General features: G+C 40.1%; 1 protein-coding gene and 1 long non-coding RNA gene across 3 annotated transcripts; both read right to left on the bottom strand.

Moving 5' to 3' along the window:
- Positions 1–29400: 29400 nt before the first annotated feature.
- On the bottom strand, positions 29401–33399 carry LOC129170164 (uncharacterized). Its single transcript, XR_008566541.1, has 4 exons — positions 33091–33399; positions 32115–32142; positions 30216–30374; positions 29401–29690 (listed from the first exon to the last, which is right to left on the bottom strand). It is a non-coding gene; the product is annotated as an uncharacterized LOC129170164 (long non-coding RNA).
- Positions 33400–75703: 42304 nt separating this feature from the next.
- On the bottom strand, positions 75704–203344 carry LOC129169727 (leucine-rich repeat transmembrane neuronal protein 4). 2 transcript variants are annotated; one of them, XM_054756410.1, is made up of 3 exons: positions 202492–203342; positions 182523–184084; positions 75704–84907 (listed from the first exon to the last, which is right to left on the bottom strand). In XM_054756410.1, the coding sequence occupies exons 1-3, from the start codon at positions 202493–202495 to the stop codon at positions 84593–84595; spliced, it is 1881 nt and encodes a 626-aa protein (XP_054612385.1). In that variant the 5' UTR covers positions 202496–203342; the 3' UTR covers positions 75704–84592. The 2 variants fall into 2 exon arrangements, 1 of the variants encoding a protein (XP_054612385.1); XR_008566465.1 differs by having other exon boundaries at positions 84760–84907; positions 182466–184084; positions 202492–203344.
- Between the last annotated feature and the right edge of the window lie 85014 nt (positions 203345–288358).

Here is a 288358-nt window from a genome sequence, read left to right as displayed (position 1 = left end):
AATTGTGTTACAACACCCAGGGTCATAACACTTGTATTGCTAATCACTGAGAGATGAACGCAAATACGTTTCAATACTGTTACTTTAGTAAATATACACTGTATCGGTATAATACATTAACAGTTTGCACACTTAAATAACAGTTGTGATACTGATGTCTATGGAATATCATGTTTTGGAGACAAAAAATGTTGCAGTAATTTTTTACGGCATAGATGTATTGAGGTCAGAGTAGTTGTGAGAGACAAATCTATTTTTCTCTTAAATGTACAAGTGGAACAAACTAGTGTCTCTAGTGTATTGAAATGGATTATGATTAATGTGATTCTAATTTTAGAGTCACAGTATATGTCAGATGAAAGGTAAAGTATGTTAAGAGGAGATGGGTCAACAAAAACTTTGTTTAACAAAATAATAATTGCAGTCTTAGAACTGCAGAAATTGTGCAACGGGAGTCATTTATAATATGTAACAACATTTTTTTTTCTCATTTGTGCTTAGTTTTGGGGTTCTGGTTGTGTAATGGTGGGGATTTGTAAGGCAATCAGTGTTTATCTGAATTAGTGTACATGTAAACATTTTGATCACTAATTCCTTCCTCTGCATTTAAAACAGCATATTCGCAACATGGACCAGACCACACGATTCAACTAGAACTACATGCGGACACACAATATTCAGTATGCAACTTTGGACCATGAGTTTTAGGCTATGAGCTTAGAACCATACACTTTAGACCAGGCGGAAATCTGAGTGAAATCAGCCCATACTGATCACATACATTAAGTGTACATTTTCAAATTTACTATTGTCTATATCAGGGGTCACCAAAGTTTTTTCTTGTGAGAGCTACTTTTACAAAATGAAAATGGCCAAGAGCCTTTTTGCAACATTTATTTTCATAGCTTATTTCAACCTAAACAAACCGAGTATGCTTGTTTTACCAGAACATGAGCAAAATGCTGGTATCCACAACTCACATTTTGTATTTCAGAATGCATTTCCTTCTAGTGTTGTCACATGATTAAATGAAAAGCAAGTTTGCAGGCGCCTCATGTGGTCATGGGAGGCTCCCTTTGGTGACCCCTGCTGGGCTGTATGATATGAAAAGGATAAAATTTAGACAAAAACATATTTGACCTACGTTTTCAAAAATCACTGGTGAAACTTAGAGGATCAGGTGGCTTCTTGAAGGAGACTTGCAAGAGCAACTTGATGAACACTCCAGCAGGATCCTAGGCAGTCGGCAAGCCCGGATTCCTCCACCACCGATGACGGCGGACCATCAAGTCCGACGATTTGAACCACTTTTCGGGCTATCCCCCTTAGACCACTGACTGCCACGTACACACGGGCGTGTGTCTCGCGTTTTGGTTAATTAGCCACCACCCGAAGAGACGCGAAAACTCGGCAAGTGCCTGCCCCCAAAATAACGCACCAAACTAAAGCTTTTTAAGGCGCCATCCCGGCGAGATATTTAAAAAGCAATTGTCGGCATATGTCAATACTGTGCTTTTTCACGGAAATCGTCCAATACTGATCGGTGGTTGATCGATCGGAGCAACCCCAACTTCTTACCATTAATGTAAATGGTGCTGTTTTGCACCGGACTCCGTATCTTTCATTCTTGTCACCATCTTCTTTGTCAAATGGGTTGACTCTGCAGAATTAGATAGTTGACTATTTAATTGAAAGAGGGAAGTTTACTTCTTGACATCTCAGTGACCCGGGTAGGCTACCGCATTATCCAGTAATAATCGAGTTTTGGTGTCTGACCTGGAAAATATCGAAAGGACATCTGGCATTGGCTCTGGTCACCCGCATTGTTGTACAAAATGGATGGATGGATTAAAATGCATAAAAACATTTTATATTTTGAACGTTATTTTTGACACTGTGATTTCTGTAATGTTTTACTTTAAAACATCAGTGAAAAAAAATTGAATAAATACATGTTATTGTGTTAAGAAATGTCTGAGAGCCACATGCAGTCATCACAAGAGCCATATCTGGCTCCCGAGACATAGATTCCCTACTCCTGCTTTAGACTCAAAAAAAGTGGCAGTACGTACATCTTTCAACCAAAGACACCTAGTCACAGACATCAAGCAGTGTCAAACTTTTTGGGAAATCTTTTCACCATCACCTGAGTGTCTTCCTCTTGCTGCTGCTACAATCTCTGTCAGCGAGCAAACCAATAGAAGCACTCAGTGAAATGAAAACAAACATGAACACGCTTTCTCGTTCCTCCTTTCATGTAGTTTCTTTTCAACACTCAGACATCTCTATGGCAAACACTACATTTCAGCTCACTGGCACCATGGCAACAATGAATGTAAACCAATGACGCATGACCGATGAAGCCCTGCTTTTAAAGACACAAATTTGCCCAATTTAACCCACAATTGAATTTATATATCATATTCCAAGGCATATTTTGAATAATCTGTGAATTAAAGATCTGCCCGTTATGTGTTGCGCAGTGTGGCTTGTATTACAAGTAATCTTATAAGACTATGAAAACTGTACACTGAACTGTAGGCTCTGGACCATCCACTTTTGTTTCCACACTTGGAAGCATTGCCTTTGGCTCAGTCACTGGAAACAATGCACTTGGGACTGACTATAGGCTTTGGAGCATTCTTTTTGCACCACGCACTATACTGTAGAACATACTTTGTACAAGACACTTGAAATTGTTAAAACACAGTGCACACTTTGAATACTATGTTTAGCTGCTGTTTCTTTTCACCAGTGGTGTGCAGTCAGGTTCAGCAAAGCCATCTCAGCTGGTCTAAATACTATCACTGACCGACATTTACAGCTTAAATTTTAATATTTGTTCCATGAAATTGGATTAATTTATTCCCTATAGTTGATTATATTGATTTCATAATGTCTCTTTAGGCTGCACTGCTTCCAGTACTTGTATGGGTAGGTTAGATTTTTTTTTTTTTGTCCCATCAATTATCAGTTTCTGTGTGTTGCCATGTCACTGTAATCTGCCAGGGCCTTCAGTCTCAGTAGCACTGGCCCATGTCACTTAAACACTATTAGTGATGGGGCTGTTTCTTTAACCAGTTCCATACCAGATTTGCCTCACGGGGCCAGTTTGGGTCTGCATTTTCACAGGAGGAAGTTAGTTACTAATACTCAAAGTTAGTAGCAGAAATGTAAGTCGGGCGTATCGGTGACAATGTCGTTGAAGATAAAGGGTTAACCGTAGGGATGAACGAGTACACCACATATCTGTACTCGGAGTGAGCGCTGCATACACTGGAAATGGGTGGGGCTTAAATCGGTACATTATTTTAAGTCGGAAATTGATCACAAGTTGCTATATTCATTGTTTATTGTTGTTGGTTATATTTTATACAATTTTTCTCATTAAATTTATTACTAGAGTGATCTCGTACTGTGGGCGAGTTTCCGCACGGACGCCTCTGAGTGTCGGACACCACTGACTGAGGGGGAGCAACGCTAGTAGCTCGCAGGCGTGACAAATGGCATCGTGGCAAATGCAAGCGTGAAGCCTGAGCTGGAAGACCCTCCCATCTCACGACGGTCTCCTGTTTACGGATGGACAAAGGCAAGTGGATAAATCCAAAGTTGTCGACAAAGTCGTGTCGACATTGTTCCATGGATATCGGGTATGCTGCAGGAAACACGACTAACATGTTAGCGCAATTAAAGCGGCATCATCCGACAGTGAATGTTTCATCTACAAGAAAGAAAACCAGCTTAGTGGAAACACCGATAACTTCAGCATATAAACAACCTCTAGCAAGCAACTCTGACCAGGCCAAAGCAGTAACGCATGGTACTGGAGTTTTTATAGCCACGAGATTACGTCCATATCCAGTTGTTGAGAGCGCTGGCTTTAAGTACAGTCATGCAAAAAATGACCACCCTAGTTTCTTCAGTTTCTTGTTCATTTTAATGCCTGATACAACTAAAACAGCGGTTGCCAACCCGTCGTTCGTGAGCTACTAGGCGATCTTTTGGACTTTGCCGGTCGATCACGAGGGCCTTTTGAAAAAAATGTATCATCATATCAGCGCCCTCACCTCCCTGAGAGCGCAACAGGCAAGTATTTTGTCCACTGAACACGCCTGTAAGCCTCGCCGCTATCCAGGCAGCAACCCACAAACACCAGCAAGGAGCCCAGTCCCCAAAACCCAGCCGTCCCCATGCTGCAGCGATGTGCTTGTGCACACAACAGTAATTATTGCACATTAATAGGACTCAAAGTCTGCCTTTGCTACCTCAAAGTTAAGGCACAAATATAACTCCATAGACGCGCACCTCGAAAAAAATATTTGAGCCGCGAGGCCATCGCTCGTTAAGGGCTGACTGTTGTAGCGCATTTACCAGCCCCATCTCAATCTGCATCGCTCATCCACTACACTGAGCCAACAAGCCAAATAGTTGTGGTTTGATCGTGAAGCCGACGCCACACCCCCAACCCAGACCAAGAGCCATAAAAGTAGGTGTGCCCAAAGTGAGGCTCAGGGCCATCTGTGACACGTGGCTAATTTGTCATTGCATCACTGTAGAAACAAAATAAAATTAAAAAAACAAAAATGATAAAAATAAAGAAAACAGCACAATGAGAAAAAGCTGAAATGTTGAAACTAACAACCAATAGTAGATCTTGTGCAGGTTCACGGCCAAGACCAGGTATCTTGGTCTCAAAAAGGTTGGTGACCACGGAACTAAAGGTACCTTTGTTTGGACAAATATAACAATGACAACAAAACTAGCTCATTAGAGTTACATTTTTTGGCAGTACAATGCTTTAGTTATTCATGTAAGACCTTCAGCGATTTTGGTTTTTATCAAGAAAACCATGGACGTTGCTAGATATCAGCTCTGAAATTCAACTCTTATGAGTTGTTGTCATCGTTGTATTTGTCCAAACAAATGTTCCTTTTGTTGTACCAGGCATTAAAATGGATCAATAAACTAAAGAAACATATGTGGTATAATCATTTTTCAATGACTGTATAAGATTAAAGTTCTTGAACCTCGCTACGAAATACCATCACGTCCTCACTTTAGCCAGAAAGTTATACCAGCACTTTATGAAAAAGCTAAAAGTGATGTCGTCAACGACCTATCACGGGTGTGCACTATTTCAGTTATGACAGATGGTTGTACTGCATGTGCAACAGAGCGCTATTTAACTGTAACTGTCCATTATATTTCGCCACAATGCGTTTTTGTATTGATGGTTTGTATATTTCTGTAATGTGATAGTAGTGGTATGAAGAGGTGGATTAAGTCACAACTGAGGGCCCAGCTACAAAATGCTCCACCCGCCACTGATTTTCACAGTACCATAACAGATGTCAAGATAAGTTAGCGGTTGAGCCACCAAGGGGTAGCAGGTGACTCAATGGTTAACTTATCAGGTGCAACCCAGCTGAAGCAGGGTTAAGGAGGTGAGCAGGCGAATCTTGAAGGCACCAGTTTAAACTGGCGCCCAGACCTGCAGTGACGAGTAAGACTGGGCAGAACAGGCAGCTTCTGCAGGTTAAACTCCAGTCATCTGTTTGGCCAACAAAATACACACATTTGAATATATTTTATGGATTTCAATCTGACACCCTTTCCAGTCCCGCGTGACTCCACTTGTTTGTCCATTGTTAGTCAGGATACTAAAATCAATATTCCCCAGCAAAGCAGCAAGTGGCAGCCTCTAATGAACTCTAAACCTCAGGTACATCGTTGGCAGTTTTCTCACATTCCTCCCTCTGCATTTGGTGCAGGAAAATCCATAACTCATCCCGTAAATGGAACTGGCGTGTACAATACAGTTTAGTGTAGGAGTTTAGCACCGTCCTGCGGGTGTTCAGCTCATCCATTCAATCACAAGTAGGGAAAAGAGCAAAAAAAAAAAAAAAAGGCGGGGAGATAAGGAGAACGTGGAGGGATGGAAATGTTGCAGGCATATCATTTATCTGTTACTTATACGAAAGGCTGTGTTCTGTAAATGAAAGGAGCATGGGAGATAGTGATAAGAGGGATACAAGAGGGATCATTAGAGAGAAGAAATTGTGCAGGGATTCATTAGCATGAAGCAAGTAGAGAGTCTTGATAAATGGCTCTAAGGAGCTAGCAAGAGAACAACCTGCTTTACAAGTGATGGAGGATGATACTGAAACAAAACTTGCATTCTGCAGACAATTAAAAGTTTGGGGCATTTGTTCACTTGCACACACAGCGGGAGAGTCACAGTAGACTGCGAGAAGTCATTTTCCGAGGCCCAGTCAATCCATCAGAGGAAGAAGTGTGCCATGGGACTACACGATGCCAGTCACCTTGGACACTGGGTGGAGGTTGGTTTCACGGCACACTGGACATTAATGCTCCTCCCCAGCTATAGGTCAATAACTCAAAACACTCCATCACACAGACATGCCGTGCACATGGACGTGCACACACTGTGTATCATAGCCGTCTTCGCATTCACCTTTACAAAAGGAGTGATCTGGTTGGTCAGAGGGGGGAAATCACTTCTTAATAGGCAGCAGAGTGTTCCTGTATACAATCCACATTTAATCACACAGTGTGGCGCTCCATCCCTCTACCAGCATGCGGAGTTGTGCATGTGCCTTCAATGTTGCTAAATATTGTGACCCACATTACTGCAGTGTAATCCATTCTTAGATTATGATGTGCGAAGCCAGCCAAGCGGGGCGCTTTAATCAAAGCAAGTGATCCATTTCCTGCACCATATATCAGACGCACGGGCAAATCAGGCTTCATCAATTTCCCTGCTAAAAACACACCAAGTATGTTAAATGTGAAGATAAAAAGGAAGTAAACCGGGAATTCACATAGGACTCGCCATTAAATTGTGGCTGCTGCAAAAGATTACAAAGTAAATTGATTGCAGTGTATGAAGTAGAAATTGTAATTCCCTGCCAACATCACTTTGGCAATGGTTCAAGAACAGTAAAGGTGGTTAATACAGTGCCGCATACCATGCCAGTCCCGAAATACCATGCAAATATGCTTGGGAAATATCGGGACATCAGTAACATTCTAAATGAACACTTAAGAGGCAGTCTGTCTGGTATGTCACTTTTGATATTTTTACAAAAAAAAACAAAAAAACCAAAGTAATTTAGTAATAGTGACAGATACAAGAAACCTACGTTGTGTGAATGTTAGCGTGAATGGTTGTTTGTCTATGCGTGCAGTAGTAGGTGGATGTACAAAACAATGTATGTAAAACATTGTTTTGAGTCAGTATTTCAGTAACCTGTACCAATTAGTGGCTGCGTTTACATGCAGTCGAATTACCCCATCATAACCAGAATAGCAGCAATAACCCGGTTGCGCACGGCCATGTAAACACCAATAACCCTTTTGAAAAACCAGAATATGCTCATATTCTAGTTGTTAAAAACCTGAATATTACCCCTGTGTTACTCCATTTCTAACCCGGAAATCGGGTCATGTATACGCCTATCGGGATATCCCAATCAAAAGGAACATTAATTTGTGTTCTGCGCATGTTCTATTCGAAAGGAATCTTGTGTCTTTGGCAGGAACTACTCGTAAACATGACGAGTGATGGGAAATTCAGCCCTTTTAAGGGACCTGGTTCTTTTGGCTCTCCTCCCCAAAAAGAGCTGCCTCTTTCTGGGCTCCCAAACGATTCTTCAGATTGTTTTGTTGCTTAGATTTCTTACCAAAATATGTGTCAAATTAATTTGTAATGTATAAATATAATTGTATCAAATGTTGATTGCTTATATGGCTTCATTTATATGCCCAACATGGAACAGATTGAAAAAATATATATTTATAATGTGATTGTGTATTATTTGTAAAGTTCCAACTATTTACAATAAAACACCAACAACATATTACACAACTAGATATAAATTAAAATGCATGAAACTAAAATAAAAAAACAGCATCAGGAAATAGTCTTTGCTATCGTTACCGGATATTGACATTCGGAAACACAAAGTGCCTCAGCTTTTGTTTCCTGCTGCTCATTTTCCTCAACTTACCAGCTTGCTTGTGTGTATAACCCAGGGGTGTCCAAACTTTTTTCCGGCAAGGGCCGCATACTGAAAAGTCAAAGGATGGGGGGGGACAGAGACAGAGTTCCTTGTTTGTTTGTTTTTTTTAACTCTGGTTTCTGTACATTACTTCCTCCGATGGCTTTTGTCTCACCAATATAACATTAGTGACACTGAGTCGCCAGTGTAGAATACTACATATCACAACGTTTTAAAACATGTCTTCTGAATGCCTTGTGTTTGTATTTTAGTTCATTTAACAATTTTTATGGTTGACAATGCTTAAGATTAAAATATCTAAAAATGTGCTCAGATATGCATATTATGGATTAATAATTAATGTACTCAACCATAGAACAGTTATGATGTATTAATTAATATATTATTTTATAAAACATGATCGAGTGAAGCCGCAAAATTCAAAGTGGCGAGGTACTACTGTGCAAGTAAATCGGACCTTTAATAAATTACTGTGTATTATATCTTGGCTGACAAAGGTGTCACTCCACTAAATCTTAACAACAGTTGTTTTGCATTCCGAAAGAATGAAGCCATTCTTGGTTGGCGAAGTTTGCTTCTACCTTAGGAGGATAAATACTTGTGTAACCCAGGTCTCATGTAGTTAATTTATAAATACTAGAGCAATTAATACAGTAAGACTGGGCCTGAGTTTGTGTGTTTTGTACACAATAATTTGCAATGTTTTTTTCCTGTTTGATTGTAATAAAGACCTCCACAACTGTATTTTAAATATAACAGATGAACATAAATTTATTTACAATATTTACACCCAAAATTCAAAATGACCCTTTCTGATGAAAAGAATAAATTTAAATAAGAGATGTCCACATTATCAAGTAAACGAGGGAAAGGCTTCTTGAGACGTCATCTGTACTTCTGTGAAGAAGGTGTCGGACGTTTCGCTCCTCATCCGAAGAGCTTCGTCAGCGAACTAATAAGTGCTGGTAGCCTAGGCCTTAAATACAGTAAGAGTGGGCGGAATTGGTGTGCCAACACCCTCCTCCTATTGGTTCCTTACACTAAGCCTGGGAGGAGTAGTGGTCTAATCCTCTCCTGTGCTATGGGCTCACCAGTCTCACCCATAGTGGCGAATCTGTACATGGAAGAGATGGAGAAACAGGCTCTCACATCCTTCTCAGGGACAAAACGGAGGCACTGGTTTAGATACGTGGATGACACCTTTGTCATAATAAAAAAACAAGAAATTCAGTCTTTCACAGATCACATCAATGCGGTGGACACCAATATCAAATTTACTCGCAAGGACGCTAAAGAGAATCAACTAGCCTTCTTAGACTGCAAGGTAATTCTAGGAGAGGACAGACAGCTACTTACAGAGGTCTTTAGAAAGGCCACTCACACTGACCAATACCTGCTTTTGAATCAAACCATCCACTACAACATAAACTAGGGGTTATTAGGACCCTCCAACATAGAGCGGAACAAATACCAACTAGTGCTGAGGGAAAGAAAAAGGAGACACAACATGTCCAGAGAGCGCTCTCAACCTGTGGGTACCCTCGGTGGGCTTTTAACAAATGTCAAAAGAAGAGAGTAGGGAAAGAAACCCAAAAGCCCACAGAAGCAAAAAGGAGAGGAGTGGTAGTCCCTTATGTAGCTGGGGTCTCTGAAAAACTCCAGAGGATCTTATGGCAACACAAAATTCCTACCTATTTCAAACCAGTAGATACCCTGAGACAAAAATTAGTGCATCCTAAAGACAAGGCTCCAAACCAAAAACAGAGCAATGTGGTCTATTCCATCCACTGTAAAGATGAGGACTGCAAAGAGCACTACATTGGGGAAACTAAGCAAATGCTCCAAAAAAGGCTTAATCAACATCGCAGGGACAATTCTAGTGGTCCTCAATCAGCAGTACATCTACACCTTAAAGCAACCAATCACTCTTTTGAGGACAGCGAGGTAAAGATTTTGGCCAAAGAAAACAGATGGTTTGAAAGAGGAGTAAAGGAAGCTATTTTTGTCAAACAACAGAACCCATCATTGAATCGGAATGGTGGTTTGAGGTTTAATTTGGACCCTGTGTTCAGCAGGTTACTGAGACCAAAACCCACAGCTCTTAGTCTTGCAAATGAGGTGAAGCCAGGGCCGAGCCAGAACAATAAATGTTAACGAGCCAGTATCAGAGTCGTTCATACCCAATTCAGGGAGCGACACTTCCCTTTTATCGGAGGTGTTAACAGCAGGATAGGATTATACCACTACTCCGCCCAGGCTTAGTGCAAGGAACCAATAGGAGGAGGGTGTTGGCACACCAATTCCGCCCACTCTTATTGTATTTAAGGCCTAAGCTACCAGCACTTATTAGTTCGCTGACGAAGCTCTTCGGATGAGGAGTGAAACGTCCGACACCTTCTTCACAGAAGTACAAATGATGTCTCAAGAAGCCTTTCCCTCGTTGGACAACTCCTGTACGACTGAGAGCCTACACAGACGCATTATCAAGTAAAGTTTCCCAAATAAAATACCGGATCAATTTGTATGTTCTGAGTCTTTCAAATGACCTCTTGGTCACAATAAAGTGAGCAAAAATAAAGCACAATAATAACTCAAAGTGTCCAAACAGTACCACTATTTAGTTTCCTTGTTTAAACCCAGTTCAGACTTAGTTCAACCAGTTGCAGGCCTGTGTCGTTGCTTGGGTGCGGTGAAGCCTACAAACCAAAATGGCCACTTCACTCAAGAAGAGCAGAAAATAAAAGCACGTGCGCAATAAGTGAATTGGGTACTCACAATCCTTATGAGTGGTTAGAGACACCGATAACGTGTAGATATGCAGTCTTCAAGTGCTCTCTTTGATGTTAGCACACTTAGCATCCAACAGCAAGGCAAGGCAGAGCAGCATCACTCAGCAAGCCCAGCCCAGAATCATATCCGAAATACAGCAAACAGGGCAAGAACACAGTTCAGCAGCACAGCAGAACAGCAGGAACAGCCGGAACAGCCGGAACAGCCGAAACAGCAGAAACAGCAGGGCCCATCCGCCGGGAAAGCATCATCTCCTTTAAGCACATAAACTCCATTGAGGTACCATGAAACACTGCATCATGTCAAATTAGCGTTAGCTTTAGCTGGATACACATCACAATGCTAAATTATGATACCAAGGCCTAATCACATGCGTGATTGCATTTCCATTGCTTTCTCTTAGTCCCGCCCCCAACACTTTGGATTGGCTGTCACATTTACAGAGACCCAATGACAGTACAGATACAAAATGATTGACAGACTGCTACTAACATGTTAGAAATACAACTAATACATTGTTGCACATCAACCACATTTTCAAATAACAGATATTGCAAATGACCATAAAACGTTATTTATTCAACTATTAAACTGTGAATAGCTTAACTTATGAAACTGTACATATGAGACGTATATATTTTAACCTATTTGAATATTATGAACTTTTTTAATGCATTATCACATTAAGTATTGTCCTATCATGCACTGTATGTTGGATAATTTTATACAGGGCTACACTTGGATTCCACACCATTCACTCAGACTAGAGCTGTCCGATCTGGTCTTGAGCATGAACTGATGAAGCCTGCTCGGATGACAGGTGAAACGTCTTCTGAGTCAACCTGAACAGTTCAGCTCTGATCGATTCAATGCTCTGAGAGTACAATGACCTGGACGAATGAGAATATTCACAGACATATCTTTCTCTGACCGTAACTATCCTTAAAGAAACAGTTGTCCTGTTCAATCATGTCCCACTCATATAGAATTGACACTGAAAGTGGCAGCTTCTTCTAATGAGCGTGTCTGCAAGGTCCTTTTCGAATCATCACGTGTGCTTCCAACCTGACTGTGATGTAAACGTCTTCAAACGTTTTTTTCCTTGCACCAATTGAAAGTTCAGATGTGGTACAGATCCACCTACAGGTTCAACATGCTTTAAGTTTAACTTCTAAGTCTAGCCTGGAGGTAAGTGGGGTTCCTGCCAGGATCAAAAGCCCACAAAAGTGTAATCCTAATTTTTTTTCACCAACCATCCATTACAGAACTTGGAGCTCACGTCGGTGAGAGTTTAAACAATTCCAAGAACTATTCATCTTGAGACCAAATGCATAAATTCTGCAGCTCAGGTGAATAATTTGTTAAGTTATTTTGAGATTTTTTAATTAGGTGGCATACAATAAACTTAGTTAAACACAATTCTTTGGATTGTTTTGGACTAAGTGCGCTCAAATAAAATGAAAACTGTTTTCCACTTCACAAATTATGCAAATCAGTGTTTAAATGCCGCAGCAACTTTATTTAGTTAATTTCATAAACTATCATCTTAGCTTTAGTAATTAAGCCACGAGAAAAGCTATTTTGTCTATTTCCATTGCTTTTGGCAAACATTCCTCCCTAATCGACACAATGCACAAAACAAGTCACTCAGGCCGGCAGTCCCGGCTAATTAGATAGCTTGCTTTAACATGCAGGATGCTTTGTAGATTTATATTTAAATTCCCACCATACTGAGGTTTTGAAGCAAGAGAGAAAACTAAAACACTTTCAACTGCTCATGTTTAAAAAGACTGTACACCTAGGGTGATTACCATATTATCAGTGGATGAATTAAAGGAACAAAAAGGTATAAAAAGTTTACAAAGACAACCAGACTGAGCCATCACTTTTCTTTGCATGGAGCAGAGATAAAAGTCAGCTGCAACTACGAGCCGAATTATGTGCATAATAATAATAAAACTGAAGGATTTCTTCCCTTTCATCAATTCTAGTGAACACCCCTACAGTCACCATTACACTCAGATTACCCAATATAGTAGACTTAAATAAGACATAAAACTCGTGCTGGTGTGAGTTGCTATAAATGTGGTCCTTAGGGGAGCTGACAGGAAGTGACTTCAGGGGTTCAGTGTTGAGTTTTAACTCGGGTTACTGCAGCAATGGTAGCCCGTGTTTTTTTATTGGGATTATTGTGCCTCTTCTGAGATAATTCAAACCTGCAATAAAAGCCTGTTATTCTGGCAATTAAGTCTGACATTTGTGTCTGACAGAACATTACAGTAACATTATTGACACCTAGTGACCAGTGCAGAATACTACATATCATTCACAGCAGTTTTTGACTGCATCTTCTGAATGCCTTATGTGTGTGTTTTAGCTCATTTAGCCATTTTTATGCTCGAAAATGCTTAATGTTGGCAAAAAATATGCAGTTTTCTTCAAGATGCATATTTTCTGACTAATAAGAGTCTGTATTCAACCACAAAACAGTATGATTTTTAATTAATATATTTTTGAAAAACTGTGAAGCCGAAAAATTCAAAACGTGAAGCGGCAAGGGACGACTGTACAGTGGTACAGCGGTAAACCAAAAAACAATGGATTAAAAATGGGTTAATATAGTACTACTACTGTCACACTTTGCTTGTCGCTCTGCTGCCGCCTGTCTGCCATTTGTCCGCAGTGCACCTCAGCCGGCGTGGGCGGAGACACCGGAGCGCACCTGCGGGCAATCTGCAATCTGGACTCCTCTTAAGCAAGGCAGCAGCGTCTGTTCAATGCCAGATTGTACTCCTTGACTTCCTGACCTCCCGTTCCTTGCTACCGCTCAGTCCGGCTCCACTACCTTTTCCCTGCTTTCTGGCCCGCTACCTGTACTTGTTCTTGCTTGCTCAGTATTTACTAGTGTTTTCCTGTTGGTTTGCCTTCAGCGTTTTTCTGTTGTTACTTCTAGTTTTTTCCTGACAGCCTTCTGCTGTCAGTGTTTTATGTTTGTTACCCAGAGTGGATTTTCCTTTGTTGTACTTTACCTGTTTGGACTCTTTTTATTATTAAACTTTATTTTGTATTTTGAAGTCGTCCTAGTCTTGCGTTGGGATCCTAATTTTCCTGCTGTGGCTTCTGCCACTCGTGACAGAACAATCTGGCCAAGATGGATCCCGCAGACATGGAGCACTTCCGCTCGGCCCTGGCGCATCAAGGCCAACTAGTCGGTGGTCACGAGAAGTCTCTCCAAGGCATCATGGAGGCCATATCGGTGCTATCCGCTGGAATGGATGCCCTAAACCAGCGCCTTGCCAGTACCTCCTCTCACCCGCCACCAGAGGTCGGTACGTCCCCACACACCTTGGATACACCTAATGGCGCAGCTGCACACGCACCTGTGCCTCATCAGCAGCGTGAGCCAAATATTCCTCACCCTTCTCGCTTCTCTGGAGACTCGGACTCCTGCAACCAGTTCTTACACCAGTGTTCCCTCGTGTTTGACCAGCAACCCACCACGTACTCATCGGACCAATCTAAGGTAGCGTTCATAATGAGTTTACTCTCGGGTAGAGCCGCTACGTGGGCTATGGTTGCGAGCACGTCTATGCCTGCCATACGCACCTCCTTACCTATGTTCCTAGAAGAAATGAGATGTGTGTTTCATCACCCCATTCGGGGAATGGAAGCAGCTAGTCAGCTATTAGATATGAAGCAGAGAGGACGCCCAGTGGCGGATTTTTCAATTGACTTCCGTGTGCTCGCTGTAGAGAGTGGGTATCCCGATACCGTCCTTCGAAGTATTTTTCGCAAGGCACTCGACGCACACATTAAGGATGAGTTAGTCGCCAAGGACAACACTACTTCCCTCAACGGCCTTATTAACTTGGCTATTGAATTAGAGAATCGCATGAAGGAAAGGGTGAGAGAGTACGCCAAGGAGGGATACTACGGCAGGGTGTCGATCCCGACAAGGATACCATTTCCTCCTCCGGAGGGACAGACGCTCGAACCAGGCCTCGGGGACGCTGTGGCCGCACCGCCAGAGGTTCCTATGCAACTCGGAGGACGACGCCTCGCCGCCGAGGAAAGAGCACGTCGTCGCAAGCTGGACCTGTGCCTCTACTGCGGTAATCCGGGGCATCGACTCCTCCAATGCCCTATTCGACCCCATCGTCACCAGGGATCGACTCCTGGATCAGCAGCGGAGCCGAAGCTTAAACCCAGGAGCAACCAACCTGTTCCGGAGGACAGCCCAGTCATGGGGAGCTGTGAGTATCTCCAGAACTCAGCCACTACAGCAGAGGAAGTTCCCTTCAAGAGACTTCTAATTAAGGGAATAGTCATTAACAAGGGTAGTAGCATTGACATAGCCGCCCTTATTGACTCGGGCGTTGATGACTGTTTTTTGGACACAGCGTTTGTTCTCAAAAATAATATCAGTATGATTAAGTTGCCTGCTAGTAAAGAGGTCTGGTCTTTGGATAGGCGCTTCCTGGCGGCCATTACACACCAAACCGAACCGCTTACTCTCCATCTCTCAGGTAATCACTCCGAAACCATCCGCTTTTACGTCATGCCCTCCCAGTCCGCACCACTAGTTTTGGGGCTAACCTGGCTTAAGCTTCACAATCCCCTCATAGATTGGAACAAGTTGCACGTCTCCAGTTGGAGCCCCTTTTGTCATGCTAACTGCCTCCGTTCGGCTCGGTCCGATGTTCCCTCTTTCAATTTCCCAGAGGAGGAGATAGATCTTACAGGTATTCCTAGCGAATACCACGACTTAAAGCAAGTGTTCAGCAAGGACCGTGCTCAGACACTTCCCCCTCATCGACCATACGACTGTGCCATAGAATTACTGCCTAACGCCACCTTTCCGAGCGCCAAATTGTATAACATTTCCACTCCAGAACAAAAGGCGCTCAAGGAATATATATCTTCTTCGCTAGCAGCCGGTCTTATTCGACCCTCTTCCTCGCCACTTGGGGCGGGTTTTTTCTTTGTCGCCAAAAAGGACAAATCCCTTCGGCCCTGTATCGACTACCGGGGGCTCAATAGCATTACTGTCCGCAATAGCTACTCTTTGCCACTCATGGATTCTGCCTTTTCCGCCTTACATTCAGCACGCATTTTTTCGAAATTAGACCTCCGCAACGCCTACCATCTGGTACGCATTAAGGATGGAGATGAGTGGAAGACCGCGTTTAACACACCGCTGGGGCACTTCGAATATCTGGTTATGCCTTTTGGGCTCACGAACGCCCCGGCGGTGTTCCAAAACCTCATTAATGACGTCCTCAGCGACATGATAAATCAATTCTGTTTTGTATATCTAGATGACATACTTATCTTTTCCAGGAATCTGCAAGACCACATCACTCATGTCCGACTAGTTCTCCAGCGATTAATGGAAAATAGGCTCTATGTGAAGGCAGAGAAGTGCGACTTTCACGCCACTTCGGTGCCATTTCTGGGGTACATTGTGGAGAAGGGTCAGCTGCGTGCCGATCCCGCCAAGATCCAGGCGGTGGTCGAGTGGCCTACTCCTAAATCAAGGAAGCATTTGCAGAGGTTCCTCGGGTTCGCCAACTTCTACAGGCGATTCATACGTAATTTCAGCAGCAAAGCAGGACCTCTGACTAGGCTTACATCACCAAAAATTCCGTTTGTATGGACCCCAGAGGCTAATTCTGCGTTTAACACACTCAAAACATTGTTTACATCCGCTCCGGTTCTGGTACATCCTGATCCTAACTTACAATTTTCTGTTGAGGTTGACGCTTCTGATACGGGAGTGGGAGCCGGCCTGTCCCAGCGGTCCCCGGTCGACCAGAAACTGCATCCTTGCGCCTTCTTCTCGCGTCGCCTCACACAGGCTGAAGGAAACTACGATGTGGGCAACAGGGAGCTGTTGGCCATCGTTCTCGCGCTGCGGGAGTGGCGGCACTGGCTGGAGGGTGCAGTTCATCCATTTATAGTTATCACCGACCACAAGAACTTGTCCTACATCAGAACCGCCCAGAGACTTAATGCCAGACAAGCCCGTTGGTCACTGTTCCTAACACGCTTCAATTTTTCCATCACCTACAGACCCGGATCACGCAATATTAAACCCGACGCCCTTTCCAGAGTCTTCAGTTCCACGGAGGAGGGAACAGCGCCGGAGACCATCATACCTGTGGCCCGGGTATTAGGCGCGGTTCGGTGGGAGGTGGAGAAAAAGGTGTCGGAGGCAACTGAAGGGGAGGAGCCTCCAGAGGGTTGTCCGGCTGGCAAATTGTTTGTTCCAGAGACACTACGATCGGACGTATTGCAGTGGGGTCATGCATCCAGAGTTACCTGTCACCCAGGAACCAGACGAACCCAGCTGGCTTTGGCGCAGAGGTTTTGGTGGCCCTCCATGGCGGCGGATGTAAAGGAGTTCGTCGCGGCCTGCTCTGTCTGCGCCAGAAATAAGTCGTCCAATCGACCTCCGGCGGGCTTGTTACAACCGTTGCCCATCCCGACCCGTCCCTGGTCACATATAGCGATGGACTTCGTTACCGGACTACCCCCTTCCAGAGGAAACACCACAATCCTGAACATTGTTGACCGGTTTTCCAAGATGGTACATTTTATAGCATTACCTGGACTACCTACTTCACTGGACACAGCTCGCCTCTTGGTGAGACATGTCTTCCGCATCCACGGCATTCCACTCAATATCGTCTCCGACAGAGGACCCCAATTCACTTCCAAGGTGTGGAAGTCCTTCTGCAAGTTACTCGGGGCATCGGTGAGCCTATCATCCGGTCACCATCCACAGACCAACGGCCAGACAGAGCGGGCCAACCAGGACCTCGAGGCGGCCTTACGCTGCGTCTGCCACCGACACCCGTCATCCTGGTCCATCCACCTCCCCTGGGTGGAATACGCGCACAACACTCTTGTCAGCTCGGCCACAGGTATGTCACCCTTCAAAGTCGCTAATGGATACCAGCCTCCTCTTTTTCCGTCTCAGGAGGCGGAAGTGTCGGTGCCATCGGTCCAAGTCCACCTGCGCCGCGCCCGAAGAGTATGGCGGGAGACAATAGCTGCGCTGAACCGCACGGCGGACCGTAATCGACGCCTGGCCGACCGCCACAGGATCCCGGCACCCGTCTACCAGGTCGGCCAGGAAGTCTGGTTGTCGTCCAGGGACTTACCGTTGGCCGGAACCAGCCGGAAGCTGGCACCCAGATTTGTGGGGCCGTACAAGATCGACTCCATCATCAGTCCCTCCTCCGTCAGACTCAAACTACCACCAGCACTCAAGGTACACCCGGTATTCCACGTCTCCTGCCTCAAGCCTGTGTCCTCCAGTCACCTGTGCCCCCCGGTCGAGTCGCCTCCTCCGCCGCGCCTGATCGATGGCCATCCAGCGTACACAGTGAAGGCCATCTTGGACTCCCGAAGGAGGGGCAGGGGATTCCAGTACCTGGTCGACTGGGAGGGTTACGGCCCTGAGGAGCGTTCTTGGGTCTCCCGCTCCCTTATCTTGGACCCGTCACTCATAAGCGACTTCCACCGTCTCCATCCTAACAAGCCAGGTAAGCCGCCAGGAGGCGTCTTATGAGGGGGGGACATACTGTCACACTTTACTTGTCGCTCTGCTGCCGCCTGTCTGCCATTTGTCCGCAGTGCACCTCAGCCGGCGTGGGCGGAGACACCGGAGCGCACCTGCGGGCAATCTGCAATCTGGACTCCTTAAGCAAGGCAGCAGCGTCTGTTCAATGCCAGATTGTACTCCTTGACTTCCTGACCTCCCGTTCCTTGCTACCGCTCAGTCCGGCTCCACTACCTTTCCCTGCTTTCTGGCCCGCTACCTGTACTTGTTCTTGCTTGCTCAGTATTTACTAGTGTTTTCCTGTTGGTTTGCCTTCAGCGTTTTTCTGTTGTTACTTCTAGTTTTTTCCTGACAGCCTTCTGCTGTCAGTGTTTTATGTTTGTTACCCAGAGTGGATTTTCCTTTGTTGTACTTTACCTGTTTGGACTCTTTTTGTTATTAAACTTTATTTTGTATTTTGAAGTCGTCCTAGTCTTGCGTTGGGATCCTAATTTTCCTGCTGTGGCTTCTGCCACTCGTGACAACTACAGTGATTATAAACCTTGACTCCTGTTGTACCACCTTGTTATACTGCCTAATCATTTTCTTATGTATTTCAAAATTGGCCAAGAGGAAGGAAACACATGTATTTGGATTTAATAAGCTTTGCTTCCTGATTCCGTTTAGGACATGTGGAATTGTGAATTGTAATATGTGATGTATTCCAATGTAACGTGTATGCATGTTCAAAGTAAATTAAACCATTCCCATTACCGACACCAATCGGCTGAAAGGTGCAGGGTGGCCAGGGTCTACCATAGCAATATCCAGAAAAAGGAACATACAAATTTAGAGAAAAACCAAAGGCTGAAGGAAGAGCTCAAGAAAATGTGGGGTGTGAAGACAACTGTGGTGCCAGTAGTGATCGGGCACTGGGGGCAGTAAACCCCAAGCTGGGTCCAGAAAAGCGCAATACTGTGAACAGCTAAGATTCTGCTCCAAACCCTCAACATCCCAGGCTTATGGTATATATAATATTACATTGAAATTGCTATTATGCATTTTTAACAATGGCTGTGAATGCTAGTCAATATTGAATGGGAGGATCCTTGTGAGAGTACCATTGAAATCCAGGTAAATATATGAAAACTCTGTCCATCCATTCATTTACTGTATACTGGGTCCTCAATAGGATCACAGGGTTATGCTGGAGCCGACATATATCATAACTGCAGATAGTAGAGTCAATCAGCAAATAAAACCTAAACGGATGAAAACAAAGTCCTTGGGAGAGGTATCTTTAACTTTGTTGTGTATATCATACGCTACATTGAGGCCCGCTCCAGTATTTGGCCCACTTGAGGCCTCTTAGAGAAAAGTGTCTGTCAAGCCGCTGAGCAAAAGTGATGTTTGATGCCTTCCATTTTCTGCAGGCGTCCCCACTAAGTTGGAAGGCCTTTCTATCACCAGTTTCTTTATTTATATTTGGCAGAGAGAGGAGACAGGTCAAGGTGTTCCATTAAATGGTAGCAATTTAGAAAAGTGGTTTTGAGCCAGGCTTTCTCGTGGCCTACGCGGCAAGAAAAAGTTGCGCGGAAAAAGCGGTTCAGACTGAGCTACCTTCTCCACAAGGGTCACCTTCAGCTCTGCAGCTTTTTGCAGGAAATGAATAGCAGCACCCAAAGAAAGCTTAATACACTTGATTGATTTCAGCCGTAATTTCTAAACAATAACTCGCCATTGTAAAAATAAGTGCTGAAAGCTCTGCTTGGGTTGTGGTTTCGGCAGGAATGCTTCATTTGAACAGAGGATCTCTGCCAAGTTCCTACCATCTTGAGTTGAAAAACTGAACAATTATTTGGGATCCGATTCCAACTTCTTTTAAACATCTCCTCATTAGGCCCTCTTTCCACATTTGTTATTCTTGTTTTCCCTGCTCTTTGTGCAGTTTCTGGGTTGTCTGATTTTCATCATCTTTCACATGCAACATAACAGCATGGAAAGGTGGAGAAGGGTACTCTAATGCAAAAACTTTTTGTCACCTCCAATTTTGTTACAGCTCAAGTGTCACAGTAAAGGTGTGCAGGAGGTGGAAGCAAAAGCACAAAAGGGCAATCAGCAACTTATAAACAGCGCCTGTCTGGAGAGGGTCAGAGCATAAAGATCTCCCAATGAAACTGAAGCAATTTTAGATTGAACCTTCACCTTCATACAGACAAAAACCTTTATTGCTCCAATGTGGTCCTGTGCTCCCTGGATATTTTTTTTCCCCAGTAAAACATAATTAGAACACTTGGTTGGTCCAGGCTGACCTTTGAGAGTTTGAGAGGACAGAGCAGAAAGTGAATGTTTTCCTTTAAGACATTGAAAATGAAAAAAAAAAAAAAAAAAAAAAGATGGGAAATGTCATGGTTTTCTCAGTGATTGTTTACTTTTGCTGTTGTAAAAGGCCAGATCTCATAGTGATCCATCACTGTTACGTATGTCTTTCTCATAAGGAAGGCTATTTCAGAATTTTCTGCTGTTTGAATGTGAGCTTTATTCAATTGATTGAAGCCTGTCAATGGAGACTCAATTAATCACTGCTGTTCTGCCTCAGTGGAAGAGTGAAGATAAATCTAATTGTATAAATGGGGTTATGGAAGTCTATGTAATATTAAAATCAATACGGGGGGCGGGGGGCACTACCACAGCAAAATAGCCTGATTTTCTGGCTGTATGGCTTTGCATTGCGTCCAAGAAAATCAATTTAAAAAGGGACCTTCCAACACATAATAATTCAAAACTGCAAGGATTATTTCCTATATGCTGGATTGGCTGATATATACAGTGCTGATGTCCCACATAGGTCAACACTTTTTTTCCTTTAACCCCCATCTTGGAAGCAGGTGTAAGGCGAGCAAAACCTACTAGGCAGTCATTTTCACCCCGCTCATTGAGGCTGGTGTCATTTACTGATAGCAGCTGCCAGTTTGTGGATGCAAGTAGAAAAATATTCCTGAAAATATTGTGGGGGAACTAGACAAATATATTAAACATGAATACATGCGGGCTCATGCAAAGAATGTAAAATGCCTGAGGTAAATGAATGCAAAATAACCACAGATTGGCTGGTTGAGTAATATTTTCATGGCTGAACAGGCAGTGGATGAAAACTGGTCAGTTTCATGATTAACTTTGTGGCAACGCTTGCGGTTAATCACGTCTCTGAATTAATGCGGCGGTAGAGGCGTGTGATAAATTGTGTGACCGTACGGCTTGCTTGCATATATTGGGTTTAGGAACTTGTAGGGATAAATTAGGGTATGGTGAATTGTCAAGCAGAGAGGATGCAGACGTTGTAGCAGCAGTGAATCCTCCTACTCAGAGGAGACACCTACAATCTGTCTGATTTAATAGAGGCTGACGGATAGAAGAGGGAGGCAGGGAAACATAAAAAACAGAGGAGAAATTCGTATTCATATAAAAGAGTGAAAGGAGGTGGCGGATAGGCAGAAAGTCAAAGGAGTACTGAGTGAAAGATGGCTGACATCATTCTTGGAAAGAAGAAGGAAGCAAAACAGCCTAAGTGCTGTCTTGCCTTGCCTCTCACAAAAGTCACAATTTTTTTCTTAACCAAGAGTGCTTTTGCCTTTACTATGACCTTTTAGTCTCGATGTAGCTTGTTTGCTCAGATGTGAACACTGAAACTGACTCCAATGAACCAAATCGAGACAATCTATTGTACAATTGTAGAAAGACCTGAATGGATTCAGACCTGATAGTTTGGTTCATTTTGGTACAGTACAGTGGATCCCTGCATATTCAGCAGTCGCAAACCTGCAAATTTGAGGATTTTTGGTAAAAAAAAAGGCACATTTTAAAAATGTTGTACAAAAATAGGTCGTTTTCACAGTAAACACGTCTCATTCACCCTAAGTCAGTAATTTATTAATCTAATTCAGTAATCTAACTAATGATATTTTTTAGTCGATTAGTCTGAAGCTTGTTGTTTCGATTAATCGAGTAATCCTAGACGGATCAAGTCAACATGAACCAAACACAAACAGTTAGTGGTTTGGTACGCAACACATCAGAATAGAGGCAAAAATGTTGATCACTGTTTTCCAAAGTCAAAGCTGATGTGTGAATATCTTCTTTTGCCTAAAACACAAAGATAATAGCTCTGCTTTCTTGGATGACTAAGGAAATAATAAAAAAAAATCACTTTTGAGAGGCTATTTACATTTTAGAATTAAAAATGTGGGCCGCACGTTTACCGAGTGGTTGGCATGTTGGCCACACAGTCAGGAGAGCTGGAAGATCAGGGTTTGAATCTCCGATGGACATCTCTGTGTGGAGTTTGCGTGTTGTCACCGTGTGTGCATGGGTTCTCTCTGAGTACTCCGGCTTCCTCCTAAATGTCCAAAAACATGCATGTTAGGTTAATTGGCGACTCTAAACTGTCCATAGGTATGAATGTGAGTGTGAATGATTGTTTGACTAAACAGTATGTGCCCTTGATTGACATGTGACCAGTCCAGGGTGTACCCCACCTCTTGCCCCAAATCAGCTGGGATAGGCTCCAGCATACCCCCACACCTCTAGTGAGGATTAACCGGCATAGAAAATGAATGAATGAGTTGTCAATTTATTGGATTATCAATTAGTCATCAATTCTTTGATGAACTGTGGCAGCAGCTTTGTACTGTACATGATAATAGAGTATAAAACGGACAGCATAATCATTTTGGTTCCTTAAGGGACATACTTGTCATTGTTATTTGAGTATTTAAATATGTTTATCTTCTTTGGATTAAATTTGTAGTGGTTCTTAATGTGAAAGACAAGATGTCCGCAAGCCTTCCATTGGAGCATCAGTACCTTGGACTCTGTAAATGTCAATAGCTTCTGCTTTGCTATGATTGAACACCAGTCATTGAATGATTGGATATGATTGGCTAAAAAATACAGCATGTTCAGTTTTGACCTTTCTCAGATTTCAATAGCAATCAACATAATTCTTACTGCTCCATGACACAACAATCCATGTCAATTGGGAGACTGGTAAAAATCACAGTCAGCAGACCACAGATGAGGAATATGTACAAAATGTTATTTTTGTATTACCTCTGCAATCCACAACATTGTATGTTGGATGACTCACACTTAATACTTAATAGCTAATAGGTTGCTATTTAGTATTTGTTTCTGTGTAAAATAAAGGAACATTTGACCTCACTTAATGGCCCCCTTGTAAAAATAACATTAAAAACCAGTAACACTTTTGCTTTGAACTTATCTCATAAAACGATGGGGTATACAAGTCTTAATGTTACAAAGAACTGCCACTTCACAAGGCCTGTAATGACCTTATATGTTTAATCATAAGACAGCTGTGTGGTCACACATACCTTTGTACCGTCTGTCAGGGTACAGTGTCTGTTATCGTGTTCTCCAAAAATCGTACAAAAATATACACACAAAACACACACAAAACATATACTGTACAGTATCTTTGGTCATGGAAGTGTGGATTATTAGCCAGTGTTTGTTTTGTCTTTAGCAAAGCAACCAGTCAGTGGACAGTCTTGTCGGTATTTTATATTTGTGTAAAGCAAGTGCAAGTTACAGTGCCCTCCAGAAGTATTGGATCAGTGAGGCCAATTCCAAAGATGAATATGATAAAAATCATGTATTTTCAATGTATCAATGTATTTTAAAGGCCCATGATCCTGGCCTCTGCAGGTTGTTGCTGACATCATCAACAGTTTTAGGATCTTTCTTTATGATACCACTGATTTCCTTTCCTATCCAATGCTCAGTAAAATTTAGGCTGGTATCGGTGATAGCGGTACCGGGACTACACCTAATGGGTCACAGAGTTATTTATTTAGTTATTTCAAACTCTGATGTTCTGTATATTGAGGTAGCGGCTTGATTTACAATATAGCAAACTAATAAATAACAACAAAAAGAGGATAACATTAGGGATAAGCGAGTACACCACTATCTGTGTGTGTATCTGTATCTGTTCATCCATCTAAATGATCTGCATTCGTATCTGTACTCGAGGTGGGCGGGGCATAAACCAAAAGTGGGCGTGCTTTGGCACATTATTTTAAGTCTGATATTGACATGGATTGATCAGAAGTTGCTATATTTATTGTGTCATTTAGACAAGACCTCAATAATTTGTTACTTCCAACTGTGTTCCTGTTAATGAGATGCACTTCATTACCTCGACCGAAGTATCAAAGTATCAATGTTTTCTTTTGAAAATCCATTTTAGAGCATAAACATCCGGTATCAGAGGTATCGATATTTCAGTATTGATCCACACCACTGGTTGTAGTGGGTATGACCAGTTGTTTGTGCAATGGTCCTGATTGATTTTCTGTCTTTGCTCAGATTCACAGTTGCTTGTTTTCCACCCATAGCTAGCTCTCTGGTTTTCATGTTGTTTTCCCCTCTAAGTGCCGTCCACACATGCAAAACCTATCTTGCCAAATCTGAAACTGAGCGTAGACTTTCAGGAACCGATTTTAGGAATAAATGTGTCCTGCTTACAAAGTTTTTACAAAAATTGTGGCATTCATGAGTATTTCCATATCGAGGACTTGTTCTTAGGTAGGAGTCTTGTCGAGCATGTCAGCTACCCTCTCCTGATCAAGCCATTATTGCAGCCCTCAGTCCAATACTAGGACGTATTTTGATCTCTCACACACGGAAACGCCTGCCTTTAGGACACACGTTCTAAATAAAAAGGCGGAAAAAAACCTTCCTATTCCTTTGGTGTAGAAGTCGCCCAGGGAGGGGATAGAAGCGTTGCCTCGGGCCTCAGGTTTGTATTCAGACTGTCAGTCGTCAGTCGATGGCACTAAAAAGTAGGGTGAGGAAGTTAAACCTTGTAAAAAAAAAATAAAAAAAAACGTTTGAAAGTGCTTTCTCCACGATGATGCCACTGGTCCAACTCATACAGGTTTTGGGTGTCTGTTGTTTCCCCTCCTTTCCGTTGCATCTCCCATTGGAATTTCCCAATGTTTTTTTGGCGTCGGATTTGAGGTCAAACCATTTCTTTTTGACAGCCTGACATGCTTGCTTTTTGTGAGGGTTGGTGTAACCTACGCCAAGGCTACTGAATAGAATGTTTTGGGGTTTTTTTTCAGCAGTGCCTCCATCACTGTACTACCAAAAGTATTTTTTTCTCTTCACCTGCTGCGCTTTGCTTTCGGCATTTGGAAATCTGCGTATGCACACTCTGCAGTCTCATGCCCTTTTATTGGCATTGATGGGCTGTTACCTATGCTAATCACGTTAATTCGGCTCACCTTGCACGAGCTTTCAGTTTACGAGGAGATGGGCTTCATCAATTTAAGAACACAGCTGCGAGCAATTCTGTGGTTTAAGAACACGTAAATGAATCCGACGTGGAGTTTTCTTAACTCTTTCACAGCCAACGACATCTATTGACGTCTTTTCAAAAAGTAACATTGACTGCCAAAGACGTCGATTGACGTCTTTTGCTTTTTTTCACGGGAGCTACAGATCAAAGTCTTATTCATCTTGTGTGCGAATTTCTGACTTGTAGGCCCAAAAAGACCCAAAAAGGCTAGAAACAAACCGAAAGAAGAGAGTCTAAAGTTTCTTTAGATAGTTTCAATGTTGATGTAGTCCTAAATCTCAATATTCTGTGGGTCTTGAAAGTTCAGCAAAAATGCCTCAAAACTCTGGCAGTGCTCTGAACATGGCTGGCAGTCAATGAGTTAAGAACCCTCTAAAGAACAGCTTACAAGCAAATCTAAGAAGATTCTTAGGAAGATATTGGTGAACAAGGCCCATTGTTATTGATTGGATAAGCAATGTTATAGGACACAGTTGGGAAACAAAACACACCTGTCAGTTACACGTTCTGATACTTTTGCTCACATCATAAATGGGTGGGTTCAAACAAAAGGTTCTACCTTCTAAGTTGTGCATCCAATCCAGATGTAAATAAAAGAAAATAAAAAGCTGACATGTTGCTCACTGGACCCATATTCGTCTTTTGATGTAAAACTCAAATGTTTTCAGTCAACAGCAAAATAATTTACTTCACTGTTCCAATAACTTGAAGGTCGCTTTTACTTCCTAGTCAAACATATTAAAACCTCACGTCAACTATTTGTGTGTGAAGAAAACCAATGGAATCTGAAGTCACATCTCAAAGACTTAATACCGTACTTTGAACAGGAGTCGTGTTCTGTGCTACATTTCTGATCACCTCCCTATAACCTTCTTTCAGTGTGTTTGCACTCAACACTCAAATGGACTGGATGAACATTTAACTGTTAGCCAGCATAACGTAACATTTCACATAGCCCCGACTTTTAAATACCAAGGCCACAGGAAATAATTGCTAGACATGCAATAAATACACTTAGCTTTTTCAAATAGAACATATCTTTTTTTTTTTTTTATAAATGAATCTATTCAGGATGATTTTCTTGAGAACACTGTTAAAAGGAAAAAACTATTAAAGGCAAATCCAGGAACTTACATAAATCTAAATCAAGAAAATGTTTTTACACTGTCATAGCAAAAAATGAGTTATGTTCTAAGACATGAATATATAAGCTATAGGAATTAAAGTAATGTTACTTTATTCACACATACTGAGAGGTCTTATATCCATGTTGTTTGGCTTTACTGCTTGTATTCTCTTGCTTGTATTTTCCCCGCACCAACAACACAACCAACAATGTTGCACTGCAATTGTCAACATAATTAAAAATGTAAAGTAATATGGTAGTATATATTAAAAAAACAAAGTTTCTCGCCCATCCGGACGGTGTCTCTTTCATGCTTGGGTCCTCCTAGCTGTTCTGAGAATTGCGCTCTCCTGGACAGAGATGTCATATCTTGTTCCTGCTATCCGCTGTAGCCATCCATCCAGCAGTTCTTGACCTCTTCCTTCAGTCTTTGGTATTTATCCAGCTTTTCGTGTTCCTGATGTTGTTATCACTGGGGATGGTTACATGTTTCACCACTGTCCTCTGATGTTTATCCACCACCACCATGACAGGCTGGTTGGCTATCATCAGTTTGTCACTCTGGATCTGGAAGTCCCACAGGATCTTGGACTTGTCATTCTCAATGTTGTCTTCCAGCTTGACTCTGGAGCCTCCAGTCTATATTTGGTACAAATGTACACTATTCCTGCTACCTGGCCATGTTGTTCATGGAAATGTTGCCTGCCGGTATGTTACACCAGTTATGTGCTGTACTGTCTCCGGGGTTACGTTGCATAGCCTGCACCTGAGGTCCTGTCAGATGTGGTAGGCTCGGCCTCTGCTGATCTTGTGCTGCCATGATTAGTGCCTCCGTCTGTCCCAATGACAGCCAACTCTCCAATTTGTCTGTGTTACATGCCATGCAAGGGCTTGCCTTTCCCATGACAGCCTATCTGACTCTTTTGCCTGACTGGGCTTTTGATGTCTGAGGCATTCATTAAGCAGGTTGTCCCTGAGTCTTATTTTCTTCATGTTTTCTAAGAGGCCTGTTGTTTCCTCCTGGAGAGTTCCTGTGACACTCACTAGTCCTGGTTCCCCTCAGAGTGCTGGACTTGGGGTGGAACCTTCCATGCATTGGAAGGAGCTCTTTTGTTTTGGTATCAGTGGCCTCCATTTCTTCAAGTGGCCAGGGTATTATGCCAGCAAGGCATCATTCAGGATCTGCCTCATCCTCTGTAGGTTACTTGGCTATGGCTGCCCTCCTCATGGTCGCCATTTTCCTGTGGAATTCCCAGGTACAGTATTTATATCCTGCAAATGTTATGTTACCTTCAGGTAATTCAACCACTTTGTGACCATCTTCCCTTGTCTGGATGTCATTTGGCCACACTTATCTACAGTCGTCCAAATGACATTCCGGTACCAATACCGAAGCCACTTTTGGTTATGATCTGACTGAGGGGTTTCAGGCCTACGCATTACAGCATCTCCTTGGAATATGCTGCATTGGATATGCACCTATGCAACTGACTTTGAGTTGAGTTTTGAGAAGTCTTCTACAGCCTCATTAAGTTCTTGATGAAGGTTCTTAGCATCTTGTTGATGTTATACAATACCTGGTATTCATGTGCTTGGCGTTGAGTCGAAGGTTGTCTTGTAGTCAGTCCAGGCAGCCCACAAGTCGATGCTTCTCGTATGGTATGGTTTAATTGTTTCAGACATGCTTAACAAGTTATATTAAAGAACATCACGTGGTTACATTTGGACAATTCATCATGTCGAAAAAGAAGTAGGAAAAAGCAGCGCTTATTTAACTCTACCCCTTCTCCCTGTCTATTACCGATAATTCAGTCACACCATAACTTTTACATGTTGAGACTTGCAATATTTGACTGACTTACAGTTTGTCATTTACATATATATATAAACAATAATGACACTATAAACCTTTTGCAATGTTAAAAGAAAGCTGCACTTTTTAAAATGTTTCCCTTCATCCACAATTGTTATGTGAAACATTAACACACATAATAAAGATATGAAAACATACATTCTAAAGAAATAAAAACAGCTAAAAAAAGACACTAGCCAGCTAGTAGCTAGCTGGTGTGGTGTGGCGAGGTGTCACTACGCCATTAAAGTAGTTCTTCGGCGTAACAATGTTAATAACAATACTAATAACAATGTCGCTGTCATTTGGTTAATATGCAGGTCACATTGTGTACATGAAGCCCTATTTCAGAAGGCTTTATAGGGGGAATAGGTGTGTCCCATTACTTGCATTCTTAGCTGGTCTTTTTAGCCGTTTTTATATCCTTAGAACGCACATGGGCAACATTCCAAAAGAAAGTAGCTTTCCTTTAAGGAAAAGGGGAAAAAATGTGAAAAACATATACAATAAGATTAACATTTAATAAAATATATACTATGTATATGTAATATATATAAGTAGTTTCTGTACATAGGAGCATAGTTTGGAGTTGCTTTTTTTTTCCTCCTCCCCTCTTCTCTTGGTCTTCCCTTTCCCTCTCCTCCGCCCAGTCATCCTGTCTTGTCTGCCCCCGTCATGTTGTGTGGTATGTTCTATATGTATGGACGGGTGATTGCACAATTTTGCTTGTACCTCTATGTAAGTGACAAGTAAAGGATATTTGGATATAAATTGAGCAACTGTTTATTGGTGATGATCAATATTGTTGAATATCGTCTCTTTATTGTGGAGTTGTTTCTGTTGATTGTTGTTGACTTCAAGCTGCGTCAAAAGTTGTCTTTTATTTCCTTGTAGTTGAGATAATGTCGTCATCAATATTTAGCCAGTTCCTTGATGTCTTTGACTTTTTCCTGTCCTCCATTAAAGAAAAACAAAACACAAAACTCATGGTGAAAACATGCAGTACAATACTGTGCTTGCTGTATTTTTTCTTGCAACCTAAAAAAAAATATTATTGAACATTATTGTGTTTATTATTCAGACAACTATTTTGATTATTATGCAAAGTACTACAATAGAAATCTTATTAGATACATATTGTTGTATTAAATTATATTTCTGTGTTTATTTTTTGTGTGCTTAATGTGCAATATGGTTATTTCCACGAGCTTCCTCATTTATTGTCGCTACATCGATACCTTCATTTATTGTAGATGGTTTGTAACCACGTAATTGCTGTATGATGATATTGTTAACATAATGTTAATGGGACCAAAGTCTTCAAAAAAAAAAATCTTCAATGAAAAGTGCAGAGATGGCACTGGAATACATTCATTTTAAGACAACTGTTGTAAAAAAAAAAATCAACAGCTGAGGGCTGCTGCTGATGTTGTATTTAGCTAGGGCAAAGAGTTCCAACATCTTTGGTTTCTCACATTTGCGTGAGTTGAAAAAGCTGTTTTGGCCAGTAAGCCTACACCGTCCCCTCTTGCTGCCATCTTCCCAAGCGTGCAGAAAGCGCTGGAGCATGAAGGCAAGTGCCGCTTCCGTTCTCACTGAAGATGCCGGTTGTCTCCTCTGGTGTCCTGCAGGCACTGTGGCAGCCAGTTGACGCCACAGAGAACAGAGTAGAGCGAGACATTGAACTAAGACAACAAAAGCGTCAGCAAATGCAAGGCATGGGGAACATAAGGACCCATGGGGTTCTTGCCATTACTGATCTTAATATATTAACACAGTGTTGTATACATTTCCGAATGAAAAGGGTGAAAAGCCACAGCCAAAAATAAGGAAATCTTTTTTATGAAATATAAAAAAGAAAAGGATTTTAGATTTGGTGCCAGTTCCCACCGAGGGATTGAGATTCCAATATTTCTACCCTCCTTTTTATCATTCGCCTTCCCCCAAAGAGAGCAGGAATGACTAACGGAATTAGGCATGAATTCCAGCTTGATGCATTTGGTGCAATGAACCAGAAGAGAGAACACTGGCACAGTATGCACTTTGATAGTTTTCAAAAGGAATAATCAAGTTACATTTAACATGACAATAGCAGCTTCTAATAAACAGTAACAAAAACACGTAGAATCTCATGATCCCATAATATATTGTTGATGGAATATAAATACAAAAACTAGTCGTGCTGAATGTTTGTTTCTCTTATTTTTCTTTACAGAAACACATTAAGATGTGATGCCTCTTGAATTGAATTAGCCAGGATATGGTCTGACCTTGCCTGCAAAAGCCCTTATCTTTGATTCTTGCATGCTTCTGTAATATGTCACAGACAGCTGAATAGATTTGAACTCCCAAAAAGCATCTTTGTGTAAGAGCAATGCCGTATTTTGGAACGAAGCATGAATGGAGTGGAGTCAAACGCATATTTTCACTTTATCCATCTTGTTCACTTCAATTTGCTTCTTCCTATTCCACTTTCATGTCCACCAACAACAGCCAAATCAAATCCATGTATTTGCCATCCTTGCTGACACTATCTGATGTCCTAACCTGAATGAAGATAATTACGAGGAAGAATTGCTTTTTCTATTTCCCAGCTGCCAGTTATCCGAGAGATATTCCCCACTGCTCTCCATCCAGCTTCTTCTCTGTCAGCTCGAAGGAGGATCAGTTTATCGTGCCAAAAGGAAAAACTTTCTGCAGCGTTTTTGTTTCCTCATTTCATGCTGCTTTGCTGAAACTGTGGATGAGCTGGGAAGTTTACCTGGCGCGGGACTTGAATTAGTACAAAATACTTAGCTCAGTCCATTTTGTCTGAATCTGATTCAACCGCCTTCCCCAAAATAAAATCATAACAGACATGGAAACAGCTTCGTAATCAGTCAGTTGGCAAACAGACGCATTTGACTAATGAGATGCAATATGCAAAATATTTGCAAAAGAGGTTGATTTTTGTTCAGTTGTTACTATCAATTACAGTGGCCTTTGCAATATTTTCAATTACCTAATTTCACTTCCAAGAGAGTTAAAAGTATTTGAACCGTTTATTCAGTATTTTTTTTATGTATTTATATACTGTCCACCGTTACCTGAGGACCTAATTTCGTTCTTCTTGTACCATGTTATGATAACAATAAAAACGACGTTTGACCTTTTAGTCAGCCACTGCACGGCAATAAGTACGAGGAAGATCAATAGTATGACTGTGAGCATATAACTTAATGGAAAATGTGTTACTGAATTGTTAAATAATGACCAAGTTACATTTTTTATTATTATAAAAGAGAACGTATATATTTTTAGCATTCTATTAAGGTGTATTTATATTAACCGTAATTGTTTGTAATAGGTGTAATAGTGTATACTTCTCAACTCACCCATGCTTCACGAATAGGGGTCAGTCTCCTGAAAGGGGTACCAAAAGTGTGATGTAGCGAGACAAAGCAAGCAAAATTGAAAGTTATTTTGTAACAAATTTGCATATTAAAGCAAAGTAAATAAAGACTTTAAAATATATCAATATAACATCTATATCTAGCACTATAAATGTTTAAACGTACATTAACTTATCGCAAACAAAACGCTCCGAAATGCCAACATATCTTACACGTAACACAGAGCCAGTGGATGGACCCCGCTTCAAACTCAATGCGAGACTCTAAAACATTCGTCAGCACTGCAGTAACACACTTCAACTTCCGCGGAAGCATGATGTAAAAAAACGTTCCCCAAAGTGCATAGATTAGAAAAACTAGATCAGTACAAATGTTGACAACAACACATATCCTGGACATTATGCCATATTTCTGATTTTGAATCAGTCTTACTTTTGTTATTTTCTAAATTTTGACAAAACAACTAAGAAATAACACACTGAAGTTCACAGTGTGTGTCAATGCAGAGATCAGCTCATTTGCATGTAGTCTTCCGCAATTCAATTTTAGTTATATCGTGTGCGGACGACACTGGTTACGTTTGCGACATGTAGGCCTACACATGTCGGAGTATGGTCAATGTACATGTTTTGGATGCAGCAAAGTGCGTTCGTGCACAATGAGGTGTTACACTTTGGAAATCACAGCAGGCGACAGAGGCAAGGAAAAAGTGAAGGAACCTTGAACAGAACCGAGACTTAGGCTACGTTCACACTACAAGTCAATTACGATTATTTGTGACCTGTTTTATTTTCATGTCAGTGGAAACAGTACAATTCAAATTTTTTCCAAATGCGACCTTTCATAAGTGGATACTTGCTACTTGCTACTACATTCTGAACGTTTGGCTCCCGTAGATCCAATCTAGACGTCACGAAAGGTGTGTTTTGTTGCGCGAGAGTTGGGCAAAGGTACTCACAGATGTAGGCAACAGTTCTTGATATGCAAAAATGATTTTGAAAATCTGTGTCAGTGAAGCGACTCATGTCAGTGTCCCACCAATCCTGAGCACCCAAACGCTCCACAGAACAGACGTCGTAGCATGAAATCAACTTCATACAGTTTGTAGACTAACCAACTCATTTGCTGTTTCTTTGTTGTTTTGTACATCAAAGTCAGGCTGAATATCCAAGGTGGATATGCAAATTACTTCCTGTTTTTTGTGATTTTGGATATCACAAAGCTAGTGTTGGCTGCCGGATGTATAGCACTTCTTAAAAAAGGGAGCCATACTTTGCCCAGGGCTGCAGAAGATGAACAAAGTGTACTTCGAGAGAAAACAGGATAGAGGGATTGTGGGAGGGATGATGGATGGTGTGTGTATGGATGAAAGTAATAGTGCTTTGATGATATAATAATCATGGTCTCTTTTTAACATTACCAATATCACTAAATTGTATAAATACTAAAATAATAACAGCATGTGTAATGGCTGTTTTTGCACCTCTAGCAGCAGCAGCGCCTACTACAGGGAAATGACAAAGAGAAACAAGTTAGTAACTTACCACATGGATGGCAATAAGAGAGCAGTACACATACCAATAGCTGTATCAATAGCAATAACCATAATATTTTAGGAAATTTAAATGTAGTATCATAAGGACTATTACTGACTACTACTACAAGATATATTGCAGCAGCAGCGTAGGTATCTGCAGCTCTAGCAGCAGGAGGACCTACTATACGGTAAAGCGAGTGAGAGAGGTTTAATAAGAGACAGTAAATACACAGCATATGAACGTCAACAGAGATGTAGAGCAAAGAGGAATTCAGTAAGCAGTAGTGATCAAGTAATTTTCTCATAGGATGTATGGTGTGTAAGTATAAATCATACTGTAAATTTATGTGTGTTGGAAATAATTAAGAATGGAGAATACCTTCCGGAAAATCACTGGTAAAGTGGTGGTACACGGTTGACTTCTGTACAGTTCAATGCCCTGCGCAGCAACCGCAAGTGTGGGTTGTTGTTTGTATGCGTGTCCTTTGACTAGCAACAGGAGTAGTCTTCCGCTAGTCAGCTGGGGTTGGATCCAGTTGAAAATGCATGGATGGACACATGTACAAATGAATAAATCAAAATTAAACGAGTAGGTTTCTCATTCAAGCTCATTTATGAGTATGCAATCTATAAAGCAGAATGATCCAGCAAGTAGCTTGAAAAAAAGTTCCAGAATGAAGGATCCACTGGCCATTCAGACTCAAAAACACCAAAGATGTAAGGGAATGGAAAGAAAATGTGAAGTGGATCACAGGCTTCCCCATCTTCTTTCATCCATATCTATCTGCACAATGATTCCCTGGTTCATTCAATTTTAAACAAGCAAGATAGGGTGACTCTAATCCCATCATCAGGGATTAGTGGGCTGCATGGGGGACTATTACAGTATGTAATCTCAACTATATTCCCGTGTGGAGGAACTGTTATATAATTTTGCAGTTTTTGGACGTTTTTATTTTTATTTTTTTTTGTTTTTTTCTCTTGTCGTGTCCAGCCATTAGGGCAGATGGTATTGTTGATGTAAATGCCCTTACTTGCTGAACAGATTTGCTCTGCCAGGGAAAATTGTGAGATACACCTCTGTTATACAGAATTTATTTGACTTTTGTTTTTTTTATTATGCAAATTTGAAGCTGCCGGAACGGAGCAGGAGGGGATGGAGAAGAAGAGAAAAAACAGAGGGGGGAGTGCAGGGACAAGAGGGGGACAATAAAGAGAGAGACAAGGACAATAGCAACAACAACAATTGCAACAACAATAACAAAAAAACAAAAACAAAGGACTACATCAGCAAACGACCATGACGGCAAGGCCAAAATAATATCAACAACCACAATGATAATACTGTATTGAAACAGTCATACATATTAGTAGTAATAGTAGTAATGAAATTATTAACTATGATAGTGAACAGAATGCCAATAACTGTAATGCACACAATTGTAATAACTATAATCATATTGCTGACATCACCATCACTGTAATAAAACCTAGAACATTATAAGACCCTGGTTAAGTCAGTGAGTTATGTGGGGAAGTATGTATGTACTGTGATTGTGCATATGTACGTGTGGACATGTATCTGTATGTGTCCATGTCTCCATGTATAAATGTACGCGAGTGTGTGTGAGTGTGCAATTGTCACTGAGAATGCATGAAAGGGACTGCCTTCCACCACCCAGCAAGCTTCGCCCCACACAGCCAGGCTAAGCCCCCACCAGCAGAAAGCCACCGGGCCCAACGAACCTGGAGTCCTCGACCCACAACCCAGATCCCGTGCCACGGAGAATGCGGACCACTGGTGAGCAAGAAAACCCCAGGCCCCCCATCCCAACGGCAGGACGTTACCATCAAGGCAGACAGAAGAGCAGGCGAGAAGGAAAGCCAGCAAATGAACAAGCGCGCAGGCAAACGGACAAGCAGCAAGACAACACACCACACTGCGCCAGCCGACACCCGCGGGGCAGCAAATCCCCGTAGAGGGAGTGCCGCACCCTCAAGCTGCGGGGAGGCCGAGCATCAGAGCGAGAAGGCAAGACCAGCAGCAGACCAGCCGCCGGACCCCACCAGCCACCGGAAACCAGACCACCCCCTGCCCCCAGAACCAAGGGCGCACCACCCACGCACCGGAGCACCACCCCCGACAAGCCCGCAGACAGACCCGGGATAGACAAAGACGCGGACAACAGCTCAGTAAAGCACAAAGACCGGCAGCGACAAACGCCCAAGCGCCCGGCAGAGCACCACACCCACGGCAGACCCAGGGCGCACGCTCGCCACCCCTCACCCATCACCCAGGCCCACAGTCCCTAGACCAAGCCCCATCAAACAGCCTGGCCTTCCAGCAGCCACCATGGCGCAGCAACCCCAAGCCACCATGCAGGTCACCAGTAGCACGGGCACCGCCCCCTGGAGACTGCTGAATCCTCCCAACTGCGCAGAAGTGCCCACGGCCCAGGTCAGTCCAAGTGAAGCACCTCTAGCCGCCCACCCCAGTGCAAGCCCTAGCAAAACCCCATCAACCGGTCCCAAAGGCCACCGCGCTGCGACGGCCAGCGGACAGGTCCACAGCCACATCCCCAACCCCACCCGGCAGGAGGCAGGAAGTACCCCGATCCAGCCCGCTCCACCCGTGTATGTGATAAGATGGGATGCAATTATAAATAAATAGAAGAGGACCGCTCCGAAGGGCTGGTCTCTGTGTCCCTGAGGGGTGTATGTGTGTGCATGTATATAGGAATATATGTGGATGACAGCTAACGATGCAATTAAAATTGGGGGACGGCTGAAGTATGGTGGTCCCCTCACCTGCCTAGCCCCCCCAAACCCTAAGTGTCTATCGTGCGTTTAAAATTGAGGGGCGACAGAGTCAGAGGCATGCCAGGGGCAAGTGGACCACCCCCCTATATGTGTGTGAACCAGTGCAGTGGAACGGAAGGGCGATATTTTTGTTGTTCTTGCCATATAAATAATAACACTTGATAGAATTATATTTTTACTTTAGAAATACATTTTACACATATTTGGTAATAAATCAAATTAAGCACCAAAAAAATGTTAGGAGCCGTTTGGGAGCCAAAAAGAGCCAAAATTCCCATCACTACCACTCATTACTGACTGATTTTAATTCTACAACTCTTTCATTAGAATTGCTGGTGATAAAACACAAATGCATAAAACATATTCTTTTCATCACTCCCCTCTAACCTCACAAGCCCCCAAAGGCATGGGTCTCAAAATTATTTATTCCCACGTCACATCGGCATTGTGTTTGTTCACAGACTAGAAGGGATATTTTTTTAAGGACATATTTGGAAAGCATTCAAATGTACTATTGTATCTACAATAATACCCTGTTTATTGCAAAATTTATATTGGAAAATTAATTAATTAAGTTTATTGGAAAATTGGTTCCAGACCCGACCGTGATAAGCGCATTTCCACAAAGTAGGATTCCTCATTTACAAATGTAATATTTTTGTAGTTAGTGTAGAAAACCTGTTTATGAATTTCTAGATACGGTTTTAAACATGAACAAAAAGAGAAAAGAAGACAGAAAATAGACATAGTATAGACTCATACATTAGGCACTGGGAGAGTCACATTATGACCGAGTACTTCTGGTGGTGGCTATGGTCGCATCAATGTAACATTACTCACTAGGGACCAGTGCAGAATACTACATTTCATTGCAACACATACCCTTAGCCTATGGTTTGTTTCATTTGATACACTTACTACGCGCTTTTATAGTAATTGTACTTGCGTACTTGTACATTATAATTACACACACAACCACGAACCTGTGAAATTACTGCAACTTGTTCGATGATGATGCTGTTTCGCAGATAGGCGTACCCAGGCCTTTGTCTTTGAATGTGTGAGTACAGTATGTCCTCTGAATGTCTTATAATTGTCTTTTAGTTCATTTTGCCATTTTTGTGCTTGCCAGAAATATATAAAATTTGCTTAAATATGCATATTTTTTGACTAATAGGCCGTAGTCAACCAGTCAGCCAATGAAACAGTGCTGATTTTTTTAAAATTAATATATATTGATAAAACGTGGTTGAGTGAACAGCAAAAGTTAAAACTCTGAGAAAAACAACAACAAACCACACACACACACACACACACACACACCAAAAAAGACATGCCCACACTGATGCAAACATAATCTTGCCAGATGGTCAATATAATGAGCAAAATGTCTTCAAGCTCACCTTCCTAAAACTTTGCTTTTTCCTACTTCTCTTAGACCACCCTCAGGCACATATACAGCTGTTGTACTGTGTATACCTGACTCTGTCAGTCTATCAATAAATGGCTGAACTGCACTCCAAGGAATGTTTAGTGGCTTGGAAATATTTGCGTCTTTCAAGTTGAGCAGAATGATAAAGTCAGGCCAAGTACTGTGTGATCCACCTTTTCACAAATGACTGGTCAGGAAATTGTTCTGGACATCACATCTGGGATAAGTTTGCTTCACTAGTAAGTCAGTCCTGATATGACCTTCATCACTACAATTCATGCTTTTATGCAACCTCATTTTGCATGATTGTTTGTCCACTTGGCTACATGTGTTGACTTTGGCTCACAGAATTGCCCCTGTGTGATTCATACTAATAATGACATTGGTGAGAAAGGGCAGGACTGCAAACAGCAAACATGCTGGCTAAACCTTCGATCTTGTTGTTTCCTTCTGCTTGTTTAGGTAAAGCCGTTATTTGGGCCAGCTGAAACAGTTTTCTTCGAGTTTGCTGGCCACAATCACCAACAAGTTTCGAAAGACTGGACTACTGCGTGATGAAGAGGATACCCCAGGCTAGTACTTCTAAAATAGTGGGGAAGGCCTCCCTGGGTGGGGGGTTGGGTGGGCAGTGAACTGTCAAAGGGGGCGTGAGAGGCAAGGAAGACTTCAGACCTGCCAACATGTATGAATTTGCCGTACTCAGCATGCAATTTGACTCTTAAATAACCTTGTCTGCTTCACTGCTCTCCATTTTGTTGCATTGTGCTGGTTTCAGTTTCGAGTTCAGTCTGTACAGTACAAATAAATAAATATGATCAGTTTCCAAATATTCAAGTGGGCTCAAAAACATTTCTGTTCACCCGTGGGGGCATGACAGAAAATAATTGCGAACCACTGCCTCAAGCTACATGGTTAATTTGCCTCAAGACAAAAGTGACTCCAAGAACAACAACGAAAGAACGAGAGAGAGAGACGGACAAAGTGTGTGACGGAGGAATTATGAGACTGGTCAATTGTGATGCTGAAGAAGACAACTTTAGTGGTTTTAGTCCCTAGGAGGAGCAGGAGGACGACGATGAATTACTTTTCTGGCCGGCTACTGTTTAGCTAGCTGGATTACATGCACCGTTCAGCACTGTTTAATTAAAAGTTTAAAAAGTCTTTCCGTGTAGCATCATTCTGTGTATTTAATATCCCATATTACGACGTGGACACCTGCACGTTATAGACAGGTGCGGCCTACATATGTGCAAATCTTTTTTTCTTTTTAAATTTAGTGTGTACGGCATATATACTGGTGCGTTCTATAGTCCGGAAATGACGGTACAAAGTCATGGTATTTTATTTAGTTAACACTTAATAGTGCTTATGACTTCGGATTTGACTCGACCTGCCCTGTCTTGACTTGTGACAACTTGGATTTGTACGTCTTTACTTGACACTTGACTTGAGATTAGGGATTAAAGACTTGAGACTTGCAAAAGACAGACTTTCTCCCACCCCTGTAGAATAGTACTGAACTCATGCCACTAGGTGTGTGCGCTTATTTCAGGTCGAATCCAAAAGGTACTTAATTTAACCTTGTTGTCATAAGTTGCATACAAATTCATGGGCAAGTAAGAATGAACGCAAAGACGAAAAATTGAGCCAAGCAAGGCAGGAAGTATTTGACGCATGCATCAAGGTGTGGCAGCAACTTGTACCATAAAGGGGGAATATTTCCACAGAATATGCTAAAAATCAAGGCGGATCTTGTGTGAAGGAGGCGATGTTTCTAAGCTTAGCTAAAATATGAACACCCTGATTCACCTGACCTCTTGGAGCAAGGTTAAACCAGGATATTCCAGCTCAGACTTTGATTATCTTCTAAACAAATTGAGCAAATATTGACTGATAGTTTGGAGGAACAACAAGCTGCCAGGCAGATTGGATGCTTGAGGCTTTATTTTGGCATGTTCATGTGTTTGTGTCTGCTAGAATGGTTTATTTGCTCTTCCAGTTGAGAGACCAATGCTGTCAAACTTTCTGAACGGTCTGTCTCTTGAAGGTTAGTCCTGCACCACACTGCTTGAAACTGTTTCATTCGCCACTGTCTCTAAGAGGTGCATACTTGAGGCTGCAGATTGACGAAGAGTACTTCAACACGGCCATCATCCGGTATGTTTTCATCAAACTCTGGGTAGTTTTCCTCCTTAGTGTGATTTATTTGGTTAGATGTGAAGACAGTAATCAAACTCAAGCGTAGACAAGTGAAGACGGATGACCTAGAATACTGTTTCGGTATAGTTCCAAATGAAGTCTGCTGCAATTTGGTTTAGATGAGAAAGCTTTCTGACCCAATTCAGCAAGTCACTGAATGAAGCAGGTTTTATGAAGCAGGTTTTACCTGAAAAGACAAACGATAACAGAATACAATGTACAATAAAAGACATGTAAGACTGTTTACTTACCAAACATGCCTTTGGTTTAGCATTTATGTGGTTAGCATGTGGAACACATTATCTTTCCTAATGTGTGGAGGAGGATAATAAGAAATCACCTTTGCGTGAACTTGGCTATGTGTCCGTTCTGTAGCCTGCAAGATTATCTATATACAGTCGAAGGCTGGTTAGCGTCATATATCGTTTCTAGAAAGTCCCGGTCTAACTGAAATGTACACTAACCAAATCAATTTTTCCAATAAGAAATATCATAAATCTAATAATCCATTCCAGAATTCCATAAATATGAACAAAAAACAAGTTTATAGTTTTACAATTACAGTGTAATATGCAGAAAACAATTGAAAATGCATATAAATACATGTTAATGATGAATGAAAGAGAGAAATTCATATTTAAGGTTACTTTTACCTTCATTGAAAACGTGAGACAACATTCAAGAAATTCAATTCAAAGAAAAAAAGCACAACACAAAAGTGGTGTGGTGATTTCGTTGCCACATCATGTCGTTGTCTCATCTTGAATTAAGGTAAAAGTAAGCTTACATGTTCATTTATCCCTTTCTTTTGTCATTTATATGCATTTAGAATTGTTACATGTTTTATACATGTCAACTTGTGGCATAACTGTAGTAGTTAGCAAAGAACTACAGTGTCAAATGCTGATGACATCATAGACAGGCAACGAACCTGACTTCCACTTCCTGTTTCCATGTATTACCAAGCTAATAGGCCGCTACCAAGGACGACCTGACCTCGGATAAGCGGAAGAAGATGGATGGATGATGTTTTGTTTCACTCTAAATAATTGGAAATTTAAAAATACACACAAACTTTTTATCTAATTTGGGTTTTTGTTGTAATCTTATTTTATTTTATTCTTATTTTTTTTTTTATAAATGAAACCATATAAATAATGACATTTGATGGAGCTATATTTTTATAACTTTTTATAACAGTCTCACGGTAATGCCACTCTTGTTCCGCGACAGAGCACCGCGGCCATCTTGTTTATGTGTTCCACAGCAGAAGAAGATGCGAGTGTGTTCATCACACGCACATGAATGCACAAGCGACAAATATTTAAACCGAGTGTTTTGTGAGGTCAGATTTTTTTGTGAAGGCATTTTTCTGATGCAAATGTATTACTCTTTGGAATGCATATTGTTTTGAGAAGCCACACTCTTTACTTAAAAGTCCCCAGCGACTAAGCGGAACTACGTTCTTCATCACCAAAATCTGACCAGAACTCTTTTTGTTGTTTGGACATGGTGGAGGAGAGTTTAGAGATAATATTTTTGCCATGGAATTTACTGCCTTTTAGTACGGTTTCTTTCTGCTGCAATTTAATATATGCAGGCTTCCTCCACAGGTGTATTCGCTTTGCCTGAATGCTTCACCGTTTTGTTTGTTGCACACTGCAGACGGCACTGATCATCGCAATCCATCATTTGTTTAGATTCACATCAAGAAAACACAGACACTTCTGTTGTAATGTAATTTCTTGTCGTTACATCGGCCCAAGTCTGCACAGGGCCTCACTGCATAACTTAATGTTGATGTTACCATAGCGCCAACAAAATACTCCCAAATTCCACTGGAGTAGCACTTTTATAGTTTTATTGCTATCTATTGCTATCCGGTCAGCAGTGCCACAGATGGCGACAGTCAGCAATGGCACACATGGTAAGTGATTTTATGATGTTCACATTTTAACCAAAGGTCATTTTAAAAATGGAGCACTTCCGTCAATGTGATAATTTCATCCTGTTGAATGTAACTTGTAATAATTATACTCAGTTGTCATTTCCAATACGACACTTAAATCTAGGCATCAGGTCACCGTCCTAATTGTATGGTAAAAATCAAAGAAAAAGAATTTTCGTGTATTTTGCCTTGTAGAAACTCCATATTTATACTGCTACATGCTTGACCAGTAGAGGGCACTGTGACACTGCTAATGGGACCAACAGGTCAAGGAAGAAGGTGGGGAGAGAGTGTAAAGGAGAAATGGAAAGCTAAATTTTAGCTGTACATGCAACCCGGACAGAGCGTGTGATTAAAGTTTATGAAGAGTTAATAGGCCTGCTTAATTCTACACCACCCACAGAACACTACCTCTTTTAGAAGAGTCTAACGACGAGTCTAACGACGACTACGATTCGTCCTTTTTTCTATGCTCGACCACTCCTCTTCAAAGGTAAATAACATTTATCATTACATATTATTATATAATTTTTATTATTATTGTTTTTTTCATTAATTATCCTCGTTTAATATTACTACTACATCCAAACTCATATTTACATACATACGCATATACTGTATGTATATATGTATACACGTACATGTCGTACCTACATAACTGGTAAATTACCTTTTGTTGGACTTGTTGGACGAACAAATCGACTTGCGAACGGTCATCTGGAACCAATTGTGTTCGTAAGTTGGGGACCTCGTGTAACGTGGTGGCAATACAAGGAAAACACACTGTTGTCTATGGGCCGCTGAGACAAGGCTTCTAAAGGCCTGATTGAAGGCAGCAATCAGGTGCGCATAGGTGATATTATAGGTCAGAGGTAGAAGACATTTTTGTATTCATGACGTCATGAACACTTTCATGAGTGCCTCTTCTCTCAAAAGTGGAGCAAGCAAGTGAGGGTGATGATGTAGTTTGGTGGTCATAAGCAGATTCTCGGAACACTTATTGCAAGATTGCACCTGACATCACGTCCGGTGGTTGTCGTGACAGCCTCAAGAAAGAAGTCATGTCAAGTTAGAGCTAAAGTACCCCATTCATGCGCTGTTCTTGCATGTGGAAATCATTCAGTAGGGATTTCGGGAAAAGTTACTGCTAAGATGGTCCATCTTAAAAGGGAAAAAACCAACCAAAAAACACATCATCAATTAATTATGTTCAATGTTTCAAGTTAATTCAGATGAGAAGGTTTATGTTAAGTGTGCAGGAGTAGCGAGTAAATGAAAGGTGAAATGAACGGGTACGTCGCTGTAAAACGTTTGGGAACAACTGCTCTAGGTATTAACATTAAACGACCTGCAAACACACCTTCACCTGTTTACAAATATTTTTATGTGTTGCCGTGTTCTGGCAGAGCAATACAATTTAGAGGTAAATATGGGCCGCCCATGTCAACAGCAGGCTACTGAATAGGGTCGCGATCGTCTAGTTTTCTCACAAATTACTGTTCAAACGCTACATGCTGACTGACTCGGTGTAAAAACGCAGATAAATGTGTTGGAAATGCTATTATCATCTGCTACGTTCATCACGTCAGACAGAGAAGATAAGCTTTCACTCCTGTTCGATCCCCTTTTCAACTATTTCCCGTCTTTAAACAACACAGAGCGTGCACTCACACAATGGAAGCGAATAATCTCAACGACATGCTTCGTTATTTGCATCAATCTGCCAAACATTGTACAAAAATACTGTGTTTGTATGTGCTCATATTCCATATGTGCCCCCAAGCATCAGACCGATAGTGACACAGACTGCCTCGAGGCAACCCAAAAATTACAGTTATGACATTATTTCACCTTAAATAATAAGCAGGCGGAAACCAGCAATCTGTGTCACCATGGGAACTATTTATTTTTCTTGGAATCTGATGAATTTACAAAGTATAACCAATGTGGACACGTGTGTTAATAAAAACCAGAAACATGTAAAGACACAAGGGAAAACATAGTGCTGATTGGGTGACATGAGGCAGGAAGTCATGAACATCAAAACCACGATAAGCTCAGAGAAACACCAATGATAAAACCACCAATACACAGACGACATTGAATCTACTGGCCTATGACAGTTAAATGAGTCATAATATTTGTTTGTTTTTTTACTTCCTACAATTCAAATACTCAACTCAAATATTAGTGTCATTAGAATGCCACTCCCTTTGTTTTGCTTCCAATCATGAGTCATGACCGAAATGCATGACATACAGCTGCTGTATAATAGAATCAAGGTTAAATACCCCATATGTTCCTCGCAGTAAGCACATAAACACTTAGCTGCAAATAGCTACCAGCCTTACAGACAGGCGAGTATTTCACTGACTCATGAGTAATACTGTTGTTGAATTATGACGCTCCATACAGCCCTGATACTGAGCAAGCATCATACACTTCTCTTAGTGTAATTCCAGAGGTGACTGTATGTCTTGTCATGTTAACAACACAATAAACACGCTTGCTCAGAGGCTGGTATCCTCTCTGGTGAACCATGTAACCTCAGGAATTGTGCCTTAGCTACGGAGTCATCTTGTGTTAAGTCACTCTAACTGTGGCTGCAGGACTAATGTGTTGGATAAACGATGTTGCTGTGTGGCCAGGAGGTAGAGTGAGGTCGTGACATTGTCTGCAGAGAACCCGTGGTCATGTCAGCGCAATGGCTACAGGCGTTTTTTTTGCTGTGCTCTGGAAACAGCTGGCTTTCAGGTGCTTCAATTCTGCTTTCCTGTCTCTGTCCTCTCATTTAGCAGCCTCTGGGGACAAGCTTCTGGGCAGCTCTTATCTTGGCCCACAATGCTAATGTTGATCCTCTAGGCTTACAGCCAAACTCAGAGAACTTTCTATAATTAGAAAGATCACCATAGGCATATGTGCAATAATATTTCCAACATAGAAATGAAGAAATAAGGCTGAGCGAAGATTTTAGGGGTTATTCGAGCTTAGTAGTTAGCATCTGCTGTCCAATGTGTCTTAAGGCAAAATCATTTCAGCATAACAAGAACAGATATATGCCATCTTTATGCAGTATAAGACTATATGTGCGTTAATATATAACTCTGCAACATTATGTTGCTCAACACAAGTCTGGATTGTCAGCACATACAGTGGGTGAAACAATATTTTGATTCCCTGCCAGTTTATCCCCTTACAGAGACATGAACAGTACATATTTTTGATGGTAGGTTTCTTTTAACAGAAAGAAAGAGAATAACAAAAATCAAATAATTTGTATTTAAGTTAAATAATCATTTGAGCCCCAAGTAAGGTGGCGAAACTCTTTTTGCAGACATTCATTACAGTTGGTCAAAAGTGTTGAACACAGCTCTAGAGGGATTTTGGTCCACTCCTCTTTACAGATACTCTCTAAATCCTGTGGATTTTGAGGCTGCCGTCTGGCAACTCAAAGTTTCAGCTCCCTCCACAGATTTTCAATGGATTTTAATGTGCTCTTTTGCAAACCACCTTTTTGTTGCTTTGGCCATATGCGTCATGCTAAAAGAACACACGGCTGAGACCTCTTGGAATTTCATCCAATATTCTGCAGTACAGCTTCAAATGGGCCTGCACATGTGCCTATTCCAGCAGGGCTACCCTGCGTGCACTGCAGGATCTCCATCAATTCCAAGTGTGTTACCAGTGGGGTTTTTTTGGTGACTGTGGTCCTAGCGCCCTTGAGATAATTAACAAGCTCCTCCCATAAAATTCTGGACTGACTCCTCACTTCCTCACTTAGAATCATCCGTACTCCCCAACATGGAATCTTTCCAGAGCGTTCCAGAGTGAGGGCAATTGACTATTACCTTTGACAGCTTTTTGGTCTTGCCCATGATGGTGGAGAGTTTTGAATGGAAGATAAATTTCTTTCACCGGAGTCTAATGTCTGTACTTTCCTAAAAGGAAAAACAGGACTGATTTGTGTGCCTCATGGGCACATAACCAATCTGTGAGGATCAGAAATCTTGCTGGTTTATAGGGGATGAATACTTACTTCTTTCAATCAAATACAAATTAATTTATAACCATTATCCAATGTTTTTTTTTTGTTAATATTCTGACACTCTCTGTTAAAACACATCTACCATAAATATTCTGGACTGAAAACATGGGAACTTACAAAATCAGCAGGGGATGAAATAATTAATTCCCCCCACTGTATCTTGAGATATTACCACAGCAAATCCACCCAAACCAAATTATGAGACTTAAGTAAAGAGATTAACCATGATATTTGGTGGAAGAAGATTGCAGCAGGCATGAGCCGTTCCGAATAATGCATTTTTGACGAGTACGAGCATGAAACAAGTACAGCTTGTCATTATCCGTAATTGTGATGAAGGAAAGTCATCATTGGGTAACGACTTATGTATTCATTCTTCATGTGATTGGCCAGTCACACACAGTGACCGCCTCTCCCTAGGCAGACTCCTTAAGCCAGAAAGGGGAGTATGCGGTGCATTTGACATGACAAATTGAAAATGACTCATGTCACGTTGGTCACTGCCTCCACTCTGGACTGTTTTTTTTTTCGGTTTTCCTCAGCTCAGCTTGTATCTAAAGTTACTTGGTAAAGTTGTTTCGTTACGTATGTGGTGCATTTGACAAGACAGAGCTGTAAACGGCTAGTTTTGAGTCGGTCACTGCCGGTGGTTTTTGTCTGCTTGCTTCTAATTTGTCTGGTGTTATAAAGTCAGTTGGAAAAGTTTGCTTGGAGTACTGAAGGTGGTGCTTTTGAGAAAACTACAGTGAACAAGGCTGACGGATTATTCCCCCGTTTGCCATCGCTGGATGTTTGCATGAATCACCAACTTCACACAGGATCATTAAAAAACTATTAAATAATAAAGTCTTACAGTTCATTTACACACATACACATTACACATATAGCTGAATCATGAACAATAAAAATAGCAACTTCTGATCAATCCATCTCAATTTCAGACTTAAATATTGTACTGATTTAAGCCCCACCCATTCCCGGTTAAACCACACCCACTTCCGGTTTATGCCTCGCCCACTTTGAGTACAGATACAGATAATTTAGATGGGTGAACAGATACAGATACAGATAGTGGTGTACTGTCTCATCTGTAGATTGCAAGAATGGATTAAATTTAGAACCATCAAAACAGCATCTCGGGGTTATTTTGCAGGAATAATTGTTTAAACATATTCAATGCATTTACTTTTTCACCACTGGGGATGCAGTTTTAAAACAAGTTGAGTCTTAAGTATCTGCAAAGTGTATTTTGTTGTTGGCCAGAGAGAAGCTTGGCTGAGATGAATATGACACCAGACAAACAAAGCATCTCTGTTTTTATATTTATATTTTAATCTGACTGAACGGACTGACTGGATTCCAAAGAAAAACATACACTGTCCCATCCTTTTGCAAAATCGTGACCGAATCATATCTATTGTACAGACACATAAATTATATTTACAAATAGCTTTTCCTTTAAAAAAAAAAAAGCCCCTGTAGTGTGCTTTCAAAAAAGTAAGTCATAGTGCCTGTCCTTATCTTTCAACATCTCTGTTCAGTATGCCCTAAGGTTTGCCCGTCCACTTGCTCAACTTGACAGTAGATCATATCTGAGTGGGTGTTTGGCCTCCATCAGAATGCCCAAGAGTCTAAAAATTGCCTTTTTGAGAAAGGGACTGGTGGTTTAAACAGTGACCGTTATATACCTTTTCACAATCTGTATCGCAGTGAAAGTAGGCATGGTATGTTTTTTACTTTCATAAACCCTCGTGTGTCATGAGCAGACTGCAACATTCTAATTTTAGCCTTCCATTGTGGCGGTTCTACAGAACACAGTTTCTATACTTACTTATTTTCTAGTGAACTAAATAAATAATATTGTTGAGGCACTGCATGTTTGGAGGAACTTGCTGTCGCAGTGTCTCCAGGCATATTTATGTGAATGTGGATTGTTTTAAAAAATGCTATCTGTATGTGGAATTTATACCAAAAAAAAAAAAAAAACTCCTGTTTTTACTAACTTCTTATTGTGAAAAACTTGCTGTAGCCTTGAATAATGTGGTCTGTCAATTGTGTGATCCTATGAACAAAAAAATAATCACGTCTGGCTGCCTTGATTGAAATTGCACCAGAGCTGTAAGCAAACCATAATAGTCTTCCCACTCATAAAAAAAGTTAAGGTTGTCTTTGACACAGAACCTAGAACATATCGTGGAGAAAGACATGTAACACTTGTGACTTGTGCACTGGCTCTGCTTCAGCTCTCATACCATCAGTTAAGGTAGAGGGACTGCACTGAACAATACTGACTGCTATTTCTAAGTTTTGTTTATCTTAATTTGCTTGATAAGAGGGTCAAATTCCTAGAAACACAGATGAGTATAAAAATGTACAATGCTACAAGGCAGTGATTCTCAACTTGTGGGTAACGACCCAGACCCGTTTTCTGCAGGTCACGGGTCTTTACCTGGGCAAAAAAAATAAATCCATCCATTTTCTATGCTGCTTCTCCTCATTAGAGTCGCGGGGGTATGCTGGAGCCTATCCCAGCTGACTTGGGGCGACAGGCGGGCTACACCCTGGACTGGTCGCCAGCCAATCGCAGGGCACATATAGACAAACAACCATTCACACTCACATTCATAACTATGGACAATTTAGAGTCACCAATTAAACTAACAACCTAACTTCTGATCAATCCATGTCAATTTTAGACTTAAAATAATGTACCGATTTAAGCCCCACCCATTCCGGGGTAAACCATACCCACTTTCGGTTTATGTCCTGCCCACTCAGAGTACAGATACGGATATGGATCATTTAGATGGGTGAGCAGATACAGATACAGATAGTGGTGTACTCGCTCATCCGTACTATTTACATCCGTCCTTCGTTAATTGGTTCGAGACCCAGCCACGATAAGTGAATTTCTGCAAAGTAGGATTGAATATTAATAAACATAATATTTTTGTAGTTAGAGCAAATAAAATCTGTTTAAAAAAATATTAGAGCCCTGTAGACATTAAAAATAACACCCCTATAGTCACCTTTACACTCCATGCAGAGTGTTACGGTCATGTCATCTATGTCTCATCATGTAACATTACGGACCCCTTGTGACCAGAATACTACATATGACTTGTCTATTAAAATTTTGTGATTAACTCTTTCAATGCCAAAGACGTTTACTGACGTCTTTTCAAAAAGTAACGTTGACTGCCAAAGACGTCCATTGACTTTTTTACGGGAGCTACAGATCAAAGTCATCTTGTGTGTAAATTTCTGACTTGTAGGCAATGTATTTCTGTCCCAGTAGGGGGCAACAGTTCTGTTTTTCTCCAACCGGCAGCGACAGATTGTCTATGAAGAAGACGGATTGTAGGTTGAGAGAGGAAAATGGCGAAACACGTGCAGAAATCGAGCGGAGACAAACAATACAAGCAGCTAACAACCAGAGCTTGTCTGGTGGTGGATCTGCCTTTAGTAGCGATGCGATCACGAAAGATAGAGGTGGCATGAGTATTGTAGGTTACGCAGACACAAATGCAGTTGACAATGGCAGCCGAAGCAGCAAGCTAGTGGTTAGCGTTGCAGAGCCATTTGGCACGACACCGGAGCCTGACACTGGAAGCAGTTCAGAGCTGGGTGACTCAGAACCCAATGCTGATTCTTCTGACAAGTGGCTGCCATCTGGATTGATCAGCAGCAGGGATTCATCCCCACATCCAGCAGACCCCACCGTCACTCTGCTTGAATTTGCTTCTCTGCAGAAAAAGCTCGTTTTCTCTGTTTTTTGGTCAAAATCAGGTGTTTTTGCTGAAACTACCCTATGTTCTATCTAGAGACCCAAAAAGGCTAGAAACAAACTTTTTTTTCTGATGAAATAAGAAAAAGTTTCTATAGATAGTTTCAATGTCTATGTAGTCCTAAAACTCAATATTCTGTGGGTCTTGAAGGTTCAGCAAAAATGTCCAAAAACTCTCTGCTCTGAACATGGCAGGGGGTCAATGGGTTAATAATAGGCCGTAGTCAACCACAAAACAACAATAATTTATTAATAAATTAAAACCGTGGTATAGCAAGGGACAACCCTAACGGTCATATTTGGAGGTGTTCAAAATCGCCATGTAGAATGCTAATCGCTAGCGCGTATAAGGGATTTTCAATGTAAATTACCATTGAGCTAACACATTTGTTTAAATGCATTTCGCTTATGCTGAATGTCACAGACAAATTATTTTGTATCTTATAATTGACATGCTTTATTTCTTTATATTCAGTAATAGCGCATCAAAGTAAAGTAAATGAAACTCAGCTGGAGTCTTGGTGCTGCAAGAGGCGCAAAAGCAAGTAGAAACCAAACGTAAGTGGGAGCAAAACGGAAAACATTGACAGCCACTTTTTTAAGATAATTTTGAGTTTGTGGATAACAACAAATTGTTCCTAAAATGTTCATTAAACCTGTTTTGTGCTGACATACTGTCAGCACTGTCTTCTCCTTAACTGTAAGACATTTGAGTTGAAAAATTCTGCAATATGGGTTGTTGCTTGTCAGTAAGGGGTGATGGTAGATCCCGCAGCCAAACCAGTTGAGAAGCACTGTTACACGGATATTCAGTGGTTAAAGGAGCTGGAGCTGTTACTGACTAAACGTATTTACAAGTATATCAAAAAAATGTATTTCGTTCCTGCTAAAACGGAAGCTAAACTACGTAGAGAATGGTTATTTGAAGAAAACACATACAATATACAGATGGGGAAAAAAATGCCATGATGCAAATTAGTGACATGAGGCATAATAATAATTACACATTTGCATGGTATGTGTAGAAAACAAGGCAAAAAGCTGTTTGAGGAGAATGTTGCTGTAATCGTCTGCAAAGGGTTGAGTGTAAGTCAGTGTGCTGGACCTATGTTGAACAAATAAAGCATACCTAGCTAACAGAGAAAGAGAAAAAACAATGATGAAGGTCATGAAACAGATTCCTTGATCTTCCAGCCTTTGTTAAGCTGAGCCACCACAGAAGCCTGTTAATAGAATTTGATCTAAAGAAAGAAACAATATTTCAGGGGCAAAAGCCAAGGCTTTGGCAGGAAGGAACCGCATTTCACTGTGAGTGCTGGGCAACTTTGACAGGTAAACGTGACTATTAGGGACAAGCAAAGATTGATGGAATCTTTTTCCCCTTGGCTCAGCAGTCTTTGATCTCTTGCAGCGCAAAAGAGGAAAAGGGGAAGAGGGAAAGGAGGCGGAATGATAGATAGGAATTCACGTCATTTATTTCCCTGGGCTGCGATTGGCTGGCGACCAGTCCAGGGTGTACCCCGCCTCTTGCTGGGATAGGCCCAAGCATACCCCCGAATTAGTATAAGCGGCATAGAAAATGGATGGATGGATAGTTCCCTGGTCAGTCTTACCATACACCTGAGCGATGGAGATGGTGAGACCCACCTGATCTCAACATACAAACTTCCGGTTGGTTGTTGTGTAATTATGGGGTTTTTTTTGTTGTTTTTTTTACAATAGCCTAGAGACCCATCTTTCCAAGAGAAGAAATGCTGGTGAATCACATGCACATGACAAAGCTTCAGAGGGCCAATGCCAAATTCTGGATAGATTACCCGAGAGATTAGACTGGCCTATGGTAGAATCTCTTAGAAAACATGTTTATAGTGCCCTCTTGGGAAAATTGATGCCATAAATAACTAATTACATACATGTCCATTGGTCTGACCTAAAATGGCTGCCTTTGAATGAATGAGACTTATTTCCAGTCTTTGGAGAATAACTGTGCAATGCTTTTTTCGGTCTCCTATGCAGTTCATGATTATTATGTTTTGCAGCAGCGAGTGCAAGTGCTTATTCTTCAAATGTGCTTCCACGTGGACAATGACCGATAATAGGTTACAGGGTTTTCAGACCAGGCTGAATAACAGATCGAATAAAGACAAGAAAAAGCTTACTGCTTTTTGCAATGTCTTACATTTTATGCTGGCTTTAATTATTTGTGTTTTACAAGTGGCGCTGTCTTATGGGGACAATTTATTTATAGGCTGTTGTCTGCAATATATAATATATAGTCGACCCTCGTCACATCACACTTTGAATTTCCACAATTACAATGAAACAGGCTATAAAAACCCATTTACGCTCATTAAGAAGCCAATTTAAAACAATAATTAAAGGATAAGCAACACCAGAGTAATTTCCACTTACCATTCTGTGTTTTGAAGGTGACCAATCTTCATCTCCTTGTCTTAAGTCTTAAGTCCCTGTTCTGCAAGTTATTATCTCCAAATGTTTCTTCCCCCTCTAAACTATTGACACACCACTCAAATCTTCGCTATAATCACTGTTCACATTTTTTAACATCATTACAGCCCTCGAGACATGAAATAACACCCCTATAGTCAACCTTTACACTTGTGTGTACCCAATATCGTAGGCATAATAGAAAATGAGCCATCTTACACACAAATGAGATAAAATACGTTAGCATTGACAGCGTACTTCCTGATGGCTATTGTCTCATCAATGTAACGTTACTGACACCTAAAGACCAGAGTAAAATACTACTGTACAGCCAGTGTTTATGATTATGGAGACACTCACAATGCACTGTATTAATAAGCAGCGAACACATGCAGTGAACATTCACACAGGAGCTGCTGTCGGCCACACTCTACACTGCTGCTAGCACTCACCTAACAGTCAACTCTAGCCAGCTGACATCGCATGTGGGTCCTGCTTCTTAAAGGTGCACACAGTCACAGATACCGTATTACACTTTATATCGCAAATATATCACATATCATGAATGCCTTATATTTGCATTTTTGTTTATTTAGCATTTTTTTGCTTGGAAATACTTAATTTAGGCCATAGATACATACATTTCACTTAACTGCATATAGATTTTTTTTTTTACTAATAATAGACAATATTTAACCACAGAACAGTGATAATTCATAAATTAATAAAAAAGAACCGCAATAGAGTAAGGGCACAATGTTCGAACCGCGACGTAGCGAGGAACAACTAACTGTATTTCAAATACAAACTCAAAGTAATCTTCCTGGAGTCTAACGTTCTTTCCCAGCATTGCTGCCATGCCTTTACGCACTTCTAGACGGAGTCTTCTGGGATCCTCCACACTTCCGTCATCATGGTTATCTTGATGTCGTCCACTTCTTCAAAACGGGTTGCCTTGATGATCCCATTGAGCTTCGGAAAGGGCCACGGTCCTCGACCAGGAACTGATGAATGATCAGGACATTGTGAGCAGGCGCGATGTCATGGTGAAATAACCATGAGTTTTTCTACCACAACTCCTTGCACACTGAATTAAGCAAATGTCACAGAAGTTCTTTGTCAATGTACTGGTTGATTGTCTGGCAAGAACTCACATCGGAGAATGCGATCAACATCTGCAGTCCTGGAACTTTTCTGACAAACCTCATATACCGCCAGAAGGGTAAATATCCCCTCCACAATGCTGCCCGTCCATTATTCAAGATTCAAGAGAGTTTTATTGTCATGTGCACAAGCATTATTATTATTATTATGTCCACAAGCAACAAAAAGTGTTGCCTCTCATTCAATGAAACATTCATCTCTGTTTGGCATTTTGGTCACCGAGATTCGCAGTTTAAAATCACAAATGCTCTGACTCATTTTCAAAGAGGCAAACAATTACTTGTGTATGCCAGAACACTTCAACAGCATGTTAAATGACCTGAGATTTGTGTCTGCATTGCCAAATTCTATAGATTCCAAGCCAGGCTAATTCTATGTAAGCCCATCAGCTGTGAAAACCTATGAGCTTTTTTTCTGTGCGTTCTCCAATTCCAACACACATTACTCATCTTGTGGGTGCATCCATAGAACGTAAGCATCGAGCATTCCCCATAAGTGAACAGCTTTTTCAAATGCAAATGTGCTTATTCTAATCCTCCATTCTTCAGTATTTGCATGCTGTTCTGAAAAAGCCTCAAACCCCTTTGCCACCACCACCCACCACCCCACTCACCCGTCTTTCATCACACAAAACAAAGGTGTTTACATGACTCTGTACAGCAACTGCTGCAAAATATTCTAAGCACTGCAGGGAAGCAAATTAGACGCCAGGAAAATTGTGTCACTAATAATCCATTTCCCATGCATATTCACACTGTGCCATCCCTTTAATGAATCAGAATAAAATGTCAAGACATGATAAGGCCTTGGCAAGTACATGTGATTGCCTGAGCGCAAAAAACGCCCATGAAAAGGAACGCAAAAAACAACTTTTGATAAAAAAATTATGATACAAAAATGATATGATGCAAAAATTATCATATTGTTAATTGGAACTGACAAATCCAAGTTCACATGTGCATGATAAATCCACTTAGATTATATCTTATTACAAACTTAACATATTGGATAGAAATTGGATAGAAACAAATCTCTGATTTATTTTAAATTACTGTTGATACATTTTTTAAAATATTGATTTTATTAGAATCAGAAAAGAAATCACAATCCATAGTTAATTTATGTTGACAAATAATCCTTCAGTGCTATTGAATAAAATATATATGTTCATGTTGGCAACAAGAGTGGCAAAAGAGAAATGTTAAGAGCTTTCATTTAAAAAAAAACACAATTTTACACTATTATTTGGTATATTGACACAAAGTTCAATGTCCATCTTCTTTCTCAATACAGGTACCCAATACTTGACATTCACTGTTGATTAGAATGCCCGAGATCAAGATTATGCTAGAAGTTAGCAGCTTCTGTTCCGTGCAAAAGACTGTGAAGATTTGATTCTTATACGTTTTCACAATGTATAAATACATAATGTAATTTATTTCATTTACATACAGTCTGCCCGTTTTTTGAAAATCAATTAATACATGATCGCTGTTTCACGGTTGACTACGGCCGATTATTAGTCAAAAAATATTGAAAGACAAGTTATTTGGTATTCTAGTCACTGGGTGTCAGGAATGTTGCATTGATGAGACATGACATTACATTAGATTACCTTCAGTTGTGGTGAGGAAGTGGTCAGTTTTTGGCTTCTTACTTGGTCTTTCCTTCCCTCTCTGTTTGCAACCCTTTCTTACGTTTAGAATAAACAAATTTAAAGCGGCAGCCGTCTCTTGTGTCCCTGTTGTGATCCCGTAGCCTGTACGTTACAGTTGAGCGATGTGTTGCAAACAAAGAATAATGGGAGTGTAAAGGTGACTATATGGCTCTTACTTCATGTCTACCGGGGTCTAATAATGGTAAAAATCATATTTAGAAAGTCATAAACAGTTATTCTACACTCTAACTACGAAAATATTACATTTATCAATATTGAATCCTACTTCAAATTCACCGATCGCGATTCTGGAACCAATTAAGGGTGGACTGAATTTCTAAAAATACATTCATGACATGCATGTATATTTTTTAGCGTTTCACTATCTTCGTTACAAGGATATCATATGGTAGCTGAACCACAAATCTCATAACCAGTTGGCTCTTGATGGCAGTGTTCGCCAAATTAAATTTAGGCGCACATGAAGGCAAATGGAAGGTCTTGCACTGATGAATGCTCTCCTAATACACCCGATATAATGACTGACAGGCTTATTTGACTGTGAAGTCTTCTTGGTGTCACAGTTTGGATTTGATGATGCACTTAATGACCCACAAGCACTAATGCATTTGTGTAAAACATTCAGGTTGAGCGTAATCGTTCCCACTATTCAGCTGCCTCTTTTATCACCCAAATGATAACTGCAACAAGAGGAAATGATTGCAAACTGACAGAAAACAATGGCGCTTTGTTTATATTCCCCTCATGTCCTACTCAGCAGGTGTTGCTCACGTTCACAGCTACAAAACTTCCTACTAGGCAGCTGAAAGGCAAGCACTTTGGCAGAAAGAGAGAAAAGAAACACACCGCCGATTTGTCATCTCTCTTGTTCCATTCATCCATGTGCATTGAGGACAGGGAGGCTTAACAAGAGGGACACCTTTGCAAAATCTGTTTAACATCCTGATTGGAAATGACAAGCCTAGTGGCGCGTTCAGCCCTGCAGGGGAGATCAAAGATTTGGAGCTCCATGTGATGAGTTCGTATGGATCGGAAACAAACTGATACCCTCTCACCTCAACTAATTAACACCTGTTTTGTGCTAATTAGTTAAATCCATTGTCATTTCAGAAACGGGGTAAAAAACAGCGCATACAATTTACAACTTGGTGTTGGACCCCAGCGATGTCCCACGAGCCTCATCTGTTTGTCTGAGTAAAGACATGAACAGATGCTCTACGCTCACAGAACAGCATGTGAACACTCGAGTTTGGTGGGGAGGATATTCAGTGCTTTGTAGTACTGCTTCAACTTGATGCTTTATGTTTTGTGTACAGGTGGTGTTCGATTTGCGTCATTCCGTGTTACATGATTTCGCAGTTCCGAATGTACTGCCATATACGAATTGAAGTGAATTTTGGTCCGTACACATGAGACTCGCTTGAGAATTACTTACAGGTGGCACTTGTTTTATTGACATGAAGTTGTATGACATCCCCACTAGCCGGAACTACTTTCCTCAACACCGAAAACCGACTAGAACTCTGCTCACGGAACGAAGTGGGGGGGGGGAAAGTCATCGGTGATGCACTACACTGCTGATGGGGATGTCTTACAACTTCATGTCAAAAAATCCGGACTATCACTTTAATCACTCGACTTCCGCGACCATCATTAAAGATAAAGATCTTATTTTAACGTCTATCCGGACGTTATAACGAGGTGGTTACCAATCTCTTTATTGCGAAAACAAAGAAGACTATGGTCGGCTAAACCACACCAAAACATGCCGGAAATCACAACTTTTTAACACTACACGTGCCAGGTCGCGACAGTGGCCTTCAGCATGTTAAATGATCAGCTCCTCTTAAAGTGACAGTGCTAATGTGGCAGAGTATTGGTTTTTAGTACGCTCTTTTTTACTACAACAAGTCAATGAGAAGAATTAAATCAGTGATTCTCTACTTGTGGGTCTGTACCCAAATGTTGGTTGCAGAAGGCAAATTCTAGGTAAGTCGTGGATGAGCTTGTCAAAAACGGCTTTAAAATATTTAATATACCGTCAATGTCTGACTGATTGTAGTCTCATTTAGTAGAATTTTTATATTTAATTTGATGTTATGTATTATTTGCATGCATGCAGATATGTTCATCCTCATTTATTTGATATTGTGCTCAGAAAAACGCTTTGAACACAATTATTATGGCTGTCAGATAATTTTTTTTATCAGATTAATCATAGTTTTCAAATTAATTAATCATGATTAATCACCATTTGCAACCGTGTCTGAAATATGCCTATTTTTACTGTATTTTATTCACAGAAAGATGGTGACAGGACACAATTATATATATTTGTATGTATTAACAGCCCCAAATGAACTGAAAATTTAAATCACGCTAAAATATAGCACGCATGTCTGAAAATCTATTTGCCTGAAACTAGCATTTGAATCACTCTGTAACGGTGTTATGAGCAAAAGTTGTGTTCAAAGACACCCCGTAATTTAAGCTAAATGCACATGATTTAAGTGTATTCATAGCAAATTGTATTTCCACATAAAAGTTATGCAGTTCCCTTGAACACATCATTATCTGAACAGCGCCTGGCCAGCACGGAGAGAGCAGTGCCAGGAGACAATGACTGAGGTGCTCTTCATTTGTATTCGTTATATGAACCAATAAGTGACTTTAATGTTAATGAGAGAATATCCTATCATTGTTTTTCTTTCTCTTCATTTACTTAGACCACACATACATACATAATAAAGATGTTATTGCAATGCTTGGGGTGTCCGTGAATGCACCTTGCGCAAGTGTGGCGAGAATGAGGAACTGTTGCTCCGACGCTGGTGGGAGAAACATGTTTGTGAGTTGGAGATACATATATGGTGTTGGAATTGCACTGCTATTGATGTGTTTAGGTCAGACTGTGGGGATGCCACATCGTGTCTTCAACTGCCATCATACTATGTGGCCCGCCATAATGCGCATTCGTTAGTTAAGGTAACTTTTTTTCAACATAATTAAAGAAGCTAGTTAGCACAGTTAAATAATTATGTATACAGTGATCCCTCGGTTAATTGGTTCCAGACCTGAAATATTTCCCCAGTTAGAGCATAGAAAACCTGTTTATGACCTTCTAAATCCATTTTTTAACATGATCAGAAATAACACCCCTAAAGTCACCTTTACACTCATATTACCCAATATAGTAAACATAACATAAAATGTCATTTAAGTCATAATTAAAACTTGTGTCGTAAATGTGTTGTTGTGATAAGGAAGTTGAGCGTAGTTGGGCGGAGGGGTGGGGGTGCGGTGGACAGGAAGTGACATCGGGGGTTTTAACTTGGTGTGGGTTACCGATATAACAGTAGTTTGTGTTTGGGATTATTCTGCCTGTTGTGAGATAATTCAAACCTGCAATAAAAGCCTGTTGTTTCGGCCATCAAGTCTGGTGCGTGTGTGTCAATTACTGACACCTGGTGGCCAGAGTAGAATACTACATATCGCGACATTTTTGAATGTGTCTTCTAAATGCCATATAGAGTATTTGTATATTAGTTCTTTTAGCCAATTTTATACTTAATTTAGGCAAAAAAAATTGCTTACATATGTATTTCTTTGCTAAAAGGCCGTATTCCAAAATTTGAAGTGCAAAGTGGTGAAGGATTACTGTATTTATGCTTAACGAGATGACTTTTAAGGTTTCATTGTACGTCACAATATAATGACAATACACCGCTTTTATCAAATAAAAAGAATAAAACAAACCTGTGTAATTTAAAGCTTGAGCTGATATTCACCCAAGTAATCAAACTTGACTTAGTGTTTGTTTTGTGTGTCTCCACAGAAATATTCTGTTTAAAGTCTATTGTTATGGGTGATGTTTCAGGTAATGAGTGAAAGGACAGTCATTCTGTAGGCTGATGACAGGCAGTAATTAAGACACTGATCCTGTAATTAAGCAGCGGCAGGTATCTTGTGCCTTGAATGCTTAATTTCCTTTCCACCCGTGAATCCCACCACCGCCCCACTCCTCATTTCCCCCACGTCACGTGTCCTTTCCTGTGTGGTTCAGTTGATAGTGTTGGAATAAGACTCCTGGCACAGGTTATCAACCTTCAAAACAAATCTTCCTCCTCCGCGTCAAGAAAGGATTATGTATTTTGGTTGAGTTACTCTGTTAGTTAAAAGCTTTTAGGCGGCCCACCATCCCTGATCAATCTGTTCAGCTGCTTGTCTGTCGCCGTCTTGTCAGCCTCACTAATCCTCTTCGTTCTCCTTCTGTATTATATTCTCTTTCCGTCTTCTCTGCAGTGTCCACAACAAGGTTGTGCTTTCCAGGGCTGCGCTTTTCACTTTTAAGAAGCATCTCTTAAAGCGCAGATCTGATTTTCACCCCGTTGATTATTTCAAATAATTTCCTGTGCCATTACTGCAGGGCCACAACTTTATGCTTCATGTTTCACTTTAGCTGGAGCAGAAAATGTGATGCAGTTAGACAAAATGTCACTCTCAGCGTGTCTGTCTGGGGGTGAGATTGTGAGTTGAGTCTCCTGGTTCCAGCAGATTTGGAGCCTCAGAAAGTTGTGTATTTGTTGCATAATCCGCTTATCAAGGTCAAAGGTGAGTTACACTCATTTTGTCATGCCTGCCATCTGTCACACCCTCATCAGGGGACTTCCTCCACCGCCGTGTCTGCACAGGTGTTCCTCATCACCACTGATTACCTGCTCTCTCGTTATACCCTTTGGTCTGTCGTGTCACAACACATTTGCCACAACATTTAGGTGTAAACTACGGCCCGACTGATATGAATTTTTTGGGGGTCGGTGTCAATGTACGTCAAAATGTTGCATGTGCACATTCTGGTTTGCGTACAGGATGACGCTTGTGTCTTGTTGTGTCATTAACACACTTATTTTTACCAGGAAACTTCCTTGTTAGCATCAAATTAACCGGCTACTACATGGAAACAGGAACCGGAAGTCAGCTCCGTCGCCCGTCTATGATGTCGTCAGCGCTTTATGTAGTTTTTTGCTATCTAACAAGTCTCAAAAATGTTAACACAAAACTTGTTTTTTGTCACAATCCGGGAGTTACAGTAGGTCGCGTGACAGTTTGGTTTGTTGTCCTTTTTACACCGTAGTTTCTGTGCCCTTATTTTGTAGTTCTTCCTGTTTTGCCCTGTTCTGTGGTTGCTTGGTTTACGTTCCTTGTTTCACGCACCTAATTTGAGTTCTGCCTATTTAGTTCACGTGCATGTTCCTGGATTTTATTGGAGCATTGTAGCAGCATTAATACTGTAATAAGAGAGACATTTTTACCTGCAGTTGGTCCTGCTCTCTGCCACACAATGCCGCAAAATGTGACAGAATTCTCCAAAAAAAAGACAACCGCTCGAAGAGCAACTTCTAGACCATGCATGTCTTTAGAGCGGAGGAGGAGGAGAGCCTGATGTCCTCTCCGGGGGAGTTGGAGGACATGGTTTGGGGGTCACACGGCTAATCCCCACGGTATGGATGTATCCAGGCCCCGACGAGGACAAACCAACCAGACCGTGGCGCTGATGCACGTGTCGGCTGGCTCCAGCGAAGGCTTCATGGCGCAATAAGACGAAGTAGCATCCTTCCTGCTCGCGGTTATACTTTTTTCTCATGCTTACAACTCTACAGCTTGTACAGTGATGCAGCTAATTTATGAGTAAAAACTACATTTCCCACAATGCTTAGAGTGCAGCTTCCGGATGTATTGATGTGGACGAGTGAAGTTGAAGCTAATATCAGGTTTTGAAGTCTTATGCAGCAATCTCTGACACACACAGGTTTCGAAATACTGGACTGAAAGAAGAGGATAGCTCAAGCTAAATGGATAATTTGCCTCGAGACAACAAAGAGCGACAATGAAAGATAGAGAGAGAGGGAGCGAGAGAGAGAGACTGACAAAGTGTGTGATGAAGGAATGATGAGGCTGTTCAATTGTGATGCTTGTCAAGACGACTTGAGTGGCTTTAGTTCCCAGGATGAGGAGGAGGAAGGTGATGAAGACTTTTCTGGCAGGCTACTGTTTAACTAGCCATTTTACACTCACTGTTTGGTACTGTTTGTGAAAAAGCATTTATTTAATCAAAAGTTTTCAAAAAATCTTTATGTATTAAATATCCCATGTTAGGACGTGGACACCCGCGGTTTATCGACAGGTGCGGCCTATACTGTATATGTACATTTTTTTTGTCTTTAAATTAAGTGGGTGTGGCTTACATACCAGTGCGCTCTATAGTTCGGAAATTACGGTATTTCTACTTTTCACAATTTGTAAACATCCATCCATCCATTTTCTATACCGCTTCATCCTCATTAGGGTCGCGGGGGCATGCTGGAGCCTATCCCAGCTGACTTCGGGCGACAGGCGGGGTACACCCTGGACTGGTCGCCAGCCAATCGCAGGGCACATATAGACAAACAACCATTCACACTCACATTCATACCTATGGACAATTTAGAGTCGCCAATTAACCTCACCTGCATGTTTTTGGAATGCGGGAGGAAGCCGGAGTGCCCGGAGAAAACCCACGCACACACGGGGGGAACATGCAAACTCCACACAGAAATGCCCAAGGGAGAATCAAACCCAGGTCTTCCCGATCTCCAGGCTGTTCCTGTATTGGCCAGCGTGCTAACCACTAGACCACCGTGTGGCCTAGTGACCAATTTGTAAACAATACCTGCATATTTTGCATATTAAGTGTTAGTATTGGCCTAAATCAATTATTCTCAGATGAATAGATCGGGCTCTAATGTAAACAGAGTGCAAAGTATGGAAAATGTCCTTCCATAGATATCAATCATCAGATATTTTAAGAGATGTATTACATTAACGTTTATTGTTATTGCTGTTTCTAAGAATGGTATCTAATTTAACCACACTGGAGGGGCACATATCACTCATACAACTGTTAAACTAATCTGAGTGTATTTTTTTTTTCTTGTTATTAATTAGTCCTGGCTTCATCGGTGCTGTTCCGCTCGTAAATACCTTTTTAACACCCCAGCGTGAAGTTCACCTAACCATTTACATTAGATTTTTTTTGTAGCTATTATGAGGCAGTAAGTCCAATTTCAACAGTCTTCTTTGCATTCAAAGCTAGAGCTCATCTCAGCTCCTTTGAATTATGCCACTGAAGTAGGTGATTTTATTCATGTGTGGTAAGTACAGGTCTTCTTTTGAACACACACACATCATTTTCTATTTTTTATTAGCACAAATTGGGTTTTTGTATCAAAATAGGCTATTTCTAACAAAAACAAAGACATTCTTTGTAAACATGTAGGCTCAGCAGCCGCCGTGGGCACCCCCCATCGTTGCGGATCCAGACATTTTTCATTGGGGTGGCCAAGGTGAGACCATTACTCACATAGGGTGACAATAAGTTGATACCTGAAATGTCTAGATGACCAGATGGCCGTGGCCACCCCGTTGCTCTACCACTGCCCCACATGTAGTCAGAATGATACAATCTTGATCACATGACATGTTTTATACGATTTGACAAAGAGATCGAAAGTCGAATCAGACTCCAATCCTCCAAATCGAATCGTTGAATTGTAACACAGCCCTGTCTTCAGTAGTTGTCCAGTTCCGTGATGTCTTGGATAGCAAATATTTTGGCTCGGTTCTCAATTTAATTAGATAGATTTAATTAGGCGTTGCAGTTGGCGCTCCAAGTGTGTGAGATGCCCATTCTGTGCAAGTCTGATAATTTGGAGATACAGGATGCAATACATTTCCTAGATATTTGCAAGATGCAAAACTGTGAATTAGACAGATGGAAATAAAGTCAAAGATTTATTGCAGAAGTCTTTTATAAGGAAGTAGGGACATTGAGGGCAGAGCACTACAGATCTGGATGTGTTGTGCTAGCTCATTCAGGCGTTAGTCATCAAGAGATTTTAGTTCCTCAGCAAACGTAGTGTAAAATTTACAGTTGTCAATAACCATGACATAAGCTTAATAAGCTCATTTTCCTCAGGGGAGCATGGCATAGTCGTTGACTTGCATGCTCAACTTCCATACAGATTTTTATAGCTCACACCTTCACAGGTCAACAACAAAAAAAAAAACCTTGCCTCATTTGTTAATGGTGTTCAGTTTGGGGTCTGTAGCTTTTTAAATGATGAAGTGATGAAAGCTGGATCTCACTCGTTATTCTCCAGAGGCATGACTCAGTTCTTTGGAAGTTACCAGCCTTGATGCAAACAAGAACTTTACCAAAAATAACATTCAGCAAACTTTCAAAGACTTACTTTTTTCAATGGATGTTAAAATCTATTTCTTGCATTGAGCTCATGCTTTTGTAGAAAACCTTTCTTTTTTGTTTTGTTTTGGTAAGATGAGGAGAGAATGACTTGGCTTGCTGAGCTTTGTTGACGTTCTTTTGTTTTTGTGGTATAAATGACCACAGATAAGTTGAAGAGTGCATGCACTCCATTGTATTGGCCATTCATTTGAACATGTACTGCATACCATTCAACTTTTATTAGCATGTAGATGACCGTGATGATACTCCACAAGGAGTATGTTGAATTTCCACATCAGTGAAACCTGATCTAGTTTTCTTGCAGTATAGGCTTAAATACCCACGAGGGGAATAAAGCAGAACTGAACAGCTTAAAAAAAGGTCTAGTGACACACTTTTAATTGTTGGTCAAAGGGAAATATTGAATATATTAATGACATTACTTGTGCATGCGGCAATTCCCACCTCTCTAGAGTGCTTTACTAAAGAGTCCTAAAACAGAAGTGTGCTTCCATAAAACCGAAGTGAGCTTCCATAATGAAAAACTAAAATAAATGATAATAAAATAGTTTTTTCAAAGCTCCGGTAGGATCACTAGGTCATGGTCTTCCTCCCATCATCCCATTAGACCCCTGCCGAAACGACTGTTGCCCTGCAGAGCCCAGTGGGGCATGCTACATTTTGCTTATTAAACAGATAAATTATCGCCTGTTACTGCATTGCGCAATTTGGCTGCTGGCTGAGAGCAATATGTCAGTGCATAACTGTTCATAAATGCAACTTTATAAGCGTCTTATCTGAACACACACACACAAACACACACAAGGAAGTTGTAGGATTACAAATGAAAAACTCAGTAAATTAGATTGACCCTGAGGATCACATGTCAGGCAACAAATTTGTTGCATTTGACAAGTGAAGAGGAAAATGTTTCCGGTTTGTACATGTTTTCTTGATCAGATTCATCCACAGTGTTGGAAATTAGTGTTTGTCATCTCACACTTTTGGGATGTTTTGAGGTCCAGTCATGTTGAGCAACATGTCTGTCTTCTTGTTTCTGGAAAATAGTCATGGAATAGAGTTTTCTCCTGTCTTGAGATTTTATTTAGTAATTTCCATGCTCCTCAATCGTAATGGGAAACTTGATCTTTTACTCACCTTTTAGTCACTCGAGTTTTTATGAGTCACTCACTAAAGTGAATCGAGTACTCGAAACAGTAAGCAAAAGTAAGCAAAAGTTCTTGTCATCTTATTACGTGAATGTGTCGATTTATGCTTGAACCAGGGTGGTACCAGCAACTCATCCAGTGGTTTGTGCAGATAAAAAATCCGGTTCTCACTAGTACTGTGCTTCTGTCACCCGGGGGTGGCATGAAATGCATGCATAAAATAATAAATACATTAAAAAAAACAAGAGGCTATCATATTTAATAAATGTTACAGTACGAATAAGGTATCCTATCAGGGGTTTGTGTCCATGTTTGAAAATCTGAATACGGATGAATCATTTATACATCTGGACTGTGTAAATGTCAGGCATGCAAATGATATGTGAATAATATGAGCCAACTCTCATTCTGAAGCTGACCTCTGACATGTGGCGTTAAAATATTCACTTCTCACTGTGCTTTCGTCAACCTACTTGGAAATCAAGGTCAGACTGTACGGTTATCCCAAAGCTATATACGGTTGTCCCTCGCCACTTTGCGCGTAGAATTCCGTGGCTTTACTTGACCACAGTTTTCCAGTTAATAAATCTTTGCTGTTTTGTGGTTGATTGCGGCTTATTAGTCAAAAATATGCATATTTAAGAATATTCTACACTTTTCAGGCCTAAATTAAGCATTTTCAAACGTAATCATGGCTAAATGAAGTAAAATACAAATGAGGCATTCAGATGCTGCATTCAAAAACATGTCGCTGATATGTAGTGTTCTACACTGGTCACTAGATGTCAGTAGCGATCAGGAACTCTCAATGCTAACATGTGAGTCTATGTCATGTTTTATTTATCTCTTAATAGCTTATTTCTGTCTTTTATGTATACTAATATGACTGTAAATGTGACTAGAGGGGGAAAAAAATTGTGGCAACAAAAAGGCAACGCAACGGACTTCCCCACCAAAAACATAACCACCTACCCAGTTTTCCCTCCCGAAAGTCAACACTCACTGAGACGATGGATTACCAAAGAACTGTAAACACGAATGGATCACCGCCAAACGGTGTGCGCTGGCAGAAAGTGTACTTTGCTACGTCGCAAAAGAAAATCCGCTCTTTAATGCAGTTGAAAAGCCAGCATTTCAAGAAATGCTGCAAAGGTTTGACAAACAGTACGAATTGCCTGTGAGAAAATACATGTCACAAAGGGCAATTTCACAACTGTACAACAGTGAAAGATGACTTATTAAAGGAAATATTGCATTATTATGATATAAATGTTGACAATAATATTGTATCTAATCCTTTTATATAATTAAATCATTCAGATATTTTTTCATTGTACCTTTCTTAAAAATAATGTTAAAATCTTGTCTTGAGCAAAAATCGACCAAATCTCGTGTATCGCCTCGTCTCGTGAACTGCGTGTCTCCCTGGTGACACCCCTAGTATTTACAACCCCCCACAGAGCCCAACTATCTGCATCTGGTGGGGCTGTACAAAATCATCAGTCGCTTGTATTTCGAGGTTTCCTCAGCTCCATTTTGTTTTTCTCAGCAACATTAAAGTGTGAGTGTCATCATATAAATGTGCAGCAAATTGCTTGGCTCAGGAAAGCTATCTGTGTTCTCTCAGCAAAGGCATACGTTATCTGAAAGGTTACAAAACATCTGACATGGCTGAAGGGTCAGTCTATTTCACCTCTCTGCACACAAGCCTCCTCATCTCAGCCTGGGAGATGAAAAAGCCTCCAGCTGGTGGTTGATTGGCTGGGTCAGGTGACTTAGTAAGTATGCAGTGTCTGATTCCCAGTGACCTTTAAAGCAGTGTGATGGTGATGTTGACCTGAAATGTCTCCAGGAAGTTGGCAGGAAAATGCATGGGTTGAGATGGCGAGACTGCGTTCTCCTTCTCTCACTTCTTCTGTGTGTGTTTTGAAAAGAGTACGCATTTCAATGATGTCAACCCCGCGCATACTGGAGGTAAAAGAGCTCCTCTGGGATGTAAAATGTCTTGTCCTGGGAGAACTTGCGCTGCCTTTTGAACTGCATACTTTTGCAGAAAGGATACAGCATAAAAAGAACATTTCCTCCATTTGTTGCCCTCAATGGAAGGCCAAACAGAGCCTTTTCCTACGGCACTTTCCTTTTACATGCTGTACCATGCCTCCACTTTGACCTGAAATGAGCAGTCAGCATTTAAAAATAGTTTGCATTTGCTCTATATACTAGCCTTTGTGTATAAAGCTTTTATGCAGACCTCTTTTCACTGTTCCTCATGTGCATTTTCCTGTTTCAGCGTGCAGTTTAAAGACTAAGGTTGAGCCCACACACTAATAAGATCCAATGCAAACTGAGCCCGTACAAAGATGATGCTCAGTTTTTATTGGTAGCTTATTTCCAATATTGTTACGACTGCGGACGAGTAAGTTAATCTCCAGTAAAACTTACGTTCTGTATCATCAACCCTGTTGGAGAAGTTACCCATAATATCACACAGGTTTTTTTGAAAGCTGACTTTACCTTTTGACTTTCCTTTACGCTGCAAAAATTTCAGTGCATTTGCATGGAGCCATAGCTCGTCGCCTGTCCACAGAATGAACTTCTCTTTTTCATAAATTCAGTACACCGCTTGACCTCATAATTTCATACAGTGTAACTTCTTAATTCCAAGTTAGATGTTCTACTTTTAGAGGTTTCACAGTATAAAAACTTGCAAAGTTTGTGTGTGTGTGTGTGTGTGTGTGTGTGTGTGTGTTTAATAAAATATCATGAAGATATTCGACTTGCAGTTGCATCCACAAAAGGACATTTTGACATCAAATCATCAAATACACTCGTATTACCCAATATAACTAGACACAAGAAGGGAAGGGAAGAGAAAATAAGCCATTTAAGACATGAAAAAGACTCGTGCTCGTGTGTGTTGCTGTAAATGTGTTCCGTTGCGGTGATAGTGGAGCCGAGGGAGGACAGAAGTGACGTCGGGGGTTTAGCTTGGCATGGATTACGGCCGCAACGCTAGCCCGTGTTAGGGATTATTGTGCTTGTTGTAAAATAATTCCAACCTGCAATAAAAGCTTGTTGTTCCGGCAATCTAGTTTAGTGCTTCTGTGTCTCACCAAACATGTGTACAATATTTCATTTCATCACAATGTCTTTGAATGCGCCTTCTGAATGTCTTATTTGATTTTTAGCCTTAATTTAGGAAGAAAAAAAACACTTTGAATTTGCTTACATATGCATTTTTTGGAGTAATAATAAGCCGTATTCAACCACAAAACAGGATGATTTATTTATTATATTTCTGAAAAAATGGTGATAGAGTGAAGCCGCAAAAAGCCCCCCCATAAGTTGCCAACGAAACCGTAAAGCAAAATAGGCAAGCAAGCAAGCAACCATTCACGCCACAAACAATTTAGAGTCTTCCAATTAGCCTAACATGAAGGTTTTTGGGCTGTGGGAGTACCAAACCCCCCCATGGACCCATGCATCACATAGTGTGTTGTTGGTGATGTTCAGTGCATTGTCAATAGAATAGAAATGGAAGGTAAATAATGTGCTGCGGTTTACCTGCTATCAAAAGAGTCGGTGTGCCTTCGGTTTACTTTCAGAGAAAAACACCGCTCGTCAGAGCATCTTTAAGATGTCAAATTAGTCTTTAATTATTCAGGCACATGGGTCAGGGGCCATCATGGTTCCGGTACGTATTGCTAGAGGAGGAGTTTGATTATTGGAGAAGAAAATGAAAGGACAGCTAGACTTCATGTCCTGAAAACCACCGTGAGCTGGACTGTCATGTTCCTCCGAGGCAGTGATGGCATGATGTGTGCACATGAAGTGACAGCAGGCTGTAGCAGCCACATCTCCTGCGCCTGACAGTGACACCTTATTTCTTCGCTGAGGGCTCCCTCACAGGGAGTCAGCGGCTTCTATTAAGGTATATTTACACACTGGATGACAGATACGTCTCACAGTATTCCTAAAATGTGGTGTATCTGGTTGCATCCTGAAAGTTTTTCCTCTTTGGCACTGTTCCATTTGTATCGAGAATCCTTTTTTTCCCCATAAGAAATATTGGAAGTGCAGTTCTTCAATTCCAGTGCCAAATTTCCACCTTCTTAAAACTTGTATTAACTGTATCCAAAGTTGTCTAAGTAATATATTCCTTATGGTCATGATTTACCACTGTGCTTTTGCAGTAAGTTGCACCACATGACTACACCACCAACACTAAACACCAGTGGTGTAACATTATAGTTTCGGGATGGAACGTATCGTTTGGTGTCAGGGGTGTACCGATTTCCCACTCAGTACATTAAGTGAGAAACAGGAAGTGTTTCTCACATCAGGCGTCTACGTCATAAACAAATACAGTGTAGCCCAGCTTTGGCTAGTAGGAGTTATGGCTAGCAATAGTGTGAAGCGGAAGGAAGAGTCTTGAGACCCACTTCCTTGGTCTTAAGAGCCTGCTGTTGCCTTCCCAGTGAATCATGTAAACGGACATAGACAAGTGGACAAAAAGAAAGCAGTGTGCCGCCATTGTTCAGTAGAGATGAGGAACGAGGTTTCAGTTGTTGGGGGTTGAAAACAGCAGTCAGTCACACCCTGAGGTGGACACTGGTTGGTTGTTGTTATGTTTGGGATGTTTCAACATCAGCTGATGGGCTCCTGCTGTAGTTGGGAGGGCAGGGTGAGTAGCGGAGAGAAGTGAGTATGGAGGAGCATGTGAGAGCTGTCGGTCCAATGAATGGGAAATTTACATTTCAAAAACACCACTGCGGCACCATCTTTGTAAGAAGGAGCCTGCGAAGATATTCGCCAAACTAAACCCCCCAAAAAACATCATACTCTTTTCAAACACTGGCTTTGTTGATTTCTTCAACTTATTGTGGATGCGGACTTCCCGTATATCGTGTTAAGATGGACCGTGCCGCCGGCCTCATTGCGGAATATTCCGCACGGAATGGGAGGAGAACTTCTTTTCACTGTTTCATGTTTGGCATGCCATGGCTGACTCCAAGCAAATGTGAAGCTTATCTAATCTGTGGTATTGTCATGTTGGTTTTCTTATAATGATAGTGATGTGATTACTATTACCACTATAAGTATAACTGTCTCAAAACAGTATTACCACTGTGGTTGTTATTATTGATGATGTTATTACTATTGTGGACTTTTATGTTTACCATGTATGTTTAGCATATGAGGGCACATAGTTTAAACAACACTATTTGCGCCTTTGGCTGGATGAAATAAAAAAAAAAAAGGTAACGTCTCATCAACATTACTAATGCCCAATGGTCACAATACTACATATAACTTATTTTTAAATAGATTTTAACTAATAATAGTTCATAGTCGACCACAAAACAGCGGACATTTATGAACTCATTCAATCTCAGCGTTTTTCAAAAACTCTGTCCTATCTTCTTTTAGCATTCTACTAGGGCACACTACTGCAAAATGTCCCATCTTCTTACACTTGTTGCATTTGTTATTATTTGCTGTGCCCCTCTGTTGCACCTTGGGCACTTCTTTGTTACGTCACCTTGTTTAGACCGCTCCTGTGCTTGCGGTGGCTTGTTGTAGCTCCGTGTATCATATCTACGCCTCGCGCTGGGGCGTCGTTCACGTCTCACCTCGTTCAGTCCACTCTCCACACGCTCCGCTCTCTGCTGCTTAATTTGCTCGCTTCGGCGTGCAAGCTGCACGGCTCGTTCCAGCGTTAAATCCGGTTCCAGTTGAAGTTTTTGTGACACCCCGTTGTCCAATATCCCGATGACAATCCTGTCCCGGATCTGCTCATCATTCGTGCTGCCAAATTCAGTGTTGCGCAAGCTCATACAGGCTGCGCACAAAAGCCTCCGCCGTCTCCCCCGCCATTGGTGTTTGTCGATGAAAACACGCGCGGTCATGAATGGTGGTCCGCTTGGGGACTAAGTGTTTGTCATAAACTCTCCAAAACGGTCATAAAGTCAAACTCTGGGTGCGGCATATCCACTATGGCAGCATGGAAAACAAACGAGAAATATATTGGGTCGGCATTTCTCCCGATGGAATAAAGAAGTGAACTGACTTGCACTTAGCCGCTCTCTCGGTCCAGTTTCGTCGCTGTCCGAAAGCGGCGGAAACGTAGCTTCCATATTGGCGACTCGGCTGGCACGCCAAACTCAAACGCCTCTGAGGGACTAAACTTTGCCATCTCCCCGTCACTGTCAGAGTGATGTCCTTAATTCTGACACCATGTCATCAGAGGAGGACGCTGAGCCCGGGGTTCACTCAACTCTTTGATTTAGCTGTCGCAGGCCATCTGCATACACTTCTTAATACACAGATGCTAGCTTAACATATACCTTCCTTGGTCGCTTGGGCCCTGTCAGGTGACCTACGGTGGCCTGTGATGGACATGCCAGGCAAATCTCACAACAGGGAGAAAACCAGCTTTTTGTGAAAAGATAACATTTCAAGCATAACTTTCACTTTTTTGCTTTTGTGACAGCTCAAATATGAACCTAAACTACACAAAAATGGGTTGTTTTATATCAAAATAATAATTTATTTACAAATATAACACCATCAACTATTTACACATTTCACATTGGTAACTAAATAGTGTGTGCATGTGTGTGTGTGTGTGTGCATGCGTTAAAATTTCCCTACAGTGTGTAACCTTCTGCAAGTTACACTCCTCCATGCTCTTCCTCCTTGCTGTCGAGTGTGTTAATACATGCAAATGATCCCTGCCGAGCTCTCATCAAATGCACTTCTGCCCCCTTGTGGCCCTTTTTCTGGCTTAAAACTGCCTTAACAGTGACATCTATTAGTGTGCAGTTGCGTCATCACCTCTCTTTGCCTCTCGCACAAAAAAACGTAAAAGACGTATAAATACGTCTTTGGGATCGGGAGTCCGGGTTTACCAAAACGTATAAATACGTATTTGGTATTGAATGAGTTAATACATTTTCAAAAAAGTGCGATAAAGTGAGGAAGCGATGTTCAAACCGCGATATAGCGAGGGACAACTGTATTCTGAAATCCACTGTTGACTTTTACGTTCCATTCGGAAATGGTTTTTAGTGTCTTTGGGTACTCCCCAGATTCACGTGTGTCAAAATGTCCTACATTTTTTATTCTATGGCTAGCATTAGCTTCTTTGGATAGCATAGGTTATCCTCCACAGGCTCAGAAGCACTGTAACATTTTCGATCATAGTGTGAAACATCGTGAACTGTCATGCAGGGTTCTTAACCCTGGTGACGTTTAGTTTCTTGCATGGATACGGTAATCTTTATAGTCATGAAACAAAATAGGAATGTTGGTCAATATGATTGACTTTGATTGACTGGCCAATGGGGTGAAGGGTGTACCCCGCCTCTTGCACAAAGTCAGCTGGGATAGGTTCCAGCTCACCCATGACCCTGAATAGGATAAGTGGTTGAAAGTGAATGAATGCATTTTGAAGCCTGTTCTCAACTGGAAGATAAGTGGATGCATGAATGTGTGTACATCATTCCTGCAGACAAGCAGTTTTCTTGTCCTTCCTCAGCAGCAAATACACTACAGCTCTGATGGTGTTTTCATGGACAGTGCTAATGAGCCTGGAGCAAAGACTGCCGTGGCACAATGTGTCATGGAGATAAGTAAAATTAAAGCATGGAATGCAGCAGACACTGACAACGAGCAAGATTTCACCAAAAAAATGGAAAACAAACTGCTGTCTGGTCGGAAAAAAAACAGAGAAATCAATATATTTCGTCATAGATTGTCCACTGGAACATACAGTACAGTGACTCCTCTTCGGAATTACAATTTGGAATTCGACAAAAGCAGGTACGGTGGAACCTTGAGTTAATCCATTCCAGAAGGTCCGACTCAAACTGAAACATACTCTGCCCTAATCGACTTTCCCATAAGAAATCATGGAAATCCAATTCATTTGTTCCAGAAAGCCAAACACGTTAACACAAAAAACATTTTTTATCAAGTCAAGAGTCAAGAGAGTTTTATTGTCATGTGCATAGTACAACAGCAGTTATACCATGCAATGAAAATCTTATTCTGTTCATTCTCCCAAGAAAAGAAAGAAAACAAATGAAAGAATAAGAACATAAGAAACATAAACACATAAACATATATACCAATAAATTAAGCAACAACAACAGACAAGACATTAATACAAGTAAATAATACAAATAAATAAATAAATAAAGTGCTATGAGTGTGTGCGTGTGTTGCGTGCGGCGTGTGCGAGTGCTTCGTTGAGGAGCCTGATGGCCTGTGGGTAAAAGCTGTTTGCCAGCCTTGTGGTCCTGGACTTCAAACTCCTGTAGCGTCTGCCTGACGGTAGGAGTGTGAATAATGAGTGTTGTGGATGTGTGCTGTCCTTGATGAGGTTGTGTGTTCTGCGTAGGACTCTAGATTTATAAATGTCTTGCAGTGAGGGGAGGGCTGCCCCAACAATGTTCTGTGAGGTCTTGATCACCCGCTGGAGTGCCTTCCTATCACGTGTTGTACAGTTACCGTACCAAACAGTGATGGAGGCGGTAAGGACACTTTCGATAGTGCATCTGTAGAAGCAACTCAGGATTGTGGTGGACATGCCAAATTTCCTCAGTCTTCTCAGGAAGTACAGTCTCCTTTGGGACTTCTTCAGAATTTGTTGGGTGTTGTGAGACCAGGTGAGGTCCTCGCTGATGTGTGTGCCAAGGAACTTGAAGGTTTTCACCCTCTCCACCTCAGTCTCATCAATAAACAGGGGTCTATGCGGCTCCTTTTCCCTTGTTCTTGGGTCGATGATCATCTCTTTAGTCTTATCTGTATTGAGAAGGAGATTGTTATCACGACACCAAGCTATGAGGTCCGCCACCTCTCTTCTGTATAATGTTTCAACACCACCAGTGATCAGTCCGATGACTGTAGTGTCATCTGCAAATTTAATGATGCTGGTGTTGTTCTGGGAGGCCACGCAATCGTAGGTGAAGAGCGTGTAGAGGAGTGGACTCAGCACACACCCCTGTGGGGTCCCAGTGCTCACAATTCTTGAGCTGGATGTGCGGTTGTGGACTCTGACTGACTGGGGCCTGCCTGTGAGAAAGTTAAACACCCAGTTACAGAGGGAGGGAGACAGGCCAAGTGTGAGGAGCTTATTTGTGAGTTTGTGGGGGCAGACTGTATTAAAAGCAGAGCTATAGTCTATAAATAGCATTCTGACGTATGTGTCCTGGCCCTGTAGGTGAGAAAGGGCTGTGTGGATGGCAGTGTTGACTGCATCATCCGTGGACCGGTTCTGGCGATATGCAAACTGTAGAGGGTCCACGGTTGCCGCCGGGATGCTCTTTTTGATGTGGGTCATGACTAATCTTTCAAAGCACTTCATAACAATAGGAGTGAGTGCTATAGGGCGGTAGTCATTCAAGCAGGTCACGTTGCTCTTCTTGGGTACGGGCACTATGGTGGTGGACTTAAAGCAGGTCGGTACAGATGCTTGTGCAAGCGACAGGTTAAATATGTCAGCAAGCACATCAGCTAGCTCTGATGAGCAAACCCGAAGTGCACGTCCTGAGATGTTGTCTGGCCCTGCTGCTTTTCGTGGGTTTGTTTTGTTTAGAACCCTGCGCACATCAGCTGATGTCACCATGAGAGGTGAGTCCTGTGTGCTCCCCAGGTTCAGCCACCCTCTCTGCTCATCAGGAGTTTGGGTGTCAAAGCGGGCATAGAACTCATTCAACTCATCAGGAAGTGTGGTTTGGCTGGACGTGGCTACGCTACTCTGCTGTCGATAGTCTGTGATGTGCTGGAGCCCCGCCCACATGCGCCGAGGGTCTGAGGTGGAATAGTAGCCCTCCAGCTTCTGTCTGTACTGTCTTTTGGCCTCTCGTATGGACCTCCTCAGGTCATATCTGGCCTTTTTGTAGTCATCAGCGGTGCCCATGACAATTGCAGTCGAACGAGCACGTAGCTTAGCCCTTACATCACAGTTCATCCACTGTTTTTGGTTAGGGTATTTTCTGTAATACTTGGTGGTGGTAACAGTCTCTATACATGTGCTAATGTAGCCAGTAACAGCAGAAGCATATTCATCCAAATCAACAGTACAATCTTCCCTCCCCGCTGCAGTTTTAAACACATCCCAGTTTGTGCAGCCAAAGCAGTCCTGAAGTACTTGATCAGTTTCTTCATTCCATACTTTAACTGCTGTACGTACAGGGGGAGCTTTTTTAAGAAGTTGTCTGTATGTTGGATAAAGGAATATAGAGATGTGGTCAGCCTTTCCAAAGTGGGGTCTTGGAACAGCCTTCAAAGCACCTTTCATGTTGCAGTAGACTTGGTCCAGGATGTTATTTTCCCTTGTGGGAAAGCTCACATGCTGGTAATATTTGGGGAGGACAGTCCTGAGGTTACAGTGGTTGAAATCGCCAGATATAATAAATACAGCGTCTGGGTGTTTGGTCTCGTGTTTATCAATGATGTCATGCAGGAGGCCTAGTGCATTAGCAGTGTTAGCTCGTGGTGGGATGTAGACAGCAGTTAAATACACAGCGCTAAACTCACGAGGCAAATAAAAAGGTCTGCATTTCACCATCAGCAGCTCAGCAGTATATAAAGCAGTATATATATAAAGCAGTATATATATAAAGCAGCAGCTTTATAGTTTTACAATTACAGTTTACCTGCAGAAAACAATTAGAAATGCATATAAATACATATAAATGATCAATGAAAGGGAGAAATGAACATTTAAGGCTACTTTTACCTTCATTGAAGATGTTACTGTTGCCAAAGACACACAATGTCGTAGCCAGATCAGCACGAACACCACCTTCATGTTTTGCCATGAGTTATTTCTTGAATTCAGTAGCGTTTCTCACCTCAAGTCTGCACTTCTTATTGAGCAAAGTGTGTTGCATTTTGATAAAGAAGGTGACAAACACTACTGAACTGAAGAAATAATTCACCACACTATTCCGGGGAAAACTTGCAAGTCAACTATGATGTTCCTACTTTGGAGGTTCCACTGTAAGAACGGTTCTTCTTGAAAGCGATATTTACTTCAAATAAGACGCCACAGCTCCCATTTTAGATGTTTATTTATTTTTTTAATCATCATCAAAATCTTTACAAAACATTTTCTGACAATAATTTACTCAAAGAAGAGCCATATGTTTGCGCTTGGACCAGGTCTCCACAAAAATGCTTTAGGTCAATTAAAAGAGTGAGAGAGAGATTAAAAAAAAAAAAATACAACAAACCAACTACCAAAGAAAACAATGCAGCACATATTTACACCCTATAGAAATCGATGCTCTCTGCAGAAAATGGATGGGAAGGAGACAGCAGGGATCCAGTTGTTTTTGCAACACATTTACAGTCAGGGGCTGGGAAATAAAGGGATAGTGCTTTGGGCCTGCATGGAAACAAAGATTTATTCTGATATTGCTTTCTGTCAGCTCCCCCTCTGTTTCCTCTTTTGCTGCCACAGCATATGAACCGCCGGGAAACAATGTCGCTTGTTTAATTCCAAAACCTCCCCTTCTTCTGTGCACATATTAAGTACAATTAAGGACGTAAACGGGCTTTGTCAGGCAAATGAAAAAGTGTGTTTCCCTGACAGAGGTTAATGATTGCGCCTGACTATCCTACACAGAAAAACAGAGTCGGGACAATACGGGTCACAGGTTAAAAAGCTTCTGCTAATGTGGAACAGCAATGGACAATAACAATCAATGAGGACCAAGAGGCGTGAACATCAGTAATAGTGACGTTGGCTAAAGGGAGGTAGAGGAGGAGGTGAGGCTGTAGATGTGCGCACACACACACACACACACACACACCTACACACACACACACACACACACACACACACACACAGGCCGCTATGTCATTATTAACACAACCCTGCACTCTCTTTCAGGCCTTTGACGTGACGATTATTCAATCATAACTCTTTTCCACATTCATGGTCTGCATGCAGACAGAAGCTTGCATTGTGAAATGAAGCAAATGGGATGGAATTTTGATTTTCTTTTTGTTATTTTTTTTTTTTTTCCGACCTTTACTATGAGATGACTTTGCGTTCAAGAATTTAGTTGGACAAAAAAAAAAAACACAAAGCAAGAGCTGCTGTATGTCACAGATACAAAGCGGCTGCCGAGAGAGCACAAACTTTCAGAGGCACCGCAGGCATCCTGTGCCGCCGTCTTCCCGCTTTGAGTACGTAAGCGTAACACATGCACGTGCACTAGTGTGTTGTCAGCTAACCGTAGTGATTTGACAAAGTTTAGCGAGTATTGTCAGCTATCATTGAATGTATTCTAACAGAATGACCGCAAATTGTTGCTCTCTTCTCTGGGACTGCGTTTGTGTGTGTAGACGGGGGGCCGTAATCGGCAATCTTATTCCGCCCAAATGACAATTTCATCAAATTTACGAATTTTTATTCAGAATTCTGATTTTTTTTCTCTCTCAGTCTGTTCTTTCAATCCACCGTTGGGGTTGAAACAAATGAGCAAGTGACATACAGCAGCTGTAAGCACTATTCACCACAAAAAAAATGGTTGTCTTTGCACATATATTTTTTAAACAAATTAAAACTCACACCCCAGCAGTGACAAGCCTCGATAATGACCACACTGACTAAAAATAATTAATACACTCTGAGTGGTTACAGTTGCAGGGCTTTTAAACCCAGGCAGTGGCCGTTTTTAATGATATTTAATTATTCCTGATTTATTTGCTGTCTTATCGTTGACCTCCATTTGACTGCGTGCTGATTGCTTATTACGTCACGTCTTGAAAGAAGTATGTTAAATGTGGTGAGCTGCAAATGAGTTTCCCTTCTTGGGATAAATAAGGTTATCTAAATCTAAATAATTATAGTTTTTAGTACAAAATCCGACTTAATTCTTGTGAGAAAATGCTCCAGTGAACTATATGAGTATATGGGGTTACAAACGCTGCAAATCTGCTTTTGGTTTGTAATGAATTTCTCAAATCTATTAGGTAATGGATTAGAAATTACTGAACCATCACAGATTGCTGAAGGGGAATTTGAATGGGTGGGAGCATCAAATTTAAAGCATTTGTGTATGCAAGTGTTTTATGGTTCCTGTTGTTAGAGCCTGACAAATTCCAAGGCATTTACGTCAGCTGTGAGGTTATCTCCAATATTTAATATGTGTGCATTCATGTAACAAACGGTTTAGACCAGAGGTGTCCAGACTAAGTCGTTATATATTTAAAGAAAAAACAGCTTTGTTTTGCAAGTGACAAGTGTATTATTAGTAGTATTATCAGTACAGTGTAGCCTCGGTATGCCCCTGTTCTTGTAGGATTCGTTTTTTGATTAAATTGTTTTGTAAAAAATATGTCTCTGTTATTGTATGGCCAAATAGGGCCCAAACAAAGCATCCACTAGTGGGTGACTCGTTTTCTGTGAAGAATGGTCAGTGGTTCCTTTACAGTTTGGACATATCAACAGCGGAATCCTTTAATCGTCTTTATTATCGTGTGTAGTTGGGTATTTTTCTTCATAGAACTCTGTTTCTGCCTCCTTTTTTCCTCCAATAAGCACTGTGTGCCCTGCTCTGATGAGGCGTTCAAGCGCACTGCGTATTTCCGAATGTTCTGTGTGCTTTCTGGGTGTCTGGAATGGATTCATGAGATTTACATTATTTCCTGCGGAAAAAAAATCGAGTCGTTTTTGCACCTCTCGGTTTCCGTTTGACCTTTTGGAACAGATTGACTTTTGAACAGACAGACTTGTTTATTTTTTTGCTGTTTTTTTTTTTCTCTAATTGTATTTTTTTTTTATATTCCGCAGGCCACACGTTGGACACCCATGGTTTAGACAATGCAGGCAATTTACGAATGCCTGCTGCTTCCTGTACGTTTATGCACACCATAACAGAATTCTTGTGTGCAGCTGAAGCTTTTTGTAGTCATTTTTTGTACATTTCAGATAAAGCTGCCCAAGATGTTCAGGAACGTAACAAAGCTTTCATTGTGACAGAATAACTGCACTTGCACTCAACTGTATAATACGGTGTCTGTGGTTCCTCCTCTCATCTGTGCTGCTTTCCCTTTCCCACCTTTGAGATTTTCTTCTCTCTCTTTCTCGGAGCGTAAAGCACCGTAATATGAGCGTTTTCACTGCAATCCGCCGGACCCTTTCATCGCCCAACCAGAACCAAAATAAAAATAACAGGAACATCAGAAAAACGTTCTCCCAGTTGGAACATGAGCCTAAATGTGAATAGGTTAAACAATGTGGAGGAGCTGGCTGTGTACAAAATCCTAAACAAACAAAGGCTGAAGAGACAAAAAAAAAACAATGAAAACCTGTTGGCACCGTGGAGCAGCCATGAACTTCAGCTCAAACACGCATCATCAAGTGTGCAGTTTGTGTTCAACTCCCTAATGGAGAAATAACTGGACAATCGAGGAAAATAATAGCAAGCAGCACTTGCTTGCTCATTACGTTTGCATTCATTCGCGACAAAATCAGAATTTATCGATACCTGGTGAGAAAGAATTTGTTGGTTTGGACTGAGCTCGTTATTTAAACTGAGGTCATTTTTACTTCTGCCAGGTGATATTGAAGCAAGGCAATTGTTGGTCAACGTGTTGGTCAATTAGTATCAGGATCTGGATATACTGATTATGAACCTGTGATTTGACCCGAGAATCAAAATAGCGCTATCCTTCCATTCGCAACGTCACAAACCATCATGCACCAGGAACCCACATGCATACACCAGTCCAGTTTTCTGGTCTTGGCAAAAGTCTGCTGGGATTTAGCAGGAGATATTTCCATGAGTGAGCACCCTTCCACCCAGCCCAAGCTTTTCCCTTGGCTTATCAGGATGTTGAAGCCCAATCTTCATGAAACCAACTCTGGGTAATTCTGAGATAAAAATTGAAATACAGATTAAAACTGATGTCCACACGCAACATAATTCAAGGGGGAAAAAAATACCACCTGAAATTGAGCCCAGGAGAAAACATGGATGGATTTTTTTTCAGTGCCCGTGCACTTAAAGGTCCCATATTATTTTTCAGCAATTTTAAATAACTCTCAGAGGTCCCACAATAGTGTATTAAAAGTGTTGCCCAGAATCTAGCCTTGATGCTGGAGTTTAGAACAGCAGTTTTACCAAGCCCTACTGGGAACACGCTGTTTTGCATGTCTGAATCCTTAATGCTAATTAGCTGTTTTTGTCCAAGCCTGTCTCCAACAGCCTGTGACTCCGAGAGGTATTATTGCGCACTTTCCCGCTTTTTACATATAGACTGTAACTCTCTACACTTGTCCAGTGTAATAGATGCCATGTGTCAGAAGACATAAACCAGGGGTCGGCAACAGGCGGCTCCCTTCGCAAAGCTCTGTGATTTTTTTTTAAGCACCGAAGTGGAGGAAATGTGCAGTTTCAAAAAGCTTTGAAATACCCGACGCAGCGCCAGTCCGTGAATGCATCTAGACTGCGTTCTGGACTGCTGATTAGACGAGCAAGGAAAGGGGGAGGGGCGCCAGTGTGGGCAGTGAGACACGAAAATGACGTCTTGTTGAGTGTGCTACCCCCACGGTAAGCTAACAACCATGTATACGTCAAAGATCTCTCAAGAAAAGAACAGTTTAATTCTGAAAGGACACACACTACTGTGTTCCTTTGCTTTCACTGCCATTGACGCTGGCTTATATGTGGCTACAAAATAGCAAACAACAAAAAATGTAACGTTGAAAGACCTTTTCAAAACAAGCTTTTTTGTCAAAGTGCCCAACTGTTAAAGTTGGCTTGGTGTTGTTTTAATTTTACACAAATACGGGAATGGCTTAAAACGGCTTACATAGGCTATGTTCACACTGCAGGTCAATTCCATTATTTTTTGGTCATATGTGACCTGTATCTAAGTTTTTTCATGTCAGTGTGAACAGTGCAATTCAGATTTCTACAAATTCGACTCAGGCCTTATTCGTATGTAGATACAGTATACATCTCATGTGTATGCACTCTACAGACTGAACGGTCAGGTCGCATATATCCGACCTATACGTCATCGAAAGACATGGCTTACGAAACAAGACTTGGATAAGGTACTCACCAATGTAGGAAAAAGTTCTTCTTGTCGTACAAAAATTATTTTTAAATAGGGTCATTGAAGCGGCTCACTGCAATGCTCGCCCACTCCTGCCATCCACACGGTCCTCGGAACAGACATCGCAGCAAGTTCTCAAGAAAATATTGACTCCCGTTGCACAAAATCCTTGAAATTGCCACAACGCGTTAAGGAGAGCACATACTGCAGCAATCTTTACTTCCGTAAACACATAAACGTGTGCAACGTCGGGCTGTTACGCATGCACGACACTTCCGACGCTTTGACATAAAAAATCGGATTTTAACAAAAAATTTGAATTGGACATCATCATACACCGCAGTGTGAACGTAGCCATAGTTCAGTTTTTCAATTATTTCAAAGTCGGCCTACAAAGCACGCTAAGTTAAATTCTGTTGTTGTAGCAGTTGCATTTTGAAAACGATTCCAACATTTAAAGTTCATAGGCTGTGTCATGTTTTGCGGCTCCAGACTATTTTTCTTTCCTGGAAGATGTGTCATAATTGGTCTTTTGATGGTGAAGGTTGCCGACCCCTGACAAACATGAGCAAATCTAGCATAGCTCTGTGAGCTACACTGCTAACATTACAGTCAAATTTTAACAGGCTAGGCGAGCTTAAGAAAAACAGAAATGATCAAATGGACAGCGGCGGCTCACTGGCGTTTAGTTGGCAAAGTCCGAGGCTTTATTTTCAATCTCGTAGGGAAGCCTGCTTTTTGTTTACAAAGCTGTTCTTTGTGAAGTAGTGAACATATACACGGCCCGGGCTCGTCTAGCTAGGGCCGGATCAGAGGCGGTATCATGGTTCTCCCGTCATGGTGTCATGAACATACATCAACAACAATTACATTCTGAAATAAGGAAAATATTCCAGAAAAAAAGGGAAAAATTACCAGCTCCAGGATGTAGTACACCAATCTTGGACAGGGTTTTTTTTTCATGCAAGTTAAAATATGGGAAAAATACAGGAAGCGATCAAAACCTGAGGGGTGGCGGGAAAGAAGGGCAAAATACTGTAGTTTCCCACTGAAAAGGGGAGGGCGGACATGTATGGTCAAGAAAACTTTAAAACTGACTGTTTGAGCGCCTCTTTTCTCAAATGTAAAGCAAACAAGTGAGGGAGATTTTCGTTTTTTCTCATGTTTGATGGTCTTAAACGGGCTCGAGGGAAACATATTACCGTTATAACGTCGTTAAAAGTCAGCTTTGTATAATAGTGGACCTTTAAGTTTCATGCACATCTTTCATGGAACAAAGGGAAAAAATTAAATCTTATTCCGTCCAAATGTGAACAAGTCGAACTGACCCGGGTGTTTCTAAAAGCTCAATTTTTAAAGAACATAACACTGTGTGTGGACAAAAGGTCAAAATGCACTGAAAAATCAGTTTTTACAAATATCTTTTTGTGTCCTTAGTGCAGCCTTTTGCTCAAACAAAGTGGGCAAAAGTCGCTGCTGCAGTTTGACGATGTGGCGAAATAATGATGTGTATTTTACCATGAACCAACGAGGTAATACCAACGAAACTCCCAAGGACAAGCAAGCAAGTTCTACTAAAGGCGTCACAGCAGCAGAAAGGGTCCCCCAAAAGTCGCTGACACTTTCGTGGAGTTCTCGAACAGCAAGTATCTCCTGTAGTTGTTAGATTTTCCCTAACAAGATATAGAGCCCCAAGCATGCAGGGAGAAATCATTAAACAGGTACACCCAGGTCAACAAGAGGCAGACATAAATTGGGGCCAAAGAGTTAGCAGAAGTGCTATAGAGCAAGGCAGACAGTAATTGAGAGAGCTCCTATTATAAAGATATCGGTACAGCTGCTTTTACAAAAGGAAACTCGACCAGCACTATGAAGCAACCATACTAAGCTGACCCACTGTTTTTTTGTTGGTTTTTTTTTTTTACGCAATGTACTGTACACCAAGGGGGGGCTGAACCCTTCTTTTTTTCATGTAATTGTGAAGACCTCGTAAAGATTTGCTGTTTGTGCAAACATTTAACAGTGATGCAGTAATGGCACGTGAAATAAATATCGGTAGAAATTCCAACAAGAGGTATGGATTGGGATAACACAACCTTTCATACAGCCGTTGCAATAGAACCAAAAGTATGGTGGACACGTCACAAAAATAGCTTTCAAACGTCCTTCCACGATGTCGTTTTGTTGATGATTGGGTTGAAGACATGGCATAGTGTTGAAAGTCTGGATGGCAGAATAGTTATGGTAGCAAATATAAAAATAGTTATCATTGAAACAGGAGCAGTACAGTATCAACCTCTTTACGAAGCTTTACTTTATAATGCGCAGACACCCCCGCTGGAAAATGAATAAGGCTCCTCTGTTCACAAGATGTTTTAGCAGAAAGTCAAATTTGTCCTCCCATCTTTAAAGATTTTCTATTTACACGATAAATAAGTTCTATTGGATTCTGACTTTTGATACGTCTATAGAATGTCTTGACATCATCTTTGCACACCTCAAAAAAATGTATCTTTTGCTCCTTGACAAAAAAAAAACTGAAAACAAATGATAAATACTTCCCATTTTGTCTTGATGATACAACCTGTCCATGTGGGGGAAATATTGGCCTGTCACAGTTCCTTCAGCTGAACCAGGAAGAGTTCCAATAATTCCTGCGTGTATCATCACTTGCATGTAGAAAAACAAACAAAAAAACACATGCATTGCTTGCTTTGAGTCTTTCCTGCTCCATAAGTCCGTGAACAGCAATGCCTGGCATGTTTGACAAAAGTTTACAGAGAGCAATTAAGTCCCGGGCTCGAAGACAGGCGGTATTTCCCGGTCCAGTCCCATAGGTCCATCCGCAGGTCCATCCAATGTCAACTTGCTGCTTCAACATGCCTCCACTTGGCATTGGTTTACAGAGAGCAACATGGCCAGAGATAGTTCCCTCCTAATTGTCTTGCTTGTGATGCAAGTTAAATAAGATTTCAAATGGGGCAGTGAGTGGTTGATGAAAGCGGACCTTTTGAAGAATATGTACAATACGTGGCAATCGTTTTAGCGCATACCTTTCTCAAATGTCTGCCCTTCTTTTAACAGGCCCTTGAATGTTTAAATACGGAGCATGCCTACGTCTGTGGTTGTTCCTCCTGAACAGTTTTCCGATCCAGCAGGATATACAATAACAACGTGATGAACGCCAATTCGTAATTGTCTGATTACTTTGCCAATCTGTTCACAAACTCAGACAACTGAGGATGTATTGTTTGAATTTGAAGAATGCCCTCGGCTTATGTGCATTTGCATCAAAAAGAAAAAAAAACCCTCTTTGGCTTGATATGTACATTAAAGTAATTAATGGCTATAACTCACATTTAAAAAAAATCAAACCAAAAGCAAAGACAAAGTGAGCGTAATTAAACATTTTGAGAGAGGCGACTCATCTTTATGAAATAATGATAGAAATTTGCATCTGTGGAAAACTGCTGAACATAAATTACAATAGTAATCACAGTTACAGACGCGCCACTCTTCACATGGAGTCTAGCTTTTTGTCACCGAGAGCTCTTTTCTCTCATCTCCAAGGCACAGCCAGTGCACTTTCAGAATGTTGCGACAACACCAAATTCAAAAACAAGCTTCTCTTTGACCTATTCAAGGCTAGCTATAGATCTATGAGGTCCCCTGGAAAATAATCCATCAAATGATCAGTGGTGATATGTTGAGATTAGACAGCAAAATCTGCAAAATCCTGACAGTAATTTCTAAATTTTGATCTCGTTCATGCTCTCATGTTACAAACAGAAGGCCCAACTGAATAACCAGCTCAGCTGCCCCATCATTTTCAAGTCATGATTTATCGACGGTCCATGTCCAGCCCGCTAGCGTCCAAATTTAAGCGTGCCAGTGCGCTCGGTGGGAAGACTTCCACTGGGAGCCTCAGTGGGTGGTCTGAGGGCTGGGGGAGAGCGAGGCCCTGGCACAGAGGGTCCTATGGCGGTAGCGGTGGGCACAGCCGGTAGTGCCACTGTCTGTATAGTGCCCCTCTCACATGGCCCCAGGTCTTCCAGGCCCTCAAGGCCCTGAGGGGGTCCTTCATAGCCCATGTTTAACCGCAAGGGTTGATGGGCTTGGCAGTAGTCTACGATTGGCTGCTCATATCGGTAGAAGGTCAGTGCACCCATCTGATGGGGAACCTGTTTTAGGAAAAGAGGGTGAAAGAGAAAGACCAAGGGATGGGTAACAGAGAGAGTGATGGAACATGGGAATTGAGAGTGGGGACAAGAAGGGGGAGGACAAAAATGCAATTAGCCAAACAGGTTTGAAAAAAAAACATATATACCACAAGACATAACAAATTGAATTATTCATGTTCAAACAGGTCTTTAAAGTTGACATTTGCTGCTTCTGTAGGTTTGCAGTACAAACTAAACTTCTCCCACAAGCTCATTGAGCTGTGAAAATGTTTCTACAGCAAAGTTCTAAAAGGGTGCCTTTGGGACAATACATTTAATGTACCAGTTTCAAGATTGAATTATTACCCACTTTGTATTTTGGTGCTGTGTCTTATTGTAAGAAATTACACTATATGTAATCTAATTAGTCTCATAGGCCCTGGTCAAGCAGATACAATTGACTACCATATTAGTGAGTGGCCAAAGTAATCATTTTTACTTAACAAAAAATGCAAGGCTTTGTCAAAGAAAGACAAATAAAAAAATAATCATCAAGAGCTCATGGTATGTATGATGAGACTAAGACTTTTAATGCCGATCAAAGCACGTTTCTCTTTGGTCAGTTAGCTTTGATCAAGGTGGAATGTACTTATGACCAGTCAAATTTGATGCAATGGCTCAAGGCATTTACTGGGAAGCCGAAACGAAAGAGGAATTTCAATTAAAGACCACTATCAGTTTGCCATTTTTCCCCAATGTTGACAACACTTTGCACAGCACTTTAATATGCATTTGTGCCTCCATCCTTCAGCCCAATTGGCAGCTCATTCCTGGCCCGCCATTATCATCCTCACATGGTGACCACCTGCGCCTCCATTGACAAAAAAAACCAAAACAAAACGGCCAAAATATGTCCCCGGTGGCATTTGCCGCAACTGCTTTTTTTCCCCCTCCAAATGTGATGTATTTTTACTGCCCGGCGTATACAGGACGCAATGCACATTAGCACTTGTGGATTGTTTTTTCATCACAAATCAATGCACAGACGACAAAACCGCAGCCACATTAGTGTTCAACCTTTAATATACATGCTGGAGCAAATAAGCCTTTACTTTGCTTCTTGTCTCATGCCACTTGTGTTACAGCCAGGAGCACATGTCGCATCTGGCCATGTGTTACGTCTGTATCCTCCTCCTTCCCCAAATTTCCTATCGTGCCAAACAAACACATGGAAACTTTTTTTTTTTAATGCAATCAAGGGTAATTATTCTTTTAATGCCGTCCTAAAAATATCTTAGAGTGACAATATTGGCAAAGGTGGCAGCTGACCTGAATTAAACACACAGCGATGCCTGGCAGAGCTACAAATCATCAGATATGTGCAACTCACTACAACAGCAGGATCAACAGATGTGTCCCAAACATTCTCAACAGAATTTATGAGCCTCAACTGAGGATCAGCAAAGGGTTGGCAACAATTCATTTTTCTTTGCTCTTATCAGGATATAGTATGAACATTTTGCACGACATATCGGATACATGCAGTAACATGGATCAATTAACCCAGTGGTTCTCGATTATTTTCTGTCCCCCAGGGGACAGATTTGGAATACTATGGATAAATGGATAATATCTATTTATCTCTCTGATCTGTGAAGCATACAAGTGTATTCAAAAGTCAAATTGAATGTTGACTACGATAAATTTGTACATGTTGGCAGGTCTGCAGTAACACTGCCTCTCACGACCCCCCTGACAGTTCACCGTTCCCCCTCAGGGGGTGCCCGCCCCACTATTTGAGAAGCACTGAATTAACCTAACTTGGATTGGACTGTGGGAGTAAACCAGAGTCAACCCATCAACCCACACAGAAAAGGATAAGTGTAGTTTTGGATGAATGGAACTTATATACTTGGCACACACTGGAAATGCAAAAGTTCCAAAAATGTAAGTCGCTTAATGGAAAGTAGCTGAATGGTTACCCACCACTAGAGAGACAGTCAGAAAAAGAAAAGGACCAAGGTTTGAGGAGTAAACAATAGCTGTGTTCCAGGGTGCATTTGAAGGCCAATGATGTCACAACACAACATGAAGGCTGTCTTCTCCTGCATTGCAACTATCCTCAAATGTAACTGTAGTGATACTTCAGTTTTCATATGCTACTGTTTTCAACAAAAACGATCGCCAATAATGTCTTGGTTTAAGTACACTGTCTCGGTTATCATACGGCCAAACAATGCGCCTAACAAACTAGTCGGTCAGCGAAATCGAGTTCCCAAACAGAGCATGCATGCGTTGGTGACTCAGTCTCTGAAGAATGGATAGTGTTTCTTTGAGCGTTGGGACACTATAGACAGATTCCAGCCAGGGAATCCTTTAATCCTCTTATGTGTGTATGGGTGGTTTATTTGTTCATAGAAAGCGCACAATAATGATGAACAACTCTGTATCTGTCTCTTTTGTTCCTCATGCAAAGAACTGTGCACCCTGCACTGATGAGGTGTTCAAGCACACTGCGTATTTCTGAATGTTAGGCGAATAGGCTTTCATGGGACCTTAAACATGTAGCCACCTAGCATATGACACCACAAAGTGTTAGACAGCTGAATAGCCCCATTTAAACAATGTTTGACGTGGCTTTTGGAGATACTGTATCCCTGAAGGTGTGTACCCCATAAACCGCATAAGTACAGTCCTCTAAGACCCACTGTTTTTTTTGCAAGTCAAAGCAGGGAACTACACGTCAACACTGAGCTGACATAAAAAACATGTTTGGAACTGGAAAAAAAAAACCCATTATTGTCACCTTATGTATGCTGATTTGGGCTAAAAGCAATTTAAGCAAGCATAAGATGTGATATGCAAATTTATCTTTGCTGAGGAGGTTTGTGCACAAATCTTAAAGTCAAATGAAAACAGTCTAAGCTAACAGGTAGTTAAGGAAATACACTGAACCATGGATCTTTGCTAAAGCCTTGCAGAAAGCATCAACAATGCCAAGTCTGTTTTATTTTTATTTTTTTAAAAAAGGTTATTTAAAGCCTAAAGCTACAGAGTAACACGATTATATTGAGTCGTGCAGCACAATAATTCAGCAGTTGCGCAACGCTGCAGTCATATATTCTTATAAAACAGCCACTGAGTTTACATGTCTGGTGCAGTGTTAAGATGGATAGCAGACCTATTCCCTTTCTGTCCCCCATCACGCCTTTCTGTCAAGCATGCACCTCCATAACCACCACCTTTCTTCCTTCCTGAACCTCCTCCTTCCTCAAATGGTCTCCATTAAGTGCGACTGACTCATTACATTATAGGCACTCAGTGGATTACTCCCATCATTTCCCTCTCAGTTAAACCCTTCACCAACCCGGCCTTGGCCACCACACAACCACCTTGGCTGCTGTCACACACACACACACACACACCGTGGCCCACCTCAGCTCCGCTCACGGCTCCCTGCCCAGTGCATTGAATTAATTAACTGATATTAACTCCAAAGCGTCTCGGTGGATCTTATCAAAGTGCCAGGGCATTAATCTGCCCTCGTGCAGAATTTGTGTGACTACCACTACTCTGGGAGCACTCTTAAAGTAAAAAATGATGGCCTACAAAAAAACAAATACATTTTTCAGTGCAGCAGTGTCGTGTAGAATGAAAACGTACGATTGATATTCACTGGCATGTCAGTCAGTCGGTCAGTCAAATGTGTAAATGGAGAACATCTGGTCAGATGTTTCAGAGCAAGGTTTTGGTATGAACGAGCAAAGGGTTATTGAAGACTGTGGAAAACTGTTCATCCCAAGTGGAAATATAGAGTTTCAGTTTAAATTCAGTTGACAATACATATGTGCAGATTACCAGAATATGGCATAGGGAAGAACTAAATTCAAGATTAATAAAAACATAAATTGCTGTGCTTGGTGTTGATTGATCATAACCTAAAGCAAATAATGTTCGTTAGTCATTTCAGTTCCACGTCTCTGACTTAAAGGTCACATCCCCATGGAAGGTGAATTTACATTGTAGCATGTACGAACTATGAACTATACTCATCAGGTAGCTGTTAGTGTCTTTATTCATGCTTGAATGATGTTGGTGCCAGCAGCTCATACAGTGGTTTGTTGAAAAATGTTCAAATGTCTGTCTCCCGGGGGGGGGGGCATGTCAAAAAATAACTGAACCACCGGCATAATTTAAACCACAAAAGGGTCCCAGTGATGGCAAAGAATCACAAATGAAACTTGTGAAAACATCTGGTTGCTCAGTATAATAGAAGCAATACGATGAATAAAATATGAAGTGTTTTCTTTTTTGCAGTGAGAACTAACTGAAAGTCAACCAGTGTTCAACTGTTCAACTTGGGAGGTTCCACTGGAATACAATACAGTGAAGCAACAGCTTTGCATGCGACCAAAAATAATAGCCTGGTCAAATGATGAATATCTGTTTTACTATAATTGAATAGAAGTGAAACACTCCATTTCAATTAAGTAAAAAAAGCTATTCCGATAATGCATGGACATGGTTTCATATTTAGATCATGTGCACAATATGTGCATCAGACATCTCAACGGGTGGCATGTTTAAAAAGGTAAAAGTTGAAGCACTCTGCAAAGTCATGTAGTAATGCAGAAAAAACAGTGTGTGAAATATGTATGAGAGAATTGTTTGGTCCAGGTATCTTATTGCTTGCTGCACTGCAGTTGCTTTCTGTTGGAATACATTTACATAAAGCGACAAAACAATAACTGTGGCGCACATGCTGCACTGCTGGATGCATTTTTGGTTCCTTTGGACGTCTGCCACCAGTATCTGAGATCCGGCTAACAATGACTGGCACCCCGCCTCCTCCTGGATCCTGTCGCTGTATGCCTGAATGCACTTGAGTCACTTAGGTGACCTTCAGTCCCAGAGCTTTGAAACAGTTGCTCTAAGAAGCATCAGGCAGCCAAATTATTGTCGTCTCTTTTGTGTGTGCATCAACTTGTCTGAAAGATCACCATCACACAAACACTTAGCCAAATTGCATCAGGGAAATTCATTCTTGTAGCGTGGTTGCTTGTTCACTCGCTCAACAATTCAAATTTGAAACACACACGCACACACACACACACACAGATATAAATAACCGCAACACCAAAGTAGTGCTTCAGATTTCTAGTGCCTATTAGTTGTAGTTATATTTCTTACAGTCGCACACTCACGGGAAGCAATGCGCCAGCACAACTGTGCCACGGGCAAACGACCTCCAAATGGCGTTTGGGGCATCTCTACCAACATTTCATCATATTTGTCACATAGTGAGAAGGAGCATAAAAAGAGTAAACATACTTTTAGAAATATAACTGATGTCTTTGTCACTTGTGCAGCTTTTAAAGTCGCTCCACATTCAATTTTAGAGTACAGGATGCTGCATCTACCATGAGCTGAACTGAAAAAAAAAACACTTTTGAGGACAATGCATTCAGTTTAATCTTTTTGATTAAACATTAAAGTCAATTTGCATATTCAGACAATTATATTTTTGCCTGTATGTATAATTTTGGCCCAGTGTATATTATTACAATTAACTGTGCTAAAATGTCGCTTAAAATAGCAGGGTTTCCCACGCAGTCATTTAAATGTGGCAGCCTGCCACAAATAAATTGCGTCATGGCGAATTATGCAAATTGGACGATGCCATCATTTAGCCTGCATTCCGGTGGAAAACACTGAATAGGGCTGAATAATTAATTCAATTCAATCGTGATATAATGAAAAAACAATTTTGTAATCATAACTTAATAAATTTAAGCGATTACACAGTGTTCACATGATGCGTGCCAAAGAGGAAGAGTACTATTTTACAGTTTGGTCATCCCTTGTTTATCACAGTTAATTGGTTCCAGACCCAACTGTAATAAGTGAATTTCCACTGAGTAGTGTAAGGAATATTTTCATAGTTCAGAGCACAGAAAACCTGTTTCCAACCTTCTAAATACAGTTTTTAACATTATTAGAGCCCTCTAGACATGAAATAGCACCCCTATAGTCACCTTTACACTCATATAATCCAGTAAACATGCAAGACTTAAGACAGAAATAAGACATAGAGACACACAAGTTAGCATTGGAGAGACACATCATCACCAAGTACCGGCAATTGTCTCATCAATGTAACATGACTGACACCTAGTGAGTTAGTATGAGCCAGCTAACAATACACGTCATGGGAGGTACCTATTTTGAGGAACCCCTCAAAAAAACGCTAACACTGTTCCAGTTACATAACTGAGCTGTATATTAACCAAGCTACAGCGATATTGTTGATATTGTTATTGTAGCAGCTAACATGAAAAACTACATTTATCTGGCGGAGTAACGCAACACCTCGCTTGCCTTCAGCATCACTCACAACACCTCAAGCCACTGCAGTGGGACAGACGGAAGAGTGGATACTCCTGGCTCTCAATTTGGCTACGATGATGCTCGTTTGCTGTAAGCATTTTTTCCCTGAGGACGGGAGCGCAGTTAGGATGAAAAAAAAAACAGTTAGGATGCTGATAAATTGTTACTTAGAGCTTGCTCTTCTGACTCTTCAACATGGCCAAGTAACGTTGGAAAGGCGTGGGACTTCAGCAACAGTTTGGCGGATAGTCCAGCTTCGTATTGGCCCATGTTCACAAAATAGTCCCCGTGTGAAGTGCCGTTGACAGATGAGCATATTTTTCTCTTGCTGGCCGGGAATCGGCAACTCCAACCACTTCTGCCTAATGCTTGCTTCTTTAGGCACACCCGGAAAAACATTTCCTGGGAGCCATTGCTCAACGTACTCACACGGTGAACAGAGCGAAGCACAGCGGGGGTGCTGGGCATGCCCATAAAAGGAAGTTTGGGCTGCGTTGACGTTAGTGGAACTCGGGGTTAAAAAAAACAACAAAAAACTGTAAAATACAGCATCCAAAACTGCTTTCAGGTCTCACTTCCAAATGCGCAAACCTCATTATCTGACGCGTTGGCATCGTTTAACACGAGAACACAACATTGTAACAACATTTATAGGTCAGAAAAGAGGAAAAAAACATAATAGGTCCCGTTTAATTTCGGCCAAAAATACATACAATTTGCTTAAATATGCATATTTGCTGACTAACAGCAATTTAAAATGAACATTTTTAAAAAGTGAAGCCATCAAAGTCAAAGCGCGAGTGGGACGACTGTACTGTCTTTCATTTTTTGTATTAAAAAAAAGATGCTCCATTGCTATACAGGTGCCACCCTGTATAGACACAATTCAAAATGATGCAGGCACGGATTTGTTGTTTTTCTGTTTGTGTACTGAACACTTAAATAAAAATGTCATTTCTGTCCAGTCATGCAACTTTTCATTCATTTCAACAAACAGGCTTGGATATTTCAGACAAAATATATCAAATATTGTGTAGATTCGTAGATAATCTCTAAAAACATGTATTTTAAATCGCATATTAAATCGCAATATTGCAAAAACGGCAAACTAACTTGATTACTTTTCAAACATGTTCCGCTCTACTTAAAAAATGCCACATGGGGTGGCCAGGGTTGTGACACTGTATCCCTCTTCATACTGTGTGTTGTTATATTAAAAATGCAAAGCTGCTCACACACACGCTGTGGTTGAAGTCAGCACAGATGTTAGGATTTTTTTTTTTTTTTGCAAAGAAGTGTGCACATACTGTATGTGACTGAGGGTTCTGAGGGTTTGAGCTGAACACCATCGCTTTGTTTTCACACAGAACATCCCATGAGGAGGTTTTCCCAGCTGCATTTGTAATGTGTGTTTGTTTTTTTTTGTGTCAGTATACTGTGTTATAAAAGAAGTAAAATACATCTGAGAAAGACTTTATTTTGCTTTGCATGTTTCATTCTCTGCTGATAAATGTCGACAGGACTAGAGTCTACAACAATACAAGCCAACTCCGTGCTGTGCAACGTGTCAAGATAATGCAGAATCCAGAATGGGAACGCACTCAGTGGCGACAATCGCCGCACATTCAAAGCCATTTAAAATGACAAAGATTTAAACTGACATTTCACCTAAAAATAGAGGAGGGACAAAAGGTTTCACAATATTTCAAGTAATAATTATACACTGGGACCTTGATTAGCGTCTTAATTCCTTCCAGAAGGTCTGACTCTAACCGAAACGGACACTAGCCGAATCAATTTTTCCCATAAGAAATCATGTAAAATCAATTAAATCAGTTCCAGAAAGCCAAAAAGATTTTATAGATTTACAATTATCATTTTACAATAGAATATTTTCAAATAAATATGTATAAATGGTGAATGAAATGCATTCATGACATTTTAAGGTTATTTTTACCCTCATCGAAGACGTGATTCTTGACGTGACTGTTCCCAAAGACACAATGTTGCAGCAAGATCAGCACACGGACACCACTTTCCTCTTTTGCCAAGAGTTATTTCTTGAATCCAATAGTGTTTCTCACCTCAATAACGCAAAATGGAGCCAAAGAAAGTTGAAGTGCTAGCATTTTGATAGAGAAGGTGACAAACATTCAAAATTCAAGAACTAACTCATGACAAAACAGAAGATGGTGTCTGTGGTGTCTCGCTGCCACATCGGGTCTTTGGCAACAGTCATGTCTTCATTATAGGTTAAATTAAACCTTAAATGTTAATTTGGCTCTTTCATTTCAGTTGTATGCATTTAGAATTTGTTTTTTGCGGGTAAAACAATAATTGTCTGGCGAACGGTCCAGGGTGTACCTCGCCTTTCGCCCGAAATCAGCTGGTATAGGCACCAGCGACCCTAATGAGGATAATTGGAAAAAAAAAAGGAATGGATGTAAAACTATAATTGTGAAACTAAAAACTTGTTTTGTGTTAACATTTTTAATAATAATAAAACATTTCTGAGAGTCAACCTATCATGACATCATAGACAGGCGACGTAGCTGACATCCGGTTCCGGTTGCCATTTTGTTAGCAAGCTGTGCTAACAAGGACGTTTTGTGATTAAAAAAAAACATTAAGAACACTGTTTGGACTCACGTAGTGTGTTAATAACACAACAAGGCATGTGCTGTATTGTATGCTAACCAGAGAAAAGAGGCAACATTTTGGCGTACATTTCGGACATCAACCGAAAAACACGCTAAACTGGACGTATGCTAACCCAGGTTCATCTGTGTTAAATTACAGTACAACGAATGGTTGATGATTATCAGGGGATACATGAACAACTTAGTATTTTTAGTGAAATTTAATGACTGTTACATCTTGGCTTGTCGACTACCCCAAGATGCAAAAAGCAGGACCCAAGTGCAGGTAATTTTTTTTTTTTTACCAACAATCACCATTCTCCAACAAACAAAAGGAGCACGCACCTGAGCTAAATAGAAGCAACTGAAATTAGCAGCAGGTGACAGTGATTAAAGAAAAGCAAAGCAAGCAATCACAGAACAGGGCAAAACAGGAAGAACTACCAAAATAAGAGCCTACCAACAGGAACTGAGGACTAAAATGGAAAATGACAAAACAGTCACGCAGGTCCTGACAATGACAGCTATATTTCTTGGTGCTTACTTATTTGTCATCCTAAAAATACTAAAGACTAAACTGCGGGAATGATGAATTGGTATCCTGTGTTTTACTTTACAGGTGCATCTCAATAAATTACAATATCTTTGAAAAGTTCATTTATTTCAGTAGTTCAATTCAAAAAGTAAAACTTGTCTACACAGGTTTGTGCCGTAATAAGAAAATGAACTGCAGCTACTTCCTGAGACTTTAATTAGTATCTTAGTCTGAATTGAACTCCCGATAATCAAATTCTGCCCAATATTCGTTATTGATTAATAAGTTATTGAGATGGACCTGTATATAAGTAAGAAACTGTTTAGTACCCCTTGGTTTACATGGGATTTGGTTTACGGGGATGAAAAGGCAAATGTAATAATTCGACTGTTACTTGACGGTGGAAGATTCTCGTTGCTTAACAAACTTTCACTTGACAAAACTCTTTATAATTGAATCATTGCACACTTTAATATGATTATTTTTGTGGAAACGTCCTTCTTACCCTGAGAATCAACATACATCTTTTGTTTTTGGTGAAAATTATTGCCAAAAATATGTCATTTTTTGTTTTTTTTTTACACTGTCTCGGTTATCATACAGCAAAACAGTCCAAACAGTTTTCCCGCGTGTCATTCCGCAGAATCGAGTGCCCAGGCAAAGCATCCATGCGTTGGTGATGCTGATGAGGCATTTAAGGGCATTTCGTATTCCTGATTGTCAAACAGTCTGTCCTTTTTTTAGTGAATATGGCTGCAAAATAATACAGCGCTAACACCATCTAAAAGTTGCAAGTGCCAGCAATTTGGTAAAGGTGCCCGGGTAACAGTTTGCAGGGGGACGGTGTAGCAAAGAAAAAAATGTGCAACCCTTGGTCATTGTGCTGTGGATAAAAGCAAGCTGTCAATGTCCGTATTCACTCTGGTTCTCCAAAACAAGTAACCAAAACAAGCCTCCCATGAATTCCATAACGACACTGTGGCCTTTTGTGTATGCTGAGTGTTGATTAAAGTCTTAAGGACAAGGTTAACACAATCTGGGGGCACAAATACACAACAAACCCCACGTAATTCCACTCGCAAAGCTCGCTTTAAAAGGAGGGGACAAAAATACAAAAGAAGAAAAGAGCACAATCGAGGCCCTCGCCCGCCTCCATGAACCAATGAGGGCCCACTGTTAGCATAGAACACTGATACACACACTGTACATGAGGTGTGCAGCAAATGAACCATGAAATGTTACGCTAAGCTTGATGCCTGCCCTGGCCTGCTTTCGCTCTCTCTCTCACACACACACACGCATTAGTAACGAAGAATAAAATATGTGAAATTATGCACATGTTTTATCAGGATGTGTCGTCTCAACTGGTCAGTACGGATTAAGGGTTTTAAGAAACATATCTCCCAACAGGACAGTTTTTATATGATTCAGTTTTCGCAAATAATTTGCCTTGGTTCTCGTACAATATTACAATATTTCACCCTTTGGCACTCTGAATCTTGTGGTATAGCTACTGCCGGCATGTTTATTCAGCCATCTTGGATCACACACCCAACATTAAATCTTACAATACTTACTTTACACGATACTACGGTATCCTGTAAGGCTCATTCATTTGACAAACTCAAATGAGAATGTTACACATAGCAGTACAGTCATCCCTCACCACTTTGTGGCTCAAATTTTCGCGGTTTCACGGTTTTTCAAAATAAATTAATTAATAATGTGGTTGAATGCAGTTTATTATTAGTCCAAAAAATATGCATATTAAATAACATTTGGACGTGTTCTTGGCCTAAATTAAGCATTTTCAAGCATAAAAAGGCTAAATGAATGAAAATCTAAAGACACATTCAAAAATGTGAGATGTAGTATTCTACACCGGTCACTAGGTGTCACAAATGTTACGATACGCTACTATATATTATTTCATTTTTAGAGGGCTCTTATCATGTTTAAAAAAAACATATTTAGAAGGTTATAAACAGGTTTTCTTTGCTCTAATTACAAAAAAATATTCAATTTATAAACTACTACTTCGTGAATATTCACTCATCACAGTCGGGTCTGGAACCAATTAACCACGATTAATGAGTGATCACTGTACTTTTGCAGCATCATCGATAAGTTCCGTCCTGGCGAAGCAAGAATAAATCAAGGAAGCTCATTTTGGTGGTGTTAACAAAACAGATATGGCAAATGTTCGAAGGTGTTGAGGAGTTGCTGTTGGTGTGGTTCCCCTCCTCTCTATCCCCTCTCCAGTCAGCGCCGTCTGCCAACAAGAGTTTTCAGTACGGGTAAAAGTGATGATAAATGTTCAATACCCATTGACTTTGTCATTTCGAATTATTTCACATTGTTTTCTGCGTGTAAAACTATAATTCTTCTGTCAATTGCATTTTTTGTCTATCACGGATTCAATTGATTTCTGTTATTTCCTGTGGGAAAAAAAAAAATATTTTGATTTTGTTACGTTTCGGTTTTCCAGGCAGAAAAAGTGAGGAAACTGAAAGGTGTTGCCGGTGAGCCGGGGGTAGGGGGGAAACTTAGCTAGGTGTATCTAATGAGGTCTCCACTGAGTGTTGATGCATATAAATAAATACATAGATTTCATTAAATAGATTTTCATATATATGACCTGCAGCCAAGTATCAGTGCCTGATGGTGCATACATGTACTTAAGTTCCTACGTCTTCACTTTAATCTTGTCTTTTGCATTACACACCATAAAGAGGGCATGCTGACTTTATCATTATCCGAATTTCCCAGATATCCTCGTGGCAAAGCCATGCTTAAAAGGTGCTGCATCCAAACATAGCTCCAGTGCGTGAGTGAGTAATGAGCATGATCCTCTATCAACTGTGGTTCAACACTGAGGGGATCAGTTCCACACTAAATCAGGGAGGGGGTGGGGGAGTGTGCAGGGAAAAAGCAAGCAGAGGCTTTTAAATACCTTACTAATAAGACATGTTAAAACTGGGCAGGAGCCAAAACAGATATGAAGACCATCTCCCTATCTGCCTCAATGCCCTGACTCAACAATATTCACACATAGCAGGATCTAAAGACTCACTCATGCAAGCAAACTACAGTCATTATATCCAACTTCTGGATTGGCTCTCATCACATTTAATTCTTAAAGGGGTCATATTATAGATTTTTTTTTTTAATTTTAAGACCAGTTGAAAAATTGCAAGAATCTTCTGTTGGATCTTAAGGAGGTTCTAAGTAGAGCTTTGAAATGGGAGTGAGACAAAAAAATAATATCGAGCACACAATTTATTACAAACGGCCATTTAAATTTGTTTCTGTTGGGTCTCCCGATTTTGGTTGGGAGTGCAAAGGAGCTCCGTCTGCTGCTCCAAGGCTGAAATCTGTAATGTCTTGACTTTCGGGCTTATCCCCTTTCTTTCCCTCCGGTGTAGAAATGAAAGGGCTCAGACCTAGGCTGTTGTTTTCTGGCTGAAAACCAAGCTGCTCTCACAAACACGCCTTCTTTCTGTACCAATCCCTCACTCACTCCTTGTTTGCCCCTTCAAAGGTCTGACTGCCACTGCAGTAAAGGTGGGCGGAGTGAGTAGTAGCTCATTTACATGAGACAGGAAAGCCCTCCAAAACTGGCTTTCCTAAACAGGGCTGTTTACAGACTAGGTTGCTGGATGGAAGGAAGTGTCAGTAACATCAACATGGGCCAATCAGATCAGCAGGACATGACAAAATTTGTGTACTTGTACTCAAGTTTCAAGTTGCCAGTACAAATTGTTAAGATAGAGTGTTTGTCAAGTATAACTACGTTAAATTGTAATTATGAAACTTGGCAGATTCTGATAACATCTATTATTCACATATATTTATTATAAACACAGGTGGTTCTCGAGTTCCGTTCTTAGGCTGTGATGTCAGTCCAGATTTAGTGTTAGAACTTATACCCAAATTATAGCTGAATTAACTCCTAAATCCTCTCTTGGAGCTTTTTATGATGTTCATTTTCACTTCCATGGTGATGGCTTTCCTTTTCTTTGGCGCACTGGTGCTTGGAATACATAATGACGTGTAAAAGTTAACTAGAAAGGCTTGGCTGTGCAGGAACCACACACTATTCTTCCGCCCAGTACAAGGCACACAGTAAGCTGTAGTGCTGGCATATTTTTCCGCCGATGCATGATGTAACTAGTTCTCAAGCGAGTCTCGTGTTTAGGGACCAAAATTCAATTTTTTATTAATTTATTGGAGCGCGTTCTTAACCACGAAACCGCGTAACACGGAACGTCGTAAACCGAGGACCACCTGCGTAATCTACTGTAATTATTTCAAGTGTCAACATTGTTTTTGAGTTCCGACGTGATTGCAAGTTAATTTATCATCAGTGTTGATTATGAGTGGTTCATCTGTCATCATCACCTTGTCAATCATGTTTCCAAATTACTATTTACCAAACACATTATTGTGTGTAACCGGACTGAACATGGTATAATTACAGTATTCGGTGTCTTTAGGTGGACCAGTTTACTCTGCATAGTAAAAAAAAAAGTGTTTCTCGGGCATAACCAATTATTTCAACTCTGGTTATGAAAATTTCTTTTCTGGCAGTAACTATGATGGATTGTTAGATGTGAATTAATGAGAAGGAGGGTATGTTTTCCTCCAAAAAAGGTAATTAGCCATTGGGCTTTAGTAATCACAGGGAAATTCGGGTCGTTACAGGCAGTCCTCAGAGAATATTTTTTTCTCGCCATACAGACATAGCACAACAAATCCCTAACGAGTGAACCCTTCCACTAATAAACTCTGACCAGACAGTTCCTTGGAGGCTTGAACATCTCAGTGAATTTCAATAAGGAGAAAGGGAAAACAGAACTGAATTATACTGGGTAATGTAGTACACTGAATTTCTTTGAAGTTAACAACTTATCTGTTCACCTCATTAATAATTGACACACAAAGTCAGGTTCCTCGGATTCCCCGTGCTATAACATAGTTAAGCTTGTGCTTTCCCAGCTGCACCAAAAGTTAACTTCCACCCATGTGACAGCATAGGTCGTTCATATTTATATGTTGCTTCATGGACAGGAACCCGTCAATCTGAAGAGGAGCAAAATGTGTCCTAGGATATTTGAGCTAAGCCCCTGCTGAAGCAGCAAACACATGGGTTCAGAATTGATTAGAACACCGTAATGTCAAGTATCGCTCATTCTCATGATGTATGAACAAGGTCTATTGTTTACACAGAATCGACAACCATGTGAACCTCGGTAGACGTAATCATTTAACGAGGCTTACACTGTACAATCCAACTGATCCACAAATTGAGTGATCACCCAGGTTGTTACTGTTCCATGTAAGTCTTATGTGTGAACCTAACTTATTATTATTATTATTATTATAATTATTATACCGCTTCGGTTACTGTTTAAGCACTGGCCCGGTTTCAAAAGTACTAATTTGCCACCCGTATCGGATGATATGTGAACAATACCCAACCCTGTACACTGCAAGACTGACTAAGTATGAAAATTCATGTCAACCAGCACAGACTCTGGTCTTGATGCGCCAGCTTTAATCCATCCATTACCTTCCTATTTTAACATTTTAGCTGCAAGAACAACACAATGGGATTTTACATCCGAAGTGTGACTGTGTTTTACTGTATGTAAAAAAAACAAAAATGTGCATTGAAAGCAACAACAAAAATGTTTCTGTGCGCAAAGACAAGACAACACCGTGTTGTAGGACCAATAGCAGCAGAATAAACCTTGTTTGATGCCCGTTTAGCAAATGTTAATTAAAACTGCCTGAATCCTCAAATCCCTGATAAATATTTCATCAGGTGTCTCTTGATGATTGCTATTATAATGGAGCGACAATATTCAAATTGCCTTCGGTGAAATTACTTCAGCACCCCAATCAGCACCAATTCCGTGTTTATGATCCACCCACATATAGTTCCATGCCTCTCCTTCTACAAAATCACTAAAACATACAGGATTTCTAATCCTCCTCAGGTCTATGATGCTCCTTCCGCAATCGCAGTCCAAAATGTTGGAGAGGGTGATGGAGAGTGTCTTATAAGCCCCATGAGGGCCGAGGAAATATATTCATCCATTGCTGTTTGTTTAATTAATTATTTTGTTTAATACGAAGCAATGAGCATTTCTGTTCTGTTTGTAGTGAGATTCTACTCTGGTATTAGTTTTAAATGACTTTTTCTGGTTCAACGTCACAGCATGTAAGTACCCTCCAGAAGGATTTAAAGTTCTGAAGCAATTACCATTTATCTCTGGTGGAAGGAGTTGAATACAACAGAATTTAGGTGGCAAAATTATTACATAAGCTCTACTAATTGAGCTGCGTCCTATTAAATACTTTTTGGATAAAAAAAAAAATGTGTTACAACTTGAAATTTCTAAAATTACATTCAGGTGCACCGCACAGTATCAGGGTCATTGGAACATTGTTCCAGTTCAGTTGTAGGAGGATTATTTCAACTTCTGAAATTTAGTGTGCGTTGGTCTTTATTTTTGAAGTGAGTGGTATCACCATGGTGAAATCTAAGGAGTTCTCTAAGGCCTTCAGAAAGCAAATTGTCAACATGTGTGTCTGGGGAAGGATATAAAATATCAAACAACTGAAAATCAGCCCTTCCACTGTGTGGAAAATGGTTTACAAGAGGCGATAATTACTCGAGTGCACAAAAGATCTTTTGTGTTTTGTGAACAGGATATACAGTATGATGGTCATTTCAGTGTTCGGAAGTCTCTATCGCTTTAGTTTATCTGTTTATCTCAGTTCACTGTTCAAATAGCTGGTTCATCCTCACTAATCCTAAAAAATAACTTACGACCTATCTATTGTCTTCTGCAGCCCTGCTTCCTGGGACTTGTTGTCCCTGAAGTCTTCCTTTGGGCTGGGAGATAATCTTCTCTTGCTAGGCATTCTGTTGCTAGGCAATTGCTTTGCTTAGCTTGTTGTCAGGTGGCCTGGCTAGCAGCTGTAGCTCATTTATTTTCAACAAATCACTAACCCACGCCGGACAATGTTCAAACCAAGCGTATCAGAAAGCGATCTTATAATTGTGGTGAAGACTTGTGGTCAGTAAAGCGGCAAAATAGTCCAAAACTCCAATAACAGTGTAGAGTTCAGGCAGTCGGCATACGTTCCCTTCAACGGGAAGTCACGAAAAAGTCACAAGATTTAAGAAATTCGTTTTTACACTTGAAAACATCTTACAGTCAAGTTATCATCATATCCAGTGGATCTTGACTTGCCCTGATCAGTCACAATTAAAATATATCTTCATTGTCAATCATCTGTTTAAAATATGAGTTTTCACCATATTCAGTCCAGCTGTTGATTGAGATTACTTAGTCAATAGTTTACTTTTTTATAGCTATTCCCTCCTTGCTGAACAATCAATGTTGATACTGGAAGATTCATGCATTCATTCAGAGATTCAACCTTGTGGCATGGCAGGTCTGAAACACTTGGGCACAGCATGGCTTTGAGCTAAACAGAGTTTCTTCAATCTAAAAGGCTCTCTTTGACACCACCAATACATATGCAGGTGGAAGATTTAAGCACAGGTGCTGTGGTTGGTTGCCGCTGTGACTCGCTTGATATTGCAACTCCTTCCAACTCCTGCACCTGAGCAATGTGCACTGATGCGATGCGCTTCCTGAGAATCTACTAAGAAATTGAACGCAAAATTAAGCACTACACTGGAATCATAAAGTGGAGAATTTTCCAGGTACGTGAACCTCACTGTGCCTGTGTGGGCACCGTGCACTGTAATGATGAGTCTTGACACAACATGACAGATACAGTATATGCAGTATATCTAGGCTACCCATTGCACAATTGTCCATGTCCATGGGTGGCGCCGAACCGGACCGTGGGAAGCTTTCAGGTCCAATGCTAAATAAAAAAAATACACTTGTAAATAACTAATAATCTAATATATATCAAATTGTATGTAAATGCATATCAATTTCAGAAATCCATCCATCCATCCATTTTCTATACCGCTTCATCCTCATTATGGTCGCGGGGGCATGCTGGAGCCTATCCCAGCTGACTTCGGGCGACAGGCGGGGTACACCCTGGACTGGTCGCCAGCCAATCGCAGCAATTTCAGAAATAAGGGCCATTATTTTTTTTTTTTTTAAATAATATACATTTACAAATCTCATAGTTTTGGCATTTTTATGTTGTTTGTTGCAAGCGGCGACCCGTCCCACTTTGACGATGGTCCCTGAACGCACCATTATGCATGTGCTACCTTTCTCTCATGCCGCACAGATAGACTACTATACTGTATTTTTACCATTTTTCTTTCACCTCATATTTGCTCTCAAATGCTGATACTATGTGGGAATGCATAAAGGTAAGTTTTGATGACTTATTGAGTGCTAATGTGGACATTTGTCTCAAGTTAATTCATGCTAGCACACTGCCTTTTACCACACACGTCAAACAGCGATGTAATCATCTCTCTGGAAAACAAACTCCAGGCTTGTACTGGTGGATGGTGGGTCTGCATTCATTCATTACTGCATTCAAATATTTACTTTGTCTTAAATTTTTTTTTTTTTTTTCAAAAAGGGGTTTGGAAAATGTGCTTTGTCTTATTATTCAGGGTAATCTTACATTCAGGCCAATACCTTAACTAGAAAAACACTCGAGAGTGCAGACCACTGTCAAGTGCCATAGTTCCCCCCATATTGTGATTTACACCATAAATATTAGTCCTACATTTATTTCATCTACATATTTAGATTCCCTGACCATGAAAACATACCATTAGCAATTGGATTCATAATTATATCAATACCGTAACGGCGGTTTTCTTCTGGCTCCAAGTTCCCTAGCTTTTGAAGATACAACAAATCGGTTAGCACACTCCAGATTCCACAGTGTCTTGGCTATATACAGTATAATGGTGTTGCATGTTTGTAGCTTCATTTGTTGTCTTCCTATGAAGAAAGTTCCAAATATTTTGTCATATTCTGGATCATACTGTAGTGTCTGGAATTATTCCATTATTTGGATAAGTCTTTGATATTTTGTAGAACCTGTTGAAAAGTTGTATTGTATTTTTTTTTCTCCAAGTGCTCTGACCATTTTTGTGGAGTTATATGCACAAATGCCGCAAATGGTCCTATTTTACAATGTTTAAGAATCCTTTTAAAAATTCCTGGATCCAGACGGTGAGCCGGATCACCCCCCAAAATTTAATCAGTTCTTCCGTATCCCATTTCCGACAATCCCTAAAAATGTCATCCAAATCCATTCCAAACTTTTCATGTTATTTTGAACACAAATAAACAGATAAACACCGGCGGAGGTAAAAAAATAGCAGTGTATAGGTCCAAATGTGACCTTGTGATTTGCTCTGTAATCCTTTTAAAACGTTACCTGAGAGATAACAAGGATTTCCACTAATAGAAAAACAAACACATGGGGAAGCTTAATTTATGTCTTGGCATGGCCATGAAATACACATTTACCGGTGACAGATACTACAACATGAGCCAAATCGCAAATCCCCACATTGTTGTGCTGTGCAAATCCCTCATGAAAAATCTAGACAACATACCAGTGACTGAACTATGAAACCATAACCTACGGCTTGCAAACTCAGACATCCTCTCGCAATGCTACCATGACTCTTACATTTCTGGATATTGGGTGGATCGAATCAATTATGACCAAAAGGTTGTAAAAGAAATCGACAAGTTGATGAATTCTTACTGGTACTCGCAATGACAGTGTGCCGACTAAATTATCATGAATGTATAGACCCCCTGTGACATTGCTGATGTATTGCCATGCATGGGAAGGGAATTATGATCCAAAACAAATCCAACACCATTTCCTCAATTTCCTTTTGTCATACTTGTCCATGTACAATATTTTATGTTTGCAAATGGGAATGTTCAATCAGCAACTGACTAATGTAGAAGTACCATATTTTAGCTTTTTTTAAAAATGTATCCTATTACCGCTATATATACTGTATATCCATCCATCCATTTTCTATGGCACTTCTCCTCATTAGGGTCGTGGGGGTATGCTGGAGCCTATCCCAGCTGACTTCGGGCGAGAGGCGGGGTACACCCTGGACCGGTCGCCAGCCAATCGCAGGGCACATATAGACAAACAACCATTCACACTCACATTCATACCTAAGGACAATTTAGAGTCTCCAATTAATCTAACATGCATGTGGGAGTACCCGGAGAAAACCCACGCACGCACGGGGAGAACATGCAAACTCCACACAGAAAATGCCCAGCGGAGATTCGAACCGAGGTCTTCCCGATCTCTAGACTGTGACTGTTATGCTAACCTCTAGAACACCGTACGGCCCTATACATACAGTATATATATTAGATATATATATAAAAAAAAAAAAAAAACATTGTCTTCAATTATTACTTTGTGTGCAGAAACGTTCGTTTGTCCAGGCTGATCTATCTCTAAAGTAGGGGTTTTGGAATCAGACTATTACAATTCTTACTATTCTCCTTATATTCTAAAACTGTATTTTATTATTTACACACACACACACACACACACACACAACGAGTTAGGGCTCATGCCACGTTCACAAAGCTCTTTAACACTACACATATCGGCCAGGTCGCTACAGTATCGTTGAGCATGTTAAACAATCTGCTCCCATGAAAGCGACAGTAATAACTAAGTAGGGTCGTGGCTTTTTGTTCTCTGTTTTCTTAGTTTAGTTTAATTCTTGTATCTTGAGGACCACCTGTATAAAATATATTTGAAAAAGTAGAGTGTTTATGTACATACACTCCTGAGAAAAATGTTAAAACCAGTTGAAAAATTGCAAGAATTTATATTTTGCATTGTTAGATTTGAAGGAGGTTCTCAGTCCAGCTTCAAAATGCAAAACGAAGAAATGTAACGACAAACATTTTGAGGAAACAATTTATTGCAAACAACCATGCAACTGAAATAGGCTGTTCATCATCGTATGGATAGATAGATTCAAAACTTTAAGACCCTAACTAAAAAACAACAACCCTGAAACACACCTTAAGTAGAAATAACATTTTCCAAAAAAGGACTCAGTATATACTTAAAATACTGCTGACTCAATATGTGCACCCATCTAAACAGAGATTTAAGCAGGACGTGCATTGTAAGAATTTCTAGCCAATACGTGATGTGAAATCTCCCAAGGAAAATCTGCCCCAAGATACACCATCAATTTGATAGACGATATCAGATTAATGCCATCAAGAAGACATACTGTATCTCTGTGTGGAGAGTGTAGCCCAACAATGCACATGATACGCAGTCTTGTGATGTCGCATGGGTCTTATCACAAATAAACGCATAAAGAAGTGACATGTTGCCAGAAAGAGAGAGAGAGAAATCAAAAGATTGAGGACGTTTTCTTCCTCCTCTCTGATGAGTAATACGCCAATCCTTCACTTCCTGCGTGTTATTGTAGATACGAAAGCAGGCTGTGGGCTCTATCCTTTTGACTGAATCTCTCCCAAGGTAATTGCTCTTTCTACTTTACTTTCAAAGCCCCGTCAGTCTCCCTGAGCTAAATGACAGCATGGCAGTAACTGAATTACGGAGAAGAGAAGGAACTAAACCTTCTCCTGTCTTACTTGCTAAATGGTCTGATTGCGTGGTCATGTCTGGGACATGAAGACACCTGTTTCTATGGCAATTTCTTCACCCAATGCAGATAATGTACTTTATTCAAATCTTTTAAAGAAACCCGACGCCTCTTGCTTTTACAGTTGCTGCATATTAATGATGTCAAAATAAAAACTTACATCTCTGTACAGTATGTACAAGCCCAAACCCCTGACCTCTAAACCGTAATTCATTCAATCCAATTCAATCATTGTAAAGAAAAAATTGGTAAACTGTCCCAGTTTGTTCTGCATTAAGTTTCCCAAGGACGTATAAGCATTATGCTGATTACAATGTGAGCTGTACTGTGGTGTCTCTTGCTGCGAATCTCCGACGGCTAGAATTGTTGACAATACAAAACAATATATCAGGACTGCTACCATAGGACACATTACAATGATTATAACTATGTACGATATCCTGGATATATGTACATCTTATCATCTACCGTACGTTATCATTGAACGGTCGATTGGAAAGAACTGACTTACAGAATGGCAAAACAGACATACAACATCAAATTGTATTTTAGCAGAGCCTTGTGTGTTTATTCCATTCAATTTGAACACAGCCGTTGAAGCCAGAACCCTAGTCTGCATTTGAATTCAACCCTGAAGTGGTGGGAGGAATCCCTCTGCTAACTGTTGCATAATATAAGACATTCAACATAATATAATACACACAATATAAGCTGTTTGTGTCTGAGTTCATTTTTAATGATAGGACTTTAAGCTACACTGCTTTTCCAGAAATGTGCTGCAGCAAAAGAACCGATGTCCTTGATAATAACTTCAATTATGTAACCTTTTTCTTTGGTAAACTGACAACAAATATACTGTTTTTGAAAAAAAAAATCTCTCTCTCTCTCTATATCTATATATATATATAATGGGTAAAACTCAAGGTATGATGGGAGACGCATGGGAGTTGTGAAACTCTATTGATGTGGTAGAACAGAGCTGCCAGCTGTCCCCACAAAAAGACAGGTGGTCCTCCGTTTACGACGTTTCGTGGTTACTGACGCACTCCCAGAAATTAATTGAAAACGTAACTGTGCCTGCTCTGTAGAAGCCCACACTGTAGAAGAAAAACATTGCTTATAAGTTAACCTCTTACACTTCATTATGTCGCTCACGCGACAGTGCGCCAAAGAAAAGAAAAGCCATCACCATGGAAATGAAAATGAACATCATAAAAAGCTCAGAGAGTGCCCCCCAATAGTGGCCGCTCTTTTTGTCTCAACCTGTCGCAACCATCGTAAGGATACCGATTATTGAATTCAAGTGAGGTCATGGAGTCTGTGCGCTGTTACAAGGAGATCTAGGAGGAGAAGAGGTAGTTACAGCCTGCGACAAGATTTTAAGTAGAAAAGCCTGCAAGTCAACCACAGGGGTTAAAGTCCTTCTTTTGTTCTGTTTACAGTATTTAGATTCAGGAGTTTCAACTTACTCTAAAACTCAACTCACGTCACAAACTAGGAACGGAACTCATTCGCCACCTAAGGACCACCTGTATCTCAGAAGGATGGCTCGGAGCAGTAGTTTATCGTATCAACCAAGCTGCTTTGACATGTACAGTGCATATCATGTGTAACCTTGAATATCACAATTCAAAATGCAATGAAAGCTGTAGCAGTTCGTCAAGGGGATGGTTCAATAAAATGTGAAGTACAGCAAAGCACGGGAAATGAAATATTAGCTTTGTCAAATATGTGATGTATGGACCAGTCATTCATTGTTCATTGGACATCGCATGTCAAGAGTGCCGCAGAGAAAGGGGAGAAAGTAAGGTAGAATAAGGTGATGTATTGAACCTGCATTAAACTTGTGACATCTCTCCATTAGTCCATGTCCGTGGGGTCACGCTTGTTCATGTGGGTATTTTGAGTCTGTGTATGCGCAGTGTGCTCAATTACAGAGTGGAAAAAAGATATGTTTGCCCAAAGGTACCAAATGTCTTCTTCTCAACTACTACCATCGTCAAAGTCTCTTTCCAGCCAGTGATAATTAAACCCATGTTCTTGAAAAAGAAATGTTTCTACTATATCTCACGTGAAGTCATATTCATCTTAAATAAAAATTGACATTTCGACGTAAAGTATCTCCTGTTTCCGATCATCTTTTCACCACAATTTCAGTTTTTCGTACAGTGTCCTTATGAAAGACAAAAGAGGATGTTTAATGTGAACGCGGTCACGTCTTGTTGAAGCATGCAGTAAAAAACCACATGCAGGAATTCAACCTGCAGCTGCATCTGCCACATGCAATGTCAGATACTGAAACGGATACCCAAAACCAAGTGTACAGTATATGAATATATTTAGTAGGGGAAAGTGGTACAATAAGTTGGTTCTCATATATTTTAAGAAAATATATTGAGTTAGGAACCATCAAACATTGTCATGAGATCACGCCAAGACAGTGCAGCGGATGTATCTGCTCATAGTCCTGTCTCATTAAAATCCAAGAGAGGTGACCGCGCTGGTGGTGTCTTGGTAGCTTCTGTTACATTCTGACATATCCTTCCTTGCGGCTTTTGCTGACACCCTAGTGAGTTGACGATGGCCCGAAATGCAACACATGGAAATAGATTTAAAGTCCTCTCTAAGTGTTGAAAATCCCCACACAAGACCTTACTTATTGGGCATATGATTTTTACATAAAAGGATTTAATTGTACTTTGCTTTATATCCACACAGAGAACCGGACCACATACTGCAGTCCTGCGACCAGGACCAGACATACAGTACATATTATAAAATATATATATAATTTAACATGTTTTTAAATGTTAATTCATGGTGTCATAAACCAAGGAGTGAACAGCCGCAAGAGGGCGCTCAAGGCTAGCGACACAGTTGATGAAGAATTCAATGGATTCAGTGATGTGGGAGGAGATCGGGAACTTGGTGAACTTGTTTAACGGTAACTTGCTTGTTGGACTCGCTAGCTTGTTATGCTAATTTAGCCAATTCAGCCTCCCAGGTATGTTCTTTAAGCTATTATTTAGCTGTATAGTTGAATAATTATTGTATAGTCGAATAACTTGCCTTTCCAGATTAAATGTCTGTTCTTGGTCTTGATTTTGGTGAATGTGATTTATAGTGCGCCTTTTTGTCCAGAAAATACAGTACATTCACGGCTACAGGCAAAAAGAAATGTCAAAGTGATGGTACACACAAACAGTGTTGCAATCCCCAGTTCCTTGTGCAAGGGTACCTCAAGAATAGTTAAGAAGCAGACTCGCATCTCTCCAACAATTGCAATTTATTTGCATCCACAACTGGATTTCAACCAGCCTGCCAAAGTCATCACAAACTGAGCTACTACCATCACTTAAGGAAGCCGTTAAATATTGGGGCTGATGTCATACTGTAAGTATACCCATCAGATTTCCTGCTGCATTATTCATTGTCACTTTGACTGCCAGGGTAATCACCTAGGGAGATGAGGCGGCACATTTCTCATTAAAATTCCTTCTACATCTACATAGTCATGTAGTGACTTGTCAAAATATCTTCAGTCCACCATCTAGGGAGGTATAGGTATGCGCAAAAAATTGGATCCTTACTGAATCAGTAAAAGTAACTGTGGGAGCAGACAGGACGATGGTTCAATATTCAGGTGGGTAACAATAAGCGCATATAGACCGTTTTTAAATATTAGTTCATATTTTATTTGGCACAGACTTAGAGGCTATCATTTTTGACACACTAACCTGAATTTATGACTCATGAGTGTATCATATACAGTGGTGTGAAAAAGCACTGTGTGGAAAAAGTGATTTCCCCCTAAACCTAATAACTGGTTGGACCACCCCGAGTAGCAACAACTGCAATCAAGTGTTTGTGATAACTTGCAATGAGTCTCTTAAAGCGCTGTGGCGGAATTTTGGCCCACTCATCTTTGCACAATTGTTGAAAATCAGCCACTTTGGAGGGTTTTCAAGCATGAAGCACCTTTTTAAGGTCATGCCACAGCATCTCAATAGGATTCAGGTCAGGACTTTGACCAAGCCACTCCAAAGTCTTCATTTTGTTTTTCTTCAGACATTCAGAGGTGGACGTGCTGGTTTGTTTTAGACCATTGTCCTGCTGCAGAACCCAAGTTCGTTTCAGCTTGAGGTCACGAACAGATGCCCAGACATCTTCAGGATCTTTCAGGATATTTTGGTAAACAGCAGAATTCATGGTTCCATTTATCATAGCCAGTCGTCCGGGTCCTGAGGCAGCAAAACAGCCCAAGACCATCACACTACCACCACCATATTTTACTGTTGATATGATGTTCTTTTTCCTGAAATGCGCCGGAACTTTTACTCCAGATGTAATGAGGAACACACCTTCCAAAAACTTTTGTCTCATCAGACCACAGGGCATTTTCCCAAAGTTCTTGTGGATCACAAGATTTCTTCTGGCACAATGTTCTTTTTAATGTTTGTTTTGTTCAGCAGTGGTTTCTGTCCTGGAACTCTGCCATGCAGGCCGTTTTTGCCCTGTGTCTTTCTTCTGGTGGAGTCATGAACACTGTTCTTAACTGAGGCAAGTAAGGCCTGTAGTTCTTTGGATGTTGTTGTGGGGTCTTTTGTGACCTCTTGGATGAGTCGTCACTGCACCCTTGGGGTAATTTTGATTGGCTGGTCACTCCTGGGAAGGTTCACCACCATTTAATGTTTTCGCCATTTGTGGATAAAAGCTTTAGAAATTGCTTCATAACCTTTTCCAGACTGATAGAGCTCAATTAATCTCAGTTATGTTATGTTTTAACCGGGGGGCAATCACTTTTTCACAAAGGGCCATGCAGGTTTGGATTTCTTTTCTCCCGTAATAATAAAATGTTTCATTTAAAAATGCATTTTGTGTTCAGTTGTGGAGTCATTGACTAATTTAAAATTTGTTTGATGATCTGAAACATTTAAGTGTGAGAAACATGCAAAAAAAAAGAAACCAGGAAGGGGGCAAACACTTTTTCACACCATAGTATGTTGACTTCGTTATATTTATAATGGACATTTAAAAACAACATATGCACTATACTGTACTGTACATATGCAGTCGGCCCGTAGTTTTGTCTTGTTTGATTTACACTTGATTTCCCATTTGGCATCTATTCAAACACGGACAATCACAATTTAAAATTCTTCCGGAAGACTTTTATGTACAGTCCTAGCAGTGCTGGGCAAAATTACTTTGACAAAGTAATTATAGTTAGGAGGGTTGCACAATATTAGTTTTCAAGCCAATACAGATACCAATAATTTCCTGCTTCTCAAGACCGATACTCGATAACTTTTTAGATCTATTACAGATGCTAACTCTTCATCCTCGCATGTAAACACTGTGGAACACATACACAACAATGGCCAAGCGGCAGCACACAGTGATTCAAACAGAGAGAATATAACGCAGCGCGATTATTCGGTCTGACTTTTTTGTGGGCAACAATTTTGTAATGCAAAGAAGAACAATGCATCTATTGTGTGCTTGCCAGTAATTTTCCATGAGCTGCACAACTCTGATTTGTGCGAGGTGAGTGTGTGTATGCTGAAGGCGCCTATGGGAAGTTAGGACATATTCTCCCATTTAATAAAAAAATAACACTTGAGAAAATAACAATTAAAAAAAATAGAGTTTTCTCGATAGTAAATCATATTAATATTAAAATATCACCACTACAAATAATATAACGCATTGTTTGCCGTTAGCATGTAATGAGATCTTGCGTCTATAAAAAGTCACTGATCAGCAGAATTCAGGCATTACACGACAGAAACTGCTCTCCCATTTTACATGGTGCTCCCTCATATTTCAATTTTACACAGCTTGTTTTGACTCCCTTTGTTACTCTCCCCTGTTTTGCGCAAGAATGCACATGTGTAATGAATAAAAATGTCAAGCCAACGGAGAAAGACAAAAGGAAAATCTGCACTCACAGATGTCAGTGATTCTCACTTTCTACCTTTGCAGTGGAAAGTTCAGATTCCTCAACTAAATTGGCCTGGAGATTTATTTCGGCCGTGACATTCTCTCTCAAGATGCCACCAAGAACCTGAGTATCTGCTATTTAGAGGGAAATGACAGGACTATTGTTAGGGGGCGTCAGTCGTGGAGAGCTATTCTCATGGCCCGTTCGCTGTCTCCTTTGCACTTGTGTCCCTAACTCATTCTTTCTTTCTGCTTATAAAATCTGTCAAAAAGCAATGGCATCCGCTTAAAGGCCAAGGCTCATAGCTGTCTATTCCACCTTATTAATTCAATATCATTCCACTATATGATATTCACAGTCCTGTGGGACACCCAACCCAAATGCTTAATGTCAGTTGAGAATGTACATTATGACAAATGATGAAGCTATATGGTAATACCTCTGCAGTATGCAGCCCACCCCGATTGGGATATCTCGAGAGTAGAAATGTGAATGTTTAAAAGTAATCTATAGCTACACCATACTACTACAAAATGTATTCAAGGAATTTCTGTGACATCAGAATACTGTATATTAGAACTTCAGGCTCTCATGAAGATGTCATCAAGGCCAGATGAATAGAAAATGACAGGGTACACCCCTAATCCGTAAAATGGAAGATTATAGTAACATGACACTTCCACCAAATCCCTTTCCAAAATATAACAAATCCTGTCTGACAATGATGTTGTTGTGAAAGTAAGGTCTCAGAGGGGAAGATGTCCTATTTGACTCATAAAAGCGTCTTAAGCTTCACAACTGTGGCAGAGCTGCTCTGAATGGGAACAAGTCCATTAGCCCAGACAAGTGTTTTTATATGAAGGCCTGTTAACTAGGCAATGCCCGTGTTTGGCGTCCCTTGGGTTCTCACAGATCCCTCAGTGGTGTAGTTACACAAAGGGAAATTTGCATGATGAGTCAGGAGGGTCATCTCAGTCCACATACTGTCTCAACTATTGACAGGATTGAACAAGACATACTTGTTGGTTACATTAAAGCAAACCCCAGGAGGGTAGAAGTTCAACTGATACACCAGGAAGTCTCTCGATGCCTCTTAAATCTCTTGTCTTGAGTGTCTTTGAATTCCGCTTACCCAATCCAAGCATAGTTCAGAACTAAATGTAACATTGCTCATATTTGGACTGACTACATAAAAGACACCGTGTGCCACTATCCACTCCACAACTTCTAGCGACTCCAACAAATACTCCACAAGATTAATAGATACTATTTTTTCTCCTCCGTACCATGGCTGGAGGGAATGTGCCTCTGGTAAACTACAACCATTTAGGGAATTGCTCCTGTCAAGGCATTCAACATATTTTTAATACATTTAATTTGAAATACATTGGGTTTTACGAGTTCAATGTCACTCTTTCCCTGTATTTTGAAAAGATCGGTAAATTCAGTGGGAAAAGATGATTAATACCCTCCATGAGGAGGACAATTAAATGTTAAAGGTCATACAAGTCCAGGATGGAATACTGTCAAAAAATGTGCTTGGTTTTGTTGTATTATTCTACTGGTAGATAGCTTTGATGAACTCACTTTTGCTCCGCAGCACCAACAGTTCATGCTCAAAGACTGGATCGGACAGCTCTACTGTGAGGGGATGTTGCAGGATCCAAAGTATTTAGCCTCTGCATGAATTGATGAAGCCTGCTTGGATGAGAGGCAAAACATCTTTGAAGATAACCTGAAGAGTCTAATTGTGATCGATTCAACGCCATGGAGGAATGAGAACATTCACAGGCAATACTGCCAGCGCTAACAGTGATCAAAAGAGATTGGTCAGTAAGTCAAAGTCGGTACTGTAAGTGAGATACGTAAGTAGGCTGTCATGGAAATAAGAGTCTTATTTTAAGCCAGTGTGTTATTAACCAATATTATTCCAATATTCACATATCAAGTCATTTTGGTCCTAGTTAGTTCAGTTAAATTCCTGATGGTCCGTAAATTTTGAGGCTTTCTGCATGTTAAATTACCCATTAAGAAGAGAAGAACGATGACAAAGTTAAGACAAGGGTTCTTGACAGAACTGAATGGAGAAGCCTCATAGGCCAACTGGCCTACAGACAGTCTGGGTTAGTGAGGTGAGGCAAGAAGCGTTATTAACTAGGGATGTCCGATAATATCGGCTGGCCGATATTGTCATCAGTGTGCGAGTGAGACCTTTCCAATTATTTCTAAGCTTCGCCTTCGGATTGTTAATATGCACTTTGCAATGATTGGATAGCAGTGTTTCTAAAATAGCGAGTCGGGCCCCCCCTTTGGGGGCGTGGGAGGCAGGAGGGACTTTACTCATAAAATTTGTTCAAGGTTGGTAGGTCTACTGGTGTCTTTATCCACGTGTCTTTAATCACCAACTTTGCTGGTGCCAGCAACTCATAGCATGGTTTGTAATTGATAAATAAATAAATAAATAAATATTACAAGCTCTCCATTGTATTCCAAATCATTGGGGTGTGAAAAAAATTCTGTCCCTAAGGAGGAGCATGATAGCAAATATTTGAGTACTCGTGCTTAACGCTGCTCCACCTAAATAGTCGTGCTGACAACTAAGGAGAAACAGTTACCGTAGCATGAACGTTCCAGCGACCGCAAAGCACCCGCACATCATGCCAAACAAGAAAGAGACAACCAAAGTCAGAGCACAAAACAGGAAACTACATGAAAACTAAGGAAAAGCAGAACTAGAAAAAAGCCCTGGTTACACGAGGGGGAATAAGGCTAATCCAATATCATACCTCAGGAAGAATCACTCAGTCACATGCAGCATTTTGGGACTTTTTCGATAGCATATTGCAGTATTTGTCTTGTTTTTGTGAAATGCATCCAGTAGAAAAAGCATACGTGTTCATCACTCGACATTAGTTTGAGGGAAGAGCTGCTGCTGATAGCGATATCGGTAATGAAGTGCTGGATAATATCGGTCGGCATAATGCATCACAACAACATCTTTACCTGAAAACGACAAATACAATTTGAGTGTATGAAATGTGAACAACCTGTAACCTACTTATCACATGCATGTCTCTTGGTGTTGAGTTGTACGCTAGCAGCCTTACAACAATATTTTACAAACCATTTAGTTTTTAAAAAGGCTCCTCAGAAAGACTGTCCTCCTTTGAATGAGAGAAATAAGTCACTCTTCCTCAATATTCGGCATTTCACTCAATACGTTGAGATTTTTTAGCACAGCACAAATAAAAAGTAAATACTACGGAGGCAAACATACAGTAAAGTCAAACAGTCAAGACATGTTTGCTTTAAATTGTCTGCCAAGACCAACAAACAGCTCCTTCAAGAGATTACAAATACAAATATGTGTGTGAATCTAAAAAGTCATATATAGGTGATGAGGCACCATGACCTGCTGACAGCATGGGGCGTGTACGGCCATGATAGCAGCTGGCTCTGTCTGCCTTGTTGAGGCAGCTGAGGCAGCATTAGCCGGGATTCAAAGCTAAACACACAACCATCATGATGCATCACCATCCCCCTTTGCTCTACCCTGCTGTGTTTGCGCAAGATCATGTTGTTATGGGGGCATGCAAAAGTGTGGGTGGGCGGGAGTGACACAGAAAGGGAAAATGACAGATTAAAAAAAGTCAACGCAACGTGACATATTGGAAACACATCTTTTTGGACAACTTGATGTACATATCTAATATAACAACGAGCTTGGGAGAAATAATATATGAGTGGAATCATGATGTGCTAAAACTAAAGCTTTAAAACTATTAAATTAGAAAGGTTTTGACACATTTTATAGGTGCAGTTTATTAGTTTAACAACTTATATTAAAGGGGACCTATTGTGCTTTTCCTCCTTTCTGACCTATAAATGTTGTTACAGTGTTGTATTCTCGCGCTAAACGATGCCAACGATAATGAGGTTTGCGCATTTGGAAGTGAGACCTGAAAGCAGTTGTGTGTTTTACAGAGTTTTTAACACAAAGTTCTACTGATGCTCTGCTTTGCTCTGCCCTAGTCACCGTATTAGCACGTATGGCTCCCAGGAAATGTTTGTTCGGGTGTGCCTAAAGAGTCAAGCATCAGGCAGAAGTGGTTGGAGTTGCTGATTCCTGGCCAGCAAAAGAAAAATATACACATCTATCAACGGCACTTCACACGCGTCTGTTTTGTGAACATGGGCCAATACGAATCTGGACTAGCCGCGAAACTGTTACTGAAGTCCGATGCCGTGTTGAGGAGTCAGAAGAGCAACCTGTAAGTAACAATTTATCAGTGTTTTAAGTGTGTTTATTTTGGGTAATTAATCAGAAAAAAGGGGTTTGGCAGCTGTTCGGAAGTCCTCGGGAGTGCTTAGGAGTGTGACCAATCACAGTGGAGTGGGCTCGGTGGGAGGCGGGATGAGTAAATTACATTGTTGGATTGTTTGGGCAGGAGGCAGGAAACCCAAGGAAACACTGCAGGAAGAGGACAAGCAGGACAAGCAGGACAAAGCTATAACAAAGAAAAATCATAAAAATAGCATTGAAATATCAAAGTGATGAAATACGAATGCATCTTTAATAATATATAGAAATAACGTAGAATAAGTGGAGACATTAAATAAGCCAAGTAAATAAAAAAACATTGATCACAAATACTGTAGTCAAGATTTTAACAATCACACAATTTCAATTTAAATGTGGCATAATTTAATATTATACAAAATAAATATGAAATATAAATGATAAAAAATAGTTAACGTCCATCCATTTTCCATACCGCTTGTCCTCATGAGGCTCATGGGTATGCTGTAGCCTATCCCATCTGACATTGGGCGAAAGGCAGGGTACACCATGGACTGGTGGTCAGCCAATCGCAGGGCTGCTCATACAGACAAAAAAACATTCACACCCACGTTCACATTCACACCCACAGACAATTTAGAGTCTCCAATTAATATGCATATTTTTGCAATGTGGGAGGAAGCCGTACTACCCGCAGAAAACGCACACATGCACTGGGAGAACATGAAAACCCCAACGGAGACACAAACCCGGATCACCTGACTGTGCGGCCAACATGCTACCAACCACTAGGCCATAATGCGGCCCAAAAATGGTTAATATCTTCATTACTGTTAGCAACACGATGTCTTTCAGTCTGTTGCCGCTTTCTTGTGTCATATACTAACCAAATAGAAATGCACCTGAACTCACCTTAACTGTATAATTCGGGGCTTAATGCTACATATTGTTATGTGCATACTGAAGAAATAATGTTTGTAGAGTGTATTAATGCCCTGATGCTGGGTTATCTAATGGAGAATGGTGTGCTGTGCCAAGTGACAGGGGACAATCTGCACACCCACGCTGCTCTGCTGTGGGAGGACTGATATTAAGTCATTACCATACGGGTTGCATTGCATTTGGATTGCTCACATGGTACATGGTGTAGTATGTTAGCTTTACGCTCTCACACTGATTGGCTGGATTTCTATGTATCGTTCTTTGTGAAATATAACACGAATGAAAAAAGAAACAAAACAATGAGATGGATAAATGTAAAAAAACAACAACATACAAGCGATGTCTCAGAAAAGGATGAACACTTAATGATCTACAGATGCAAACTCACCTGACAAACACAGGTAATCAACTTACATACAGTATACAGCACATGCCATCTAACTGCAGCAAACCTAATACCGCCCACTAGTGAAAACATGAGAAAGCAATGTGACTGTCAAGCAATACGGTGTCTGTTAACCGCACAAGGCACTGGAGGAGCATCCTCTCCCCACCTCCTTTGTGCAAAATAACACAGCCATGTGAGGCCTTGAGGCGCAAAAGATTTCAAGGATCATGATAAGACCCTGATGCCCTGCCTCTACCTTTTGCAGATAAAGCATCCAGGCAGCCAAGATAAAGAAAACACTTGTCAGGAAAACACAACAGAAGGTGATACATTTTAACACTGAATCCTGGAGATGTGGTGTTTCACACCTGAATATATTCAGAATTTCTTTGCATGCATCCTCTTGAGCCCGCATTGCATTGACATGAATATATTTATGAATGTGATTCTAAGGAAAACATGTAACATCATCCATATATTTAATGATAATAAAATGCACTCTCTTGTTCCACTCAATGTCAAGAGTTGTACCTCAAGTTTACAATAATTGTGTGTCCTGTTCCAAGAATCAACATCTGGCCATGCTGCTGCTTTATTCATGAGCTAGATGGGAGAGCTTCAGGAAGGGATAAGAACAGGAGACATGAGACGTTGCCCAAATTCTTAACAAGATAGGATGACGAAAGTAAACACAATCTCCTGCAATCTGACCATCAATCAGACCAGCATGTCTCTGGGAGAGTGCTCCTAATTATGGCCCAAATGAACATTGACTGTTTTCTAATGGAATTATTCAGACAGACTGTGTTTGTGTGGTTCAGCTGTTCGTTTAAAATTCAGTCTTTAGACTTTCACATTACAGTTTGGGTATTTTTAGCAAGTGACAGTTTTTTCAAGAAGTTCAGAAGGCAGATCGTTATCAAAAAGATTTTGCGTTTCATCTCTCTCGACTAGCCAGATCTGCCAAGCCAACTGACCTTATTATTACCCTTTCTTGAGGATGTCTTGGCAGACAACCATTATTAGCATGTTGATGAGTTGTGCAGAGGATTGAGTCTTGTAAAATACAAAAAAATCATTTGGTGATGATGGAACTCTGTAACCTGGTATGATATAGTCGGCCGTGTAATTCCTATGGAGAAGATTTCAGTAAACAGGGTTAAAAATAAGAACAACATAAAAAGTTAGTGAAACATCAGTGGTGGTGGAGATGGGGGCAGGGGGGTTGAACTATTCATATACTCTCTGAATATTAGTTAACTGAGGGATGCAAGTAGGCGTTGCAATCTGTTGACTTCTGCTGCCATCACTGTGAATTGCTCTGAGAACCAAACCAGAGGAAATGGACATGATTACAGACTCATCCAATGCTGCAAACTGACGACATCCATTGGGTTTACCTAAGATGCAGTGGTACGGTTCATGGCAGCAATACATCTTTAGTGTACAATGCCTCAGTTGCAGCTCACGGTCAGTCAAATTTAGACCTGAGACACATCATGCAAGAATGACACATCATCCTCGATTGGAGTCAGCAGAGCTTTGCGAATCTTGACGAAAGTCATCATTAAAGTTGCATAATGCCGCTTGACTGCCAGCGACAATAACTCATGGCATCTGTCTCAGTGTTCCATGTCGGCTGTCACAAGCAATTAGGAACTGGTCTGAAATGTAATCACTGAAAATATGGATCACAGTGGATATGAGAGGCCATTTCGAGATTGTTGGTGAAGCGTCATCACTCTTCACTCTGCAATTGTCAGGTTTAAGTCGTAAAAATGCCTTACCTACTTATTAAACACATTTAAAGTGTAAAATGTATAGGTACTATAGATGATCAATGAACAGATTGAATCGGAGTCATGTTGTAGTCAGTCACAGCACACAACTATGGCGCATTTGAAAATGGGTCAACAATTTAAAGCTGTTCTGCAGAAATGGAGGTTGATGAAGCCTTGGCCGTTGGTGCAACTAATTCCTACATGTTCCAAGTTCTGGAGTATGTACTACCTCCTTTATCTGCATAAAAATAGTGTTCGGAACACACTGTGGTACTACACCCTTGTGAACATCAGTTGAACAGCATTGTACTGGAGGAAGTAATTTGTTGCTACAAAAATGGCAAGAAACAGGGCATTAAAAATGGAAGAGAGAGAGACCATCTTAACACTTAAAAATGTAGGTTTTTCCTCCAGAGAAATTGGAGTGTTCTCAAACTTTTGACCGGTTTTGTGTGTATATATTAGGGGTGTCACAAGATCTTGTGTGAAATTAAAATGTAACTTGTTCACAAAAAATCTCTCGTTGGCACTAGGCCTGGGATGATAATAAATAATCACACAATATTCACTGTGTGATTATTCATTAATCACACAATAAATAAAAATGAATGTAATAATTTTGCCGGCCTCAATATACAGCCATGTGCTGACTGTTTTCCTCTACAGTCTCTTTGACTCGGTGGGTGGAGGCAGGGCCACTGGCATACACACAGAGTGCAGAAGAGTGTAACGTAGTAGAAATTAGTAGAAGAGTGTAACATAGTAGAAAATTGTCATATTTTTCATGCATGTATTTTATATAATGCACACACTTTCTGGTGCTGGTGCATAACAGATGCACAAAACAAAGAAAACCCCTGAAAAACATGGGCATATGCTCAATAGAAATAATGACATGCCAGTGGGGGGGCTGTTACTAACATGATCCCTTGTCAACACATTTAAACAGTCCGTTCAGTTTAGTTTCATGTTAGGAAAGCCAGTCAGTAATGAAAGGCTTTAACGGGGAGAGAAAACCTATGAAGAGCGGATTTTGCTTTGGGGAAAGGTAAATCTATTTACAGCTGCAATGTCTTGGGAACGGGGGGGTGCTTCTAAACAGATTTCACCAATGTACAAGGCAAACAAACAAATAGTACACTATGGAGAGAGGCTTCAAAGCCAGCAGGTTGATATTTAAAAATAATCCCATTAGCATACTGTCCACTGAAGGATATTGCTTGGGAAAAAAAAGCCATTGAAGCACATGATAAAGCCAATTACAACTATATCAACGCCGGTAATACAATTACCTTCTACACTAATGATAATGGTAATTAAACAGAAGCCAGAGAATCATAACTCTCACTGAGAATATGCTGGGCTTGGAAATATGGTGAACAGAATTCGTATGCAGATAACGCTCATGAGGAAAAGACCTCATTGCCATCATTCAGCCACCCCTGAAAATAATTACAGACTGTCATATCCAAAAAGACATATGGTACAGCGGGATGCTGTTGGGATTCTAGCCTGACATAACAGTTTGTCTCTTCAGAATGGGTGGCGTCTCAGCTCAAAGCTTGCATGTCTGTGTTTTACAGGCCCTTATGTCTCAAGTTAGCACCTGTCATTATGTGTCACAGCAAGTGTTGGATAGACAGCGTCCTCTGTTGGTTACATAGCCTCTTCAACCAAATGGCTTGGTAATTGGTTATTTTTTTCCGGTAAGTGTGGGAACAGCTGCATGCAATTTTACTGTGTTAACTGTGTACCTGTGACAACTCCCTAAATAGCAACTTCTTCAAATTGCAATCTTGGAATCAATCAAATAGTGTCTTCCTTGCTCTGAAGTGTGGCAAGTGACTCTCCAGGTATTTTTTGCCAGATGTCTTATTTGGAATTTATCAGCAGGTAATATCCCAGAGCAACTACTGTGTATCTGATAACCGGCGGTGCACAACCCCTCACTTCCTCCTCCATTTCCTGAGAGCAGGCCTTCAGAGGGAGCATTGCAGTACTGATAAAACTCACTCAACCCCTTATTTGTTGGCTTGCCAGGGCAAAGAAGCATTGCATTGGGGATGATGGTCTCCGCTGTGGCAGATGTGAGCGTCCTCGCCTTTAACCTCCTCACCTTTACACGCCATATGCTTAAAAACAGTCCACCGGTTACATGGACAACTTTTGCTCGACGTGCTTTTAAGGATCGAGAGGCAGTGTGGACAATAAATGGCTTAATTTGCATCCACTTGAATTTTCACCGCTGCCTGCTGATGTTCACCATTCTTTGAGTGGTCTATTGCAGAACGAATGACGGTTGTGCTCAAAAACACTTCCAGAACCACTGAAAGCCCACATAAGGTCTTCTTTTTCTATGCACTACATTTTCCTTTGAAATCCTAAAAGCCATTAGTTCAGGAATGCACATCAATGTGTGATACAATGAAACTCTTTTTTTTTTTATATGGGAGCAAACATCAGCGTAGATAGATGGGGTGAAAAGCCCATAAGACCCAAATAAAGGGCTAAAGAATCAAACCATTGAGTCAGGGTGGGGAAACTGAGAAAATGAATGGAAAACACAATGGAATAAATAAAAATATATATATTTTTTTAAAAAGGGCATAAAACCTAATCTAGGGGGGTCCAAAGTGCGACACGCAGCTGTTTTTTTGTTTTTTTATTGGCAAGTCACGTAAAAATAGAATTTAACAAGACAACAAAAAAACTGCAAAAATGGATAAAAACAGAAATTTTACAAGGATCAAATCAAAATATTAAGAAAAAGTTGTAATTGAAATAAAGTCGTAATATTATGAGAAACAAAGAAAACAAGACAAAGTTGTATTTTTTTGGAAAATTGGGTGGGGGAGAAAGTTATAATATTATGGGAATAAAGTCAAAATATGATGAAATCATAATATTACGAGAAGAAAATTCACAAAGGTTATGTAAGAAGAAAGTTGAAATATTTGGAAAATGTAAAAAAAAAAAACAAACAGCAAAAATGGGGGAAATAGAGCAAAGAGCGAAGTTCATACTAATGATTCGCTTTTTCACCGATATCACTAAGCTGAGATGCAGTTTCTTGAAATATATAACTTCTTAGCATATCTACTTGTATTGTATTATTTCTATGTTGAGTTGAGCTGTTGAGCCCTTGCAACAATTATATCGAGGTCCAGATCGCTGATATCTTTGACAACAAGCACTCTTGCTTCTCCTGGACCTCCAGGACCTAAGCAATATAATTTGTTGTGGTTAATACTGTAAAAGCCAAGTTGTAAATCTTAATGTTTCTCAGTATGTTACTGCATGAATTATTGCATTCATTTGGTTGAAATCAGGTTAAACAATTTAATTAGATTGTGTTTGACCTTTTAAGGATTGGATTAACACACCTATCTTGTACAAATGGGAACCAGTTCCCTCTTGCATGTATACGCTACCATCAATTGCTCATCGAAGCCGGCGTTCTGCGCATGCGCCAGTCTCCACAGCGGACTCATTCTCAGTGCAGAAGTCATGTTCATGGCACACTTGATGGTCATTCGTTGTTGCTATCTGCCCTGGAATATCACCATAACCAATAGAGCCATAGTAGATACATTTGAAATGGACTTTTCTACGTCAAAGCGCTTTGACACGGTTGCCCCATTTACTTACTGATGATGCGGCATCTGGAGCGACCGGGGGTTCAGTATCTTCCCCAAGGATACTTCGACAAGGTCATGGGAGGACGGATGATTGGACCAGCAGCCTTGAACCATATTTGTCCAGTGCTCCGGTTTCTGCACGAGCTCAGTGAATAGACTTTAAAACAGCTCTGCTTGTGTACAAGTCTTTTCATGGTCTAGTACCAAAGTACATTTCTAACATGTTAGAGTCATATGAACCATCTCCGGCTCTGAGAAGCTCAGGCAGTGGTCTCCTGCGGGTGCCCGAGGTCAGGACCAAAAACGGTGAGGCTGTGTTTCAGTTTTACGCTGCCAAAATCTGGAACAGTTTCCCAGAAGATGAGAGACAATCCACAACTTTGCCAATGTTCAAATCCAAGCTGAAAACACTTCTATTCAACTGTGCATTTGACAACTGATATCTGCACTCTTCAGTTTTAATTAATTTTTACATTTATGTTTATGGAACTTTATGTAATGATTTTAGAATTATATTATGTTTTATGGAATTGTTTTATGAAGTGATTTTAGCCTTTTCTGTAAAGCACTTTGAATTACCTTGTGTCTGAATTGTGATCTATAAATAAGCTTGCCTTGCCTTCAGGACCACTCTCACATTAGGGGCGGCATGGCTCAGGCGGCAAACAATATTAAAGAGTACAGCACATACGACATGTACTGAGCTCGATGTTACCCATAGTTGTCAGTTGTTTTGATGGAAAAGCCATACATTTAGAAGCGCTGAAAGGAGCATACGTGCCATCTAGAGTTTTGGAAGCATACAGCATATCGTGCATGGACACTGGACTTCACATACATGTCTGAAAATGGAGACACATTTATTTAGGGAATCAGATTTATTTAGTGCATGTAAACATAGTGACTACTGTGATGTCTACATCTATCAATGGCTTTGGGGATAGAAGACAAAAGGAGTCTAGTCTTATTTAAACCTCAGATATGTACTCTTCATTGACGTCGAAGTGAGTGATAGCACCATGGTAAGAACAAGCACTTTTGACTTGTACAGTATCTTCATCTTACTACTTTAATATGCTGTATGTTGAAACAGAAATCCCTCCCATGGTGGAGCTTGAAATGCTCAGTTTAGTAGGGTTGGTTGAGTTATTCAGTAGTGGAAACACAGGAATCAGCTTCATGTGAGGCGTATATTTGGCAAAGTGGTTACAAATCCTCATTGTCAGCGGGTCCTTCAAAACTAATGTACAGAATCAAGCTAATGGCCAATGCGCCAGGCATCAAATGTATCTTATTTGTATATTCGGTTTGTTTTAGCCAAAGAACCAAACACATCATCGATTGATTAACAGAACATAGAACACAGACAGACTATACAGAACAGACTATACATACACTTAGCCTTAGTTAGCCTTGTTGTAAGTAAAAAAAAAACCAACAACAATAAAACAACAAAACCTTTCAAATGATGCCATGCTGTTCGTCCATTGGTTTTTAGAGCCTACGGACCAGGAGAGGGGTTGGGATGGCGGGATACAACATTGAATTAAAACACTGTACAAAACACACAAATGAATACTGCGCAAGCCTGCAGTTTGCTTTCCAGAGAGAGAATGATAATACTGTGGTTTGATGTGCGTGAGTGACAAGTGCATCATGTTTCTACTTGTTCGTCGTTTTGGTGGTGGGCAGCACCAAGAATCCAGTCTTAAATTGGACGAGAATAGCAATGTAACAACGACACACAACGGACAACAAGTGGTCTGGCGCATTAACATGGAAGCTACAAAACCATATTTGGAGTAGCTGCTGTAATCATTTCTGTTGAATTTTGCTTTCTTGCTTATCCATTATTCTCAGTGGTCTGGGATTTTTTTTTTTTCAGCAGCCCAACGAGAAAGCTGTCTCTTTACATACGCACTGGCCAACTTCAACACACAGTAAAATCAGTAGATATTGTATATTATTATTATTATTAAATAAAAGAAACCACATTATTTGTAAATGAATACACATTTACATTTAATTAGATGTTAGTTATTTACAAAAATCATAAAAGTAAAAAAAAAAAAAGTATCTTCAGCCCAACCCTGCTGTAATTATTAGAAAGGATGTTGGACTGATACGTTCACTTTTTAACCACATTTTAGAGCCCAGCTAAAGGAGTATTGCAAAACACATTTGATCCATAGGGGCCGAACACTGAGAAAAAAAAAAAATGGAATTGAGGGGCTGGGATGAAGAAGGGAAGCCCATTAGTGGTGGTTGTTAGGGGAGCAAAAAATGTAGTTTGCTGTCACAAACAGTGATTTGACCATATACTTGTATATACTTGTGTCATTCCAGAGTTGAGTTGCAGTTAAGGAGATTCATGGTCAAATACACATGGACTGAAATATCCACCAGTTTATCTATGGAGTGTGGTGCTGCTACTGTGGAGCCATCTGCAGGAAGAAAACAATCACCATTTTTCCTGACTAATATGACACACCTTTAGGGCAATACAGCAACTGGGCATTACTCATTTGAAGAGGTGTACTCATGAGCCGTGTTCTGCTCTCAAGTGTACAGATCGTTGCAAGCTGGAGGAATAAAATGTTAGTGTCATTAACACCAGGGTTGGAAACATATAGCTCGATGGAAAACAATTCCGGAAGCCTATGATTCTGTGAGGAGATGTGCATCTCAAACTATCAATTTCAAGCAGATCATTATTATATAGACTTCATATAAACCGCTATTCTGAGGGGATTTCAACAGAGGTTTACTGAGGCTGTGATGCAAGTCCATCAACAACAACACACTTCAGCTCCCCTGAAATCAATTCTCGATGCCATGCGCCATTTCAAGCTTTCACTGATCCTCCATTTTCACTTGTATGGGAGTGTGTGCATCACACACACACGGATCCACACACAAACAATGGGGGCACAAGGCTGATTGTCTTTTGTCCACTCTTGAAAGGCTGGCCACCTGGCTCCTGCTCACCTTCAATGGGGTTCATTATGGCTGGCGTGCACTCGTCCAGCTGCTGCTTAACACCCAAGAGATGGATCTGTCTTGTGGCCCTCAACCCTTCACCTTGTTTTGCCAAAAAAAGACAGTGGGACGGTGTCTGGGCACTAACTGTCTCTTGTCTCAGTTTCACTCCCGAAGGTTTCAAATAACGTCACAACAATAGCCCTTTCTACCAGTCCAAAGATCTTGAGGTTACTGTCTGTAAATTGAATGCTGTGAGATGTGAACTGATTTCCCATGTAATGGGAACGGAAATGCATCCCCTGTTAAAGATTACTGTGGCATGTAACAGCCCTTGAGTGGTCTGCTTTCCAGGGTTTAACATGGTTAAATGAGTCTGCTTGGATGATTAGGATTGACGATGGGGAGCGAGACAGAAGGGTGTGTGGGATGAGTTTTCTTGTCAGAATTTATAAAGGCGTGATGAGGTGTCATGAGCCTTTCTAAAACCCGTAAACACACCAGCTCTCCTCACCACAGGCAGTAAAAGTAGAATGACACTAAATGCAGCTCAAACTGGCACATTTCTAGTGGTTGAAGGTGTTTGCATATCTTAAGTTTAACGTAAATCTTCACAAGCATAATATTAAAACACACCTGCAAGTGAATCGGAGACTCATTCCTTATTCTTATACTTAAAAGTATATGTACTTTTAAGTTCTCAAAATTATTAAAATGACTTTAAGCTTGACTAGACTGAGGTTTGGCATTGTATGGAAGAACTGGTCCAATGTGAGTGCACCTTAAGAGACAATTCTATGCTTCCAACTGGAGATGCTCGATCCTGGTTTTCTTACTGATATCCCATATTTTTCAGCACTTCATACACGCTGATATCAACTGATACCTACATAGGTAGCAGCTCTTCCCTCAAACTAATGTCAGGTCACATCTCGTTTAATAAATGAACACATTATGCTTCTTTTACCGTGATGCCACTGGAGGCGCAAATAAACACTACGTGAAATAATCATGACCAACAGTCAAGTAAAACCACATGTTACCTACTATCAACAAGACACGTTGATCTTAATAAATTCACAAATAAAAATCCAATTAAATAAGGCTGGTAACGATACAATTTGGAACGCTGCACATTTCTACGTGGCACAAACATCTGCATAAGAACAAAGTAAAGTGCAAAGTATGAAACTCGGGACTAACTTAGTCAGTTAAATTATAAACTGGGCTTATTCAGTACGTCTCCGGCAAATCCCTTGCGTCGGTTGAGTGTGACTCCGAATGATTCTTCCTGAGATGTGATACTGTATTAAAGGGAGACGTATGGCGTGTATAAAGACCACTCTCTGCGTGCTTGCAGTGTCTGAATAACTGCTTGTGGTCTCTGTTTAAACACTCGCTGTCTCTCTCTGTGGCGTCCACGCTCTTGCCTTTGCTGAGTTTTGGCACTCTGGTGGCGGGCATTGAATAGGCGGCCCTTCACCACCCCCTCCTTTCGGATTGGCCACTTTAAACGGCTATTGTCTCCAGGTCAGTCGGGCGGGTCATCATGACGGCAGAATTTGGTTGAAAATTGAGGATCGAGATGGCACAGAAAAACAAGGCAAATTGAGGAACAGACATATATTTAAATTATGAATTTATTCAACAGCTTGGTAATAATTGTGATGGTTTACTGACTTTCTACAAGGGAGAAATGAGGCTTTCCTGCCTCCACGACAATCAGAAGGTTATGAGAATGTTATGTATTAGGTCAGCAATTTTTCCGTAACAACTGTTAACGTTAAGCTGGCATTATATACCTGTCCATTTTGTCTCTGACAACTCGATCACCAATTTTCAATCCAATGCTGCCGCCATCGTGACCTGCCTCAGATTGGCTCTGACCTGGAGACCTACCGTGGAGACCTGTTAGGACCTTTTCTTTTGAAGACAAGCCATATGTATTGTAATGATAACAAGGGGGCAAGATTGTTAAGTGACACTTTAAAAAAGGAAGTTAGCATGTAGCCCATGGATGTGATCGCCACTTGTAGCTTGCCAGTGGGACAAAAACGAGCTAGTTACAGAGGGGCAGTGAGAGCCAGGCAAAATGTGTAAACAAAGATGCCAGAAAGTCGTATGAGATTGAAATGTGAGCGACTGGCATAGATAGGCTTACCTGTGACAACCTGTCGTCAATTGACTCCACATTTTACTGACTATTTTTCATTCTGACAATAATAAGGAACAAAGTACGTTCTTTGTCAACACAAGGCCGGTCGCATAATTTTATCTGGTCGCCTATGCGCAAGTGCCAACAGGGCAGACAGGTGATTCCAGTGCATCTTTATCAAAATAGAGCACATTTTTATGATATTTAAAATTGTTGGCAAACTAATTGTTGTCAATATGTGTGTAAATAATAAGCTATATATATATATATACAGTATATATATATTTATATCATATGTATCCATTCATACAATATATCACTTTGTTACTTTTATTATCGTTGTTTTCAAGTTTTTAAAAATCCCTCATTTTTAATGTGTGGCGGCTTTTATTTTGCAGTGGCGGGTGCGCCACGATCAATTCCAAGTGGCAGAAAACCTGGGAAGGTCTTTTTCTCTTTTAGCAGGATTGCGCCTCAGAGCACAAAGCAAGGTCCGTAAAAACAGTGACCCGACCACAAAAATGTGCTTATGAACATCTTGTTGAAAATCTTCCCAGAAAAAAGGATGGATGCTATCAGGGGGATGCTATCAGTGCAAAGCCGGCACATTTTTACATTTTTTAATTTATGCTTTTGAAGGTGTAATGGCCAATCGTAGTGCAGTGGTTTTCAAGATGTAAGGCGGGTCTCCCCTGGGATGCTTTAAAATACTAAAGGGAGGCACAACACCTTGAGAAACATAAAGAAAATCCTATTTTTCAAGCCTTCTGAGTTAACTTCACTCACATTTGAAGGCAAAACAAATGTATTTGTACTTCCTATGTGGAGAGTGTAAGGGTTGAGCAGAAAACGCCACAATATATGCTACAGAAAATCTGTTTTTCGGGGAATGGGGGAGGCCCCAGCCGTATTATGTTCTTTGAAGGGAGGCTTACTGTGCCACAATTTGAAAAAGAATAGTGTATCAGAGCACACGCACTTGGCGCTCCAAAGCATGGTATGAAATAACTGAAGCAGTGAGAGCGTGCCCAAAGTCAACGTGCCTGAGTTCTCCTGGATGTAAGTGTTTCTCTTCTCTATGTGAAAGCACATTTACCAAAAAAAAAGACCTGCTGTCTTCCTACATTTTTAGGGTCAAATCCACTCACATTTTTTTTTTTTTTTTTTACTTACAATACTTAACTTACTTACAATTTACTTACAATAAAATATTAAAGCTTGCATAGTCCTTTCTCGGAAAGGCATCCAAACACCCAAGCCTCATACAGGACAAATAGGAATGGTCCTGTGATTATATAACAATACAATAAAGTAAAAGGTTGCTAGCTGACTCGCATTAGGCTCATCATGAAAAACAAATTAAAAACAGACTGAGTTAAGCAAGACTGGTTTACTAAATATTATCTGGAAAGGCCTAAAATAAACCACAAACCAGTGACTCCATCTCCACAAATGAAGCATGTGTTGCTTATGCGTGTGAAAGGGAGTCATGATTGTGTTTTCAGTTGTCCTCTCCCTGAGGAGGTGACATGGTTGCTATTGTAATTCCACTATAATTTCCTGCATTGCAGTGGCGACTGCAGACTTGTCACTCAAGAGGAAAAGAGAATGGGCCTGTCAATCAGCGAGCAGCCTATTACTGGAGCAGAGCCTGCGTTTTAGCATATCTAAATTTTAACACCCTGTCCAACTGCACACAGGTCGATTAGTGAGACAGGCTACTGAGATGGAATATGGTAGAATCGGAATAAGAGAGAAGGTAACGGACAAAAAAAAAAAAAAAAATCGTCCTTGCAGTCTGCCATACACTGGTATAGTGTGTGCAACTTTTAGGGCTGCACAAACAAATGTAAAAACAAGCAAACAAAAAAGATCTCGATTCACACAAACATATATGGAAACAAATGTGTATGATGAGCAGCATCAAACAAATTTTACTCAAGAAGCGATGGCCCTGACGCGATGGACTCAACTGCATTAATTAATTGACATTTATTTTGACTTGTCTTTATTTCAGTACATGCATGCATGTACTGTGGGGTGAGCAAGAATGCCATGTTTTTGACGTGTGAAGTTTTGATGTATTATTTACTTTTTCTATTTTAAAAACACACCTGTCAATTATTCTTCCCATGAAGAAAGACCACTGGAAGTTTCTTTAAAGCAGAACAAAACAATAAGGAGTCTATTCTCAAAATTTTGTGTGCAGCACTAGCAAGTTTATGGGGTTGGTCAGGACAAATACATGTTAAATAGACAGGGGACTTTCCTCCAAGTTCTCCAGGAGAGTCAGTGATTATAAATGACAGCCTTCCCCAAAATGACGGCTTATCTGCAGGACCACAGTGCAAAAACACAGTTTGAATGCATGCGGCTGATAGCATCTGAACTGAAAGTCATCTCAGAGTGAAAAGCCGACAAAAACATTGGCAGTTGTTGCAAAGTTGGCTCAAAAAGGACTGGAAGTATTAAAAATGCAAGTAATACGGGGTGACTTGAGCAGGATACGCCGTGTGACAGGTAGATTGGGAGGCGGCAGGGTGCTTCCCAGCTGTGTGCCTCAACCCAAGCAGCGCTCTAACCAGAATACAATCCATCATGCAGTCTGTCACAAGTATGACACGACAGGCAAAACCGTTTCCTGTCAAGACAGAAAAAATACACAATAGAGAACTGGGCAGGGGCAAACAAAGAAAAATAATGGAATTTCTGTCAGGGGAAGTTTAGAAAATGCTAAAAACAGCATGAAGGCTGATTGGCATAGTTGGAGAAAGGGAGCCCTAGTTTCCATTCAAAAAGGTGAAAGTTTAAGAAAATAAATGTATTCCTCCACTCTCTACTAGGAAAATGGGATATGCCCCAAAAACGACATCGACCTTACCCAGCCTGGTCACACATGGATTGAGTGGGATTCTGTTCAAAAATAAATGTACTGTGATTAGCAGAAAACTGTCATCATTTTGCCCAATGCCTGTAAAAGCAGCTTTAAAACTGTGGCACATTATAGCACTTTTGTGGCAGAATTTAAGGTTTTAGCACAGCATGCCATGTTTGTTTACAGTGTGTATTTTGGCCTGACTCAACATTGTCTTGGTTTGCGCCTGATGAACAGAGATCATCTCCTGCCAGGGTGATGCTGCAGGAGCACAGTCCAGATCTAGTGCTTCACTTTTTTTGTCACGAATGATCCTGAAGCCATGTTGCTGTAAACCGCCTGCCAAATAGGACTATAATAGATAATTTGCGTTCAATATTCACACCGAAGTCATGCAAAGTAAAAATTGAATCTTCTCATATCACCCTTTTGTATGCGATGTAGTATTCATGAAACCCCTGGAGAAGCATGAAGACAGGCAAATGTTTTCACGACAGCTTTCGCCTGTTGATTTGCAGAATCTGCTGAAGCAAAACTTTGCCTTGTGTTCTGTCTGAAAAGCCCATGAAGAGCACATATTGTTTGTTTCAATGGGTGGGCAAATGACAAATGCCGCAATTTATTTGGAAAGCAGTCATGACTCAGTCACACACCAGTTGAATATTTAAAGTCGAAATAAATTTAACACTGCATGTAGGATTGATATATTGCTGGTGTTGGATTTCCATAAGAAAGAGAACATTTAATTTCTTAAACAGTGGAACCTCCGAGGCAGGGGTGTCCAAACATTTTCCACAAAGGGCTGCATACATAAAAATTTAAAGGGGATACAGTTGGATAAAATTGTGCATTAAAGCCGCAAAAAATAGTCCAATGTTGGTCAATACATGCTAAACTATTTGAAAAAAAACGCTGACATCTTAGCCATCTGTTATTGGTAACAAAGCAAATTAGCATAATATCTAATAGCTATAATCATTAACATGGTAAGAATATTGTTAGAATATGCCGAGGGCCAATAAAAAAGTGAGCTATCCCCTCGTTGTTCGTCGCCACATAATCTCTTTCTCTCTCTCTCAGCAGTCCCGTCTCTTTTCCACTTCTGACTGCTGTCATCTGCCATGCCTTTCCTTTGTCTTGCTCTTCGATGTGTTGTTTTTTCACTACATCTCTGTCTTTCTATATCCACAACTCTGTTTCTGGCGCACAGAGCAAAAGGGCTTCGCAGGGGGGCGGCTATCGATTGAATTGAGTCAGCTATGTCCACTTTAATTCATTAAACCCTGCTGTCAATGACCGTTGGGCAATTTCAATAATGCAAAGTGATGACTGCAGGCTTATCCATGTTAAGCATAGGTGTGCTGTGGAAGGAACATAAGAAGGCAAAAATGGCATACAGTAAATTCTCGCTTATTGCGGTTAATTGATTCCAGATACGTGAATTCCCACAGTAGGATTCCTTATTTCTACATGAAATATTTCCATAGTTAGAGCATAGACAACCTGTTTGACCTTTTAAATACGGTCTTTAACATTGTTAGACCGTATTAAACAGCACCCCATAGTCACCTTTACACTCACATTACCCATTGTAGTCAACATAATTCGAGAAAATAAGCCATTTAAGACATAAATACGACTCATGCTTGAATGTGTTGCTATAAATGTGTCGCGGTGCCAGGACAGAGATAGATGCTATGAAATAACTCAAGCCTGCAATAAAAGACTGTTGTTTCGGTGATCAAATTTTGTGCTTGTGTGTTTCACCCAAAATTAGAGAAACATTACTGACACTGATCAGTTACTATCAATTACTGATCAGTGTAGAATACGACATATCATCTACATATCATTCAAAACGTCTTTAAATGAGTCTTCTGAACGCCTCATATCTGGGTTTTAGTTCATTTTGCAATGTTATGCTTGAAAGTAATACGGAACAGCATGATTTATTCATATATTTTTGAAAAACCGTAAAAGATTCGAAGTGCAAAGTGGCGAGAGGTTGCTGTACATTGAAAAACCTTCAAAGCTTTGCGTACAAAAATGAATACGAACACTGCACAATTCCTTTTTTTTCTGATTTAGGGTATAGTAATAAATACTAAGTAATGAATACAGTGGGCCAAATAAGTATTTGTATTCTATTGATTTTTTATTTGATTGAGGTACATATATATTTTTTGATCCCCTACCAACCAGCAAGCACTGTGACCCCCCAATGGACTAGTTATGTGAAGCACACAAATTAGTCAATCTATTTCATTCAAACCTTTCTACCACCATGGATGAGACCAAAGTGTTGAACGAAAACCCTCAGGGAGCTGCACGAGCTGCACAAGATTGGAATGAGCTACAAGACCATCAGCAAGGGGAGGGATCAGCCCACTCCACCTGCTGAAGAAGACACATGCACAGGCCTGTCTGAAGTTTGACAATCAACACCTGGATGATTCAGAAAAGGATTGGAAGAATGTGGTGTGGTCAGGCAATACCAACATTGAGCTCTTTAGCATCAGTTTGACTTGCTGTGTTTGGAAGTAGAGAAATGCTGACTATGACACCAATAACACCATCTCGAGTACGGATGGCGTTATTAAATGGCGTTATGTGCTGACACATTAGTTGGATAGCTGCAAAACCAGGTGAAATACACACTGAATCCACACGCTACGGGATGCACAACTCTATGAGCGCGCACATCTTGTCACACCGGCGCCGCTTGAGGCTATCTATGCTTGAACTAGCTAACTAACATGCTCGATTTCTGGCAACACAGACCATGCCCATGGTTCCAGCACATCGAAGACCAGTTCCGACTGCGAGGACATGACAAAGTTTTTCCACAGAGTGGCTGCGCTGGACCTTCACTTTCTCTCCCACAGCAACGGTATGACGGAAAAACTTAGTTGTTTTGAAACCATGACTTTTTCATACCTTGGTATACCTTAAAAAACCTTAACTGGCCCATGCCTAATCCCAACTGTCAAACATTGAAGTGAAAACATTTTGCTTTAGGGCTTTTTCTCTGTCGAGAATACAGGAAGACTTCTGAGGGGCTGATGAATGAGGCCATGTGCCATTGAAATCTTAGATGAAAACTTCCCTGCCAGGCCTGAACACTGAAGATGGGATGTGGCAGTGTCTACCAGCATGACATTACCCACGACATACAGTCAAGATAACAACGTAGTCTCCCAAAAAATAAGCACATCCTATAGCGACATTGCCAGTCTCTGGGCCTTCAACCCATAGAAAACCTGTGGAGGGAAGTTGAAACCCTGAGTTGCAAAGCACCTCAAAACATTCAGGATTTGGGGAGTGAGTACCTGTCAAAAGCAGTTCACCAAAATCCCCCCCAAAGAGGTGTGCAACTCTAGTCACCGATCTCCACCAAGAACTGAGTCACAAATATTTATTCCCTGAATTCAATGCAAACTGATTTACAACCGTTATTTATTATTTTTTAGTTTTATTTTACATCTCTCTGTTCTCTCTGTTCATGTCTTTCTAAGGGGATAAACTTCTGCATACTTATTTCCTCCACTCTATGCTAATATATCACTAATATGCTAATATATCTTAAGGTTTCATTCAGGCATGGAAATTAACACCCGATTGTGCACTCCACGTGAACAAGACAAATCTTCAGATAAAGTGCTGGGAACACGGGCATCGAGAAACCAGCTTTATAGAGCCAATTATGCAGGTCTATCCGTACGTTGTGACAGATTCTAATTGCAGTTGGAATGGAAACTGGGGGGGCAACAAGAACATAAGGAGTGCACCAAAGCTAATCAGAGAGGATTTATCTTCCATCAGTACATTGCACTGTTTCATCTCCTCCTTGCTTAAAAAGCTGAGTGGTATCACAACCGATCTGATCCCTCTCACAAGTTGCGCTGCATGCTTTGCAAAAACACATCTCAAGAAAATAGAAGGAGCCCCGAGGATGCAATCATATTACACACTTGTCAGCTTAAAAGGTCAACATATCAGTTTGTTCCAAACTTGCGAGCTACTCCAGTAAAGCAATCATCCTATGTATTTATATACATGCACTGTATATGCAACAGGATTTTCAATATGTTGCTGTTTTTTCCCCTCAATGAGTTTCAGAGGGGGAGGGGGAAAAGGTGCTATATAACTGGGCTGAGCCGTAGATGTTGTACATAAGTTTTGACAATCCTGAGCGGAGGATATTGTTAGGAGTGTGACAGTAGCAATCAAATGAATGCTTCGCAGTATGGGAGCATCTTCACTGCTTCCAACACATCAGATCGATGACAGCAGCAGGCGGTGTGTGTCTGACTGTGTGAGCATTATGTATGACTCTGCTTTCATCACAAGTGGTCAGTATGAGGCAACCATTCATTTAGCCTCAATTCTAGTATTTTCTTTGGGCTTTTTTCTGCACCACCAACATGTTTCACTGTCCCTATAGTCACACTGCTCCCACTTACTCTTTTATCGTCAGCATGAGCTTAACGTGTAAGCATGTGGAGCCTTTCTTCAATTCACATGTGCCACCCTCGCTGCTTTTGTACAGCGAGACATTCCTTTACAATGGTTTCCCCTTATGGATTCTCTGGCAGTGTCTGTAGTTAACCATTCATGTGATGTAATTGTGTCAATGCTGAGATTCTACTCCGTTTGTATGTTTTTTAACATGACAAGACCTATTTATCAAGGAAAATGTGCATCTCATTTGGGTTTGTTGCTACTCAACTTTCTGAGCCCAAACACTAGAACTCTGAAATGTTGGATTTTTTTTTCTGCAAGAACATCAAAGCCAAAATCAGAGAAAAGCAATGATGCCACGACATCACCTCAAAGCAAATACGCAAGTCCGGTCAGATTGTGAGAGAGGTGTGTACCAACCAGTGTTATAAGTCATAACAGAAACTGTGAAGTCTGACGCCTTGACAGCTAACTCAAAGTCAGAGTTCTTATCGGACATCACACATTAGGGGTGCAACGGTACAGGTAACCCATGGTGGGATAGGGTCTGTATCTGGGCTACGGTTTCTGTCATGATTAGTTTATTGTTGTTTTGTTGTACTGTTATATATTACATAAGTTTCACCTGAAGTGCAGTGTTAATAGTTACAGCGTGCAGTGTTCTTATCTCTACTGAACAATGGCAGCATGCTGCTTTCATCTCATGCACTCATCTTCCATTGTCCATTTACGGACATAAAGTGTTCAAAAATAGGTGTACCGCACTTTGGGCTAAAGAAATACGCCAGATCTGAGTCGCCTCCACAAATCGTCGACACAGTTGGTCAGGGTCATGCGGCTGTTGTCGCCTATACTCTCACATATATACTCTGTCTCCGAATGCCAGACTGTCTCTCACTTGAAATATGTACATTACCTCGCAGGGAGGGCTTTTAGCCAGCCTGGACGGGCACACACACACCCACGCACACACATAGTGCAAAATCTTTTGAAATGCCGCGATCCATAAGGGTGCATTGTCCCATGCAGGATGGACCGAATGGTACACAGTAAAACCATACCATCGTTATCACACACCATTGGTGGTGCCCACAGAGACACACTAAAAGGTTTTAAAGAACTACAGTATATTATAACTACAGCTGTATTTGTTGGCCATTGTAGTTTAACAAAACTGGTCCTCATGGAAGCCGGTGTGTAGATATTTTGTATATATATATATATATTTTTTTATTAAGGATACAATAATTTTTCCAGCCAGGTTCCTTGAAGTATAGGGTATTTCCAACTTCCCAGCAGTCCTGGATGAAGTATCACAGTTCCTCCTTCTTTCTTTCACTTCAGTTCAGTGACAGCAACTCTCTATATTCCTGCCTTCTTCAAAATGTATGGCTTGTTCGGAATGGATAAGCTTTTCCTTTTTTTTTTTTAACCAAAATGCAATAGAGGTTGCAAGGGGATTAAAGGAAAACTGCACCTTTTTGGAATTTTGGACATCATCCACAATTCTTATGTGAACCATAACCACACATGCCTTTGGCCTTTCCCTTTTCTTTGCGTTGTAAAAAGATAAAAAACAGCTAGCATGAGGGAGCTAACAATGCGCGTAATGGGACACATCTATTTTGACTATAAAGCCCTAAAAAAAAACACTCCAAAATACACCAACAAAGTTCTATTTACACAACTGACCTGTATATAAACCAAGCTACAATGATATCCATCCATTTTCTATGCCGCTTTTCCTCATTAGGGTCGCGGGGGCACGCTGGAGCCTATCCCAGCTGACTTCGGGCAACAGGCGGGGTACACCCTGGACTGGTCGCCAGCCAATCGCAGGGCACATATAGACAAACAACCATTCACACTCACATTCATATATCGCATATCATGGTGACTTACTCCATGGACAGTTGTCCGTCTGGTCCAGCTGGCCTAACAATTCCTCATTCGTTGTGATAGAATCTCATGGAGCAATGTCCTCCAAGCCATATACACGAAGCCTTTCCATCAATGGCTACACGGTATGCCACTCAGTGCAGCAGGAACACTCCATTTCAATTGGCATGGCTTGGCAAGCTCCACATTTATACCAACAAGTCATGCCGGTCCTGTTAACCATATTTATTATTGTGGGCTTTAACCACATTAAAACTGCAATGCAATGAAACACATGCATTTAAATCTATGCAATGTACACACCAACATTTCGGATATCCAGCACTGTGCGAGTACACTGGTTACATCCATGCACATGATTTCTACTTGTACCTCTCTTTGTTTGTTGGCATGTTCTCAACGGTGTGTGTGTGTGTGTGTGTGTGTGTGTGAGAAAGAGAGAGAGAGAGAGGGAGAGAGAGAAAGAGTATGTGTTTGGCTTCCCCGGGGGGGATGAAACAGTGGTATTCACCAGCCCTTATTAAAATGCCAGTCTGACCTGAACAGAGTTAGAGAAGGCACACGGGCGGCTGTCCTTGATTTTTCTCATCACATTCCAACCCTAAAACACACACACGTTCCTATGCACCCACCATTCAATTACACACACGCTGATCGACCGAGACTCACTTCGCAGAGGGCCAAGACCTGATGAACTCGGTTGTTTTCTTTGTCTGCAGCTCTTGCTCTCTTTGTCAATCTCCCCCTTCAGTACAAGGTGGTGAAGCCTTGTGGGGGGATTATTAACGAGTCTTTGATACATTATACATGTGAAACTCTACTAGAATTCCTACATACTTAATTTCATTCAAGATTAATCCCTCCGAGTGTGGCTTTCAATGAACCTGTTCACAATACCTATGACTTATTTCATTGTATTCATGTTGGGTATGAAAAACTGTCATTACATTAAAAACAGGGAGTCATTTCAGCACATACAGGGCAAGGTTGAATAGAGATAATGTATTCTCTTTGCTCATGCATAGTGTATGTTGCATAAGGTCCAAAACCACTGTCTGGTTAGTCAGGAGGAAGTCTGATTAGAGATACAGCAGTCTTCTGAGGACAAAAATGTACATATTCTGGACAGAGAGGACATTTGATTTGAAAGAAGAGCGAGTGAAGCCATCTTCGTCAAGGTTGGAAAAACCATCTCTGAAGAGAGGGGGAGAGCTGCGACACCAGCTATCGCTCACATACAATATCGCCCTTTCATCCCTTCATAAAAGAGCAAAAAATTTATCCTCTAACAAATCACAAACATGACACATCCACTTTTGGTTTTCAGGTGCACCCATGACCATTTCTGCAACTGAAGGAAACAAGGATGATTCAACCCAACCCAAACGTTGTTGGCACGTAGAGGCCTCACTCCACACTATCTCGGTTGGGACGTGCCTCCATCTTAGAGAATAAATGCTTGGAACTTGCTCCATCCTCTCAGACTAGAGCTGTCCTATCTAGTCTTTGAGCATGAACTAATGAAGCCTGCTCGAATGACAGACTTAATGTCTTCTAAGACAACCTGAACAACAACCTGGATAAGTAAGTGTATTCACAGACATACCTATGTAGGAAGAGGATGCACGTACATGATGAGGTACGTACAGCATGGATCCCATCCAGTTTCTCAGGTAAGGCACCGTATTTTAACTTATATCAATGTTCAAACTAGTAAAATAAATATATAAGGTAGTAGAATGGCCTTACATACATTAGCTGTAACCAACCAGCAAAGAAAATATATGATAATTATGAAACAGAAGATCCCACATAAATAACAGTCTTGTCATGTACACCAAACGTTTAAATTCTGGATTTCTCAGTGAGTTACGCACAAAATGTTAAAAAGAAAGAAAAAAAAACCCATACAATATAACTAGAACACGTAAAATGCACAATCATGGTCACTAAATCTAAAAGTAAAACTAAATCAGAAACTACAATATTAGATTGCTGTGATACATATTTACAATGGTTTTCTCAATATTTCTAAAATAGTTAAGCAAGGAATTCTAAATTGCAATGAAGCCCTCTTTATTATAAAGTGACCTAATTGACTGGAATATTTCCATCCATGTTTGCTTTTTCCTGTCACAATAAAGAATTTGTCTCTGGACAGTGAAACTAGGGATGCACTGATTGTTTGGCCACAGTTCAATATCAGCCGATTCCCGTAAAAAACATGAGATCGGCGTATGCCGATAAAGACCTTACAAAGCCGATCACAAAAAACGATTGGCGTGAAGCGGCAAATCCTACATGTCTGATTTGTCACGTCAAACAATGCCAGTGTGTTCGATCATTCCCTTACCAAACCTACAGTATTGCCGATCGACTATTCTTGCATCTTTGTTTACAAGCTTTGCCTGTGTGTCACTGGCTGTACTTTGGCGGAGGCTACCTCGCTAGCTAGAGTTATCCGCCTAGCTTCTGGTCTTCGGACTCCAAATGTGACTCAGAGTTACATTTTGTTTTTAAAACAAGCAATGCGTTTTTTTCGGAGCTCGTTTTTGTCCCACGGGAACGCTACAAGCGGATATCACGTTCATGGGGTACGTACTAACTTTTTCAAGCGTCACTGAACAACTTTACTATCTTGTTGTCATTATTGTAATTATGGCTGGTCCTCAAAACACTATTTGTGTGTGGTTGTTTAATTGTGTCCCGTCTTATGATGGTGATATTATGTCTCCTATCTCACCAGCTGACTTTGGGAAGCTCACCAAAAGGTAAAAGAATATTTGCTTCAACTCTTAATCGTTTTTATTACACTGTAACTGTTGAATTCAGACTTTATACTTTTACATAATGACAAATAACCACAAAATAGCATAAAGGCCGTGGCCACACTGAGTGTAGATCTGCATGGTAAATAAAATTGTGTACAATTTAAATGCCAGTCATAAATAAAACACAAATAGTTGACAGCTCATTCTGTTAATTTTGTTATCTTGGGCTAAAAAATAATTATTGAACAGTTTATTTCCCATGTATCTGTATTACTCCAAAACACGCATCAAATTAAATTCAGGTTTGTGTCAAATAGTACAAAAATCTGGAAAAAAAGACAATCCGCCCAAACGTTTATTTTTTAAAGAATTACCTATTTGCCAGGTGCCCTTGGAATTGTCTAACGCCAATACCACTCATAATAAATCAATTGAAAAATGTACAGTTATTCAATGTAATCAGTATCGGTATCGGCCGATCTCACTCGTGGATGATCGATATCGGAATCGGCAGCATAAAACCCTGATCGAGCGTCCCTAAATGAAACCATAAAATACACCATATCAAATGTTTATTCCACTTATTATGTGGCCCTTCAAAAGAAATGCTTGAGGTGACACCCACCAAAAAAATTCACATCTGATCTGCATTCATTCCTGACACTTGATTTCTCATTCATTTAGGCAGAGGAAGACAAGAGCTACTAAAGCACCACATCCTCTCACAGAGAGCTCACCTTCAGAGCCTAATGAACACGCTGAAACTCAATGAATTTTAATTTGCCATTATATTGAGACAAGGGATAAAAGCTGGTGAATTTATTAAGGGGTAAATTGAAAGGAAAGGGGACACACTTTGTGATTTTCACCACAATCTCCATGAAAAGAATGACAAAAAAGAATTAGCTTTGAAGCTATAATCTCCACCTTAATGGATGTAGAGGTACTTAAAGGGGTGTCAAAGCTTATCTTCTTACTCAGTTTCCCTCATGCTCATCCAACAATGCTCATGTGGCCAGAGAGTGACACAAAACACACAGAAAACAATGACAAGGAGGTAAACAACAAGGTGCTGGTATTTTGTTTTCTTTTCTTGCATGTTTGATTTGCTGAAAAGATGTTTTCTGCAAAAAAAATACATAAGTCAGGGAATGTTGTTTCCTTTCTTATATTTTACCTTGAAGAAAGGCAATGTGTGCTGTAAAAGTGATTTGCGTCTCTGGGTTTTGCTTTGTGAGTATTATATTGCATATTTGAGGATATAACTAGGACTCAAATAAACCTAGTGCATGCAAAAAAACACATTCACATGTATCGGCAAGCTGTATTTAAACTACATAGGTGTATTGTGTGTGCTTGTGCAGTGTAAGCACCATTATTATTAGCAACTGACCGAGTAAATACTCCCAACAGCCATGCTACTACATCATAGGTGGGTTCAAAATGTTGATTGCAGCACGGAGTACAGTTTAGTATGTACTGTAGGGTTAATGGTGTAAACCCATTACTTCTACTGGAATTACACTGCAGTATAAAATTAGCTGTTTCCATCCGCATGATATTGCTTCATGTGCCATAGCCATTATTCATTTTATGTTCAATGAATTTATGTTTGCAATTGTTTTTACATTACAATAATGGCAATCAATGAATTGTTAAAATAGTAAATGAAAGAATAAGGAAATTGTCATCATTTATTTTTGACGAGCAACCGGTCCAGGGTGTGTCCCCCTGTGTCTGCGCTGCTGTATCAGGACGAATGATGCTGCTCAGAGGAGTTGCTGTAGTGTGCTTTCAGTTACTCTTCCCAAACGACTTGAGACTGAATCAATAGTGCCTCTGCTGGCTACAGAGGCACTACTGTCTCTGGAATCACAACTTTAGCATTAAGTAATGTCTCTGGAGTCCTTGACAGTGGGAACACAAACCACGGCCGCATATGATATAATATTTTATATGTAACATCGTACCATAGTACATAATACAGTATAACAAACATAACATTACTGTATATATATACATTCGTGGAAAAAGTAGGATGACGCATGGTGTTCATTTTTTTTCCATATGCGGCGCCCCCTGTAGGTTGTGTTCAGAATGTTTTGCAAGACATGCTACCATATATTGTATGTACTACAGATATCCTCAAAGTTTTATATCTGAGGTCATTAATTGTATGATTGTGTCCCACCAATGCCCCTGCAAAGATGTTTTGCTTGATGGAGGCCATGTTTTTCAACCAATCTTGCTCCAATTTACAGACATGCGCTGTGGATATTTTGATTGCCTTTTGATCATTAAATGCTTTATGATGATGTAGCTAGGTTAAAAAAAAACAACTATATATTTATAAATAAATAATACAAAAATAAAAAAAAACAATAATACCTAAAGAATGTGTGCATGGATATGCTTCTTTCCAAACCAGTAATACTCCTCTGCACTTTACAATGTTGCCTCCCTCCCCCACACTTTGATAAACAGATGGCGGCTCCATGCACAGTTCCAGCCTCCTCATCAGAAGCAATTAGGTACTCTGTTTCTCGCTCAAGGACACTTCCTCACAGAGTTCGGTAACCCTTACCCAATCTATTACTGGACAACCTCTCCACCTTCTACATCGGAGAATCAATGTGAAAAGGATATTCCCCAAGCTTTAAAAGAGTGGCAGTTTATGTTAAGTACAACAACTGAAATAAGACTGTTTGCATGGTTGTAGACAACCAGAGAGTATCCCACTGGGCATCCCTTAAGGTGGTCCTCAGTTTTTGTGTTCCGTGTTCATAGGATCTGAGCCTATGAATGTGACACTAATAACCGTGCAGAGTAGTGATTTTTTTTTTGGTCTCTTTTTTTTATGATGGTTTGATTTAATTCTTGCATTTAGTGTTTTAATTACGTAGTGTGGACAGTGTGAGTGACGTAAGTGTTCATTTATGAGTAATAATATTTTCATGACTTCCGTCTTACACTAAAATTCAACTTACAACGCGTCAAAGTAATGGCATTCAGTCCGTAAGGACCTAAAATGTCAAAAATAACATGTTAACACAGATCATTTATTTCACACGGTACGTTAAAAATTATAGTGTAATTAACGCATGCACATCATGGCGAGCCACGCCTCTCTGCTATGACGTTTGATCAAGCCTTTTCAAGCATTCCACACTACAAAATAAGTAATAACAAAAGTATCTGTGATTCGTGGTGGTATCGGATTGATAACAGTATTAGCCAATATTCAAGGCTGCAACATCCAAATACAGTCATCCCTCGCTACATTGTGGTTCAAATATCGCTCCCTCACTCTGTCCCGTTTTTTAAAAAAAGAATTAATGAATAAATGATCACTGTTTCGTCGTTGACTATGATCCATTTACTAGTCAAAAATATTGAAATACAAGTCATATGTAGTATTCTGGTCACTTGACGTCAGTAATGTTACATTGATGAGACATTACCTTAGATTACATGACCTTAACAATGCAGAGCCAGCCATGGCATGTCAGACAAGATAAAGAGAAAAAACGTTCTTCTCCCATTCCGTGTGAAAGTGGTAAGTTTTTAATAACAAATTGGAGGCTAACTAGTTAGCTTGGTAGCTTGCTATATGCAGCCAGCATACCAGCAGCCGTCTCTTATGTCTCTGCAGTGATCCCGTAGGCTGCGCAAAGTGGCGTAAACAAAGAATAATGGGACTGTAAAGGTGACTATAGGTATGGGGTGTTATTTCATGTCTACAGGGCTCTAATATTGTTAAAAACCGTATCGAGTGAATCATAACTATGAAAACATTCCACTTCTTAATATTAAATACTACTTTGTGGAAATTCACTTATTGCGGCCTGGTCTGGAACCAGTTAATTACAATAAACGCGGGAGAACTGTACATACAATCCTGTCCTGCCATTTATCTTTCTGTTTTTTTTTGTTTTTTTTTCTGTCCTGTCCAGCCATTAGGGCAGATAGTATTGTTGATCTAAATGCCCTTACGTGCTCAACAGATTAGCTCTGCCAGGGAAAAGTGTGAGATACACTTCCCCTGTTATACCGAATCTGACTTTGATGTTTTGTTGTTATGCAAATCTGGAGCGACCGGACCGGAGCAGGAGGGGATAGAGAAGAAGAGAAAAGAAAACAGAGAGGGGAGTGCGGGGATGAGAGGGGGACAAAAAAGAAAGAGACAAGGACAACAGCAACAACAACAATTGTGACAACAATAACAAAACAACAGAAGCAAACAGGACTACATAACAAAATGTCTGTGATAGCTAAGACCCTGACAAATGGACAAAATAATATCAACAACCACAATGATAATACTGCATTGATACAGTCATACTTATTAGTAGTAATAGCAGTAATTAAATGATTAACTATGATAGTGATCAGAATGACAATAACTGTAATGCACACAATTGTAAAAACTATAATCATATTGTCGCTGTAATAAAAACAACAACATAATAACACCCTGGTTAACTCAGTGAGTAATGTGGGGAAGTACGTATGTACTGTGAGTGTGCATATGTACGTGTGTACAGGTATTTCTGTACATGTGCGTGTGAGCGTGTAATTGTCACTCAGAATGCATGGAAGGAGAGGGACTGCCTCCCGCCACCCAGCAAGCTCCGCCCCACACAGCCAGGCCGAGCCCCCACCGTCAGAAAGCCGCCGGGCCCACAGGGGCAGGCAGCATAAATATCAGCCCCCCAAGAGCCATCCCACAGAGCCCTCCCCCCCGAGAAGACCAGCAAGGGGCCACAGAGAGGGCAATCCCAACCAGAAACAGGGCGCCGGCAGGCCGGAGGACAGCCAACCCCTGAGACCGGCGAGGGATCATATCATCATTCTGTTAATAAAATACAATGAAAATTTGCATATTTCAGACATAGTTGTAAAATGATGATTAATTATCATGTATTCATTTGAAAACTGATTAATCTCATTAAAAAATGAAAATATTTGACAGCCCTAATAAACATACAATGATATTAAGCTCGTCAACAGATCAATACAGCTCCACAGTATCATAAGCAGACAACAGTGAAGAAGATGCAATGTTTGCCTAATGTTGAGTACTATCATAAACTAAAAGTGAGAATTTGAAATGGAACTGCAACCTGCCTAGTGTACATGAACTTGTATCCCTCCCCATTGGGACGCAACAACACACTTGTGTGCCTTTAAAACTATTATTTTTCAATAATGCATGTCTTTCCGAAAGCAAAATGTAAAAAAAAAAAAAAAAAATGCAGCCCTGTTTCTGTGGCAACTCATTTCCATCAGCACTGAATGCCAAGCATCATAAAATAAGTGAAGGTTACATAAGCCTGATGTCCGGAAATGACTGCAAATTGAAGGCTGGTCGGCGAAAAGAAGCTGGAGAAATTGCAGTCCAATGACAAAGAACAAAAACAAAGAGCAGCCCGTGACGTTGTGTAAATGTAGCCGCATGCTCAAGGTAAAACACACGGTTCTGGCAAACTTTGCACCATGTTTGATTTATCCCGGAGAGGGTTGAACCTCGGTGTCATGAAACTCCACCTACAGCTCATCCTCCTACTCCTCCTCCCTCCCCATCACTTCCATTGGAGTGAGCGAGCCCTCCCACACATCACACAGCTACCTGTCATTCCACTGGTAAACATTTCATCACTCCTCAAGGAGAGCCATAAAGCAGTCGTTACTCTCCGCATGATGCACCAGGACTCCACCAGAACAATTTAAAGTGCTTAAAGTCTGAACAAATCTGTGCCAATTTAAGGCTGAACGTACTGAAAGGAAGAGATTTTATTTTCAAAAGTAAGATGGGGTGTTCCCTAGAGCAAAAGAGAAAATAGAAAAGAGTTATATGGTGTTCTTGTTGCCTAGATACAGGAAAAAAGGGTGCTCAATTTTTCCCTCGGTTGGGTAGCTGATGCTTAAATTGAGACACGCATGTAATTCAAACTGTGCAACATGTGATCTTGAGCTGCATGAGCATCCTCCAGGCTGAGACGCCTCTTGTAAAGACAGTACAAAAACGGCATTTCTTATGGAAACGATTCAAAAGAGCATCTGATCCACTGTGATGAGGCTGTATTTCTGCACCAGTTTCATGTTGCATCCAAACCGTTTGTCATTTGCTCACGTGGATTAACATGTCCCCCCCCCCCCAATTCTCTCAATGGCACGCATTTCGAGAGACAAGCTGCTTGCATGCTTCTCTCATGTGTGTGTGCAATGTGTGTGTGTGTGTGTGTGTGTGTGTGTGTGAGACAGAGGGGGAGGGAGAGAAGTGCTGATTTCTTACTGCCAAGCCCACAGGAAAAACAAAGCTCATTACAAACTCTGAAAGATTTACATGCTATTATAAAATGACTCCAACAGTTCATTTACTTAGTTGTGTTTTTTGATGTTTACTCCTGTATTAAAGAACGGATTAACTGATTAAAACCAAATCTAATAAAGGTCGTTGTTCCTCTCCGCGGGGAGAGGACGACTCGGCTTGTGAGGAACGCAAATAATGTTCATGAATGTGTTTGTGACGTAGACAGCTTTACGGCAGGAATAAAGCACCTTCCAGAAAGGCAAATCATGTTCTAAGATGTTAAATTAGCATCTTACGAGGTTGGTCTTAATTTGTGGCTCTCAGATGAGATTGTAAACGACAACTCTGTATTACTTTTTCTCTTTTTCACATTTATCGGAGCTGATTACTGGCATCTGTTTCAAACATCATGGAATATTTATATGTGTGTTCCCTTTGTGGGTAAAAAAAAAAAAAAATGGAATTGTAAGATAAATTCTGACAGTTCTTATGGGACGCCTGATTAAAAAGGCTCAAGCAATGCATTTATGTTTGCAAAAAAAAAAAAAATCGACATTAACGCTGAAAAATACCTTTTGCTAAGATAATTTGAGTTTTAAAAAATCCATAAAGGACACTTGTTACGGTCCATTACACTATAATGTAATGTTATATTGTAAATATGCCAGCAATTAGTATAGGGATGGGCAGTAATTAGTATAGGGGTGACATCCGAGTAGTCTGACTGGACACTCTGCCTGTGCTGAGGGCCTTCGGCAATACTATGACATCCAAGCTAGGGTGAACACATGTTCGAATTTCTCAGCTTTAGTGTATTCCTCTGGAGCTCTGCCTGCCTCGCTCTCCCGTCTTGTTTCAGTCCTGCCTTCCTGCATGGTGTGATTGTACTGTCCCACACCCCCTGGCGCAAGAGTCGTTTTTTTTCCCTTTTAGTCAAACCTCGGTGTTCATACTTCCCAGTTTTTGTATAATTTGATTTTCAGCAAGAAAGTTTGCCATCATTTTGCCTGTGTTTTCGTACAACATTGCATGTAGCAAACAAGTCAGTTTTCCCTGTACTGTATCGTTACACAAAATCCAGTGGCCACAAAACTATCATTACTCTCTATAAAATGTATTTGTTGTGAAGGTTTTTGGAACGGATCACAGTTGACCCTTGCCACTTTGAGGTTGGAATTTTGCAGCTTCAACCGATCACATTTTCAAGCATAAAAATGGCTAAATAAACGAAAATACCCATATAAGACATTCAGAAGACTGATTTAAAGACATGATACTGTATGTAGTATTCTACACTGGTCACTAGGTGTCAGTAATGTTACTGTAGAGACCTGCTATACCAAAAAAGCAATGATTTTTTAATATATTTTCAAAATGCTCGAATGATAGAGTGACAAAAATTTGAAGTAGCAAAGAGGCAAGGGATCACTGTATATTTTTTTCCTATGGGAAAAAATTGCCTTGATTTTCACACATTTCAGTTTTCATCTAACCTTTCGGAACAAATTAATAACAAAATCTGAGGTACCACTGTATATTAACAAATGGTCGCCCGATCTAAGCCATTACTGCTTTTCTGTCCAAACACTCCAAATTGTACCTGACCAAGCCAGCTCCAGCCTGTTTTGCAATTCAATGTGATAGTGATAGACTATAGAGAAGCAGTTTTCAAGGGCCCCGGCTATGCAGCCATGAGCTTGTTCTAAAGAGGATATACATTAGCTGTACAGCGTATGAAAAGTAATACATTAGAATCCGTACAACACTGACATATGAGTAGCTTTTTTATTTGGTGTATTTCCAAGGGTTTGTTTACAGTCTGGGCTTATGTAGAGTATAATTTGACATGTTGAAAAATGGCTTGTCAGCAGTGTCTATAAAACAAGTAATGTGGGACCTTGAGGGAAAAAAAAATCTATTTCGTAACGCAGCACCCAAAGAACATGGGTCAAATATAAACAATTTATTATTATGAATATAACAGAATTTCTGGAATGTAATATTCAAAATTGCTTAGCACATAATGCAAAGGCAGTTAAATAAAAAAATAATCATAAAAGCGGCAAGCGTAAGAAGAGAGGAAGAAGGGAAAGAGAAATGTCATAACTCAGACTCGCTCTCTGGTGTAAGGTCTCTAAATTACAGTGAGCTATGGACAGCTTGTCGATGCGGGGGCCTGAGCCGGAGCTGGGCAGAATAACACTCACACATATCACCCATCCATCCCTATGCCTTATATCTATCCATCCATCCATCAGATGGCCCATCCGTTTGTCTATCTGTTCATCCACTGTACTTATAGCACCAAGTCTAACCAGAGACCTGCAGATGTGTAAATCACATGGCCCCATACATTAGCTTACACACCCACACACATCCACTGAAGCAGAAAATTGGATGCCCCATCCAAGTACATCGCTGGCTACTTTCCCTTTTTGCAAACTAGCGTTGCCTTACATGGGAAGACCTTCCTGCTCCTCAACTTCAGAGGTGGTTACAATGACAAGTGGCTTGCACAAGACTTGACTAGGACACTTTTATGGTTCATCAAGCCTTCACCTTAACAATTCATCTCCCACAGTCATAGTTGAAACAAATGCACTAATTTGTGTTAAAGAATTGCTCGCTGTGTACAGATTGTACATAAAGATTACAAGGACTGTCCTCCTGCAAAATCAATTTAAAATGCAACGCTGTGCTATGTCAATGAAAGCCATTTCTCCCACTGAGGCAGCTTATATTAAATCAATAGGATGACCTCAGTGCAGACATTGTGTATCTGCAGCAAATTAAAATGGATATTAGCTTTGGATCAGATGTTGTTTATCAGTCTTACTCAAGAGAATGTTTAACATTTATTGGAATGGCAGTGCTGCATTTATGCCAGCGTGGCTATGAAAGTTTGTTTTAGATTTCTGCTGAAAGACATTGACGGCACATTTGGAAATGATCTATAATGATGGTGTGTCATTGATTGACAATAAAGTAATTATGCTTAATAAGGAAATGATCAACACTTTGCGTGTGATAATCTCAATCAGAAAAAAAAAATATTATGAAAGATGATTAATTTCTGACTGTGTTGCTTAATTGTGTGGCTGAGGTTAAGCAATTTAAATGAAATGCAATCAGCCTGCTAGACTCGAATTTTGTCCATGCATATGTTCTATACGTAATATTAAATACTGAGTAATAGAAAAAATGCTCAGATAAATTTAACCCAAGTGACTTTGCAAGGCAGTCAGATCCTACTACAACTGATGAAACGATTTATTTAGTAGACCCCCCTCAGTTATGTCTAATTGCAATTACTGGGGAGTACTAAGGCTCCTGATGGTGGTTACATTGCAGTCATGTACAGACCAATATAAAGAATTAGGGCCCAGAGGGTGCAAAGGCCCTTTTGTATCCTTTTGTTGATTATTGTCCGTCTTTCCTCGCCCATTTGTGATACTAGACATGCACAAACACTCAGCAAAATTTTCAGGCATGTCAGGACTGGCGAAAAAATTGATATTTTGGTGGTCCCAAACACGGACCACAAAAAGTCACTTGAAACCGGGTCATATTCACATTTTGCTACATTTGGCCCCACCATTTTCTCGGATAGACATGAAATCTGGCGGAGACATCTGTCATAACGGGACGAACAAAAAAGTCAACATAACACAGAAAGCCAGCCATTTTGGTCAGAACCAGTCGTTTCGGGTCACAGACCAGGGCTCGTATTTTGATTAACTCCTCCTACAGACTTTGACAGAATGAGCCCAAATCCAAACCATGGATACGAGACAGATGGCCAACGATACTTTGCAAACAGTTTTGGTCTGTGCCGTACTATGTGGGATCCCACTTGGATGACTTTATAGGTGGGTCCACAAGTTAGACTTCAATAAATCTGTGATGAGTATGATGAAGACGAGCCCCCTGCTATAAAGAGTATGACGATGTTACCCTGATACACATAAGCCTTCCTTCATTAATTATGTATAACATGTCTCATTATCTGTCTTTTAATTTTTTTTCATTGTTTATTTATTAATCTTACAAAAAAAAATTCTAGTGGATATGGCGAATAGCTTTACGCAAAGTCCAGATGTGACCTTACATTCTCCAGCAAAATGTGTTATTGTCCCAGGCTGAGGCTGAAAGGCTGGTGGACTCCCCTAGAAACCAGCGGGCTTCGCACGCCGCATGCCTCCGACTTGCACAGGGTTGCAAGGGCCCATTCAACGCTGCTTGCATCTTTACGCAAAGTCCAAAAGGGACAAATATAGCCTCCTGATGGAGGTTGAATTCCTGAAAGGACACATATGTCCGCCGGGAGTCCTACGCTATGCCCGCAGGTGTCTGGTTATCATTCATTTTATTTTCTCATGGTCTGCCCCTACATTTGAAAATACATACTGTATATTTGTGTGGTACTTTGTGGTACTATGACAGTAGTCAATTTTCTATTTGCAATACTGAATACGACAAATGAATCCATTAACATGCTCAACATTAACAAAAGTCATCTGATTATAATCTTTAAATCTTTAAATGAGTATTGTGTTTGTACAAGCACTACGACTCTGCACGGTAACACAGAGTACCAATCACTGACTTGTGAGGTGTCGAGGTCGGTCTTCTATCTATTAAAAAATACTCAAGAAGGTGATCCAGGGTCACAACGACAATCACAGACATACTGGTCCTTGTATATATTATGGAAATAAAATGAATGGCACTGAAGTCGACTACATACTGTAATGTTACAATTGCTTTGAGGTAAAGGAAAATAAGAATTCAAACAGGCTCGTGCATGTCTCTAAAGCGTTCCTGTAGGAGGCATCATGTCTGGACAATCTGCCCAGAAAAACAGAGTCATGGTCCAGACAGTCAGTGAATCTGACCCTCCCTCTTCCTCAGCAATGTCAATCAATGTAGATAGCTGTCAGTCATAGAAAGTCCATTATGAGGAATCCTGTAATATTCTCACGGTGGCTCAGGGCATAGTGAACGATTGGAGCCGTTAAATCAGAATGTCTAAGCTGAGGCCCTGCTGAATTCCGGCCTTGCCCAGCCACCATCCTGTCCTCACTGCACTCTCAGTTGTCTGCTCCCATCCTCATTTACAGTCCGCTTGTGTTGTTTTCATGTGATCCATCTTATCCAGCCCTGCCACAGGCCTCAGTGCTTCTGCCTGCCTACCTCACTGCTCTCTCACTGAGCAGGATTTGGAGAAAGATACCTGCTGAGTTGAGCAAAGCTGCATCATCAACAGCCTGATACACCATAAAGGACTACAAAGGACACCGAGAGTCTGTGGCAGCTCCTGTTTAGAACTAACAAATACAATTTAGATAAAGAAAGTTACGTTATGTATGCTGGGATTACTTTTTTTCAAATATTTTTTTCATGCTCGGAAAAGGGATGAGGTACACAAAACAAGTTTAATGAACATTTCAGGAACAATATGTTTTTCCTCACAACCTCAAAGTAATTTTAACAAAAAAGTGTCTATACAGGTTTTCTATTTTTCTCCCCCTAAGGTCTGGTCGTTACTTGCCATCTCAGCAGCCAGATAACAGATTCTCACTGACGACTCCGTTTGAGTTGTATTACAGAGCCTTTACTTTGAAGCACCGTAAAACAGAATAATCAGAAACAAAGCATGCTAATTATAACTGACGTAAGACACAAACTTGTAATAATCTAATAAAACACAAAAATGTGACATTCAACATCCACAAATGAAATCAAACAAATGTGCTAGCTCCGTGCTAATGGACATTGACCTCTAAGATGCAGAGGCAATAGATAATAAGCATAAAATACCGTACTTACAGGCCAACACTTTCTAAGCCTCAACAACAGAAAGGACTCACACATTCAGCATCAGGTAGTTTACTAACAGATGTTTTTGGTATTCTTCTATGAATACCAAAAGAGTTTCAAGTAGCACTGCAGAGCGTTGTCGCCACCCATAGGAGTATTGATAAATGATACCTCGCTACATTAAAAAATCTAAGATTGGGTCCAGACCCACCACCTGAGAATCACTGCTTTGAGTAGCTGGTACAGAAAAGGTCATTTCTATAGTAATGTCCCTTGGGAGTATTTGCATTGTGTGTTCATCTTCAGCATAATGATTTCTAACTGACAGTTTTTAATTTTATTTTTTTCTGAGATAGGCTCCAGCATGCCCCCGCAACCCTAATGAGGAGAAGCGGTATAGAAAATGGATGGATGGATGGATATATTTTCCTTACAGGAATGCATGTGTACTTGGTTGTGACGGAATAAATCCTATTTTGCACATTTTTGTGTGCCATGTTGGTAAGATGCTTGTCTCAGTCTGTTGTTGTTCTTGATATTTGTTAATTAATTACTTATTCTTTAACAAATTTTACAATTAAGCAGTCGGAAAGTTACAAAAATGTAGTTATACTTTCACTTTTTCCCACGATTGTATTGCAACAAATACCTAAAAAAAAGGTGGAGAAATAAAAATGGAGGGGGAGTAAAGTGCATGAAACAATAAAACAACAACAACAAAAATTTCAAAAAGAGAAAAAAGGTACAGGATCATTCTAGTAGTAGTCATCGTAAATGTGCAAATTGTCCCAAATGTGTCCCATTTCTCAACTGTGCAGTACACAGTGTAGAGCACAGGTGTCAAACTCAAGGCCCGCGGGCCAGTCTCGGAGATACCCGCATTTCTTCAGCATGACCTTTTATGTACAGTATCTTTCACACTGTGTCAGTCGGCGACATATGTGCCAGCGCACAGGACCCAATCCGATTTCAACTCCGCTATGAGAGGACAAATGTGGGATATTCCCCTGAACAATTGAGAGTAGTTAAGATAAAACTAGATACATTATGGGTGGGACGGTACATGTATTCATAATCAGATTTTTCGAAACCTTTGGTTCTGTACATAGAGGTAACGAATTCCCATTCCACATTAAAAGAGGGGGGCAGGAAGTGTTTCTCGTGCCATGTGTTTACTTGGCCAACAAATACAAGCAGATGCATTTGGCGGAGGAGCAGAGGAGCAGAGACCCAGGTGTGCGCGGCACCGCTACATGCTCTGGGTGCATGCAAAAACCACATTCAAAGAAAAATATGAAACTGTCCACCCGTCATCCAAAGAATTTTCAATATGTGGCAATCAGCGGAAAAAGCTGGGACACCCCTGACATAAACAGACAAAGACAAGTCGTTAAGTCAAAAGAGTTTTTTTACGTTTATGTTGAATATTTACTGCAAAATTTGGCCTTTGTTTGCATTTTTCAGCTAGCATACAATATGACACGAGTCTTGTTGTGTTATTAATACACTGTGTTTTTAATGTTTGTTTTTTTTTTATCACAAAACATCCTTGTTAGCAGCCTATTAGCAAGTCAGCTCCGTCATCCATCTATGATGTCATCAGCGACTGATTTTGTATAGTTCTTAGCAAACTAACACAGTTAGACCACAAGTCTCTGCTTTTATTTTGATCACGGCTGAAAAATAATCCACAGTAGAGACGAAGAAAGTTGCACATGTCAGCATTTGGAAGAAGTTGAAAAACACTATTGAATTCAAGAAACAGCAAGGCTATTTTGCTGATAGCAAAAACTGAAGGTGGTGTCCGAGTGGAGCCACATCGCCTTCTTTGTCAACAATCAAGTCTTCAATTTACATGTTTTATATGTAATTGGTTTCTGCATGTAAAAGTATAAATGTAAAACTATAAAAATGTGTTTTGTGTGAAATTTTTTCGGCTTTCTAGAACAGATTACCTGGATTTACGACCACCGATTAGTATCGGCTGATTTCCGTAAAAAACACGTGATCAGCATATGCAGATAATTGCCTTTCAAAGCCGATCACAAAAACGATTGCCGTGCGGCGGCAAACTCTACATGTGTGCTGTGTCACGTTGCCAATACCCGTATTGAGCCGTCAAGGTACGCACTTTGTCCTGTATTGCAGAGTCTGTAAAACCTCAATGGCTTCAGTTTGACAGCTTGACACAGGCTACGCCAATCAATGCTAGCATGTTTGATCACTCCCTTATCAAACCTATCACTGACTTTTCTTGTATCTATACAATGTGTTTTTGCCATATATTTTTATATAGTTATACAGTCGTTCGCTATATTGCAGTTCAAAAATCGCTCCCCCACTCTATCACGGTTTTGCGAAAATTTATGAATAAATGACTGCTGTTTCGTAGTTAACTATAGTCTATTATTAGTCCAAAAATATTGAAAGACAAGTTATATGCAGTATTCTGGCTACAAGGCATCAGCAATGTTGCATTGATCAGACATGACATCAGATCACCTTCACACTGCATGGCGTGTCCTACATGATACAGTGAAAAGAAGTTCTCCTCCCATTCGGTGTGAAAGCGGTAAGTTTGTGGCTTCTTATTTTGGCTAACTAGTTAGCTCGGTAGCATGTTATGTTTAAAGCGGCGGCCCTGTCTTGTGTCCCTACAGTGTTCCCATAGCTTGGGCATTACAATTGAGCAATGTGGTGTAAAATAAGCATAATAGGAGTATGAAGGTGACTACAGGGGTGTTATTTCATGTATACAGGGCTCTAATAAGGGTAAAAAAAAATTTATTTAGAAACTCTAAAGCAGGTTTTCTATGCTCTAACTATGAACATATTCCATTTCTAAAAATTGAATCCTACTTTGCACAAGTTCATTTATTGTGCTTGGGCCCGGAACCAATTAACTGCGATAAACAAGGAACGACTGTAGCTTCATATCACTGTAGCCTGTGCGTCATGCCCCTCGAAGTGATGGCACCCTCTCGGGAGAATCACCCCACTACAGAAAAACATAAATAACGCAAACACTTTGTAAATCAAAAGGATAACATAGAATAAGCAAAGCAATTGCGTGAACATTATACATCTTAGAAAGACACACTACTCCAACCCAGTACTAAACGGCGAAGGGAGCATGTGAAAGTAAATGAAGACCGACTGGTGATTGATAAATCGTGTCTGCTGTGAAGCTGTCAAACCTGCCCACTAAGCATTAAACGAGCCCTAAACAAACTACATGTTTCATTCTAGTCATGAAGCACCCCAGCATGTGGTTCTGTTCCATCCAGCTTCCTCTCCCACCCCGAGACTTTTGATAGTCAGAAAATGCTGATTTGGCCATTTTTCTTGATTTTAGTGTTTTTAGCATGACGTTATGCTGAGACGTCTCAATATGATTTGATGCTGACACTCTCTTGGATCCCACAATAAATCATTTCCTCAACAACTACTGAAGCCCGCATTTCCTTAGCCCTATTTGGGGAGCTTAGCCAAGATGGAACGTGACAGGGAATCCTAACAAGCTCATAGAGGCTTAGAGAGAAATATGGCAACACAGGGAGAGGTGCTTCAAAAAGCTACCTTGGGACTCAGATCTCCACTGACAGTATGCTGACGCTGCTTGCACATCAGGCAACATGAGTGAGGGATTCAAGGCCAAGGAGGCTTGAAAGCATGTGCAATCCAACAGGTCCTATTTTACATTGTGGCTAATGAGCATAATAAATTAAATAGTGTACAACTTAATCCATGCATCATTATTTATGTCTTGGAGCCTTTCCTGTTCAAGGGTTGTCCAACCGGATTCCTTTGAATGGGGTAACTTGTTATTTTCACATTATGGCAAATTGTTTATTCAGTTGTGTGGGGATGCGCATAATAACTGATTGCATAATTCATTAACTATCTTAATGAACTGTTTACATAATTAATGTAAATGCTGCAAACATTACTCAAAATTTAAGTTGGTGAGTCACTCTCACTTTGTCACGGTTGTCGAAAATGAATTAATTCATAAATTACCGCTGTTTTGTGGTTGACTATGGACTATTAGTCAAAAAAAAAATGAAAGGCAAGTTATATGTAGTATTCTGGTCACTAGGCGTCAGTAATGTTGCATGCTATGTTCAAAGCGGCATCCATCTCTTGTGTCCCTGCAGTGATCCCGTAGCCTGTGCATTACAGTTGAGCAATGTGGTGTAAACAAAGAATAATAGGAGTGTAAAAGTTACTATAGGGGTGTTATTTCATGTCTCCAGGGCTCTAACAATGGTAAAAAATTGTATTTATTAAGTCATAATCAGGTTTTCTATGCTCTAACTACAAAAATAAATATAAAATTTATTGATATTCAATCCTACTTTGTGGAAATTCACTTATCGCAGCCGAGTCTGGAATCAATTAACTGAGAAAAATGGGAGACGACTGTATGTCATTTCTGCCTCTACATGTTTACAGGTTCTCGTCCGCTCTCTATTGCGCGCGCAGGAGCGATCGCATTCATTAAATGAAATTTTGCTGTTTGAGTTTGTGAACTAATTTGTAGCCTTGCTGCTTTTTAAGTGAGTGAAATTTAATTATTGCAGCACTAAAATGCCTAATTTTGCAGCGAATTTTCAAAGTTGCAGACCAAGTTGCGATGGTGTGAGGCTTATTTTTTTCAATAATAATAATCATAATAATCGCATCAGCCTGTGATTTTATTAATTTGTTAGTGTTAACAAACAAACAAATTATGTCTTATTTGCACGCATATGTGGACATAATTTGCAAAACAAATTTTGATGTTTCACTCATTTTGATTACCACACAGAGTAACGAAATCTAACAAACAAGTAGACAATAAAGGCATATTCTCTGCGCTCATATTATGGTACTCTTATACTACGCTCATATTATCGTACTCTTATACTACTGTACTCATAGTTATTATATTTCATTACAATTATTATTAATTACAATTATAAAAACAAACACCACCAAAGGCTCCCTAATTGTCTGCTGTCTGCTCTGTCATCAACAAGTTGCAGCCATTCTTCCTGTATCTTCTTGCTGATTGTAAACTCGTTCATATTCCAACACAATACGTGAAGTTTACCCCCGAACTGTTGAGTGCCATCTATAGCAGTGATTTCTGTTGGTAAATGAGAGACGATTAGGGATTACCATCACACATCCATGTCTCTGTCAGTGTAAGCAAATACGGACGTGGGTATGTTAGTAAATGTTCGTATACTGCATTACCCGAGATTGCAATATTGCAAAATCTTGGAAGATCTGACTGACAGGACATTACAGCAAGATGTTATCATGGTATCAAACATCAGTGCTATAATGGGATTTGTTAATTTTTAGTCGCATCAACATTGATTGATTTGTGTCCTTCAGAAGTTCAACAGCAATCTGTCTCCAGACATTAGAATTTCCTTAGACAGGTGAAGAGGGGCGATGCTCTGAAGCAATTTACCAAGGGGCTCGTGAGACACACATCAGGTTTGAGCCTGTGATAAACAAGCAGAATTCACCTCCGTGGTGTTCGGGGGCCGGGGCCTACACTGTGTTCACCTCGCACCTCATTAATGGCCGTGTGCGGTCATTATAGCCCACCGATGAGTCATAGGTTCTCTCCTGAATGCCTCGGCTCCTTCGGGGCTAGAGATGTGGGTTTATCTACAACACGAATGCCGCCAACATTGTTGCTGCTGTTGCTTACTGTGGCTGTCGTTATTGATGTTTATTCTCTCCCCGCACAAACACAACATACTGACCCACCAGTATGCCTGCAGTCATGCAAGGCGTTGTTTATCTTCCAGCTAGACGGCTGAGATACACACACGTAAGCACACATACACATGGCAAATATGGATTATCTAATGGAGCTCTCATGCCATTTCTTCCTTTTCATTCTGGTTGAATCCTATCCCTTATACTCCAAATCACTTCTATTCAATCTATATCTGTCTCTCTGCACTCTTGTGAGTATAAAAGCCTGTCTCTGGTGGGCTCAGCTGTGAATTACATCACTATGGGTAAACTCATAGTTGTGTTTCATCAGTCCTGAGCTGGGCCGCTTCAACAAAAAAACTCATTCCTCAAGTGAGAGCCAATGCACTGAAGGCAAAGTTGTGGCTGTCGCTGGCTGTGGATATGTGGTTTCAGATTTGGCAGTCCTGATAAAATCCCAGCTAAAGAAAAAGCACAGCCTATAAAGAAATGTGGAGGTGATTTATCCCCCGGAAGTCGGGGCCAATGGTGACTTTATCTATGTGTATGCAGGAGTGCGTGGCTACCTTTTCCACAATGTGTCTACATCACCTGAAGTGTGAGCACGCATCTAAATGAGTGTTTTTCGGTGTTTTCAATAATGTCACAACATCCAATTTTTTCATCATTTTGGGGGTTAGGGGTTATCAGCTGGAGTAATGAATTTATCAAAAGCATGGTGCGTATTTCACTTCCTCCCCACTGGTGGGCATATCCCAGCAGGATTCCAAAAACTATAAAGTCTTGCAACCTCCCTGTAGTTTTAGTAATTACACCACCTATCAGGACAAAGAATGAAGGAGGAATGCTCATTAGTGGAGAGAGTGTGAGTACAACAAATGTTGTTACAGCTCAAACATTTGTTATATGTGTGAGGACAATACTATACCAATTTCCAAAAGATTGAAACGTGCAAATAATGACCACCATCTTAAACCATACATCAGTCAGCTCTGGGTGGCTGGCTGGGCAATCACCTACCTACAATCGCTACCAGGAATCAACAAATTAAATTTGACAGCACAAATCCTTTTGCCTCATTTGCTCTCCAAAGACTTGGCTACATCTCAGACTGACAACTCTGCAGTAGGCAGAATGACTTTGCTGATCAATAATGCTCATTTCAGTTCAGAAGGGAACAATCTTCTGTTTTGGTGGGTAAAAGTGGAGGAACACAGAGAAGAATGATGCAGCAATCATAGAGAATGTCAATCTGGCACTGACAAATTCAAGCGTCATGGGCTTTGGGGAGAGTGAAAGACTACATTGTGGTCCTCTCAGACAGGCCATTATCTGGGCCAGATTCCCTGACCTACGGGGCAGTACAATGATAGCACCATTCCCAGGGGAGATGGAAAGAGATAGACAGAAACTGAGAAATTGAGAAATGAGAAATCTGCATCATTTCTTGGCAGAAGCTGAGTGGAGAAGAAGTATGTTGTCATTGATAAGTGGCTGAGTAGGCATTGTGCCTCACTTTATCATCCAGACAACAGTATCTCTCTTAGGGAGAACTTTTGCTTCTAAACAACCCCTACAGGCTTTGGACAGATCTGCCAAGCCTCGCCCATAGCCGCCAAACACAGAATCATCTATTTGCTTGGATGCTCACCCTCTCACTTCAACTTCCCCTAACTTCCCCCTTCTCATTGCTTTCCTTCAGCGGAATGAAGTCACTGACAGACATTTGGGCAGATGGGGATCGACAGTGTTCTCGAGGCTAAAAGCTAATTGGGAGAGACTGAGAAAAATATTTTGGTGCAACTGAATACTTTTGACATGATGGAAAAATCAATGCACATTTCCAGTTTATTTTCATTCTGCAGGATTGAGAGCCGTGTGTTGTCTCTCGTGGTAGTCCTTATTATACACCTACTATTGTAGCAATACCTATAAAATGCTGCCAGATGGCAATGTCACTCTCCATTGTGCATCTGTCAGGCTTCTTCAAAGGGTGAGTACTTTTACTTTATTTGAGTTTTATTTAACTTATCTTTGGGCCTGTCACAATGATCAATAAATCAATTAATCAAACAATTTAATGATTTAATGATTAATTCATTTTGTTGGCCTTGATAAATTGACATGTGCATGCATGTTTGTTTTCCTCTCTCTCCTCTCTTTAGCGCACATGCTGGATGACAAGTGGGTTCACTTTGCACATTGGTAAAGTTATGTTAGACATTGGATATTCGTCTCCGTCACTGTTAATTTCACGTGGGTAGTTGGCTATTAGTAAGTAGTAACAGCAGTAGTTCCCCCTCACTGTGCCCAGACTGCTCCCTCATGGTACGGTCAGCTCACACGGGAAGAGTGTGTGGAAATATTTCCCCAGCGGACCGATCATTCATAGAGGCGTGTCCTCACAAACACTAACCAGCCCTCTCCTGAACTAAACATATCGAGGCAGAAACCGGAAACATCGGCTAATGTCTCTTCTGTTGTTGTTGCTTAATTTATAGGTGTTAATGTTTCCTATGTTCTTATTCATTTTCTTGTTTTCTTTCTTTTTTGGGAGAATGAACAGAACAAGAATTTCATTGCATAACAGAACTACCTGTTTTACTGTGCATATGACAATAAAACTCTTGAATCTTGACTCTAAGTCGGCTAAAAACTTTGATATTCTTACTAGCCACCAAACGTTGGATATTCAGCTCGGTAGTTGCAGCGGTAGTTACCTCTCACTGTGCCGGGACTGCTAGGGAACTCGCACGGGAAGTGCCGCTCTGCCGCTGGTTTGCTGATGATAGGGACTGCACAAACACTACTAAACATGTCGATACGGAGCGTGAATGGAAGCTAGCGGGGTTCGCTTAGTTTAATTGCCATTCTCAACACACGCAACACATTCCGGCCTTCAAAATAAGAGCGCTCTAGGTCATGTTTGTCTAATTGTGTAAACAAAATAAGGGTGTCATTAAAATATATTACGTTAATAACACATATGTACATTATGTAAAAAAATATATAAAAAATTTAAAAATATATATATATATATATATAATAAAAATAATCGGTACCGGATTGAATAGGCAAGACTATAAAAAAAAATCGGATCGGCTCAAAAGCCCAATGTGGATCGGGACATCCTTACTTGAGACATTAAAGTGTATTGCTTTGATAGGATGTAATCACATTATCATACCATATAATTAATGAAAAAATGCTCTCAAGAATGTTGACAATAATATTGATTATCGACAATAACTTGTAGGACAATTATCGTCCAGCAATATGTGTTAACATGAAAGGCGTACTTATCTTATAATTGAATGGAAGTTATGAATGGTAAAACTGAATGGTTCCTTAAATGTTATTTTAGATTTCATGATGGTAATAGCTTTACCCTTGAACAAATTCAGTTTACATAATTTCCTATGAGTACCTTCTTAGACTATGGAGGTCCCACTGCTTCCACCATAATTATCATGCCATTAAACAGCAATACATAATACAGGACAAAGGACAAAGTAAGAAGCCAGTAATTTACCACTTCCATAAGAAATGGAAGTAGAACTTCCATTGAAGCATTCCCAGAGCAATACCTGCATTGTTTGATCGCACTAGTTCTGTTTTCTTTTTCCTTTATCTTATTTCCTGGCAAATGCCTCCTTAAGATCTTACATATATGTTGTTTTTTTTCAGAACGCAAGTTGTAATACTACCAATATGCTAGTATTATAAGCAGAATGTTAAAAATAAGTAAACATAAGCAACAAGCTCTGAGGTTAACATAAAGCATTATACAGTGGATGTTTGCAAGCACAACATTTGTTATGGAATTGCAATCTGTTGCTCGATTAACATAATCTATTTCATCATTTTTTTGCTGCCTCACTGACTTTTACAATGGTTTAGGTATCAATGGTTTATATGAAATCATTATTTATAAAACCATAGTGAAGCAAGTTAATAAGCTGGTTGACTCAATGCCAGGGGGGACGAGGTAGTTAAGTGTTCAGTGCTCAGAAATACAGCTCACCTGAAGCTCCCAAAGTGAAAGATTGTGGAACATAAAATAACTGTTCTAACTGAAAATCAGAAAGTCTTCAGGGGGACTTTCTCTCACCACAAGGAACTGATTGGCCTCATCACTTTCCAGCTGAGTGTCAATGAAAAATTGGCCTCTGATTCCGCGAGACCTCCCCTCTCCCTTCTGAGCCATGTCTGACTGTATGAAAGCCAACAATACATCGACAATACAAACCCTAGCACCTCTTTGTACTGTATTTTATGGGCAATGTTGTCTGAATCAGTGCCATCTCTTAAAGCTTTCTCTTAATAGAGAAGTCTCAGACAAATGCTGACTCTGCTTTAAATGCCGGTTCTCCCAAATTTAAACAGAAAGCATGTCGTCTTATTTACCTCTTGGACAATCTTAACACACAGTTTGTGGTTTCTGCGGCCCTGGTTCTAAAATAATTATAAACTCACATTTGAAAACCCACCGGATGGAGCCAACAACATTTTGTGGGATATTATGTTACCTGTAAATGCATAATCTGCGGTACAAACACTTAATGAAGATGGGAAATCTGTGTTTCTTGCCGTATCAGAGTGCACTTCATCCTAGAAACTACCTACTGCCAATGTGCTCGAAAAGCAGGCGTCCTCAATGCTTGACCAAATGACTGCAGTGGGGAGCCACTCAAGTTTTATACACACGTAATAACTTCCCTTAACCTTACACCTGTGTTCATCCACATGTGTTGTGTACAGTATATCTCAGGTTTGCTGCAGTTTTGAGAATGACTGGCACCACATCGAGTCAACATGAAAATATCCACTGGCCACTGCAAAACTGCTAGCCTACAGTCGCATGTTTTTAATTGATGCATAAAGAAAGCAATATAAAATATGTGAAAAGCGGTTTGATAGTTATATGCTGTTGCGGTAAAGTAGATGCATGGAGCTACCCATGAGCTTTCCAAACACTCGCCTAACTATTGGAAAACGCCAGCCTGATCATTTTGACTTAGCTCACCTGTTAGCCCTTGCAAATTTGTGATGAAAACCGCAGTTGTACGCTGCCCCCTATTTGAGTGCATCAGCATGTTATCAGTCATTGGAAAGCTTAGGTCCTTGAGGTTTGAACGATATACACCATTCTAGGAGTTATTCTAGGAGCACTTATAACTGCAGGGTCGATCAACACAAATGTTAGACCACTCGCAAACATGGACGTGAATTAAACTCAACTTTGAAGCCTCGCACATTAAATTCTGACAAAAATTGTCCTGCTATGTTGGCAGACTGGTCTAGTCAATGCAAATAGTTAGTCCACACCAAGTCTCAGATCCATAAAGACACACTGACCGCTTCATTTTCGTCAGATGTGCATATTTTCCACATACAGTATGAATCGTAACTTCAGTTAGTATGTTTTTTTAAGCCACAAAGCTGCCGCAACAACTTTGAACATTGAGCATTTCACAGGCACCTCACTCAACCCAATAGACAATTTTACCCTATTTGCTGTACTACAAATAGGCAATCGACTTCTGTGCATAAAAGGGTACCAGCAACTCTTCTAATGTACATAGCTCACATTTATGTCACATTTTAATGATGACTAACACATAGCCAATAAAATTGTGAAAACACTGATATCCCGTTTGATGGGTGGAGTCCTGCGTAATGTAGAAAATAGAAATGTGGACTGTGTGTCAACAGTGCAAAACTTTGCACCTCTGAAGTCACCCTTCAAAATTTGAAATGGGATGAGGTACGGACGGACTCAAACTAGTTATTTTAAAGGCCCATATTTCTGAAACAAATATCGACAAAACCAAAGAAAGAAACCTTCCTTTCCAACTCTTATTGATCAGTGTCAATAGCACTCTGATGGATTCTGGCTGTTAAAAATTGATAGCTTGTTAGCTTTCAAAAGAGCCCAAAGCCATGCATCTATTTGAAATACTTAATATTTCATTTAGATATTATTTTCTAGGGGTTTTAGCCCAAAAAATCCCAGAATGAGAAGGGGTTAAGCAAGCCATGATTGCAAGACATTTTTGACACCCGGGCCATTTAGTCACTGCCAAAGCACCGGCAAACATGTTTGATGTGCACTCAATCAAATAGTGACACGGGTTTCAAGGAATCAAGAGTACCTTTCCCATTATGGTATTTTTCCTATGCAAATTAGACAGAAATCAGAAAGCCGGGAAATCCCCAGTTGCCATGGAAACAAGTCACCCTGATGACATTGGCCTCTCTTTGACTGGGCCTTCTTTTATAGGTGACATGAAAAACGGTCAATTCTCATTCTGTACGTGTCAGCTATTATACAGTATATGAACCGAGCTCTCCCAACTCAATAGCTCATTTTTTTTGCTTGTTACTGCCAACACTGGAAGACAAACCTCCATTTCGATCCCTTTTCTCTCACAGAAATCCCAACACAAACTGTGAGAAGATGTTTATAGTACTGAGGCAGCTTCCTCTTGGGGTTCTGGTGTCCCAGAAAGCCAAACACAGTGGGAGATTAGCGGTCTAACATGTTTCTCCCTGCTTGCTTGGGAAGAAGAAAAAACATGCAAATGTGTAAATGATGCTGATTGTTGGCTACTAAGTTATGCATTCAAACTTTCATAAAGGCTGATTTTGTGTTCCTTCGCTGTGGAGAACATCCGACCATCCAAAGAGAGAACGGATCTACTATAGATATACAGTCAATTCTTTTTGATGGGCCTAAACACCATCATTGTCCCTCTATAGTAGCTCACAGAGCTCAAGGTGGTGCATGGTAATTGGATAGAACACATATATTCAAAGTGATTTAGGTCAAATTTTTCAATTTATGCAAAAAAGTGTGATAACCTAATGAATATCCTTAAGGGATGTATGGGATCAGGATGGCATCGTTTGGTGAAGTGACGTTCTTACTGCTCGAGTGTCGACAAAAAGTAGGCCATGCAAATCCTACCAAGCAAGCTCTAAAATAAAATGAGGGAGAGCTACAGAACTCTACAGAGACTATTCAGGCTGAGATGTGTTTGCTATCATAAGATCAATTATGATAGTTGTAAAGAATAGATTGTGAGACAATAAATCACGTTTACTGCCTGTTCTACACTGTGTGACGTTTGCAGTCGTATAAAATGAATGCAACACTTGCTTGCCACACTGCACTACGTGAAAGGAGTGGATCATTCATTGAGGTTGTGGCTACAACAGAGCAAATATCAGACTCTAAATGCAGCGTTTGGCGTGTGGCGTACGGCCACCTCAGGTTATTGTCTTGGCACCAGTGAGCCATAGCAGTCACTTGTGGTTACCTTTGCAAACCGCACTTTAATTTTGAGTCCCAGCTATAGTGAACAGCCTTGTAAATTGTCCACATACAGTAGTTTTTCGCCATTTCACGGTTCCAATTTTGCAGTTTCACACTATTTCATTGTAACCCAATTTTTCAAAAATATACTAATTAATAAGTCCTCTTGTTTCATGGTTAAGAGATGTTGGCATCCTTCCGTTTGAATGCGTTGAATTTTAGCATTACTTTTTTTGATGGCTAACGATGGCTAACGATGGTTTGAGTTTGTACATTCAGGGAAAAGTTTGACAATCACGATAAAGCAGTATCCAAAGTACAAAAACACATGCAAACAACAATAAAGTCTAATTTCTGGGGGAATCCAGACTCACAGTGACAGGTTTTCTCCTTGCGCCGTGAGAGTTATTCGATAATTGTTTTAATTATTTTTTCACGTATCCCCTATTATAATTGCCGTATGCCTGGTGGTAAGCGTACCCCATTTTTGGAATCTAGGAACTAAAATACAAATATAAGGCAATCAAAAGACACATTCAAAGACGTCATTGAAATGTAGCAATCTACACTGGTCACTAGGTGTCAGTAATGTTACTATAATGTTCTGTGACACACACGGACCAGACTTGGTTGCCACAACATCAGGTTTTTATTGCGGGTTTGAATTATCTCATAATAGGCACAATAATCCCTGATAAAAATCCCTAATAAAAACTGCTTTTGCATTACCCACGCATAGCTGAAATTCAACTCTCGTCCGCCTATCTTTCAGGTCCCCGAGGGCAGGGGTCCCCAACCACCAGGCTGCGGCCCGGTTCGGCCCCGGTACCAGAAAGCGGCAAGCTTTCAGGTGCAACGATGTAAAAATGCACTGAAAATAAAAATAAATTTGTCAAAAACTACATCAAATTTAATGTAAATGTATATTAATGTTAGAAATATGAGCCAGTATGTGATTTAAAAATTAATGTACAGTTACAAATCCCATAGTTTTTGCATGTATATGTTGTTTGTTGCGACCTATCCCACTTTGTTTGACGGTCCTTGAACGCACCATTGTGCGTTTGCTAACTTTCTCCCACGCTGCACAGATAGACTACCATTTTTCTCTCACCTCATATTTGCTCCCAAATGCTGATACTATGTGGGAATGCATAAAGGTACGATTCGATAACGTAGGATATTTGTAGGTGCACAATCTCAAGTTCATTCATGCTAGGATACTGCCTTTTACCACACACATCAAACAGTGAAAAACAAACCCCACGCTCGTACTGGTGGATGGTGGGTCTGTTTTCATTTTGTGCTTTTAATTTGACGATGTTACCGTCTTAGTTTTACACAAAACATAATAAATAACACACATGAAATCACTAGAATGTTAGACACTCAATCACAATCAGGAGTTTCTGTATTGACACAATATTAGGAAGACCTCTCAGCATGAACCACTCGACCACTCAAGTCCTGCAGCACCATATACAGTATAACAACTTTCAAAATGGCACCTGAATTGAATCAGCACCTCTGTTCAACAGATGAAAAAGAACTGAACATAACACTCATGAAGGGAGAATTTATTGAAGGGCAGTTGCATCGCATTAGTTTTTATCTTGGCACACCTAATAAATTGGCAAGGGAGCGCGCTGCAGATAAGAAAGAAGGTGGGTGGTGAGGGGAAGGCAAGACACGGAGATAGTTCCAGATGGAAATATTAATGAATATAAGATGACCGTGATACTGTATACAAAAAAAAAAAAATCTTATCAACCTCAGATTAAAAAAACATGAAAAGATGAAACAATTAATCATACCGACTAATTAGCAGGTATATCCAAATGAAAACAGAACTGATTAGACCATCATGATTTTATATACACAATAGAGGGGAGGGAAGGCAGGATGGTGCTGAGTCTTCAGAGTCATGTAGACCATTAAATTGCATTAGCATTCATGCCATTAACTCGACATATACAGTACTACATAGAGTACCTTGCAACTGGCTTTTGGGTACTGGGTTTTGTCACTTCTTTTTTTCAATTCAGAAAGTACAGAGATTTAAAAGGAAAACTGCACTTTTTTGGGGAATTTTGCCCATCATCCACAACCCTTATGTGAGACATGAACACATATGTCTTTCTGTTTTCTGCACATTCTAAAAATGTAAAAACAGCAAAAAAAACCCCCACAGAGAAATGCAAATAATGGGACACACTTATTCCGCCTATAAAGCCATCGGAAAATAAGTCAAAGAAGCACCAACAACACTCCATTTACATTACCAAATAACGTTGTTACGTCGATCGAACTATGTTACTGGTGTATTGACACCTTGCCACACCATACCAGCTAGCTGCTAGCCGGCGACTAGCCTCACCGCACACTGCCATTTTGTGCAGTAGTGAGCTGTCTCGTTCTATGTTTTTTATATTCATCACAAAAATGCCTCGTCAAAAAAAATTCAAACCTCACAGTCGCTCTGCGTTACTTTCTCTCCCATCGTATCACTGCGCGTGAATTGTTGTGTACATGTCCACAGTGCCTGAAGACCACTGCAGCTCAGAACTACACAATAACCCCGTCGCTACAGTAACCTAGCGACCAGTGTGGAATATCACATCTATAAATGCGTCTTCTGAGTGCCTTATATTTGTTGTATTTTTGTTCATTTGGTGATATTATGCTTGAAAATGCATAACTTAGGCCAAAAATTTGTACAATTTGCTTAAATATGACTTTTTTTGTACTAATAATGGGATGTATTTAACCACAAAACATTGGTAATTTATGAACAAATTTATTTTGAAAAAATGTGATAGAGTGAAGCTGTGAAATTTGAACCTCAAAGTGGGGAGGTGAGACAGTATATTTATGGAAGTACTGTCGTCCTTTGCTATATTGCGGTTTGAATATCACTCCCTAACAATATCATGGTTTTTCAAAAAATAATTCATAAAATATTTTGTTTCCTGGTTGACTATGGCCTATTATTAGTCAAACAATATTGAAAGATAATTTATATGTAGTATTATGATCACTCGGCATCAGTAATGTTATGAGACAAGATGTTAGATTACATTACTTTTCACACTGCACGGAGACTGGCTACAGAGCCAGCAAAGCCGCGCCGACATGCCATGGCTGAAATGGACAGGCCATGGCTGAGACTGAATGAAAAAAAGGTTCTCCTATCAGTTCGTGTAGAAGTGGCAAGTTTTTGGCTTCTTTGTCCTTCTTCCCCTCTCTATTTGAAACACTTTAAGTTTAGAATAAATAAATTGGACAGGCTAACTAGTTAGCTCAGTAGCTTGCTATACTAACGGTGGCCATCAGTTGTGTCCCTGCAGTGATCCCGTAGCCTGCGCAATGTAATGTACACAAAGAATAATAGCAGTGTAAAAGTGACTATAGGGGTGTTATTTCATGTCTGCGGGGCTTTAATAATGTTAAAACACGTATTTAGGAAGTCATAACCAGGTTTTCTATGCTCTAAATATTTTGTTTATTAACACTGAATCCTACTTTGCGGAAATTAACCGTGATAAACGAGGGATGACTGTAGTTGTTTCTAGCTTTGTAAAGAGAACACGTCTTCCAGTGGATCTCATTAGATTGTGAAAGTGTAACCAGTCACTTACTGTGAGGATTGCAAAGGGACTGTTGCCCCGGGCACAAATTTTGAGAGGCGCATTTGAAAAGAAACAAAAAATGTAGTGGTAGTGGTGGTAGAAGAGCTTATGATTTATTAAAGCATAATGTTAGAGTTGCATGGTGCGCTTTGATAGCTTCGCGCCTTGCTCCACTCTTCTTACTGCTTTGCTTTCCTGCTTTTCCCTGTGCTCACTTTGTGCTCCTCCTCCTCCCTTACGCCTATAAAAGTACATTTCTCTCATGGCTTTAGCCAGCAGTGAGCTCTCCAAGGCCGGTATGTTTTTCTTTGGCAGACTGACATTTACATTATGTGTGTATGCACACAGTGATATGCGACAACACCAACAAACTTGGTGTGGACTTGATCCGACTCTTGTGCATTGTCGTGCAAAAGGAGAAAAATGGAACTCATGGATCAAGGATACACTACAAGTCTTTGGGGTTGGATGGTGCAAATATCTGATGCCAGACAACTAGGTATACTAAATGTAATGACTGGTGAATTTACCCAAAAAATGCAGCAGCGATCAGGTGACTACATTAAATAAACAATAGGTCCTTTGCAAAAATCGACCACACAGTCAAAAAAAACAAAAACATGAAACATGAATCTTATGAATTATAATTGGTTTAAAACATGTTGGGCCACTACCCCCTACTTTGAATTGCAGAACACAAATACTAAAAGTAAAACCCCAATAGCTCGATCGCGCTGCTCATTATAAAGCCAAAACGGTGCTTGACAATCTTACTCTTGATCAGTATTCACAGTGCAGTCATTCTGCATAGCCATGGCTGCCAGTGGAGATCCTGCCTCATTATGTCGAGTACAGAGTGAGTGGGTTGGGCCTCGGTGTCAGCAAAGTCCATTTTAAGCATAGCTGGTTTGACTGTGCTTCCAACAACTGCCATATCCTGTTATCCAGACACACTGAAGGGATGTAGACAGTCTTTTGGTACACCTGTGTCCGCAGATTACGGACTTAATCTGAAAACAGGAGGCGCTGCGCTTGGGGCACCATGCCCTCCAAACTGGCCAATGATCACCTGTATTGTGAGGCATGGCGGGTACATCTCTAAAGACAATGTGGTTCATGCAATCTCTGTTGCCTGCAGCTGGACTTTTGTCTGGTCCTCTAGTGGCATTGCAGGAAACGGCAAAGACAAGCTCAGCTGCACACCCCTGTAGCAGCATGCGCTTGCTTATCACCACAGAACATATTGTCACCATTTGGTCTAACCCAGAAAGATGGCAAAACAGACTGAGCAAGATAGGAAAAAATGAAAATGACTGAGAGCGGGCAAGGGAGGATTTAAAAGCGGAGAGAAAGAAACATCAGGGATGTGTGTCATTGATGGCAGAGTAACTAATTAAGGGAGGTTGCTGTTAAATAGGTTTCTAGTCTTTCTGCCTGCCATACTCCCGCAGCGCTCCATGCCAGTATCAGACCAAAAGCAACTACCATTCCTATGTCTATTTATTGTTCCACATATTTCCAGTTCATTCATTGGAATTCATTCATTGGAATGTGTGTTTTTACTATCAGTGCAAGCCACGACGGGGCTGTGCCGTAATTGCTCACTGACTCACTGACTTCCACATTAACAACCGCGGCTGTTTTAAGTCTTCTGCAAGTTCATGTTGTGGCGTGCAGTAATGTCTTTGTCATTGTAAGCTCATGGTTAAACACAGTTTTACTAGGGAAAAACTCAGACTAACACAAAGAAGCCCGTTACTTTGTTTTAATTCCGTTTAACAATTGTCTGACAACTGACACTGTAATGTTACGGGAAACACTGTAACGTAATGAGCAGTGCGAACTGCAGAAACTGCAAATTACTTTGAAAAAGTCATTCCAGGTGTTTCTCGGGTTACGGATGAGCTCCGTTCCAAGACTGTGATGTAAGTCGTTTTGGTGTAAGTGGGATCTTATCCCTAAATTACACCTCAATTAAATCCCAAGTCACTCACACTGTAGTCTCACTCATTATAGCACCAAATATAATAAATGTAAGCGCATCATCTTGTTATACTTGTCATGCAATAATATGCTGATCATGTCACACACGGTCCTTCCTATCAAGAATATATTTTCGACTTCTCTGTAACTGTCCTTCACCTATATCCTTGGCCCTGTCTGGTGTAGAAAATAATGAATAAATTATTTATTCTCGGTCTTGACTTTGATGAACTGAATAGAAAGGTTAGAGGCAAAAAGAGGCAACGCGGGGAAAGATGGTTTCACCATTTGTGGCCTGATGGACGTTCCAGCCTCTAGCAAGTAATTCATTTTGAGAGAGAGCCACAAGTTCTCTTCTCACAGAACAACTTTAACATAATCCGAATAAATGATTATGTGCTGCAGAGACATTTAAAGAAAAAAAAATGATAGGCGATAAATCAAACACACTCGGCCTCTCAGGTCAGATAGTACAGTATGTGCTCTTCCTTCAAACTATCAATTCCTTTCCACGCTCAGTTGCGACTTCACTCCAGGTCCATTTACACATTTCCCTGCCCTTATCTATTCCAATGTATTATATAATGTCCTCTAAGGTGAATTAATTCACAGTCGAAAAGAGAACCAGATTAACACCCACCAATTTAATAGCACTCAAGCATACATGCATTGAGGAGATTATTCAGCCTTCATCAACTGTAATGGTCATAGGTCCCAAACGTCAATTCGTTAGCCCAAAGCTTGTTAGCCTAATGTTGATTGATGCATTATTCTCGCGACAGAGCATGTTGTCTAAATTGACATCGTGGTCCTTTTTAACATAATTGCAACAATTCTAGAAATGTGTGGCAACAGCACCAAATATGAAATCCTGTAGGTCCCATCAAAGTTATTCCATAGGAGGAAAAAAAATGGATTTCTGATTCATAATACATTTATGAGATTAGATTTCCATTTGAGGATTTTGAAACGCGAGGCAATAGATATCATGCTTTATTGCGGGCTCAAGTGGCTTTTGCTCTCCATTCTGGCATTTCATAGGGCTGATTATGTGTGATATTTTTCAGGTTTCACCGGACAGTCAATGAATACAGAGAAGGGTCTCAAAGTCGCTTCGAAGGGTACTATTGTATAATCAATCTCCAACATATCCATTGTCTGTTGTGTCAATAAAACTTTCATTACGATGCTCATTCAATCAATAAGAAGGATTGTACAGTAAAAAAAAAAAAAAAAAAGCCTCCAAATATATGACATGATGTGTGCCGCATGTTGCGCCATTCCTCGTGCTCCACCAACCACTCTATCTTACAATGGCATTCAAGAAGTAGAGGTTGGACGAGTGCATACTGTATATCCAGGTATGCGTGGATGCCTGTTGCCACTCTCCAGTTGTTTAGGTCCCGCTTTACACCACTGTGTGATTGTGCTGTGATTGGCCAGCATCTCAAGCATTGCTCATGCAATCACTGGACAGCCATCTATGTCAATTATTATAGCAGCACCACAGATTGCTCGTGACGCTTTTCACTGAGTGTCTGGAGCTGTCTACTTCACAATCGCGATCACAATATTCCGGAAGACTTTTTGATCGACATGGAATACTTATACTATTTTATTTACCTCCGCAAGTGTCTTTACAAATAAAAGTACCGGTATACTTAATAAAATGTATATTGATTGATAGTTCTTAGATATTTTGTATTTCTTAAAATAAATATTGCTATTTATTTTTAGGGGCAAATGTTGATAGAAATGGAAATAAGTGGTGCTTACATCTTACATGTTATTCTAACACTTTCCAAAAAGAAGATAATGTATACAGCAGGGGTGCAACGGTACGGCATCCTCACATTTCGCTATGAACCTCTGTGCAGTAATGGTATAACATGAAAAACATAAAACTACTTAGCTTTTGTGTGAAATAATTTTTAAAGTGAAGCATGGAAATGCAATTGCAATCTACTGGCAGGTAATTTGCAGAATAAATACAATTCTCAAGTAAAAAATACAACTATTGAAATAGCATACAGAAAAATGGAAGGATGCTAAAACAGTCCAATGCAAGTCAGTATATTATATTATAAGCTTTGTGACAAAGAAAATTTGTGTAATATTTAATAATATATCTTATTGTCAACAAGTTTTTTAACACATTTTTAGAATAAGATGCCAGCCAATAAGAGTAGAGTATGAGCAGCGTGATGACTATTTCTATTAACGCGCAGCACCATTCTTACGTCTACAGAACAATGGCAGCATTCTGTGTTCATCTTATCCACTCAACTTTGCCTGTTTAAGAACAGGTGCACCGCACCTCAAGATCAGGGCCAGTAGGCGGGGGGGCTAGCGAACACCGTAGCTTTGCTTTGCGTATCACCAACACAAACCGGCGGGGGCAGTTTAATATACTGTACTTCCTGCTTCAATGCCTCCCTCACTTGATATGTGTACGGTGTGGGAACACTACGTCAAGGGGAGGGCTTTTTGCCACGGGAGTAATTGAGAAGCCTTAAAAATGTATATTTTTTTTTACACACAGCTCGCTGAACCCATCCCCCAACCCCACACCCCCAAACCCTTCCGTTTCATTTGACGTTCTCCTCTAATTTTGCATCAACATTTGCAATAAGAGCGACTGTTGTGATTATTAGATTTCAATCCACGCCAGAACCTCTCACATATATTCAAACACATTTTAAATTATAAAGTGTACAGGTACTCACCACTAATGAATGCTAATGTACCTTTTTTTGTATGGTGTGTTTAAAGACCACCAAACAAAGTGCAAAATCTCAGTTCCTGATGAAAAACATACGTCCGCGAAGCATCAAGACATGAACATGTTAAAATAGCTGTACATTTTACCTTTATTATCACTTATTAATAATTTATTAACCAAAGAAAATGAATGGTATGTTTTTTCTGTGGAAAAAAATAACCTATTTACGAAAAAAAACAATATATCGCCCAGCTGTAAAGCTGTGTTGTACCGGTATTACATATAACATATGATTACTAAAGTGAATGCGTAAAAACAATGTATCGATCACATGAGGTGCACCCATTCCTGCTGTGTAAAACATTACGCCAAACATAGTGGGGTAGTAACAATACATAGCGCCACACTGAATGTTGACAGAAACATGTAAGTAAAAAATAATATTTGCTTGACACTACAGAGGGTTTAAAAGAGAGCCATTAAAATGAAGCCTCTGCGAATAGCCAAATATGGGAGATGAAGGTTACTTTGGTTACCGCCATGAGTGGATGTTGCACATGCAGCCAGCCTGACCCAACACCTACACGCCAGGGGAAGATCAAACTTAAAAGGCACTGGAAATTTCATTAGATTTACAACATCAATATTTTTCCCTCACCGACAACCCTTCATGTGACTTCTTTATGTGCGCAGTATAAAAGCCTGGCAGCACATTTCAGCACTTCTGGCAATTTGATGTCTGATTGCTGGTGCTGCATTTTGTTTGTGAACGGACTCTAAACCCGAGAGATGCAAAACCCGTGTGTGTGAATTTGACACTTTTAAAGACATTATAATCCCGACAGATTAAATCCCCACCCACCCTTTAAACTGTGATTATTTTACACATCTAGTTCAACCTTCATTACTTCTGCTATCCTCTACAGGTTAAAGTGATAATCCAGATTTACTTGAAAATTGCTAGCATGGCTTTTTTCAAACACCATGCATATGCCATTCAATAAACCTCTGCAATGCATTATATTATTTTATTTTATTCCATATTGTTTTCAACTTAACCTAATATAAAGTACATGTTTTTAGACTGTGTTTACCAGCTCTATATATTTAGTTTAGGAAATTGATTACCGATTAGAACAATTGAGGCCTGCAGGCCAAAAATGCGTGGCCCCTGACTGACGAAGTTTAGCATTAGTGATCTTAAGTACCACAAAACGAGGTCAGCTTGCTTCAAGGAAAATGATCTTGAATTGAATGAACAGGGGTGTCACGAGACAGAACAATAACTGCAATCACAGTGTGAACACAAAAATGACAATATGTAACAGGTAAGTAAATACACATAGGACTACTACTGTGGGAAATAATAAACACGTCCGTGGACGCTAAACGGGGAACTTTTCACAAAACAAGTTCCGCAAGGCATGCTGGGAAACCTGAAGCACCCCCAGTGACACTACAATGTATTATATTTTTTTATATTTCTGTTTTATATATTTTTTGGAATATGTTGAACCCTTTTTTCAGTGTAATATTTGATGTTGCCCAGCCTCACCCATACTGTACCTCCCCAGGTAAACTGAGTTTGAGACCCCCGCATTAAAACCAATGAGATGGAGGAGGAGGTATGTTCTGTCTGACAACTCAGAAGTTAGCACATATCACATATTGTTTCAGTATTTGTCTGTCTATTGCCAAGACTTAGATGTGTATTTTGCATTCCATTCTTTTGTCATGTTCAATAAAGCCACTACTATATAATTTGCACTGATTCAAATTTATTATATGCTGTAATTATGCAATCAAAATCAAACACTGTTTGATTAAAAAAGACCATTTACTACTGAGAGTTTGTCATTAAGGTTGAGAGCATAATCTGATGTTGTAACGTTGCAGAAAGCCATTAATTTTCCACAGTTAGGTTTATTGTTTGACCCCTGCCAGAGATATGGCATTTTCTAACTCATCGTCCTTAGAGAAAATAAAATGAAAGCTTTGCTCTTTTGCTGATCAGAGGATGAACAGCTGTCAATGGGTAGTGGCCTGTGAACTGATGCCTGCCAGTCTGGCTGTCAAGTCTGGCTGGCCGCTTCATTTCTCTGCCTTTCTGTCGGCCCCTCTTGTCCGCCTGTCGACTGCTCTATCCCACTGAAAGGGCTTCCCACTCTCGTCTGGGCCACAATCACTTGCCTACCTGTCACACTTTAACCTTGTGTGCCCGCATGTCTTCTCTGCCTGTTAAATTCACTGAGCAGCTAACTGATTCCCAATGCTGTCACTAGCACTAAGCTCGCATTTGCTTTATTTTGATTGTTTTTAAAATGGGAAAAGTAGTATGTAAGGTACGGAGAAACCTGGCTAATAAAAAGTCCCCCCATGTTTTTTGGGGTAACAGTCGAGGTTGTTTTTTGCAGACTGAGCAGGAGACATTAAACTCATTTTATTCACCATTTATTGCAAGCTCATCTTCGGCCTTTATCTCATTTTTTGGTCGAGTATTCAACCCTTTTTTTTAGTTTCCATTTGTTTATACCTTATGTTCCAAAAATACACATGTAAATATGTAAAACGACTTAACTTGTCACATCTTGGTAACAGCAGAAAAAGTGTGGTGACTCGGTTGCAGAAATTATGTTTTTATAGAGCTGTCTGGTGATTAAAATGTTTAATGAAGATTAATCACAGTTTTAATCCATCCATCCATCAATTTTCTATGCCGCTTATCCTCATTAGGGTCGCCGGGGTATGCTGGAGCTTATCCCAGCCGACTTTGGACGAGAGGCGGGATACACCCTGGACTGGTTGCCAGCCAATTGCAGGGCACATAGACGAACAACCATTCACACTCACATTCACACCTATGGACAATTTAGAGTCGGCAATTGAAAACCCACGCACGGGGAGAACTGCAAACTCCACACAGAGATGCCCAAGCGGAGATTCGTACTTCTTTCCAATCTCCTGACTGTTTGGCCAACATGCTAACCGTTCGGCCTCACAGTTTTAATTAATTACTTAATTAATCAGGATTAATCCCCATTTGCAACTATGTCTTAAATATGCACAACTGTACTGTATTTTATTTAACTGAAAAATAAATGACAGGAAACGACTGTATATATATTTGTATGTATGTAAACCATGTAAGTCTAGTGGCTCTGATTCAACTCATTAAAAAGTACCATTTCCTGAGTCAAGGGAGGCACATTAAGGCTCCAAAAAACACTTTTTTCAACCAAAAAACACAACCACCACCTAGTAGTTGTAACCAATAGTGTTTTGTTAAAGAACAGACTGACCAAATAAATGTGTACATTTGTTACAATTCGACATTAAACATGACGTGCATGGCTTTTACTCGTATACGCGTACATACACGTGCACATACACAGTCTCAGTCTCAGGGAACTGAATCGGGAGTCATTCTGCCGTTACAAACTATACATTTGATGACAGCTACCGTTACTTACTAAACTTTGCCAAGTCTCTATTATTATCTGGCAACTAACATAACTAGTGTTACGTGGAACGTGGCTTGCAATGTCGGAGCAGGAAGAGGGCAGAATATACACATTAGAAGTACGATGCCGTACCTAACCAAGGAAGACATTATTTTTAAGTCCCCAATCGACGCCCTTCCCCTCCCGCTCAAGCTTGACGAAGTCGCCTAGAAACACGGCACACCTTGTGGCAGCGTAGCAATTGAACAGCATAGACAAGAACAAATCGTGCATTAATGAACATTATTTTCGTATCGAGCTACAACAATTAATCGATGACTGATTAATGGATTATCCAATTAATCAATCGAATAATTTTGGTATTCCAATAATTGATTTTTTTTATTTTAATAATTTCAGTCTCTCAAATGTGATTTTTTTTTTTTTCATCCGTGAAAGCAGATAAGTTCTCTTTGTGTTTTAGGTAAAACAAAATATTCATACACATCAGCTTTTTTGCCTCTTTTATGATATGTTGCGGACCTAACCACTAACTATTTAGCTGGAACAACAAGCTTCAGATTAATTGACTAAGAAAATCATTGTTATTTTCAGATGACTTTTTTTGCCCAGGCACTGAAAACTGCCACTGAAAACAGGTACCGATCTTAGTTCCTTGCATAATTGAATTACTCATTTTAAGAATTACAAATATTTTGAAGTTGACGATCCATACTGAGTATAGGTAACAAACATTTTATGTAATAAAATTTACTTTTTACATTTTATAGACAATCCTTCCAGCTTGTCTTTGACGTCCCAATGTCCGTAAAACCGTTGTGATTCTTTTTTAAGCCAATTTGGCCGATATGTAGTTTTAACAAGATGTGAAGAACAGCAAGAAGTGAAGCGTATTGGAGTCAGTAAACTAGACAAGAGACATATGTGAAATAAGTGAGGCACGGCGAGTAACAGACATCCACAGACATGCAGACTTATCCCATCAGGTTGCATCAAGAAGAAGAAAGAGAACAAAATTAGTGCATCTGCAACTTCAGGAGCAGTGATGCACTTCATTGTAGGAAACTTAAGGAAAAGAAAAAAAACACTATATTTTCCCAGGTAGTTTAATTGCTATATTGGAGATCTAACATCCTCATTAAGCATGGATCAAAGTGAGGTGCAAGAAGCAGTGGCATGGAACCAGAGTGTGAAACCTGCAGGATTAGCGGATGAGAGAGATGTTCTCTCAAGCACAGAGCATGTTTGAAGTCTCCCACATGGCTAATTGTCGACTGACGATTCCAACATTGAGAAGTGTATCCTCCCTGAGGAATTACAGATAGCTTTCTTGCCCTTGGCTACCCTCCCACTGTTTGTGTTGACTTTTTTTCTAAGCAATTAACAATCCGACACTGCGACCTTGGACTGGAGAAAGAGGGTGAGAGACATTGATGCCTCAAAAAGTGACTGCTGTATCGTGTTGATGTAATATGTACACAGCCTTTGACCAACCACATACTTGCATTTTGAGAATGTTTTTCCTTGACAATCAACACCATTTGTTGCATCAATGGTACATACGTAGAATGGCATGTTGCAATACTTGAAATTAGGGGTGCTCCGATCTGGGTTTTACGCTGCTGGTAACGATACTAATCATCCATGAGTGAAATTGGCCGATAGAATACTGAAACCGATCATGACTCCTACAATTCACTCTGGATGTGGGTGCGTCGCCCACTGGTATGGCTGGTCGCAGCCGCTCGTCGCCTCCCGTGTGTGTGGTTTGCTGCTCGTTGGCGGTGGGTTTCGCCGGTCGGTTAAATTGGACAGGAGGAGCATTTGTGATTTAAAAACTGTAGGTTAGCAGAAAGATAAGGAGAACATTTTACAGAAAAGGAATTTTTTTTTTGTTCCGTGGTTGAACATGGTCTATTGTTAGTCAAAACATTCATATTTAATATAATGTTCTGTATTTTTTGCCTTAAATTAAGCAAGCCAAACTAAAACGCAATTCTGAATCCTCCACTCTGCTCCCCGAGGGAACACATTTATAGCAACACACATGAGTACGAGTCTTATTTATACCTTAAATGTCTTATTTACTCTTATGATATCTACTACATTGTGTAATATAATATCTATCTATGTAATAACTGGAACCAATTAACCCAGATAAACAAGGGACTACCCTACTACAAAGAGCTGTAGTTGCATTTTGGATATCTCTGGATTTTTATCACAGTGCATGGCATCTAATAGTGGCACACAGTGATACAAGATGAATGTTCATGCCCATTCCTTCAGTGCAGGCAAATCATTCACTCAAATTGCTCTGAGATGTTCTACCGCTGTACATAACAAGAGATGTACAGTATGAATGAATTCAATTAACTTCACTACGATCTGTATGACAGATTTAACTGCAGCAAAAACGTCTTCCCTCTTAATTTTGGTTTGGTTGAAACGTCTGTTTGTACCACTCCTCGACAAATCTTACACTAAGTTGCAAGATGGATTCCCGACATCACAACAATAGCATTGATCTATTCATCGGAGTAATCAGCATACTTGATCACAGACAACAGTGCAAAAATGGCTCAGGTCATATGTGCGGAAAAGAGATCCAATCAAATGTACATACATACATCAGTGGTTGCATGTAAAAGCATTGATATTCCAAATGTATTACTTGTCTGACTTGAATACAAATATAATTCAGTGTTCCATGTGGCGTTTGATTCAAAAGGGTGGAGTTGAGCATTTCAAGATCATATGGCTGCTGTCAAAGATGACACAAATTAAATCCTAACAGTGTGGCTATTCACATCACTCTCATTTATCTTCCACTCAGTCATACAGTATTCTTCGTTGAGGAATCACATATACATTTTGCTTGTGTAAACATTACTATCATTATTACTGACTTTAATCAAATTTAGTTTAAAATCTGAAAATTAATAATACCTGCAATGAGATTTAAATGCAACGTAAGCTTTTTTGTAAACAATGTATAAAAATATCCCTGAGCACAATATTACATAAGCATAGGATTGTAGTTCAGGGGTCACCAACATGGTGCCTATGGGCACAAGGTAGCCCCCTACAACCTCACAAGGCACCCACGAGCCTGGTTTTCATTCAGATTTTCAGTAATGTGAGATACACTAGAAAGAAATTGATTCTAAAATACAATGTGTGGAAATAAGCTGTGAAAATAAACATTACAAAAACGAGCAGTTCTCAGCCTTTGTCATTTGGTAAAAGTAGCTCTCACAAGAAAATAGGATGGTGCTGTCGTGTCGCTCTTGGCTGTGTAAAAACTTGCTCAACGTGCTCCGAATGACTATATAGTAGGGGTGTCATGATCCAGTCAGCTCACGAGACGAGACCATACACGATATTGGGTTCGCGACATTTTAACATTACTTTTAAGAATACTACAATGACAAAATACAGAACTGGACAGATAGACTTTTTTATTTTGTCACAAACAATGCAAGTACATTTTCAAATGTTTTATAACTTTTGTATGCTTGACCTACGCATGATACTTTTAACTGTTGAGCTTTTTTTCACAAATTAAAACAAAAACTCTAAATGATAAAAGTTAAAATAATGACGGCAGTTGTAGCTGCTACTACTGCTCATTTATGTTGATGTATAGTTATGAAAAGACACATGTAAAATAAATTGCAGATTGCAGTAGATTAGCTTTATGTTTCCACTAAAAGAACTAAAGTTCCCATGATGCTTAGAGTGCCAGTAGTGAATTTGTTCTCGTTTTGGTAGAAGTCCATCCATCCATCTCACTAGTCCATCCTTATCCTCACTAGGGTCGCGGGTATGCTGGAGCCTATCCCAAGATCTTCCCGATCTCCTGACTGTGTAGCCAACATGTTAACTACTAGGCCACCGGGCGGCCCTTTGATAAAAGTAATGTGCGCAATTGTGTTTAATCTGACAAATCTTAAGTAACTTTGATTACATGTAGAATTACTCCAGCTTCTACTTGGACATTAACACCGCCACAGTTGTTGAACTCTGATGAAAAACAGCACCGAGCGAGTAACACTTGAAATGCTGAGATAGGTTGGATTGCAAGGTTTATAGTGTGTGTAAAGCACTTAATGTGCAGTTCGAACCCTGCTTCGCACACTGCCACATCCATATTATGTGTACTGTATTTGCAGTAGCAATGCCATAATTCACAGTCGAATAGACTTCTGTTTGACCTGTTTCCAGGAGACAGCTTTGTCTAAACAAGAAGTATCATCACATTTTAATCTTGCGACATCTCGCGACACAATTTTAGTCCTTCCCTGATTTTCATAACACCCACTGTCAAAGAATTCCATCTTCAACTGTAATGCTAAGAGTGAATTTACAGGTTTGGCTCTAGACATTGTAACGGTTCACCAGAAGCCAAAAGACCGTATGGTATTTTTCATTTCAAATATTAGTTCATGTACTAGTATCAGTTTCATTTCATCTAACAGTTTTTTGTGGCTCAATTTGTATGCCAATATGCATAAGCGGACTGTCCTAGAAGCAAAATCATAAAACTGAAACAAATGTCAGCCATTATTACTGCTATATTGAATTTACGTTCTGTCTCTATGTAGTCCTCATCTCCAGGAAAATGTGATTTAAGCGACAGATGCCATGCCAAGTATTCACACCCAGCGTTCAAGTATTCACATCACTGTTCCACAACATTCAATACCACACCAAAAAAAGAAACACCAGCAGTACACTACAAATCTTACAACAGAGCTAACGGATATAATTCATTAACTACCTCCTTGTGTATGTTCAGAATCATGGTGAAAGGGGAGTGATTCCCATCTGACTTAAGTTGAGAGGCTGGGAACAGTGGGGCAGACCCCAGTCTCACTCACAGGTCTGACAACCATTCACATTTACAAATTATAGTATTCACTTCACACATGCTGCGTTGTGAACTGCACACAGAAAGCCAAGATTCAAATTCAAATCCCAACCCAAACACGCTTGCTATGAGGCATATCAACTGTTAAGTAAACATGTAATCAGTCTAATTTAATGTGATAAAGCAAAAAACTGGATATCTGCAGAGATAAGGTTCCACAACCAACTGTTTACACATAGGACTTACCCTGTTATCAACTAATTATGTTAGAAACAAGTGAACACCCTTGATTCCAAAATAATTAATGGTAATTAACAATACACCTCTGACCTGTGACTGACTTTACTTTTTGAAGTAAAGACTTCTATCAAAGCAGAGTAAATAATTACCTCATTTGGTCTTGCTGTGGACTGAGTTTTGTTTAGGAGAAGAGGCGGCGGTCATACCTCACATTCTCGAGAGCCTGAGATGGTGTAAGTGCAGGTTCCGGTTCCGTTGACAAGCACATCCATGGCCTCAGAATTGTTGGGTTTATAGTCCACATAGTACTCCTGCAGAGGAGAGCTCAAGGTGCGTTCTGTTTCCCTTGACTTCTTGCGCCGCTTGCGGGCCGCCGATGAATTCTCCTGCAGTTGCTTGACACTACTAGGATAGCGCTTCCATGACACGTAGATTACTAACAGGATCATCGCAACAGAGAGAAAAAGGGCAACACTTCCAGCAACAATCTTGTGGAAGGACACAGGTTCCATGTCTTGATCTGGGGGAAGTGCCACTGTCTGGGTAACAGCTGATGAAGTTGGGCTCCTAATAGAGCCGTCTCCTCTCTTTCCAGAACCAGTGGGTGAAACCAAAATAGCTGGGTGATGTCCAGGCTGCTCAGAGACACTGTATGGAGTTGGGGGAACGTTGGCGGTGAGCATTGTCACTGGGTTTGATTGACAAACACCAAAAGCTTCAACAGCGTCCATCACTTTCTCACCTTGAGCTCTCTTTGGAGAGGCACAAATCATGGTAGTCTCCTTTGCACCCCTGAATTTCCTTAGCCAAAAGACAAGAGGACAAATAGCTGGCCCACAGTCCCACACATTTCCCGCCAAACTAATTGTAGTTACAGAGATCCAGGCATCAACCACCTCATGGGACACATTGGTCAACTTGTTGGAGTCCAAATTGAGGGTTTGTAGGTTGGGCAAATACTGGTAAACTACAGCATCTAACTCAGACAGATCATTCCCAGACAAATCAAGCTTTTGGATGGAGCCCCAAATCCAGGTCAGGCCCTGACTCATTGAGCGAATGCGATTCCACTGAAGGTAAAGTGCCCGCAGATTGTAGAGGCGAGGGAAATGGGAAAAATTTATCTTAGAGAACTGGTTGTGTTCCAGATGAAGCTCTGTCAGTTTAACTAAACCTGAAAGTGCATTCCGAGTGATACTGCGCAAACGGTTGTAACCCAGATCCAGGAACTCAAGATTTCTGCAATCTTGGAAGAGACGTAATGGCAGGATTTTTAGTGAATTTGAACGTATGTGGAGGCTGAGAAGCTTCCGTAGGCCTTGAAACTGCCCTGATTGCAAAGCTTCCAGTTTGTTGTATGACAGGTCCAGATTACGTAAATTGGGTACAGGATGGAATGTAGTGTTATGAAGAGAGGTGATCTTGTTGGAGCTCAAGATAAGTTCTTTGAGCCTGCGAACTCCCTGGAAGGCCATCCCATCTACAGATGTGATGTAATTGTGGTCCAAATAAAGCCAGATGAGGTGGTTAAGGCCAACAAACTGACCTGCCCGAAGGTTCATGAGGCTGTTGTACCTTAACGACAGTCCTTCACATCCTCCTGAGAGGTTCTTGGGTACATCACGAAATGCACTTGACTCACAGTACACAATTTTTCCATCACAGCGACAGCTCTTTGGGCATGGGCGCTCTGTTAGAGCTGGGCTTGCTGCAAGCCACACCTGCATCAGGAGTTGGACGACTAGCCAACGACGTTGCAGAGCACAGCCTGCATGGAAGAAGAAGAGAGTGAGAAAAAAGTGTTAAGCAGGTCAGCTCCAACATAAAACATAACAGAGAGCATATAATATGCAATGTCCTCTGAATAAGTACATCCAAGCCTCCTCAAGTAGTTATGTTTTTTATGATGAAATGAGTCATACAAGGATAGGAGTTAGGACACCAGCCCTTCTTAAAAAACAATGAATGCAAAATCACATTTTTCCATTGAATGTATTCATATTCATCCAACGTGAAATATGTATTCAGTTCTTCTTGCTTTGCCACCTGCATGATTTAATAAGAAAGCCAAATCAATTGATTAACTGAGTGGAGTCCGACAGTTTGACTTATTCCGTGTGACTACACACTGAGAACTTCTGCAATGACTCAGTATTTTGTGATTTTATAATCCAAGGCTGACAGTCCAAATTATGTGCAACAAACAACTTGGGTGATTTGCCACTTGTTAAAGAAGAAAGCAGAGCCATTTGCCCTGCCATGATAATGATACCTTTATCTTCCATCCATCCATTTTCTATGTCGCTTGTCCTCACTAGGGTTGCGGGGCTATGCTGGAGCCTATCCCAGCTGACTTTGGACAAGAGGCTGGGTACACCCTGGACTGGACGCAAGCCAATCACAGGGCACATATAGACACACAACCACATTCATACCTATGGACAATTCAGAGTCAACCTGACATGCATGATTTTGGAATGTGGGAAGAAATCGCCAAAAACCCATGCATGCACGGGGAGAACATGCAAACTCCACACAGAAATGCCCAAACTGAGATTCTCATGCAGATCTTCCCGATCTCCTGACTGTGTGGCCAACATGCTAACCACTAGACTACTGTGCGGCCCTACCTTATCTTAAAATGTGATAAAACATCTCAATTTTAACAAGGGTTTATGTTTTTCTTTTAATCCAATTCAACCAGCTTCTGTGTTAGTATTGCTCAAATTATAGCTCAGCTGAGATGCATATACGTGCACAATTCAAGTTCCTACATCCACTCATTTTGATTTTATGTACCCTTGCAAGTGTAACATTGCATCACTTCTTCTCATCTTCTTAATGTGTTCAAACACAGCAATTTACTCAGGTATCGCCAGCCCTGCTCAACATTTAACAGTTATGACACCACTGAGTTAAACCAAGAAGATGTTTTTTTTTAAATTATTTTTCTCTGTTGTCTGATGTTGCATGTTACAAGTAGGATACTAACTAAACACACCTAGTTTCTTCGTTACTTTTGGCTATAATCTACGTCAAAAATAGCATAATACCAAAGCACCATTCTCACCATGTGCCTGTTTTCCACCATGTGTCCTTGTTTTCCACCACTGACTTCAGGAATTTAGAAACGCAATCATGAATAACACGACTGACCCATGACCACCAATGTTAATGTGTTTTGTGCTTGTGTTTTGTTTAAAATATACACATATATGAGGCAAATTTGTTCTTTTGGTTCTGTTATGCCATCTATCCGTTTTCTGTACCACTCCACCACCCATCCCAGCTGACCTCGGGCGAAAGGCAGGGTGAACTCTGGACTGGCTGTTTTTGTAATCGTTAAATAAAAATGTTTTTTCACTTTTAATTAATCCTAACAAATAGGCTCAACCTTTGGAAATGTTTTGAAAATAAGCATTCAAGTGAAATAGGCTGTTTATCAGCTGATCAAAAGTTTAAGATCACAGCTATTAAAATTCCAATTCAATGTCATTTTCTGTCATGTATTCACATTGTCATGATCTCTTGACGGCAAAGGCAAAAAAGCTTTTTCTCTTACAACACGGTCGGCTTGTTGAGTTGCATAAGCAAGGCCTCATGCAATGCACCATTTCTGCTGAGGTTGGACGCAGTAAGACAGTCATTTTAAACGTCTTAAAAGATCCTGAGGATTATGGAACAAAAAAGTCAAGTGGTAGACTCAAAAAAAATTTCACCGGCTCAAAGTCGGAGGATTCGATTGCCTGTACATCAAGATACGGGAAGATCCCCGGCCCAGATGAAGGTTGTTACTGCTGCCGAGTGCAGTCCAATAAGCATCAGATGGCATATGTGAGAGAACACCAAACATGGGACATTGAAAGATGGAAGAAAGTTTTATTCTCTGATCAGAAAACATGTAACCTTGACGGTCCTGATGGCTTCCAATGTTACTGGCATGACAAGGAGATCCCACCTGAGATGTTTTCGACACGGCACAGTGGAGAGGGTGTCATTATGATCTTGGGTGCTTTTTATTTCAATGGAGCTTGGGGTTGTGCAGGGGCGTCAAACGTCATATGGCTATGTGGAGATGTTCTAGGGGGCATCATGACTGAAGGTCCTCGTCTGTGTGGTAATGACTGTTTATTTCAACAGGACAACGCTGCAGTTCACAATACCCGCCTGACAAAGGACTTCTTCCAGAGGAATAACCTCACTCTTTTGGACCATCCTGTGTGTTCCCCTGATCTAAATCCAATTGAGAGCATTTTGGGCAAGGGAATTTTACAAAAATGGACATCAGTTCCAGACAGTGGATGCCCTACTTGAAGCCATCTTCACAACATTCCCATTTCCACTCCTGGAAACACTGGTATCAAGCCTGCCCAAACCAATTTTTGAGGTGATTAACAAGAACGGCGCAGCTACTCATTACTGAATCATTTTTTGAAAAGTTTATTTCAATTCAGGGGCGTTTAAGGTTTTTCTTTTTTAGCTATTATCTTAAACTTGAACAACCAATTTCAGTTGAATAGCTGTTTGCAATAAAATGTTTCCTCAAAAAAATTTTGGGCTCACTCAAATTTCTTCTTTTTTCATTTTCAGGCTTTACTTACAACGTCCTCAAGAGGAGGGTATTTAGATATTTAGTTTAGGGTTGTCCTAATACGGCTTTTTCACTTCTGATACAATACCGATACTGTAACCTTGAGTAGCAGCCAATACCAATATTGCTTATGCATCTGGAGTATAGTTTTATCCACAATGTTGTCGTGACTAGGCATAATGTAGCGAGGGTCGAGGTGCACAATGAAGCGATTTAACCCAACGTGGCTCTTTTCTGTTATAGCTAATGACTTTTTGCCGTCCCATGGGAGTTTCTGACAATTTGCAAATGTTTCGGACAGCATTGGTTTAGTGAGTCAGATGTTTTTTTCATCGACTGTGTGGGCTTGCAAAAATCCTCATGCTGTTTTATGTGATGCTGCTTCTAATGCGTGATGAGATTGGTCATTTTAAACTTCCCCTGATTCTGTGCCACCACAAGAATCTTGTGCCTGGCAAGTTTCGGACTCAGCTGCAACATCTGCAACAAAAATACTGCCCCACGGCCGACATCACTCCTGCTCCTTGACAAACACGTTAGTACACACAATTGTGATCATGTGGGCTCTGCATAAAAGTTTGGAATGGACTGCTTGTATCAGAGATTTTAGATGCATGCAGATAATCAGTTTTTTTGCTGATATCCACAATAACAGGGGCACACCTAATTTAGTTCTCCTTTATGTCTTTAGACATGTAACATCACCACCTTAGGCCTCCATATCCTATAGCTTTTGTCTACCAAAAGAGTTTCATGTGCACAGCAACATTCCCCTAGTGGGTTTAGCTATTATCATGTCAACATCATAGCCATATTTTAAATTATATGCCGCAACAAATCATCTTACCCTTACCACCTCTCGGCCTGAGTCAGCTACCTGTGAACATGTCAGTGTGGCTGGCATTGACTGCTTGTGAGAAATCCTTCCCTCAGTTAATCCACCCTGTTTTGATTACTTAATCACATTTTCTGTAGCACTACTCTCTCAGTCCTAATCCCACAATTTACCACTCCCTATAGATCCCAATGGGGAATCACATGGTTTGACCTGGTTTTTGTTTCCTATATATAGTCATATACAGTATAGACAAGCCTATATATAGGCTTTTTGCTTAGCCTTGTAGTAAACCGAGGCCTTTTGCGATGCTTACGTTGCTGTTCCATAACACAGTTACGGCTTGAGTCGATTCTACTCACCAACTCTACCCACTGTATTTGAACTCATCACTCAGAATGAGACATGGTAACAAACAACACTTAAGGAGGCTTATGGCTGTTGGATAGGGTAAGGAGACATTTTTTTCAAGCAGCAGTCGAAAGCGGAAAGAAAACGCACCATAAAAGTTGAGACTGTGGAGTTTAATACTGCCGCATCAAGGTAAGGCACAGCAACTGGGTAAGCTAATATTAAGGCAGAATTTTGACCCAGCGTAAGTGATGTCTTCAAACCCTCCGCCGGAGCTTGATGTGCACTTACCAAAAAAATGTATGGTAGACCTGTGATTGGTCGGCTTTTCTTCATACATCATTTCTGTTTTTTCCCTCTTGCAGAAGTGCCGTAACAAACTAAATGGAGCAATTTGAGGAGCCTCGAAAAACTTTGAAAATATGAACACCTATACAATACTGTAGTGTCCTGGTAGTCAGAGTCTGACGGTCTTTTTAAATTTTATTGCCAACTTTAATGCCAACAGTAGTTCCAGCACCATCAGCTCACACACACAGCTCCCTTCCTCTCCACACTTTCAGCAACATGACGTATAACATTCACAGCGAGGTGCGTTCACCAACACCGGAATTACACTATGTGGATGTCACCACTCGCCATGGTTTACTGTTACACTGTGCCTGTACATTGTGCCTGTTGTGAGATCATTTAAACCTGCAATAAATGCATTTTCTAGTGATCACGTCTGGTCATTGTCTCCCTGAACACCAACACCTTGTGGCCAATGTAAAATACTACTTTACTTCATTCATTCATTCATTCATTCATTCATTCATTCACATGCCTTGTATTATTTGTATATTACTTCATTTAGACATGTTTAAGCTTGAAAATGCTTAATTTAGGCCAAGAATAAGTACAATTTGCTTCATAAAATAAGCTTTTTTTTAATTAATAACAGACCACAAAACAGTGATCATTTATTATTTAATCAAATTGTGAAAAGAGTGAGGGTGCAATGTACATTAAAAAAAATACTATTTTACAATAACTTATAACTCTCAAGGCATGCTGGGTAACCTCCTGTTGGGAAGCATGCCTTGCAGGTGATCAATTATTTTAATTTATTATTTATTTATCTAAAATAGGGACACTACATAATGAACATATACACAATATGTAAATATGTCAAAATGCCAATGCCAAAGGTCTACCTGTTGTCCCTGGACAACAGGTAGAACAGGTGGAAACAAGGTTCATGTTTAACACAATAAGACACAGTTAAAACACTTTAAATGAAATAAAACTTGAAACCTAGTAAAATATGAAAAAAGGTTGCCGTTTTCATCTGACTACTTTCTGTATGACTCAAGCTTTAGCAATGTAAGGCAAAAGGGAAGTGTTTTCTACAATAAATGGCCTCATTATGGAGATTACGAGCACAAAATAGTGAGTTTTCCCACAAATACATGTTTTGATCAAAAACTTGTGAACGCATGGGGTCGCAAATGCCGAATCGTGAATATGCGAGGATCCACTTTATATGCAGTCATGTTGTCCAACATGATCCTAATGACTAAGCAGCAAAACTATGTTTGTCCTTGATGGGAAGATATAAGACATAGTGTGCCAAAATTACCATAATTTCTCTCAATTATATTCAAATAACAGTAGACAGTTCGTACTCTAGTTAGGTACAAAAAGTATGGATTTATTTTGGGGTGTACACACTTGCTTTACAATAGCTAAATAAAAGTGCAGAAAATTGGTCAGTGGTCGTAGTGCCATATTGCGTCGTGTTAAAAAGGGGACAGAGTCATTTCCATTAAAATCGTTCCTCTTTACAGAGTCACTAATGATCTGTCATTAAAATATATTGATTTCCCCTTGAGAAGGTGGCATGAGGATATTCATTACTTATGTGTGCTCCTCATGGCAACATCAAGTGCAGCCTTTATAACCATTAACACTATGAGATATGTCTGCATATAAGTCACACATGATTTTAATTAGTTTACAGAATATATGAAGGCAAGCACCCTGCTGGACATGAAATGATGGGTTGTGTGAACTTGCTTGATCCTGTAATCTTGATAGACACTTGTAGTGTAGTTTTAGTGTGCTTTGTGGTTTCGGTTTCAGTGTAATCTCTGCAGGATTTGTTAGTCATAATTCCCTGAAATAGAATAGCTGAGAGGCATGATCGAACATATGCTTTCTAACATAGCCATTTCGCTTCTTGCCAAGCATCTGTGGATCCCATATGTGTATTGGATGTGTCTTTGTTTGTGTGTCAAAGAGTGAGAAAGAGGCAAACTTCTTTGTTTTTGTTTTTTTTTTTGAAGAAAAATCTTTCATCATCCTTTGCAAATGGAGTGCACCATGAAAGTATGCAAATGATTTGTACTGACTTATACCTCATCAATCATGCTATTTGCAGTGCTTTCGAAGAAATTGAAGAATACAATGGTCTGAGGGGAATTGGTGTAACATATTAGCAATACACAAGCTGGACTGGGGAACACTGCGGAGGACGCAGACAGCCCTCTGTTGCTTTTATTCCCCCAGCGTATAATAGGTCTGTGTTATTAGATGTGACTGCCTTCTCATTCAGTCTGAAGCTGCCTCACAAGACACCTCTCCCCGCCTAACTGAAACCCTATGTGGTTTAATGAGCGCTCCATGCACTAATGCCTCCTCTAATGGTATTCACAAAGGGGCACAAGTCATCCTCTTAGATGTCACTCATGCAGTTTGTCTCTATTACCTTTTACATAATGTACCTCTTGCCATTGCTTCTGTTCTCCTCCTTCATCTATCTTTGTTTCATTCTATAATCCTACTGAATTCATGCAACTTGTCCTTGACCCGCCCCACTTTTACACACGAGGTCAAATCCACTTCCACATCAACAATAAGTTCCATCCTGGCAAAGAAAAAAGAAATCAAGGAAGCTAATGTTGCGAAAAGGTGTTAGGTGTTTACGAAAGGAGTTGACGGAACAGAGATCAAACACTCAAAGATGTTGAGAAGTTGTGTACGTCCTCCGAGGTACTATTGTATATCAAATCTGTGCTTCTCACTTTTCGTCATTTGCTGTTTGTCCATCTTAGTTTTCCAAAGTGGGGTATGCATACCCCCATGGGTATGCCAATTGTCATACGGGCTACATGAATCAATTTTTTTTAAATAGTAAGGTTGCATGAAATGAGAAATGACATCAGATCGATAAATATAGCTCAGATAAAAAAAGAACCTCCAATGCGGCAAGCTTACTCGTACTGTGCAGCAGGTCGGTTATCATGAGCTAATCAAGCACTACTTTTCTGTGATGTGCTGCAAACAGCTTGTTATAACGTTCCATTGATCGTGTGGAACGTCTCACTGTTTCAGAGGAATACATTTCAAATTCCAAATGTTCTGCAAACATTCCGTGATGAGGGGAAAAACCATCGAGCTTCAACACATCAGATCTTATCAGCCACCTGAAACTCCAGCATTTCTACAACGCCCGGGGCTTGTACCTATCACTGCAGCGTTTGAAAAGTGCAAAAAGTTTGACAGAGACGACCCGATGGTTAAAATGATCTGTGATTTCATCATAAAAATGATGCCGCAGGACGACCCACCCTTTACCATCATTGAAGACACTGGCTTTTGTCAGAAAGTAAACCCCTTGGAGCTACGATTTGGAATTCTCAGCCTCTGCTATTTTTTTATGTTTTGTTAATAGTATTGATGTCATATTTGGTTAGGACAAATCTACAGGTCCAGTTTTTTAAATCCAACTGTTTTTGAGTCGTTCTTATCTCCAGGTATGCACAAACTCTGGTTAAATCTAAATTTAAAAAAATATATAGATATAAAAAGTTAGTGGTTATCATTATCAGTCTTGAGGAACACAAAGTTATCGGTATGGGCTTGAAACAAAAATATCAGGCATTCATAAAAATTGGCGCCCAACACTCACAATTACATGTGCGCCTGAATGCCTCACACCGCCTGCACAGCTCAAACAGCACGGAGCAGAAAGCAAGAAAGAGAGAGATGTCCATTGATCTGTGTACATTATATGAACAAATAAGGACTCTTGATGATTATGTTGTGCATTAAGAGTGTTTAATCTTAAATATTTCATTAATATTGGTGTTCCAATCCCCGCACTGTGCAGCGGTGAAAACCTGTCACTGTGTGTGCGTGTCTGGATGAGAAAGGGGATTCCTCCGAAAATGTGGCTTTATTGCTTGTTGTATGTATTTTTATACTTTGGATACTAGTTTATCATGTTTGTTAAATGTTCCCCTTCAATTTGGAATCAAATGAATATGTAGAAGATGATTTTAGAGGTTTTAGTTCCCAGGAGGAGGAGGAGGAAGGCGACTAATGACTTTTAACTAGTCATCTTACAAGCACTGTTCAGCACTGTTTAACTTGCTGTGTTACACGCACTGTTGTGTTTATTTAATCAAGATTTTTTTTTCTTTAAATTTAATGGGTGCGGAGATGTCCTGCGATTGACAGCCAACCAGTCCAGGATGTACCCCTCCTCTCGCCCAAAGTCAGCTGGGATAGGCTCGAGCATACCCCGCGACCCTAGTGAGGATAAGCGGCATAGAAGATGGATGGATGGAGGGCTTACATACCGGTGCACTCTATAGTCCGGAAATTACGGTAATCGATGAATCAATGATTAATCTGTTATCCAATCGATCAACAACAATTTTGGTTTTCAATTAATGTTTTTTCTTTATGTAAATATCATCTGAATTCAGCCTCCCAAATGTTAGGTCTTCATGAAAACAGACCTACTATCTCTGTGTTTTAGGCAAAAAAAAGATATTCACTCACATCAGTTTTGATTTCAGAAAACAGCGATCCTTGTTTGCTGCTTTTCTGATACGTCGCAGACCAAACTACTGATTGTGTTTGATTGATTGATTGAGTTGGTCCTTCTAGGGCACGGGTCACCAACACAGTGCCCGCGGGCACCAGGTAGCCCCCCACGACCACATGAGGTGCCCGCAAGCCTGCTTTTCATTCAGGTTTTCAGTTAATAATGAAAGAACAGTAGAAAGAAATGCATTCCGAAATACAAAATGTGAGTTGTGGATACCAGCATTTTGTTAATGTTCTGGTAAAACAAGCATATTCGCTTTGTTTGGGTTTAAAATAAGGTCTGAAAATAAATGTTACAAAAATGAGTAGCTCGTGGCCATTTTCATTTTCTAAAAGTAGCTCTCACAAGAAAAAACGTTGGTGACCCCTGTTCTAGGGCCTAACAGATTACTCAATTAATCAAAACAACAAGCTTCAGATTAATCGATTAAGCAAATAATTGTTAGTTGCAGCCCTAAATTCAACCCATTTAAATGGAAGGATCCAAAAAAATATATGTGGGACGGTTACTTATCCATTTACCAGTGTCCAATGTCAAACTTTATAAAAATATGACCAACAAAAAAAATTAAAATTGACCCGGAATCACTTATCAAATTAATTAACAAATGAATCCTGTTCAATATTTCGAGGTAGTTACGATTTAAAAAAAAAAAAAAGCTTTGTTTATTAAGTGTGCAGGAGTAGGGGAGTGTGTTTAAAGACACACTTTCTTTGCATGACATGACTATTTCTGCCTCTCAGCCTTAAGACATGAGTGCACTTTCCTGCTGACCTTCACTAAAATTCATTTGGTTTATCAAGTTTGCAAATGACTGTGTGGACAAGCAACCAGCTGATTGCTGTCAATGAGTAAACTACTTGCAGCTTTACAGAGATGCCAAATTGTAAAACACATAGAGGAGAGAACCCCTGCACCAGCCTGAGCCACCCTATTAGTCTCCAATTATCTTTCGGATGATGGCAGGTTCTGCCAACAATATCCTGCCATGTCCTTGAGTTTGTGCCACTTTTCTAAAACTACACAAAAGTTCTGCAAGAATATCGTCATGAAGGCAATGCACACACAGATTGTGTGTTTTGTTTTTGTATGCTGCTTGATTTCCCTTGATAGTAACAGCTCCATGCAAGTGAAGTGATATAAAATAATAATAACCGGCCCACACTTTTCACCGTCCTGCAACGCCCAGAGACTCAAAACTGTTTTCACACACCTTTCATCAAGTTTAGTGTACTACTGTGTGTGCTACATGTGTAAGTTAATATGTCCACATTGAAGTCAGTCTATTTGATCTACCTTGATGAATCTACAGAATCATAATGTACCAGTCCTCCTTTATAAATAATAACTCCAAGTAGATGTTGTCTCTGTAATCATACGTATACAATTGAAATGCAAACTAATACAAAATCTAAAAGGGCTTACAGTATGTACACTGACAACAACACGATCAGAAATTGTCGATAGAGCTTTTGATTTTTTGCAAATTATACTGTTTGGGTGCACAGAGACGTCTGATTGATGTACAGTAGATCCCCACTATTTGCAAGGGTTACCTTCCAAGACAACCCGCAGATGAAAATGATTGATACGCCCATAAAAACATTGATTTTTGACACACGGCTCCTATTCCTCTAAACCCTCCTGCTGCCTGGACTCAGGTTTTGGATGAACATTAGTTTTTATGTAAGATCATCAATGAACAGATGGAATCAGAGTTATGGTGCAGAAGTTATAAATAAGTTTTACTTCTGCATCTCTCAGCAATTACAGGGTGGGACATAAGTTTCCCTACATTGAAAAAATAATCATTCATGTTTGACAACCATTTTGAGTTTTTTTGAATGTAATTTTTAATATAATACAGTCGAGATGATTGCACATTACATGTTTTCCACTGTTGATGAACTTGCATTAGCACAGTTGAAGTTATGCTTGTAATGACGTTGGTGATATGTTCCTTGAGATGATTTATGGACTTTAAGTGCCCCCAAAGATAGAAGTGAAGAGGGGGGAGATCTGTCGATCTGATTTGAAATATAAAAAAATTATACATTATACGTCCTCCTATGTATGGAAACTTATGGCCCACCCTGTATGGTGCATTCAAGGTCTGCTGAACAAAATGCAAAATTTCAACGCTTCAAGAAAAAACATCAGTGAAGCATGAAGACACAAACATGTAAAAACGGTGGGCTTTTTTAACAGTGGTACATGCTTTCTGTGCATTTTACCTGTTTTTTCAGTGCCGAAAAAAAAGTAACTTAAAATGATTTATACAACCAGGAAAGAGTGCCGTAGGATTTCTCCTAATTTGCACAATAGATATGATATGTTAGATAGACAGACAGACAGACAGATGAGTACTTTGCACATGCGTAGTAGAAATCAGGTTGACTGATGCGTGACTGGGTCGGTAAGATGCCGCCCTGATGTAGACGCATTTTGCACATGCGCATAACAGATCATGTTTCTGGTGCAGCTCAAGTAGTGACAGCAGTGGTGAAAAATACTTGTTATGCTCGGATGGCGTCTGGCCATACATGCCGCTTCCAACGAGATCCCATTTTTCTCGAGTAAACAGCGAATGGAGAATGCAAAAATGCCACCGAAGAAAAAGATAAACCCTATTTCTGGTTCACAGAATATTGCAGCTGTATTTTCTGCTTCCAGTACTACTGATCAGCCTATCGATAGCGCCTCAACATTGTCTGCATACTGCATTATGTCTGTAAACTTTTCACATTTAGATTTTAATTTGTTTAGATACATTTTGAACATAAATGAATATATCCATTTATTCGAACAATATCCTACCATACCATATGGTTTAATTTGTAAAGATAATGGTGATGGTAATGGTTTAATTCATCCTGAACATGCACACGAGTCAAACTGGAGCACATCACATAGTACAATTCACAATTTCTCATGTCCAAAAAGGAGTAGGAAGAAGCCAGGCTTATTTAATCCTACCCAGTACACAGTACCGTGTACTTTGTACACAGTAGTTCAGGTCTCTTCTTCTTTGTATTTTGTGAACATCAACTGCTTGTACTTTTTCTTAAAATCACTCATTTTAGTGCATTGTTTGAGTTCCTTACTCAATCCGTTCCACAACTTGATTCCACATACAGAAATGCTGAAATTTGTTAGTGTCGTCCGTGCATATAAGTGTTTTAGGTTTAATTTTCCCCTAAGATCATATTTCTCTTCTCTTGTTGATAAGAATTGTTTTACGTTTTGGGGTAGAAGGTTATTGTTTGCTTTATGCATAACTTTAGCCATTTGAAAGTTTACTAGATCAGCAAATTTTAATAATTGTGATTTTATAAATAAATGAGGTTAGCACTACAATTTTAGAAGAAGAATATAAGAAATGGAGAGAATGTGACCTATTGACACCCCAGACACCTGTGGGTCCCGAGGACTCACTACATTGAAAACCTGTCAAATCACTCATTATGTAAATTACTTTGCACTGTTCCGAAGACATTTTTATCATGTATTTAAAATACCAATCTTTGAACTATGTTTTATCCCGAATTACATGCACACAGCCAATCTGCATGGTGGTAAACCCACGATGGGTTGTCAATCACTGGTAGTTTTGAGCCTATTTTGAGCGTGTCAAGAAGAAGTGGGAGTAAAGAAATGGGACCACAAAGGACGCAGCATTCTTCATGGCCATTACCTGTGTGGAGGTTATTATGTTTGACATCCATGTCAAAACAACTGGTTGCAAGCAAATGTCACTGAAGTTCGGATGGCTTAAAGTTGATGTTTGATGATTATACTATGCAGCTTTTAATGTCAAACCTATTGTATTTAACTGAACTACAATGAGTTGGCCTCTTCTGTCACACCCTCAATTGAAGTTTCATGTCACTGCCATTGTCAAACACGTATTGACACTACACGTTGCAGCTTAAAACATATAGTAAATGAGAAAATACATGAATATAGCATTATTAAATGAAAACATCGCACTCACTTGAAAGATTGCTTCAATGGGATACATATTTAGAAGATTTATTCCATTTACAAAATGTTTCCTTGTATATGCATGCGCAGTAGCGCTAGCTGGTAGTGAAGTCACACGTGTCACCATTCCACCGGTAGTGGCACGCTGTTGTCAAGTCGAGGGTCATCAAATGTGGAGATATGATTCAGAAAGAGGAAGGAGCCAAGGACAAGTGGTATATACCGGTTACCTTCCACTGAACAACAAGCAACAACCACTCAGCAACAGTTGCTAACAACAATCACATGACCCAGTAACGGAAGTGAAACTAAAATAATAAAATAATAAAAACTCGTTACCTTTTTTGAGGCGCTGATTGAGTGAGTGATGGCATTTATTTGCACTGTACTTTGTTGGGTTTTTTCTAGAAGAAAATATTTATGGTCTTGTGACGTGAGTCGAAGGATTAGCCACCATAGACTACATTAAGAACTGCATTTTATTTATCATTTATTTAGAAATCATTCTGTTATCTTTTCTTGTTTATCTTTTTAAACACATATGTTCCACTTCCATTATGTTCTATTATATTGTTAAAAAATGACTGTTGGAGAAGTTTTTTTCAAAAAACAGATCTTTCAAAATAACACATTTTAGGGCTGTAATTATAATACCGTGTAACAAACTGTGATATTTTTGCCCAAGGTTATCATACCATCAGAATCTCATACCAGCCCATGCCTACACAGAATGTACATTTTTCTTAGCGTGTGACTTGGAATTGACCAGACAAGCTCAAACCGAGACCTCAGCGGGCAGGACAAGACATACGATAAGATCTAATATGCAGTTTGTGTCTAAGAGCATCAGTTCAATGCTTTAAAGGTTAACAAAATAATGATGAAAATCAATTCTTTATTTGACAGGCAGCCAGTATGGAGAGGCAGGCACAGGGCTGAAATTGTCATGCCTTCTTGATCCTCGTAGTGAGTCAGGCAGGCTACAGCATTTTGTGTCATCTGGATAGACAGTTGAGGAAGATCTGACTGATACCAGAATAAAGACCAATGCAGTAATTTTTTCATCTTGAGATGATGGTAGAACTAGTCCACTTTTTGAAAAACAAGTACATCGTATGTGTGATTTAGTTGTTGAAGGAGAAGTGAGTAATATGCTGTAATGGTCAGAGAGAATCTTTCATCTAGGTACCCAGACAGAATGATTTTATTCATTCATTCTCCATACTGCTTGTCCTCATTACGGTCACAAGTGAGCCGCAGCCTACCCCAGCTGGCTACAGGCAAGAGGCAGGGTACACCCTGGACTGGTCACCAGTCAATCACAGGGCACATACAGTATATACAACAACAACCATTCACACGTAACAAAAATTTAGAGTCTCCATCTAGCCTAACATGCATGTTTTTTGAATGTGGGAGGAAGTACCTAGAGCACGGGTCGGCAAACCGCGACTCCGGAGCTGCATGTGGCTCTTCAGCCTCCTTGTTGCAACTCCCACGCCGAGCTCTGTGATTTTTTTTTTTTTTTTTTTTAACACCGGAGTGAAGGAAACGTGCATTTTTGAAAAGAGTTTGAAGTATGCGACTCACCGCAAGTCCGTGAATGCATCTACACTGCGTTCTGACTGCCGATTGGATGAGCAAGGGAAGAAGGAGAGGGGCCAGTGTGGGCAGTGAGACACGAAAAGCACGTCTGGTTGAGTAATCTATCCATAACAAAGAATACATCCCTAAATACAAAAATGTCAGAAGAAAATAAAGAGTTTAATTCTGAATGGACATATTCCTTTGCCTTCACTGCTGGTTTACCCGTGTGCCAGAAAATGTAACGTTTAAAGACATTTTCAAAACAAGTACTCTGCTTTTTCTGAAGTACTTAACTGCAGGTGGGCGTAAGACAGCAATTTTGGAACTTCTACGGAAGGGTGAGCAGAGCAAACATACTTTTAAAAAGTGGATGAACCCTCCAAACTCAACTAGAGCTGCTAGTAGGGGTGTCGCAAGTGTCGCAAGATTAAAACGTGACAAGATTTCTCGTCTGGAGGAAAGCTGTGTCACGAGAACAGGGCAGCCAGAAGCCAGACTGTGAACTATAGCATCGCTACTAGGAATGATAATACAGTAATATGGAAGTGACAGGGTGCAAAGCATTATTGGAAGCGCACATGTGTGTTTTATGAACACCTTGCAATCCAACCCACCTCGGTGTTCACAGCGTAAGGGTCAGCAAGTGACGTGTGTGAGCATGTGCAAGCAGGACAAGGACACGCTGTAGTAATTCTACATTTCAACAACTTTACTTAAAAGGAAAACTGCACTTTTTTTGGAATTTTGCCCATCATCTACAATCCTTATGTAACATAACAGCGGATGAAGACGCGAGAGTCTTGCATCGCAGCGGCAAGTAGCGGCTTCTTGCGTCATCCGCCCATGTAGTATACACTGTGGAACACATACACAACAATGTACGGGCGACAGCGTGCAGTGATACAACCGAAGAGAAAAGGTAACGCTGAGTGATTGTGAGGACTGATTTTTTCGTGAAGGCATTTTTATCATGCATATGTATTACTCTTTTAAATACATATTGTTTTGAGAAGCCAAACTATTTACTTAAGTGGCCCCACCAACAACGTTCCTCATCAACGCAATCCCACAGAACTCGGCTCACAGGACGAAGTGGGGGGTAAGTCACTATAAACGTACTACACTGCTGATGGGGATTTCACTTTATGTCAAAAAATCCAAACTATCCCTTTAAGGGTCATTTTCACAGAAAGGGAATGACACACGATAACTATGGCTGACCCTAGCCATGTATGTCCAGTCAAACTTCGGTTTTCAAACGCGCCAATATTCATATGATTTGGTTTTCAACTAAAATGTTCGCCAAATTTTTTCCCTCGGTTCTCGTCCACTGTCTCATTTACCGCACAATAACTAACATGTATGCAACTAACTGTTGTATTTTACGCTTTGGTGTGTTCTTGTGATAGTAATGAAGACGGACTACTCTCAGAATTGCTTCTTTATTCAGCCATCTCTGATCACACAGCCAACACCACAATACTCTCGCAATACTTAGTTTGCACAATACTACGGTCTCATTCATTTGGTTCATTGATTTTGACAAATTGTTGTCGTTGTTGATCCCTTCCTATCGCCCCTCTCTCCTCCTCGCTCTCCGATCCATGCAGCCATTGCCAAAAAGAGTCTTCAATAAAGGTAAAAGTTCATTAATTCAGCATTTATAATTATTTTGCATCTGCATGTAAAACCATAATTATTCTCTATAATAATATTTTTATTATTTTTTTTATATTGTTAATATATTTGGGTGTTTGGAACAGATTAATTGGCTTTACATTATTTCCTATGTGAAAAATTGCTTTGGTTTTCATACGTTTCAGTTTTCGTCAGACCTTTTGGAACAAACTAGTCACAAAAACAAAAAAAAACGAGGTACCACTGTAAAAGATGCACAGCTAAAAACCTTTATTGACTGACACTGACCATCTGCTTTTAGAATATACAATATGAATTTCATATATTATGGCATTGCTCTCGAGGAGTTAGTATGTTGGTCTCACAGTCAGGTGACTGAGGGTTCGTATCTCCGTTTGGGCATCTCTGTGTGGAGTTTGCGTGCTCTCCCCGTGCGTGGGCACTCCAGCTTCCTCCCACATCTCAAAAACATGCATATTAGGTTAATGGAAACTCTAAATTCTTCATAGGTGTGAACATGAGTGTAAATTTGTCTAAGTGCCCTGCGATTGGCTGGTGACCAGTTCTGGGGATACCACGTCTGGCATAGGCTCCAAGTTGCCCATGACACTGAGGGCAAACAGTATAACGTAGAACATGGATGGATGGTCTCAAGAAAGCCAATGCCCCCCTACCTGCTTCACCTGGCATTTCAAGAATGCTGTCTTTTTGATGCTGAGGGGGCAGCAGAAGGTCAGCTATTGTCTATAGTTGGACTAATGTGACGTTGCTTGTAAGGCATGGCCAAGGTTTGGAATACTAAGCCTTTAAGATTTTCAACAAGTATTTATTTTATGTATTTTTGATAGTAAGATAAGCATTTTAATCAGGTGAAATATGTGTGGGATGTGATTTAGGTCACTCTGTACTTCTGTATTTTTTTCCACAATCCCTTCAGTGCCGCCTCTCTTCTGGCACAACAGATCTCTGATGACATGCTCCATGAAACATAAGTGCGTTGCATGCTGTTAATGAAGAACATCACAGTCAGCCACACTAGAGAATAACTGCACCATGTAATTATCAAATAATTGTGGGAAACCTCATAAAACCCACGTGAGATTGAATTTTTTGCGGGGGAGGATTCTCGGTAGGTTAATGCACCTGGACGCCACTACGTTCTTTAGATGTGAGCGTGAACTACCTGCATAAGCTGCTGTAAACTTCACTGCACCACCGAGAGCGTACTGACATGCTATTAAACTGGGAAACAAAAAGCCAGGCTTCCATGATTCACCCTACAGGGTTGCTTTTCTTTGCACATAAATTGCATCTGAGCTCCTACAGTTGTACGGTGCAGCTTCATGCACTGCTCTTGCTTATATTGATGTGGTGCAGAAACCCGCTGTGGGTCAATATATCATGCTGCCTTACAATTAATGGCATAGCAATACCAGTGAACTTGATCATCTGTACAGGCTACCAGCTTCCAGTGGTTTGGGAGATGAGGCTACCACAGTAGGCCAAAGACGGGGAACAAAATCTAAGTCTACATATTGAAATTGTGCTGTCTATGTGTGTGGTAATAGAATGTATTATCAAGAGAGAAGGGAGGGAGTGCGGAAAAAGTGGGATTTGTATGCACACGAGGAAACCAATACAATTAATTAAATAAAACTGTTCTGTCACTATTATTCTAAAACCCCCAAAATTATACATTTATGGATTATGGATGACTACACACTTACTTTTTCAATTGATGAAACACTTTAGCGAGAGTCCCTTGATGGCATTTGCATAAGTGTTTGAATTCAGAACAGTGCCTACAAATCACTAAAGTTTTACCTCATGAATGTGCTCCAACTGGGTGGTTGGATTTTGTTCCTTTCAGATTAAGGACACCCAATAGATTATGCGGGGGGGGGGGTACGTTTTTGTAACATTGACTGGCTTCCAACATTGATGTGATTAGCATTCCTGTCCATGCCAGTGTGCCAGCCACTCAAATTGGTCAAGAGAAAAAAGGATCCTCTCTAATTTGCACTGCACACCTAACATCATTGAGTGCACACGCTTGGAAATCACAAATGAAATCTCTGATAAACCTTGCAGTCAAGACATGTAGGGGAGTAAAACACATTGCATCTCTGTTACTGGATATTGAGGCTTCAGCAGACTCATTCCTCTAGCTTCTAAAAAACATTTCCACAATATGACAATGTATTGGTGCAAAATTCAAGACAGTTTCTCCTTAGAATGAATGTGATTGAGGAGGGAAACTGGCATGCATCTGGCTGGAATGTGAGCAATATTTTGAAAAAAACAACTTACCCATATCCGCGTATCTGTACAGTCCAACTACAGGTTTTAATGGATTCTGGTAGGCATTTCCACTAACAGGTACTGTCCTAATCCACAAACCTAGTCTGAGCGCACCTGCTCCGCCTGGGTGTGTAGTCCGGTTTAAATGTCAGCAGCGTCGCACATGTAGCTCCACTTTAGGATGAATAGCTTGGTGTTTTCTACAGCAATTTTAAAACTCCCCGTCCATGTTTTTACTGCAAAAAGACCCGCCGTGTCCAAGTTGGAGCCAAAAAGAAATGCCCGCTGCAGCAGGCGCAGTCCCATCCAAGTGGACCATGGCAGTCTCTAAATGCACATGAAGATCCAGCACAAAACCCGTCAAAGAATTTCACCGTTACCGTGATATGATGCGATTTTCCACACAAAAAGGAGCCCTAGATTCCTCCCCTAAGCAGCTAGAAGCCCGCTGTCGTCAAGAAGAGGATGCTCTGTCTGGACCGCGCATGGCGCACAGAGCAAAGTAACGCTGCTTTCTCCACAAGTCAACACCAAAACTCAGAAAATAGTCCAATATCCAAATATCCACCTTTTCTCGTCCGTTTTCCTCCCTCATCCACGCAGTTTCAATCGGCGTGACGCTGTTGTTAATGAGTGCGTCTGCATGCCAGAGCAACTTTAACCACGCAGAATCCGAATGCCCTCTTCTGGCGGCTCCGCGACCCGCGAGCACGTCTGTGGAAAGTGGCTTGAAACGGGAAAGATGATCCAGACATGTATGGACGGCTAATTCATTCAGTGGTATTCAGAATGTCACAACAGGCAATTGCAAACCGATTAAACACATGGTTGCTTCTTTTTTTTCCATCCTATTTTCACCCGACGCGTGTGCGCATCGCTCAGTCTGTGCCCATTTAGGCTGTTCATTATCAGGCGTGTTCTGTGATAATATCTCACCCTACTGTTGCTTTATATTTTGCATTAAGCTAACTATTAATGCTGCAGTTTGCTGCCCAAACTCATGGACCCTTTTCTACCTATTACTGAACACTGAAGCCCACATAAACACACACAATATAAAGTAGGGCAGAAAGCAGGCAATAAAAAAACAAATGTTATGGAAGTCACTCTTGACATTTTTTCTTTTTTTTGGCACCCAAAAAATTCTGATGTTTTGATGTGCTAAAGTCACAGGCCACCACTACCACCATTACATTTGTTCTTTTTACAAATAATTTTATAATGACCATATTCTGTACAACTACAGTAACTCAATAGAAAGCAGATGGTTTAAACTTTTTTTGAAATGATCTGTGCCGCTTTCATTAGGTTTGTTTAGTGTTGGGCAAATTACTTTTTAAAAGGTATTTAGTTATAGTTACTACCTTTATTAGTTACCAGGGAAAGTGTGGCATGTGGCATTCACGTCCTGCCATATCAGTGCATAATGTATGACTTGCTTGTGTTCTGTGTAGATGTTCGGACCTCCGATGTTCCTGAATACACCCCACTTGGTGTGAGTGGTGGAGGATGAGAAAGTGTTGTGTCGGTGTAGAGAGGACGTAGTGCCGGTGTCCAAGTGGGAGGTGTTGTAAATGAGCACTGCTGTTAACGTGGTAATGTCAGAATCAAGTTAATAAAGAGCGTTAGACTCAGTGGGACTTTGTCGGGGTGCTACAATATTAATGCGCCACATTTCACTGACGCAAATAGCAATGGCATTGTGTTTGAAATAGTAATTAATTAGATTACAATAACGCTGTTATTTTTAACACCGTTACTCCAAACACTGTTTATTTCTCATTTGGTCTGTAGGTTAGTTAGGATACTTCCTAGTTTATGGACCATAATAAAAAGACTTCTATATAGGGTTGGACATCGTTTCAATTTGAGCGATTCCGGTTCCAATTACGATTGTTTGTTTCGATTCGTTACGATTCCTAACAATTCTTGATTCAGATTATTTTCAGAGGTAGAGTCATAAAAGTTTGCATTGTTTAAATGAGGATGCTAAATTCTTGGCTGAAATGTCTGAATGTCACCGTGATTTTTTTTGCTAAATTATATAAACTTTTTCTGAATTACTCACATGATTGAACTTGACTATAAATGTTTTGAGGTCTCTTTACATAAGATGTTCACAAATGATTTTGATTTTTATTTTTCTATCAGTCACACACTGTCCATGGTTGAAATGGATGAACACAAACGCTTCCTGCCGTTCGTGTTCGCCGGCTTCTTCTTCTTTGGTGTTATGCACCATTTTTTCCGGTCGGTAGGCTGGTCGATCACCGAAAATAGGACCCGTCAGTTAAAATTAACGATTATAGGGGGAATCGGAATGTTAGCCCTGGTTCCCACCAGTCCTCGATGCCCAACCCAAACTTTTATCCATATTTTCACCGAAATATTTGTGTCTTTTCCAGTCAGTTGTGTTTCTTTTTGCATTATACTGTTTTGATTGAGGTTAAATTGTAGTTTTAGCCCAGAACCAGGTGACGGCAGTTTATTTACCTATTTATTTATTATTGCTTCGCCTTACCTTGCTAATTACAGTAAATCTCCCAATCCGTTCCGGCCCGGGAGCATGCCATTGCAGGGCATGACTTGGCACAGTCGGAGCCACCCCTCCCTATACATGCAGAGCAAGTGCTGTGCATAGGGCCCCACAGTCTATGGGGTAAGGGGGTGGGCCCATTTTGTGCAAGGGCCCCAGATGCGCATTGCTGCCGTGACACGTGCACGCAGCATCAAGCCAGTCCAAGGCCGTGTCACCAATTAGAGAATAAAAAGGTAGAATTCGCCCACCCTCCTATCAGTCTCTGTTGCTGTAACAGTACATGCTGCTCCCTTTCAAGGCAGAAGGTGCGGGTTCTATTGCAAACCTGGCCTATTTCTTTTTCTTTATAAACAAGAGGAGGCTCGTAATGGTGATGGGGCCGTTCTAAATCAAAAAGTTTGGGCCATATTTTTGACCCAGTCAAGCCCTGCCTAGGACTGTATATCTATATCTACATACATGGTCAGAAGTGTTGGTACCCTTACGCCAAAGAAGGGAAAACCCACAAGAATCACTGAAAATATTGGAAACTGACAAAAGCAATGAACGATATTAAAAATGAACAAATGGAAATCAGACATTGCTTTTGAATTGCGGTTCAAGATAACTTAAAAAAAAAACAAACTAATGAAAATTAGCCAGGACAAAAATGATGGTACCCTGAACCTAATATTTTGTTGCATCGTTTTTTGAAGCAATTACAGTAATTCCTCGTTTAACACAGTTAATTGGCTCCACACCCAAGCGAATTATCGGAGATGTAGCAAAGAAAACCTGTTTACAACCTTCTAAATATGGCTTTTAACATGATTACAGCCCTCTAGACTAGAGATAGACCGATATGGGTTTTTCAGGACCGATACCGATTATCAGTAGTTAAAGAGGCCAATAACCGATATTTGGAGCCGATATTCATTTGCAGTAAAAGTGTGAAAATTGGCGTGAAAATGTTGAATAATACAAACACTTAATTTAGTTTAAATGCCTAAAGCGTGTTTATTTAACCAAACAAATAGAAAAACAGCTCCAGAAGAGCATGGAGTTCCTAGACTTAAAAGCATCTCTTAGAAGTTGAATAAAAATATCTCCCTGAAATGTTTCCACGGGAAATAAAGTAACATTTACATATAAGTTATCTTTGTTTTAATTTCAAAGTTATATAAAAACGTATATAATCGCTGTCTGAATTTTTTCAGCTTCATCTGAGCGTACTTCCCTGCAACAAAACAGACTGAAGTGAATTTCTTACTCTCTCTCACAAATCACACACACAGGCTTTTAAAACCACAGACTGTTTCCACATCGATATTATCAACAGCATTATTTCAAGTGATTCACTGACATATCGGGAGGTTCTACGAGCTAGCAAAGCTGCCACTTGTGTTTACTCTGCTCTTAACATTAGGTTATTGTAGTAGTCGTGAGCTGTAGAGTTTTTTTATGTGACTTTCACGCAAACACACACTATTGTCCACATAACATACATTCTCCCCGTCACTAATACATAGTCTGCTGAGCCTTTAGAGCCAGACCAGCGAACTAATGTTATGATACGCTAACCTGCATCCACTTTGGCGTGCTTCCCTCCAATAAAACAAATGAATTGAGTTTTTTACGCGCTCTCTCGCAATCACACAATTACTCATTGACTATCACTGACTGTCGATATTATTAGCAGCCTTTTTTCAAGTAATTCACAGACATGTCGAGAGGTACTACGAGCTAGCAGAGCTGCCGCTAATGTTTACTTCGCTCTTACGTTATTCTGCTGCTCACTGTAACGTTAGTAGTAGTTGTGAGATGTAGAGCGCTGGGATGTTTATTACAATTTCGAGAGTTTTCTGCATTTACCTTGACGTGTGTTTGTTTTCAGGACGTTCTCCACACAAGAAAACTTCCCTCTCAGCCGTGTGTGTGTGTGTGTGTGTGTGAGGACAGCGTCCACTTCAGATTGTCTCTGCCACCAACGTGTGCTGTGGCTCGCTTAACCAATCAGATGGTGCCGTGGGTGGAGCAATGCTGGAGACAGAAGTCGCAGCTGGCAGGAGAGAGAGAGAAAGGCGCCGCTGCATCTGAGCCGAAATAACCCAGTTTTAAATTGATTTCTTGATATCAGCCCGTCAAATTTAAATAAAAGGCCAATCCTGATAGATGTCAAAATTCCAAATATAAAAAAATGACAATAATCGGTCGACCACTACTCTAGACATTATAAAACACTCCTATAGTCACCTTTACACTCGTATTACCTAATATAATAGACTTGGTAACAGAAAATAAGTCACACATTGGACTGGGAGAGTCCCTTGTTTTTTCCTTGACCGCGTACTTCCTGCAATGTCTATCGTCTGATCAATGTGAGATTATTGACACCTAGTGACCAGTGTAAAATGCTACATATCACGCCTTGAATGCGTCTTTTGAATGCGTTATATTTGTATTTTGATTATTTTGATTTTGCTTGAACATGCTTAATTTAGGCCAAGAATACATACAGTAAAGTTTAATTGAATATGCAGATTTTTGACTGGTAATAGGCCATAGTCAACTTTAAAACAGCAGTAATTTGTTAATTTATTTATTTTGAAAAACCGTGATGAAGAGTGAAGCATCAAAATTTGAACCGCAAAGTGGCAAAGGGATGACTGTACAGCAATAAAGAGCTTCCTGTAACTCTGTGAGACCCCTGCACCTGTCCACAGGCATATCAGTCCACAGATATATCGGTATATCGGTCCACTCTTCATGAGCAAACTGTACCAACTCTCTCAGACTGCATGTTTCAGCTCTTTCCACAGATGTTCAGTTGGATTTAAACCAAGGCTCGTAGTAGGCCACTTCAGAATCCAGTGCATCCCCACGATCCCCGCTGTTTAGCATTTGCCGCCCCCCATATTTGCAGATTTTTGGTCAAAAAACATTTTTTTTTTATTTTGCTCTCACAGAGAACATCTCATTCACCCTAAGTCAGTAATAATTTATAAATACTTTACAATACAGATAAAATGAACAGCCTCGATGTACCACTTTTAAAAAGGCCCACAGTTTTTACATGTTTTTGTCTTTATGCTGTACAGGTACTGGTAATGTTTTTTTCGTCAAGCATTGATGTTTCAAGCTTTGTTTGGCCGTCCTTGAATGCACCATAGTAGCTCTACAATGCAAAAGTGAACCTTATATATAATTTCTACAACATGACTACTATTCTATGAGTTAATTGATCATCTTACATTATTATTCATTAGTGGTGGGTGCCTGTACATTTTATACTTTAAAATGCATGTAATAGGTGTGTGAGACATATTGACTAGAGACAGGGGAGGGCTTGGTAGCTGGAGCTTATCTAATAATTACACAGTCACTCTTACTGCAAATGTTGATCGCAGGAGAACTTCAACATCAAACTCACAGGAGGGTTTGGAGGAGCAAGCCATGTGTCAAAAATAGATATTTCTACAGTATGGGTGTATCAATTACTCACAGATCTTTGCCATTTGCTGGTGGTTCCAGACATACAGATGATCTACTTGATCCCAATGTTTCACCCTTCACCATTCGAGAGTGTTTGGCTGTCTGTTTTAGGTTCCTGTTGGAGTAGCCATGACCTGCAACCGAGAACAAGCTTTCTGACACTGGGCAACACATTTTGTTCCAGACTTGATAGTCTTGAAATTTCATTGTACCCTGGACAGGTTAAAGACAGCTTGTGTCGGATGCAGCAAAGCAACCTTCGAACATAACTGAGTCTCCTCCATGTTTCACGGTGTGGTGTTCTTTTCTCTGTCTGTTTCATTTTTCGGCATGCATTAGGCATGAGAAAACATTGCAGGAGTTTGTCGAAATTGCTTAAAATCGGGTTAAGAACTGTCCAACGCACTATTAAAACGTGGAAGGGCAGTGGGGAAACTTTGCACAATCTCCCGTCATCAATGCAAGATCTCAGTGAAAAATGAATGCGACTGCAGACAGAAATAAATATTGTGACTTTGCAGAAGCTTGTGGAAATGATGTCACAGCGAATGCATGCCGTAATCAAAGCTAAAGGCGGTCCAATAAAAGTATTTTTTGGGCCAAGTAGTGTATATCCACATACTATTTCGATCAGTGGTTCTCACCTGGTTTGGGTTCGGGACACACCATCACGCCTTACTGACCAGCAGTGACCCAAATTGTGGAATATTTCAAATCAAACATCTCAAATATGTTATATCTAAATAAACAGTTTTCAATGGTTACGCGACTGCCTAGGCACACACCTCATGGCGGTGTAGCAAGTGAATAGCACAGACAAGAACGTGAGGGGCATTCACGGCCATAGGGTCATTGCAACGATTGGGCATTGAACATCAATGGGAACCAGGATTTCTGATTCTCTGTGGATTGTTCATTTTTTAAAATTCCGATTGCTTCTTTAGATGATCGACCAGCTGGTCGACCAGAATAAATGACCACATAACACCAACGAAGAAGAGGCAGGAAACGTTTATGTTCATCAATTTCAACCATGCACAGTGTGCGACAGCGCTTGAAAGTCTGGCTGAAATTCTGCAAGAAAAATTGACGGTTAGCGCAGTGCAACATTTGCAAAGCCATCATATCATGAAATGGAGGGTGCACCAGTAACATGATTAAACACCTCTGGATTCATGGTGAGTGCCCTGTTTTTGACGCGGTCCGCCGGACTTCTTCCAATCAGTCAGGTAAGTTTAACAATAAATTACGTCGATCTAATGCCCACATTGAAGCAGCAAACAAATTATACTCTATACTGCGAATACGGTGGCAAATTCAAATATCCAGCTAACGTAAGGCTGTGTACCTTTTCATTGACAAACGACCTAACTGTGAGCTTTGGTTTGTTTAAACCATGCAAACTTTTATGACCCTAACTCTGAAAAGAATCGGAATACAGAACTGGTAGGAACGGGAATCTGAGTGGGAACCAGAATCTGTCAAATTCAAACAATGCCCAACCCTAATCATTACATTTTTAAATTTGTGCCCAGGCAAAGACCCGTGACCCACTGAAAACGACCACGCAACCCACTTTTGGGTCAAGACCCACCAGTTGAGAATCACTAGTTGAAATTATGTACGTAAAAAAAAAACAAAAAGTTCAACTGCCTTAAGTGGCACAAAGTTAAGATAATTAATTTCAAATAATCTGCTTCCTAGTCAAGTTCATACAGATGGACCCAAACTTGAGAAGCTTCTCTTTCTGTGTTGTCATGACAACATCAAGGTCTCTCACAGTTTCAGAACCATTATGGAAGGTTTCTATTGGTAACAGGATCAGTGGGGGTTCTTGCTATGGGCCACAATTGCCCAGGGCGGAATTCTCTTGTGGTTGCCGCAGGGATGAGGGGGAAAAAAAGATTCATATTTATTTGTGCTCAGCGCTTATTTGCTTATCAGGTCAGAATAAACCTGTATGTGTCGGATGGGCACACACTACATTCGGGATTCCGGTGCCCATCATACTGCTCACATGAAGTGGATAAAACGAAACCAAAGGAGGATATCGCACATGACTGGACTGGTTGAGTCAACTGAAAATTAAATGCTGCTGATTGATACAATACAGTGTGTCAAAAGTAAAACATGACAAAAAATGAAAAAAAAAAATGTTAAACCATAACGTTATGTATTAATTTTTTTCATCCTAAGTCTCATGCACATCTGAAGCCACAGCATGCTTTACAATGTGTTTCTGCTAATGGCGTGTTTAAACATTTTCACGCTTTACACCAATCAGCACTCTCTTGGCCTTGAAGGAAAGCAAGCACTTCTTTAACATAAACTCAGTGTTTTGCTGCACATTTGATTATTCCATCACCTTATTATTTCATCCCACGCAGATAAATAAGCATTTTGTTTGAGTATGTCATATACCACCCACTAATCAACTCTGTGCTGGGTGTCTGGTGCTCAGAGCACCGACCAGCACCATCTTCGTCATTGCGCTTGTAAAACTAAACATCTTGCAGTGTCGCTCAGCCTCAGAATCTACTCATGCAATTTGGCTGATGACTGTACTTCTGGATGCGGTTCAACAAGCAGAGGCCAATCTGCTGACAGCGCTGAAACAATTAATATCCTGTGAAGTCATGGTGATGAAGCCAGTGCCAGACCACAGGCAACAGCATGTTCTCTAAAAATGATAACTGTATCTTTCACCATCTTTTCTTCACTCTCCCTGAAGAACAGCCTTGGGTTTCTCTCGTTTTGAGTATCTAATGTTGAGTAACATGGGACGTATTAGGAGGCTTGACCAGAGAGTTTTCTACTCTCACTCCTTCCACAGTACAGCATCCTCACAGTTTGGTAGGTACTTCAGTATTAAGGTCAGTATTAAGGTTCAGTTCATTTTTGGTACAGTAATGGTACAAAATATAAATCTTATAACTACTGGGCCAATAACACAATTCTTGAATAAAAAATAAATCATATACTATATCATAATTTAAAATGCTTATGTCACCAAAAAAAAGTAACAAATTGAAAGTACTGCTGTCATCTGCCAGTAAACGACTTTAAAATACAAGTGAAATGCAGTGGTGATTTTCAAACGCCCCGCCAGCAAGTTTTATGTACACGGTCCAATTATTAGTTATTAGTCTCAATATTTTATTTGCCCATTAAATGCCTCCTAAGTCCCACTTTAGACACTCCTGATTCACGTCTGTGTAGGCTCTCAGTCGTACAGGAGTTGTCCATCGAGGAAAAGGCTTCTTGAGACGTCATCTGTACTTCTGTGAAGAAGGTGTCGGACGTTTCGCTCCTCATCCGAAGAGCTTTGTCAGCGAACTAATAAGTGCTGGTAGCCTAGGCCTTAAATACAGTAAGAGTGGGCGGAATTGGTGTGCCAACACCCTCCTCCTATTGGTTCCTTACACTAAGCCTGGGCGGAGTAGTGGTATAATCCTTTCCTGCTATTAACACCTCCGATAAAAGGGAAGTGTCGCTCCCTGAGTTGGGTATGAACGACTCTGATACTGGCTCGTTAGCCTCTATTGTTCTGGCTCGGCCCTGGCTTCACCTCATTTGCAAGACTAAGAGCTGTGGGTTTTGGTCTCAGTAACCTGCTGAACACAGGGTCCAAATTAAACCTCAAACCACCATTCCGATTCAATGATGGGTTCTGTTGTTTGACAAAAATAGCTTCCTTTACTCCTCTTTCAAACCATCTGTTTTCTTTGGCCAAAATCTTTACCTCGCTGTCCTGAAAAGAGTGATTGGTTGCTTTAAGGTGTAGATGTACTGCTGATTGAGGACCACTAGAATTGTCCCTGCGATGTTGATAAAGCCTTTTTTGGAGCATTTGCTTAGTTTCCCCAATGTAGTGCTCTTTGCAGTCCTCATCTTTACAGTGGATGGAATAGACCACAATGCTCTGTTTTTGGTTTGGAGCCGTGTCTTTAGGATGCACTCATTTTTGTCTCAGGGTATTTACTGGTTTGAAATAGGTAGGAATTTTCATCGCAGGGACAATTCTAGTGGTCACAGAAGTACAGATGACGTCTCAAGAAGCCTTTTCCTCAATACTCCTGATTCACGTATTTCACTTGGAAAGTGAAAAAAATTGGTATGCCTCTGTGCTGAATTAAAACCTTCATACCAAAAAATCTGAATACAAACATGTACCATTACACCCCTTCTTTCTTTTCATTTATTATTAATTCTTCAGTTTACGAAGACGTTTTGAACAATTCTTGGCTTCCTGGTTTCCGATGACAGTTTGATGGAGGCCATGTTTTGTTCCGGCATGGTTGGATGCGTTTTTTAGTTGAACGTGAGATACCTGACTTCACACCCATCAAACACCTATGGGAGATCTCATTCGAGGCAATAAATGATATACTTTCTAAGTCAGGCTGAAAATATATAACATATATATAAATGTGGTTGATATGGCTGTGGCTGGCATAGTAACCTAACTCTCAAAAAACACACCGTCCTTAGATCACATTCTAGGAAGACATTTTCAGACTCTTTAGTGTGAGTGACAGCTCCGTTATGTCCTCTCTGTGTTTCCTTTAGACTGGGACTTGTTCAATATTGTGTTCTTTTCCGTTTTCATTTCCTCTCATCTTTAAGCCTGGCAGTATAATCTTAACCTGCCTTGAGGCTATTTTCATTCTCGGGCAATTTCCTGACACTGAGCTTTTCAAGTTCACCTATGAATGTGAATCATCGAGCAAAATATTAAGGGACCACTTGTGGGATTAAAAAAAAAACAATTTTTGCCGAGATCAGCTTTTTTCCCCATAAAACATATGCAGTCTTTGGTACAAAGAATGTACATATGTCAATATTTTAAGGTTTTTTGCAATAGCCTTTACCCCAACAATGCTGGTTTCCAAACGCACATTTAGGCTTTTAGAGGTTGGATGCGCATTATTTCAGATCAGTTGATAATGACCAGTGTAAAATGACAGCTGAAAGCTCAAGGAAATTATGAAAATATAATAGTTAAGTCTTTATCATCAACAGAAGTGAGGCCTCATTGCAGCATATCTGCATCTGTGCATGCAGTAAAACAATTCCTAGTAATTAAAAAAGAGGTTTATTTACAAAGTTCTTTGTGACAGCTCAGCTGCTAAAAATAATTGCCTTATAAACAACAATCCAAAGAGTACATAACTCATCGAATGACATAAAAAAAAAAACAGAGAAGTAAAACAACTGGGGGACAACATAACAAGATAATGCTGTGTCCACACAAACACACATTTTTAAAAAACTCATATTTTTCTATGTCTTTTGGCCTTTTGTCCACATGTAAACGGAGGTTACTGTCCTTAAAAGTGGAGCGTTTGCAAAACTCCAGCCTCAGTGTATGTGTATGGAGGGGAAAAGCTGAGTTTTTGGCTTGTCGCCATCAGATGACGTAGCAATTATGCAGTCATTTCCATACTAGGTAAGTATAATTTAATGTGTGCAATGGCAAACACAACCTTGCTGGCTTTAAACACATTGAGAGGACTTTTCACATGTTTAAGAGTAAACATACTCCTACTTTCGCTTTACATTGACGAGCAAAGGCGCCATTATAGGCATTGAATTAGTTCTAAAATACTGCTCTGACGGTCCCGTCAATGATGACCGATCGGACCTGTAGCTGGTGGGACAACTTTGACAAGCAAGTAAATTTTTGGGTTTTGGAATGCGAAAAAAATCCTGTTTGACTGAGCTGCTTCGCCCACATATTAGTGCCCTTTGCTGTATATGCCTACTTTTGTGCCACATAACTACAATCACGGAAGCGATTCAGCAAGACAAGGACAATTAGCCACACACACGGGATTGCTTCAGAGAGAGTTCTGTCTGAGTACCTTGATCCATAAAATGAAGTACACTTCACAGCATGATTCTGATAATCAACATCTGTTACATTTTAATAAGAAACATCTGTTACATTTTCAGAGTTATGTATTCAAAACATTTAGCATACAAATGTGAAATAAAGTGGAAAAAACGCATAGAACATGGATGGATGGATGGATGGGAATATAGTACGGTAAATTCCTGTGTATAAGCAGCACCGGTGTATAGGTCACACATGTACACGTCATAAAATGGCATATTGTGGAGCGCACAAGCCCGTGAGGACCAGGCAGTTCTTTATTTGACAGGAACCAATCATGGGCTATGAAAAACCCATTGGAAATTGCAGGAGGTCATTACTCAATATAACAGTCTGACTCACGGTGTCATCTTACAAAGAACACTACGCTCCTCGCACAGCAACTTAATACTCAAAAGGTATACTTAAGAAATATACAAATACGAAAAAAATCACTATTTTAAAGTTTTCCATGATGCACTGTGTCTGACCAAAGCATTTCATTGGAGGACAAGCGGCATAGAAAATGGATGGATGGATCGATGGTGCTACAATGCTACCTCCGTAAACCACAGGGAGCCAGAGGAGCCCAGACCCCAGACTTACCAACTTGTTTGTTATTGCGCAACCTCCATAAATTACTTCACACTTCTGATTGGTTAAAATTGCCTTACAGTCCATAGCTGCCATTATTGGCAACCTGTGAATGTGTTTTCATGTGGACAGAGATAGTTTTAAAACGCCGCTGGTGAGAATGGGGGCTTTTTTAACACCGGAAAAGTGGAAATGTGCGTTTTTGGAAAAAATCGTGTACAGTAGCCTAAAATTTGCTTTCTACTCAGTTATTTCGACTGTTTTCATCTTGTCTCATTTTAGTGGCCATGACAAGTCCTTCCTCACTTTATCATGACTACCAAGAGTCTTGTTGCTCCAGATGCACAATGAACTTGCAGAGAGGCTGTTTTCCTGCGGTGCTAGTCGGAAATCTTAGTGATTTGTTGTGTGCCACAAGGGAGGGACAGATGAATGAGTGCAGCCTGTGTGGTAATGACAATCCAGTAGCACGCTGCAGTTCTATTGCCAAGTACGGGTGCATCTTATGGCATCCACACCTGCTCACAGCAGCATGAAAGCTCGGTTATTATCATGAGGAACATTTTGTTCATCTGATATCCCACACGGCTCACACATTTTAGCTTTGAAACAGCACAAAGCCACACATTCCACTTGCTCTTGTACATTGTAATTACGCTTGTAACAAAAACTACAGGAAGACAGATAAGATGAAAATACCACTTGTTCTGAATGAATGTGTCAATTCACAACAGTTTCTTTTTTTTTTATTTTACTGTGGGAACTTTACTGACACGTGTGACCGCTTCTGAAACATGTTCATCATCAGAGCTGGCTGGTCCATTAAGCAAAAAAGGCTGATGCACCTTCAGTACACTTATAAAAGTAGTTATTACTCTTAACTTTTAAAATGGAGAAGGTCACACTGATTCAAATGTAAAGCAATGCCAAATTAATACCGCAACAAATTTTCTTACCTCTTTTTCATGCATAGTTTCACATATAGTTGTATATAGTTATTATACAGCGTATGTAATAATTATTTTTATTTTTTGTTAATAGTTATTGCATCGTGTAAAAGTGGCTTATATATAGAGAGTTATTGTGTGCAAAATGTGAGTTTATTTAAATTTGATGTTGATTGCTGTATTTATAGTTTATTACTATTATTACTTATTGACTTACTTACAGGATTTTTATTATGAGGTAAAGTTATTTATATTTTTTTATATTTATATTTCCTATTTTTACATTTTGATGTATTTGTAATTAGTTAAGCATGCAAATTGGATGACATTATCTCAATGGCAAAAACAATGCTATTCATTTTTTTATTGTAAGCATATGTAGAGGTGCCCTGCATTTCTGTCTCTCCTGACCACTTGAATGTGATTACTGAATAAATCTATATCGCAAGAAACACTTACTGTCTTTCACTTTTAATGCGCACTTTTAATGTGGGAATTCGCCACGCCTCTGTACCAAACCAAAGGCTTCATACCAAAAAATCATAATACAAACACACGTACTGTTACACCCTGACCTTCTTCCTATTTAATATTCATTCCTAAGCATATGTAAACAGCTAATCGAGGGGGGTGCCATATAAAAACTCACCTAGGGTGCCACATTGGATAGGGCCAGCTCTGTTCATCATGAATTATAATACAAACATGTGTATAAAGTATAATTAGCAAAAAAACATGCATGTCGTTAAATAAAATCACTCATATTCTGTTAAGACCTTTGAACATTTGTCATCTGCAAACTCAAATCTGTAAATCTAGGATTTTCTGGAAAAAATGACAAAATTCTCCATCCAGAGGCCGACTTTAAACACATTTACAACCTGATCTAATGAGAGAGCAAAACAGTATTTGTGCCTTAACATGTCAAAATTTGAATGCAACATGGTGTGATACTGACTTCAGACAAAGTAATTTGGTTCATATTGGATACAATTTAACATGCAAATGTGAGGTGTTCTTGTATTTGCAACTATACTAATTAAAGGACTCAATGGCACTCCAGTAAGGGTTTATTTTGATTTCTCTGAAATTGGAAAATTTGCTGATTTTGTGTAATGGAAAACTCGTTCTCTGTCATAGTAGCAGGGCACTCATCATTAGACTGGATGATGCCTTATTACTGCAATGAAGAGAGATTTTAGACCAGCAGTGCCAACAGATGAACTGCTGTTTCTTGGGATCCCAGCTCTGTATGTTGTCTAACATTGGCTGGCAATGTTCGCTCATGCAATAATGACATTTAGTGCTTTCACAGACGGGGCAGAGATGTGCTATTGCCATTGTAGGTTTCATTATAGGCGTAATGGCCTCGAAGAAGAACTGGAAAAACTGCAGGTAGATGATGCAAGCAGCTGAACTGGAACCCAAGCGAGACAGATGAGAAAAAAATGCGTAGTGTGTCGATAACCAAGCAATTGTTAGTAGAACAGAGCCTCACCAGCTTAAACATGTGAGAAAACCCCCCACATCCTTTATTTGATCCGGATCCACACTTTTTATCCCTGCAACTCTGGTGAGGACAAACGGCATAGAAAACGGATGTATGGATGAGTCGTGGCTATTCCTACTGAGATAAATCAGTACAGATGAATATAAATACAAAAAAACGTTACCTTGGCAGAAGTGCCTAATGCAGTTTACCCAACATTTCCCCATGTCTAATATTCTTGGAGGATTCCGACTAGGTTCCTGACCTGTCTGGCTTGGTTAGTCCTGCTAAGGACCGAGCCCTTTGCACATGTAGCTCTGAGCAGCCATTGGAACACACAAGCCTCTCCTACACAAAAAGGTCTGAGCACAAGTAAGCAGTCACAGTGGGGGCTACAAGGACATCAACAACACCTGAAATCCTTACAGTCAAGTATGTATCATTGGAAGTTGAGACAGAACAGCAGACTGGAGATCAGTGGAGAGGAGTAACGCGCACACACAAACAGGGCCAATGCCACACGTAATAACTGCATACTGTGTTATCTTCAACATCCAATTGCCAAAAGAAATACAGTCAAACCTCAGTTTTCAAATGTCCCAGTTTTCATGCGATATTGTTTTCGCTAAAAGTTTTTGCCAAAATTATCGGTTATCGTACAACATTGTCCATAACAAACTAGTCAGTTTGCTCCATACAGTATGAGGTTGCAAATTGCCAGAAAATGTATAAATAAATTGAGAAACACTATTGAATTAAAGAAATAAGTCATTCTATAGGTGGCGTCCGCGTGAGCGATCTCGCCGGGATGTACGAGAAATCCGCATCAATAAGTTGTACCCTGGCGAAGAAAGAAGAAATCAAGGAAGCTAATGTTGCAAACCGACTGATTAATTGGAGTTACATTATTTCTTACAGGAAAATATTGCTTCAGTTTTCATATGATTCAGTTTCCATCTGACCTTTTGGAACTAGTCAATCAAATCAAACGAAAACCGAGCTACCATTGTACATTGAAAATGTGTACAAGAAGACAGGGTCTTGCTTGAAATCCATGAAATTGGTTATGTAATCCCTAAACTTGAGGGGGACATGGCAGATAATGCAAAGCTGGGTTGGATGAGAGGGGTCTGTCATGGGGTGAAGCATAAGGATAGGCTCAAGATTTTGAGACAAGTGGTGGACGCTTATCAGCGTCATTTGTCCCACTGAGATCAATGTGGATAACCAAGAGATACCTGAGCTCTCTACTGGTCCTAACGTAATTTTCTCAATGATACTCATTTGCTTATTTCCAAGCACATTATACTGTTGTTTGTGACAGTTTCTTCGTGCTGTAACAATCTTAGTGCAGAACAAAATGTTTAATCCATTTTAATAAAAATGTATGGGATCAATGCTCAGTGCATACAAATCCTATTGAGACAGTTTTGTGAATTGATGACCACCATTTCTTGTTTGAAATGAGACTCGAAGCTGTAATGAATTTTAATTCGCAAATCCTAAAGAGACCTTTACTTATTGACAATTCTAAGATACATTTTACGTGCTTTGTTTCCCTTTTTTTCCATTTCTCACCAGATATTGTTCCTCTGATTGCTTGAAATGTCTGCTTGATGCGTTTTGTCCTGGCAAAGATGTGGAAGATAAGAGGTGGGCATCTGTGTATGGCAGTGCCTTGCCATCTGTCAACTGCCCATGGGGCCTCCATGGACATAAGCTCACATGGGTAGAACATGGGGAGGCGTAGTCTCTAGTTTAGGTCAGAGAATATTTAACACACATTACTTCTGATTCAGCGTAAAAATAACAAGACTGAACCAATAGAACACAGTTCTTCAACCGTCAAGTCGTTTCTTACTTCAAATACTTGAGGTCTACATAAGATTTAATCCAGTATATTGATCAAAGACATGAAGATGCTGTGATCAGGTTGATACTACAAAAATAAGTCCTACATTGTCTGTTGCATTGCAGCAGTTTTATTAAACAGAGAACCTTGAAAAACAAAACATGAGTGAAATGTGAAGACACAAGCAAAGTCTCTAGGGCTCCAGCTCTTTGAGAGACATTTACATAATGTGATATGATAAGGCTCTATAAAAGCATCAGATCAATGAGGTCACATTACAGGCCGCTGGAGTTTCTTATCTGCTTCACTTTAACTTTGTGCTGCCTGTGGTCTTCCAATTTTATTAAATCTCAAATGTGATTAGGATGGCTGATTGGTACGGGTTGTAGATTATCACCGAATGCAATCACTGGTTGCCTGCTTGCATTGTGTTCAAATAGACAAGAAAAGCATCCTCAAGGACATTTCGCATCGAGAGTATTTCACAGTGTTTCAGGGACTGCGGTGTTGTTTTGGGGCCACCCTTTGTCTTTCTTATCTCGTTATTTTCTGTAATGTTAATGGCTCCTGCTCTTCTGACCTTTCCACAATGAATGAGTGTGTACCGGTAAAAAACCTAGTACTTTTTTTCACCTCCCTCTTGCATTAGTGGCGGGCCTTTGGGACGACGGGTAGCTGGAGGCTTGTAGCTTTTTTAAAGAGCATTCACCTGTGAAAGAGTCAGAGGCATCCAAGGTTGTAGCCAGGAGGCGTAAGGGAAGACGACACGCACATGCACACAACACAATCATGTCACTTTTCAGACTTTATATTGACTTATCCATTAACCATGGATTTATTACACACATAATCGCAACTACCCTAAGCATGACCTCAAATCTCATACACACACACACATTCATATATTTTTGTGAGAATTTAGTATGAAATCATACAAAATATCCCACACTAAATGTCAGATATGACATTGATGTAAACCCTGTGATTTACCTTAATCACACAACAAATCATACATACTTCCCTTGGTAGGAAAGTACATTTTTTCCATCGTTCTTCTAGTTATTCTTATTCTTGTGCTCTTCTTTGAACTGCAATATTCGATCAAAAAGGGCAAAATTGCATTTAAATTGTTGGGATCTTTGACCAAATAGGAGATATCTTGGCTTATCATTCATACGATTACTATCATGTGCAGCTTAAGACGTGCATAATTGCTTTGCAGTCACTGGTATTCTGGCTCAATTATGAGCTGAAGGTGTCATTCAAAAGCCAAGGCATCACCGTCATAACTACTTATCTTTTGAGCTCAGCAAGCTACCAAGATGCACAAGTGCCTTTGCATTACTGAAGTACTCTTGTGATATGAAAGTTTCATTTTGCATTGCTTTTGTAATTACCGCTTTCCCTGTCACTGCTTTGTCTTCTTTCGTTCATGGATGCTTTTGTGCTTGTTCCACTTTGAGGGAGAGCTACTTCACAGGGTCCAGTGAATACAATATTTTACTGCATCAGTTAAAGTATTTAGTATTTGCTTCAGTGACGTGCGGTGAGGTTCATGGTAGCTGAGGAACCGGCTCCTTTGGATTTTTAAAAAATGTTATTACAGGGTGCTCATCAAGACAACAACAAGAAAATAAGAGAATAATTCCCTTTAAAAAAAAAAAAAAGCCCTAAAGTATTTAGTCCCATTTATCATTTTTTTTTATATACTGAAAAAGGGTTAGGGTTTATTATTTATTTATTTGTGGTCTTACCTTTTATTTGTATATGAAGTTCATGCACCCATGCCTTCAGTTGAGCTTGGATATACACTCCTGATCAAAATGTAAAGACCAATTAAAAATTGCAAGAATTTACATTTTGCACTGTTGGATGTAAAACAAGTATTAAGTAGCGCTTCAAAATGTAAATCGAGGGGGTGAGACAAAACAATTTTTGAGTATGCAATTTATTGCAAACAAGCATTAAAGTGAAATGTGTTCATCAGCTTATATTAAGTTTAAGACCCGAGCTCAAAAAACCTGAAACCCTACTAAAATAGAAATGCAATTTTCAAAAAGAGGACTGCATCATTCTTGTTAATCACCTCAAAAATTGGTTTGGGCATTCTTTATGCCAGTGTTTCCAGGAGGGTAGTGGGAATGTTGCAGCAGGTGGTGAGGATGGCTTCATGGAGGGCATCCACTATCTGGACCCGATTTCCATTTTTGTAAACTTCCCTTGCCATCCATCCCCAAATGTTTACAATTGGGTTTAGATCAGGGAAAACGCAGGGTGGTCCAAAAGAGTGAGGTTAATTCCTCTGGAAGAAGTCCTTTGTCAGGCGGGTATTGTAGAATGCAGCATTGTCCTGTTTACCACACAGAGAAGGGCCTTTTCACAGGCCCGTGTAGTTTGGGATTTTTTTTTCTCCCTTAATAATAAAAAGTTTCATTTAAAAACTGCATTTTGCGTTCCGTTGTGTTGTCATTGGCAAATATTAAAATTCATTTGATGATCTGAAACATTTAACTGTGACAAACATGCAAAAAAGAAATCAGGAAGGGGGCAAGCACTTTTTCACACCACTGTGTATTGCGCTTATGTTTATACTGTTTGAAAACATTTTAAATTGTGTGATCATTGACTCTTCTCCAATAGCACTGCGGCCCCAAAAAACATGAAGAAAAGCTATGAAAAATAGCTTTTACAGCGGTTCAACAACTCTTGGTCTGGCTCTAACTCTAACTGCCCCCTGTCGCCCAACCCCTGAATCACAGCTATACCCATACACAATACTCACACTGCTACAATATTACATGAAAACATAAGAATCAAATAAAAGTATGCACAAATGGAGGAAAACAATGTCAACAAACATTCTTGACCACTCTCTTTATCCATCCATCCATTTTCAAGACCGTTTCTTCTCTTTAGGGTCACAGGAGACTATCCCGGCTGACTTCGGGCGACAGGCAGGGTACACCCTGGACTGGTCGCCAGCCAATGGCAGGGCACATATACACAAACAACCATTCACACTCACATTCATACCTATGGACAATTTAGAGTCGTCAATTAACCTAACATGCATGTTTTTGGAATGTGGGAGGAAACCGGAGTACCTGGAGAACCCACGCACGGGGAGAACATGCAAACTCCACACAGAAATGCCCAAGGGAGAATAGAACCCAGGTCTTCCCGATCTCCAGACTGTTCCTGTGTTGGCCAACATGCTAACCACTAGACTAGCAATGGTTAGTTAGCTTTTGGTTAGGTTGACAATCGCGTATGCCGACGTCCGTCAGGCAGCCCGAGGGGTGTGGAGATAAGCCAGTTCCACAGAAAATAATATTTGAAAACTAATTTTTCATGGTGTTGTTGACAACGGCGTATACAGTAGGTATAATGTAAAGCTCCAGCACATATCTTCACACGTCTTTTTAGTGTCATGGTGACCCACTAGAGACACCAAGATTAGCAAGGCTCTTGAGGCAACCTCTCATGTGACTCAGCTTGTTCAGCCAATTACTCAGCATGTTTCTCTCGCCCTCTCTCTTGATGCCACCACTTTTCAACTGTAACAGTTGCTCTGTTGACGATGTCCCTTCCTATGTGGCTCTATCGTTCCTCTATTTTTGGCATCCCACATTCTGGGCACGTAGGCCTCAGCACAATGTAAATTATTCAGCCTGGCTTGCCAGAGGCTGGGAGCGAATCATAAATCGCAGATGGTCGCAGGCTATTTCATACGGGTGACCGTGGCTAAACACCAATGCACAGAATCATCGGAAAGCCACACAAATATAGGATTTCATTACTTGTACCTCATTCAGAGGGCATTTCATTTTTGTTGTTGTATTCAAATGTGCATGTTTCCACCATGTTGACGTGTGCAGCACCTTTGACTTCAGATTAATTAACTGGTGATGAGTTTGCGATATCAGCTTTTTTTTTTCTAAGTGCCCCCAAAATGTATTACTTTACAGCTAAATAAGCAGCCAAAACAGAGCCATTGGTGTGCATTCATGACCTACTCTGCTGGCTTAAATACTATCAGAAGCACAGCCCTACATTTACAAAATTAACTATTTGTTCCATGAAATTCTATTAATTTATTCCCAACAGTCTATTATCTTCATTTCGTTCATGTGTCTTGGCTGCAATGCCTCCAGTAGTGTATGTGTATGTTAGATAGTTTTGTCCAATCAGATTTCAGCACTAGGTGTTGCCATGTCAATGCAATCTGCCCAGAGCCTTCAGAATCAGGATGCTGGCCCACGTCACTTAACTCATTCTATCCCAGCCATTTTTCTAAATTCAATACAGACCATTTTCAACAATATTGACTGATCTTTCAAGAGTGTTCTATGGCTATATAAACATGGAACCTACCAAAAGAAAGATTTGACTCTTGTCTTTCATCAGAAGAAAAATTGGTTTCTACCTTTTCCTGTTCTTTAGTCATCAGCAGTACAACATAGGCAAGTTTCAGGAAAATATCAGTTCCCAACAAAAAAAGGAGAAAAACAGCTTTTTGTGAAAAGATACATTTCAAGCATAACTTTCACTTTGACACAATTGTTTTGCTTTTGTGACAGCAATATCTAAACAACTATAACACAACATAAACAATATAAAACTTGTGAACAAAAAAACATGAACGATTTACAATTTTCACATTTGAAACGAAACTGTGTGTGCGCGCGTGCATTAAAATTTCCCTACAATGCGGAACCTGCACGCTACACTCCTCCATGCTCTCTCACTTCCTCCTTGCTGTCGAGTGTGTATTTACATGTAAAAGATCCATGCCGAGCTCTTATCAAATGCACTTCTGCCACCCCGTGGCCGTTTTTATGGCTTAAAACTGCTCTGACAGTGACATCTTTTAGCATCCTCTTTGTATAAAACAACATAAAAGATCTATAAATATGTCTTTGGTATCGGGCGTTCGGGTTCATTATAACGTATAAATATGTTTTTGGTACTGAATGAGTTAAACACTATTGGCAATGGGGCTGTTTTTTATTAACAAATGAGTAGTACAGTTGTCCCTCGCTCTTGCTCTTTAAAAAATAAGACATAAATAAATTATCGCTGTTTCATGGTTGACTATGGCATATTATTAGTCAAAACATATTGAAAGTCAAAGGTAATGTGTATTATTCTGGCCACTAGGCATCAGTAATGTTACATTGGTGAGACATAACAATAAATTAGATTACCTTGACATTGCATGTCGTCAGCCATGGCATGTCCGACATGCTAAAGTATGGAAGTGGTCTTTGTCCTTCTTCACACTCTATTTTAAACCCCTTCTTAAGTTTAGAAGACACCAAATAATTTGGAGGCTATCTCGTTAGCTTGCTAATGTTTCAAGGCATGGTATCCCTGCAGTGATACCATAGCCTGTGCATTACAGTTGACCAATGTGGTGTCAACACAGAATAATAGTGTAATAATAGTGTAAAGGTGACTATATGGGCGTTATTTCATGTCTGCAGTGCTCTAATTATGGTAAAGATTGTATTTAGAAAGTTATAAACAATGTTTCTATGCTCGAACTACGTAAACAATTTTTTAATATTGAAAATTTTGCAGAAAGTCACTTATTGTGGTTGGGTCTGGAACCAATTAACAGCGATAAACAAGGGATGACTGAATTAAGGGGTAGATTGGGTCACTTCGGTCCCCACTGAAGCCCCAGGCATGAAATGCATCGTCCTGCCACTGGAGACGACAATATATATTAACACAAAACAAGAAAAATCCCAGTGTGTGCCGCAAAACATTTTTTTTGCTTCCTTTCTTGACTTAAACTGCATATTAGTTTATCTTAGTTTATCTTTGGGATAGGAGAGCCAAAAGTCTTGAGTGAATACCATTCCACTTTCAAATGCTTTCTTTGACTTTTCAGGTCTTTTTTGACTTTTTATTCCTAAAGAAAATTCATCTTCAAAGTGCAGTCTTCCCATCAGTCAAACAACAGGCATCACAGTGTTCCGGGAGATACGGCATAATGAGGTACTTGGTGATGTGTTACTTCAGGTGAAACCGACTTTTTTAGCGACTTTTCCTGAAATACTTGAATTATAACCTGTCAGGCTGATGGTGCATAGTTCTTCTCCTCTGGCTGGATTTACTTGACTTTACTCCCCTGACTGCAAGGATTTGTGAAATATGTGACATGGAAGCTGGTCCGGTGTCGGGCACAGATGCTGGAGCAACGAGGTGCTCAGTAAGGCCACGTCCATGTTTAGCGAGACAGTTTGCTGTTTAATTACACACTGTGGGAGTCACCTTCTGAAGAACTCAGAGTCTACAAGCTGCAGCCAAGGGCACAATGTTGGAAGGTTTGGGAACACACAGCAAATGTGTACTCACAAAGATACACACTCAAGTTTCATTATGAATTGAATGATACTAAATGTACACGTTATTTGAGTACTTAGGGATAGAAACATCCAGACTTGATGCCACATGTATGTTTTTCACACATATGGAAAGCATGATTCAACAAACAAAAACAGCACTCAAGCATTACTTTGTGTGTGCCGATCACATGCAAGGACTGTTTTGTTATGCTGGTTTGAATTCAGTTCCATTTTCACCCGATAAACATTGGAGAGAAGAATCATGTAGAATGCTACCCAGTTCTCCCGTCCACAGATCAATACAAAATGATGCATTTACAATGAGGCGGCAAAAACAGAAAAAAGGTCAAGAAAAGTCAAAGTGAGACAGACCAAGTTACAATTTTGAGTTTTCAGTCCAGTGTCTAATCCAAATAAATGTGTTCACACACATCTGAATGTAATTAACTGTAATGTAGAGCACAATTTTCAAATATCCAGCTAATTAGGTAAAGCTAATGAGTTTACATTAGTCAATATGAAACCCAGTTGACTGCTTTGTCCTTGGACGCTGCAAGTTACGCGCGACACATTTCATTTTGGATGGACCATCTACTTCTCAAGCAGTGTTCTCTTTTACACTATCTCACACTCACACCATCTGTATTCATGCTAATTTCCACTAATGGTTAGTCAAGGATAAAAAGACGATGGGGTTTTCACAGGTTGCCAACAATTCGAAGGCTCTTACTCCACAGAAAAGATTAAAAGCAGGCTCTTTTGTGCAGTGTGCAGCAAAGACCAGTAAATCCTCATTGATGCTTTCGCAGTGTAATTATCACAGCACCCAGGGGCAAAGATCACATCTCTGCATTTTATTGACAGTGGAGCTTGATACAAACAGGTACGTTAGATTGGAGGCCACTGGGGAACCTCGATGGAGTTTATCAGTTTGACTTATCAGTGTGTGATGTCACGGTATCTGCATCTGTAGGACTCATCTGCGGCAGATCTAGTGTTACAAAACTGAAAGAAGCATTTTGTCAATGTTTAGGAGAAAACTGGATACTGTATGTACAGCACACTGATCCTTAAGTATCCAACACAAAAGCAGTTGAAAACGTTTCAATGTGCCACAACAATCACTGCTGACATGCAGAATGCAACCATTTACGTGCACTCGGGGAGGCAAGTGATGCAGACCCTGAAAAATAAACAAAACAGTTAATAGCATAAACAAATGAATATTGACATTTGAAGTGTATTATAAATGCATTTTCTGTATGATTTTTTTCTTTCATTATTTTCCTTGAGAAAAAAATTATAAATTTGCACATTTCATGATCAAATCTAGGGCAGAAACCTAAGATGAGGCTGCCACGAGCGTCTCTTCTTGGCTTGGTACACAAGCCCTGCTTACCGTCTGGATCACGGCGCCTGCCAGTTTCTGTTTGTCAGCATGTCGTCAATAATATACTGTAATGTTGCAGAAACATTTATGACACACTATGACTTTCTACAGCCTGTGTAATGCATTTCATGTAAATGTGACATTTTTCTTTTGCTAATCAGACAATAAAATACAAGACGAATGTCAAAACGTGGAGGCGTTGCAGTACTTGCCTCATCCTGAAGGGATGCGGGGCGTTCGTAAGCTGGAAGGTGCTTGCCACTACTGTCCTTCCATAGAGAGGAAAAGCCAGTGTTTTATTGTTTTTGTTTTTACAGCAGCAGCACCAGCTAGAGAGCATCGCGTATTACAATTCACAGATCCACGTGTCCAAAAGGAGTAGGAAGAAGCAAAGCTTTTTTAATACTACCCCCATCCGTTCCACATCAATATATTTGTTCACTTCCTGTATTACAAATGCACGCTCTTCTGGTTGAATACATAGGAAAATGATAAGGTAATGTAATAATGTGATAAAATAGTAGTCAAATGTCTTGTCAGCCTGACTACTTCATATGGCAATCATAATAAATAATATGTATGAAATAGACAGAACATAGTTGATAATGGGTGAAGGGAATAAGGGTGAAGGGATAAGTCGGATACTCGCAAACGAGTATCCGTTACGGATAATGCATTTTTGCCAAGTACAACCATATCTCATCATTATCCGTAATCGTGATGAAAGAAAATCCTGATTATGTATTCACTCTTCACGCTCTGCGATTGGCCAGTGACACACAGCGACCGCCCCTCACGAGATACAATGTGCGGACCAGAGCCACATAGGGGCTGAGTGTTGCCTCGTTCACGTGCACTGTGCAACGGGCAATTTGAAAACAGCTCGTGTGGCGTTGCCGCCACTCTATTAGGTTTTCCTCAGCTCGCTTCTATTTCGGTTTGTATCTGAAGTTACTTGGTAAACTTGTTTCGTAAAGTACGCGGCGCATTTGACAAGACAGCGCTGTGCAGGCTTCTGTTGCGTCAGTCACTTATGCAACTCAAGTGGTGGAGCATGACTGCTTTTTTCCTTAAGGTATTTTTGTCTTATTCCATGAAGTCACCATAAAACAGGCGTGCTACCTACAATATAAGAATTTTGGCAATTTTCAGTTGGCAGTACACAGACAGTGGTAACAGTAACCTGCATTGACTGGCCACAACATTAGGTACACTTGCACACCCGCATCACCCATTCTGCCTGTATGGCTACATGTTATACATAGGAATGGTAAAATATCACACCCCTCTCAATACGTTGCAGTATGCACGTTGCAGTCTTGTTTCGTAATGTATGTGGTGCATTTCACAAGACAGCTCGTGTGTCAAGTCTTGTGTGCTTGTTTATAATTTGGCTAGTGATATAACGTTGGAAAATTTTGCCTGTAGTACTGAACGCGCAGCTTTTGAGAAAGCTACAGTGAACAAGGCTGACAGATTATTTCCCTCTTTGCCATGAATGGATGTTTGCATGAATCACCAACTTCACACAGATCATTACAAAAAAATAATTAAATAATAAAGTCTTACACACCGATTACGCGCATACACAGTACACATATAGCCGAATAATAAATAATAAATATAGCAACTTAATATAATATAGCAACTTAATGTACCGATTTAAGCCCTGCTCATTTCCGGTTAAACCATGCCCACTTCCGATTTATGCCCCGCCCACTCCGAGTACAGATACGGATACAGGTCATTTAGATGGGTGAACAGATACAGATAGTGGTGGTGGCTTTTTGTGGCTCACAAAAAGGAAGTATCAGTAATACGTGTGGTAGCGATTAGACATCCATCCATTTTCTATGCCGCTTCTCCTCATTAGGGTCGCGGAGGTGTGCTGGAGCCTGACTTCGGGCGACAGGCGGGGTACACCCTGGACTGGTCGCCAGCCAATCGCAGGGCACATACTGTATAGACAAACAACCATTCACACTCACATTCATACCTATGGACAATTACAGTCACCAATTAACCTAACATTCATGTTATTGGAATGTGGGAGGAACCCGGAGCAAACCCACACACAGGGAGAACATGCAAACTCCACACAGAAATGCCCAACGGAAATTCAAACCCAGATCTTCCCGATCTCCTGACTGTGACTGTGTGGCCAACATGCTAACCACTAGACCACCGTGCGGCCCGTGATTAGACATAGCATTGACAAATAAAATAGAACAGAACATAGTTGATTGTCCGTATAAATGTGAGTCCATATACTGAAATGCTGAAGGTTTTTAGGGTTTTTCTCTCTTATAAATGTTTTAAGTTTAATCTCTTTTGTTGAGAAGAAGTGTCTGACATTTTTGGGTAGCAGATTATTGTTTGCTTTATGCATAGTTTTATCTGTTTGAAAATGAACTAGGTCATCAAATTTCAATAATTGTGATTTTAGAAATAGAGGATTTGTATGTTCTCTATACACGGCATTATGGATCATCCTTATTAATCTTTTTTGCAGTACCTTTAAGCGAGTGAAGTGTACTTCTATAGTTATTTTCCCATATCCCCACACAATAGGTTCGATATGGTAATACCACACAGCAATGGAGAGTATAGAATATGATTTTTGATCGAGGACAAATTATTCAGTATTTACGTATTTCTCGCCATTTTATGTTGTATATTTTTATTTTGTAACTATATTTTATATTCTCCAGAACAGAAGGCAGTAGTATTGTCTGCAAATAGTACTAGTACTACTACGTTTGGTCTTTCGTTACTTTACAGATGTCATTTATGTATAGTATACTATGCTATGAATGAAAGGTGAGGGACTAGTTATTTGGTTTTCAGCGCAAATACATCTGAATGAATTCATGAATTTTCACCAGACATTTACAAGAAAGTATCAGAGCTTTTCCTGGAGAAACGTAGGATGCATTTCCTTCATGTACAGATGAAAGGGTAAGAACACAAATGTTTTTCAGATCATAAAAAATAAATAAATAAATAGGCCTAAAAAGTATTTGAAGACTTTTTTTTTTAAACCAAAGTGAATTATTCTGCTCTTTTTGTTGTTATCCTCTTAATGAGCAACCTGTAGTAACATAAACACTAAAGGAGTCAGTGCCTCACCAGTCATGAAGCTCACCACACATTGCTGTATGTAACACAACGCCTCCTTTTATTCAATAGATGAGTTAAAAAAAAAAAAAAGAAAACAGTAGAGGTTTTGATCAACAGCTTTCCACATAAATCCCAGCTTGTTGGGTTTGTCTCTAGGAAAGATGAGGAAAACAAGATAATCTCTGAATGGCATGGAGTATTGAATGGTAGGTGAGAAAGAGGAAAGAATAAACAGCCGGTGAAAATGAGAAAGCGAGAAAGGAATAGTCTGACTGAGAGAGATTCAATTCTGCGTTCCCCCTTCTCACGTGGTGTGTCTGCTCTGTATGCGATTCTGTGCCTCCCAGGAAGACCAGTGTTTGTGTGCACATGCTGATGATTTTGACAGCCAGGCTGTATCAGCAGAAACAAGGCCTATAAATTACAATGGTTTCAGAAGCCTGGTGCAAGTATTGACTGCTAATATATTGGCTGGGTTCTCATAAAGCAGCCGGAGAACAATCTGTTAACTCAGAACGACATTGTAATTCCACGGGAAGACGTGTGTGTATACCCAACACATGCGTCTACATAAATACATTTCAAGACACATGTATGCTAATTTTTCAATCCATATGTACAATTCAGTGAGTGTTCATGCAGACAAAATGCACTTACGCCTCAGCAGCACCTTCAACACGATAAACAATGCTGTTGAATGTGATTTTTTTTTCTATTTTAATTTTTGCTAAATATTCACAGATGTTGCACACGCAGCAGTACCCCTCCCCCCAGCAAGGCAACAATTCAGCCCCTTCGGGATTCTGCAATGTTGCTATCGCAACAAGTCTCGCAAATTCAACAAATCCTCGTAAATCATGGGGGACCTCATAGCTTTGGCCAATCGCTGCAACTTCACTGCTATTTTTACAGAATTTTGTGACATGCCAGTTTGACAAAATAGTAACTTAAATGCTTCAATAATGTAAATAAAATGACAATAATAAATAAATTACATTCAGCTTTTAGAAATACGGTCATTTTAAATGAAATTGATCTTTTAGATGACACTGGACCTATAAGAAAAAACTTCCAACTATCATATCATTACTTGATCACAATTGAACATAGAGTTCTTCACACAAGTATGATATACATCCCTCGTAGATTGCAGTCAATTGATTCCAGACCCAAATGTGAAAAGAGAATTTCCGCGAAGTAGGATTCCTTATTTATAAATCTAATATTTTCACCTGCTTGCGACCTTCTAAATACAGTTTTTAACATTATTAGAGCCCTCTAGACATGAAATAACACCCTTATCATCATCCTTACACTTGTATTACCCAATATAGTAGACATAACAGAAAATAAACCACTTAAAACCTAAATAGGACTTGTGCTCGTACGTGTTGATGTAAATGTATTCCGGTGCTAGGGGCGCTGAGTGGGGGCGGACAAGAAGTTCAGAGTTGACTTTTACCTTGGTGTTGGTTACAACCACAACAGTAACCCGTGTTAGGGATTAGTGTGCCTATTGCGCGATAATTCAAACCCGCAATAAAAGCCTGTTGTTCCGGTGATCAAGAGTCTGATGCTTTTTTTTTTTTTTAAACAAATAGGCAGTATTCAACCACGAAACAGTATGATTTATTAATTACTACATTTTTTAAAAACCATGATAGAATGAAGCTGCGGAAATTGAAGTGCGAAGTGGTCAGGGACGACTGTAGTACAGTAGTGTTTTCTTCACTGGATGCCCTGTTTGTTTGTGGACTGTGTTGCAACAAAACTGACCTTTACTTTTACGGTTTACATTTACAATAAATACCAATGTGTTGATTATAGTATGGGCACGTAATGCACAAACTAACATCCTGTAAGTATTTCGTTATTTTATTTAATTTTTTAAATTGATGTCAGTAATTATTTACCTGTTCTACCCAGCTTTATACTTTTTGGTTTCTGAAATGTCAGCTCAAAGAGGTTTCACACAAAATGTAAACTACCTGGGCATTCAATAAGACCTACTCTTTGAGACTAAGTAGGGTTAAGAGGATGCTGAGCCAATCCATGTTATGGGGATCACAAGTTTGCAAGTCACCCATTAATTCTTATTTAATGGGATTCTGACAGGCTTAAGGCAGAGGCTGAGCTCTTCTAGTTAGTGTTGCTTACTCTTGGCAGTCAGCAGGGCTGGCCAATGTGTCGATTATGAAGCAAGAATACTCCCAAGGCGACTCTTAAGAGGCTTGGCTTAGAATTAAATGACTGTGTTATTATTAGGGCTGAAATGCACCCTCGATTTTATTTCAACAAGTACATTTTGGGTGATTTCATTTATTTTTGAAGCAAGACACAATGTTTCAGAGCAAGACCTTGTGTGATTCATACTGTGGTTGGTTCCTTCATGTGGGTTCTTAAAGCAGGGGAAATACACCCGCTGCCCTATTTGCTAGTACACCATCTTAAAGCAGGTCATTAATTTTCATTAAGTGCTGTCAGTAAGGACCATTAACCAGGCTAGAGAATAATCACCTCCCCTGTGTGGTGACCCGTTTATGGCACAGGTAAGGGTTAACAGAAACAGCCCACCTTAGATGTAACAGCACAACACTTGTGACACACACTCCAACAAGGCTCTTGTAATGAACCCTTTTGCATCAATCAGCCTATCAAAACAAGAGTGGCAAAATAATCACTGGAAAATTGGAATGCACAACATTAGAATGTCCGAAAACAACTAATATTGGTATAAAGGTGATATATCGGATCATATTGGTATTGTTTTTTTTGATGATGACGTGTTGCACAGAGCAACAAAGCTTGCTAGGTCAGTTTGTCTGAGAGTGATAACTACGAAACAGGTACCACTTTCCAGCGACTAAAAAGCAGCTGCACACCGTGCCAAACAGGAAACAGAAATCCAAAATAAGAGCACAAAACGAGAAACAACGTAAAAAAATTAACTAAAGTCCAACCTGTCATGCGGAACATGACACAAAGCGCTGGTTATGCGACGGGGGAGACAACATCCTTCAAAACTTCTTTTCTAAATATCTTCAAGGTTGGTGGGTCTGTTGCATATTATTTCATCTTCCAACCATGTTTATTTGTAAAATGCATCCAGTGGCATTACGATAAAAGAAGCATTATGTGTTCGTTTCACAACATTATCTTGAGGGAAAAGCTGCCGCCCATATCAGTATCGGTAATATCCGATATCGGTAAGAAAGCCAATCTTCGGTATTTCTACATAACATGATGCCAAGTAGGCTTAGGCTCATAAAAGGCTCAAGTTGCTTCATTTCATGTCACCAAAATCAAGACAAAATCTGCCTGATATAAACCGTGATGAACAGTGTAAACAGTGTGAAATACAAAATATAGTCATCCGTCGCCACTTTGTGCTTCAAATTTCACTGCTTCATGCTACCACAGTTTTTCAAGTAGTATAGTAATATAAAGCATTCAAAAGACACATTCAAAATTGTTGATGTAGTATTCTACACTGGTCATTCGGTGTGCGTAATGTTACTTTAATGTTCGATGAGACACACAAGCACCAAACTTGATCAGCGGAACAACAGGCTTTAGTTGCAGGTTTGAATTATCTCACAACAGGCACAATAATCCTAAACAAAAATCCCTCATAAAAACACATGCGACTGTTGCGGCCGTTACCCATACAAAACTGAAACTCAACTCTGGCCTCACTTCCTGTCTGCCATCACTCAGCTCCCCTAACACATTTATAGTAACACACAAGAATATGAGTCCTATATGTCTTAAATGGCTTATTTTCTCTGATTGTGTCTACAAAATTGGACAATATGAGTGTAAAGATGACTATAGGGGTGTTATTAAATGCCTAGAGGGCTCTAACCGGTTCGGCGTAAGCCGGTGTGGAATGCAGAGAGAGAGGTTCCGTATAACAAAAAGGTATTTATTAACAAAAATCTCCTCCAGGCACAGAGGGGGGGGAAAAAAAGAGTTCAGGTACAAAAGGATACAATACAGGAGTACAAAAAAGAAAGATGGTCAGAGCCGTAAAAAAGGTAAACACAAAGCTGCTGCACAAATGGTTAGCAGGGAAAAAAAAAAACATTACGAAGCTCAGAACTGAGGACGCTGCTGGAACTATAAGGGAGCAAGTGCATACAACTGAACACAGTTCAAATCCAGAAAGCCAGGGCAGGAAGCAAAGGCAAACGCACGAAGCCGGACTGTGCGGAGGACATGGTAAGCATGAGAGTACAATCTGGCAATGAGTGTCTTCTGCCGCCATGCTTAAGAAGGCCAGATGAGTAATGGGCCGCAGGTGTGCACCAGAGGCTTCACCTCAGCTGGGCAGCAGTGCACTGCAATGCCACAGCAGACAGGCGGCAGCAGAGCGACCATACAGAACATGACACGAATAATGTGAAAAACTGTATTTAGAAGGTTGTAAATAGGTTTTCTATGCTCTAACTACAAAAATATTCCATTACTAAATAATGAATCCTACTTTGCGGACATTCACTTATCACGGTCGGGTCTGAAATCAATTAACCGTGATAAACAAGCGATTACTGTACTATAACAATAACATTGGCTAATCTGATTGTGCTGCAGCAGGATTTGACATCATTTTGGAGGGTTTGGCTGTGGGATGTGTGTATGTGTTTATGAACAGTGCTAATGTAAAATAGTCAAGTTACTTAAGTAATATTACAATTCAAACACAATCCTGAGATTAGGTAGTTGTGAATGATTTTGAATCAATTCTGCAGTTGGTAGGTAAAGATATAGTTCTTTTTTAGGCTATTAAAAATGTTTGCAAGACAAAAACCAGTGATTCTTCTGAGTCAGCCATCAAGGGACTCATGGAAGCAGGTCATCAGTGTTGGGTGCCGCTCTGTCCAATAGTGACTCAATATTTACTTTTTTCTGCCGTCCCCGTCTCTCCTCGCGTGCAGCACACAGAGTGCTGGCAGTTTTAAAATGACTCAACTAGCCACCACAGCAGAAGCACTTTTATAGTACAGTGGTACCTTGATTTTCGTTATTAATTTGTTCCAAAAGGTCAGAGGAAAACTGAGACGTGAAAACCTAAGCAATTTTTCCCCATAGGAAATAATGCAAATACAATTAATCTGTTCCAGACACACACAAATACAAAAAAACACAGTTTATAGAGAATAATCAAAGACTTACATACAGAAAGCAATGCAAAAATATTTGGCAGACGGCATGGAGTGGAGAGGAAGGAGGGGAGGGCGAGAGATGAGAGGATCCAACAAAAACTTCTCAGCATTTTTGATCTCGTGATGTCTGTTTTCTTAACACCGTTCCTCTTTTCACAACACATTTGATTTCTTCTTTCTTTGCCAGGTTGGAACTTACTGTTTTGTGTAACATTCACGTTTGAGTTTACCAACTGAATGTGCCTTACAGGATACCATAGTATTGTGTTAACTAATTATCCCACGATTTGGTATTTTTGTTTTGTGATCCAAGATGGCTGAATAAACAAGAAATGCTGGGAGTATCTTTATTACCATAAGATTCAACGTACCAAACTGCCCCAGTAAATGTTAAAGGTCACAGCCTGACGAGGCCATCAGGACCACATCATCTGCAAATAGCTGGACCCCCTCGACACCTTGGCTGCGCTTAAAAATTCTGTCCATAAAAGTTATGAATACAGGTGACAGAGGGCAGCCTTGGCAGAGGCTAACATTCACAGAACACACGACATTGCCGGCAGGAAGAACAAGAAAACATGAACTAAGTCAAAATACTGTAACCGTACTGTAACTGTCCAATACCAGCCTGAATTGTTACTTTCAGTACTTGATAAAAGAATTTGAAGCCTTTGGTATGTCCAGCTGTGATAAAAAAAAAAAAAAACGAGCGTAGAAATGTGGCTCGAACCTGGAAAAGGTCAGTGTGAAAGGAGGATGGCATTTCACAGTAACAGTACTGGAAAGTCTTTTCAACATCTCAAGTGTGTTCTTTCACCTACAGGTGGAGTCCAACAGTGGGCTTTTCTTCATGTAGTTTCCACATCCACTTGTGTTGCATCTGCCCAGTGCAAGGAGAGGTTGTGTGTAGTTAGGAATAGGGCCGGGTAGGGTAGGCAGATATCGACCACCTACAGGACTGTGATGAATCTACTATCTGCAATTAATATTTGCCATTGATGGAGGTCTGTGAGTCACTGAATTGTTCAAGTTCAACTTTCTATTAACATACCAACATGCTATACCGGTACCTTTGATGGCATAATAATGTTCTGACTGACAACATGCAGGGCAAATACAGTTCAGATGATAGGATTCTTTTTTTTGTCCCATAAAAAAGAACCAGTTTTGACACAATTGTACAAGCCTATTTCAGTGAAGATTATGGGACATTAAAACCATCCCTTACAGATGAGAAAATCCAGTGCCTCAGATTAAACTTCGGTCCGAGCATTTGCTTTTGAGTCGGACGTGTGGTATTACATTGAAACGATAGGGCGTATCAGCTATTATGGGCTGTTTAAAATCACTACAAATCCGACAGCCGCTTGGGCCAGAAGATTTATCAAGAAAAAAAAAAAAAAAGTCTTGTCAGAGCCGTTCTTGTGATAATAACTGGAGGTTCACGTTTTAATGTGATGCATTTTAAAGTTGTCCAGCTTGATTTCTTCTTACGATGAACATTTTAGTGACATTACGGTGTCTTTGAAAGTTATGGTCACGAACAGGGACACCGCATCTGCCCACTGAATGTCTTTTATGGGCAAAGGCGCATTTTCACACTGGAGTTGAAGTGTAACTAGGCTCTTTATGATTTTCTTTTTTTTTATATATACAAAAATGCCAAAGAGAGAGAGGGAGAGAGAGACAAAGAGAGAGAGAGATCAAGTAACACTCAAGAAGCCAGTCAGAAGCAAGCAGCAGCTGTTTCACACCCAAGAGGGTAAACAGCATTTGTAGGGCATGAAATTGATTCAAAGCTTTTTGATGGGGAAATAGAGGAAAGGAAGAGGAAAGGAACACTTAGCCAAAGCCACATGAACTGTAAGTTCATTTTAAGCTAATTGAAAAGAAATAGGAGAAGCTTTAGCAGACATCTATGTCACGGAGGGTATTTAATGTGGTGACATAAGGTGATCTCAGCAGGCGTCACACATCTGAGTCCAGACCCGAGGCAAGCTATGTGTCACAAGTACTGTTTGGAAGAAGTGGCAACTTATTTGGTGTAGTGGGCTGTTAGGCCACAGTTAAAGCAAGAGGACAATTACAGTATTACGATTACATGGTGTTTTATGTGGGTTGTTTTAACCCAATAATACTAATACTGATTTTTAAAAAAAGCCTTTGTCACAACCTGCTGGGGCATGCTGCACATACGTGCTATTTGGAATATTTTATATTGTGCCACAAACTTGCCCCATTTTCATTATAATTATAATTAATTACAGTGGTTCTCAATTATTTTCTGTCATCCCCCGTAGGGGACACACATTTTTTTCACCCCCCCAATTTGAAATACTAATGAGAACCTGTACTATTAATAATTTATCTGTACAAACGACTGTTGCTGGCACTAGCATCGTTCAAGAATGAATAAAGACACTAAAAGACATGCCAACCTTGAAAACATTTTATAGACTCCCTATATAGAGTATAGACCCCCTGCCTTTAACGCCCTCACTGTGCACCCCCAGGGGGACCTGCCCCACTATTTGAGAAGCACTGGATTAAGGAGTTAGGGGGTTAGGTTTCAAGAATCCAGTAATCGCTCGTTTATCACGGTTAATTGGTTCCAGACGTGATAAGTGAATTTCCGCTAAGTAGGGTTCTTTATTTATAAAAAGAATATTTTCTTGGTTCAAGCATAGAAAACCTGTTTATGACCTTCTAAATACGTTTTTTAACATTAGATCCCGCTAGACTTGAAATGACACCCATATAGTCACCTTTACACTTGCATTACCCAATACAGTAGACAATAAGCAAAAATAAGAGAAAATAAGCAATTTCAAAAATGAGACTCATGCTCGTGTGTGTTGCTGTAAAAGTGTTCCGGTGCTAAAGGACAGGAAATTACGTTGGTGGTTCAAAGTTGAGTTTTAGCTTGGTTGGGTTACGGCCGCAGCTGTAGCTTGTTCTAGGGATTATTGTGCCTGTTATGAGATATTTCAAACCTGCAATAAAAGCCTGTTGCTTCGGCGATAACGTCTGATGACTGTGTGTCTCATTAGATTACAGTAACATTACTGACACGTAGTGACCAGTGTAGAATAGTATCTCATCACAATGTCTTTGAATGCATCTTTAATGCCGTATTATTTGTATTTTAGTTCATGTAGCCATTTTTAAGCCATTTGAACTACTGTAATTGCTGGACTATACAGTGCAGCGCTATATTAGCCACACCCACTACATTTTAAAGTGATAAAAAGATTTATACATACCCAAGCCATACCTGTCTATAAACCGCAGGTGTCCACATCGTAAAATGGGATATTTAGTACACAGAAAGATGTTACACGGAAAGATATTTTTCAGCTTTGATTACCAGTAAATAAATGCGTTTTTCCAAACAACGCCGAACAGTGCATGTAACTGGCTAATTAAACAGTCATTCACTCGTCATCCTCCTCCTGGGAACTAAAACCACTAAAGTCGTCCTCTTCTTCACAATCGAACAGCCTCATAATTCCTTTGTCATACATTTTGTCAATCTCTCTCCCTTTCGTTGTTGCTCTTGGCATTTTTTGTCCCGAGCCAAATTAGCCCTTTAGCTTGAGTTGTCCTCGTCATCACGCAGAAGTCCAGCTTTTCAAAACCTGTCGGTAATAGTGTAGGGTGTCACTCTTTGACGAGACAAAAATGCACAAACTCGTACTCTCTTGGGGCAGACGTGCTGGCTCCGTTTATTCAATAGGTAAGCACAGCGTATCACGTCGCCTTTATAGGTCATCCATGCGCCCCACTTACCAGGCATGACCAATCAACCTACGCTAAATCAAACTTACAATAGTGACAGTTGGCGGTCCGAGCAGTACAAGCGGCTCATACACCGGAAACTGCAGTAATAATAGGCCATATTCAACCATGAAACAGCATGAAAAAACATGCTTGAAAAAACATGATCGAGTGAAGCTGTGAAGCGTGACGTGGCGAGGAATGACTTCATTGGCATTACATTCATTATGTATACGAAGGAAGAGTTCTTAAGTGCCCCCCTCCAAAAATGTGTGTTTCTATGATTTCAGTCTGATACTTTTCAGAGACATGTCTGCTAAAGAACCAAAACAATTGAAACAAAAACAAAACAAACAAAAACAATTGAAATTATTTTATAACTTACTTTTTTTCCTACTCTTTAATTTGACCTTTTTCTGCTCAGTGAGCTCCACCGCAAACTATCAGAAGGTAAACACTCTCTCCTCGGCAGTCCCTATGTAATCCCATATCAAAGGTCTCTGAAAGAAGGGCAACTCACATTTTTATCTCGCCTCCCGCGGTTTAACGCATGGTAGCATGGTATATATTCGTTCCGAAGCTTTTTGTCATGAAAATATACTTATTGGATATAAATCAATTCACTCAAGTATTGAATAAACAACTAAACCTGTGGTAATGGTTTAATTTTATTTGAACATGCATACAAGTTACAATGGACACATATAGAACAATTTCAGTAGGAGTAGAAGAAGCAAATTCACTCATTCATTATTCACTCCCTGTATTTCAGGTGTTTTTTTTTTAATACATAGAAAAGTGATAAGGTAATGTAATAAGGCGGTAATATAATTGTTAGTTTTTCCACAATCATAATAAATAATAATCATATTTTAATAATCAGTAGAATAATAAATAACAGTCAATACATATAGACATAATAGAACACGTTCAAGACTCTTCTTCCTTGTATTTTGCAAACATCAACTTCTTGTTTTGTTTCTTGAAATGGCTCACCTTGGTGCTTTGTTTGAGTTCCTTTTCCTATTCCACTTGAACCAAATGTAATCTAATACATGTCTGCCAGGTTTTACTTTATTTGAGTTTGATTTAATTTTACTATACACTTCATTTTGATACCGCTTCAGCGAGTGAGGCAGAGCAGCCTGCCATTCTGCAGCCCTGTCCGCAAAAGGCTTTTCAATTAGAACAACCTGGAAGTCAACCAGCATCACCGGCGTATTGTTTTTGTCTTTGGAGATGACATTTATTAACTATAGCCTACTAAGTATTTGGCTTCTCACCTTCCGCAGCTCTACGCAGAAGTGCTGCGCGGAAGCTGTTTTCCTAATTCAGGACATGTAAAATTATGTCCTGTGCAAGAACATTGAGAGCTTGCCAAATACACACATACACATGGATGGTTGTGCTGTAAATCATTGCCCTCTGCCTGGTCTATTAAGATATGGAAAGCTCCACATGGGATTTATACAGTCAATCTATTTTACTGGTCTTTGGTCTCAATGCTGCCATCAGGTTTGTTCCTTAAGTGCCTTATCTGTTAAATGCAGCTGCAATGGACCATGTGTTCAGCCTCTAATGTGAATATGACTGTAGTATGAATAGCAGTCAACATTGTATTTATTGCATACAGTATGCAATATCAGCAAAGCTGCATACTTGGTCTAGGCTTTTTTTTTTTATTAAGACATAACATCCTTTGGCTTTCAAGTCAGCAAATGTGAGTAAAACAATTTCATTTGTAAACAAGCAAACAGTAGTATAAATGGTTTACATATACTGTACCATCGGACTTTTGGCAGGCATCATTAATCTGTTCCAGAAGGTCCGACATGAACCAAAAAAAATGTTCCTTGCAAGAAATAATACGAATCCAATTAATCCATTCCAGAAAGCCAAAAATGTTCACACAAAACACATTCATATAGTTTTACATGGAGAAAACAATTCAGAATGCATGTAAATTCATATAAACGACATATGAAAGGAATAAATGAACTTTACTTACTTTTGCCTTGACTGAAGACATGATTGTTGAAAAAAAAAGCGATATGGCCACCAGGACACCACCCACGTGTTTTGCTATGCATTATTTCTTGAATTCAATATGTGTTTCGCACCTTCTTTATCAAAATGCTTGCAACTTCCTTCGGCTCCATGGTGAGTTATTTTGCAGCTGTGATAAGTCAGCTGCTGATGACACCATAGATGGGTGACGGAGCTGACTTCCGGTTCCTGTTTCCATGTATTAGCAAGCGAACAGGCTGCTAATAAGGATGCGTTGTGATAAAATCACAATAAGAACACAGTTGGACTCACGCTATGTATTAATAGCACGACAAGACGTGTGCCATATTGTATGCTAACTGGAAAATGTACGCAACATTTTTGACATTAAGTGAAAAACACGCAAACTTATGCGAAGTATAAAAATGTGAGGAAAAACCTGACCCAAGTGAATAAAGTGACCTTCAGTATGCAAAACTGATAACTGTGACAAGTAGTTTGATTACTGGGGAGTATAATTTGAACTGAAGTGCTCGTCACTTCTCTCACATGCACATCGCCTAATGGAGAGTTCTGACCTGTTCTGTTTCTACCTGAAAATATACCAAAGTATTATCAATACAATAGACAAAACCATTATACTTGAATTGATTCATCAGGTAACCTAAAACAAACTTCAACTCACTGGTAAACGTATGCAACGCAACAGACGTTTTACTTTTTCTGCAGCTTTGGCAATCATGCAATCATCAGTCATGATTAATGTTAAATAGCTGAAACACCAGAAACACAATGACAAAAGCTATTTCATCTCTCTCCCTTCATACTGCATCAGATTTCAGCTGCAGTAATAAAGAATATGCCGCAGCCTGGGCAAAAAGCCTATTATTCTGCTGTGCATTTGTGAAATACACAATAAAACTGAGAAAAAGGCTACCAAAGCCTCATTTCTTGAATGGAGGTTGCATCATTGGATTGTAAATTTACTGTTCCTGCATTTCCCCAAATTAACAGAGTAAATCTAATAGAGCGGGCATGGCATGTCAGTGAGTCTTCTAGACTGCGTAAAAGTAGATTTATATATATGGGCCTTATTGTATATTACAGCTGCCCTTAGCCACTTTCAACCATGCTTCATGTACATGTACATTTGTCTCATTTCTAGAACATGACAATAATGACAATAAAGGCAGTCCTCATGTTACAATGTTATGCAGTTACCTACGCATTCCCATACATTATTACTACTGTATTAAAACAAAAAGATAACTAGTAATGTTCACGTGGTATGTAGTCGCGCGTCACTGCACTGAGGAAGGACAAGGTCACTTTTGTTTTCTCCCATCATGATGTCTCTCAAGTGCGAGGTAGACTCTTCCGATCGCACTGCGTCGAAGAAAAAGATAGTGAAAGTGAAAAGTAATGTGAAAATAAACATTAAAAAATGCTTGGAAACTGGAGAAATGCTGGCTGCTTGCCCGGTCCAAGTCGCTCAAACACCGCATCAACAACGATAAAGATGGCGTCTTCAAATGTGAAATGATCTACTCCTATGAAACTGCCAGTAATAACCAAGCTGTGTAGTGGTGTCATTAGTGAAACTTCCTCCTCCCAATAAGGCTGTCTCTCCCTCCTTTGCAACGCCCCTTCCAGCGTGCAAGCCAACCACAGAGATAAAAGCAAGGAGTTGTTGTCAGTTTTTATTACTGTATCATTTGCTTCTTCTATTTAGTATTTTATTATTGTATTTTACATGGTCCTTATGTGTTCTGTGGACAGTGTGGGTGACTTAGGTGTTAATTTAGGTATAAATTCTGACTTAAGGATGCTACAGCAACATTGTGATCCTTCAAATCTCCCAAGCTTGATGTGCACCAAAACCTAACACCTCATGTTAACGGCAATGCCAACCACAGATGTGATTGGTCGGCTCTTGTTATTTTGGTCGGCATTTTTTTAGTTCTTATTTTTTCCAGTGTGTGTCCTTTCCGTTTTCCCCTGCTCGGTAAAAGTGACTTATGACGTACATTTATTATTTCCAGCTTCAGCAACGATTAAGTCATCGAGGGTTGGGATTGTTCACTCTCAGAGAAACACTGCCGTTAGCGTTTTGGCAGAGAATTGCGAGTGACGCGTTCAGCCCCCGTCGAAACGCTATAACAGGATCAGGAGGGCCAGCATAGTGACTACGCGGTAGCATAAAGAAGCCTTCACACCAAAAATTGACTCACATCGCCTTCGTAGGAAAATAACTCATACATAGGCTGATAAGCACACATAATAAATTTTGTTACTAGATTATAAAATTGGTAATGAATACATTAAATGGTCATAAATTAGCTCAATAGTGGCACACCACAATAGAAAAAGTTGCAAAGCTGCACCCATTCAGCTGTTCCTCTAGTTCAGGGGTCGGGAACCTTTTTGGCTAAGAGAGCCATAAAAGCCACATATTTTAAAATGGATTTCCTTGAGAGCCATATAATATTTTTTAACATTGAGTACAAGTAAATGTGGGCATTTTTAAGGAGGACCTCTAAAGTTATTCTTTTTATTAACATTGTTACACTGAAGCAATCCAATAATAAATAAATTACTTCTTACCATTAATGCGACTTCTGGTGCTGCGTGCTTTTGCACCGTACTCCGTATCTTTTTCTTTTTCCAGAATTAGCGATCTGACTATTTGATTTAAGGAAGGGAAGTTCATGCGAATAGGCTACCGCGAATAGGCTACCGCATTATCCAGTGATAATCGAATTTTGGTGTTTGACCCGGAAAATATTGGAAGGACAGCTGGCACTGGCTCTGGCCACCCGCATTGTGGTAGAAAATGGATGGATGGACTAAAATGCATAACAAAGTTTTATATTTTGATTGTTATTTTTAACACTGTGATTTCTGTAATGTACATTAAAAGGTCAGCGAACAAAAAACCAAAAATACATTTTTATCGTTTTAAGACATGTTCGAGAGCCAGATGCAGGCATCAAAAGAGCCACATCTGGCTCCCGAGCCATAGGTTCCCTACCCCTGCTCTAGTTGGTTGGTATTGACAGTGCGAGGCAGTGGAGAAAAAGATTTGGGATATGGCTGCCATAAAAGTGCTAAAGACATCAAGTGGTCCCAGGGCTGGTCTGGTTGTCTCTGTGATTAAAAATAATGTGTTTTGGTGACTTTGTGTTCACTATTGGGAGCCTAAAGCTCTTCTAAGAATACATGCCCTTCACGAGACTCTGGAGTGGTGTAGCTAAGAAATGGTGGCAATCAGCACAGTCGCGTCACATAGATTTGAAATGAAGTGAAATGCTGTGGTTTATATCTTTTTTTAGCCAGGGTGTGGTCTTTTTGGATTATTTGATTCACAAAATGCCCAAATACACTTGGAATGTTTCCTTTGCACCTCATCCAATATGAAGACCCACTCTTCTCCCCAAATGAATAAAATGACACTGGCCTTTGTGTGGGTATTGCTAAAGTGGAGAAACATCTATGTTCATCTGCAACAACTTTTCCGGAGATTCTGTTTTCTCTATAACAGCTTTTTTAATCATAATAATAAAGACCGGCCCAAGTGGAGTAGCCTATCTACAATGATCATGTTCATAATGATTTGCTATTTTATGCTCTAATCCATCCTATGTACGAGTAGAATTCTACTCTGATTTAAAAATGTATGAAAAAAAAATTCATACACTGGGTGCTATTTATTAAAACCCTCCCAATATGAACGCAAAATTGTAAAAGTTTCCATATTTGCTTTTTCACCACAAATAAGCAGGATAAATATAGAGTACTTTATAATATTACCTATAGAGAGGATCCTAATCAATGGACAATTATATTGGTAATCCATTCATTATTTTTTTATTTAAATAAGTAAATATCCTCTGATTTCAGCCTCTCAAATGTGAATATTTTTAATTTCCTTAGTCATCCATGAAAGCAGACCTATTACCTTCGTGTTCTAGCCAAAACAAGACATTCACACATTTCAGCTTTGACTTTGGGAAGCAGTGATGGGCATTTTTGCCTCTTTTCGGATATGTTACGGACCCAGACACTAACGGTAGGTGTCGCTTCATATTAATTTGGTCCATCTATGGCCTCACGGATTACTTCATTCATTGAAACAACAAGCTTCAGACTAATTGACTAAGAAAATGATCATGATTGAATTTTTATTTTTTTTTTATAAATCTACTCACCAGAGATGTCAATTTGTTTTTGTTAGTCAGCCATTGTGGGCGTAACTTGACTTGTGGAACAGTTTTTTACCAATCAGAGGAGGGAAAAATGCTGATGTCAATGAAAACAGCCCCATTGCTAATAGTGTGTGTGTGTTGCATCGGCCAGCACTACTGATTCTGAAGGCCCTTACATTACATTGCTATGGCAACAAAATTGGACAAAAAAAAAAAATCGAACATACACATACACTACTGGAAGCACTGCAGCCAGGTGGTGTAGCCTACGGCCACATGCTACATTGTTGTGGAGTCGTGGAAATGTGAAGCGTGGGGTCATGAAGGTTTGCTTTCGTTTTTGTGAATAGTAAAGTTTTTGTGTATAGTAAAGTCGTGTGAGCAGACGGTTGTAGTTGGTGCGTTCTTAAACACAACACAAGGGACACGCTGCTAAATTAAGATGATAGACTGCAGGGAATGAATTCAACTTAATGGAATAAATACTAAACTTGACGTTGTTAATGTAGACCAGTGCTTAGGCCAGCAGAGAAGGCTTTGCTGGTCCTGACTGCACACCACTGCTGCATACGGTACAATCCATGGCACAACCAATGGAGGGTTAGGGTTCGGGTGTGTTTTAATTCCATCTTGTTGTATCTTGTACTGTGATAAGCTAATGCGTGTCTTAAGAAGCCTGTCCTGCTCCAGGCATACTCGACTGTCCTCTCTGATTGATCTTTCACACCTCGGTATACAGCCTGACTCAGTCGCTACGAGGGCCAAAGAAGTGTTTCAAGTCTGATCGCAGTGACGCACTCAAATCACGTGATTTCCATTTAATATTATAAAATCAAGCTATGGTCAGAAAACAGCAGAAGGTAACACAATCATTGTTACCATTGCTTCAGAATGTGACCTGCATCTTTGAGCTTTGTCATCGTGTGAATTTGTGAGTTTATTGTTCGAGAAATTGTGGCACCGAGGAGGTCAATTGTGCGACCGGCTGCAATGGTAGAGGGCGCCAACTAAAATCTTGACTAGGGTAGCACATTGGTCAGGAACTGCTTAATGTTCTCGCATCAAAAAGTTAACGGCTGAAAAAAAAGAACAGGTTGTACTAATTATTTGTTTTTCCCCACCTCTTGTGTTCCTCAGCTCTCTATTTACGTAAATGACAGCTTATTTTGCCGCAGCCTCTGTTTTGATTTTTATTCTCCATAACTAGAAGATGCCGCGTGTTCAATTAAGGAAACATCAGAAAGCCTGAATGTTTTCTCATGCACAGAAGTCACATCATTTGTATGAAAAGTCTTTTGAGAACAAGACGTGGTGGTTTTCAGGCTTCACCTTTTTCTCCGGTTTATAAATTCTTTATATATTTAACACATACACTGAACACAAGACTCGTAAGATTAACGGACCCTTGCCAAACTCTACCTCTGTTTTATATAATATCTGGTACTATTGTAAGTAATAATGTATGTAAGATCATTAGGCATAATCTTATGAGATTTTTCTTTGAAATGCCGTGTGTAATATGTTGTACTAATGAAAGTCATTTGAGCGTTTGTTAAATAATTTAATAGAATACTATAATCTGTATTATAATGACACTCCTATATATGAGCCATTTTATTTTCACATTTTACTATCAGAAAGCATCCTTCAGGCAGGAGCTGATAACATCTTTCTTTTGCCTGGTTTCAGACCAGGTGCCCATGAAATTCAGTGAAAGCTTTAATCTAGGTTGTCACAAAAGGCATCCAAAAATATATGCTGTTGTGATGTTACCTGTTGCGGCAGTCATTGGCACCGTCATTCACAGCAGCAGCTCAGCTTTATAGTCCATGAACTGTCTTCTTGCCTCATGAGGTGCAGAACTGACAAGGTGGTGTATGTACATCATCCCGCACCGAAGGATTCTGTTTTTCCTGGTCTGGTTTGAGCACCTGATTGCGTCACAACATTGGTGTGTCCATCAACCCCAAACTCTCAGAGTGACACATTGAGATGAGGCTCCTGGACCACTCCATCATACCATAGGTATGCATACTCAAACTCTGTATCAGAGTGGCACCAGTGTCGATGGAAATGGTAGGAAGTGATACGTACAAGTAACGTCTTGTAAGCAACTTAGCTGTTTCACAGATTAAATTCTGTTACGGACCTTAACCCGCCAACAGCAGTGCTAAGTTCCAATGTCACACATACATTTCGCCGTCAGCGCCCAGACCAGCAACACAACACTTCGTCATTATCCGCCAATCATCAGTCATCAACGGTTGACTCTGTTGTTCTTTGCTAACTAACACGGTTATGCCACAAGTCTCAAAAATGCTAACACAAAACCTGTTTTTAGAGTTGTACAATTATATTTTCACATGCATCGAACAATTCTGAATTCATATACGGTAATTTCCGAACTATAGAATGCACCGATATTTAAGCCGCACCCACTAAATTTAAAGAGAAAAACAGATTTGTCCATAGATAAGCCGCACCGTCCATAGATAAGCCGCACCAGTCTACAAGCCACATCATGGCATGGGACATTTAGTACATAGAAAGATGTTACACATTAAATTAAACAAAAAGATTAAACATAAACAGTAGCCCAACAGAACATTTTTGCACTGTCATTGCCGTCTTAATCCTTCTCTTTATAAAACCAGACGTCTTGTTCAATGAGCTTGAGATGGAACATGGAACCTGGCAGAGCAAGGAGCACTGTGGTCGGACACACTCTCCAAGTAGCCGATGTGCCGCCCTGGAGATCAGGGGAACCAAGGTAGAGAGTGGGTGGAGCCACCTGGCCTGGCCCAGCAAGGTGCACCGTAGTCGGACACACTCTACGAACGCCCGGTATGCCTCCCCGGAGGTCGGTAGAAACAGGATAAAGAGCGGGTGGAGTCACCTGCCGTGGTGGCCCAGCAAGGTGCATTGAAGTCGGACACACTCTTCGAGCAGCCCCGGTGTGCCGCCATGTTCTCACGCCAGAATAACGAAAGCACACAAGATGTCAAGAGACCAGAACATGACCACAGACTAGCCGCATCACTGTATAAGTCGCGGGGTTCAAAGCATGAGAAAAAAGTAAATTCCGGAAATTCCGGCAAATACATAAATGACAAATGAAAAAGATACATGAACATTAGAGATGACTTTTACCTTCCACCTTTGTGTTTTGCCATTTATTAGTTATTCCTTGAATCCAATAGTGTTTCTCAACTTCTGTATTCAATTTTAGCAACAGGCAACCTTATTTGGCTCCATTTTGGTTGAACCATCAACCTTCCATGTCAAGCACCGACCCAAATTGTGGAAATGTTTCCACTCGTATCTAATATTTGAAAAGACTGCAATTTGAATTAAGGTAGTGAAAAATAATACAGTGTGCCGAGTTGTATACACAAAGTCAAAATTATTTGAACAGTGTGAATTATGTGATTTGCTCTGATTCAGAAGTTATTCAAAAAGATTTAAACGCGCAAATTATACTTTTCTCTTGATTAACTCGTCGCAAAACTACAAATTTAATAACATGAGGGGGCACCATTGATATGAAAACCGCCACTGCTGTAAACACAGACATCGTTGTAGCGGGTCTGCCTCCTGCCATAGCTTCTCTGTCTCCCAAGGTAGCTATTGTAGCTCAATGGGCATGTTTCTAAGAGTATATAAACACAACAAGTCTGTTGGGTGGATCTTAAAAGGGGTACATTGTCATTTTGTTGTCGGGGGAGCGAACACTGGCCCGGATGATTAATGGAAAAGCCAGCAACTTCTGACAGTACACGTGTTTTGGTGAAAGCAAACACAGTACTTACAAAAACATGTAAACACATGGGGATCGACAGGGGCAGCTGCGTCCAGTCGCATCACCATCTTACCCCTTCAGAATAAAAGGGAAAGATTATTGTTGTATGATTTCTTTGGCGGCGACCACTAAAAATGTGTCCTACCATAGCCAACCCTACTAAACCATTTGGACATGATCTACACACTGCCAATCAATGTACATAATTTCTATAGCGGAACAAGAGTGTAATTTGTTGTCTTTGTTAAAAAAAAACTAAAACAAAAAAGTAGTACTTAGTAGAAATGTGCCCCATATCAAAAAATTCAATTCTTCATTCGAAAGAGGAAGCGGATGGTCAAGCATTATAAGTTCTGGCATTATTATTTTGCCTGTGTCACTCTGAACAGGCGGGCACATTGTCTGTTTTTGCAGACTTTGGACACAGTCATGGTAATATTTGAACACGTGAAGCTTTTTTTTGTTTTGTTTGTAAGCATTTCATGCTCACGTACATGGCATTTTAAAAAAAAATCTGTTTTCGGTTCAAACTGTCTTGTGTAAACGGCCCCAAGTAGTCCACAGCCAGGTGATTCATACGATTACTGGCATGTAGGTGTGAGTGTAAAGGGAACCATCCTCTCGCTGCACCACCCTCCTTGCCCCATGATTCAGACACACACTGTGTCAAGACGTTGCCTTCAGGGCCAATGTCCTCAGCAAAGATGGGGCAATGGAAGTGACAAGCCAGCATCATACACCTCCCACTCCCAGCATGCTTCTCTGACATCTTATCCAAGCATTCCTATGGATAATAACCACGGTGCCTTCTGGACCACATATTCATGCACGTGTATACCTGCCCACATGTTTACATGCAAAATGAGAAATGACAAAAACAGCAGGAAACAGACAGCGGCGTTGGTCAGAAAGCTCCACAGTAAGCTAAGGAATGATGGACTTCATGTACACATGAATGTGTACAACGTCTACGAACACGATGACTAAACTACATAAATGTGAAAAATGTAAATTGTTCATGGTGTTATATTTATAAATAAATTGTTATTTTGATGTGAAACAACCCCTTTTTGTGTTGTTTATGTTGGTTAGATATTTGAGCTGTCACAAAAGCAAACAATATTTGTGGCAAAGTGAAAGTTATGCTTGAAATGTAGCTTTTCACACAAAGCTGGTTAATGTTTCTTTTGTAAGGTTCCATGTGTATATAGTCATAGAACACAATATTCTGTGTGCCTTGAAAGATCTGTCAAAATTGTCTAAAATGTCCGGTACTGAAGGGGTTGTCTTTTGAAAAATGGCTTGGATTGAATTAATTAACGACGCTCACCAAGGTTCCACTTTACTTTAATGATCACATACAGAATAACTAACTAGAATGTCATTTAGTAGAGCACAGACCTCCACCAAGGCAGGAAAAACTTAAAGCAATCCCAAGCCTGTTAGGGGGAGGTATTGTGCACGAGAGTGACGTGCGGTCAGGGGAGGCAGGTGAGGCAGTGCACTCGGTCATGGTGTATTCCAGTTTTTGTTTATCAGCATGTTGCCAATAACATAATGTTAATAACAATAATTATACACCATGACCCCTGGGGGCGGGTGGGGGCGTGCGTGAGCTGGAAGAAACTTGTCCTTTCCATACTTGTCACTTTTTTGACAGCAGCAGCACTAGCTGGAGAGCAGCAAGTCAAATGCATCACAGTTATTTTCAGGCCCTACTGAATGAATGAATTTGACTGCCAAGAAGGAGGATTATACAGCAGTACCCTCATAAACCTCCTTTTACGTAAATTCCACTGAACGTAAAGAATTTATGTAAAGTTTTTGCATGGTATTACGGAAGAAATTCCATATAACGTAAAGCGTCAAGTCGGTGCAATTTTTTTTTTTTTTAATCAACTTTATTAATGCCTCAAGTCGGTGCAAGTTCAAACTAACACTTGGTGAGGCCTTCTGACGCTTCACGCTCTCATTGGCTGATTTTCGGGGCACCGCCTCCGCTCTCATCTCATTGGCTGATTATCGGGGCACCGCCTACGCTCTCATCTCATTGGCGGACTTATACAGCGTGTACGTGAGTTTGTGTGAGAGACAGGCTTGTCCCTTCAACCTCCCTTCCTCTTCGTAGTCGCCCTTAAACTACAAATTAAAATTTTGCACACAGCATTATCGTGTAGTGCGTGTGCGTTTGTCTGTGAGACCAGCTGACTCTTAGACTCTTTGAGTCCCGTTTCGACTCAGGCTAGTCCTCCTCCTCCTTCTTCTTCTGGCTCCACTTGCTCCAAAAAGAGTGCACTTGTCCTTGAACCCAGCGTCATCCCTTCATTCAATTTGGCAAAAAGTCCCAAGCAGCTGACTCATGAAGCCATGAAAGAATTCCTGCTTTCACTTTCACTTTTTTTTAGTAATGATTTAGTTTTTCAGTTTTATTCATTTACAGTTATCTTATTTATTACCTTATTTTATATTGGAATGTACTATGTTTATGCTAACGTTTTCTTATATTTTCCCACCATATTTGGTGGACTTTGAATATTTTGAAGGGCCAAAGGGGTGCGTTTGGGAAGATCTTGGAACGGATTAGGCTATTTACATGTATTTTACGCTTCGTATAACATAAAAACCCTATAACATAAAGGTTCTCGGAACGGATTATTTACGTTGTAGGGGCGTCTACTGTACTGTATATCCAAGCTCACCAGAAGGTGCTCAGACTCTTACAACAAAGTATCAGAACTTTTCCTGGAGAAGTATAGGGTGCCTGTACTTCATATAGAAATAAAAAGGTAACCATTTGATAAACAAAATATTTAACAAAAATTAATCATTCTCTTCATTTTCTTATTACCCTCTGAGTAACATGTATTAACTTGAACCAGCCTGAACCTCACCGCACGTCACTGGTGTATTGCCACTTCACGACGACTGGAGGTTCTAATGACCTGATGTACCCCTTGAGCCACAGATCCTGACTGCTATGGGAAATTGTGTCTCAGACAAACACAATTGTCTGATGGTTTCGTCTGAATTATAGCAACGGATAGAAACTGCTGCCTCATATCTAAGCTACAGCTCTATAAAAGTGTAAGCCACAAGAAGAGTGTTGACGTTAATTACCTCTGACCGTAAACATGTCGTCAATGCAGCCGTGACGCTGCATGCGATGTGCGTGGGTGTACTGTTACTGTGGCAGCGCCACACACCTCGTCAGTAACTGTCAGTTGCTGGCAGTATAAGCCATGCTGATGCTACACAGACACAGTCCATATACAGTATATGATGACTCATTATGAGTCTTCTTCTGCAGTCTGTGCTGCTGGGAAAAAAAAATAAATAAAATAAAATCATGGTCTGGCCTCATGGTGGTGTGGAGAGCTCCACATATTGATATTTACTTGCAGTTGATGATCAAAACGAGGCACTCGTGCAATATTATGCCATGTTTTGAAAATATTGAAATATGGATTCATGCAAAAAGTAAGAAAGGAAATGAGGAAGACATTATGCATTTTCTTTTTGTGAAAGCTGTAATAGGACTAGAAATTAGGTAAATGGAGGCTAACAAATGTGCTCATTAGTATTTATAGATGTAATGTATGTAAAAAGACTAATGATGGGGCTCTTACGGTGTCAAACCTCATTATTTCTTTAGTTAATATGGTTAGAAGCTTGCTGAGTATTAGATTTGCAAGGCAATAGGGAGCTATCAGCAAGCAATGCTGCATTTGAGATTGCTAGCATAGCTTTGGTTTTGTTTTGTTTTTTAATCCTTCTGGAAATATTGCAACTTTGTGTTTTAAGGCAACTAAATTGAACTTCAAGAGCAATCAAATGAAATCATGTCAAGAAGTCGTGGTTGAAGATAATATTTATGATTTATATTTAAATTCCATCATCGTCAACAGTGTTTATATTCTTCCAATTAGTTTTCACTTGCTGCATAAAAGATGGAGCTACACTTGCTGCAATAAAGTGAAATTTGAATAACAAATACAGTGTGCTATCTTGAACTTTATTTATAATTGAATCTCCAGCCAAACTGCTGCCCCTGCTGTTGTACTTAGACCATCCAGCGACATTAAACTTCCTAAATGGAGAGGGATTGGAGAGTTGTTCACGTTTATTAAGTCTGCTTGGCTTCATGCGCTGGATTGTGCTGCACAGCAGCTTACAGGAATGGTGTGGCATGAAGCTTAGTCAATGTGAAATGTGGGCACAAGCTGTGGGCGAGATCCACTTCCTCTTCCTCCACTGAGCTGACAGGCAGACAGGAAGGCCTCTGCACGCTAGGCCGTCACTAACTCAAGATGGCAGCTACAGTCAGAAGAGCTGGCATCCAATGATAATGTGTCTGAAGAGGTCATTGCTGGTGACAAGAGAGCAAAACATCTGTTTGTTGCAACTATGAGAATACCTTGTCGAATTTTCTGCATGATGGAACTTTGCCTGCTGCCATCTGTCTGCCTTGTAACATTTATCAGTTACATGATTCACAAAAAGTTCCTCATTAGTTCCTCATAGGAAGTAATTTTCCTATAGCTGTGCATTACCAGTATAGGTTTGAGCTTAACTGTACAGGGATATTAGACTGCACTGTTAAAGCTTAAATTGTTACGATTTTTTTGTGAATTCTGAGGAATACGATGTGTTACGTCACCTGTTGCTTGCACTTTGTCTCTTATTATTGTGAGAATCAAAAATGCTTTGTAAAATGTTGATGGTATTAATGAATGTCGGGGTGCTTTCTGTGAAATGATTGTGTCAGGAAGGGTGTAACGGTAATGGTAAATGTTCATGTAATGGTAAACATTAATCTAAATCAACATGCGGTTGTCTTGCTGTAGTTACGCCTTAAAAGGAAAAGCCAAAAGATTCAAGAGATTCAAGAGAGTTTTATTGTCATGTGCATAGTAAAACAGCAGTTATACCATGCAATGAAAATCTTATTCTGTTCATTCTCCCAAGAAAAGAAAGAAAACACAAGAATAAGAACATAAGAAACATAAACACATAAACATATATACCAATAAATTAAGCAACAACAACAGAAGAGACATTAATACAAGTAAATAATACAAATAAATAAATAAATAAAGTGCTATGAGTGTGTGCGTGTGTTGCACGCACACACGAGTGCTTCGTTGAGGAGCCTGATGGCCTGTGGGTAAAAGCTGTTTGCCAGCCTTGTGGTCCCAAAAGGCAGTTATTCTGTTAATTTTGTTATTTTGCACTAAAAAGGCAGTTATTTAAAAAAAAAAAAAAAGTGCTTCCCATGTATTCCTATCACTCCAAAACATGCATCTGATTAAACACGTAAAATCGTTTAACACATAGAACAAAAAAAAAATCATCATGCAGGCAGGATTGAAGACAATCGGGTCGGCCAGCCCTACCAACAAAGTGTTACTTATTTACTTTTCAGAGAGTTGGCTACCCTAAAATCGAATTGAATTTACATATACAATAATGCCTCGTTAATTGTGGTTAATTGGTTCCAGACCTGGCGGTGATAAGTGATTTTCCCTGAAGTAGGATTGCTTATTTGTAAATGGATTTTTTTTTTTTTTTAAGGCAACCGCGTTTGTTTATATCAGAGTTGCTGTTGCCTGAGAAAGATACACAACGTAACAAATGTATGCACCGCACAAAAGAGAAAGGCGTCGGACCGTACCCAGACAAGGGTGCGAGAGTGCAATTTTACGTCTTAAAGAGAAGACCGTCGTCATTTCAGAGGTATGTAAACAACACACGTCTGCACTGTGTCCCACCTTCGTGTGGTGCTGCTTGGATGTTGCTATCTGCTGGACAAATGTGTTTCCAACAAAAGCCTGGAATACCTTCTGCATGTAGCATTCTCAGTTATTTATCTATGAAGTGGGCCATTTTTACATGTTCTCCCTCCTCATGGGACTCAGGGTGGAATTTCACTTTTAACAATATTCTTTTATCTATTTTACATTAGTCAAATTTGACAGCAGCACTGTATTTTTAGTGAAGAAATTGCTGTTGTTGGTTGTTGTCCTTTTTTTGTCCAAGGGTGTCCACTACTGGTAAAATGATGTTAAAGGTTAATGTCTCCATTTGAATGTCAAACTGTATGTTAAGCCTTTAACAGACCTCTCTGCATAGATTTTTTTGCATTTAAAAAAAAAAGGGAGCATAACCATAATCTCCCCTCCTCCCTCTCTCTCTTTGCAAAAGTAGGTAAAAGTGATGTTAAATGTTCAGTTGTCATGTGTATTTATTTTTTGCATTATTTTCTGCATGTAAAACTATAATGATTGTGTATAAAATGTGTTTTGCGTGAAAATATTTGGGTTTCTGGAGCGGATTAGTTGGATTTAGAGTTCGTTTTGGTTTAAGTTGAACCTTCTGCAACAGATTAATGATGTTAACCAAGGCACCACTGTAGTTCATTATGAAGGACCATTGTTGTAGATATACTGTAGCATTATGATCTCATTACATCGAATGCATACAATGAAGAAAAGCGGTGAAGTGATTAGTAATTCACTATTTCTCTCTATTTCTCCTTAATAACCTTGACAAAACAGAAGTTTAAGTCAAAATTTATTTAAAAAAATGATTTATAGTGAATACTATAATTTATTGCATCTGTATATTTTATTGTAATTGTTGTATATGTGCAGAGTCTCATCTAAAGCCTGCACACCTAAATGTTTCTTCCACTTCTTAAAATGGAGCTCAAAAACAAACAAACAAAACTAACAAAAATGCCTCTTATCGTGCAGTTCGACCTTATTCATGTTGAGATGTTTGAATTCACAACTACGTCTGTAAAAATGGAAGCTGACTGTAATTTGAATTCCATAAGAGCAGCATGCAGTAATGGATACTTTTCATTCAAGAGAAGTGGAAACGCAATTTGACATCAGACCACACAAATTACAGGAGTGTTGCTTGGCATCGGTGAGCAACAGGAGCTCTGCGAGAGGAAGAAGCCGGTAAATACATAGCATGCACTCAACAGGAATAATCTTCCTCTTCTTTCTTCTTACGTTATTTTTTTATTCCGGCTCATTCTCTCAGTCAAATGCCCTCTCTTTGTTTCTCCAAAGAAAAGAATCAAGAGAGCAACAGTTTTATCAGTGTTGTGCTGACTCGACTGAACTCTCCCTCGGAGAGGCTGATGAGGAGGAATGGCCTTGCGGAGGACCCGACCGGGTGCATCCATAGCTGTCATCATCTGAATTCAGGACTGCTGAGTCGGCTTCTTTGGCCCCCTACATGGATGGGAAATGACCTGTCGGTGCTCGCCTGACACCCTCTCCGTCTACAACTGAACCACTCAGCCTCTGTTCGCAAAAACAAAACCCAGCTCGACTCTTGTCAGTGAAGGTTGATTTATGTTCTTGATTGTAATGTCGGATGTGAGTCGTGAAAAAAAAAAAAAAACACTTTTCATCAAAGCCTATGAAAATATGCATGACCCAGTGGATGAAAAATACTTAATATGATGAGTCAGCAATGGGGATCTGGGAAGAGATACAAGTGTTGTGGTCCAACTTCAGCATTCTGAAAGTTCTGAAAGGGGCATCATTTTATCCACCAGGACTGCTCAAGAACTGCTGAGCTTGGTGGAGTAGTTTCATATACAGCCTTTAAAATACACATTTCTTTGACAAATGCAATGTGGCGGTATTACAAAGTCGGCATCAGTTCGTCTTTGTCAGGGAGTGCTGCATTGGTTTCTGTGATTCATGTGTCAAAACTACAGCACTCTTTCCATTGGCATTTCCCCATCTATTCCCACCTATTTTGGAGAAACAAAAACAATGCATTTTCATATAGCGTCATTGCTATGACAGATTTACCTGACGACTGGTCGTGTAGTGGTTCACATAGCTAACATTTGTGGAACTCTGGGATCAATTCTCATAGTCTGCCTTTCACCCGAATCAGCTGGGATAGGCTCCTAAATAACCTCCTACACATCCTAAACAGGAACAGCAGTACAGTGGATCCCCACACATTTGCGATTCAGCAATCAAGTCTCTGCAAATTTACAGATTTGCAAATTTTGCATTTTTTTTTTAAATCCCCAAATTTTTTAGGCATTCACCCCAAGTCAGAATATCTAAATATATGAAAGTACAGGTATCATGTAGATGTTTATGTCTTTATGCTTCAGTGATCATGTGTTTTCATCAAGGGTTGAGATTTTTCACTTTGTTCGGGGGTCCTTGAACGCACCATGGATGCTGTGAGACGCAAAAGTGAAACACAAAATCGGAGGGGAACGCCAACGTCAAGCTGACAGTAGGGTTTGGAGGGGTAGGAACGCCATGCATTAAAAAGAAACATTTTTATGGGTGTATCAATTATTTGCGGATTTTTCGCCATTCGCTGGTAGGTGGGGAACATAACTCCAGTGGTTAAAAAACAATGGATATAAGGAGGGATAGCTCTCTTCCCCATCCTCAATAGGAACATTCTTTATGTAAACCCAAGACAGCTGGAATCTATCCCAGTTGTGAAGGCCTACATTTATTGACAGGTCTACAGAAGCAGATATGATCATGGAACTAATGGAACCACTTTGGCACCAATAGACCAGCTTGTATTCTGACTGACGTCCATTCTTTGCCAAGGCATGGTTTAGCTTTGACATCTCCCTAGCCAAACCTCTTATCAGATTACCAGTAAGCAATTCACGTGGATGTTATCCAAAGCTCCTTACACTACGTCCTGAATTGTCCCGATTCCATCTATATACCTGGGGATACATGCAAGCATGGTGTTCAGTTGCTAAACTGTTGCTTCTCTTGTTAAGAAAGAGCTTGTTGAGTATTTACCGGTATTCAGATTAGACTAAAGTCAAGTAATATTTCATAGATGAACCCTTTTGATGTTTACTTTATGTATGTGCTTTTGAGTGGTGTTATTTTACAAAGCAAACCACACGCAGGCGACAAAATCATCCAATGTGTCAAATAGACTACAGATCAAATGATCATTTTAGTGACAGTTGATGCAAGGGTAACAACTGATTAGACTAAAGCAGTATTTCTATCTTGGCAACGGAACAGGCAGGTTTAGTATAAGGGGCTGCTTCTTCTGAGAAATACAGGAGAAGATGGGGAGGACCTAGAACAATTACATGTGGGCGGTCCAGAAGGCACTGACCCAAAGAGAAATCCCTCCAGCGGGGGAGGATGACGTGGTGATCAGCCCTAATTAGCACAAACAAAGACTGCCAAACACTGTTGGATAAAGAGCTGTCACGCAGGCGTTTAACACATAAAGCTATGTACACATAAATGAATACACAGTGTCAACATTTTCCATGCCAGTTGATCTTGAAGATTAAACTAACCATACCAACTAGCTTTCAGCCTCCGATTCACAAGCTACTCACTACGGAGCTCCCTGCATGATAATGATTTCATTATGGGATGCATGGTGGTGGGTATACCGCAGTGCAGCTATGAGTCACATCTGCTTTTACTGTCACCATCCTGGGAAGTCATGCTGCAGCTGCAGGCCAAGCATGCATGCAAGCCCCCTCCACACATCACCACTCCACACTGTCACTTGTCAGACTTCGTAAAAAACCCCAAACAACACTGTTTTCAACAAGTTTTCACAATAAAAGAAGACCATTTTTACCAAGTAATGTAAGTACCCTACATCTTCAGTAATATTTTTGTTTTCTTTTAATACTAATGGCTGTTATAAATATGGATGAAAATACAGTAGAACCTCTTAATTTATTGTGGTTAATTGGTTCCAGACCTGACCGTGGTAAGTGAATTTCCGCAAAATGCAAGTTGGATTCCTTATTTCTAAATTGAATATTTCCGTAGTTACAGCACAGAAAACTGTTTATGACCTTCTTAATACGTTTAACATTATTAGAGCTCTCTACCCATGAAATAACACCCCTATAGTCATCTTTACACTTGTATTACACTATATAGCAGGCATAAAACGAGAAAATAAGCCACAAATAACACTCATGATCATGTGTGTTGCTGTAAATGTGTCACCGTGGTAGAGGAGCTGATTTCCAAAACTCTGATGTATCACAAAGGATCCTTTTACAAAGATAATGCTCAGTTTTGATTGATGCTGTTAACATATTTTTTACTATTGCCTCTCCCGCAACCTCAGCAAGTGTAAGGTGACAAATTATAGTTTGATCACCATTGGTTGGCTAATTACCAATTTCCACAAAACTTTGTGGACGGGTATCACATTGGGTATCAAAAGGTTATTTTAAGTCTGTAAAGACCGGCAGGAAGGAAGAAGTGAGAGAACGTGGAGGAGTGTAGCATACGCATTGTCGGGAAATTTTAACGCAAGCGAACACAAGCGCACGTGCGCACAGGCACATAATTCAGTTCCAAATGTGAAAACTGCAAATAGTTCTTAGTGTTATATTTGTAAATAAATTGTTATTTTGATGTAAAACAACCCTTTTGTGTTGTTTATGTTGGTATAGTTGTTTAGATATTTCAGCTGTCACAAAAGCAAAAAATATTTATATAAAGTTATACTTGAAATGTATCTTTTCACAAAAATCTGGTTGTTTCCCTTTTTTAGTCGGGAAAATCTGTTTTTTTTCTCCCTTAATCATCAAATGTTTCATTTCAAAACTGCATTTTGTGTTCAGTTGTGTTGTCATTGACTAATATTTTAATTTGTTTGATGATCTGAAGCATTTAAGTGTGACAAACATGCTACAAATAACAAATCAGGAAGGGGGCAAACACTTTTTCACACCACTGTATTTTGTATGAAAACTTTGCATGCTCATCCATTGACACACTCAGACTTTTGATCCATTGTGCCTTCATAAGCCCAGTTGGGCTGCGCCTTTGGAAGCCTGCACTTCCATCTGCTGTGGTCCGCCAACCTGCTGCTACCTGGGAGCCATGGGGTAAGAGGAGAAGACAGGTGGCAGCTTACTTGCCTGTGTGCACGCATAGGTTGGTATGTGCATGCGTGTGATGAATGAACATACATGCATCTTTGAAAGTCTTATTGTGCACTTCTTGTGGCCTGTACGTCTGATTGAAACAGCTTTTTCTGCAAAATGAACTTTAGTCTAGACTTTTGGGAAGGTTAAACTAGTTCAAGCACCCTAGAAATTGCTCATGAGAAGACTGTAGACTTTGTTATGTGGCCTATTTGCTGTGCACATTGTTTGCAACTGAAAACAGACTGCATGATAAAAAAAAACAAAAAAAAAAAGCTTGAGATTAAAGCACTGGCAGAGTTCAGCCGGGCTCTGCCTGGAAAATGTGGATCACTGAAGATTACATATTACATGAAAGAGATGCAGCAAATGTACAATGCACATACTGTATGAACTGACTGCAGCAAATTACAATTCTATGATTTGTGTATCATTTGATTGCGGTTTGAGTGTGCTGTCGATATTTATGGTGAGCTGACAGCGCTATTTCTTGTCTGTATTTTCAGTATAACTGTAAATCACAATCTGTCATGTTGCAGATCTTTGACAGAATGATAAGTGAAGGGCCCAACCTTTCCCTGAATTGTGATTCAATGACTGCACTTCCGCAACTATGAAACAGTCCGTGCTGTTTTCGATGTCTACATTTAACCGATGACAGCTGAAAACACACAAAGCACACACTGTAAGTGACAGATGTGCAGGTGGTGGTTGGTTTGGGAAAAGTTAAGGTGACTTTGGTTACTCAAAAGCACATGAAGCTGCAACATATATCCATGTGCTTGTTAGGCCAATTAAAAATCTACATAAAAGGCTACATAAAGACTACAATAAAAAAAGAGGAGCAAGCAGCCAAGGAGATAATAAATAAACAGTGTTTAAATGTTTGACACTGTAATACTGAATGCCCACACAGCCACAAAGTCTCCACAACCCAGGCTTTGAAACAACCCACATGAGCAAAAAAAAAAAAGTGTAAAAGTAAAGTGAGGAATATAAAGTAATAACCAAGGAAACAGCAGTGTGCAAATAAACAAGGAGCACACAATGGTTTTCTGTTAATATTTATACAAGTCTGAAACTAAACTTCAAACTATTTTGTGCCACTGACGAAGACTCATCCTATCCTTAACAATAGATCAATCAGCAATTAACATGAATAATTCAGAGCTTTACTTTAAGGAATAATGGCAGTGCTGGAAATGAGCTGGGAAATGATATTGATCTCCAACTTCCCCATTAATCATGATCAATCTTTTGTATTACTCAGCAAATCATTTCATAACTAATTGAAAAAGGGCCAGAAAAAAAATTATTGAGAAGAAGAAAGCTGATTGGAACGATTCATGACTGGTCGGACCCCAAAGTAGAAGTCTTTCTTAAGCCCGAAGGACACTGGTACTGTGAGCAACTATATTGCTATGTTAATAATAATTCATACCATAGTCAATAAACTCACACTATACAGTACATCCACGTAATGAGATGAACATCAGCTAGAAGCTCAGCAAAACCAATTTTAGGAAAACAGGACAACAAGAACAACTTAGATGGGCAAATGTCGAAAACAAGCATACAGTCTGAGACCAACATGTCATGAATAACTCTATAAAACCCCAAAGTCCTGGGACAAACTCAAGTTAACACTTAGCCGTTCAAACTGTGCAAGAATATTCTTCTGTTAAAACTCACTGAACACAAAGCCGAAACATTATAAAGCGATGACTACAAATCGTGTCTTAACTTTACTGTTTTCTGTTCATGACTTTGCGTTATGTGACTGAAGCATTGCATATTTGGGAGGCCATTGTTTTGGGTTACACTGAAGTGCTTCTGACCAAAAAAAACGTTTCTCAATGACCGAAATCATATATGTAGACATGCTTCACGGATAATTTCGTGCAACGTCGATTCAGACTTCTCCTGGCTGAATTGCACATAAAGTATTTTGATATTGGAGGTTGAATCTCGTTTCTACCGGACATGCAGTACTCTCCTGCGCCCTAATGCTAAATTATGTTTTATTTTTTGGTGGACTTTATTAAAGTTGGTGTACACCAAGATATTCTGTTTGTTCTGTTGCCTTCTTCAGGAACAGAAGGTGACTGGTGCAGCTCTGGCCGCCCAGCCGGAACTGGAGCCTTAGGGATTGCCGTCAGCTGCTGCTGAGCCAGAAGAGCCAGAACTGATGACTTGGCTTGTAGCTTCCGTGTAGCTGGAACTGTAGCTGATTACTTGACTTTTAGCTGCTGCTGAGCCGGAACTGGAACCGATGATGGTGCTTTCAGAAACTGTGGAGACAGAACAGGGTCTGAAGCCTTGAGCTGCCGCGGTGCTGGAACAGGAACGCATGTGGCCTTTCGCAGCCGCAGACCTGGAACAGGAACTGGTGCAGCACAGCAAACAGAACAAAGGAACACACTGGCATCTTCTTGAAGAAGGGGTCTGATTGCGAATCCAATCCAGAGCTGCCTTGTTATACGCCCCTGCCTCAAGGAGACGCACAAAAATCACAAGAGAGTGACTCAAGCGAGGAACACATCATGACACTAATATTTTCACACCATAAACTTAATATCAAATCAATGAAACATGGGTATTTGATTGCCTTTGGGACATTTCAACATGACAAACCTTTACAGTGAATCACTTGTTTGTTTTTTAAAGGTTAGACTTATGTGAACATCTTTGTAGTAGTAAGTGAACAGCAGTATATGAGGATTCCAATTACTCCTGTGATATGTTATGTTCTTTTGTTTGAAACCTGCGTTTTTTTTTCCATCTGGAACCGAATAACACATTTTTAAGTTTTTCCAATTTTATTTAACATACACGTCACTACCAAAACCAGTCTCAGAGCGCCATCTCAATCTTTTCACAAAAGGGACTTTGAGGAAAGTGGTAGCTGGAGCTGGTAAAATGAAAAGAGAGTTCTCTTTACATTCGCCCTGCAAGAAAGATAAAGGCTTCTCCTTTGTGCTACATTCACACACACACGATATGACACTGTGCATCTGCTGCAACAACATCAAGCGTGTTTGAATCAATTGGTTCTGACAAAACATACACAAGCAAGGCCTGCACATTGCAGGGATGCCAGGGACTCATCAGTTCACATGTACGACAAAAAGTAATAATCATGGCAGCTCTACCTGGGAGAAACAAGCAAAGAATCACCGTCAGACTGAATACTGTACTGGAATATTGTGGCTGCTTGCTTGGATCCAACTGCTGGGTAATTAATTGCTAGGGTCAGAACAAGCAGGCCAGGGCCAGCTGTATGAATGAAAGGTGAGGGACTAGTTATTTGGTTTTTAGCTCAAATTTATTATTATTAGTAGATTTTACCTGAGCACAACCATGTGGATGCTTATGAGACCTGTAAATCAACAAGATGCTACTGTAGTTTAACAGACTGCACAAGAAAAACACCCAGAGAGATTATCATATTTGACAGTGGATTAGGTTCACTGTGTATTCTGATTTTGTTACCCAAAGAGGCTGTGGATTGAAAAATTCAGTCGTACACCACCAGCTATATCATCAATACACCACAATTGTAAACTGATTCCTCTCAAACCTACAGGGATATTATACTTAGTAACATTTTTTAGTTTAAATGACCCAGAATAAGAGATGGTTGAGGTTAGGGATGTTATATCGGACTATTTGATTCAGAGTAGTCTGATTCCACTATCAACTTCACAGTCGAATCATATGAAAATGTCATGTGATCATGATTGCACCATTCTGACTACATGGGGGGTGCCCACGGTCAATGCTGAGCATACATTTTGTAACAGAATGGCTTTGTTTATGTTATAAACAGCCTATTTTGATACAAAATTGCCTTCTGACTGCCACGCTCATATGGGCGTTAGCTGTTCTTTTTTGTTAGCTGCTGTTTGACTGACTGTTGCTGCACTTTGAGCCTTGAAAACCCACGATAGTCCGTTCAGAGTTTGTTCTTATTAAATGAGAGCTTTTTAATGTGCTATATTTTTCGTGGCAGAATGCAAACTTTGCATCACTCTCACAAACAGCATAAGTCCCACACAGCAGACATGTTAGGTTTGCCGCTGCACACCTGCGCAGTGTGAAGAAGTGATGTGTCGGTCGCGAGCGAAGAGCCGGCTCTTTGAAATGAACAACAGGAGCTTGTTCGCGTCGTTGGGGGCCCATTATTTTTTTCCTCGTCTTTTTTTCTGTTAAAGGCGAATGTCATTGGTCAAGATGTGTGGTGGCGTCGCTGTGTCCGCACTGAGCCGGGGGAGCGGCTTCGGGTCAAACACGCTGTGGTGCTCGTAGAGCCAATACGTTCGTGAGAAATTTGTATGACGAGATTTGACCTATTTTGACCAAATTTGTCTACTGAGATGGATCTTTGTTTTTATAATATAACATTATATTATATTTCTGTACCTGTTCATTCAGGTTTAAATACATCCATTTAAATAATAAACATTTGATATGTATTTTTTTGTTTACATTGGTAATTCATTTTACACAATACACGTAATTTGGTAATAAATTAATTTAAAACAACCAAAAAATCTGGGCGCCGAAAAAGACGGCTCTTTTTAGTGAGCCGAGCCAAAAGGAAAGGCTCTCCAAAAAGAGCCGAAAATTCCATCACTACAGTAGTGTGAAGGAAAGGCGGAAGGGGACACTAACCAAGACGTTAAAGGAGGACACTACACTGCACACAGGGTTGTTGCACACCTACCATGTTCATTTGTTTGAGTATTTCTTTCTTTTCATTGAGGTGGAAAAAGTCATAAATGAGATCTGTTTATTTGTAGGGACCCATTAGCGGTGCTCTTAAAAAATAAAAAAAAAGACGACAATTTGCCGACTATGGGCAAAACCAAACAAATCAAATGAGACTATGAAAATCCTTAGTCGAAGACTGCCCTTGTTGAGGCACATTACTTGGACAAACGTGTCAGGCCACCTACACTTTATCAGCTTTGTTGACATCTGGTTGTAAATATGTAGACAATAATAAGGAGTCCCCCTTTCCTTAATTATTCCAGTCATTTGGAAAGGCTTTCCAAAGATTGTAGAGTATTCTAAGAGCGGGCCTGGCTCACAATCCCTGTTGTAGTTCAGATTAATGGTGTTGAGGTCAGGGCTTTCACGTTATCTCAGGGTCTTTGTCTTCCTAAATTCATCCAATCAAATCAAACCATTAGGCTGCCAGATAAAAAAGAAACAACGCTGTGCAAGTGTAGTGGCACCAGACGATCCAAACGATTGGCATCATGCTTGGCTTGCACCACAGCTGTTCCACTAACTCATACATAAATGCTCATTCTTCATGGCAAGGAGCTAATGAAATCAGTCATTTTCGCGTAATTACCACAATAGCTGTAGGTGTGAAAAGTCTGTGTGAAAGAATATAAATATTTGTTGTCATATACCGCCATGCTTCTGTGTCTGCAAACATTAGACCAAGGAGGTGGTTGTGAATGTCTTTTTTTTTTTTAACTCAAAGCCTATGAGGACATCTTATGTAGCTGCTATTGTTGTTTTTAGTTTTCTAGTATTTCCTGTTCTAAATGCAGGAGCCCTTTGAGATTGAAGTCCAACAAGTGTATCTCATCTTTCCAGTGGCGTTACATTTCCAAGTCATGGAAAGTGTTGTAGTCGTATATGCAATCATGCCTCTTTATGTAAACCAGAGCTCTTCGACAGGTACAGGTATTGCAGGAGGGTCCTGAACTTTTTAGTTGAATTTTGATATATACTTTTATATTTGTTTTCCTGAATTTCCCCCCCAAATGTAATGGTCTTTAAATACACATTACTGTTAATGATGTGTACCAAAACGAGCGGTGCCAACATAAACGGAAGAAACCAGACTGAAAAACTAAGCAGATCCAGTAATCCCTCGATTAGCACGATTAATTGGTTCCACACTCGGCTGTGATAAGTGAATTTCTGCGAAGTATTCCTGATTTATAAATTGAATATTTTTGTAATTAAAGCATAGAAAACCTGTTTCCAACATTCTAAATATTTTTTTTTTAAACATTATTAGAGCCCTCCAGACATGAAATAAACCCCCTATAGTCACCATTACAATCATATTACCCAAGATAGTAGACATTACAGAAAATAAGACATAAGTAAGACATAGTAAGACACGTGTAAGCATTGGTAGAGTTCCTTTTTGTTGTTCCTTTTTGACTTCTTGTTCTGTCCAGTCCTTCCTGCGGTGACTATTGTCTCATCAATTACAACATTTTTGAATGTGTCTTAGGAATGCCTTATAATTGTATATTTACTTAATCGTTTGGTTTGAAAATGCTTCATTTCGGCAAAAATAATGATAGGCCGTATTCAACCACGAATGATGATTTATTAATATATTTTGGAAAAACTGTACTAGAGTGGAGCTGCGAAAGTGGAGACAGATTACAGAATGTAAAATTAACTAACAAATGCCCTTCAAATCACCAGAACTGTGGAATGTATGCCAAAAAAGTACTGTAAAATCATTTTTTTTTTTTGCACATTCCCTGTGTTGGTTCTGGTTTGGCTGTGATAATTATGACTTTATTTTTTGGTGTAAATTTTATTTCATCATGGTGAACGTATTACTTATTTTATTTACGTTACTGAAGTATTTAAAGGGATAGTTTGGATTTTTTGACATGAAGTTGTATGACATCCCATCAGCAGTGTAGTCTCATACACGTGAACGCACAGGCGACAGTGCGCAGGAATACGGCGGGAGACAAATATATAACGCCAAGCGTTTTGAGAGGTCTGATTTTTTTGAGAAGGCATTTTTGTGATGCAAATGTATTCATCTTTTGAACGCATATTGTTTTGCGAAGCCAAAGTCTTTACTTAACTGTCCTCAGCAACTAAGTAGAACTATGCTCTTCATCACGGAAATCTGACTCGAACTAGACTTAGGAGACCAAGTGGGGGGTAGGTCGCTGTTATTGGACTACAATGCTGATGGGGATGTCATACAACTTCATGTCAAAAAATCCGAACTATCCCTTTAAATGACTATTGTTTTCAATTTGCATGCCACAACATTTTGTAAAAATAAAAAAGCATTGTTTTTTAAATTTGTTTTCCTTTTTTTTTGTGCTCCAGTTTTTTTTTAAACTATGGTCTTAAACTTTTGATCAGCTGATCAGTTTGTTTGTTTGCAATAAATTGCTTACTCCAGTTTTTTTTTGTCTTACTCGCATTTTGCATTTTGAAGCTCAGCTTAGAATGTCCTTAAAATCTAAGAAGCATATATGCATTTAAAATACCTGCATGCATGTAAGACTATATCTGTAAAACTATAAAAACGTGTTTTGTGTTTACATTTTGAGACTTGTGCCGTAACTGTGTTCGTTAGCAAAGAACTACAGCGTCAACCTCTGATGACATCATAGATGGGCATCGGAACGGACTTCCGGTTATTGTTTTCATGTATTAGCAAGCTATATAATGTTATATAATTTAAAAATACTTAAGAACACAGTTGGATTCACGTACTGTATTATAAAATGACGAGGTGTGCCAAATTGTACGCAAACTGTGGTAAAATTTTGTCTGTCCATTTTTTTTAACCAAAAAAACATGTTAAAGCGTGCACTAACTGAGGTTTCCATTGTATATATAAAACACGAGATTACACAATATACTTTACTGTATGTAGTAGGAGATCGCTGTTCCATCTCCCCAATCAGTTTGTGTGTCTGCGTCCTGAAAGTTGCTGACAACCTGTGGTGTAAACTATCTTGGACATTTTGAGTGAACATAACTGATGATTTAGAGCTTGAAGCGCTCGAAAATAAATACCCATGTCTCGGAGTGAGAGACAGACATATGATGTTGTGTCTGATTGTTTCTAACTGTGGTTGCACTTATTTGTACTGTGTCTCTAAACATCTGGGAACAAGTCTAGCAGGGATGGACAGAGCTGTTATAGTGTGAAGCCACAGTGGAGGAGAAAGAGTAGCAGATGGTGAGAATTTACGGTTTATTTCAGGAGAGTTTGGTCTTTACGGCTCATATACCGACTTAATTATGATACAGCAGGGAGAGTGAACTTCAGGAAGAAGGATTTAAAGAGACAGGGAAATCTTCATTAAGGAGAGAGCGGCACTCATTGAAAAGAGGGTGAAAGGTATCACGGTTGCAGTGGAAATTGCCAAAGCATATTATGGGTCATTAGCATTTTAGACATAAATAGCACAATTATCAATTAACAAAACACTGCTCTTACGAACTCAACTACTGACTCCTACATGCACAACAGCCGAAACCTTTACAATATTTCATGTTCATTATCTTCATTACATGTTAAAAGTATCTGGACATTTCACTTAAAACTCATAAAACACACACATGTGATTTGTTTGACCAAATATGCATATCCATTCTGGGTATGAAGCACCTGCAGAAGTGTTATTGGATTTAACTCTAGGGTACTCTAAACTTGTCTTGTTTCTTTGTTTTTTTTTTACCAGACACTTGAGGCAAGAGGTAGTAAATACAGCAATCTCCTTTTATCTGTTAAATGTATTATTGCTTTAAAAGGTAAGCACCATTTACCATCAGCTCCTCATCCTGCATGAGCTGAAACAGGAAGAAAAGTACAAGCTTCAGGGGAAAAGGGCAGATCCTTGAGGCTGCCAAAACGATGCACTCTTATGAATACACACAAATGCTGTTAGCACCTCAGATGGCCCGTTTGATAATAACCTAGTCCCGTTGGTGTTCTCATGATAGCAACTCATCCTTTATTTCTCCCCTAGCCTTGCTCCGCAGCCGGTGTGTGCAATTTGATAATGCCACCATTTTTTTTTACTGTGCTGTAAATTCAACCTCTTTGCAGCCTCCTATTTTGTAACTGGATGAGAAAACACCTAACAGAGCTTCGCATTAAAGATTATAAAAGTATTTAACATTGTTCCCACTAGGTTTACGCCCAGACTAATGGACCAGGGAGGTGAGGCATCTTATATCATACAAGTTATTTTAGGGGAAAGTCAAAAGACCAGGAGGCCTTACGTATAAAGCTTGCGTACACACAAAACAGGGCCAAAAAGTTGCGTGCGCCGTTTTCCCACACCAAGTATGGTACCTATAAAAACACAACTTGATGTGAGAATGTGCGCCCCGCTACGCCACCTTTGTGGTTGGCGTACGCACTTTTTGGCGACGTGGCAAAAAGGCGACGCGCATTTCAAAGTGGTGAGGTGAAATCATATGTCAGAAACAAACATGCAATGGAAGCCAGTAAAGATTTATCTGTCATTGCATGAAAACATCACGCCGTTAAAACATCTGTGGAAAGTGTTGTTATTTGACATGACACTGATGGATATCATTTGCCATTTTTTCATCAACACCATTACACACCAGCGTACAGTATCCCGACTAAAAGACACATGAAAAACACAACGCAGCGCTTGACTACATCATTTTATTTTATAATCATGATAATATTATGTGTACCATTAATATTATTTATAACAAACATCAGGCTGTCAGTGAATTATTAAAACTATTCCTGTTGGACAATTTATCATTATCGTTTTTTTGTTGCACATGTCAAGTATGTCATCAATAGCAACATTTATTTACTATGCACGACTTTTATTTGTGTGGATAGTGTCAGGGCCGTGTGAGGGGACTTCCTCTTTCCTTTTCCACAAATGATGATGCTTTTCTTTTGTTGTGCTTTGAAATAACACACAATTAGTTCCTTATGAAATCATTGTAATATACTGAATATTTTGGTGGTGTTAATGTCATCAATAAGTTCAACTATTCATCTGGAATTACAACATTTTCGACATAACTTCATCCCCATATTGAGTCTTTTGAGTCCACCTTGAAATTAAACAGATTTTGCTGAGCTCATGTTCATCTAAAATATAGTAATTAGGAAAAATGTAAAAACATGCTCACAAAAAATGGAAATGTGTGCCTTGACATCCGACCACTGTTATTTTTAGGTCTACCGCGGTGCGGCCCGTTCCACTAACGCTACTTGCTGCCACTCGCTCAACTTCCTCTTCTTCATAATGCCACTGCTGTGTCCTATGATATTTTTATGGGCCTCCAGCTCTCCAACTAAGATTTCCACCTCAGTTTCGGTGAAGTTCCGCTTCTTCGTCTTCGGCTTCTGAGCAGTGACCGAGCGAAATGCAATGAAGGGTCATTAAATATGGACGCCGCATTTATGAGCCACTTTGCATTGATCATTTATGGCGAATTGAAGTCGTGGAGAGGGCGTGGCGTTAGGGTGGAGACAGACAAAACAAAACAAAACACACACAGAAAAAAATGGTGTCCAAGACCAGGATTTCCTTTATTTTCCCTGTTTCGTTTTTTTTCAAATGGTTAGGAATGGAATATTTTCCACTCTTTTATAGATAAGTACCGCAACATGTTTATGCTTATCTACAACAGAGAGACAACACACAATCACAAGACCTTTCACATGAAACAACCAACCTGTTCTTTTTAATTATCGCACATACACACACATAGTTTCATTATGAGTCACCGTCCTGTCGCCTGGCTGAGACCACATCAGACCTATACATAAACAGTCAACAGGAAGTATCCTGATCATTGGAACTGCCTCTACAGAAGGCGTAGGAGGAAGGGGAACTCCGTCACACTTTAGAGACGGCTGGATAGGGTGGCTGACCGTTCTCTCCAGTGCTGGCATTACAATTGTTTGTATTCACTCCAAATAGAATTAATAAACGCATACCCAACAAAATAAAATAGATATTTAAAAAAAAAGTCAGGAATTCCTCAATTGTGCACCCCGATTGAGACATTGGGCAAAAAGGTGCCTGTGTTGATTTTTACTGTTGTGTAAATTCTTAGTCATCATGGTCATGGTAATCCGTAAACAGTTGAATCAAGGCAACTGGACTCTTCTTGTTGAAGATGTTTCACCTTTCATCCAAAAGGCTTCTTTAGTTCTTAACTTTAGGTGTGGAGTTCTCCTGTTCATATGCCTCTGGCGGGTCGGTCCTGGAATCCACCTCATATGACAGGCGACACTTCCCTCGTGACTGGCACAAAGTACAACACCTTCAATGCATAATAGCGATGGGTCGTTCGCCAATGAAACAGCTCTTTTGAAGTGAACGACGGGAGACGATTCTTTTTAAAGTGAACAAGTCTGGGTTTTTTTTTGTTGAAGCCGCACATGATTGGTCAAAATGTGTGGTGCCGTGTGTGCCGACACTTAGCAGAAGGGGGCGAGAAGGGTTCCACGCGCAAACAAGCTGGAAATGTGAGGAAAAAGAAAAAAGCTGAGGCACTTGTTGTTTATTTTATTTTATAATTTGCTTCTTGTTGCGATCTGTTCCATGTTGAGAAAATAAATTAAACCATGTATGAAATAAACATTTGATATACAGTAATGCGATTTTTACATTGTAAATTCATTATACATGTATTTTCAGAAAGATTCGAATCTTGGCCAAAGTAAGAAATCAATTAAAGCAATCTAAGGAGCCATTTGGGAACCACAAGAGTGGTCTCTTTTTAGGGAGCAGAGCCAAAAAAAGAGCCGAACTTCCTGTCATAATGTATACAATGTGTTGTTTCACATATATTTTTTATAGTGTAGAAATGTGTACAAAGCAATAAACAGTGAATTAATATATTTTTCCCGACAAAATGTATAATTCAATCTCGCTGGATTGTGTAGACCTATCTATTGCAGCTCGTCTGTGAACCAAATGAACTTAATTTGTTCCATATTATGTGCATGCTTTTAGTGTCTGTAACTATTCTTGCTTAAGACATAAGAAAGCCACCTCACTGCCTCAAGGTAACTTTGTTCTTCCCTCACCCCCCTCTCTCGTTCTCGGTTTTTTTCCCCATCTCTATCCTCCAGTCAGTGACTCATAACATAAAAATATGCTATTTCGTTTGCCAGTGGGCACAATCAGCGATGGTACACAGAGGATCCCTAAATTCTCCCCTCTCCAACCCAAACTGGAGTGTGGCCTCTGGTCTCTCCAGCTTCTTCAATCTGAGATGAGCAAAAATTGCTGAGCCTGCCTGAAACACTTACTTGAAGTTAACAGTAAAGCAAAGTGTCGTTAGTAAAAACAATTGTACAGCTTAAATACATTCGCAAACCTGTTTTACCACTATTAATGAATATGATTCTATTCTTTACATGTCAAATTAGCTGACCTCAGGCACTCTGAACTGGTCGTCAGTTAATGACAAGACACATCGAGAGACAACAATTCAAATTTACACTCTCGGTGAGTGGGAACTCGACTCAGCCACTATGCACGCACACCATCATAAAACCTTATGTACAGGCAATTTTTAAGCAGCGTGGGAACATTCTTAACTGCAGAGCAGGTCCAGCAGAACATGAGAGTTTGGTCACCCTAACCACTGTACTTATTGAAGTACTGCCAAGCTAACAGCAAACGTTCGCTTGATCCTGTGTGACAAATGGCTCTGCATCATTGGGTCAAATTGTCAGACATGGCCGCGTACTGTATAATGTTGATTCTCATTGTATCGCATACAGTTCATTCACCAATTACAACATCTGTCACAACACTGACAAATTGGTGTCGGTGCTGTTGCATTAACCACAGATGACCTCGCTTTTGAATTCAGCTCATAATTTTTGCAACATTAGCTGCACAAGCAAAAAAACAAAATCTAATAACAACACAATTTGCTGTTATTCCATTAGATCAGGTCAAAATGAATCATTAGCTGCTGTAAATATCACCAAATGAAATGCCACTACAGAATGACTCTCCCCTGAGACAGATATGCGGCATAATGACTTGACGATGTTTTGCTGTGCTCATATCTCCACTATTAGTTACACGTATCCCAGTGAGCAGCACTTCGGTTCATTAAATTGTGGTTTGGACACTAATGGGCAACATTGAGAGGGAGCATGAGTCGACATACGACAATCATCCTTGTTTCACCAACCTTTACGAGCGCCAAGAGAAAGTGCACATATTTAGCCTAATTTGAGGGGCATGACCATTACAACTTATTGTGGCAACATAGCTTCATTCACTGAAAATATAATTAACATAGGGTCCCTTAAATATCATTTTTACAGTCAACTGAACATAATATAACCATCAACAAAACTGACTTGCTGGTGTTTCTCTAATAGTAGCGTTAATGCACCTAACAAAAACAACAATTTAGTTTTCGCTCGCATTTTTCATGAGCTGAACTCAAAAATCTAAAACGTGTTCTATGTATGCAAAAGGACTTTCTCTCTCAAATATTGCTCACCAATCTGTCTAAATGTGTTAGTGAGCATTCATAATTCATAATCCATCCACCTCACAGGTGTGGCATATCAAGATGCCGATTCGTTTGTAGTCCCTAACATATGCACGCCCATACCATACCTGCCCATAACATCCGCAACACAGGTGCATTTTATGCACACCGATACCGTGACAAGATTTCTGGCCCATTGTTGTGCCATCCTTCCATGTTGCAGCGTGATGATGCACATCCCCATGTTGCAGTGATCTGTACACAATTCCTGGCAGTTGAAAACATCCCTGGTTTTGTAATAATAATAATAATAATAATAATCATAATAATCATGCTGCCTCATCAGCATCTTCATATGCCACACCTGTGAGGTGGATGAATTATGAATGCTCGCTGAAACGGATTTAGACAGATTTGAAAACAATATTCGAGCGCAATAGGCCTTTTGTGTACTTAGATCTTTGAGACCAGCTCATGAAAAATGTAAAAAGTAAAAGTGTTGCATTTATATTTTTGTTGAGTGTACAAACCAAAAGCTGCATACAGCAATCCCTCTTTTATTGTGGTTGCTTAGTTCCAGACCAGACCGTGATAAGTGATTTTCCATACAATAGGATTCCTGATTTATTAATTGAATATTTTCATAGTTAGAGGATAGAAAATCTTTTTACGGCCTTCTAAATGTGTTTTTTAAACATTATTAGAGCACTCTAAACTTGGAATAACACCCCTATAGTCAACTTTACATTTGTATTACCCAATACAGTAGACATAATGGAATAAAATAAGACAAATAAGGCCTAAATAAGACATAATATAACTCATGCGTTAGTATTGGGAGAGTTCCTTATTGTTTTTAACTTCCTGTTCTGGATAGTACTTCCTGCATTGGCAAATTGTCTCATCAATGTAACATTACTGACGCCTAGTGGCCAATGTAAAATACTACATATCATCATTTTGAATACGTCTTCTGAATGCCTTATATTAGTTAATTTTGCCATTTTTATGCTTGAAAATGCTTAATTTAGACAACACATGCGTAAATGTGCATAACGATGCATATTTTTTGACTAATACTCTAATAACCACTAAACAGCAAAGGTTAAGTAATTCATATTGTTTGGAAAAAATGCAATAGAGTGAAGTCCCGAAATTCAAAGCACGACGAGGCAAGGGATTACTGTACTATAAAACCAAAGGACGTTATACAAATTGTAATTACATTTAAAGTTACATTTTTTGAAAAACAGATCATGTAAATTTGTTGTTTTTGTTGCTTTCATATTCACATACTGTACATTTGAAATAATTTACACTGCATTTTGCAGTGATTGCATTACATCGTCTGACATCATTTTTAGTGGCATAGACACAAACAAGGCCGTGTTCCCATAGAAACCACCTGCTTCATTCTAACACATCTTTGTTGTAATGCAGGAGGAGGATTAGAGTTACAGTGACTCCACACGGCATGACGGCTTTTGTTCACACTTTATGCACAAAAGGATACCTTCTTCATCTTTTTTAACCTTGGCATTCAATGATAACGCTCATAGAGGAGGAGACAGGGACACCGACCTGACAGTTTTCAATATGACTTTGGATTTTCCGATGCATCCTGCAAATGCAAAATATGTCACCGTGATGGGAGTGAATGGATAAATTCATATCTAACAAGACATATTGACATAAAGTAATTTTTTTTTTGGACAAATGCAATAACTGCATACATAACCTCTCTGTCAACTGAAGCATTTTATTTTTTTTTTCAAAGATGAACCCGTAACTGAATGTACATGAAGCGACTGAATGTAAATGAAATCCGTCAATGCTGTCAAGTTAATGCACATAATCCAGCAGGCGTTATGGTTTAGTCACACAACCAGTATTTACGTGTCACCAATTTTACCATCAAACACAATTTTTTTAAAAAGTACAGTTCTACAGCATTCCAAGATTTTGTGTTGATTTTCACTCTAATAAAACATGTTGACTGAAGTTAAAGTGCTTTCGAACAAGGCATCCAAAAGTGGCTGAAAATGGAAATACAAAATAGATACAGTAAAATATTGAAGTAACAAAAAGGCTTGAGTATGAGCAATTTGAGTTGCTACATCATTTCTTGGCAACAACATTAGCAAAATAATTCAGGTTTAAACAATCAGAACTCATAAACAGCTTTTAAACCCCTCTTCCCCTCAGGGAGAGTGCTGTTGGAGTTCAATTGATATTTTAAACTGCAACATTTACTAAAATGTTTTATTATAAGAAGCAAATCTTATTTAATCCTACCCCCCCATACTGAAACGCTGTGGGTTTTCAGCGTTGTTCCAGCATATACAAGTTTTAAGTCTAATTTTCCTCTAAGATCATGTTTCTCCTCACTTATAGAGAAATACTATATGACGTTTTTGGGTGACAAGTTATTGTTAACTTTATGCATTATTTGAGCAGTTTGAAAATTTACTAAATCAGCAAATTTGAATATCTGTGATTTAAAAAATGAAGGGTTTGTATGTTCTTGATACTTGGCATTATGAATGGTCCTCACTGATCTTTTTTGCAGTACATTAAGTGAGTGAAGATTGCTTCTATAATTATTGCCCCATACCTCCACACAATAGGTGAGATATGGTAATACCAAAGAACAGTAAAGAGTGGGGAGTGATTTTTGATCAAAAACAAATTTTGCTTTATTCAATATTGACGTATTTCTCGCTACCTTTTGTTGTATATTTTCAGATGAGATTTCCAACTCTTTTTTTCGTATTATGATCCCCAGAAATGTATTTTCTTTCACTCTTTCAATCTCCACTTTGTCTATTTGTATTTGATCGTACATGTCCCTTCTGCGATTTCCAAATAACATTATTTTAATTTTACTTAAATTCAAGGATAATCTGTTTTTATGAAACCATGTCTTTAACATGACCATTTCATCCTTGACCTTTTTAATTAGTTTTTGTGTGCTTTCCCCAGAACAAAAGGCAGCCAACCAACTTTAAGTGCTTTGTCACTTTACAAATGTCGTTGATATACAAATTGAACAGTTTTGGTCCCAATATTGACCCCTGGGGTACTCCACACGTAATATTTAAACTATGGGGATGGGGATGCCATACAACTTCATGTAAAAAAAAAAAAATCCAAACTATCCCTTTAAACTGTATTGTATTTTAGTTAATTTAGAACATTTTCATGCTTGAAAATGCTTAATTTAGGCTGACAATTAATACAATTTGCTTAAACATGCATTTTTTTATACTAATAATAGGCCACAAAACCACCACAAAACAGTGATCATTTATTAACAAATTTTTGAAAACCCGAGGGATTGCGAGGGACGACTGTAGTATTAATTATTCGATTAATTAATTGACAACTATGTTGGTATACAATTAATCATTTTTTTCCATTTCAAAATGTAAATATACTATGAGTTTAGTCTATTTTTTTATTTCCTCCATGATGTCATCCATAAAAGCAGACATAGTATCTTAGTGTTTTAGGCAAAACAAGATATTCATACACATCAGCTTTGACTTTGGAAACAGTCATCAACATTTTTGCCTCTTTTCTGATATGTTGCGGACCAAACGACTAACTGTGTTTCTTTCAAATTGATTTGGTCCGTCTAGGGACAACAGATAACAGATTACTCGATTTTTCGAAACAAGCTTCAGATTAATTGACTGGGAAAATAAATTAATTGCAGCCCTACTCTGCTTCTTCCTACTCCTTTTCGGACATTGTGAAAGTGTAAACATGTGATGTACTTCAGTATAACTTTGCGAGGCATGTTGGAAATGAATTAAACCAGTACCATTTGAGACATTTCTACTTCCATTGACACTTCAGAGCGCAGACCAACGTTATCAAAGTTGTCATGCCATGAGAGAGAAGAGAGAACAACCCCCCAAGGAAGTTCTCTCTCCAGCATTGTTCACGAAAGGCCACTTTTAAATTCAGAAAAATAAAAACACCTGCTTCTTGGAGGAACTGCTGGCTGCATGCCAAGTATTGCAGGGACATGCTGGTCCCAGGTGCCCAGCCTGGCAACCACTTTGCGCTGCCTGAGGCTGAAATTAAGCGTCCATCCATACAGGAGGGTCTCACTGCCCACAAAATCTTTCTCATATTGATTTGTACTTATGAATACCTATTCATACTGTTATAATATAACTGCTATAATGTTAAGTCGGGACATATTTTTTGGTTCAATATCATTATCATTAGTACTTGTAACCGCTAAATAATGTTCCGCGTTTTCAGAATGTGGTAATACAGAAAATAATATGAAAAGCCTTCATCTTTGTCCTTGCTTGTTGTAGACGAAACTTGTGTTTTGTGAACTATTTTCCTGGGACGTGAGTGATACTGTCGATGTCGACCACGACTGGCGATCATTCCAGGGAGTCATCTGGGCTACGCATCAGCTCCCTGCAACCCCCACACTTGATAAATGGTATACAAAATTTGAAAAGGCATTCTGCAAAGCAACAATGATTCCAGAAATGCATTTTGAAATGTAAACGACGTCATTGCATTCTTCTTGGCAGGGCTGCACTGAGAGCAGGTTTTAGTGTGTCTCCTTTCCAGTTGTACTACTACTCCGAGACTACTCAGAGATGATCTAAATGTGCTTGTATTGTTCAGTGAATTATAAAACGTTGACTAATGTTTGCCTCACAGCTTTCAAATTCAACCCACCGGACTTCTACTGTGTACCGTAGAGGTCCACCCTTCACGGGACATTCTGCCCCTAAGAGCTGTGTTTTTTAAATACAGTACATGGTGTGCACACACGTGTCTGTCCAGGCTACCAAAAAAAGCACTCATCGTGACATAATGTCCCATCTTTAGAATTTAAGTGAGGGAAAGTCTGCCTAAGAGTACATATAGAGGACAATATAGGCAACAGCACTGGCACCGGCACGGCTCCACCCGTCTGTGTCGGGGATCCGCGGAGGCGAATTGGAGCCAACTCGAACCCGGCGGATGTCCTCAGCTACGTGCCCGCCGGGCCCCCTGCCTCCTGGTCCCGATGTGGATAAACGGGCAAAGATGAGTGAATAAGATGGAAGTAGTGTGCTGCCATTGTTCAGCATGACAGCGGCTCTACAAGCTGCAACTATTAACTCTGCACTTCAGTTAAGGAACTTTACTAAAATACCTGCTCTAACTCTTACTGTTGCATGTGCTTCGTCCTAAAAAGGAACATTGTAAAGCAGGGATGTACAATGTGTGGCCCATGGGCCATTTTCGGCCTGCAGCTTGTTCTTTCTAATGAGATATACTGTATTATCAGATATCACACTAGTTTGCTTTGTCACCTACTTTGTCACACAAAGCTTTGATGGCTTATAGTGCAATATACTGGTATACTTTACATTGGTTTTAGAGAGAATTTGGAGGGAAAAAAAGTTGTTCTCTTAAAAAAAAAATACTCAAAATACTCACCCAGGTATGAACCACTACTGTACATGGATACCTTAATAAGGTTTACATGTCCTGAAGCTATTCTATGAATTCACAAATTAGGGCGATATCCCTCAACATTCAATCCATACAGCAAATATAAATGTCACCATTGAATACCCTTGAAATGTCAGGATTTTAGCCCAATCCACAAATAAAGCGAAAGCACAATAAAGACAGGTCACGGGGAAAACGGGATGTCTAAATGATTATTGAGGAAAATATATTGAGGTTTTCAGCTGAGGCAAACTAATACTTACCAAAAAGTGAAAGCAAGAAAAGAACAATAACAAATTTGTCAGGTGCTTGGTCAGTCTTGACACAAAAGCCAAGCATTGCTCATTTGTGTGCAATTATTCACATGGAAAATACAAACGCTGCCAGATAAACAAACAAACAAACCAAAACAGAATCAGCGGGAAAGGATGGATAGCAAGAAATAAAAACCAATAATGGGAATGACCCAGGAGAACTGAACATGAAGGACAGAGCGTGGGAGACAGGATTGTGTGAACGTATATGATGAAACACCAAATACTCATTTGCATGTAAATAAGGTAATCGTTTATCAAATGAGCTTGGGCATTTTGAATGACATTTTCATATGGTGCTTTTTCAACATCCATGAAAGACTTTTTTTTTTTTTATCCTTTTCGAGGTTATTATATTAATCATCGCAAATGATTCATTACTATGAATAAAAATGGTCCCATTTCAAAATTACCACTGCTGTGTTGACTTTGGTTTAACTAAGGGATGTCCAACGAGGTCCGCACACTGAAAAATCAAATGAGGTGGGGTTTCACGTTCATATTGTTATATCTTTTTCTAATTTCACTAAAAATAATTCAAATAATTATTAAAATAAATAATTAAAGACAAAGCTTTCTGTTTTGTTAATTAGTCCCAACATTTAAGCTTTTTTTAAAATCTTTACATTGTCCTCTTTGCTGTATTTTTCTCTTCTTTTTTTTGGTGTTATTTTATTTCAAGTCATGTGCTGTGAGCTAATCAAAAAACGGTTGCAAATGGCCCCAAGGCCATACTTTGGACGCCCATGGATTAACTGTTTAAGCTTTTCTGAGCTTAAAAGTTGTTTTTAAATTAGAATGGAATTTTTTGAAAAGCAGGCGAAATAGAATAGAGTCCATGGTGTCCCATGGTGCACTGTATTGGTATTTGTATTTGTATTTGGTTTTCCACCACCAACACACACATTAAGTTGTTGTTATTGAAATACCATTGAATTAAAAAAAAAAAAATACACTAAAAAAAACAGGTTGTTGATATCGTCTTTTCAACAATCACGTGTCTTCACTGTCATGCAAGTGTAAAAAGAAGTTAACCAACTCTTAATAATGATGTAAATAGAAATAATCTATCCTCGGCTCAAACTGTGGCCATCCTAAAATCTTTTTTAAAGCGTACAGGCAATGTTTTAGGTCACATTTCGACATTCGTATGTTCCGGTGTGTGCGTGGTGGACCACAGAATGCAGAGGCAGGGGGAGCGATTGACAGTCTTTAATAGCAAAAACTGAACAGAGACAGCCACAAAAAGTGAACTAAAGGCGCTGTCGTCCGCAACTAGCAGTGCCCCAGGGAAAAAAGGTCACAAACACAAAAACCCACAAGTAAGGAGGATTGGGACAAGTGGAGTAACCAAGAAGTGGAGACGCCGGCTCGGGAAGTGCAGAAGAGGCTAGTGAGCCATGAGCAAGCAGGCTGGAGTGTAAGGTAAGGAACCAGCGTCTCACAGCTGCCCCCACTCAGCCTAAGTAGAAGGCAGCCTGATTAGGTGCAGGTGTGTCCAGTTGTCCCGGCTGCTGCCGCACGCCCGACTGTGGGAGAGAGAGATAGCACAACAAGGCACAGCAGCAGGTGATAATAACATCTTAACTGTCATGAAAGTGTAAAAAGAAGTTAACCAACTGTGTTATTTATGTTATTTGAACTAAAACTTAATTTTTTCTCAAGCAGGGGCATCAAACTAACAATTTTTTTGTCGCCCCCTATTTGACATCAAAGTTTAGTGTAAGTGCGGCCGCACACCCTGGAGAGATGGCGAGAGGCACTTGAGCTTGCTAAAAGGAAGTACAGTGAGTATTAGGTGTGTGGTGGGAAGCCAAACTGGGCCAACCGTACATTTGCCCTGCTTGCCATGAAGTCTCACTCCAGGGTTGGCTGCCCTGTATGTTGTGATTGTAACGTAACAAAATCAAACAAGATAAATGCTGCCTGAAGTCGAAAAGACATAACAGTTGAAATCTAAGCTAACTAACCAGCAACGAGAACAACATTAAGGATGATTTTCTAACAAAACCGAACACAGTGAATGCAGGGAGTTGTTTTGCTGGAATAGAAAGAGCAGTGGAGCAGCCCTTTTATCTTATTTGAGACTTGGGAAATTAATAATTACACCATATGCTACCAGGATGACATTAAAATATGCAATATATCTGCAATACTAAAAGAATGAAGGCAGCGACTAAACTGTATTAAAACAGACGTCTCACTGAGATTGTGACAGTAAGCGTTATATAATAGGAGCAGTCCAGAGTAGGAAACGTCAGATCTGATATTGTACAGTATGTTAGTCTTTGGCAGTGTGGCGAGCTACCAAGATGTCAGTGATGTGGAGGCAGGTGAGGCAGAGCCTGTCACCTGTCAATAATAACACAAAATAATAACCTTTTACTCCTAAATAAATATGAAAGTGAATCATTCTTTTCTTTTCTGTATATCCTCTTAATGAGCAACATGGATTAACATTAAAAAAAAAAACTCCAGAGGAGTCAGAGACTGCCTCGCCAGCCATGAACTGCACTCCACGTCACTGCAAGATTTTCACAACGTTATCGTAAACTGAGCACCAGATGAATCACACACCGCAGTGACACTGCCACCAGGACTTGCTATCTTAGTCGACCAGCTTTTGTAGGACAAGGGTTGTGTGATCCCCGAACAATCTGCTGAGCAGCTCCTGCACTCTGCCTACTTTGTTTGTTTTCTTAGAACGTAAACTCACAATTGTCAATTTATTTGATTCATTGAGCCCAACTGCTGTAAACCATGCATTCATGTCCTTTTCATTTTCCCGAACTGCAGGTACTGTGGGAGCGACCTTTTGATTGGATTCCGCTGGTCATTTCTGCTGAGATTGCTGACCTACATGGGTTTTCGGACAAGGCTAAGGAAATTTAAGTGGATCAAAACATCACACAAATGCAATACAGAAACACACAGCAAGGGACTCATGCAAACCAACTAACTTCACAAAACACACACTTTATATTAACACAAGGGGCTGATTAAACACCAAATGATTGTTTGAATTATGACAGTCTCGATTGGTTGTACACTGGAACGTCTGAGCACAGTTTTGGGTTGTTGAAAGACCTCAGAGTTTTTGATATTTTGTCAGTATTTTTCTCATAGGATAGATTGGATTCAGTAATTTTGGGGTTGTTTCCAGCTTAGCTTTTGTGCTAATTTCCTCTTCAGCTTCAGCAATTCTTTATAGGCGTTTGTTTGAATATTCTGTTTTGGCGTATTACTGTTTTGCCAAACTGCTTCGCTCTTAGGCCGATTCCCAATTCCCCCCCTTCCTCCTTATCTTAGCCCTTACTCCTCAGTTTTGTGCGTTCACAAGAATCAAGTGGTGTCCCAATTCTCCTTAGATCAGGGGTGTCAAACTCGTGCCATGGAGGGCCGAGCCAGTCACTAAAGCAGGTGATTTTAATGATCAACACCTTCAGTTTGAGGGAAGGAGCTCATCAATTAAATCACCTGCTGAAGAAAGTGGTTGGAGAGAAAACCTGCAGCGTCTCGGCCCTCCAGGGCACGAGTTTGACACATGTGCCTTAGATCAAGGGCTAAGCGGTAAGTGCACAGCCCTTGAAACGAGGTGTGGTCCGGCACCTGTTAGCGCCAATCTTTCTCATTGTCAAAACAAAACTTACCAAGCATCTGTCAATTTCAGATTCACCATTTTAGATTTATTTTACAGTGTGATCGATTGAAGCAAAAAGATGCAATTTCAGACAGTCCTGGCTGCATTGGGGCTCTTCCACTCGTAAATACCTCTTAGCACCCTAGTGCGACATTTACTGTGCTGTATGTGTGTTTGCGTGCGACACTTTAAAGATGACCATCTTCATTGGTATCCTATGATTCAATATAATAGCGATACAACAGTTAGCATACAGAAATATAGCGTTAAATGTTATTTTCCAGGGCGAAAATAACATGTGTTTTGGTGTCATGAGCACTTTAAAGAAATACAACATAGTTGTTACTCTAGCGCAGTGGTTCTCAGTTATTTTCTATCATGCCCCCACCGGGGGACATAAATGTTTTGGTGACCCCCCGATTTTGAAATACTATTGAGAAACTGATAATATTTATTTATTTACCTGTCCTGTACAGAAAAACTAAACTTGCAACAAAATGGGGAGCAGTGAAGCATACAAGCGTAGTCAAGAGTCAGATTGCATGCCGAGTACGACAATTTCATACATGTTGGCAGGTTTGGACGAATACTGAAAGTCCTCCCTGCCACTCATGCCACCCGATAGTTCACCGTGGGTCCGCAAGGGGGCCCGCCCCACTGTTTGAGAAGCCCTCGCGACAGGTGAGACGCTTGTTTTTCTTGAAAATCTAATTCAGAATTGTTCAACCTTGACGACGTCCAATGCTGCATTGTAAACGTGTGCGTATGACGTAACAAGCTGAAAGGTTGTATATAAAGTATTTAATAGGAAAGTAAGATCATGCATCCATGTGTTATGGATGTAAAATGGCACGGCTCAGCAATTCCAGCCATTTATATGGATGATATGTCCATCCATCCATTTTTCCATTTTCTATACTGCTTGTCCTCACTAGGGTCAAAGGTAAATTGGAGCCTATCCCAGTTGACTTCTGGCCGTAAAGCCAGAACTGGTCACCTGCCATTGCAGTGGATGATGTGTCGAGAATTGTTAATAAAGGAGATGGCTGAAAGACATCAGGACATGAAGACCATGATCAGTAGGAGCTAAATAACACTTCCCCCCCCTTTTCTAACAAATCAAATTAAATCCAGTGGAAACGAGCTTGTTGTCAAGGGCTTCGAATTACAAAGAAAAAACTACAGCTGCTGCCAATTAGGCTCATCAGAGCACACTAAATTATGAAGAATTTTGGCTGGCTGCTCTTTCATCAGTAGCACAGTTATTGTTTTGCCATTACAGAAGCGCCCCGCTTTTCATCTTTAATCCATTTCAAAAGGTCCAACGAATCCTGAAATGTATGTAAACCGAGGTTTTCCCACCGGAAATAACGTAAATCCAATGAATCTGTTCCAGGCACCCACAATATTAACAAAAAACACTGTTTATATCAAATACATGCAAAAAAACAAAGTAAAGTAATTATGAATTACTAATGAAATGGATGCTTGAACATTTAACATCACTTGGACCTTTACTGAAGACTTCTTGACAGCGAGGCAAGCAGCCGGGGATCCACGCTTGACCTAGCTGGACTTGAATCACACCAACCAAAACTTCTAAACATTGTTATATCCGAGACCACAAAGACAACGACTTTATTTACATCAACAGATGCAATCGCATGCATTTACCACAAATCCCGTACATTCACGGCAAACAAAACACTGTTTTACGGCACAACACATCACACTCGCGTGATGCTGCCGTATGGATACTTTACTGCAATCCTTTTGTTTTTACACCTATTAGCCTCTCTTTATTTCAGATAGAAAGTGGAAGATAGGTAAATGGAGGGCGTCAGTAGAGTGCAACCTTTAAAGTTAAGTGCAAATTGTGCTAAATGTTTTGAAAAATGACAGAGACAGATTACTAAATGTTTTTTCAGAATTCAGCAGGCATTGAACAATGAAATATGGCCACGTGTTTTGCTATTTTACGAGAATATGTACATTAGGAGTTGCAGAAATGAAACTCATATTTAAAGAAGCATCATATAATCATTGTCAAAGTTACAAAGTGAGTCACTCTTTTCATGCCAGATAAGTTGCTTCCAAGTTAGAGACCAGCCAACGTTAAGGAACTGATTGAGTTAAACTGAAAAATTGAACTGTATGGAATGTAACCTAGTTTTCCAGTGAATTCATTCATTAATAGCCACAATGCAGCCTGTTTATTTTGGAGTAACTACTGGATGATATATGCATTCCTTGTGAGCTGTGGCTGAGTAAATGGTGAATGGCTGACTGTGAAAAACCGTCCTCAATCTTATCATGCACTAATTCCCTGACTCATAATACTGTTACAGTGACCTGGTCTGAGCTCCTGTGCAGCAGCAAAGAAAACAGTAATAGGTATGTCAAAAGGGCCTAAGTTCCATTTAGTCCACTCGGGATTCCACTTGCGGTTCTGCTGAGAGCAGTTTCAGCTATAAAACACCTCTAGCATACCGTAATGTATTTTTAGCACAAATTTCAGGTAGTTGTACCATCCAAACAGACTAGATCTTCTGTCATGATAGATATGCAATCCCTTGGGCCATTGGGCTTTTTACTTAGGTTGGACTAACAAGATAAGCAGTGAGATGTATTATATAGTGTATATATATTTGCAGCACTGCATTTTTCTTTTTTGGAAAACAGGAATCAGCCTTGGTGCCTGCTGAAAAACAAGACTTTTGGTGCTCGTTTAGGGGGTTGGTTTTGGGTTTTGAGTACCAAATGAGTTGATAATAGAGGTGTGACGAGATCTCGCGAGATTAAAACGTTATGAGGTTTCTCGTTTGGAGAAAAGCAGGCCAGCCAGAAGCCAATCAAGACTGTGAACTAAGGCATGGCTACTATCAATGATATTACAGTAACATGGAAGTGGCAGTGTACAATGTCATTTTGGAAGTGCACGTTAAGTGCTTTAGGCACACCTTGCAATCCAATCTACCTCGGTGTTCCCGGCGTCAGCTTCAGGAAGTGACGTGTGGCTGTTCATCTCCTGCTTGCTACTTGTCCAAGCAGAAGCTGTAGTAATTCTACATTTGATCAATTTTACTTAAAAAATTGTCAGATCAACCCACATAGATGCTGGGACTTGTCAGCACCCTTAATCACAGAGCGGTTCTACTGACGTTCATTGCATTTGGCTCAGCACCAACTTTCAAGTACCAGTTCCATTTCATAACACACCTCATACATAGACGAGATCCGTGTGGACAATTTAGCAACATTGTCGCTATATTTAACGAGTAAGGGTGAGCATACAAGTGTTTCTTGCATCATGCACTTATTCGGTAGTTAAATACAAGCGATCAACAAAGGTGAAGAATGCTGTGAGCAGACAAGCGGGAGTGAGCTCCTGCTCCGTAATGCCGTGCAAAGCACGTCTGAAAGCTGTAAAGATCCCTCCAAAATGTAACTCAGCTCCTGACCAACAAAGCCAAGAAGCCAAAATATCCAAGATACAAAATAGCCTTTGAGTTTTTAATTGGTTACCACTTCTCATTAAAATAATGCAAGCTATTTAGTTGACTGTCAAGCAGGCACATGGTTTCATAACTTGAATCATTAATATACTGTATCTATTCGTCTTATAGCAAGGCATCATGTATGTCAGGGGTCGTCAAACCTGTCCATCCTGATTGACCAGTCAATCTTTGCGACATTGCTGGTCGACACCGAAGATATTAGGAAAAATAAATGCATTATCACATCAGTGCCCTGCCCTCCCACAGAGTGACCAAGAGACATGCATTTTGACCCCTGAACACACCTGTACGCCTTGCCGCGCTCCAGTCATGCACCGCACCAGTCCCATCTGCCAGCGCAGGCCACACCGAGGCAACGTGCACCTTCAAAAAAATCCTCCAGCTGCGGCCACGTGGATCGTAAAGGCTGACTGTAACACATCGCAGCTTCAGCTCTTTCCAACTCTCACCCTCTCCTCTCAATCACTATGATTTGCCCGCGGCAGGAAGCCATCAAGCCAAATAGTGTTGTGGTTTGCTTACAGAGCAGACGCCATGCGCCGAACCCAACGAGGCGCCAAAAAAGCAGGGGTGCTCAAAGAGCAACCCAGGGCTCATGTAGCTCAAGCAGCAAAAATGGTAAAAACTGAACAAAAGGCAAGACTGGAGAACTTGGGCTCAAAAAGGTTGGTGAACACTGCTTGATGTATTTGTTTGGGAATTCCAAAAAGGATATGAGTGGAAAAGCACAGATGGAACCAGGACAAGCCAGCGCAGGATGCATTGTCATGGTAACCCAAAGCCAAATGGAGATCCCCCCTATCTTCTTCCCCTGAGGGAGTCGGGAAAGTATAAGAATTTTTGGGAAGCGAGCAGTTGGCAGAAAAATGGCTCCCTTTTCAGGACAGCCATTTGAAAGTGTATCTTCATTCACTCAAGACTGTGAATCTGAAATTGACAGCTCGTGGGTTTTTTCTTAGACCATGAAAGATCTTGTGCTCACATCTCCTTGTCTGTATCTCAGCATTTTTTTAACCAAGGCACCCGAGGTAGCTGTGCTTAAATTCAAATGGCAGACGAAATGTTTCTTTTCAGACGAGCTACAATTTTCAAAAGCCGTAGTGTGCTAGGTCAAAGCAACAAAAACACAAATTTTAGAAGACTCGAAAACAATATTTAAGCTATGATTTGATGATTTCAAATTTTGCAGTTTCAGCCAGTGTTTTACGTTTTGTTGTGCTGTCACAGGAACAGCACATCTGCCACAGTTTTCATTCCGTATTTTTAAAAATAGATGCCATTTCTGTCAGAAATGACAAAACAATGGAGTGTTTTCAGCAATGTTATATCTTTGAGCACCCATGCATGTCTGCAACTCAGGGGGGTACCTACATGCCACTGACTTCAGCGCCAGCATCAGCGAGGGAGTTTTGTGTTGGCATGCAACAAGCAAACGACAACTGCTGAATGAGACAAATGATACACACAACTGTGAATTCAAAGAGAAAATACTCCATATATCACACGTACGGACCGACAGAGTGAAGTAAAAATTGCAGATTTCACCCTGGAATGAAATCACAAGCCTCTTTGACCCTGCTATATTTTATTGTATGGACAGGCACAATTTATTGCATGCCGCACAGGCAAATCATTTTGCATTTTGCATTGTTCATGCTGAGGCAATGTGGTGGGGAAGTCGCATAGCACATCAATCTGCATCTGCACTGACAGTGATTTCCCCTGACACGCCACTATACACTGTGGAAAGGAAACCATTTGATTAGCAAAGTCCTCGCTGTGACGTGCACTTGAACCTCATTTCAAAGGAGGCAAGAGGGGAAAGAAAGCGAAGTGTGTGTGTTTTTGAATGTGTTTGAAAATCAATGTTCAGTTAATCCAGCGGTGGTCAAAGTGCAGCGCGCCTATTTTAGTGGCTCTTTGCATATTTTAATGAATAAAATGAATGAGCTAATAAAACCATATGTTAGTAGATATAACCAGTGATGCAAATTACTTTTAAAAGGTAATTTACCGTAGTTATAGTTACTTTCTCCAAAAAGTTAATTAATTAGTGCAAGAACTACTCCTTCATAAATGTGATTAGTTACCAGGGAACGTATGTCAAATAATTAGGATTT

This window comes from Dunckerocampus dactyliophorus, chromosome 17, assembly GCF_027744805.1.
Source record: "Dunckerocampus dactyliophorus isolate RoL2022-P2 chromosome 17, RoL_Ddac_1.1, whole genome shotgun sequence".
NCBI classification, from domain to species: Eukaryota; Metazoa; Chordata; class Actinopteri; order Syngnathiformes; family Syngnathidae; genus Dunckerocampus; species Dunckerocampus dactyliophorus.
Note: the sequence above shows the minus strand (reverse complement) of the source record. Positions and strands in the feature narration are given on the sequence as shown.

Coding starts and splice junctions, on each gene's coding strand:
- LOC129169727 (XM_054756410.1), bottom strand. Junction 84,908..182,522: donor CAGGCTCTCGAGAATGTGAG/GTATGACCGCCG, acceptor TTCCTAAAACAG/GTTCCCCATCAGATGGGTGC.